At 41.6% G+C, this 288,358-nt stretch overlaps 2 protein-coding genes across 17 annotated transcripts; both read right to left on the bottom strand.

Annotated features, from left to right (window-relative positions):
* Positions 1-3,778: 3,778 nt before the first annotated feature.
* On the bottom strand, positions 3,779-6,357 carry klf17 (Kruppel-like factor 17). Its single transcript, XM_047588530.1, has 3 exons — positions 6,147-6,357; positions 4,876-6,016; positions 3,779-4,755 (listed from the first exon to the last, which is right to left on the bottom strand). Exons 1-3 carry the CDS (start codon positions 6,210-6,212, stop codon positions 4,580-4,582), a joined length of 1,383 nt encoding a protein of 460 aa, XP_047444486.1. The 5' UTR covers positions 6,213-6,357; the 3' UTR covers positions 3,779-4,579.
* A 71,590-nt stretch (positions 6,358-77,947) lies between these two features.
* rnf220a (ring finger protein 220a) lies at positions 77,948-225,507 on the bottom strand. 16 transcript variants are annotated; one of them, XM_047588602.1, is made up of 17 exons: positions 225,104-225,507; positions 214,602-214,684; positions 211,646-212,858; positions 156,576-156,602; positions 115,718-115,847; positions 108,758-108,827; positions 105,092-105,187; positions 102,461-102,503; positions 100,635-100,774; positions 99,360-99,489; positions 92,945-93,137; positions 92,785-92,840; positions 92,344-92,455; positions 85,994-86,105; positions 83,170-83,364; positions 82,688-82,762; positions 77,948-79,715 (listed from the first exon to the last, which is right to left on the bottom strand). In XM_047588602.1, the coding sequence occupies exons 3-17, from the start codon at positions 212,298-212,300 to the stop codon at positions 79,644-79,646; spliced, it is 2,106 nt and encodes a 701-aa protein (XP_047444558.1). In that variant the 5' UTR covers positions 212,301-212,858; positions 214,602-214,684; positions 225,104-225,507; the 3' UTR covers positions 77,948-79,643. The 16 variants fall into 16 exon arrangements, with proteins under 16 accessions (XP_047444558.1, XP_047444559.1, XP_047444568.1 ...); XM_047588603.1 differs by having other exon boundaries at positions 225,100-225,507; XM_047588612.1 differs by lacking the exon at positions 214,602-214,684 and having other exon boundaries at positions 100,713-100,759.
* Positions 225,508-288,358: the final 62,851 nt, after the last annotated feature.

Consider the following 288,358-nt stretch of genomic DNA (forward strand, 5'->3'; position numbering starts at 1 on the left):
AATAAAGACATAACATTAAGACAGGACAGATAGACAGACAGATGGATAGAAAGACAGATAGAAAGAATTAGTCCATGGCCCCTGACCTCTGACCCCTTTGAGAGCTAATACCTTACTTTGCTTGTTCCAATGATAACAACCATAACACAGTATAGGACCACGCCGTGCCACCTTTGTGGCCTGTTTCACGTGTTTCATGTGTCTTGTGAATATGTATAGATGGTAATAATGACTTCATTATAATGCTTTATAGACACCTTATAAAATTTATGAGTGCATTCATAGGGCATTATAAATACAACCTTCATAGAAAGTGTTACCAAAGGGTACTTGGTGAAATATGGGTCACTGTGTCCATTGAGCATGACATTGAGTATGACATGGTAACTGGTGGCTGAGCCCTCCTAAAAGTGTGATCCCAATCACTCCTGCCCATAACCATGCATAAAGATGAACAAACAAACAAATTGGTGAAGGCTTCTGGCTCGGCTGCATCTTTTCTTCGGTGCTTCATTAAAATTACAATCTCGTGTTTGTCATCATTCGTGAACAACACTCCCAAAGTACCTGAACTCTTTCACTTAAGGCACCAACACAGTCTCGGTCAGAATCACAACCTTAAGGTTTGTCCACCCCAATGATCCAGGGAGTTGTGTTGACAGGGGACAACAGTTCCCAATATAATCTCCTTAGACAAATGTCTAGTGGGAGTGGGATTGGTTGATGTCATGCAGACACACACATCTTGATGCTAAACCATGTGATTTGATCTGTAACAGTAGGTGTGCAAGAAAATGTTCACTAACATTTGAGAATCACCTAATAATATCCTCCAGAGAATGTGTATATCGGACGGTCATGCAAACTGACTTTAAAAGTTAAGTCTAATCTGCGTCTGCTGATCTGTGTCCTGATCAAGGACCGAAGGTGAAATGAACACATTACAGTATTTACATATGAGCAAAGAATAGGGCCCGGACACAGAGTACAATGCTAAACTGTACTCCAGATCCAGGTTCATGATAAACTTTAGCAGCAGGGACAGCTACTGCCGAACACAGACAAAAGCCTTCGGTAACATCACCACAACATCTTTTATAACAAGAAGGAGGGCATATAAATAGCCTGACCACAGCTGATCAGCTATATGAAGTAGGGTTTACACAACAAAGCTGCTTAACAGATGCTAATAGGCAACTTTCAGCATCAGAAACTGGACCAAGAGGGACATCTAGTGGCGAAAGTAACGAATGACAAATCCATCGTATCGTCTGAACAGGAGACTCGGGGTATTTTTTTTTTTTTTTTTTTTTTTTTTACATGTAATAGGGAGGACTCTCCTTGACCTAGCAAACAAGTTAAATACAACCGTTTTACAAAATTTTGACTGTTAGTTAAACATGAATGATGTATTTGGGACTAATTCATTTGAGGAGTTATTCGATTAGCAATTTAACCATTTAATTCAGTTTCAACTTCACAACAAAACTGCAGAGGACAAACGGCTACAGAAAACGAACAAATGAACAAACAGTTCAGGTCCATATGTGGGGACACTGGCATGTTATCTTAGAATGAAATGAACCGAAGTTACAATTACGAGGTTTAAGCTTCCCAATTTTAAAGATACTCAAATCCAAATTGGGGTAACATTTTATTTGTATAGAAAATCCTAAATTTCAAATGTTGCGTTCAAATGTACTTGGACAAATTAAAATAATTACAAATAAAACGCCTACACACACATACATAACAACATATACAAAACCAAATAATAGGTGTCCTTTCAGGAGGTTTGCCAGGCCTTTACTGTAGCTGTTTTGTTTGTAGAGCTACAACATTTTTAGTTGTAGATCAGATGCATCTTGATTGGGTTGAGTTGGTGACTGACACGGCCATTGCAGAATATTCCACTTCTTTACTTACAAAAACTCCTATACTTCAGAGTTCATCGGGCTGGTGAGGCCGTCTCCAGTCACACCAGCAATAAATAGCAGTGGCCTGGTGCTGTTGAAAGTCAAACATACCCACGGGTTATTTCTCCCATGAAAGTTTTTTTTTCTTTCCCATGGAACACACCCCCGCAGTCATCCAACACTATGGTGTTCCATGGACAGTGTTTTCTTTTTTCCCCCAGAGTGAACCAAATAGTTTATTTGGCTACACTCAGTTATCCTGTTAATACGTACACTGTGGATTTACAACAACAGTATCCACTTTTTACCTGCTTAAGATGATAAAGATACTGTATAATAATGTCCCACATCTGACACAGCTTTTGGATCAAATGTCAAATCTCTGGAAACAGATCACTGTGTAACCATTATTTTAATTCCCTAATTTAGAGTCATTTTAAGCCCATAGTGATGACTGTAACTTTAACATGTTTTGATGAACGCATGAAATAATTCATCAGTGTCCAAATGAACTAACTGTATACTATACACTACTCAGGCATAACATTTACCACGACAAGAAAGTAAATAAAACTGACCACCTTGTGACAATTCAATGTTCTGGGAAACTTTTGGACCTGGCATTCATGTTGATGTTACCAAGACATGCACCTACATCTCTATAACAATGACACTCCTTGATGGCCCCAGCAGGATGCAGCCTGGCACACACACACACGTTTATGTACTCAAAAAATATGAAGAACAGCACAAGGTGTTGACCTGGCCTCCAAATTCACTGGAACCCAAAGTCAAGTAACTGTGAGATGAATAGCCTAAGAAGGAAAGATGATGGAGCCACTGGCAACATGCTGCCACTGTATCAGGTGCATTTTTTAAAAAGAAAAAATAGATGACTTGATGCTAGCAGCCATCCCCACCAGGATGCAGCCTGATACACACACTCTCTCACACACACACACATACACACAATCAGGACACCCTCAGAAGACTCATGCCAAGTCTCTGATTAGTCACAACTGTTTTGGAGGCACAAGGGAGACCTAGACAATATTAAAGTGGTCATAATGTTATGCCTCATTGATATTTAACTGAACATGTGGTGACAGTTAGTTTCTGTGCACGGCCTTGTTTGCGGTGTCATTGACTACTTTACCTTGTGCTAACATAGTTTTTTGTATTGAATAACTCTCAGGAACATTCATTTTATTATATTGGAGACAAAAGATCACACATCACAACAGCATAATTGGTGAGACTCTGGTGAGCTTACATTAAAGTCTTGTGTTTATTGCTATTTTTCTGTTTCCGATTTAATACTGTATAAGGAAATCAAACACCTCATATTTTACACGAGCAGATCCCCTTACGTATAGTGTCTCAAATGTTATAATATGAATGAACGTTAGAGGGCAGTCTTTCATAAGCCGATGATCCAAACATAAAAATTAACCTAATGTGAAGCATTACCTTACATTGTCACCCACAGTGTCTGATAAACAGAGATGCTGTCAAATCAGATGGTACGGGATGTTTTATTCGGTTAAGAAGTTTATTTTGTCCATTTTAAACTTTTTAAACGATGGCATTGTAATTAAAAATGTGGCAGTTTAGTAACAGAAAAGAGAAGCACGTCAGTAGATGATTATAAAAAATGAAGTCAGAGCTTCTAAGACATTGTCCTGAGCAATGTGCTCTATTTCTTTTTTTTTCCACAGTTTTAATATGTAATATTGTATGTATGTAATATGTGTGATTTGGTCATTCTGCACTGAGAAATTATGATAGACATCATCATGACAACATGAACTCAAAGCAGATCTGGTTGATCTTGTGAGAGTGGAACATATGCAATGACAAAATTATTTGTAAAAGTACTTTTATTTTTAAGGCCCTTAAGCGCAAAAACAATACATCTCAGTTAACAATTCTGTTTCAAGTACAACAGTTCAACCATTGGTTGCGGTGGATTTCTTCATTCTTAAAAAAACACTAATATATAACATTACAAAATATGTATTTTTGTCTGTATCCCTAAAAACAAGGATCTGTAAATATCATTTGAACTGACTAAAGAGAATGACAATGCACTTGTTATTTGGGATCCTGAAAACAAGTGTTAGTACCTGAATTTGTTGGCATTGTCCCAGCAAACCTTCACATAACCAAATAAAATGTCCAAAAGGTAGGTCTAGCCCACAGTCCACAGCAAAACTATAAAACCTCTATTTAGTTTTAGCATAAAAATGTCATTACAACTCTGACCTGATTCTTGTAGTATCAAAGATATAAGATGTAAACAATACAAAAATAGCATTGACATATGTACAAAAATCTGGGTCCGGCCCACACTGAACAAACTGTCTTGTTAAGGCACTCACCAACAATCAATAACATTCTAAAGACAGGGTGAGGAAATGTTTAAATACTAAACTACTATAATTTAGCCAGTATTATTTATATATGCACAAATTATGTACAAAAAAAAAACCTCAAGGCACTTGAATTCATGGTATATGATAAAACTTTTGAAATATATCACAACTTGTTCCCACAGAAATACGTTTTGGTTACACCAGAGTATCATAAGCCACAATGTTTGTTCTCTAGGTATCAGTAAGGCCTCTGGAAAAGACTTGGATAGATGCAAGTGTCCGTGTGGCCTACATGTGCCTCTTCATATGAAGAGCAAGGTGATCGGAACGGGAGAAAGCGCGCTCGCAGAGGTGACACTGAAAAGGTCTGTGTCCAGTGTGCTTTCTGAAGTGGCGAGTCAGTTCGTCTGACCTGGCGAATTTCCAGCCACAACCTTCCCAGTTACAGTGGTACGGCTTTTCACCTGCGAGATACAAACAAAAGGATTTGTTTAGATTACAGGCAGTGCGGGAACAATACGAATAGAATATATATGAAATAGGTATCAGTAAGAAAGTTGTTTCGGCTTCGGAAAAGTTCTCACCTGTGTGGGTTCTCATGTGCGCTTTGAGATGGGAGCTCTTGGTGTAGGTTTTCCCACAGCCAGGGAACTCGCAGTTGTGCGTAGCAGCGCGCTTTCGGGCCCAAGACCTGCGGCCTCGCTTCTGCTTGATGCTCCCGGCCTCCTCATGAGAGTAAAACTCCAGCAAAGACGGCGATGAGGGGGGAGTGAGCAACATCCCCTGGAGAGAAGTTGGGTGGTGCTGCTGGTGAACGTGGACATGCTCTCTGTGCATGTTGTACTGTCCTTGAAACTGTGGCACACTCGGATGTGCATATTGTGGGTGATGATATGGCGCATTCATGTACTGGCCTTGGAGATGATGTTGATTAGGATGATGATGGGAGCTCATGGCAGAGTTCATTTGCGCCAGATGATCGTCTGTGCTTCCCTGGGGTGAGGCGTGCTGCACGGGGTGAGCGCCGAACCGCTGCAGCGCAACTGGAACTGTAGCCTGGTGGTGCGTAAACGCTGCTGGGTGCACTGAGCGCATTTGGTGCTTGTCATAAACTTGTTCCATAAAGTTCCCTCCTGCGGCGGCCATCATACAGGACTGACCCACGGGCTCGGTTTTAATTTTGTATCCAAGCGGGGCAGGAGATGTGGCCGCTTGGTGAAGAGTGGGACCGGGTGGAATAGTAGCAGGAGCTCGCAGCTCAGTGTACTCTCTCCCGTCTCTCGCCTTGCCTGTTGCGCTGTCCGGTGAACTGTCCACTGGGTAGCCCATCTCAGGCGTAAGAAGCTCTGCCATGAGACTACGCACTGGGTTCGAGCCTATGAAGTCCATGGTGCCATGGTAGCCATGTGCAGCCAGGTGAGAAGGAGGGCGTTCGCTGCAGTCCGGAACAGAACCGCCGCTGCAGCTCTCCGGTGACTCCGGCAGCGAGTACGCTGCGCATTGCCGCTGAGGCGGTGAAATGTTCCCATTGATGCCATTGTTACTAACGCCATCAGAGCCGATCGTGTTAGACAAAATGAACTCAAGGTCCAGAAATTTCCCCAGGTCGTCTTCGTCTTTTGAGGGCAAAGCGGGAGACTGCACGATGCTGAACTCCACCTCGATGAGCGGGTTGTCTGCGCCACCTGTTGCGCTGCTCCGCGCACATTCCCCCATCTTACACAGCTGTAAATGAGCACAAATAGAAAACTTGAATGAGAATGTGAATCAGCAGTTTATTATTTTGTACAACGAAACATACAGTAACAATAAAAAGCACACGATGCGTAATTAAAATGTAAAAAGTTCGACTTACATTGTCCATCGCTTTGACATTCGGAAACGATGCTATTGGTGGCATTACTGCTTCAGCCACAGCCATGATGACCTTTCGTATGTAAAAAAGTAAATGTTTAAAACTCCAAACTCAAACACACGCCGTTCACTGTGTCCATAGAGCGCCCGTTCGTATACTTGACAGCTGTGGAGCGTTCCAGGATTCAGGATGTGATTATCAACAGTGCCGAGGAAGTCTTTTATAGCGTCTTTACGCATACCGGGAGGTGTGGCTTCTGTACTCTCTCCAGCACACGTACACCTCCCCCGTCGCAACCGACAGTACAAACAAACACAAATAGTATTGTGGTAGTAAAGCAAGTACGTTTTAGATAGATTAAAGAAATCAGGGGGGAAAAATCTGCATATTATTTCTCATTTTAAGTCCACGACTTCTTGAATGAATAGCTGTGAACGGTTCTTGATTAGTGACATATCCGCAAAAGTCACGAACATTTATACTTTTTTACTTAATATAAAACTTTCTGCACTGCATTTCATCCCCGACTCAAACATAAATGTGTCTAAAGGTATCGATAACACCTTCCTATCGGCAATTATTCTAATTTGGCTCCCATGAGAAACCAAACATTTCCCGTGAGGCAGGTACAGGGGGCGACACTAAACCTGGCAAAAGACTCAGAAGTGCTGCGTAGGCAGAACTGCAGTGCATTTCCCTGGAAGTGTAACTGTATGCGTCCCTGAAAACATTTTTTGTCAATACTAAAATGTGCCTTTCAAATGGGGCTGCGTTGAGCCAGAGTGCGCACAAATCCATCGAAAGCACTTCTCTCCCCATTTTTATTTTCTATTTTTTTTTTTTACCACATTAACAATTTAAATGTTCGCGGTTTCGCTCCAGCCTCTTCGAGCACAGAAACGACCGCTGTCACATCATTAGTTTGACCCTGCATGTTTAACACAAACACAAATGTGTGAAGTACTGGCTCATTCCCCAGGCCGAAACAACCTGTTAATCTGGGAGTCAACAAAGGACTACATGTTTCTTAATGATCTTCCCCCACAACAGCTCTGTACCCTGCAGTCATCCCTGTGGTAAAGGACAAGTGAATGTATGTCGACAGTGGAGAGAAGAGAAAAGTCTCTAAAAAACTAACAAAAAACAAAACAAAACAAAAAATAAAAATAAAAAAACAGCCTTCATTTATTAAAAGCATAATTATATTAAAACATACTGTAAGCCCCAGTTCTATATTTATTTAAAGATTTTGATCGTCTGTGCCTTTGAGTTCCATGGTGCAATCAAATCCAAATTCTTCTTACAAGTAATTTCTCGTTAATCAAATGAGGATTGGTATTCATCTTCAATTTGTTGACTCATACATTAATGTCTAATATACCATCCCATTATGTCTTTCTCTGATATTGCATACATTATTAAAAGCAGCTCTATTTTCTTATAAAATGCTTTTACTTTTTTATTAATTTTTTTATTTTTTATTTTATTACTTTAAATAACATTTTTTAATGATAAGTAACACGGCCCTGAATGTCATAAGATTAGATCAGTTTGATTTGATTTCCACTGCAAATCTCCAAAAACTGCGACAAAGCCAAGCGACCCACTGCAAACATGTCTTTGGTTCCTTCTGTCTGTGCTCCTGCAGGTGTAGTGGAAAGCTGCGTCCTGCAGCTCTCTGCCTTTATACTCCGTTATTTATAACCAGCTGAGCTTACGCAAAACAAATTCCGGTCCTGTCTGCGAGCCAAGTGGAAATGGACTCAGTTTCCTGAGGAAAATCTTCACATTTGCTTCCTTTACTTTCACTCTGCAGCCACTGTAATGTGCTTGGAATGACACAGACGCAGATCTGCTCTCTGGCTCCAAAACCACTCACTGTGCTCTCATTATGGGAAAAGTACAGCAATCCTATTTAGTAAACACTGGTTTAAGGGTAGCGTAGCAAGTGTAACTTATGCGACAGCATCTGACAAAAGGTGGATATTTCAAAAATCACATTTACTAAATATATGCAGTAAGTTCCACTGGGTAGAAAGCTATCATCCATCTTGTCCCACCAAAGGCCTTATCAAACCCAGGTCATGTAAAAACCAACTAAGCAAGAATACGGAGACAGATACAGATAAAGAACTGCGTGGGCTCAGGTTTCTCTTTTGTGATTCTCTTTTCTAAAAGGGAGGAAGTCTTCCAGCTCAAGTGTTTTCTAAACACAATTACTTAAGATTACAGTTGCAAAGACAGACGGAGAGAACTGAGGTATTTCACCCCAGACGCACTGAAATGTTAACACAGAAATGTCTTCTATTTCTTGGATGTGTCAATTTTATAGTCTTTTTCAATTATTTTGATATTGTTAGAACAATACTCATTCCATTTTCGTCTCCAGAAAATACTTGAATGCTTTTAAATAGGTCTTCTATTGTGGTAGGAGAGATGATTTTTGTTGGCACATATTGATCATTCAGTTCATTTTTTCGGTGTCGGGCTGTAAAGACATATTTCACCATAACTGCTGATTTGAGTTGGAGTTTGTTCTCCACTGGCATACAGTATGTCCTTTTGTGTTAGGGACTCATATAGTGAACACTTTGGCAGTCGTTAGCAAGATGAGCAAAGGAAATAGAGAAACTGCCCACAAATTGAGTAGTAAACCTACTTTGTCTGTCTCAGACAAAGTAGGTCAGGTTTGACTGATTCTCACTCATTCAACTGATGAACCACTCATCCAGGCAGCTTCTTCAGTTCTGAAATACTGAGGAAATTTAGAACTTAAAAAGCTGCTAAGATGAGTTGCTAAACATCTTCAAGAAACTCCACAAGTCCAGTTTCCCATGTTTAAGCAATTCTGAACTTCTACTTTGAGTAATAGAGCTGTTTTTTTGAGCCAAAAAAAAGTTAAAAATTAACATTAAGTGAAAAAAAAAAAAAGCTCAGTATTTAGTCATCTGAACGTCACTCCTCTGTTGAAAGAAGAGCAAACATGAACAGTCTCAGCAGTCAAAATAAACTGAAACAGATATAAGTAATAAAAAAAAACTGTAGACTATTCATAACGTGCTGGTGAAGAAGGCTGGCTCTGTTCTGGGCTGCCCCCTTGAGCCTGTGGAGGTGAGGTCTTCATTTTCAACCCCCCTACCCACCCACCCCCATGCCACTATAACAGCCTTCAGCAGCCGAGTGCTTCACTTGTGCTGTGTGAAGGTCCGTTACCACTGGTCCTTCCTTCATAACAAATTTAAAATCTGTGCACTAACTTATAACTTAAGTTCACGAATCGTTATTCTGATGTTCATACCTACAACTCCTAATGTATTTCATTTTCTAGTTTTGTACTTAATGTTTACAGTTTTATCTGTGTGTTCTTTCCTTAAACTGTGTGCTGCTGCAAAGCTGCGTATTTCCACACTGGTGGAAAAATGAACGACTGTCTCATCTTATCTAATCTTATCTATTAAACTAAAGGTATTAGGAAAAGATAGCAATGGATAACCTAAATTCATGAAACGTTAAAATGGTTTGATAAACATGAACATGAGCCTGACAAATAGTTTACTTTTTTAACTGTAAGCAATGGATACATTGCTCAAATAAGCTAGTTTGCTACAAATAAATGTGGATTTAATTAAATAAAATGACATTTGAAAAAGTTAGCTAAAAGTATCTAGTTCAATGGCAAAAATGGCAAAAGTAAATTGACTGCCAACAGGTAATAGCTAAGGCTGATTACGTTGTTATCAGTAACGGTGATAGCCAAACTACTGGCCTAGAGGTACAAACAATGATTCAGTTATTAAAATCCCAAAAGTCATGGCTTATCATCAGAAAAGATTAACTAAAATGAATAAATTATTGCCAATAGTTATCTAAAAGCATTTTATAAATGTCGGAGGGGGTGGCTGAACAGTTCAAGTAGCTAACTGCATTGGAGGAATTGATGAGCTCATTACCTCATACTACTGAACACTGATAATGTCAGAAGTTAATTCCATGAACACATTATGACTTCTTGGAATTACCTGTGTTCAAGGAGAGGTATATTCATCTTCCAAGGCTGTGGCAATACGTCAGACATAAAGGTTTTGTTTTATGATGGCAACAGGAACAATGAATTATACAGCTAATGTGCACTAGCAAGCTCAGGCTACATGTGCAACACAATCACTGTCTTACATTTGGAGACACCAATAAAGACGCCTGTAAAGGCATTGTTTTTGTGTTCCTGTCCAAACAGTAGCTTTGCTCAGAGCAGCCAGAAACAATCTACTTAACAGAATACGGGGACACACACAGGCATACACACACACACTAACATCAATTATCCTCTATCGCCCACAAAGTGGGGGGAAACCCAGCTGTTATCTTGGATAAATACGCTGCCATGCATGGCATGAAAAAGCAACAAAGTGATTAGAGAGAGAAAAAATAAAGTACAACCACAGTGTGCAGACGTGCTGGTTACCTTCTAGAAAAATATCAAAAGGAGGAGGGGAGGAAAGGAAATAAGAACAAACGCAAGCTAACAAGGAGAATCATGGGAAAGAAGAACAGCAAAAACATGAGCCTGAGGCCCTCTAATCTTTAATTTAGCTCTTCCTGAGGCCAGAGTTTGACGCCTGGTGGCTCAAACAGTCTGACTGCCAGAGTGACGTTTTACTGGACTGCATTACTTGGCTGTAGACTGATGTGGGAACTGCATCATTTCCAATGGACCAACATAATTTATTTGATCTCTGCGGACAAATGATTGCACCCATACATGTGACAATTACATTTTTAAAATTTACTTAGCATCTGAGACAAGTAGCCAAATGCAACAAATTAAAATTAAGTCACACGTCCGATTCAGTATAATCCCATATGCTAATTAAGTCAACACTTATATCAAACAAAAGATTACTGTCCTGTTAGCCAACAAGAGCACTAAAAGGTTTACCCAAGCTAAAGGTGGCTAAACGGTTTAGTAGCATTCAACACTTATGAAGCCATTAGCGGCTAGCTGTTAGCCTAATGAGATCAGGGTGCTGCACGCTTAGCTGTCTTTAGCAGATTGTTGGCTCATTTGCATATCTTGTGTGTGTGATCAGGATCAGTACCAATTAGGAGCTTGAATAGTAATGATGGCCCGTGAGTACATTACTATTAGTAGTATAGTACATTACTATTAGTAGTAATGTACTCAAAAGGCAGGTTAGTGCAGAGGTTACTATACTGTTTCCATTGATAATATATAGATTTCCCACTTATCAGCTCGGTTATTCTGGAGTTAACGTACCTTTACTTTTTTTTTTTTAACATTAGCCACTCTTATTGTTGTACTTAACAGTGCAGTTCTAACACTAGACAGAAACACAAGAGATGAATCTGTAGTGGTAGGAACCGGTCTCACTCCTTTCTGTCTTGGTTTCAGCTTTCTGTCTCCATAGAAAGCAGCTGAGAGTCTGCTCAACGCCTGCTACAACAACTCACTCAATACCTCAAGGGCAATTTACCTGTTCCTCCTGTTGGGATTTCTTTTCTTTGTATATGTACGTGTGTGTGTGTGCATGCGTGTTTGTGAACAGATTTTATGCAGATTTTATAAATGATCACAAAATGTTGCAATAATGTCGAAAACACCAAGGCATCGGTTTGAAATTATAAAGAAGTAGCTTAGATCAAATTGTGCTCCAAATCCAGCAGCTGTGTAAATAGTTTAGAGCAAATGCAAGGCAGCCAGGCTCTGTTGCTGACTTTGATATACAGCTAACAGTTTTAACATATGAAAAGGCCCCCAGCACTACAAAGAAGTCTAGCGAAACTGGTTTATATTTGTACCAATAGTAACCAGGTATTTCTGGAACATCTGCCTTTCACTTTCTTTGAATCTTGAACTTTTGGTTTGCTTTGTGAAACTTTTTTTTTGTTGTTGCTCTGGGAGAGGATGGCCTTTATTTACACTAAAAAGTGAATATGTAAATAAAGGCTCTCTGTATTTCTGCTATATTTAAAGGAGACCTCTGGACATTTTTTTCTTTCTGTTCAGGTCCGGAAACATAAGCCTAAACTCTGGGAACTGACACCACAATTAGTTGCCTAACTCCGTGCCATAAATAGTCAGCTTATGCAATTACAAGTGGGTTGCCTTTTTAAAAAACTATCTGACAATAGATGCACCACTAAAGAGGCAATGTGTGGAAACACTGTGTGCAGAGAACAGAAATGGTGTAGGGTTGCTGTTGCAGCATAATATCTACCTATGTGATCTGCTTTGAAGCAATCCTTGTGCTCTTGGGCAATAACTGATAGCTCTTCATTCATTTTGGTTGCTCCACTTAGCTCCTCTTTCAGTGGATAAACTGTGATACCTTCCTACCTGGCAATGATACTCTAGGCAATATCACACCCATTGTTGTGCTTTTGTCAGGGCCACAAGGAAAACATACGATGCTTGACATTTTTGGTTATTATTTAACACTTAATGGTGTTCATTTCCATATGTGAGCATATCAAATTACAGAGACTGCCTTGCTAGCCCACCATTTGTCCACCAGTTTTACTTTCAGGCCAAATTGTGAGAAACTCAGTGTCGCATAGACACCAAACACTTGAGTGCATGCCACGGGGGGACGTGATGTTCTAGAAAACCAAGTCCATGGACAATTTCAACATCAGGATTCCACTAACAATGTTTCATTCAGCTTTAAGAAAGTCGTAACCGTAGCAATCAGGAGAAATTCAAATATCTGTGATGGATGTCAAATGACGTAGTGCTTTTCAAAATACCTCATGTCTTTGCTTTGCGTCACGGGCCATGGAGAAGCTAAAGACAGCCAGTGCACTACGTGGGTGAACGAGAGGCCAAAGAGTGATGTATTGTGTGTAACACTGTGTATTCAGTATCAAGGTCTCACAGCACGGGGACAGTTTCCCAGTGGGGCCACCCATGCAGACCTTAAATCTGTGAAGAAAGAGATCTTGGAGGGTTGCTTGACATTAGCTAAACCAGAAGTGCACCCTATCTCCACAATGTTTGTCATTTTGGACCAGATGTTAATTGACATTTCACGTAGCACTGTGCAGTTTCAAGCTTGTACAATGAAATATGTCTCTGTGGCAGACTGGCTATCACATGAAAAATGTGAATGCAAGAGACAATGTGATTTGATTCCTGCAAGTTTGATGAAGGCAAAACTCCAAATATTACAGAATGTAACCCACATTTTTTATTTATTTATCTTTTTTCACATTTAGACAGAAACATGACTGGCTATTTATACTGTGAAACCGGGATTGAACTGCTCATGTAACCATCTGTGAGAAAGCAAATAAGTGGCAGTTTTCTACGAATATACATTTATTACAACTGCAAACCCATTTATTTGCGAAAGCTTAGTGTTGATCTGCAAGTGTCAATTTTAAAATCCATTTCTGATTGAAATATTTTAATTTCCAAAATATTTGTTGGATAATAATAATAAACTTTCCTACAGCTTAACATTCCTACATTTAGTGGTATTTTAGTGGTGTAAACTGCCAGAAAGCTTCATATAGTAAAGACTTAGAGGAATAACCAGTGTATTATTCTGACTGTAAAACTGACTGAAAAGCATTACTAGTCTGTGTGTGTTGTTTCCTCTGGCAGCTGAAGGTAAAAAAACAGATGTGGATGAGGTGGGAAACACAGATATGATTCACCTGAAGGTGCTGTGAGGTCCCCAAGGTCAAATTATATCAATCTGTTGACATATCTCTGTCTTTCCAGGTGACTGTTTGGACTGAAGTTAAATTATCACAATCTTTTCACAGAAGCTAAAGAGCCGTAACACAAATAGTTAACAATGAAGGTGAGTGATGTGCGCTTTGTATTTAAGAAAAGAAAAGAAGTCAGCGCACTATAATAATAATAATAATAATAATATTAATAAAAAATAATGTGATAAAGAATGAGACAGTTGTGAAATTTTTGCATAGCACTCTGTTTCACCTTCTCTTCTCTGCCTTTGTACAAACTGTAAATGTAGACATTACCTTAGTACTAACATTCAGACAATCCAGTGTGTCACATCCCAGTGTCAGAGACAAGCAGGGACAGACGTCACCCACGTCATTTTTTAATTTGGTTTAGATCCAGCTTAGGTTGTGGAAAACAGCAGCACATTGTTGGATCTTCATCTCCAAATTCTGCTTACACATTGTCATGCTTGACAGAGTTTCACCCCCATGTCATGTATTTTCTGTCTGAGTCAGTCACATGAAGAAAGTGAATACAAGAAATGATGTGATATCAATTCCTGGCAGTTCATTGATGGCATAAGTCCAAAACATGAGTGGGTACCTACCAGTAAATATTGCAGCATACCTGCATAGCTACTCTGCAAAAGTGGTCATTTTAAAATCCAATTCTTATTGAAGTATTTTAATAACCCAAATAATGGATTCAATATTGACTTTGGTTTTGCAGGATTATCACGACTAAAGGTTTTTAATATTTTAGCATAAAAATATAAATCAAATGTAAAAGAACGGGAAGATTTGTGCCTTTGGAGCGGCCCTCCCTCTAGATCATGTTCTCACATGCCAAATACAGTCCTCAAAACAGCTGCTCATTCAGTATGTTTATATGCACATAGAAAAAAAAAAAGAACTGTAGGAGGAGGAGGACATGTCCCTGTCAGTTATTCGATTTTCTCTGCTGCATGTAAACTGGGACAAGGACTGTAGTCACGAATTTTGAGCATAGCTCGATTAAGCTGTGCAAGTTCAGTCTGACAGTTTAGATGCACACGCAAAAAATGAATTATTCCCTTAATTGGACTCTAACTGGGCAATTTAAGTGCATTTAAACACTTTACTCCAACTAAAATCGGGGTTCCCTTTGTCAGATTAAGACACCCAGATAATACGATTAGAATCTGTTTTTCTCCTCCATGTACATACCTTAATCAGACTACAACAGGATAACATGTGTGCACATGCTCCACAACTGCTGCGTTGGTGTGTGACCCTGGAACAAAAACATCCAAGAAAGCCAGTCGCAGAAGAAGAATAAGGTAAACAGAGCCGGTAGAAGAACAGTCTGAGGGATAGCACGCATCTTATCTGGACCAGAAGTGAAAAGAATCTAGAATGGAAATGAAAGCGAGGTACAAACTCGCCACTGTGTCTGTTTTCCCTCAGACCTGGCAGCTGGGCTTTCTGAAAGCCAGAAGACAGACATGAGAGTAAATAATTACCTTTCCCAGGTAGCTGCACTGATTGTTGGGGACTGGAGGATGAATGAAGAGGACTCACTATGTGTGTGTGTGTGTGTGTGTGTGTGTGTGTGTGTGCGCGCTTGTGTGTGTGTGTGTTTCCAAATACGGCATGTCCTTTTGACCTTGCGGCCATGCAGACACACACAGAGAGACGGTTTTGTGTCCCCAGACAAGAAGTCTGCTTTCACCTGAGCAGGCCCGGCCAATTACGTTCTCCAACCCCCACCCTCCGCAGAGACAAAGGGGAGCCGAGCGGGATGAGTGACGGCTGGGACACTCTTCATTAGTGGAGTAGGGGTGAGGAGTGCATTTTCTGAATAAAGCAGGGTGAAATTTTTTGAATTCAGGCAGTGAGGTGGTTCTCTTTTTGAAAAGAGAACACTGTTTTCAGGAAGATTTAATTGGAAATTGGAAGAGAAATCAGAGCTTCATTTGATGACTGATTTTTTATTTTCATTACAAAGAACATTCATTTGTGTAAACAGGTTCAGGCATAGCCACAGGTACATACACTGGAAAAATACCAACATAGGCATGGTTTTAGGTGTCATCTGACGTCAGATCACACCTGATTTCATGGCAACTTCTGGCAGAGTATCCACATTCTTCCTAAGTGGCGTGTGGAGGAAGTCATAAAAAAAACAAAAGCAAAGCAAAGCAAAAAAAGGAAAACATTATATCCTTTTAATATCACACTTTACTTGCACACACTTTACACTGAATCTAAATAATAACAAGAAGAAGAAATCTTTATTTTGGTGCAATCACCTTTTTTCTTTTATCCTTTGTCTCTTAATTGCTCTTGGAAAGCTTTGTGTTAACCTCACTTTTTTTTGTACTCATGAAAAACATTATGAAAGAAGAATCTGGCACCATCATTTGAGGATCTGAGATTTATTTGTGCAACCATGCCAATAAAACACGGTTATTATTGCTTGAAGTTTGACTGAAAGAATTCCTCTGCGAGGCATAATCACTCACAGTGACTGCGCCAAGGTACAAGATGGACAATCAGTTCTTCTGTGACTGCGAGACTTCGAGCCAAGTGGGACATGAACTCCATTGATTCCAAGAATGGTTTACCTTGGTACGGAGCAGCAGAGGTGTGGTGGTGTTACTACTTTACTATACTCACCTAAAAAAGGTATCACTTTCATGTAATGTTATGCCTTTTTTGCACTCTGACTTTAGCTTTGAATGCAGTGTTTGAAACAATGTCATATAGGGCTTGCATGAGTTCAGATGTTTCAAAGTCTTGTGATTGAAGTCCATACCAACTAGTCTGCTGATAACGCCATTAATAGAACACAGTAGTAAGTAGCAGTAACAATGAAATCTATAGTATACTCCTGACCTGAATACATATGCTGAAAACATATACATACTGTGAGCTGCAGATGTCTGTAGCCTTTATAAAAACAGGCCAGCGCCACCAATAGCATTTAATAGTACTATACAGCGGGTTGTTAGATGGGTATTTCACTGATCCCTTCTCCATGTACTGCAGCTAAAGGTTTAACAATATTTCAGGACTGACTTACATATTCTGCATGTCATGTTGGAATGGGCTAAATCTTTAGTGAGGTATTACCACACACGTTATGAACCACTGCAGCTTTGCTGCAATGACCCACCGGGCTCCTCACCTGTCTTTTTGGAGGCATCCATGTTGTTATTGTCACATGACTGGTGACTAGTTAGCATGATGCTTAAAGTGCCATAGCACAGCAGTGAAGTTGACAAACTGATTAATCAACTAGTCTGTACCCCTAATGTCATCAGGGTAAACTTAAGGAAATATTCCTGTTGTTGCAAAACAATTGAATATTGTCCAGACTAAAATCTGAGTAAAAAGACACACACACACACGTATATATATATATATGTGTGTGTGTGTGTGTGTGTGTGGAATACGATGAGTGACTCAATTTGGCATAAAGGTGGCATATCCCTTTAAGCTACACACACACACACACACACACACACACACACACACACACACACACATACAGTATATATATATATATATATATATATATAGAGAGAGAGAGAGAGAGAGAGAGAGAGTTGGATAAGTGAAAAAAAATCGGTCCAGGCATTGTCCTAATCCAGCAGTGCAGCTGTTAGCTTTAGCTCAGCATAGGTGTTGTAATGCAGAGATGCCAACTAGCCAGTGAAAACCAGTCATGCCGGTGTGTTGACAGAGGTTGTGGATTTTGAGGTGCTGCATGGTGTCTTTGCGCCGAGCAGTTGTGCTTTGCAGGTGCTTTCGCAGAATATAGTCCCAAGTCTTATCCGCCCTAGGCAATCCCTTTGTGTTAGTTATATTGACATTTTGCTTAAGCTAACAGCTGCACTGCTGGTTGGGACAATGCCCGGATTGATTTAAAAACGCTTTTTCTTACTTATCTAACTCACTCACTGTATTCCTCACTCGCTGAGGAATACAGTGAGTGACTACATTTCACATAGGGGTGGTGTATCCCTTTAATAGATACAACATTTAAGTACATGCATTACAGAAGCAGTGAAGCGCTCTTATTTTCAATTTACTATGCATTCCTCAGACTCATCCCAATTTAGTCAACATTTAACTGCCATGCCAAGCCCATATTCATAAGGAAGTCTGTCAGTTAGTTTATGATCCCATTTCCCTCCTTTTATTTATTTTTTCTGCTGAGGTAAGGCATTCCATAATCTATTCTCTAGTCTGTGTGTTGTGCTGTCAGCGGGTATTGAAACTGCCAGGCCTTTGAAATCACTGTCACAAAGCTGTGGGTGCTGTTACTGCAGCCATTATGAGATTAAAGACTCCAGCAGCCACAGGGCCTCCTCCAAAGACACATGGACCCACACGCAACCATATGCACAAATCATATATCAAATATTAGTTACTGGAATGCTCCTATATTCAAATACTATTGCAACCAAATTCATACAGGATCACTAGTGGATTTCACGTCTAAACCATCCTGCTTATGATGATACACCTTGTATCTTATGTGTGTCTTGAGGAAGTGGAAAACGCAAACAGCAGTCATCTAGATAAAACCGAGTAGCTTTTCTTTGTGTTCATCTATAGGTGGCCTCATTCATCTGTCCGTTTGTTTTTCTCAGAGACGATAGCACGTTAGTCCCAATTTGTCATTATATGTGGCAATTGGTGTAATTTTCTACACAGTACAGCATTGACAGGCTAATACCCCTCTGCTTGTGTAAACTTCTCTGAGAACCCTGAGGTGGTCTTTAGATGTTTTGCTCAAGGCTTAGCTTGCATACATTCATCTTTTGGCTTTTCAAATCAGGCTGACAAGTTTTCTCTCCCCCCACTAATTTATCATCATATGTGCTCACTGGCTTTCCCAAATTACTCACCCCTGCTCTCCTGTCACATTTCAAGAGCTAATGGGGTCCACTTGGGATAACTGTTGTTTGACCAAGTCCGTCTTGAAGCTTTGTTTCAACAAGCACAGCACCAAAAACAAACCTGTGCAAAGAGCCAAGCTACACACTGCTATCACATACCTGCACAGTCCTCCCACAAACACACATAAAGACAACAATTGATAACATTTCCACCTCTTTTTTTATGATAGCACATTTCTTGTGGATCTTTGAACACGCCAAATGAATGATTTATGCAAATGCTGATAAAATGTCTTCAGACTCTGGGTTCATTCGAGGCTTTCTGTCTCTTCTCATCTCATCTTTCACTCAATCAAAGAGCAATCTCACAATATTAGTCACAATAAATGACTTAATTATGATCTATTTAAGCATTCCTCATCAATCACTGTCCTGTTTTAGTACATTTAGTTTTGTTCTGCTCTGTCCGAGGGTGTGTGTCTCCGGTAGATTTGCGTTGTTCTAGCTAGATGGTTCTAGATAGAGGACTGTTGTTTCATTTCACTGCTGCTAGCTATGTAGCACCAATGGCTAAAATAACAACAAAGCTACTTTTAGTCAGTGGTTGTTGGTAACTCCATGGTTCCTATGTTCCATGTCTCTATTACTTTTCTCTCTGTCACCCCCCCCCCCCCCCCCTTGCCTTCTGTTCTCAGTATTTTGTTGTTATGTGTATTTGGTATGCTTTTCAGATATCCATAGTAGAGGAGAACTTGTGTCTGATAGCATCTTGCTGTCGCTCAGCATCTTTCTAAAGTTCGATTCCCACTTACACCGATCAGGCATAACATTATGACCACCTTGCTAACACCGCTCTTGAGGCATTTAATTTGTGTCTGTTCTGTCCTCCACTGCAGACTGCTCTTACAGTTTTAAGTCTTATCTTGGACAACATTAATCAAATATATGCTCTTCTGCCGATGTAATGCCTGTCAGGTGAATAAACTGACTGATTTATTTCATACATCTTCGCCTGCTTTTGCAAATGATGACTGATAATCTTCTGTCAATATATCCAAACATCAGAGGAGAAATTCACTTCTTCTCTCTCCTTTTCTTCTGCTGCATGTGGTTGTGGTTTTCTCTATGATGATGCTCTCTTTTCAGCATCATTGAGTACGTTCCAACGTAAACTATGGCAAATAATTCTTAATAAAATACTTGGAAGCAATGATTTGCAAGCACTCTGTAGGTGAGAAGGTTTCTTCTTATCAGAACACAAAGTCCTGTCATGTTTTCCAAGAAACCTGCATTGTGATCTGTGTTATCAGTCCATGTATGTAGTGCACACAGGGGGGTGGACAGTTCTTCACAACTCTTATCAACCTCTGGCCTCTTGCATTTCCGTTAGAGAGAAGGCGCTATCTCACCTAGCTCTATATTCTGACTGGCCTGTCCACTACAGATTACTTGAGACATTCAGAGTCTTCAGACTACTTCAAAAATGTGCCTCTGTGTTCATTTGGACATGTGGGCTATTGAAGTTCAATACTGTTTAATCTTTTTTTGTTTAGTTATGTATCCTCTATTTTCATATGTTTTTTTCACATGTTTTTCTTTTATCTTCCTGTTTATTTCCAAAAGTTATTGGGTTGCCACAACTAGCTGCCTTTTGAGTAGGAAATTGTATAAACTTGTTGTTTTTTCCACAGAGTTTTCCTTTGAAATACTGTGATAAGGTATCACAAGCTTTGAAAGGAAAATGTGATCGTTATCTTTCTGAGATGAGTTCCACATATGCATCAAGGCCCACAGGCCTTCTTTTGAGCAAGAATGAGGGTTTTTTCTTTTTTATTTTTTAAATGTGTTTTTTGGTGACAGAGTGATGGCTGGGATAATAGCTCAGAAAGAATGCAGGTCGTTGCAGCCTTGCGTCACCCAACAGTGCATACGTCAAGTTATGTTGCATGCCTTTTGTGGTTTTGGTGTGTCAGGATGAAGGTCTGTCCTTAGCCATGACTCCAACCTTCTTGTAGTTCTTTACATCCCTTACAATGACATGCATGCAATTTTTTTAAATTGACGTGACCAGATTTTTTCTATTTCTTTCTACTTAATGAAACACCCAATTTTATTCATAAAATATATGACATACAGTGTACCAATCACTTTGTTCCTTCTTATTTACTTAATTGTCCACTCTTAATTTTTTGTTTGTGTATTTCTTTGCATTTTCTCCACATTTTTTACACTACCTTATGTATTTCTGCTTTCTGCTTCAGCTATCATGGGCATTAAATTTAATGTCATGTTTATTTAATTATTGATTTGGCCCAGTCCTAGTCTTCCATGGTAGATGAATGGCCTTCTGTGATGTTTTATTATCCACTTCTGCATTTATGTATGTTTTTATTCGTCTAATTTTTCATGCACAGTTGATGAATTTGTCTTTCTTGCATACTTTAACCTGCATAGGAGCTGGGAGGAAACATGTAGACCACAGGTGGCATTGGAATGCAAGACTAAAATGTGAGGAGATCTGTATAATATGCAAGGATTGCACAATAGGTGATGGTACATTACTGAGAAGGAGTTCAAAGTAGTTGTCAAGACTAGACTTTAATTTATTTCAATATTCACAGTATTATTTCAATGGTTTAATAACAACAAACAACAAAACTGTCTATAGGAGTTTTACAGAACCCAGAGCCTGAACCCCCCAGAGGAAGCACTACAGCAACAATCATTAATTTCATATTTAAATTATCGCTCCCTTGACTTCAGTCTTCGTCTCACATCGTACAAAAACTCTCAGATTCTTGTCAGTCCATATTTCTTTGTTGCATTTTTTATTTCAGTTTGACATCTTTAAGTCTCATGCAGTACCCCTGTCTATGACAGTATTAATGAAAGCTTGTAGGTCTTCTATAAATGATAAAACATGCTCCTTGAGAAAAAGCAATGCACAACTTTCTATCTGATTCTCACACAGCCTTATTTGACCCAGGTTTGGTTTCTTGCCAAGTCACTTAGCCCAACCAGGTGACATTATATGCCTTACTTGTTTGTAGATGATATCTGTCACATTAATGGAAACTGCAGAGTGATTGTATAATACAGTATATGCTTTGACAAGTCTAATTGTTTTGGCTACACGTGTACTTGCCACAACAGAGAATCAACAGTTCAGAATGTCTCTGTGTGATTATGCGGTACTGCGGTGCGCTCCTAGGCGTAGCTGCATAGCAATAAGTCTAATGAAATGTTGTTATATAAGTGTTCTCTTCTATAGATGATGATAGTGCAAATCTTTTAATACCCTCCGAAGTTTGCTCTTAATGTTGGCTTTGACTTTTTGGCATCCTGACTTTAACAGTTTGCTGATGTTCAAGCAAGCACATCGTGTCCTCTAACAACATCCTCATCACAAGACATGAGCTGGAACACTGATCCTAGAGTTACACATCATTTATCAGAGCTTTGGCATCATTACATTAACCTCAAACGGCACACAAGACCCACTTACAATATGAGAAACACATAAGCGCTATGAAGCGTTGCCAACCTGTTTGCTAACAAAACCTTTTAAGACCTATATTAGGAAACTTTCTGTGCTTGTGACACTGTTTATGGCAGAAAAACAGTTGTTACAAAGTCTAAACCTAGAAAGCTTAAACCACAGGATGAAGGTTTTACCAAACTTTGAAAATTTATGTATCAGCTGTCCCATTAACAAGTGTCACTGTCTTTGCTATTTGGTTTTACAAATTAACTTATGGTATAGCACATGCCTTTTCCTATTTACTTTTAACTACATTCAGCTGGGAGCGATAGGGTTCATTTTTGGAATTAATGAATCACATTGCATCATTATTAACTGGTCTAGTCCAAAAAATTCAATCTCAGGTGTGATTTTCTGACAGTGTAATAGTCTTGGATAAGCCACTTTAACCAAGATGGCAATACAAAGCGTTTTATATAAGACATAAAACAAGACTTAAAGGGCAACATAAAGAGTGAGAATATAAAAAGACAAACGCAGGGAATTGCACTTCATCATTTGTGTTGTGTCACTGTTGAGATAAAGCCAAAAGTTTTTCATTTCTTAGAGCAACTGTTGCAATTTTTTTAAATTTGAATATCCAGAAAAAAAGGCATCACAGTAGTTGAGGCTGCCAAGAACAAATCCACGGAGATGCACTAAAAGTCCTGCTCAGACACACAAGGCAATTAAATCTTGATACATTCTTAAGGTGTTTGCAGATTTTGTCTTCATGCATCTATGACTCTAATCTGTGATCTGTACTATCTGAACTTTAAAGCATTGCACTGCATCTCTGTCACACACCCACACGCTTGTGTTCGCAAACAGACCACACATTTGGCCAGAAAGCAGACTGGCAGTTGGTACTGTTATTTCTTTCAATTTTTCTTTCATCCATTCTATTGGTTGGGTCCAGAAATGGCGCCGGTGGTTTGCTGATAGGATCGCTCGCTGCAACCACATGAAGAGAAAAACCGACAGTCAATTACATCATTAGTAGTGATGGAGCACAGCGGATCACGATGTTCATAAGCGCTGCATAAACATATTAGGGTGTACCGTGCACAAACACAGCAGCTGCCAAGGGTCTAAGTAACCTCACATGCTTTTATGTGCACCTGCAAAATGTCTCAGGCTCAAAGATCTCCTGAATGAAAGATTCCATCGCCTGATTAAGAAGCATTTGTGAGATATCCATGCACCTAACATTACTAGGGTTCTCAGATATGTAAATTTATTTCAGTTTAAGTCAGAACTTGCTCTGCAAAAGGCACATGATTGTATTTTGTTTGTTTCATGTCCTTATAAAAGAAATCAAAATGACATCCTCATCTCGAAACTACTACAGAAAGCAAAAGTATAAGCAGAAGCTTATTGATTTAGATATGTCTTGCTTTACAATAGAGACAGCAGCATGACTCAGTGGTGAGCAATGTCGCATCGCAGAGGGAGTTGATACATTAAGCTTTTAATTGGTGGCCTATTCTAGCGTGTTTTCTCTCTTACTCCTCCCTCTTACTCAGTGCATGCTGGGATGGGCTCTTTCACAGAGATTTAATGTAAGCAGAGAAACAAGAAAATAATAGAATCCATAACACGGTTAGCATGCACATATACTGTGTGAAAAATGATAGACTGGGCATAAAGCTTTGCATCACACGCTACTGGTACTGGTTCGAGCTCATGAACATGTGTATGAACCACATGTGTCTCGAGTAAGATACTAAGCTGCACCCAGTGCTTGGCAAGTGGGTAGATGTGTATGTGACTATGAAAGACCATTTACCATTTCACAAATCTTCTTCTGTCTCATCTCTAGAAAAAAGTGTGCACTTCACACTACGCTATATGATTTAGATCTTTGTGCCAAATGGGGGAAGACTGCAAGAAGATTGCAAGCTGGTTTGCCAGCCACCACCAATCAGACCAAAAGAAGAAGCTGTACTTAGCAGTGAGGAAAAAGGGGGCTTATAAAAATGAGTGGGTCAGAGAATCTGGCTGGGAATTCTTCTGTAGGTGAGATTTTAACTTCAGGTTTAATAGCTTTCAACAGCAATACGTTCGCTAACGTTGGTCTCAAGGGATAGAATGTTAATTACTGCCTGACAACACCATCAGCTTATCCTTTTCATTGCATACTTCTTTTCTGATGTAACAGCGTTGATGTAATCAACCACACATTAAATCCTAAATACCAAACATGTTTCTCTTTGATGGGGGCTCCCCAGGGAGTCAAATTTGTTTCATATTTCTTTGCCGTTTAATCATTCTAACTCAAGTGAAAGCTAGCTAGGCAAATACAGAAAGTGATAGGTAAATCTGAAGACACGCTGCATCTGATACCACAGATGTGGCATGTGCCTTGGGCAGGTGCAACTCCCCTAATCCTCCCCAGAGGCACAACCGCTAACTGTTGTGGCTGGAACCTTTCTCTGGTTTTAGACCTCAGGCCCTCCAGAGGCAGATGGCACTCACTGATTTCCTACTGGAGCTCATGCACACTGGAAACCCGACACACTCCTGCAACACACATGTTATCATGGACAGGTGCGCACACATGCAGCATAACAGCAGCCTGCTTATATCACTGCTTTTGTTTTGTAAATTTGTCAGATTTGGTAAAATGAGATTAGCTGAATTTGGACTGTTTCCAAGAAACATATTGTGTCTGAGTGTGTGTGTGTGTGTGTGTGTGTGTGTGTGTGTGTGTTTTTCGCAGCATTAAAATCAGAGAATGGTTGAAGCAATGTAGCAGTGCAGCCTGTCAGTGATCAGTACAAAAACACAGGTTACATATGACCAAAGCACATCAGATCAAATTACCCCCCCCCCCAGAAAAAAAAACTGTTTTAGGTTGCATTGCAGTCTGCCTTTCTGAAAATACTGTCTTAACAGGTGAGTCTGTCAGAACAATCCTTCTGGGTTGGAATGATTTGCAACCATGTTGACATTGCCCAAAGGGCTGAGTCAGCCAACTGGACTATATCCAGATGCACATGGACAGTCAATAACCATGACAGCTAGTCAAACAATATGGTTAATATAGTAGAAAAAATATCCTTTCAGCAGTCCTCTGCTTTAACACACCCACTGTCAGTTATCGGTTAACAGTTGTATAATTGACCGAATTGTAATGTGAATATTAACACGAGCAGTTGCCTTTGGACATGAAAAGTAAAACCACGTCAGAATGACTTTCACACAAGAGTCTAAAGAATGACGAACGATCCTTTGTTTTTCAGTGACTGGTCCTCCCAAAAGCATAAGCATATCAAGCTCAAAGGAATGAAATATTGACTGTGGTGAACTGTACAGTTTGTTTTCAACTGTATTAAATTGATGTTTCCGAGTTAAAATAACTTTGCCAAAATGAAAGATCCAATGCAGTAAACTAGCTTTATCCATGGCCTCTGTATGTGAGCAAGCGCCTAAAAATGTTCGTATAAATGAATCGCCGCAGTTGTATGAAAGATGGTGCAATGCTACAGCTAAACAGTATCAGAATGTAGCTTACTGGCTTACTGAGACTCGAGACAAGTGAATGAGTTTCACCCAAGCTTGACAGATAGCCTTGACCTGTGCCCTCTCAACACCTTGAGCGCCTCGAGGACAGGAACAATTAGTTACAGGACACCTCACATAGTCCAGCTACCTTTTACACTCCTCATTCCCTTTCATGGTGTCATCTACAACCTGTAGCAGTTTCTTTTGATCTCGTGATTTTGGCCTTCGAACATGAAAAGGTAAGATCTTAAAAGTTGGAAAAGTCTGTGAAGGTGTGGCCACAGTTTAATGAGAACAGCAATGCAATCTTCACGGAACTGCTGAGATGACGAGGATAAGCTGGCTGCATGCGAAGGTTGCTGTTCCATCTAAATTAAGCTCTCACGCAAGCGGTGAGTCATCACGCAGCAAGGCAGCACTCCAGCTAATCTTCAGCAGGTTTTGTTTGCTATATTTATAATTCATTCACTCAGGGAAAGCTTTGTACATTGCAGGTGCAACAAGCAACGGACCAAACCCCACTGTAAACCCACTTCCTAAAAATTCACCACTCTCTTTGACCCAGGTTCAGTCAGCCCATCCTGAACAATTGTCACAAGCTGGTAACATTGCCTCCAGGTCTTGTGTGATCAGTGAATAAGATCTGCAGTATTTTCACCCATGCCCCAATTCGCAGTAATAACCATCAGCGACAGTGCCGGTAAATGTGTCACTCCACACCCCAATTTTTGAATATTACCATATCATGATTTCTCTCCTGGAAACTCTTTAAGCACAATGGAAAGCACTGGAATATCTGGCAAATGTAAAAAAAATAAATAAATAAAATAGAAAAAAAATAAAACATACTGTTTGGAGAAGTTGTTCTTTGAGCAAAGGTATTGACCTTACATTGTTTTTGAGAATATACCCCCTCAGTGACATGTTATCCTTTATCTGTGTTACACCCTTTCTTAACTCCTGGGCTCTTTCACCTGTCACCCCGTGACAGTAAAATACAGCTCTTTGGATGGCGTGACCTCTCCATCCTCTTTTCTCTTGACACTTTGTATTCTTTGCCAACGTAACCAAAGCCCCGCATAGTAACCCCTCACTTCCTTAATTCCCCCTCCCTTCTTCAGCTTTCTCTCTCACCACAATGATCTTTCTTCTTCTGCCTCTCTAGTTGCCTTTGTTTGACCCTCCCTTGCTTCTCGTGCTTCATGCAGTGTTCTCTCTCTTAGTATCATCACTGTCTGTACTGCATTCTCAGGGCTAAGCCTCGGAATCAAAGAAGACGGCTTTGGATGTTTAGCCTATCGGAAGTGGAGGAATTCTAAACCTCTGAAGTGGTCTGGTCACTTCCCTGGAAGTCCTAGAGAGTGTGCACACACATTCTTTCTTTGTCTTTCTCTGTCTCACACACACATACAAACACACAACCTAGACCATTTTTTCCCCATAATGTCTTTATTGAATTTTTTTAAGAGGAAATACAAACAATAAGAAACAAAAGTAAAACATTTAACAATGGTCCTCTGTTTGGACTAGGTAATATTTAAAAAAAAGAATATGTTATTTACATTACAGTAAAGTATGAAATGTCTGAGATTAAAAATTATCTTGACACAAAAAAAAGGAAATCAACCACATGGTCTGCACCCATCATTCACCTTCTCCTACAGGCAATATGTGTAAATTCTTAACACAGTCAATGAAAGCTCACCAAAGTTTTTCAAAAACTTCGATTTCAGTATGTATATTATTTTTTCAAGAGGAAGGTTCATTAACATCTGTCTCAACCACTGTGTCATGTCTGATCTATGAGTCTTTTTTCATACTAGTGCAATGCATTTTTTGGCATTAAGCAAACTGAGATCCATGGACGTTCTTTCACTTTTGTTTTTCTGGATGCAGACTCAACATTAATAGTTCAGGGTTAGTGTGATTTGTTTGGAAAATAAACTTTTCAATTATTGCTCTCACCTCTTACCAAACTATTCAAAATGTTCAACAATGAAATAAGGCTCCCTTACTTCCCATACATTTTGTGCAAATATGTTTTTGTTATATCTGCGTACTTCCACAATTATACTCATTTGTCAGTCTAAGATGTACGTTTATTGATATAGTTTGAAAATATTTCCACTGAAATGAGGGATTGCTGCTCAGTCCACGACTTAAGTTCATACTGTAATGTAAGTTTCATACAGTTTCATATTTCATCAAACATTGCTGAACTTCACGTGTCATGCAGTCACTTTACAATGTTTATCTGTTTATTAACTGCTGAGGCCTTACCTGTACTAGACAGTGAAAAGAAATGGTTTTGAACAGCAGTCTGTCACATACAGCTTGTGAGCGTGTATGTGTTAAATTCCCATGACAGCGTGCCAGTATGACTGTAGTTGTTTGCATAATAACCTGTTGTGCAGCACTGTTCAACTGTTCACTGTTTAAGAAGCCCATTCTGATGTTAATAATATGCTTCTAATGTCATATGATCTTCAACAATGACTGACTCATCCAGAAGTTAATTTTTATAGCCTAGTCAATGAATAACTTAGCGGGCTACCACATTGTTTTAAGCCATTGTTTTAAGTCACCTTTATTAACACACTGTATACCAACTGAGATTTTTATTTTGATTATTTAACACTTACTTTCCCCTTGTACCATGTATCACCTAGTGTCATGCACTCTTGTTTGTATCATGTTTCTCTGCTGCTTGTATGCTTCATCCAGATTCATATATGAATGTATCTGCTTGTTTCTACCTCTTTCTTTTCCTCCTCTCCTCTTTTTTTCATTTCCTTCTTGTTCTGTGTCTCCACACGGCCGAACTCAAGCAGCAACTTGGTGCATATGAGCTGCTTTCTGCTCAATATTTCTTCCTTTTAAAGGGGAGACAATTATGTCTGAAGCATCTGAAGACAATTTGGATTACAACTGACCCCTTCTAAACACAGTTCAATTGAATTTACAGGACTAAAACCTAAATGTCGCCTCAGGAGTTTAATTTTACTCCTGGCTTGTTCCTCCTACTTCATTAAACTGCAATGATCACTTCGCTGATACGAATTTTTGCGTGAGCAGTCCTTGATGGCACATGACATTTTTAACAGTGAAGGGTGACGCAGGGGGTTTATATCTGAGGACATCTGACTCACTGTCTAAAGAACATCCCGGGTGTATGATAAGTAAATACACAAACAACCTCTTTTGACCATCTCCCAAATTAAGCTCAACATTCCTCACAGTTGTGCTGCAGACAAACTACTCAGTCTGAGTCAGCTGACTAAATGAGCTGATGCCTTTTTAACGAACTCATTTCGTCAGCTGACTCAACTCAACTGACATGCGTCTGCTGAGTGAAGATCATTTTTTTTACCCTTTTTGTAGAAGTGGCTGAAAACTTGTCCGAACCTTCCTGCTACAACAGACCCAACAACAAAACATTACCAATACTTGATGTAAAGTAAAATTTCATATGAGAAACCTATCTTAATTTCACTGGCATACGCATTTACTGTATTATAGATCTAGGCTAAATGCACAGGTGAATTATGCGCCAATGAAGAATTCCATTGTACAAGGAAACATGTTTTCATACTGCGTATGTGACAACAAACTCTCTGTTTGTCAAATAGTCACAAAATTTCATGATTTCATTGGTGGCCTAGGGCACACAATTGCGATGTGTTATTGTCACATAAACCAGGCTAAGCAGAGAAAGGAAGTAATGGTAAGTAAAAAAAAAAAAACCCAGCCCGATCACCTATGTCCTTTCATCTCATGAACAGGAATCAATTGATTTAATTCTGTGAATGTTTCACTAACTGCCTGGAAGACAAACCATAAGATGTGATAAGGAATCTGAATACGTTTCCAACATTCCTTTTACATGTACTTTTTTACACTTTACCTCCCTGGAAGATTTTAGGAAGTATCGAGTTGAACCATTTCACTGCTGAAATCGTGCCAAACTCAACTTTTGGAAAGCTTATTTTTTAACCACTGACAATGGAAGGGGAGGTTAGGCAGGAAAGTTTGATAACCTATCATAGCCCAGCTTATTTTGTAGAAATATTTAAATGTCAATAAACACCTTGTGAGAACAATCACAAGGATTCTCTCATAAAATCCCTTGTTTCGTGAGACAGTCGGATAGCTGCTGTCTCGCTCTATAATTGCACCTCTCGTCCTTCACAGAACAATTGTCGAAACAAAGCGTGTGTCCAGCTGCCGTGTGCATGAAAACAAGCGGGACAAAAATCCATTCAAATTTCAGACTGTAATTTTCCTGAGAGTTTTGTACCCGAGTGCTTCACTCCGTCGCAAATATATGTGATGGATGGGAACACTTGATGATCACTGGGGACACTGCATGCTCAAAAACTCCACGATGATACACATGAATAGTGCCATGAGACGAACAGAATAATACGGTCATTAAATCCCATTGATAAAATAAATGTGAACTGGGCTCACATTTATTCATTTGTTATCTGTGTTTATGAGGCTGTTGTGTGTATATGAATGCAATTGTGTCAACATACACACACAAAGCATAATCTATGGGCAAGAGTAATGGTAATTATTCTAAATTATTTTTGATTATTCCTTTATTTTATATTGTCCGTCAAAGCTCATGTTGATGCATTTCACTAAATAACCTCTGTGCATGCAGCAGCATGTGACTGTCAAAAATGTATTTCAGATTTTACTTTTAAGGTTTACAACACAGCTTATGTGAAGAGAATAAGATACCTCCCTCTATTTATTCCAAATAAAGTCAATCAAATGGGAATAGACTTTGTATAATTGTATAAATGAATAGCACTTAATCAGTGGTCTTAATCACCCTTCCACATGCAGGAACTTTTGATAAAGTGATTTTTTAATTTTTATTATTTATTTATTTTTTGTATATAAATTATTCTTAAAATAATTTATTTTGCACTATAGAAAGGTGTTAAATAATAAAAATGTAGTGCAGTGGAGACACTGACCATTTGTTTAAATAATAAAAAAATATGTAGTAGTGGCACAATGTAAAAAAAAAAAAAAAAAAAAAAAAAATCCCATTCCGCTACATTGCTTTTTAATTCTCCATTTACAAATAAAAACACACATACACACACAAAACTGTATGCTATGGAAACTCACACAGGTCAGCATGTGTTTCCTTTGGTGGTGTGCAAATACTAGGAAGGATTTTAATCATTGACTAAATGACTCCTAGTCATTTTATCATTTTATGTTTTGTTGTTTCACGCAACAGATGTAAAATAGTGACCTCGTGTACTAAAACTGATTGAGCAACATTGTATTGTGACACACAACACTTGTCAGACAAATCAGATAAAGAGTACAGTAAGAGCAGTACTGATGATGGTCATTTGCAAGCAGGCATGGTTGTGATTACTTTCATAAATAATAAGCGGCAGTTGTTGATTATGTTTTCAGAAATATCACACAGAGCTTATTTACAGCTGCTTGAAAGCCAATAAATAACCTAAAACCTTTTACAATGTTCAACCTTAGTACAAGAAATGTCTTAAACTAGTGAAAAATGCCATTATCATATTTTAATATTGATGGGGGAAAATTAGCTTTATTCTTATTGTCATGAGACCATCTGTTAACTTCTGCTTGGTTACATTTGCTTGTTTTCACTTCACAGGTCAAGTTGTGAAACAAAATGCTTTACATTCCCATGTCCAACTGCAGCTGCCAGACGTATATTTGGATTTCAGGCTGTATTTTTCCCATGGTACCCGAATGCCTTTGCTACAAGTGCGTCACAGTCCCGTAAATAAAACACTGTAAAATAATAATGTGTCTGACTGTTCCATCCTCTCGAGCCAGGTGAAAGGTATCTTTAGTTAGTCTGTGGAATTTCAGCCAGTGGACAAAAAATTCTGAGTACACCCAGTGCATTGTTTGCTGTTCCAGCAATATTCTCTTCCATGGAAAATCATTTCAGCTGAGTGATAAGGAGTTCCCGCTCTGTCGTGTTGAACCTGAAATGCATACAGGAAAGAGGAAGTTGGCAGAGTTTACAATAGGCCGAGGGTTCACAGCAGTGACTGACGAAATGCAATCAATGAGCGAGACTAAAGGTCTTACTCTTAGTCTCGCTCACCCAGACTGGACAACACACTTTGTATTTATTCCTACCACCCTCAGTAGTAATGACTTCATGACCTTCTTTAATAATATAATAATCAGCATTAAAGAAAAAAAAATTCAATGCATCCTTCCAACAGCTTTCAGAGATGGGACATGAAGTACAGCATTAGAAACTTCTTTTCCATTAATTAAGACCTCCAAATAAAAGCATCTATATTAACAGGATATGTGCCTCAGTCCTTTGAGACTGTTGTATTTAAGTATTCATTTGAACACCCCACTCTGGACCCAGATGTTTTAACCAACTGTAGACAGATATCCATCTCTCCTGTCCTTTCTAAAATTCTGTCCATTGTATATGTAGATAGACTGATGAACTACAGTCTGAAAAAGGGGCATAAAATAACCCATATTTGCTCACTGTAATTCCTAGAAACTTAAGATGTAGAAATATCAAATTCAAGCAATATGGAATGAAATACTCAATCACTCTCCTTTCTTTATTTTAACATAGTTAATATAATGTAACTTAAACACCATGCAGCTTGAATTTCAAATGGATTTAATTTTTGCAATTTCTGCCTAAACTTAACCAACAGCGGAGGGAAGTGTTACAGGTACTAAAGGAAGTAGTTTCCAGTCTGTCACAGGACACAGGCGTGTATGCACGTCCACATACAATGAAACTGCTGTCTCTCCTCAGAAAAGACAACAAACATTGACAGTAACATAAATTTCACTCATCCCTCTTTCCATGAAAACAGATATAAAGGTTCATGACAGATTCTGAAGTGCCACTGAAGTTGATGACTCAGGGGCGCTGGGCAGATGAGTGTAGTAAAGTTTCTGTTGAACCCCAGAAACTAAAAATGAGCACCACCCTCTCGATCTCCACTTCACCTATTTCCAGCGGCCTGAGCTCCCTTTATGTTGCCTGAAATCAAAAATGATTTCTTTTTTTTTTTTTTATGTTCAGAGAGACACACAGAAAGGCCTGAGCTAACCAGGAGGTTAGAACCTTATTACTACTGCACCTGTATACCACCCTAGCTCAAGACATCTCAAATAAAATGACATAAGTAACAGATATTATTACTTTTATTGATCATGGTAATTAGTTTGTAAGTTATATTATAGCACAATAATACCCTCCACATTTGTATGCGCTCTGGATGACAGAGACAAATCCATCAGTGTTACAGGATAAAGGAGTCACACTGTCAGTTTCTCTGACAGAAATACTCGTTTCATCTTATGTGTAGTTGCTTCTACTTTAAGTTGCTTTAACTGAACTCACTTCCTGCACAAATGTATCATATTAAAACTTATAGTTTAAAGTATAGCAACAGTGATTGCAACCATCATTTACAGATTCTTTTTCCTCTTAGCCATGTTCCCAATATTAGTTAGAACTCATGGTTTATATATGACTTGTGGCTTGTTCACAACTTACTGATCAAAGGTATTGCGTCCCGTTGTGCAGTAGAAGCAGCCTGACGTGCAACACGCAGAACCACTCTTGAAACACAAGACTGTAAACACACCCTGCTAATTTACAGTGGTTCTTATTCAGGTTTGTGTAACTTTATGATCACTTTGACAGGTTCTTCAGTCATCAGCAGGTTTGTCTACTTTTACTGTAATTTCTCAAAGCATGCTGACGTTCAGTGGATCTGACTGTCGTCAGAAATAGGGATGGGTATCGTACAGGTTTTATCCAATATGGGTGCCAAACCAACAATTCTGAAACAGCGCCAGTGCTTAAAAGGTGCACAAACCAGTGGCTGCCAAACACACAAACATTGTCCAAGAATGGTGCCTTTTTATCTTTAAGGTATTTGTGCAAGCTGAACAGAATATTAATTTAAATAATATCAATACAACTAAGACTAACAAATAAAGTAACCAATATAAACTAAATTCCGAGTCACATCTTTTGTGGTGAAGTAAACTCAGCGTTTACATGATACAGTCTCGGCCCCACAGTCGACTGTGGCAATTCAAGTAGGCATTTTGAAAGTTCACTTCCATCCATGCAGGTGAAAAACTGACATGACGTGACGTGTGGTGTCTGCACAGCAATAGAGCTAAGGAGGCCGTAATAAAAAAATTCAGTGGAACCGAAATGAAGCACTGAAATCTGCGTTGCTTTTCAGTCTGGTTACTACTGTTGTTTAGTTGTACTCCAATCTCATAAACTAAATGTTATATACAACATTGATTGCATCTTGCCCAATTCTCTGACAGTGACAGTCACATCTGACACAAGGTATTTCTCTGGAAACCAAAGGTGTTGCGGCACAGTTGTAATCTTGGCATTGGGAATATTCAAATAGCACTGTCACACACACAGCTCTCTAGGCATACCCATAGCATACTAATACTGATACTGATACCTGGACCGGTTGCCTCCAGGTCAACACTTATGAAATGGGGTTACGCAGTAGGTTGGCCTGTGGTCTGTGGTCCATCCTGGACACACCTAAGCTCAGTAGGGGAGCCAGTGCCACATCTCATTTCACCTGTTAGAGGGAACTCGACTCCACCAGAAACAGTTGGATGCTGATTCACAGCCCAACTCTTTCTTGGCCTGGAGGCAGCGCTCATCACCAAATGTCTTCATGCGCTGTCATAAATCTTTGTCTCTCTGTACCACTTCAGAAATAATATCACAAATTCAATTCACTGCACATATTTCAATGTATTTTATAGCTTTAAACACATCCTGCTCATAAAATAACAATACAAATGTATAGACAACTGTAAAAGTAGCAGGAGAAATCTCAGGGGGAAAAAAGTATTTTATTAAACTCAGTGATGATAGTCAGATAGGAGCAGCTTGAGAAACTTTCCAAAGGCCTCCTGACACAGACCAGATTAAAGAGGGCACACAGGATTGTGGTTCAGCTTTACAGCTTCGACTCTCCAAATGATAGGAGAAGCTAAAGTTTACAACCAGGGTTGTTTCACTGTGATTCTAACATTCTAACATTTACAGTGGGAATTCCATTGGGTTATACACCTTGTTTACAAAGGTTATTCATATTGAAACGTGGCCTGCTTGCAATAAAAGTTTTCTTGTGTATCCAGAAGGGGTTTCTTAAAACAAACTATTTGCCTGAAATATAATTAATGCTGCACATGAAAAAAAAAGCAAACATATTTTTGTCATGCGTGATAGTGGTTGTGTAAATTAGTGAAAATATGCTTTGAAAAACGTGTAATGACTCTCCGTGTACCCTTGCATATTTTTAGATAAGGTTTAGTTTACACGTCCCCGAATAATATCTGTTCCATCAACAAACTGATGTTGTCTTTGTACATTTTGGTTTATTAGTGCAATCACTCCATAACCTCATAAACACAGATTTGCCCCCCCCCCACCCCCCTTTATTTTTTTTGCTTGACTTGCAAGGTACAGTTAGCGTTTCCACCACACTGTGACCTTATAAGAACACCTCGTCTCCCTTTTTATTTCTGACACACTCTCTCTGTCACACCATAGTGCTTGGGTCTGATAAGAGATCAGAGAGAGTTTTTGTTAATTGCGTCGCTGAATTCCTGGCAGACAGGAACTGTTACTCATGATTTTGAGAAAACAAGAGGCAGATGACAACCGGCCAAAAACAACAGTGGCTTTGCAGCTTAGATGACTTTTTTTTTTTTTTTTTTAACAGTCTTTACATGGTGGGAATTCTACTTCATTGTTCAGTGTTGTAGGCAAAAAGCATTACACGGTAGATCAGCTGAATAAGAACAGAAAGGACCTAATCTACACAGTATTCTGTCTATATTACACATATATACCCGTCACTCACTTGCCAGGTCATTGGATACACCACATAAAATGAATGACTACACATTAACTGTTCTGCTCTAAATCTTATTAAGGTTCTTTAATTCTGAATTAGTTTTGATTTGATACATTTATGAGACTGTGGTTTGCAGCACTATTGCAGTGTTTCTATTATTTGGGCAACCCTGTTCGTTTTGGACAGTGGGCTGGACTAAATAGCAGAAACATTTTAGTGTTTTGTTCGGGATCATCCCTATGTTCCCTGAGTCCTATGTTGCCTGAGTCCTATGTTCCCCGCTTTGTATGTGACTGGGGAACATAGGGTTAGGGTTAAGGTTTGGGTTAGGGACAGGGTTTGGGACCCGGGAAACATAGATACGCTCTCTTTTGTTCAATCCAATTTAACAGCACCACAAACTACATCCTTCAACACAATCCTATGGTTGAATGATATATTTGAACTGTGGCAGTAAACATGGAGAATGCTCTATCATGTACAGCAGTATTGTGAGTTGAAACCGTGTTCTCTCAGGGTGTGTTCATGAGTCAGATTCATGACTCACAGTACAGGTGGACTGCTGAAACAGGTTTAATTTTCGAACCACAAATTTGTATTCTTTAGGAATTTCTTTACTAACTCTATCCATTTGGATGTTGGCATAATTTTCTATCAGCTGCTTGCTGCTCAAGTTCAGTGCCCCAACTGTGGTGATGTTTTCTTCAGGCAGACAGACACACTGAGAACAGCCCATGAACGGCAAACAACAAAGATGTATGCATGAGACATGTTCCGTATTTGGATGAGAAACTGCTGTGATTACGGTTAGGGTTAGTTCCACTGTGTTGTGCTGTCTCCATATTGCCTCTTAGGGCTGCCCAGTGGGCTTCTCAGCAGGGGCTACAATACCTGGGCAGCCCCTTTCCTGGGGTCCCTCCTACCATAAAATCCCAATCATTATTCATTGAAGGACTGCATCTCAAGTTACTGTTGGGTGTTTGGGACACGACAGTCCTGTAAAAACATTTAGCAAAATGTGAACAAAGCCAGCTTAATTAAATGGAAGACTTGGAGGGAAACGGGCTGGGGTGCCATTAGTTTACCCTACGGGGTTACACAGCAGGTTAGCAGCTTGGGCGTCTACATGTGGGCAACACCTTTTCCTCTTAGTCCTTTTCTTCCAGTTTTCCTCAGGTACTTTTAGAAGCACAGGCATGCACAAAACCTGTCTGTTTAGGAAATTTGCAATATCAGAGTGTAATCCACTTTTTCTAGTATCTCATATGTATAGTATTTATACAGTATAAACATACATTTCAAGTCTTATGTGGTTTCTTCCGCTCTTGAAATTTGTGCAAAAATACAATTTTTTTTATTTAAAACACACATTTTATCAACCAGTCATCAGTAGCCTATTATACTCTGTGTCCCTGAGTTTGAAGGTTGCAAAGGGATGCTTGATTCCTCTCAGAAAACTGTCTGCCCATCAATAGCAGATTTTTCGACTCTGCAGGTATATAAACTAGGAAGGGTTTCCAAACTTTTAAAAAATAACTCGTCCTTAACCTTTACAGCAGTTTGAAACCTTTCATGAGGGTGGATATTGAAGATCTCCCTGTACCAGAGAGTGACACTACGTGGGAGGGGTTTAATCCAGTTTTGCAGTAAACACTTTTGAGCAACTAGAAGGAAGTTCCTCAAACACCTTATAGTGAGATGTAAGTCCCCGGATGCAAGGCCTAGGAGGAAAATCCCAGTGTCTTCATTGATTTTTATTTCAAATATCACCCTTACTACCTTTGAAGCACATGACTAAAATCTGGAAATCAGTTTACATTCCCAAAAGTAATGGAAATACATCCTCCTTTCTGCTTTGCACTTAGTACAAACATTATGTTTTTACAATTAATATCTTGTGCAAACACACCAAATTTTTTCCTCTTATTTGCCCCCAAGTGATTCTTTCAGGAAAAATGATTTGACGTGAAAAGGAACACACTGAAGCTCTTGATGGCTTTGATTTATGGCTGACAGTTTCACTGTGATGTGCTGCCACTCCTGAGCTTCCCGGGGCAGCCCAGTGGGTCTCACAGCAGGGGCTGCAATACCTGTCCAGCCCTTTTCCTGGGGTGCCTCCTATTTATGGATGGCCTATGGCTCAGTTTATACTGTAAAATTCCCAGAACAATGGGAAAGAGGTAGATGGCATTAGATGAACCATTCTAACCAACCTATGAAGTGTGCTTCACGCCAGTATGTGACCAAACCTTCCCCCTGAGCCTTATGGACACCACTCCTGCCCAGCCATTCCTTTATACTTGATAGTGTTTTACTGATTAAAAACACCACTAATGACAATTTAATACACATTTACTTGTCAATACTGCACTACATGGACTTAATATTTAATATAATTGAATATATTTATTTAATATATGTAACATTTTTCTAAATATATTGATCAAAAACAAGTCAGGCAGTAAAGTGATGTGCGTGTGAGCATGTGAGTGTGTGTATTTCCACTCATGCAGAGACACGTTTTGATGCGACTGCATTCACGTGTGGCTGTGCGTGAACCTTCTTGGTGACTGTACTATCAATGCCTCACCTGTCATCGTACCGGTCTCTGACACTGGGAGAGGCCTCACACTGTGGAATGCCTGTTGCCATTTAAGCTCCATTACTACCTGCTGCTGCCCCATTCTCCCTGCCCTCTATTGCCTGGGGTTCATATTGGATAAGAGCCGTAAAGCCGTGCGTTTCATGGGGCTGGGTTGGGTGTAATTGGAGGGGGGCAGGCCCCTCATTCTCAGCACAGTGGGGGTCTACAATCACAGGCTTGCCCTAGCCTTTGGGCCGCCCCACCAGGCACTAAAGAGGGTCTAAAGAGGGCACTGCAGGGGACGATATCAAACACCACTGGGGTCCCGGGATAACAGCAAATGACACTGCAGGAGAGGGAACACACACACACACACACACACACACACACACACACACACACACACACACACACCAGCAGAACATCCTCACACATACAGTCAGTATGTGTTTATTGCAGTGAATAAAGTATTGTGCTCTGTAAAGTGGCACGGAAAAGGTGGGGAGTGGGGGTGGTGTGAAAATTAAAGGGAGCAGTTCTTTCTTTTGTTAACATTTAGTTAGGCTGTTAAATTCTGACTTTCCAAACAAAAGTTTGGTTTATTAGTTTCAGTTATTTATGGTCATCATTTGTGTTATTTTTTTATTTACTTTTATCCCTGTCCCACTTTTGTTATTTTGCTTTAAACTTAAAAACGTTAAGATTAAGATTTCGGGAAATGCTCCGATCTGCCAGAGAAACTGGCAGTGACCACTTAGCTTGGTCTGCAGACTGGAAACCTGTTCCACTGTTAGACCTGGCTCCGTGAAGAGTAAAAAATAAATAGCCACACTTGTAAAGGTCATTAACTAGCATGTCTAGGAGCTCATTGTATCCCCTGTTACAAGTCTGTATAGATAAGGGAGTAAATGAACCTCTTATAGATGAAAGCCAGATGAAGCTTTCCCAGCCTCATCTTCCTGCGTCCCCGACCTGCGTGGCCTGACGGGCCATATAGCTTAAGCCCAAACTTGTTCCTCCGCATTCGGCCAGAAAGGGCCTTACATATTTACACACCCAACGATAACAAAGCGCTTACAATTCAGGATGTGTCAGACAGCTTGTCATTAACAAGAAAGATGGTGCAAAATCAACAACAAATGCTGGCTGCTAATCTTTCATGTGGGGATCAGGGTGTTTAAAGAAGTGCTAAAGGAACAGTGAGTGTGAAACAACGTTCGCTAAGTAGTGTCAATATGAGAGGGCAGGGCTGTCTCTGTGTGTACCCTACAAAGCTTATCTATGTTTGAGTGTATAAGCATGAATGCGTGTGCGTGCAGGTGTGCTTCTGTTAAAGTTTGCGTGTCCGTTTCAGTGAGTGTGTGTGTGCGTGTGTATGCAAATTAGTTTATTTGTGGATTTAGATATGTGTGCACATCCCTTTTAGTGCACACAGTGTACACACAGCTGTGTTCAGTTATCTTTCTGGGGACCAGTTAGAATTTTACACCATGAGGGCATTTGTGCAAAATGAAGGCATTTTTGGCTGTTTGAGGGTTTAGACTTGGTTACAATTAGGTTATGGTTAGGTTAAGGTTAGGCACGTAGTTGAGATAGTTAGAATTAGGACAAGGGGCTAGAGAATGCATAATGTCAATGAATGCCCTCACTAAGAAAGCCATACAAACAAACCGTGTGTGTATGTGTGTGTGCTTTTAAGTGTGGATGGATGTTAATCCTACTGGAAACGGCATCCTGACAGTACAAAGCTCAGCTCAGGTGTCCAGCAGGTCATGTTGAATTAGCGCTAATAGCTTGATGAAAATCGCTGTCAGTTATCTGTGCTGTCATGAACATAACGTTAAGGTTGAGTAAGGGGCACAGGTGGGATAAAACACTGACACCACCCTATAACAAGACCTGAGTTCAAGCTGTCACTACTCCTAGCATCCACATTCAGTGACAGCTGCTCTGTAACTGACCCTGACCTCTGACCTTACTGTAGATGGGAAAAGTGAATTCATTCACATGGATTAGTCAACAGCTTCTTTGTTATTCTGTCATAGTTAAAGTTTGAGATGATCCCCATCAACCAGCAGTAGTAGCAAAAAAAAAAATTAAAAAAAAAAGTTGGACTTTTATTTTTGTTCCTGTTTATTCCAATTTATAATTCTTTCTCCCACATGAGGCGTGCTGGTCCAACACATCAGACCTGTAGCCTTCTTTCCAAATAATAATTCCTAATAGGGTTCAGTGTTGTTAATTTACAATAATTTTACACCAAAATTAAGATGGTGATGTTGAACGGTCCTGAAACTATATCTGTAGTGTTGCAGGTGTCATTCACTAGTATCACAGGGACTCTTCAATAACATTGGCTGCTGGAACCCACCTCCTGTTGTGTGCCATGGACCACAACTAGTATAGTTCCCTTAACCATCCATAGAGGGCAGAAAACTTACAAAAACTAAGACAGAGGCTTTTTTTATTATTATTATTTAAAGACAAGTTTTTTTTTTCTTGTATATTCCAATGATCTTCACATAGTGCTCATCAACATTCGGATTGACAAGGCTATACCTTGCTGTTGTTGGTGATGACTCAACTACTGTGCTTACGGGTAATTGTACTTACTTGGGTAATTGTACCTCCTATTCTATTATAAAACAAATAAAGTTTTTCAGAAATGATGCTTATCTTATTTTTTTTATCATGGTATTTCTACTTAAAAATGTTTCTGCCATAAATACTGACTTTGTATCAACAGAAAAACATCAAAAGATGGTAAAAAGAGAAATGAGTTAACTAGTTAATTTAGTGCTTTTCTCTAAACTCTTGCCTACTTTTCCCCTTCTTACATCTTTTCTGCCATTTTTCATTACAGTGACTTCTGACTGACACAACTCAATCATAGTCAGCTGGAAAGATGAGAAGAAAAAGATTTTTTTAAAAACTGCTAAATGATGGCGTATTTCATTATAAAGCCAATTTTATGTGACTTTATATAAAGTAAGACATTCAAATGACAGGTTACAGTGGGTATTTTCCATGTGAATTCAGTTTTGGTACAGGAATGATCTGGAGTCATCTGGCGTGGTCCTTGAATTTCCTGAGGTCGCGTTTCTTGGCTGAACTTAAAAGATTATGGCAGCATAAACCTTTTCCTCTCCCCACCATGCGTCAGTGGTTCCTCTCTTTCCACTTTTTGTCACAGGTACTATCAGCGTACAGCTAACTGTACTTGATATGTGGCACTTATCTAAGGAGAGCTGAAAGAGAGAATAAGTGTTCTTTGACACCATTAACAAAAATGACAGCCCATACATAGTTAATTCAGGTCAATTTTATTTATATAGCGCCAATAACAATACAAATCGTTTCAAGACGTTTCACAAAAACCAGCCTGCAACCTCCTGAGCAGCCTGAGGGTGACAGTGGCAAGGAAAAACTCCCTTTTAACAGGAAGAAACCTTGAGCAGAACCCAGCTCATATGGAGGGACCCATCTGCCGAAGGCCACCCGGGTAGAAACAGAGAGGACAGAGAGAAAAGAAGAACAGGAGAAACAAGATAAACAAACTTCTGTCATAGATACATATATCAAGCTGAAGGAAACATGTAGGATCTAGTAATATAGCACATAGCTGATGATCTTATGTGACAGGGAGAGAGTGAGACACAGTGGTTAGTAATAGAAAATACATTATAAGAGAAAAAATTAAATTATAAGATATTAGAGGACAGGAGCTAGGGAAGAAAAAGGAGAGGACATGTCTTCAGTGCATCGTCCCCCTGCAGCCTAGGCCTATAGCAGCATAACTAAGGGATGGTTAAGTCCAGCCCTAACTATAAGCTTTGTCAAAAAGGAAAGTCTTAAGCCTGACCTTAAATGTAGAGACTGTGTCTGCCTCCCGAACCCAAACTGGGAGCTGGTTCCACAGGAGAGGAGCCTGATAGCTTAATCAATTGGAGGCTTTTAAAATAGGTATTTGGACAGCCAGACAGTAATGAGCTACAATAATCCAGCCTGGAAGACACAAATGCATGAAATAGTTTTTCTGCATCACTCTGAGAGAGGATTTTCCTAATTTTATGATATCACAAAGGTGAAAGAAAGCAGTCCCGGTCACCTGCTTTATACTGTATATATATATATATATACACACACACACCATGAGGGGACACTACAAGGGGAGATATGTGAGTGTGTGTGTGTGTGTGTGTGTCTATGTGTGTATGTGTATATGTATATATATATATGTTACTACAATTTATATTTAGAATTGGAGTGACTGTGCCACTCAAAAATATAGGTCATCTGTGAAGTACTGCTGTACCAGCATTTCTTTATCTTTTTTTAACTGTGTTAAAGTGAATTGTCCATGTGCAGCATGTTTTCCAACCTGGGGTCCACCCCGCCTCTAGGAGGACTAGAACAACTTCCTTGGTGTCAAAGAGCAATTACAGGGAAGAGACAGAAAAGGTCAGAAGGCAAACAGTTGCACCCATGCGCCCAGAGTGGTCCAGTATATTTTCAGTCATATTTTCATGTAAATACTGTATACTGGACCTGATCACACAAACAGAAAAACGAGTGCCCACATATTTAAGTCCTACCCCAGGTAAAAATGCCATTTCTGTGATTCTGTGAAATTACCCCCCTACTACTGCTTTCACATTGAAAATCACGTGTTGATACACCATTTCAGACCCGGCTTCGATATGCCTTTGGTGCCTTCACATAGGCAAAAGTCCGGGGTCGGACTCACGCTGTGAGAGCTGGGTGCCTGTTTTTTCCTCCCTCATACGTCATCGCTTACATTGCAGATAATATTGTAGTTTGTTGATAACCTGAAGAATGGACCGGTCAAACCCTCACTCTTTCAAAAGGCTGCTAATATTAGAATAAATCACCGTGTCCTGCACAGTTTCCAATATCTGCTTCCAAATCTCCTCTTTTCCTCGGATGCAGAGCACTGCCATGATCATTAAAAAAGTGTGGGAGATCACTACACAAGCTGTAGCCTATATAACCAGTCACACAGTCGCTGTTCACCTATGCGCTTCCATTAATGATTGTGTTACAAAACATTTGATTTGTTGCATTGAAAAAAAATGAACAAAAATCTCTGCCCTTCAGAGATCAGTCTTTATGGGAGTAGACCAAAACTTGTTTTTGACCTGAAACTTATATAATGATAAAGTATGTCAGGCCATTGAGTCAGAATGTAACAGGCAGATATATCAGCATCAGAGCTCAAAACCCGTGTTGACGCGGCATTCCCGTTCACATCCAGGCCGCGTCAACCCGAGCCGATAAAATCCCGGGTCGATTGCCGAGTTTTTGACTAGGGTTGACCCCTTCACATCTTTTCGCTTGATGTGAAAGGGGCTTACGTATATGTTTCATGCGTTGCATTCTCACGGGATAAGCAAACTCTGTGTTTTACTCCACTTTACTGTCCATGGTTATGACGACTCTTCTACTTTTTGCTTAACTCCACTACATGTCATTTTATACTTCTACACCCCTTGACAGCTTTAGTTACTTTGCAATTTCAGACTTGTTAAACTTTCCATAAATTTTTAAATTTAAGCGAAAAGAGGCAGAAAAGAGCTGCAAATCAAACAAAAGCATTGAAAGAATAAAAACACAGTCCTAAATCACACAAGTGGATGGGGAACCAAGGACATGGAAATCTATCTGTTTACCGTAGGTAGTAGTCAATATTATACAGTTCCCTCAGGACATTTTGCACCTTTAAATTTTGAGACACACTGTAAAGGATGATATTCTCTTGTTGCAGAACATTAAAAACATTGCTGCAATTGAGATTGTGGGTATGCAATGTGCCATCTCACATTACCACACCAGTTTTATATATATTCAAATAAACATCATTTATTTCTCTTTCTCAACATTATCAAGAAAAGATAAAAGCGATAATAAAGACAGTGAGAAGGGGAAAGCGGGAGAACCCTGAGGGTGTAATGTGTGACGCGCTGATAAGAATCAAATCAAGTCTGAGCCCGCGACTGCCGGCCTTGTTCTGCTCCTTAACTATACAACTTGTCACAGCCTGACACATTTGATCAAACTATTATGAAATCAGATGGGATGCTTTTGATTTCCAAAAACCTGCTTTGTATTTATTTCCATACAATGACTGGTGACTCTTGTGAAGTGAAGGTTTTTCAATCATAATATTGACAGACGTGTTGCAAGTGAATTGTGGGATTAGTTAATAAAGACGACATTTCTGAAAACATTCTTATTTTAATATTATTTTATTAATTACCTTCAAAATCCGGTGGCTCCAAAGGCTTGCTTAAAGTACAATATATTTGCATTTTGTGCAGTGCTTTGCTGTATGAATCCACCTCTTGCAATTACTTTCCACGTTTTTTCATTTGGTAATTTCAGTCCTCTTTTCATTCTTCTCGGTCTCTCTTTGTCACCACCAAAGAACAGCTGTTAATCAGGTAACAGGTGAGTAAACACCCTTTACTCTAAGCTATAATTAGTCTACCATCTCAATTTAAATGCCTCTTGTTGGCCCCAGTCAATTTAAATTCCTGCTCCTCTAAGCACTAATTCTTACACAAATCAGTCAAAACACTTAGAACATGGCTTACGATACAAGCAGATTTCAATTCAGCCGCTCGGCTAAATAGTCTGAATTAAAGTATTTTATATTATAGTTATAGTTACAAACACATATAGTCAGAAAGAAAGTAGTAAGTAGTAAGCAATCACATGCCATGTGCTTTTGGTGAGTTACACCTCCATCCAAGTATCAGCGGACTAGCTTGAGTCTAACCAACACCCATCTCCTGCTGTGCCAATTGGAATTCCTCCTCTGGCTTTCCCATTGGCATCTAAGTTCATCCTAACTAGGTGTATGTCCTAGAATGACGGTAATGACAGCGTTTGGTTTAAGTGACTCAGCATGTCTACATGCTACACCCTCTCAGGTATTTTGCTACAGGGAAAATGAATTGTCAAACTGACAGCGGAAGCTCCGAGTGGAAACAAAGTTTGACCAAAGAGGCAAGACACACAACATTAATAATTTCTCTCAGAATTCACTTATTCTTTATCCATAACTGCTTGTCCCCTGGAGCCTATCCCAGGTACCATTGGGTAAGAGGTGGGTAGTGTATCATTAAAAGAAAAAAATGATCATCACTTTTTCAACACATAAAATAATAATACAGTATATAATTTGATACCACCAATTTCCACCTTTATTATAGAGGAAACAGGTCATTAAGTGGTACAGTATGTCCTTTTACCAGCTGACCTATCACTACACAAATGTGTCAAATAGAGGCTGCGACTTCCAGCTCATCAACAACCGAGTTTTCTAACTACTCTTGACAGACAACTATTCACATCAACCTCATACATTTAACTATGTGAGAAAAAAAAATGCACTAATGCCCTGATTCTAAATCATGACCATGTTCTCTATGCATTCTTGATACATTATTCAATAATGTTGCATTTGCACATTTGCCTCAAAACACACTGTGATGTTACATATTTTGATTTGACTGATAATGCCAGTGTCTTCAAAAAAATATTAACTGTCATTGCTGTATTAATGCTCTGACATGGAATAAAACAACAAAACATTCCAACAGGAAATATTGCGTTAAGGTGTATGTTATAATGTCACTTTTCATCAGCAAGTGTGTGGTAGGCAAAGAAAGATGGTTGATTGATCCAGCAGATCCGGTCCAGCATTTCCGCATAACAAGTGTTCTTTGATCTTATCTGTCCACAAAATAGTTCCCCAGTAGCTTTTGGGGTGAAAAAAATATTAAATAACTGTGAAAATGATTTGTTAGTTGTTTTTTTTGTTTGTTTGTTTGTTTGTTTTGTTTTGTTTTGTTTTGTTTGAAAGTTGCAAGTATGCTGTTTGCAGAACAATTGATAGCCTGACAATCTAGTAACATGCTGTTTAGATTTCAAAATGGGGCCTGTTTCAGCCAATACAAGAAAAAAAATGCCCTTGAATGCAAGTGGATAGATCTCAGTTTATATTACAGATTTAGTTTTGTGACCCCTTGTGTTACAAAAATTCTGATGGCTAGGGCTCTTTCTTGTGGTAAGGTGTTAGCAAGTGGATTTCCATACTTATATTTTATTGTGTAATTCTGTTTGAAAAAAAAAAGAAACATATCAAACAGATTTAATTTCTGACTCAGTGAGTGGGAAAGAACCCACTTTACATTCTGGATATTACACTACATGACCAATACACCAGTAAACAGTATACAGTATATAAGACACAGCTGTGTGTCCGATGTGGTTATCTGCAGCACGGGAGCCCCTCAGGGAACTGTCGTGGCTCCCTTCCTCTTCTCTCTTTACACTGCTGACTTTAGACACCCAGCAATCAACTGTCATCTGCAGAAATTCTCAGATGTCTCTGCAGTCATTGACTCAATCCAGAATGAGGAAGACAGAGAATATAGAGGACTCATCTGAGACTTTGGAGTCTGGTGCCAGGAAAACTATGCTCAACTTTGTGTGGTCTTGTGGTGGATTTCTACAGTGACAAACACACACCACACACCACAGAGACAAACACACACCACAGAGACAAACACACACCACACACACCAGTGAACATCCAGGGAATGCACATGGAAATAGTGGACTCTAATAGGTAGCACTACTGAGGTCCTTCTGTGACTGTGGGGTCACAGCCATAAACGATGGAGTGGTCTGCCTGAACAGACTGATGAAGAAGGTCATCTGTTCTGAGCTGCTCTCTTTATCGAAGGATGATAGCAAAACTGTCAGCTCTGATGGAAAACCAATTCCACCCTCTCCATGGCACTATAAGAGCACTGGAAAGCGCCTTCAGCAGCCGACTGCTTCACCCACGCTGTGTAAATGAGCATTACCACAGGTCTTTCCTTCCTGCTGCTGTGAGGCTGTACAACCAAGTAGACCAAACACGTATGTGTATAACTTCTATTGTATTTAATTTGCTATTTCTTTGTATTTATTTATTGTTTACTTTTCCATCTCTTGGGTGCACTATCCGTTAAGCTGTATGCTCTGTAAGGTTGCATATTTCCCCATAGTGGAATAAATAAAGGATTATTTAATTTTATCTTATCTAACTGTGTGCAGGAGCCCAGTAGTAGCTAATCTGAGTTTTTAGGAGGATTTTTTTTATGGTGATTGAGTTGAGTCATGCTGAGATTAATCTGAAGTCTACATGATAAGGTTCATTCTGCACTATAGAGGTAGATTACTTGATTGATTGTTGTTTTCTTCATTGTCCCTGTCTTTTTTCTTTTCTTTTCTTTTCACTTTTTTTCAAAAGTGTTCTGTGGAACTCAATCATAAAGACTCCCTAGTTTGGAGTCTTTCTACTATAAAATATTTTTTACATGTATTTTGCCCATGCATTTGGCTCATGACAAACATTCAGTCTACTCTAATTCTATTTTTGATCATTATTCATATATACCGAGAACCTTCAGAGACATATTCATATGCAAAATGTCATGGTTATGCAAAATGACCCTTAATCCATAGAAGCTCTGTGTCTATTATTCATTGACATTCAGTGTGACATGATTAACTTAACCGATCTGATCTGATCTCTCGTTCTACAGATTAAAATGCCTAGATGTAACAGACCATGGCATCCTTGCTTACGTACTTTTCATTTCCATTTTTTGACAAAGGTTTATCATTATATCTTAAGTGATTAGGTTGAGGACACACACAATGTGAAAACTTAAACTTGTTAAAATTATCCAAAAACCAAAACAGGTGGTAGTCAAAACCACCAACGGGTGGTAACTGTGCAGTTACACCCCTGCAGGATTATCCGTTGTATCCATATGTTGAGGTCAGTTTACTTGACACTTTTCAAATTCCAAATTACTCACAAAGACGATGTATCAAAAAGTGCTTAAAAGTTTTAAAAGCACTGTACAATATTTTCCAGAGAAAATATATGTTCATCTGATCTTCTCGCTTACTTCCCACATCTACCAAGACCATTGTTTCAGTAACCAATGCACAAACAAATGACATGCCAACTTTTCAACTGAACAGGAACTAGTTATTCTTCATCAGATCAAGTTGAAGATATTATCTAAGATGGGTCAACTTTCTCTGTTCGTCTGACTGACATAAATATTTGCCACATCTTCCTGTGTCACACGTGTGTGGCCTGTGAACCCCAGTTTAAAAGGTCACAAACTGTATTTCTTTAAACAATTTAATCTCCTTTCACTCTCTCTCTATTTCTTTTAAAGTCTGTATGAAAGCAGATTGTATGAGACAAGAAATGGCCATGCTAGACCTCTAACTTGTCCCCAATGGTCCTCCTTAATAATCAGGGGCTAACTGATGGAGACAAGCCAAAGTGGGGGAAGGAGACTGGATCCCCTGTCGGAACTAGTGTGGCTCTGTGAAACTGTGCGTGCTTCCCTCACTGGAGGAAATGCTACCTCTCAGGAGACTACAGCACCATTAGCATGAAGGCGGAAACTGAGTTACTTTGTCTTCTCGACTTCCTAGTCGTGCGGAAATGAGTGCAAAGTCTGCAAATCAGAGAAAGGGATCGAGTAAGTGGGCAAAGCAGCTGTGACTGTGTGGTTTGTGGTCAGAGACCTTTGGCTTAGCAAACCACTATTACGCAACAGTAGTCTTAATGGCGTACAGTAGCTCTAGCCTAACTGCTTACAGAAAAAATGTTTGATATAACAATGCAATACTCTATGCAGAGGCTTTAGCTAAAGAAATTGTTTTAAAATGGTGTTTAAGTAAAGGATCTGAAGCAATCAGTGTTTTTGTAGTTAACCTGTTTCATTTCTCCTACATTCACTGTAGCCATTCACCCCTTGTAAGTCTTGCTGCTTGTATCATTTCAACATTTCACCGCAGTAATATGAATATATATACAATGATCAGTACTTTCCACATGAAATTAATGAATACTCTGCATGCTTCAGTTTTAAGAAATTTCATTTCAAATTTTGTCTGATCGGACCTTCAGACAGCAGAGGATGGTGGGGCGTGCACAGGAAGAAACGTTGGGATGTCATTGATTGAGACAAGTCATACTCCATCTAAAGTGTAAGTAGCAAAGTTCTTGTTAATTGACACACTTTTTGATATGCACCACTGTCCATCACTTCTACTTGATATTGAGACAGCCTGAGTTCAAGATTCACTTGTGTTGTTTTTTTCTTTAACATTTTACACCATCTGATACATGTGATACTTCAACCGCCCCACAGGCATTAACGATTATAGAATGGGGCTAAAATATATTGATGTGTAACAAATGATTCGTGCATATTATTTATGTAGCTTGAAATCTATGGAAACGTGTAAATGGTAACAATTGGACTAACATTTGTTTTTTTAACTTTATATTCACTAAAGTAAAATAAAATATCAAATAATAATCTGTCAGATAAATAATGGCATACAGCACCACTGTTCTCATTATGTATGTGCCATTTGAAATTTAATGCATAAATGATATTCAGATAGAGTACAGATATGAATGAGTACTTTGAAATGTACCACTGGAACACAGGACGCCATGGTAAATACTATAATTTTCTGGCACTGGAGCAAGGACGTGTAAGATCTATGTGTCCACTGTTTAGGAAACCACAAGTAGAGAGCATGCACAAGGTTTCACCGGCATATGGTGATGGAACCATGACACAATGGGAAGACATGGTGCCTTGAGGAAAAATTTAGCTTCATGTGTTCTGCTGAAAAATCATTTGTACATTACTGAAAGTTCCAAGGTCAACATTGCACTCCTTGCAGCAAGGTTTTCTCCAATCCAAAGGAGATGGCCAAACGGTCCAGCATTTAAAAGAGTATCCAGAAGTCCACATATGACAAGTGTTAACATACGACAGAAGTTTATACAGGTTACATCACTGGATAATGTAAATCTTATTTTGTCTCATCCACACCTTTCTTTTCAAATATCTTAAAACAATGCACAAACAAATGAAACTAGGAACTGTGGACCAGGAACTTTATCATCTATTGTTCGAGTTGGAGATATGATCTCAGATGCATCCCAGATGGGGTGATACACCCAATTTGCTTTGCTAGTCTGACTAAAATAAATATTTCCCACACACATCTGTCTCCACTGTTCACCTCAACCATGGAGGTAGGATGTGGAGGGGAAAACCCCTGGAAACCCCTCTTTCTGTGTGGCCTGTGAACCCCAGTTCAAAAGGTCCTTAGACAATCTGCCCATAGCTTCAAGTCAAAATTTTCCTCTCTGATGAAACCATGCCCTGAAACCATCAGAAGTGGCGCAAATTAATAATGAGAAACCAACTTATTCCCCGCTGAATAGGTTCACTACTCTGTATGAATCCAGACTGTACAAGACCAGAAGTGGTCAGGCTAGACCGCTAACTAGCCCCCATTGGCCCCTTTTAATAATGTAGGGCTAAATGATGGAGACCAGCCAAAGTGGTGGGAAGTAGACAGAACCCCATGTTGGACTACTACTGTCTGCAAATGCTTCCCATAAAATCTGTAAACCATAGACGACGTAGACATGAAAGGACAGAAAAAGTGGACAAAGGAGCTGTGTGGCTTGTGGGTTGGAGGTAGCTAAACAGAACCTTAGGCTAAACAACTACACTACAGTTATTTTTTCTCAGTTTTTAAAAACAGAAAGATGCCAGAATCGTATTTTAAAACTATATTAGTCGAGATTACATGACATTTTCCAGTAGTGTAAATGTATATTTATGTTGTTGACAAAAAAAAAAAACTTAAATCAGCAGATATTTAGTTGGATTTTGGTTTCCAAACACGAGTATCAATATCATCAAAAGCCCTGTTTTTCATCTTTAGTACAACTAAACTCAACACTAGATAATCATTCTCTAACTTAGTATTAAATGAATATATTTTACAAAGCAAAACTGCATCTCATTGTTTCTTTTCTCTGTTTCTACAAGCACTCACAGGCCTCAGGGTCACATTTTAGCCTTTAGGTCGTTGCTCAGACCTGACCGTGATCCAGCATGCCCCTTTTATTCCTCACCCTCTGTCAACCGTAAGTAACAGCTGCAGACCTGTGACTAACAGAAACTCCTTCATCATGTTCAAATGATGGAGTTCAAACTGAAAGGATAATAGAGTCGTGGTATTACCACCTTAACACCTCACGAACCATTAACAATATAAAAGCCTTCAAGTGCTGCATTAATGCACATATGCTCCTAGTGTTACCTTTACAAATGTGGGCTGAATTGCCTAACCCTTTTACAACACATTATCACCTGGACTGTTATAGTTCAGCATTCAAACACACCGTATGTAATTTCTAACAGGTGCTGAATGAACTTTGAATGCTATCTCCCAAAAAAATAAAATGAAGGGAGATATGAGTATGGGCTACAAGCCAAGAATGATTATAGACATCTTGATAGTGTTTACTGGTGCACCTGCAGAATGTGGAAAGCAAAGCAAACAAAGGACGCTGAATCCTGTTGACATGCAGACACAGAGCTGCATGTGGCTAACTGCATGTTGTCACCGTATCGGCATTTGGGTACATTTAAAAAGTCGGTCAGGCGTAGAAATCCTTGTAGAAATTGTCTTCATATTACTTCACTATTTCCCCATACACTGGACGGATGAATACTCACACGTTCAAACAAGGAAATGTACTAATGCTAATATTTAACATCCTGTAGCATGTCAGGTACTTTAAATTATGTGGTATCAAGGAAGTCTTTCTGGGTATCAGTGTAATTAATCAGTCCAAAGTTTCCTTTGTCACGTCACAAACTCTGCATTTAAGAGAAACAAATAATCCTGTGAGGACTACAGGGATGTAGCTCATCTAAGGTTTGTGTCAAGTCCTGACTTCTGCAGCCCACTTGTTGCTGCTTGTCCTTACAAATATATTAATCTCAGGCTGTAGCTCGTTACCAACAAGTGCATTGGCCAGGTTTTCGGGAAATTATTCAGTCTTTTGTGAGTCTGCTCCTCACTTACAGTTGCCTAGAATAATCATTAGACAGTTGAAACTACTCCATGCCCACATCCTTTCACTGAGAAAATCCAAAAACGATGGCATGATGGTTCTTGTCCAGCGTTAACATTTGTATCCAGAATTCCAACACAATACGGCTAAATCAATAAGTATGTTTGACATGTGAAGCTCCTTTTGTCTGATGCTTATTTTTCTAATATCTTTATCTGTATAAGACAAACAGGTATAACATTATGATCACTGACAGGAGAAGTGTATAAGATTGACCATTTTGTGAAAAAGCAATGTTCTGACACTCCTTGATGGCAGCAGCAGGGTGCAGCCTGAGACAGACAGACACACATAAGATACAATAAGATAATACTTTAGTGATCCCCATTGGGGAAATTCAAAAAATGGTGTGGGAACAATTAAAAACCTGGCCTCCAAATTCACTAGATCCCAAACTGTTCAAGTATCTGTGGGATGATCCACAGAGGCCCCTCCTGTCAAACCACAAGACCCAAAGGCCCCCACTAACAACATTATATTGACTTCCGAAAGCCTGTGTCCATTCTCTGATGAGTCAAAAACTGTTTTCGAGGCACGAAGGAGACCTACACAATATTAGGCTTAATAATGTCACAGTGTTATGTTATGGCTGATTGGTGTATTTGGGAGCTTGTGGCTGAGTTCCATGGAAAAGTAAGGGCCTCAGTGAGAGACATCTTAGGATTTTTTGTGTTATCTCATTATCTCATAAATCTTGCAAGAATATAATTACTTCACAAGATAGGAATGAATATCTCAGAAAAAATAAATAAATAATAACACCAGTCTGTCATCTCTGCAAGGAGATGTTTCAAATATGAACAAAGTTAAGTAAACTAATACCAACATGCTCTAACCCTGGATGCCTTCTTTTGCAGTTTGGTGCCCAGTAACCCTCTTATCAGGCAGTTCACTGATGTTAAGCTACATTACACACACAAGAGCAAATTAGCATCAAAGTCATTATGTGTATTACTGTATCTTCATATCAGTCTTGTGTCTCTATACTCACTGGGTGTATGCGTTCATGTTTATGCCCTGACATATGTCTGATATGTGTGTGTACAGTGTCTACATGTCAAAGAATCGTTCACGAGACGTGACAGCTTGCAGCAGTCTAAAAGTCCAGTCCACCTAAAAAACACACATAAGCATGCATGAATCAAGGCACGTATTTGAAATTCCCCTGAGAAAGCAACCACAAACTGGCTCTGTAATGCAAAGAGGAAGTGTTGGGTCTCGCTGCCGAGGAACATCAAAGGCCCCAGATGGGACGCTCATTTGCTCAGGGAGATTTTCTATTTAGATGCTATTGCAGCAGTGGCACCACAGCAGCACTATCAGTCATCTAGGAAATCCCACATTTGGAATTCTGTTTTTTTTATTTGACCTCGTTCTCTTTCACCCTCCCCCCTCTTGCTCGTACATTCATAGTTTTTCTGCAGTTTTTTCAAGTTTTCTGCTGGAATGAAATATACAGAATAATATCCATGTATGCTAGACGTACGCAGCGTTCCACATCAAACAGCTCAACCCTAACCCTAACCCTAACTTCAACTTCCAATTTGTTTGTCTCAGCTTTTGATATGTATCTCTGAGACATGTGTTGTTTTAGTCGAAGCTTTCAAGTGTCCCAGTGATTCATGTCCAGTCAAATGCTCTCCGACTTTGTTGTTAGGTTTCATTTTTATGTTTACAATTGTTTTTGTAAGTGCGTCCTATCAAAATTATGAGTCAGTTCAGGCAAAAACGTGATGTGTTCATAACTTGTAAACCTTATACCTCTTATAATACATCGTATAAACCTCATAAACTGGCCTTCACAACTGTTGTAGTGCCTGGTACAGAGCGTGTGTGTGGGTGTGTGTGTGTGCTCGTCTGGTTCCACAGTCATTATGTCCATACAGACAACTCATAAACATAATTGACTGATAAGGAAGAGGAGACGTGATGAGTTAACCTCAGCGGATCCCACAGAACACACACACACACACACACGGGCACACACACACACACACACACACACACACACACACACACACACACACACACACACACACACACATGGCCAGTCTCTCTTCGAGGACTGTGATAGGTTATCACAGGCCATGCCATACACAAACAAAAATGCAAACATATCTCCAGACAAAGAGGATAACGTGATCAGATGCATACAGTACAGCAACAGTGTAATTAACCAAACGGACACACAACTGGTGTGTGGTAATGGGAATCAAGAAGGAAGCAAAAGAAACAAAACTTCAAGATAGAAAACATTCAACATTTTGAAGTCTGACTGGCTGGGCAGTATGAGTGAAGCTAAACCAGGGACTTTGTTTCATTGAAATTGTGGTCTTGGTCCTCGGCTAAATCGCAAAAGTTAATTATCTCCTCTTCCACCTCACATGCACAGAATATCTTTGTTACAGTAACAAAGAAAAGAGTGTGTTACAGTTTCAAAGCGGAGGATTTAGGGAACAGAGGACAGGCAGACTCGCCCTCTCACTTTTATTTGTCTTTAAATGTTGTCAGACTGTACAGCCGACACAAAAACTCGTGTAGACTCGCGTATAAAATAATGTTGTTGATTGTCCTCTGTTATAATTGCGCACTCTGTAGACTCTACTGTACAATATAGAGCCTAAAAAATGGACAGCAAGCACTCTTTAGGATGTTAAGAAAAGGGTTTTGTAAGTTAATATTTGAAGTTAAATATTTGAATTTATACTTTTTTTTTATTCACATAGAGCCTAATGCTTGGATATAAACAAGTACAGACATGTACATGTATACAGCACTATGCAAGGTGTTTGAGGCACTAAGTGTTCAGACCATTTTCTGCGTGTCCTCCTACCTTACAGTCAGCTGTGATTAGAATCAAATTCACTTAGTGAGCTCTGAGATATACTGCCCTCAAGTGGCACATGTGCACAATGCACATCACAGGAGAAATTAAGCTTTGAGACTGGAAATTAAACGTGCTAACTTACAGTTTTACACAAATATGCATCTTACTATGAGTCATGCAGCATTTATTTAATTCTGATTAAACTGACTACCTGAATCTCTGGGCTGGTTTTCATGTGGACTTGTGCAACATCTGCACAATGTACAGAAAGGTTCCAAGTGTTACATCACTTTGTTGCTGCATGCATCCATGACTGAATGCACATGGGTCGGTCCACTTTGGATTACTATGACAAAAGATATGTTTGTTTGGGACCACTATGACCTCCATCTGTGACACACTCTGCAGCTATGAATGGTAAGACCTGCGTTATTTACCATGGTGTATGAGTTTGAAAGCTAAGTGGTGTGATGTCATTAGATCAAAGTAATGATTGTGACCATAGAGGAAAAGAATGCTAAAATGATGTAATGTAAGTGGACCAATGAGAAGAGGCTTTTAAATAAAACATCTTCAAATGGAGACGATTTGAGTCTCTTTGTAGTTGTTATCTCTAAATACCAAGCCGCGTTGAGAAAATAAATAGCACATTTAGATACAACACTCATATATGCTTTTGATAAAATGTACTACATGCATCCTGAAGGAAACCAGAGAAGACAATGACATCGTCAGTAAGTCGTAAAAACACGGTGCCATAAAAACATGAGAGCACACATCCTGATGCCTGGACTGCATTCACGGTGGTTTGATAAAATCTACCTCATAAATGAATATGAATGGGCCGTAAAACTGTTTAACTGCAGAATCTATTTCACAACCGACCCCATAAAGTTGTGCAAGAATGAAGGTACCAAGAAGAGAAAAAGACAGAGGAGTTTGCATTGTTACGACTTCAGGTCTCATTAAGATGAAGGACTCAGAATGTCTCAAGGTGTGTGCTTAGTTACACAGATTTTAGTAGTAGAACGCAGATTCAGTCAAGAATTAAATGACTGTTGTTAGCGGTCAGCATAAACACAACAGAACTATCATGAATTCCGTTTTTCTTGGGCATCAGGATGAATATTCTTCTGTGATATGGACAGAAATTCAGATGATCTTGGACATATTTTGCGGGCATTGGGGGAATACTCTGTATCTATTTGCCTTGTGTTAACAGAGAGTCAGAAAGTCAAGTCAAATTTGCTGCTGTTTGTGTTACTTCTCTTAACTCTGAAAACACACCTGTTGATAATTAGAGAATATCATGATTTCACATAATAGAGAAGATGCATGGCTTTGGTTCAGGCATGTCTCGTGCAATGCAGTTGTGCAAGATGAGCACACTCTGTACTGGATGATATTCACGTGATGATCTCCTGTGGCTGGCTGAAACATTGTGTTACCTTTTGTACCCTTTTGCACTGACTATGGGGAGAAAATCTGATTTCCAAGTTTAAATCTATTTTTTATTATCATTATTTTTTTTAACGCTAACTCTGGAACTCAGTTTCTACTGATGCTAAACTGCTGTGACCAGTCCAGAACTGTGCTTTGGGTGTACAGCCTACTCTAAATTATATAATTAGAGTGCAACAGCAAGTACATCCTCTGGAAATATTTTACAGTTGAATATATATTGAAAACTACACTGAATATTACATTTACAAGGAAACTTAAAAATATTGCTGGCTGAAGCGAAAAAATAATAATATATGATAGTAATTATCAACCTCGTTCTGATATCTTGTACAGGTTCTCTTCGTCCTCAAGGAAGTCTGATGCTAGATTACCAACAAACCTAACCTGTTTATCACTAACATGTAATTTAAGACTTGCTTCTTTACTCAAACATGTATGACAAATATAGTAAACTAGTGGAAAACCACTGTGCTGTTACTGTGCTGGGTCTTTTGGTTCGCAACATGCTTTCACTGGGGTATCTTGTAACTAGATATTGTTCATGTCAGTGAAGATATCAGGTTTCTACTCTAGTTTTTGGGCAGTATTGAAAAGGTATAACAGACGTGTGCCGAAGACAGCAGTGGCATGGCTGCTAACTGAGTGTCCACCTTCTGTTTTCATTGTACAACTTGTGTTTTTATCTTTGATAGGACTTTACATTGACAAAATGGATTCCTTAGCCCTTTACCCAAACCATCTCAGCAAAGGGCCTAGCCCTTCCTCTTACTTTAAACGTCAGCTTAAAATATTGTCTTAGCAGATTTTAACCATCACAACAAGGCCCCACAACGTTACTATTCTGCAAAAGCCACCACGGTTTCATGGAAAAAAACAAGAACACACACAAACATTGTCCCTCCGTCTATCTGTTTCTCTGCTCGTATATCACTCGGCTTCGCAGCTCATGGTATCAGCAGGTTTAATCATAATATTTAACTCATATCTATCTTCTGTAAGCAGATACACACACAAGTGTATGTGAAGGTTTTGTTACAAGTGCAACTTGTTGCCGCTATCTTGAAGCTATCTTGTGTGTGCGTTTGAATGTGTCTGTGTGTGTGTGAGATGCACATTGTGTAAGAACAAGAGTGTGATCAAAGCCAACAGGTCTGTCTTCGCTGGAGGTCACGGGAGGTGACAGGCGGTGCTGCAGACACAAAGAGGAAATGTTCAGGCAATGCATGGCTGCAGTTTTTCTAGACAGAAAACTGATTCCTAGGAATAATGTATTTCAGTGTGATTCCCTGCAGAGCATGATGTGGGTTGGTTTCTTCAGAAGTCTACACTGTAAAAACAAACTGCCTGAAAGTAGCATACTGTTTTATATTAAAACAATTTGTTGATGTAGAAAACATTGCATTGTGGGTAATAATTACAGTTTTTCTACAAAATACTATATTATATTGTAAATTGCACTGTTGGAGTGAGGTCAGAATCAACAGAAAAAAGGCCCACTGTATTCCATGAAAAACACTTGTGATTTTCTGAAACCAGCAATGATTATTTCACATGAACTAGTTTTAGATTTTGCTTGTTCAGCCGCATTGCTGCTGGAAGCTGAGCTAACCTATTTGTCAGTTTGCCTTCTCCTACGCTTTGTGTATTTTTACCTGTACGATTAGATTTAGATGAATACATATATATAAAGTGTAGGTGTTGTTGTCATCAACAGTCGTGACGTGAAGACCACATCACCAAATGCTTTTCTATGATCATGTGTCTTTTAATGCGTCTGTAAGAAAGAAGTTATAAGCAAACTGATTGTACAAATATAAAGGCACCAATGTGTGAGCATAGACCTACACTGCAAACGGTTTCAATGCACTGCATTGGTTAAAAAAGAGTAATAGTCTGTAAAATAGTTTGACAGCAAATTAAAAAACTGCAATTTAACTGGCTATACTGTAAATCTGAAAACCACAGGGATTTACTGTGATCTATTACAGGGTGTTATTTACACTTTATAATAGTGTAAAGTAGATAACACTAGGAGTACTATACATTTACAGTAAAATGTTGGCAACCCTGCTGCTTTAAATCTTTGGTGATACATTTAGTGAAAATTACTCCTGCTTCTTTTACAAAGTGATGCACAGTGATGACTGTGCTCATTGGCTGTTATCAGTGGTGGGACCTATGCTATGGTGCTATGGGAAGGAACTGTCCAGTGCTCAGTGCTCAGTGTAGTGACCATTCATTCATTTTGACTACAAGTAACAAATAATATTGACGTCTTAAATGCAAACTCTTTACTGGTATGTGACCTTCCCTTTCCAACGCTGCACATTCCTTTTAAGTCTCATTTTCAAGCAGCACATAGTCACACAGCAGGGACTGCAAAAAAAACATGTTGACTCTGTTCTGTTGCCCCAGGCAGAAAAATACATTGGAACTTAAACTGTTGACTTTTATCAGTCTAATATTTTAATCTTCATGGTTTGTGAGAGGCGGGGGAAACACAAACCAGAATGTGCAAAAGCATTTGTGAGATTGTTTAACGTGTTCAAACAGATATTAACTCTCTGTGAATAACAATCTCACTGATTTGAATGAGAATGTTGTTGTGGCAGATTATTTTTGGAATACTTTGTCCAGTTCACTGGGACAAATTAGAAAACAACTGCTGTCAGGTAGCACAGGCTGCCTCTATGACTAAACGCCATCTATGCTTCAGTTCCTTTATGATCTATCAGACTGATTGATTGGATCATGAACATGTAATAAAGCGTGGTTTACACCTCTGCATGACATAGACGATGTAACTTAATCACGTAGCCTACACCGGTGTGAGCCATTTATACTTGTGTGCTCGTCAGTCTGTGCTGTAGCTACAGCATCCAATTCGCACAGAAGTACAAACTGCGAATTAGAAATTGGGCAGCATCTAAATGCTATACCAACTAGTCCACCGGTCCATCCTCTTGCAAATATTGCGAAGTTCTCCCTTGTGCCTCCAAAACAGTTGTGACTCATCAGAGAATGGACATGGGCCTTCTGAGGGTGTCCTGTGGTGTCTGGTAACAGAGTGTTGTTATTGGGAGTAATTGTTTGAAAGGTTTTGGCTCAACGTTTTTCCCCCCACTAGTAGTTTATTTATTTATTCATTTATTTTTTAATTTGGAGGTTGCAAATAAATGGCTACTGCTTCTCTACTACGATTCTGCCAGTGGAATGTTTCACCCTCCCAATCTTTCACCATGCTACCACCCCAACAATTACTGCTTGATGGCTTTCCACAATCGTAAAATCCTTTCTTGTAATTCAGGTAATGTTTTGGCAGTTTCTACATCTTCATTCTCATGGATTGCTCCACAGACTTGACAGCCTTGGCCGGATGGTATTGTTTTTATGATTACAGGAAACAACTGAATGTATGTGTGCACATGAGGCAGGGTTTCAGCCCCTGTCCCGACTTTTGGTGATAGTTGGCATTTTAGTAGGAAAGAGACACGTTAGAACCTTTAGAAACGCCCGTCAGATGCCACATAGTGTGTCCTAATTAGTTTCAAACAAGCTAGTTCCCTATTTAGAAAGTCTGGGAGTTAGTTTGGAACTCCTTATAGTTTGATTTGAAATTGCTTCGTGTATACACACATCTACCTTTTGTACATTCCACTCCTGTTGCCCACCTTTTTTGTCTTCTCGTACTTTCCCATGTATCGTTTCTGTCTGTCTAATACTTTTCTCATTGCGACTAAACTGGGATAAATTCTTTGCTTTAAGCTTTCGTACATGCATTTATTTTGGAAGCTACCATCTTACACCCTTCACCTGCATGCAGTGAGGACAAGTGGAATTTGAGGCCTGGTTCTCACATTTGTAACATCCCGATGCCTCGTTGTTATCCCCGGGTCAGGAACATGCTGAGGCAGAGACAATCCCTCAATTAAGGCTGACATTTCCTGATTACGATCATTTCAAGCATCCAAGTCAATACACCTGGCATTTCATTTCCCCCACTATGTCAGTTCAGCTTAGTTTATTGGCATGTCAGATCCACACAGGCATCCATCTTCAAATTAGCCACAATAATCAAATCTTGTTGCATGAGAAGCATATCTGTAAAGGTCATAAAAGCCAACTGACTGAAAACAAACAATAGAGAAAACACAGATGGTGACACTGTCACTTAAACAAAAGAGAGGATTATCATAATTTTTTTAATGGACCTTAAACTTTAAAACAATCTAATCACCGTAGGAACACGAATACCTTTTCAAAAACCTTATCTATTATCCAGCGCAACAAAAGCTATTGTTTCCCACAATGCACAAGTCTTTCCTACGTAGAGAGACTATCCCTGTGAAAGCTCCGGCTGGTAGTATCAGATACACAGTTAACACTGCACGTCAAACCCTCCGTCATTGGATCCAAAGGATAAATCACTAAATCACCCCACAATAGCTGCGGACTCGTCTCATTCACACGGGCCACATGAAAAGGGAAGGAGAGAAAGAGGGAAGTCTGACTTCCATGGCTCAGGCCAGCCAGACAAAAGGCTCAGGAGCAGCTCTGCCTCAGGACAAAATCATATGACACTGGCGCACAGGAAATCACCCAAATTGTCTATTGTCTGGGACAACATCAAAATCCCACTGCCCCGACCCAGGCACCGACAACTGGGGAGGGAGAGGGCTGAGGGAAGACGGACTGAAGAGAGGGAGATAACGGGAGTGAGAGAGGTGAAAGCAAGTAGAAAACTTTATTTTTGTCATTTTACTGAATGTTTGAAAGGTAACAAATACCATATGTTCCAGCTGTGCACTTTCCCCTTTGGCTTGATCAGTGTTACTTTGTGTTTTATTAACGACTAAATCATAAGATAAGAACAAACATACTGTTTTGTAATGTATGTCATTATAAATGGAGCCTAAAGCCTTACAGATAAGAGCAGTTCAATCTGCATCTAAATAAACAGAATAAACATAAATATGTTTACTTGATAATGACTTTTGGTACGCGTGATCTCTTTCTTTCAGCTTCTATATTTATTGTTTTTTTGTTTTTGTTTTTTTGTGGGGGAAAGTCACATAATGTTCATATATTATAATATTCTTCTGCAGGTTTGGCGTGGGGCGGCTTGGTCCGGGTTCAAGTCCAGCTCGGGCCTTTCTGGGTGGAGTTTGCATGTTCTCCCTGTGCGTTTTCTGCTCGTTAGGCTGATTGGTGAGCCTAAAATTGACCCTAGTTGTGAGTGTGAGGGTGAATGCGTTGTTAGCCCTGTGATAGACTGGCGACGTGATAGGCTCCAGCAACCCCTGCGACCCTAGTGAGGATTAAGCTGTAGTAGAAGATGAGATGAGGTTTGACGTGGCAGACATGAGTCACTTCAAGTGGCATAGTTAGCGTAGTTACAAAAATGTTTGCAGTCAGAAACCTCCTTTTATTCGTGTGACTTGAAATGAAAGTCTGGGAGATATACAAATAAACTTTTTGAAAAGAGTTGAGGCTGTAGAATCGTTTTCCTATGAAGGAATGCACATTTGGTGCAGTGGGTAGCGGGGTGCTCTTTATGGCATTGATCCAGGATAAACTACGGCGCTTCATGCATTGCTAATCTCAATGAAGTTGACATCATTCAGTGCGAGTTCTTCTATAAATGAATATTGGCTAGCCACACTCATCACACACTACATCAACGACATCATACATCACCTGGTATCATGTACTTTTTTCAGAATCATGCCTGAATGCCATTTAAACTGAACTTAATTGAACCGTATTGTGCATTTTATTTATTTATTTATTTATTGGCATCAATGAAAAATACACATAAACTATATCAGTACCTCACTATGTATAAATACATCTAAATTCTAGTCATGGAAATTTTTGACAGCAAGGGGAAATCCATTGAACCTGTCCTTTCAGGAAATTATAGGATATACAGTATTCACTTTCCTCAGCTACACTGCTAGCTACTTCATCAGTGGTGGTCGATGTTAGCTGTAGATCTGCTTTTTATTGTGCCATAAAACCTACTGATGACAGCTAATTCCAAAGACAGCTTATATGTAAGCGTGGTGTCGTGACTCACTGCCACAGTTTAATTGCACTCTATCTTGACAGACTGTTCCACACTTGGAAAACTATTTCCTCTGCCAAAGCTAAAAGCGATTCAACTCAGTGTCATCCAGTTACATATGATCACATCATTACAATCATAATCCGAGTCAGTGGAAATACTCCATTATGGATTCTCAGTTCAAACATAAAATGTCTTTATCTCAGGTAGTGTTTTCTTTGGTGCTTCCTTTGTGCACTGCAGTCAGTTTATCCCACGTTTATTTGTTTTCTTGTTTTAACTGTACTAACTACCATTTTACTATTTGGACACTGGGGGAAACACTGGGGAATGCAGGGTTTGAAGCAAACATTCAGATGAAGGGAAGAGTGTTGAACAAGTTCGGTGAACTCAGTACAAGGCGATATGTAACTTTCAAAACCATCCCGCAGCTCTACTCCCCCTCAGGGATTCAAGGGGTTCAGGGATGTATTTGAACAGGTGAGTACAGTCAAAGAGTGATGTGTAGGCAGGCAGCCAGCCAGCCTGTCAGGTACAGCCTGAGGCAACGCTGGCTCTCATCTATTCAGCTACACAACTCATATAGACAGATGGCTCTCTCCTCATTCATCCCTCATGTCACACCCCCGTCTCTGGGAACAACCCCTCACCCTACACCACATACACCTCCTAATAATACTTTTATTATTATTTTCTTTCATCCGATGAGCTTTTGTGGTTCTGGGTTATTTTTTGTTGCTGCAGGACAAAACCACAGTTTCGAAGTGTGCACTTGATTGTGCAAACTATGCACAGGGCCCACGCAACTTTTTTTTGTCATTTCAACTGACTGAGATGGCTCTAAAGAAAATCTCCAGTGGAGGACAAAAAGGGAGATTTATACGGTTACAGTCGCATTCTGATACAGAAAGACCAGACCTCGCTTTCATTTCACTTTGATGATGGGCACATGCAAACACCTGTCAGTTATCCTGCCTTTATTCTGCATCACTGTGAGCAAACAGCAGTCAGCCTGTGCAAACACTTGATTGTGCACACAACTGATAATGCGACTGATCACTAGAAAAAGCAAACAAACAAACAAACAAACATAAAAATGCCTGATCAAGACAAGCATAACTGAAACAAAACTGAAATTGAAATTCAAAACAATGCTGTTGCTCCATCTGGGTTCACCCAACGCTCAAAGCCTGCTCTCAGCACGGTGAGTTTGGTGGTAGAGAACCAAAGTCTGGGGAACTGTGTGTTGGAGCCATATGAATGACAGACAACGGTTTCAGACGCTTCCATTCTCACCACAATTGCGTCATCTCAAAGTTGAGATCAGTTATATTCGCAGTCGACTTCATATCACTGATTTTCATTTAAATTCTGTCTTAAGCATTGTTCTACATACGCCTCTTCCCAGCTTAAAAGAGACACAGCTAATGCTATCTACACTGCCTGTGTGTGGGGCTGGATGTGAGACCATTCAGTCCGGAGACCATCTAGGAAGAGTATGGAGGGAAGAAAGCCGCAGTGTCATCATAGATAGAATTTACCAGCACTAAGACTAAGGAGTTTCAAATTTCCTTTCAACTTTAAGCTCAGGGGGTTGTCTACCCTCTCAGTGAGATGGTGTGTAGTGATGCTGGAGTGTTATTTTGTTTTTAAGTCAATCGTCTGTGTCAACGGGCGTGTGCACATGCGTGTCCATACAGTGAAACAGCAGGACTACAGTCCCTGTCTGTGTTAAGCCTCCACCAGCCGAGCATTGTTTCACTGTTTGCCTGAGTATAAACGTGGAGTTTACTCATTTGCTTGAAAAAAAATCGTGACAACAATAACAACCCTTCTGGTCTCTTCCCCTTTGACAAACTGACACCCTAGCAGGAGGATAAGGACATGGATTAGATTCTGCCAGTTACGCGTGTTAATATCTGATTACAGAGGGATTATCTAGAGGGGAGCTAGGAAGAGGCTCCACAGGAGAGTTAAATAAACAACAATACAGCCACACACCAACTCAACAACTGAAATCCTGGAGCCAAGTTTACAGCATCCCCATCTTTCATAGTGATGAATATTGAGTTCACAGATAGGACTGTTGACAGGGACAGTTCCAGACTAAATGCAGTGGAAATAGACCGAGCAAAGTGTAACGTTTCGAGGTCCGTGTTTGTGGATTGAGTTATCTTAGCAAGACGAGGTCCTAAACGCTCACAGTCACACTGAACTGTGCTCGTCGTATATTGACATGAGCTACATCAACCTTGCTGTGGCTGGTTGTATGGCTGCTTTATCATACATGAACCAAATAGAGGCCACACAAAAGTTGAAAATCACAGTGAGTTGAGAAGCACAAAATAAACTGTAAATCGGAGCTCCAGAACATAAGTCTGTCCATGGTATGAGTGCTGCTCAGCTAACATAAGAAAACATGGCGCACATGAAACACATGTCGTGAAGGTGCATTTCATAACATCAACTGTAATGAATCATGACACATATAGTATATGTGACTTAGACATCCAGTCAAAGTTAAAGGCTAATTTAGCTTGTACCCACCTCAAATTTATACAAACAGCATTTAAATTTCCACAAGGTCTGGTTCTCCTTTAGCTTTAGCTGGTGCTCGTTTAACCTCTTATTGCACCTTCTACTTTCTTAAAGGTCTAATAAGACCCAAGTGGAGAAGTCCAGACACAGTTTTGTTCGGAGACTTTCTAAAACTGTTATTCACATTCGCAGAGACGTGGTCTTACTAAACATGAACATATAAATATGTTATGAGTTCAGATGTATTTTAATTTAATCATTATTATATAACGATTAAATTAATAATAATAATTTAATAATGAGAAACAATGCTTCTGATATGTTTCACACGACTCAGAGCCACAGCTAGAAACCACAGCATGCGAGCAGGAGTGCACAGATGTTGTCTTTTACCTTTTGTTGATCTTTACTTGAGATTACAGAAAAGCACCATGCAAACAAAACCTACCATTACCTTACAGTCTGGCTTTAGGAAGATTAGTTGCGCATGTAAACAAGCCTGCTATGTTCTAATGTGTTATGCTGAAATCCCTTTGGCCAACTTTAAAATGCTTACACTGTTTACCCTGCAAAGCCTGGGAGATATTAAAATGAAATTCATCTACACTGAGAACAAGTTACACTGTGAACTATACTATATTTATTCTGTCCTTATGGTCAGGGGGTGTATTAGTTTTACTTGTGTGATTTTTATTGTCACTCTTTTGTGGTATGGTAAAGGTACATGAAAGATGAAAAAGACCTACACAAGCAGTTTCACACAATATGCAGTGATGTACAACTATAGTCCAGTACAGTGAGAGATCAAACTGACCAGCACAATGCAATGTGTTCTTTTCCGTCGCCCCACCTAATATGTCAACAGACTGTCTTCTCTTCACATCACACAGGTGGGATTAACATGTGGATACGGGCTCAGGATCAACCAGCGAACACAGGTCATGCCTCAGCTGTTTCATTTCACTCAGGAACAGGATGTGTTCCTGAGTTTTGCATGTGTGACACCGCACATGTGCTGTGCTTTGAGTGGTGCATTCACTAATCATGTCATTGATCGTGGCCCCCACTAACAATATTCCACACCATGATATATATAGCTATATATAAACAATATGCAAAGGTATATCTAAAACATGCAAAGTATATATATATATATGTATGTAATATACTATACACTTGCATATGTCACACTACATGTTTGTTGTTGTCTGCTTGGCCTGTTTGAAGTCAGTGACATCAAGTAACACAAAAGTGATTTTAGTAAAAAAGCAGAGCAGCGTATCAGCAGGTAGAATATCAGGCCTGTTTCTGGGAGGAGGCTGGAGAGGAAAATGGCCTCACACACAATCCTGTTAGTCCTTTTCGCCATTATCTCATGTTGTCATCTCCCCCTTTCAAGATATGGGGATATCTACCCCCCTCATACCCTCCTCCAGATCCCTTTTCCCAATACACACACACACACACACACACACACACACACACACACACACACACACACACACACACACACACACACACAACAGACACACACACACAGACGACCAGTGTTCTCCCCTAGGGGCTTGACCAAGATGAAAGGAGGAGCGGTGAAGAGACTGAAGGAGCAGATGAAACAGATGAGATGACCTCTCTCAACGTCTTTTCTTTCAGCTCGCTCTGTTCTTTTCCAATATTCCATGCTGCCATTTGTATAAGCTCCAGTGTATGTTTACTGTTTGTCCATGCCCCTGTTTCTTTTAAGTTAAGTTCCCCCATGTTTCTACGGTTCACTAAAAGTTCTACTAGGGGTAAATTCTCATTTGTCTGTCAGTCATAGAGTTTTGTGTTCCTGGTTAGTGAGTTCTCTAATCCCATGTTTTACTTGCTGCAGGTTAAAATAACTAATAATTACTTTTTGGTAATACAGTATATGTGTTGTCATTTTGTGCAAAATATATGAGCAAAAGCAAGAATAGTTGCAGAAAAACTGGTGTCATTAAACTAAGATACAGGACTCTGAATGAGGCACTGCTTGCTATCAAACACTGCCACCACGTGGTAACCCAGAGTCACTGCAAAGGTATTTACATGCCTGTGAGCACTTTGAGAGACTTGCATATTGGGACTCCAGTTAGGTAAGTAAAGGATCATGTTATGATAAAGTCATTAGACCTTTGAGGAAGTAGCAGTGTATCAAACAGACTTTCTTTTGGCTTTGAGCTGAAACAAGGTGGAGCAATGTTTCTCCTCATAAAGGGCATAACGTCACTGAGGTGGAGGGTAGGTGATTTGGAAAAAGATCGAATGGAAGCATGTTAAATGAACACACAAATAAGAGTTTGCATCCGTGCTGATAATTATTTTGAATAAAATTCAACATGGATTCATTTGTTTATTTTAATTAAATGCTTCCTCTGTTATTATAAATGGTTGGCTTTAAGCTTTTAAATGGGAAGATGACTAAATTAACCACTTAGGTTAGATTGACTAGTTTTTAACATTTGGGTAAGTATTTTCAAGTTAAGTCATGAATCTTTTTTGATTTTGTTAAGTCTAAAGTAATCAAATTCAAATGTGTGATTGTTTCCACATCCCTGCCCAGAATCATCCCATTAAAAAGTCTGATTCAAGATTCAAGATTATATTTTACTGTAATTTTTCACTGTCTACTTGTCCACAATGAAATATTGTTTCTCATATCATCTTGTCATTTTTTTCAGACTATTAAAATGTCCCAAAAATGGCAACATAGCAGAAGCTGAAAAATACCTACAGAGAAAGAGCTCAGCTGAATGGAAGAACAAGGGGCTAGCAACACCTGCACCCCCTCTGTCATCGGATACCCCACTGGTATAAAGCTGTTCAAAGGAACAGACAGAGGCCACTGATGTCAAGACAGGGAAACTCATCGCGATGCATGGAGGGGTTTACTCCAAATCCAGCACCCTGAGGTTGTCGACTCAGAGAAAGAAGGGGGCCGAGGACTCGTGACCATCAAAGCCACTATCCTGGATGAAACAACCCAGGAGTACATCAGGGAGATAGCTGGTGAAATACTTCATTAATACCAGAGGTGGTAGAGAAGGAAGAACAGCAACCATCATCATGACAAACCCAAGTACAAGATCAATAGAAGCTGGGGTCTACCACACCGGGAGTGCCCATGGGTTCAGGCTGGGGAAGGAGACCCCTGAGACAATCCAGCACATACGAGCAGGGCGTAAGTTGAATACATTAAAAAGCCATAAGCAAGTTTCTGGAAGACTGTACAGGAACATCTGTGCAGAGCATGGTCTGGAAGTACCAAAGCCAATATGAGAATCACCTCAAATGGTAGTGAAGAATGACTGAGTAAAGATCCTCTGGGACTTACAGATACAGAATGACAAGTTGGTGATGGCTAGCCAACCGGACACAAAAGTGGTGGACAAACAGCAGAAGAGGGCCACCCTGGTAAACATAGCAACCATCGGTTATAGCAAATAACTGAAAGAAGACCTAAGAAAGTTAGAGAAGGTGAAGACAACAGTGGTCCTCGTGGTGGTCCTTTGACTTGGAGAGTGGCTCCAGCAGACCAGGAACAACATCCAGGATCTCTGTCCATACTACAGATCTAGACACTACATGGGATCATAATTCTACCAGTCAAATTAATGTAAGGCAGTGAAAATTCAAAGTAAAGTGCACAAGTACATAAAAAGTTTGCCATACAGAAATAACAGAAATAATTGAGAAGTAAGAAACTCACCCACATACAGTGGTCAGATGGGTCAGGACCATATTCTTGTCTGTGTATCTGCACATATGAAACAGCAAAAAGCATTTCACAGTGAGATTGTAAGTTTTTATTGGAATGACATTTTTTATGTGATTTAATGCAGCAACTCATACAATACATCATACAACTCATACATATACAACCAGTCAGGCTAAACATTACGACCACCTTCCTAATATTGTGTAGGTCTCCCTTGTGCCTCCAAAACAGCTGTGACTCATCAGAGAATGGACATGGGTCCTGTGGGGATCTGTGGAGTAGTGTTTAGAGATGTGGCTTGGGTTCGAAGGTTTGCCTCCCACCCTGTCCATGGCCGCAGCGCATTAGACAATTTGCTCCTTGCGCGCAGTTTACTTGAGGCTGCAGCCCACTGCTCCAACTGTACACACTGCTGTGTGAACAAGTGGATGGGTTAAACAGCAGAAACATAATTTCCTCTCGGGGCTCAATACAGTATCAGTTATTATTATTACTATTGTACTTGATCAGTTTGGGATCTAGTCAGTTTGGAGGCCAGAAAACACCTTGTGCTGTCCTTCATGTTTTTTGAGTTTCGTGTGTGTGTGTGTGTGTGTGTGTGTGTGTGTGTGTGTGTGTGTGTGTGTGTGTGTGTGTCAGCTGTGGGGGTGACTGGAGTGTCATTGGTATGGGGTGGGGGTGTCTGGTCTGGTCAAGATGGGTGGTACAAGTCTAACATTCACATTAATGCCCGGTTCAAAAGTTTCCTAGCAAAACATTGAATTGCCAGTGGTCATAATGTTATGCTTGGTAAGGTGAAAAGAAAACCCCAGCTTGTGGATCTGAGTGGGGCTATTTCATTGGCCAGCTAGATGGCTATAATGACTCTGAAGCAACCTTTGGGGGGTTCTTCTATTAACTGGTCCAATTTCCTGCCTCTTTCTGCAGGCGCCTCTTGGATAGATTTCCTGGTAACTCTGGCACCCAACCTGGAGCTAAACACATACACACACAGCCTAGTTGAACTGGCAAGCACTGCTCTCTTCATCCTCCCACAGTAAGTTAGTCATTAAATCAATACATAGTTTGCACCACTGTGAGAGTGCATGTGTGGGTCTTTGCATGGGCACTGCGTACATACTGTAAGGGTGTCTTGGGAGGTGCCGGATGGAAGAGGGGACAGGAAGTGTACTATTAAGTGTCACATTGATTAATCGTTGTCAGCCTGTGTTTGTAAAAGGCCGATAATGACCACACCATACTGTGCACGTTCACATGAGGACTCACAGTCTGACCTCCAAAAGACTTTTCCACGGCTCTAACATTATGGGATTCACAGCTGAACAAACATGCAAGTATAAGGACAAGGAAGTAGTGCAATACATACACATATATGACAATGTGTATCTGTTCAGGCCTGTTATGCACGTCTTTTTCACATAGCTATAGATAATCAGTCTTTTTCAATTCTCTCCTATTTATGGTTTCATAATGACAGAGAGACCGTTAATACAAATGTCTTCCAGCTCTAATACTGGTACTGTCTATAACATGTTTCTATTTAGATTATATTTCAGGATGTTTTGTTATTATTGTCCCTCTACTGATCTCCCCCTCCACCCAACTGGTATTGACAGCACCCTGAGTCTGGTTTGATTGATTGATCGATTGATTTCTATAGCTGTCAATTTTAGTCCTTCAGTTCACAGCTTCGTGCTTTATTTGTCAACTGCGATTAAGAAATATGACTCTCCTTTGTAGTACACATGAAAAAATGACGTGAGATTTGTGGCCTTCTACATGGTGTTCACTGATAATGTAGTGGGCTGGTCTGGACGGAAATGCCAGGGCTGAAGTTTTGTCCCAGTCCACCCCTGATCGTTAGCCTAATGATATATTGTAAAATGAGGCAAAATTCAGCTGAAAGTTTTTGTCATGATCTTTTACTGATCTTGGGACCTCTTTACTGGTTGTTGCCACAGGGAGAGAGGAAGAAAAATGATTAATCACAATCACATGGCAATTAGGAATGATCAGAATGAAGCAATTTATTAAAAACAAAAAAACTATCACAATAACAATGAAATTAAACCAAAAATGAAAATGGTGGAGAGGAAGTGGAGGTGAAACTACAATAGAATCTATTGTGGGCTCAGAAAACAAAATGAAAACAAATGAAACTAAAATAAAACAAAGAAAATGTAGATGGAACCCAAGCACTAGCTGGAGCTCTGTCTGCAGTGGTTACAGGTGCAGGTGGGGATGGAGCCACAGACACAGACTCAGGCTCTGGGCTGGATGCCGTCTGCTGTTCAGGTCCAGTCTGAGTGTGGTGGACTGCGGGGATAGAAGGAGATCCATCAGTAGAGGGTCCAGGTACTGATGGAGCTGCAGCCACAGAAGACTCCTGTTCCTCCGTTGCATCCAGGGTAGAATACAACAGCATTGGTAGTTCAGCAGTGGTGCAAGAAAAGCTGGAGGAAACAATGAACAGAACTCTTTCACTGCAACAACAACAATGGTGTTCAGCAATTCTGCTGCAAAACAGTTGAGACTCTTCTTCAAGATATCTTCGGCGAAGGCCTGTCCATCTTTGCCCTGGATAGACTGGATCGAGTTGTCTCGTATGGCACAATTGTACAAGAACTGCACAAACTCCAACTGCCATTTTACACAGCTTCTTGGAGGGCATGTCAACACAAGTGGTTGGAGGATGGTCCCAGAAGCCCTGCAGGACTTAGGGGACCACCTCCGCCACCACCTCCCATGGTTCAGGCTGTTTGGAGCTGGGGGCCTTAAACTGCTGCTCTGTCAGCCTCCTGGCAAACTCCTTGGCCTGAATGATGATCATGGGATGTCTGTGGAACACAGTTATTCAGAGTTAGTTTTAAAGCACTTCAGGGAATTATACAAACATCACAACCACAGAACTTAACTGAGAAGAAATGAGTGGCAGATGAAACTTACCTAAAGTTAAGAGGCATGGGCTCTGAAGAGTGGGGGAATCTTCTGGCCTCAAACTCCACATCTCTATTCTTCATGCTGTTATTCACCTCCCCCTGAAGCAAGAAAAAAGGTGTTGAGCAGATTAAACATATTTACAGGAGAAAATTAAGTGAATGAAGTATAAGTTGAATTCAAATTAGTGCGCAGAGTGTGTCCTTACCACCTGGGCAAGAGGTTTGCCGTAGGTCTTGTGGAAGCCGTCCACTACAAATTCCCACATCCTTCAAACACAAAGAAGACAAGAGTTTAGTCTTTACACTTCCTCCTTATGAGCAGAGTAAAAGTCAGTTGTGGTGTGTAGTGTATGTTTCTGTGTGTGTTTCTCAGGTACACTGGATTCTCAGAGTCTTCTTGCTCTCCTCAACCAGCAGCTCAATCATATCTTCATCAGATACATTAGATGAGAGATGGTTGTTCTGCTGAAGCCTGAAAAGTTCGGCAATAAGTACAATCTAGATAAAACAAGAGATCAAATGGGTTAATGCCTCATCTTGTAAATATTACACAGAGAGATAGATATAGTAGACTCGAAACTGTGGAGGATCTTACAAAAGATGCCAGCAGTTCTGAAGAGGACACTCAAAGACAATGGTGTCAAAGAACACTTGTGTGAAAATAAAGGTAAATTTGTCGATGAATGTCTTACGAGTCAAATGAAATGTGTAAAAGCACTCAGGAGAGACATGTGAATTTATATTTTAACAGAAATGTGCAGTATCGAAACGTTGGTATTTCAGTTGTTCACCCTACTCATCCTCACTCCAACCCCTCACTCCTTTTCTCACCTGGCTGGTTGGTGTTCTGGCAAGAACCATGACAATTTCCACAAGCAGAGATACACTTGGAGTGTGTGGGTGGAGTAAAGCAGATCCAACAGGGTGAGCACAGGCTCCGCCCACTTTTGGCTTCATTTTCGAGGTTCACAATCCAGTGGGTGAGGGTCACAATGGGTTTGTCACTCAAATGTGGCATTTGGTGTCGTACACCGTCAAAAGCGTTGATCCTCAGAGAGACAGTGTTACTTTTCTGCCATATCACCTAAACGCTTCAGTTCTGCAGCAGTCTCCTGGTCTGAAGTCACCTGGTCGCATGCGTTGACTCCAGCCTGATGTTTCAGCTGAAACTAAGAAAATACTGGCATATGCAATATTATTCTGTGTAAGACGTTAGTACACCCTTGGCCTTTATAGCTAGTATTGCCCTCTTTATCAGAAGTAAGTTTTTGTTTTGCATAATTGTCCTCCTGTCTCTAACACTGGTTTATCTCCCTCATGCAAGTTCCTTCAGTTTCCAAATGTTCGAGAGCTTTCTTGCATGTACTGCATTTCAGATCCCTCACAACATCTCATCTGGGTGTCAGATGTGAACTTTGACTAGAGTATTCCACAAAACTCAGTTTGCTCTTTTTTTTCCTTGAGGATTTACTGGTGTTCTCAGGATCATTACGCTGTTAGAAGATTCACATCTGTTTCACTTTCACTCTCAGGCAGATGGTTTCAAATGATGTTCAGGCAGTCTTTGATATGATTCAGAATTCATAGTTCAATCAGTGACTGCAAGCTGTCCAGTCCCTGAAGTACTGAAATAACCATAATCCATAATATTTCTATCATCTTGCTTCACAGTTGCTGTCTACAGCAAACATGTCTGCCTTTTCTGTCTCCAAACAACAGTTTGTTAATTGTAACAATGAGCCATCTACCTACTCATTCACACAAGCACACACACATTCAGCGCTGCCGTATAAGGGGGAAAGGTGATGACAATTCTAAGGGCCCAAAGCCCCAATAGCATCTTTGACTAATCAGTTTAATAACTCTTGGTCCCTTCTTAAAAATGGTTTGGTCCACTGTTCATTCTTCCTCATGACGTGAATTGAGTGAGCGCGAGAGAGCAAACTCCAGCAGGCAGAGAGGAAGATCAATTAAGATGATGGCCCCCCAAAGAACACAAACCTGGACACCAGAAAAGACTTGACGCCTGGATTAGGAGCAGCAGAGCAGAGAACCAGTGCATCAGATCCTAGCTGTCATCAGGTGAGAGGCGGGCTACACCCTATAAGTCGCAAGATCATCGCAGAACAATGATGCCTAGTGTAGCTAACTGAACGTTACTAATTCGGAGGTTATTTGCAGCGGCCTGTATGTTTCACACATATTATCTCTGTGGGCAGTGCCCCAGTAAAGCATAAGCACCCACTCAGTTACAAGGCTGCATTGAATTGTATTATGACGCATTATGACTAAGGTCAATTACTTTATCATGATGTGTTCAAATGACTGGGATTGTTTTAACTGAGTCACATGCTATGGTACTGAGAAGTCCATTTAGATTTTCTGTATTCCAGTACTAGGTTAGTTTTTCATCAGTTTCTCCATGAAACACAATATTTAATCTTTACAAAATAAAATATATAATAGAACAATTAATAAACCTTTATGCTCTGCTGCTCCAGAATCAGCATTGAAATAATTTATATAATAATACTCTGACTCATTGTTGAGTGGTTAATCCTAAAAAAGAAAACAAATTGGGTGTATTGCATCAGGCACCTATAAGAACACTGAGAAACTAAGAAAAACATCAAAATACACAAAAAAGTGGCAATGAAAAATCCTGGGGTAGAGGGGCCACACCAATTTTCTTTCAGGGGGCCCAGAATTCCTAGCAATTGCCGTGGTTAAAGCTATTCTTTATGTAACAGCACTAAATAAATAGGCTAAGGACTGTTAGCTATGCAGTGTGTGAACATGTGGACATGCTGGTCAAAGTGGACTTTTATCTATTTTAATGAATTAGGAGAGAGGAATGGGAGAAAGATAAAGAGAGACTTAGGAGTCAGTGTTAGGTAGCAGCTTCCCTACTTCCTATTTTAAAAGCTTTCATGAACAACATCTAACACATCTCAGTCACGGGCCAACTGGAGAGCAGTCACAGACCAGTGTGGGCCAGAGCAGCTGGAGATTCTTGGGGGCTGTATCTGTAATCTATAGTCTCAAAATAAAAGCAGAAAGTCAGTACTTTGTCATTTCTTTTGAATGACTAACTTGCAGAGTGGTAGACTACACTGCACATTCACATGCAGAATACAGCAGCAGCCACATCCAGAAGGACGGCACACAACTTCACAACATCCTACAAAGGTTGTCTCCTGCTGTGGTTGCCTCGCATTCACGACAACTTTATTAGCATCTGACAGCACTTACAGGAGCGCTTACTGGGCAGGGCTCAGGGCCGGGTCTAATAAGACCTCACCTTGGTCTGCATAAGAAAAGGCAAATACTGCTTTTGTTTAAGGCTTGGATGTAGATCTGAGCGCCAACTGGTTAGCGAGAGAGATCATACTGTTGTAATTTTTGCTAATTAATGTTACAGGCGTCTCCTAAACGAGCTCTGATGTTTGGCAGCGTTGGTTTCTGTAGCACTATTTAACAAGAGTATTTAGGCACACACACATTTTCCCCAAGCATGCGGGCACCATCTGGCATTCTGCTGATAGCTGCCTGATAGCAGTAGTGGGGATTATGTGAGGGTTTTATGGAGAGAGTAGTGACTGGGTGTTTAAGTCCTCTAGATGGCAATGCTGTCTTCTGGTTCTTTAGCTTTAACCTGAGAAATGGGAGTAGCCCTGAATTACAGCCCCACATCAGCCAAAAGCAGCACTTACCATAAAAAAAGCATTCCTATAGAGCTCCAGGAGATTCCCAGAAAGCAACCGCAATTATGGTGTACCACCACCACCCTCACATTTGTTATGCAGTTACATGTCACTGGGATTCAGTGAGATCAGGTTATTTGCATAACGCACTGACGAATAGAGATTGTTGGACTCTCAACTTCCCCCAGTATGGAGAATAAGGCTGATCTAGAACATTACAGTCGTGAAAATATGGCATTCAGCTGCAGCAGGTAAAAGTGCAAATGTTTTTAAAAAATGACCATCTCATTTGTGTCACCAGAGCTCCTGAGTGCACACATTAAACATATTTCGCAAAAAAAAAACAAAAAAACATGAATACATTCTCTAATGGAGGATAGATGCAAAAGCAGATGTAGAAATGTGATCTAAAGTTTTGGGATCAGTGTAACCAACATTCTGCTATACTGTTCAAAACCGATCTCCAAATAGCTGCACTGCCAAAGCAGGACTCGCCTCCAGCTGTGCCTTCCTCCTATGAAGTTTATCAGTACTGAGGATCTAACAGACATAGATGTGGTTATTTTCATTTATGAGAAACGTCTGACAAACAAAAGAAGTAAACATGAATCAATGAGTAGAGAATCAAAACCAATGTGGCCATAGAAGCAGAAAGGGTTGGGAGGAGGAGGCCATGGTCAGGGAGGCCATGGAGAAAAAGGTTTGGCAAATCATCTGGCAACTTAAGAAGGGGAAGCAGGCTGTGCTGTGCTGCAGAGGACTGTTGGAAGGACTGGAATGTGTCCATAAATGACCCGAGTACCCTGGTATGCCACGGTGGCAATAGAAGACACTAGGAACGTCAGGAGGAGCATTAAGTCATGCGCGGTTTCAGTGGCGGGTCGGACTCAAAATTGCATCTGGAAATGAGTTGCTGCCCAAAGTGAAGGAGTTAATCAGACTCAAGGTAATGATCGTGGGGTCTTGTTAGATTGCTGCAGCAGTGGTAGGTGTTGTACTGGACCTTTGGAGTGAGGATGTAGCTGAGCAGTAGGTTTTGGATTTCTGGCACCTCCCATTTGAACTTTACCAGGCATGGCCAGCTGCAAGGTAGACCCTGTGCAAATTGGTGGATAGAGAGAAACACAATGGCTGCTACCACACAGGGGCAATGTATGACATCAGTTAACACAATTAGCTACAGTAGATGGACACAACTGATAATGTCTTGTACTGGTCGAAAGACCTGTTTCAGCCTCTCTCCTGACAGTTTATCCATCTTCTACCTCCTTCATGGAAATAGGAGATTAGGGAAGGACATGAGTGTTGATGTAGTGATTCTATTTGGCTCCACCCCTTTCCAAATCCTGGATAACAAAGCCACCCAAAGGTGGCTTCACCAACCCATTCAAGGTAAGGTACTGTGGGTAATTGTAAGCGAGTCTAACATCTCGTATGTCTATATCTAGGATCAGGTTTAGCCACAACAACAACAAAAAAAACAAAACAAGAACATACACATGGACTCACAATGTAAAGACAATACAAGGCCCATTGTTGGAGCTGGTGAACATTAGCTTAAACTTCCAAAGAACTCATTATCAGAATCACTGAAATAAAACCCAAATTACTTCCTTGACGCACATGCACGGGCAGCAAGGAGTTGAACAAGAAAAGCCATGTGGCATAATTTAGATTTACAAGTATTTAATTCATGTCAAATGTAGTTTACAAACGGGAAAGACATGTACCATTTCCAAGAATATACAAGACACAGATTAGTTCCGACACAATTCTCTTGTGCAGTTTTTCCATCTTTGGGCCTGGTTCAAACCAACAGGGATCACAATGTCAACGCAAAGCTTAGCATCACATCCTGTTTTTCTGTCCAGTATTTAACTTACCAGGATGTGTATTTACATATTGAGGTAAAACCAAAGGGAATTAATCTTAAAAAAAAAAAAAAGGTTCATCAGAAGAGAAGCATGAGTTGGTCAGCTATCAGGGCGTAACAACTCATGTGTTCTTTCCCCCCCAAAATTAGTCGCCGTTATAAAGAAGGATCCCAGACCCTATTTGTCTCTCTGACAACTAAAGATGAGTGTGTAAACTGTGGGCCTTTTGAATGATTTAACAGTTCACAGGGATGGCCAACTTCTGACTTCAACAAAAGAAAAGTTGCTTAGAGAGAGCAGACATTACTGACATTAAGATGAAACAAAGACCATTAAAAACACACAAACAGAATAAGGCCATCTTTGTCACTTTCTTTCAGTGAACATTGGAATACTTTTCTTCAATATTATTGTACCACCCCGGTTGTGTGAACAGGACCACTCATGATATTTGAGAAGTTTTATTTTTTCTTTTTTTTTTTCAGTATTTCTTACAACAATACAGACATCACAGAATACATAGTTTTACAAACACAAAGCACACCACCACCTTGGCTGCCAATGCTGCTGCTGTAAAGGGAATAGGGAAATGCTGCGCGTTCTGGAGGTTGCCAGTTCAGCCTTGGGCATCCATCTTTTCCAGACTTCCCTCATCCGTTATAGCTTAGAAAGAGCCTGACCTTTGGAGTTGCCATTTTGGGACATTTTTTTTTTTTTTTCAGCATAGCAATATGAAAACAATGGAAAAACGCTTTCTTTTGAGACACGTAGGGGTAAAACAAGGAAGTGTCTAGACTATGATCCGAGCATGTTGTTACTTCAACTGACAGAAGCAGAGATGGTGGCTAAAAGAAGAGGCTCAGCTGGACAACATTTCAACTAAAGCGCAGTTCCGTCGTTCTGCTTATTTGCAGGAAATCTTGGCCAACAGGAATCTCCTCAAGAAAACTAACACCTGTCCTTGCTTCATGTTCAGATCTACAGTTTTTCAGGGTACTCTGCTGAAAAATTACACCACCTAAATCTTGACCATCTAGACTTGAGTAGTTTATTATTACTTCACTCTTTTTTTTTAAATTCCTGTACAGTCAAATAAAATTTCATTGGATCTTGAAATGTTTGTTTATTATTATTTTTTTAAAAATACAGAAGGCTTCTTTTATTCTAGCCATTTTTTTCACCCAAACATCATTCTCAAACCCTTCCAACTAAAAACAGGACTTTGCTATTATATACTTCTGTGTGTGTCTGCTTATGTTTGTGTATGTATGTGTGTGTGTGAACCCTATGTCATTTACACCCAACATTGTAAACATACATAGAACTATATTACATGTGCTTGCACTGCATCTTGGAGGGGGAGAAATTTTGGTTTACTTCACTAGAACACCACAAAAGAGGGAAACAGGGGAGGGCAGAGCTCGTGAAGAAGAAGTGGTGGAAGAGGGCGACTGTCAAACTCCTCGTCGTAGCTGTGAGGTTATTCTCAGTTTGGTTGAAAGCTCGGTTTTAGTGGACAGGCCCTTCCTTTAAATTCTCTTAAGCAACAGTTGCATGTAGAGAGGAAACAAACAAAACAAAACTAAAGAAGCTTTCTCTTTAAAGTCATCTGTGTAAAGCCTGCCGTCCAGCACCACTGAAATGTCTTAGAAGAGCTAGCAGGGGAAAAACGAAGCTTTTATATTTTTACTAGAAGTCAAGTTCACCTCCAGCAGCGTGAAGCTACCAGGTCTCAGCAGGGCTTAGCTGGGTGTTTTTGGTCTCCACTGACTACAAGTCCTCCAGTGGAAGATATCCTCATGTTACGTGTAGAAGGAGGCATGTCACTGAGGAAAGGGAAACAGGCCTGCTGACCGCGGGGATGGCAAGTCTGGATGTTTTCTTCTTTTTTTGTGTGAGTGCATGATGAAACAGCCAGCCAGAGAGTCAGTGACAGTCATTTGTTCAAGCTTAGCTTCACCCTCCTCAAAGAGCCAGCGGCGTCTCAAAGACAGCAGTCTCGTCCATGAATGCTCTTGGAGGCTTGGCAGTTGCGGACCCAGGCCACGAGATGGAGAAAAAAGGCGAGCGACGGGGGGAGGGAGATGAAATCCAAGATGGAGGAATGGACTGGAAGGAAGAAGAGGCAGGGGTTGTGCTCTTTACAAGTAGACACGCCTCAGGTCTCCAGGTGAGGTGATGGTGTTGCACTGCGGGCACAGCTTCTTGTTCCCCTGTGATGGACAGACAGACAATAGTGAGCTTGGTTGTTTAGAATTTATGAAGATCATTTTCATTGATTGTTGGCATCCTGTAGCCAATACTATATAATACCTCAAAATGGAAATGGTACAGTGCAGAGTTATCTGTCCTAAACTGATGGGTAGCAGTCATAGTCTTTAGAAGCTGCAACTGTATAATACAATGTGTTTTAACAGTTGACTAGTGCTAGACAGATGCATCTCTTAGTACTTCGTCCTCCTAACAGGATCTAAATGTGCCTGGTTGCAGTGGAACACCATCTCAGAGTATTCCCCAAGTGCTTTGATAGTGTGCCATCTACAGTAAAGCAGCAGGTGATAATATGCAACACAGGGCTGACATCGTAACAACATTCTGACTGGGTGGTCTCTACCACTGTCCTCCACACAAGTATAGCGGTACATCTGGAGTCAACTAGGAAGGTGCAGCAATGGCAGGATTTTTGTCAAATGTTCTCATAACCATAACAATATAATTACAGTTAGCGCTAAATGCTTTTTCCCCCCTCAGTACCAAAAGTTACAGTGCGCAAGTTTTCATTTCCCCCTGAAAGGGACGGTGGGTGTAATATGTAACACAGACCCAACATCAAGCACAGATTTCATAACTGGAATACCAGCGCTTTCTGCTCGTCAGTACAGATGTATGGGCACGTCTGACCCCTGAGGATTTATAGGCTTCTTTTCCTGAAAGCCAATGAATAAACGCTTTGGGGTGGGTGCAGTGGCGAAGTTAGTACAAAGGCCATATACACACAGTCTGAGGTCGTTGAGGAGGCTACCACATATCACAAACTCCCGCTAAGAGGATTTGCGACTCCAGACTTAAAAAGGTGGAAAGGTAAAGTGTGGTGGTTGCTATGTAGAAAGGCTGGGGATGTTTTGACCCACAAAGGTTCATCATAGTCGTCATTAGTCATGGCACAGTCCAAGAGTTCTTAAAAATAGGAAACCTTTCATAGTAGCTTTACTTTTACAAGAGTGAACATGTTTTTTTTAAGTGTATCACTGAACTCAGGAGCAACATCCAAGTATTTTCACTTAAACTCATATTCATACATACATTCATATTCTTAGCCATCTTTCCGGGCTTGAACAGGTATGGGGTGCCATATATTTTATTCAGGTAAAATGTCGGAGCATCTCATAGCCTGATTGGCATGGCATAGACACACTCAGTTCTTCTCACAATGAGTCTGGTAACACATCATTTGGATTTCATTATGGGATGTTTTAACCAATACAGAGGTTGTCCAGCAACCAATCAGAGTGCTCAAATGACAGGGATAACTAAGTGGTCATTACTCTCCTGTCTATCACCACATGAAGTCCACCCAAACGATTTGACTGGCCAGTGACATCTTTGCCAGAGCATGCTCAGTTCCCAGCAGAGCAACTCTAGACCAACCTCACAAAAATGTTGTGTATGGGGGAAGTTCAGGCTGGCTACCAGGCCGTATAGTCAGGTTAGGGCACACCCAGTGTCTTATATTAATCATCAGTAATTCAGCATTAACAGATGAACGGTCTCTACATACCAAACCACGAAAATGTGTGAAACACATTTAACATCTAATACAACATTCATTTAATTTTTGTGCCGTGTCTATCTTCAGAGAATTTACAAAAAGCCCTGAACTTGATAGAACCTTGCTAGAGCTACACCTGTGAAATCCTCAGTCACTGAGAAAAGTGTGTGTGAAGGAGCATTCCTCTCTTGTTTGCGCGGCTGTCTCCGCTCTTGTTTAGTGCGGGCGCTAAGCGTGTGTGGGTGTGTGCCCATCATGCTGCGCTCCAGCTGCCTTGCTTATTAAACCGGTAAGGGGCTGGGCTGACGTTAACTAGATTCCCAGGCATTTACTTTGATCAGCTTGGCCCTCACGTTTTTATAGCTGTCTCCAGGCTATGAGTTTAATGCCCCATACACTACACCCGCAACGGCAGCATGTGCGCCCGTGCACACTAACACACAGAGAATTTGGATACATGGCAGATGGAAACAATGGGCCACATTTAAGTACAGTACGGTTTCTAGCACAGATTAACCAAGACATTAAAATAGTGCCAGTAATTCATAACAACTGAACAGACTATTTAGATCGTTCTTAAATGAAGTTCTTCATAGATAAGTGTTGATCCTGAACTGAATGTATGTCCCTGGCAATCGTGTGCACATCAGCAAACCCAATTAAAGCTGAGTAATGTTCAGGACCTTGTGCCCTCTAACCATTATTTCACATTCATAGTCGTTGTACATGGTGGGGAACGCCTTGCCCCACTACTGGGGGAGGGCTGCAGCCTGTCAGGATGTTCTATCTGATGGTACCTCATTAATAGTTTGAAGAGAAATGTACAATGAGGTACAACAAGGAAAGTGACAATATCGAAGAAGACATGTAGAGAAAACAGGGGATAATAGTAAAGAACGAAAGCCAACGAGTAAACTGTTTATCCTCAAAGCAGTAGGGACACCGTTTTCCTCGGCGCTCCATTTACCACATTAGCACCAGCTAATTACACACCACTGAATATATTAGCCTCACTAATAACCACCAAAACCTCAGTGGTGTGTGTAGACCCAAGGCGCTGTGTAGAAGTCAGTGTTGGAGTTGACCACTTTATTCCAATATTTTAACAAGCCTTTTGGGGACCATTCCATCTAAGCATTTCCCCTACTGAGACCACAAGTGTTCGCATTGAATGGATTGTGTGCGCAATGAGAGAACAGGTCATTTGGGGAATATTCCATTTTAGTTCCTCCCTATGGGGCATGAATACAAAGGGAAATTCACTGACTATGAAATGAGGCTGCAATAACTGCATGTCATGAGAAGCTGCCCTGCAGCACAGAGGAATGAGCGCGCGCGCGTGTGTGTGTGTGTGTGTGTGTGTGTGTGTGTGTGTGTGTGTGTGTGTGTGAACATGTGTGAGAGCTTTCAGCGTACCAGGGTCCTGAGCCAGCATTCTTCACAATGGACGTGCCAGCACTGGATGGAAGTCAGTGGCATCGTGTAGGAGTCCTGAAAACACAGGGAAACAATGAAATTACGCAAAGATCAGAGAGTGCACACATGCCAGCTACCAACAAACAACCGACACTGCACAATCCCTGACCAACCGACGGCAACAGACCACTAACCATGGAGGAACGACACAGCCAGTAGCCACAGAACCACTGAGCAAGGCAGCATAAGAGCAACTGAACCCGCAACCTGCGGGTCACACACACGTGTACAGACACAACATGGGGCAGGCAACGAGCACAGGCGGAGGGAAGCAGGCAGAGGGAGGAGAAGATGAGGGAGAAAGCTGTGAACAAGCTCTGTTGGGCGTTCTTTTCTTTTCCTCTGGAAAAGAACTGAGAGATGAAGGAGGAATGGGGGGGTAAAGGGAGGGAGAGGAGCGCAGGAGGGAGGGAGTGCCTTACCCTCCGTAGGGGCTGTGGGAGGAGCCTCTTTATGCCGCTGCCGTAGCCACCAATCACAAGGCTCCTGTACAGGCAGTACAGGCCGAGGGGGAGGGACTTAGGCTGCCTCTCTCCGACCTCATTGGCCAGTGGCCGGGGCCCTGGCCACGCCCCTATGCTCTTGATCTCCGCACCTGACTGGATAGCAGGCTTTCTCTGCGGGAGGAGGAGGGTGAGGGTGGGGAGGAGAGGGGGCTAATCATAGAGCCGGGCTTGTACTGAACGCGCACACCACACCAACGGAACAGACACACACCCACACCCACACATACAGATGTCGGAGTGTGCGCAAATAACAGCCAAGCAGCCAATGACCGAAGTGAAGAGATGCTCGAGGACGACTTCACTCGACTGTGAGTTTTATGAGATTCGACTTAGCAAAAAAGCTTGAAGTCAAGAGAAGTTCAGAATTTAAAGATGTCACTTAAAGCTCAGGCAACACAAGGATTCATTTACACACAACTTAAGAGCATAACTTCATAATCCACTCACTTCACTTGACATTGCTAACGGGAAGAAACACACTACTGTGAACTTGATGAGTGTTCATGGTCCACATTCTGATGGCATGCTCACAGTCCAAAAGGGACAGGATACTCCTGAAGTTTCTTTTGAGGGGGACATCCTGGTATTTTCGTTTCAGAAAGAGATGGTTTGGGTTATACTGAATATTTCTATGTATGAAGTTAGGCTTATTGGTTGGCAATGATTTCCATGATGGCAGCAAATACAGAGCCATATTTATGACTAATAAAACACTGTGGCCTTTGCTTCTTCAGCTGTGACTACAGCAGGAGTCCCTCAGGGTTATGGAAGTGACTGCTGTGTTGCTTTGAATTTAATTACCAGGCTACTTTACAGATACGCTGAGTAGTCAAATACAGCCCTCCAACATAAAAACATAAATGTATTTATTTTACTGTTCCATGCAAAATATGTGTTGCAGATGAGCATCAGTTATTAATTAGTTGTAACTAATGTAACTAGTAATACTACCAGATTTTTTCTTTTTTAAATGATGCATTGAAATTTCCTAAATAAAATAAAATAATTACAATGAGATTTCCTTCTTAAAAAGACCAGTAGATGGAGGTAGAAATCCACTGATGACACTGAGCTGCAGCATTGAGCGGATCTCAAGACCAAGAAAAGATAAGGCATGACTTTAGTCAACTTAGTAACAGCAGAGGGCCATTTGTTTTCCACTAATATGCAACTACCTAAAAATTTCAAAGTCACAATCAGTAAGAAACCAAACTATGTGGTGTTCACAACCTTGCATGAAGTTTTTCTGCGTCTACCTGGAGGCTGCAGTGAAAATCTCCAATTTCTTTAAAACGTACCCCCTCCTGCCAACTAGTGGGGGTAATCTGATGACTTTTAGATCAGACACAGTGACAGGGAGGGGGCACGGTGACAGGCTGAAGACAGACAGAGACAGATTAGATGTGTGTGTACATCGCTGTGTTTCCCTGTATGCCTGTGTTAGTGTGTGCGTGTGTGTGTGTGTGTGAGACAGAGAGATGAGGGACAGTGACAGATGAGCACAGAGGAGCCGTGTGTCCATGGGGCAGTGAGTGATCGATCGCTGTGTCTTGCCCTCCGTGTCACCTCAGGCATCCAGCGACCTTTAGGAAGCGCAGGCGTCGGTAATTACCCGCTTCACACACACACACACAGACACACAAGCACAGGATGCCGACGCTGCACTGTCCACGGGATGGGCACTTGACACAAAGTGGGAAACACAAACACTGGTAGAGGAGGATGAAGGTACGGCCGCATCACAAGATGAACAAGAACACTGTCCCTCATTCTGCCTGATATTGTTGGCAAAGAAAGTGTGGCTTCTCTTATTGATCTGTGACTCCAATCACTCAGCAGCACAAACGATGTAAAGAGAATAATTTCACTTAATAAAGCAACTTTTACAGGTTTTGTGCAGAATTAATGCTCTTTGTGCTCTGCACTGTCAATGAAGTATTTTATAATATGAATTTAATAATGTTGATTTTGATTTATATGAAGCCCTCGGTTTAAAACAGATGACAGAGGAAAGAGATTAGCTCTGGAAGTCTTTAGTCAGTCTTTAAGGCCAGCAGACAATCCTGTCGACTTGCAAAGCCATGCAAGGACTACAACCACTAACACACAACACAACAGCAACACAACACCACCAACTGTGGGAAAGCTTCCAGAAACAGAAGAAATGAGATGCAGCTAGTTTCTACATGCACACTTATGCAGCACAAGCATCCAGCATATAGCTAAAAAAACTCACATTTACAGCTCAGAAGTAGAAACTAGAGATCAAGAAAAAAGGGCCCATCCCCGCTATATACATTCCTTGTTGAATTTTTGCTTGAACTGCCATGTGGTGGGAACTGTGTGTAATCAGTATGATTACTATTTACACTGACTGTGGGATGGATCCGCAGCCATTTTTTGAAGAGATTTGAAAAATCAGGTTAAACATGAACCTCTTTCCCAAGTAAGAATTACAGTACAGCCGGGTTTGGAGAAGCCTCTGACCTGGGACAGATACCGTCAGACCTTGGGAAGCACCTATGTGGACGTCGGTTGAACCAACCGCTTTACTTTAGCAAACTTAGTTACTAACTGCTTAAAGAAACTCCCACAATTCTCAATGTATGGCTTTCTGTGTTTATGGTACTAATTGAAGTTTAGAAATGCTTGATGCTGCAACATCTGGCAAAGGTGTTTTAGGCATTTAGGCTTGACCTGCAGACTCCCATGATATCATTCACACGACTGTTATACTCACCATGCAGATGAGACACTTGTATCTGTCTCCTCGCAGTATCTGCCTCTCAAGCTCTCTGATCCGAGCCTTAAGAGCCTCCATAGTAGTAGCTGTGGACTCCTCCTCTGTTACCCTAGGCCAAAGGGAAAGAAAGAGAAAAACTTACACATACAGAGAAAACAAACATTTGAGTTTTGTCTGGCTGTTGTTGTCTTTGGTTCCGTGCAAAACAAAGTTCTGTCTTTAACTGGATGGTGCATGACTTCGTAGCCATCACATCCACACACTTCCATCATCATATTATATATGCACCCTGATGTGAACTGAATCCACTACAATTTGAACATAGCTGTATATTTCTTTTGTTCCTCTGTAGGTGTTCATTCAATGTAATCTGATTGGGGCCCTTCATGAGGAGCAAACCCGTTCTATTTATCACTCACTATGCAGCATAACATTGAATCTTCCATCTCTGCAGCTCAATACACAGTTGGGGCTCTTTGATTCTCCAGCTTTGTGTCTTAGTCCGTGTCAAATATATAGTATTTATGTCCTTCTATGCAACATACCTGTTGGGCCCTTCCTTAGCAACATGTCTTGTTAACCTTTCCTTGTTAATGTGTGTATCCTATATTTTCCTGTCTGTTCACGTGCCCATCTATCCCAATTAATTTCCTTGTCTGTGTTTATCTCGTCTCCATGTGTCCTTGCTTTATCCTGCTCTCCTCCAACCCCCTCCTCCCTCGTTCCACTCAGAGTCCTCCCTTTCTTCCTACCCCTGAGCAGCTTCAGATTAATGTGTCGCATGATAACAGAAAATGTACGTTTAACACTGTCCGCCAGCATATGAAGCAGCCATAACTAAATCAATACGGGTGACGTACAGACCGCAACGCTGATGATGATTCGGTGCAGGAAGACGAGACAACGCGAGCCAGCTGGTGTTTATTATAGCCTCCACTCCTTCTCTGGCTAGAAGCAACAGCAGCGTGCGTGTGTGTATCTGTGTGTTATGAGGAGTGTGCGTATTTATGGTGATGTGGTCATTTTGTAGCCTGATAGCTAGCTGATCTATGGTATTGATCTGGATGGGGAAGGACAAGCAAAGAGAGGGAAGGGAGGGTGAGAGCAACAGAGAGCAATAAGTGGCTGCGTGTTGGGCTCAGGATATGGCTTCATTTGCTGCATCCTCAAACAGGAGAGGGGATCAGCTACGAGGGGGGGAAAAAAAATCAGGAATGGACTTTTTTTAATTACCTTCCAGGAGCCAACCTTTTGTAAATCCGCTTTTGGTGTGACAGCCAACATGCTTCCTTGATTCATATTATCAAACTAGCTCATTAAAGTAAATTGACCATTTAAACTAAATTGGAGATTTAATTCAAATTAAACATTTCAGGTTTGCACGGTGATCACCGGACTCCTCAAATACCAGAGTGTTAAGCTGTACCGCAAACCTCTGCAGAGAGGCTTTCTGATTGCAGAGCCACCAAAGCTCTTTGAAAACTTCGATGGCTCCTCTCTCCCAAAATGAGACAATGCTGATGCCCCATTTTTTCCTCTTCATTCCCCAGATATCTGCAGACTGGCCAATGAGGAATGTCAGTTCTGCTTGGCTGCTGTACTTCATTTCACCATCCACACTCCTAGCCTCTCTAGTGTCACAGGTGTTCATGTTTCACATTTTTATAAATCAAAAGAAATGGTCATTTTTTATTGATAAAATGTAGGACAATAATTAAATAATTAAAGATAAAAGTTGAAGCCCTATTTATTCTACATCTGGTGGTTCTGTCTTATTGTGTCCTCGATTACAGTGGGATGTACAATTGTTTGCTTATTTTCATAGACTCTATATAAAAGATTGGAGGTTGCCATCCATTAGTTTGTGGACAATCATTTTGAAATCTAGCCATTATCAGTTGGCCACATCCGGACTGCTTTCAAACCTGATGGCCATCTTTTGTATTATCCCACAGTCTCCCATACAATGTTAATGCTATGACGGGCAGCCAAGGTCTAATTCATTCCACCACGGTACTATAATGGATTGGAAATATTTTTAAACATCTCAGACAACGTTGTGCTTGTGTTTCCCTATTGCTCCTGAAAGCATCTCTTCACATTAGGCCCCATGCCTCCCTCAAAGGATCACCAGGGTCTCACAAGGACTTGTGAGAAACATTGTATCCCAAAATAATAGATATTTTCATTACGCACATAGAGATGTACATCACTCCACACAAAATCCAGGTGCAGCAAACAGCTACAGAGCAACATTTATGAGTCTGGTTGGAACTCAAGAACATTTCAGTAGGTTGATTGTTGTCACAGTACCTGGAAGTCCATTGGTAGCTCGACACCGTCTCTTAACACAATGCCAAACAGCCACTACAAATGTAGCATCAGATTCTACTTCTATCTACCTCTATCACATCTCTGAGGGGCTGACCTGCACTAGCTCCTTCCTGTAACCTCATATGTCTATAAAGACCTAGCTTGACTCGCCACCCCTGTGCCCTATAAACTACTTTACCCTCTCCTCTTATTAGTTCTGAGCTCGTAAAAAGCCATTTAGTCTTGATTAGCCTGCTTGCTTATAAAGCAGCGGTGGACTCTGGGCTGGAGAGAGCAGGACAGGGGGTTGTCCCTCAAACAAGCCATTCTCTTTCTTTTAACAGCTTCCATAAATCCTGATGTCATGCAGTCAGCCACAAAACTCCGTCAAGGGTTTCTCTCTCCCTGTCCGAAGTGAGGTAGGGGAAAAGAAAGTATAAGCAGTACAACTTATTTAATACCAAGAGCACAAACCTATTGTCTACTCTCTCTCTATAATGGATATTCATTCAATACCATATAGAAATTCAGCAATTTTCCAATGATATAAATACACATGAATGCGTCTGTGGCCAACAGCACAAGGGCTGGAGGAAGATGGTGCAGAGAAGGTGCAGAGATTTAACAGAGGTAAAGCATAGAACATAATGACTTCACAGGGCCAGGCAAAGGAAAGACAACTCTCTGGGGCTAAATGGGACATCCAGGAAGATAAACAACCTCTCAACCTGCAGGATGCACAAGTGAAAATCCTTGAGTTTTAGGACATAAAGCTATTTGTGTACACTGTTGATTTAAGCTGGCTCAGGGGTTTTCAACATTTTCGGTCATGGAGCCAAAATAGGAAAATTTATCTCACTCTGTAGAGGAACCGATTTACTGTTCAATGAAGGTTACAACCTGAAATGTAACGTATTGGGTCAGAACAGTCTGTGGGAGTTTTAATAACAGCTGTAGTCCACATGTGCTCTTTGCTCCAAATACTGGCAAGAGCAAGAAGCGATAAACGAGAAGATGGGAAATTTGTTAGTCTTGGGTCGGAGCAAATTCTTGTTTATTGTCAACTTACTAAAATAAAATAAAATAAACACACACATTGTTCAGTGTGCGTGTAATACAGGACTGAACGTGTGTAGGGTGTACTGAAAGTGTGTGTGCGCCTCCCTCTAATTATAGTTATTAATTGGTGAGTAATGAACATCAGTCTGTCTCATGTTTCTTTGGGTGTGAGACTTTGTGAGCATGAGACTCTACTCTGAAAGACCTTGATTTGATGGTCTGCCATAAAAAAACTTGGGGAACCACTTCTAGACCACTTCCATTCACACAACATGTGACTGCTCCAAGTTGTGGAGGTTGCATGTGTGTCAGTGGAGGAAAGTGAAACTCAGCTGCATTTCCATCTCAGCTCCTCTCTATGGCCCACAACAAGTAAGGAAGGCCGTCAGAGACAGATAGATGGCTCTGCCTCCCTTCCATTTAGTGCTTTTTCCCCAACGTGTTGTGTTGGGCTATTTCTCATTGCATTAGCTTGTGTGTGTATGTAGCTGAAGATCTACACCATCCATCACAATCAGCCCCGTGTCTTAATCTACTGTCTACCTACATTTTAGCCTCACTCAAGTTGGGCACAAATAAATAACAAACAAAATCACTAATTATTTAGAATTAAATAAAAACTATCTGGGCAACACATTCTTAAAAAAAAAAACTCCCATCTACCAGGTATGGAAATAAACTTCACACACACTTATGTGCTGTGAAAATAGCAGCGGTAAATCCCTTTAGAGCATCATTCCCTGCTGCACCCTGTTAACTGAGGCCTTAACTACACCGACACACCATGATAAAACATTTAAGTCACTATTGATTTCCCCTGCTTCTGGCCCACATGTGTGTTTCTGTGTGTGTGTGTGTGTGTAGGTCTCCGATGGCAAAAGGCAAGATGAGGGGGGTTTGGGGTATCTTGTAAGTGCCTGAGAAGAATTGAGACAGAGGACGAAAAGAAACGCCCAAGAGAAATGGGAAAGAGAAAGACAAGAGAAAGAGAGAGAAATGCGACTTAGCGACAGAGCAATAAAACGAAGGGGAGAGGAAAAGTCAGAGACAGAGACCGGGTAGTGTGTGTGTGTGTGAGGGGGGGGGGTGGAGGTGGAGGGTAGAAATCTACCTTCATCACTTCCAAATTGAGGACAGATTCAATTATTTGCAGAAACCACATGGAAATCTCTCCACATTGTTCCAGCTGGAGCACCAAATTTGGCAGCAATTGCATTGGCGGCATTGGAGGGGCCATTTATCTTAGAGGGGAAAGAGCATCGCAGGCGTTATACGCGTATATGTATGCGTGTGTGTGTGTGCGCACGTGCGTGTGTGTGTGTGTGTGAGAGAGAGCTCATTTATCTTGCAGGGGAATGAGCAGGGGAACGAGGACGCCCCGGGAGGCGACCAGATCATTACCCATCTGGGATCAGAGACAGAGAGAGAGAGGGAGAGGGAGAGGGAGAGGGAGGGAGACGCTTTGCACAGCGCGGCGTGCAAAGTCACACACACACAGACACACAAAAGTGAACATGTACAATGTATCAATGTAACGAAAGGAGACAAATCTCATTTTCATTTAGGGACAGAGGGCCACAGAAGCTCCACAAATACGTGCATTTATAGCGAGCGGAGAGGAGCGAGGCAGGGAATTGTTCCAGCCAGCTGACGGCTTGTTCCACTGCAATCATTCAGCATCTAGTTGGCTGGCCTTTAAATGGATACTTAGATTAAGGCAGCTTCTGCTCCAGGTTGCCACGAAGAAATCAACCAGAGCATCATGTGGCAACAAACCAAAAAAAATTCCTAATATCCAGCTGTTTGAAGTACAAACGGTACATATGTAAAGTACATACGTTCAGCTGTGTTCTACAGTTAATTATATTTACAGATTTTTAACCTCCTCCAAACTTCATCACAGTACTGATATGACTGTGTGTGGAAGTTTGAAGCCTGACACTGATTTACTAAAACTTATCAAAGGTTACTGGCTGTCAGTGACTTATACCAACTGTACATTTGTAAGCATGAAGTCGTGAACCAATTAGCTGTGTCTGACTGCAGCCTCATAGACATGTCAACCTCTTTTTTTTTTTTTTTTTTTTTTATTTGTCACACACACAAAATAAAGCCGGGATGATCAACCCACCCACAGCCCACTGACTCACAGAACACGGTTCTTGCCTTGTAGTTGATCAATACACTTAAAGCTGCTCTGCTTATGCACCAGTTATCCCCTCTGCTGATATTTAATATGGAGAGCACACACGCACAGAGGCCTGATTGATTCATTTAAATGAAGCATTTATCACAGTCAGCCTTCCCAGATATGGAGGCTGTTAGATAGAGCTGTACATGCACAAACAGCATGAACGTTACAGAGACTTTAAAGGCAGCATTTTAGTGAATATGTGTAACCAAGCTCAATCATTAGTTCACAACTCATCCAACAACTCAGGTAGGTAATAACAGGAAAACAAAGGGGGATTGTTTGGCAGAGTAAGAATGAGGAGATGGAAATTAAGGAGCACTGGCCTGTCAGACTACTGAAGAATCCCAACCCCAACAGAAGTCAAGCCATTGTACAACAAAATCTGAGTGGCATGTGTGATGTTCTTTGTTCTTTCTAATCCCTCTTGAAAAATACGAAAAAAATAAAAATAAAAACTGCAGTTCTTTTAAACTGAATAATTTGTTTGTGTCTTCTGTGTTATGCTAATGTATATATTGTACATGTTTGAGTCTTTATTCCCAATAATGACCCTAAGGCAGCTCTGTGCTCTCAGAGAACTCAACTCCACAGAAAATCAGTCCCTGAGAGACCTTACCCATCACATACACACAAACAGAAACAGTGCATCATTTATGACCCTCTACAAGTCAAAACTCCCACAAGTAAGAAACCCCATCATTGAAAAACAATGAGAGTCTGCTGCTGATGCACTGGGAAAAGCAGCCATTACGACACGTGTGCATATTTCTGAGGAACCTACTTTTCGATCTCGCTGTTTTTACAGGTGCGTGGGACGCAGGATGAAGAAGAGGAAGATGAGGGAGTGCTGGGGTCCGTCTTGCTGCCCTCTCCGTTGCTCGTTGAAGGCATTTCTGTAAACAGGAAAAACAATGACATGCTTGATGCTGAGTGGTGACCTCAGAGCTCATTCACCTCACTGCTAAAGCACACGAGGAGAGAGAGAAACACATACTAAACCTTCGAAAGCAACAGCTCAATGAAAAGACTGGTAGGAGCATTTAACACTCTACTTAAGCTGCATTTTCTATCACACGAGGATTAATTATAAAACAATAAAATGACATCATTTAGTTAGTGTAGATAAATGCAGTAGTATCTGACTAATAAAAAACAACCCAAACCGTTCCCACTATTTTGGAAAAAAAGAGGAACATATAACATTCCTTTGAACCCTACTCACCATCGTTGGCCCATTTGGAGAATTCAGGCGTTATTCTATTAGAAGGCATCCCGCCGCTGCAACACAGAGACACAAATGCTCAAAAGTGCTTTTCAATTTCTAAAAATACTTAAGTCGAGTTAGTATTCTAGTATTTAGTCAAGCGGTTATGACATCATACTTGAGCACAGCTCCCCGTAGCGCCTCCCTCTCCCTGGCTTCTCCCTGGTCTTCTCCAGCACCAGAGCAGGGGATGATGTCGGCCTCGGTGTACTGGGCTTTGCCGTACTCCAAGGTGTCGTCTCCGTCCACGTCGAGATCGGCATCGCTGTCTGCCGCGCTCTCCTTAATACTACACGTGGCGAAACCTGTTGCTGTGAAATAAGGAAAGAACATTTTCAGCATTCAAACTTTTTATAAGTGTAAAGGAAGACAACAGGAATCAGTTCACGCTGGTATTCAAGTGATGCTAAAAGGCTCTGATTATTCTAACTACTTGGTCATTTTGTCAGTCAAAATGAACACTTGGGAACAGGAGTGAAAAACCGCAGTGAGAGCACTACTAACTTTTTGAGACATTTTAAAGCTTGAAGATGTTAAATTGTTTCCCGTCCAAAAACTTCAGCTTCTCCGAACCAAATTAAAGATTTTTAGAGAACTTGGAGGTCGGTGCGAAAAGGAGGGAGATTTGGTCAGAGACGAGAAACTGGAGAGAGAGAGACGACATTTAGACTTGGGGTGAAGTGATGGAGACTGACACCTCACCCATCAATCTGAGAAATAGAGGGAGTGTGTGTGTTTGAGTGGCACTTCTATAAACCTAGTGATGAACGCTCAGACAAACCCTTACCACTGCCTGACTGCTCCCTTCAGCTCCACTTAACCACAGACTTGGCTATGTGTGTGTGTCCGTCACTTAGAGGTGTCTCTTCAATGTTTGTTTGAGACCGTCTGTCCCTCTGTCACTTAAGCCCTGTCTCTCCAACCCCTTCAAGGTGTGTGTGTGTGTGTGTGAGTCTGTCTACCTGTCACTTACACCATGTCTATCCACCACACAAAGGCAGCTAGGTAGGTAGCTAGGTAGGTGTGTGCGTGTGGAAGTGTGTATGCCGCTTACACCCTGACAATTTTTGCTGTGTGCGTGTGCTGTGACTCTGAAGCTGTCTGTGTGTGTCTACCAGTGACAGTCCTGACAGCCATCTTATTTACACCTATTCCAATTTCTACAAGCTCTCAGCTGGACTCGCGTGCTGTGCGTGCTGTGTGTGTGTGTGTGTGTGTGTGTGTGTGTGTGTGTGTGTGTGTGTGTGTGTGTGTGTGTGTGTGTGTCTGTGGGGGACCAGACAGCGTTGACAGCCATCCTATTTAACCCGCCTGTCCCAGTGTCCCAGAGTCTCAATACTAGAATACTAGACTTCCTATAACAGTTGCTCTCAGTGCACTGCGTATCTCGCTGCACTATGGTGTCTTTGTCAAAGTGCAAATCAGCAGCTATCCGAGGTTTTTCTAGGACTTGAATGTCTGCCGCTTCTTGACTCACCCAACTCCGTAATTCACTCTTATGCCAGAAAAAAAAAAAAAAAAAAAAAAAAAACAGAAGAGAGAGAGAACATGAGCATGGAATGACTGAAAGCCACGGTGATAAAACGCACCACCAATGATAAGCTGTTTTACAGCAGGCTCATGGTTTTTAGTGATCAAATAAAAAGGACCTTTTAATTTTTATTTGGTCTCAGCAGCAGAGGGAGACATATGGGAACAATCACCGTACAGTGTAAATCTAGCAATCTGCTCAGCTGCTATAACTATAGTTTTTAGGCCATGTCAGAAAACCACCTTGATTTTGTTTCAGATATATTCATATTCTGGGGTATATCATCAATGACTCTGTCTAATGTCTAATGTCTAACTCTGTCTAATGTTGACCAGTAGATTGATTAGTATAATATTGTGTTACAGACCATGTTTTCCATTTTGCCTCCACATTGTATACTTAGTAAAGGACAATCCTGACTTTCAGTCTCAGTCCTTCAGCAGAGGCATTGGATCCAACATATCCCACAATTCAATTTAACCCTTTCTTTCGCACCTCTAGTGTCTAATGCTGATTTAAATATGTTACAACACAGACGAGCTGCAATGAAGCGGTCTAGTGTGGATGGTGGTGCATAAATCCAATCAATGGGACTCCTCTTACTCCCTCGGATCATCATTCATCATATTTTATTTTGTTTGATGCTAAAGTGGAGAGATGAATGGAAACCAGGGAGACAGAAATGCAACTAAGGGAAATGTTCACTATTAGAATCTCAATCAAACGGCAGCGTTGACTAAATCCTTCTTAATTAAGCGGAACCATGAAAATGGATAATAGATACTGAAAACGATGATCTAGTTTATAACTAATCTATTTATTCTGACAGCTGCTGTGGAGGTTTTGAAAACCACAATCACTACTCTCTGAACCGACCTTATTTTGTAACTCTCTGAACACCCAGGACTTAATATTTATGTTCAACATACAGCGCTGACTACAGTAAATGATATACATTTTAATGATCTGCTCAGATATAAAAGTGCTGAAGTATTTTCTTACTAATACACTTGTACAGCGGCGCTGGATTTCACATGCCCTGATCTGTGTAAACACACTGTCCATGTCTGAGGTGTGTTCCCTGTGAGTATACGTGTGGCCTGTTTGCTCTGTATATGTGTGTGTTCCCACTGCCTCCATCTATCCCTCTAAGCAGTCTTGGCAGGCCAATCTAATCTGGCCAGGGAAAGGTCAGCCCCACTCTAACTGCCTTTCACTCACATTATGCATCCATGCCCCCTCCCCTATTTCCCTCTCCGGCTTTCTTTCTCTTTATTCCTCCTTTCCTCACCTTTTTTCTTCAAGTATAGTTACTCCTTCTTTTCCCTTCCTTTACTTTTATTGGCAGTTTGTACTTCTTTTCCTCTAGTCATGTATTACTAATTCCCTTTCTCTTGTCCACTACATAAGATGAATCAATGCACACACATCCTGATGGCTATCCTTCTCATTATCTAACCATCTCCTGAATATCGCTGACTCTTTAACATGTTAACTACACATTTCATCCTCAGAGTTACATGCCTCATGACAGCAACTAAAGAGACCCTCAATTTCCATATGTGCCACCACAACACGACTACAAGTACAGATGTGAGCAGGCAGACGGGATCAAAGGACTCATCGGGCTGACTGGCAGCTCGGCTCAAGCAATCGACCGACCTCGCCAACGTCCTGTTACCATAGCAATTATCAGGACCCCCTAAGAAGCAGAGAGGAGGCGTGTCAAAGGTCATCACACGATCTTTCTGCCATTTACAGGTCAGAGAGAGAGATGAGGAGACACGGGGAAAGGGACACAGACACAAAGACATGAGACGGTCATCTTTGAAGTCCATTTACAAAGCAGAGATTTCTCCTCTTCTCAATCCCTACGGGCCACCTCAACCTGCAGTAATCCCCCTCTTCTCCTCCTCCGTCTGCCCGGACGGCCCCATATCAGACCTTTGGATCCGTCTTCCTGCCTATCCATTGCTCTGCAGCTAAATCAGATCAGCTACTGTGCTCCAAACTTTGAGTTACATTATTACATCATTACATTTTCCAACTTGGTAATGATGTTAAACAACAGAAAGCAGGAGTCAGACGCACAAACTGTGACATGACACAAAGGGGAAAAAACACACAAGACATGTAGTGTTAACATGATTTCAAAAAGACAGAAGAGATAGAAAGTATGGAACACATGTGTTAGGTTCCGTACTTGTTAACAAAAATAAAATAAATTTGAATTAATGTTAACTGAAGGAACATGGCCAAACCTTCCTTTAAAAGGTAATTAATGAATATAAAACCATGAGCTATAAATTCTCAATTCTGTTGGAATGGGGCATTTTCATTGTTTTATTAAATAGTCCTCGCTTCGAATTCAGATTTTACTATCTTATGAACACAGCGTTTTTGTTATGCAGCTATTTTTTAACATATCAAACTTTGGGCCAGACTCAGGTTCCAAATCGATAATGGCATCAAAAAGTTTCAAACTTGCTCAGTCCTATCTTATAACGTGAAAACATGGAGATACTGCCACGCTAATAAAACTAATATGTCCCTTGCATAGAGACTTTTTAGTGTGTCCTGTAAACTTGGTAAATTCTAGTTACTTTGCAGCTCATAAAACAGACTTCTCCAGACAGTCCAGTGGCCAGATAAAGAAAGCGCTCTGTCTGTGCTGTGTGGGTTCTTTCAACCTGGCTAAGCCGGTGCGAGACACAGGGAAGTCTTCACTCACGCAGAGTTGAATCATAAACTGATCTTGTTCGATTTTTTCCCTCCCTCCCTCTCCTCTCCCTTGAAAGGGCCCAATCCCCCTCCCTTTCTTCCTTGCACTCTCAAAGGGAAAGAAGGATGGTGGCACTTCACAGAGGAAAAGGCCCTCTCTTCATGTCGCCAGCTGAGAAGACCCCCCTGCAACATCTCTATATTGGTCCGACATTGGGCCGCTGGCTCTCGAGAGCCTGCTGGATTCGGCAGCATGTGTTAGAACCACTGAGGAGCTTTCAAGACAAAATCCACCTTCTGAGCCTTCTGCTCAATGTGTGCCTGCGTGTGCATTTCAAGTCGCTCTCCCCGGGCCACCTCAGTTATCTGTGTCACATCACAAGGCGCCCTATTAGAGCGAGGCAGAAGGGTCCTGTGTCTGCCCGTTTTAACGACGTGAAAGAGAGACGGACGGATGGACGGCCGGGGAAGCCACCTCCCACCCTACGAGCGGCACTTTGTCGCGGTTTAGTTGAGACTTCAGCATTGATCCGTCCTGTCTTTTCCCTCTTAGAGGAGGGAGGGAGGCAGGTGAGGCTCAGCATGTGTGTGTTTAACATCGGATCGAACAGGGAGAGAAGGATGCGGACAGGAAGAGAGACAGATGAAAGCAGCAGCACAGCCAAGACAGTTTGAAAGAACCTCCTAGAGATGACAACAACTCTTTACCTCCATCTGTGAACATCCAGCTTCAGTCTGTCTTTCTCTCCCTGTTTTAAACATGAACACTACTGAGGCCACAGTGGGAGGCACAAGGACGTTTACATCACGGAGCTGGGCAATCCAATAATATTGTGTTAATACTACAGGTTTTATGTGTTTTTCTTATTAGCAAATAATTTAAATATCTTTTATATCTGTTTCTATGCAATGAAGCTACTGGAAACAAAATTCCCCCATGTGATAAATAAAGTATCCATCCATAACTAACACAACAATTTAAAAAATCTTGTTAGCCAGACATAAAGTCATTTTTGACTTTATGTTATAATATCAATAAAAACACCACTGTGTTTTTTTCATGTTCTTGACTTTGGCAATTATGCTACTAGGCTAGCCATATTATTTTAGTGTCATACCTGTGGAGATTAAATATGCATCCATGCATACAGACATGAAAGACAATTACAGAATACAAAACTATTTCCTAGTTTTAACTTCTCAAATATGACCAAAACAATGTGGCAACATGAAAATATCAACCACACACGATTATTGTGATTATTCACAAACCTCGGGGCTCAATCTGATGTTCTAAGAGCAATATAAAGTCATGTATACGGACACTCAGGACTTCTAACTTGTAGAACTGTTGCTACAATAAATCAGAACTAATCAGAGATCCGTCAATAAAAACTTTTTGGAGCAGCATTACACATTGTTGCCCTGTGATTCAAAATCAGATCTTACATATACCTAAATTCAAACAGTAGATGCTGATGATTGTTGGATAATTATCAACTAGAATGAATTTCAGCTCACTAAGTGGTTAAATGGACAACAGAATGAATTGGACATAATTAAAATAAAGAATTTGTGGAAGAAGAGACACCACAAAGAGAAGGTGATAGGGAGGTAAGTGGGAGCACTGTAGGTGTGTAGTGTCACAGAGCTGCTGCTGTGCTCCCCTGTGACCAGCTCTCCCATCCAGTTCTATAATTGCATTTCTGGGCGCACACACACACGCACACACTGCGGTGACCAGAGGGTCAATTGCCCAGCTAAATGTGTTTTCCTTCCCCTCGCTAAGAGGGTTGTGTAGGGCCGAGCCAAGCTGAGCTGGGTTGACCCGGGGCCAGACGGCACTGCCACCAGACCGCTGGCACCATTACAGCTCCCTAGTCACATTCAACACTGGTCTCACACAACTAACAGAGCTCAGACCGGACAGGAGGACACGGTGAATGATGGACGAGCAAAGAAACAAAGAAGGAGACAGACAGGAGGGAAGGCAGAAGAGAGCAAACAGTGTTGGTCCGAACGGCTGTGACTAGATGCAGCCTTGGAGCTGTGACAGGTCAGTAAGTCAAACAACAAGCAGAAGATTGGACATCTACATCACCACACAGCACACACACACACACAGCACACACGCACGCACACACACACACACACACACACAGCACGCACACAGCACGCACACAGCATGCACACACGCACACACACGTCCCACCAGCACCGATCAACACTGCCGCTTGTGAAAAGGAACTGAATGTTATAGCAATAGGGTGTGTGTTTGTACCTCTGAAGCCTCCCTCCAGTAAAGCCGTAGCTCTGATCCTCTTCTGCCCCGCCCACTCATACTCCTCAAAGCCCCGCCCATTCTCTCCATCCATGTCTGCAGAGTCATCGTCGCCTAACGCTCCCTCACGCTGACACACGAAAAAAGAAAACATGACAAATTAAAAAAAAATAAAACACACAAACCATAGCAGAATTTTAAAAATGCTATATAGCCTACTGATTACATTTAAACTATTAAATACAGCTTGGGCATGTGGAATCACAGAATTTTTGCTTTTGTACATCTAAGAGTAAAGCATTTTACTAGAGGAGAAAGATACTATATAGCCATGGCATGCTTTACCAGTACTGTACCATAGGGAAAAGATGCTGCTCATCTCAATCACATGTTCAGTGTCCAAGGGGTTACACAGACTGCACTGACGTCCTGGAGTCTTTTTTTTAAACCGAAAGAAAGAAAACTTTCTTATCAGCTTCTACTGTGCTTGTTGTACAGCAGCTCTGACAACATACTGATATCTTATCATTTTAACACACGCTGCTGTTCTATCACTGTCAAAAAGACGGGGCTCAAACATTAGAAAGATCTGCCACACGGTGCATTTGAGACCAACAGTTAAACCTTAGGGACACAGTTACGTGTACTTAGTAATAGCTAAACGTTGTGCTACAGCACTGACTAGCATTAAGCTAAAGAATATGCAATATACACGGCTCACATTGGGAGGTACAGTACTGGAAGTATGCTAATGGTAAAGAGGTATTAGTGTCTGTAGCTAGTGTGATGGACAGCAGTGGGTGAGGTATAAAGAGTGGTGATTAGTGGGGATGATTTGTCTGTCGTCTACTTGAAAGAATGGAACTGTTCAGCATCTACGTGACAGAAGGAGCGATGCCCAACTGTGACAGGTCAGCGTGTCTCTGTCATCGGAGCTTCATGCCAGTGGATATGATGCAATCACTTCACATGGAATAAACTGCAGATGTGAGCCTGCTACTCGAAAATGTAGCCTTACAGTTATTTCAGCGATGTTTCACGCCCAAGTCATTCAGACAGTTAATCCGACGTGATGTGACTGCAACACCACCATGTAAAGGAAGTTAAGAGGTGGTCAGTATCTAGTGGAACGACCGCTGCTATTGGCCGTTTTCTGCGCTACGGCACTGACGGGACTGTACAGCGTCTACAGGAAGTAGAGAGGTGACTGGAAAAGAAGGGTTGATAGGCTGTCCGACTGGCGGTAGGCAGGGTTCAGGGCCCAGAATGTACTACCTGGATCAGGCATTGTTCCACATGTCTACTCATCTCCTCCTCGCTCCCAGCCAATGGGGTGCTGCACAGCGGACATACCTGGCCCCCCTCCTCAGGCTTCCTCCTCTTCATCTTCCCTATACGGGCTGGACAAGCAGAGCCAGTAGAGAGAAAGACAAGAGACAAATGTTATTGTGAATGTAGTTTGCAAAGTTTCAAATCAATCAAGCTCTGATAACATCCCAACTATGACATCACTGCTCTCAAGGCTCAAATCTAAAAAAAATCCCAAGGGGCATTTATGCCCAATGACAAATTCCATCTTCTTCCCTCGATCTACATCCATGCCACTCCTCTCCCTCCGTTCCTTCCCCCTTTCCTCTCCGCCCCCCCCCGTCACAGCTTGCCTTCACCACACACACACGTTTAATTAGAAATTTAACAGAGCAGAACAGCCGTCACTGCACCCAGACTCTGTCGTTTTTTTCTTAACTGCAAATGGCACACAGGGACATTAATTTTTAGCTGGCTGGGAAAGCAGAGGGGGCCAAGAGGGACAGTGGAGGTGGAGGTGGAGGTAGAGGAGGAGCACACAGAGCAAGGAGGAGGAGGAGGGAAAGCTGAAAGGGTTAAAAAAGGGAAACAGCGTCCTCCTCTTCCTCACCAATTCTTCCCTGACACTAATTGAGAGGAGCACTGTTAAATAGAGAAGGGAGAGGGTGGCTAATTATGTCCGCCAGTGATCTCTCCCCCGAAATTCTCCACCCATTATACCCCACACCAGATAGACTCCTGGTTCCACATGGTTGCAGAGAGAAAGTAATGGAGGGTGAAGTTTAGGGTGAAGTTTGAACTGAGTCTTCACTGACTCTAGTCACAGACTAAAAATCATTTACATGCTGTGTCTAGAAACAGTCAACCACTAGAAATATAAACATACTGATGAAACTGATGTTTTGTAATCTTGATAAGACTCTTTAAGGCAGTTATGGAGAATGGAAGTCGCATAAATTTGAGTGAGTGAAAGGGTTTATCATTTTCACCACGTGATTATACTGACTCGATCACATAAGCAGAAGATTTGTTTTAATTTTTATCCCTCTGGTCCATGTTGATGTTTCTTTTCATAATTATACCTTCTCATTCAAAAAAACATACATGTTTGGTTTGTGTTTTACAAAAAAAGACCAAGGGTATGAAGTGTGTAAACTGGTGATCCGGATTAGGTATGTCTGAAAGTTGGAAAACAGGTAAATGTTTCGGATGACTTTTTTTTGTCTTTGGTGATTCTATAAATACATTCTGAGCAGCATTAGGTGGTGTTTAATAACCTGTGGGGGATTTTCAAATGTACTGGTACAAGGCACAAAGTGGATCTGTTAAGAGCTAAGATGTACTTAGCTGATGGGATAAAATGCTTTAGACATATAAAAGAAACTAAAGCAGCTACAGTAAATTTATCAGCACACTAAAAGCTATTAATGTAAAATATATATTAGGGCAATAAAATAACCCAGGAACGCCGCTCCTCTTTAGGCTGATGAATGAAAAAAAAACATCAGATAACAAAATTATCACTATATCACAGCGCAGACTGAATTCATCCTGTGTCTCCACTCTATTGAAATTAAATTGTTGCCCTTGCATTTGTGATGATGGCAGTTTTTAATATAAGTTTAATCATTAACTGTAAGTATTCAACAAGACCCAAGAAGTAACTTGGGCATATTAATAACCTGTTAATAATAAGAAGACTTGAATCTAATTAATTCATCTTGAGCCACAGGCATTCTTTATTGTTATTCAATATTAACTACAACCCAGGAAATCAAACATTGTGTACATACCATTCAATCTCGTTTGTCTGTTTGCTCGAACTCGTAAAAATGTCTGCAAGCAGAGAGGAAAGAAGAGGGAGGACATATTCATTAGATGACAAAAAAACACTATAATATGATTACAAGTGCAAATATAACTTTTCAAAGTAGGATTGCTTTGGATGCTGAAGGCTTGCCAAATGAGACTGGGGCAGTGTAAACAAGGAAACCTACATCTCTCTTGTCTTCCAGCTCTTCCATTACTGTCAGCTTTCTGTCACAGCTCCTTCGAGAGCCGAAAAAACTCACTGCTCCAATGTGCCCGAGTGTGTTTCCAGACTCTGTACATTATTGCAAACTTGAGGTTGCGTCTACAAATTAATACGGATGGAAAAGGATTGAAAGTGGCGCCCGTATCGGTAAATGCCTCTCATGCCCGACGCCATGTTGGCTTGTTTTGATCATGTGACCGCGCTGGAAACGGAAGTAGAGCGACGTCACATGTTGTCCCTCGTCCTTTCCGCTAGGGGGAAGCAACGAGTTTCATTAGAAGTTCTCAGCGGTAGACTTGGAGTTTTACATGGATACAATTCGATAAACAGCTACTAATTTAACTTCATCTAAACTAGTATTACACTTTATATTTTAAAGCATGACAATTCAGTGTTTTCTTGTGGATACTGTTTATTTTCTGATCTTTTTTTACAGCAGTTTGATCTGATCTGCTTGTACAGAAAATAAGTGTAGGTTTTGTATTTCTTTCCGTTCAATGTCCATTTTAAGTACTTGGAGTTAGACTAAATGTTTAGTGGGTATTAATTTTATGTATTTTTTACAGCAGTTCAGGGGCTATTTATTTCTTTTGACTAGTAATTGATTATTATGTGAAAGATCCCAAATAAATACATTTTTTGTTTGTAAGAGGCCACAAACTAATACATTTAATTATACACGGTTAGTGGCTATCATGTATTTTTTTGTGTGTAAAATAAACCAGCTTCTTGTCAAGGGTAGATTATTTCCTTTTAAATTAGATTGTAGTGCTTGAGCAAAAAATGCTACGTTGAATCACTGGCCATTGTGGAATAAATTATTAATCATACATTTATCTAAGCCAATCTGGAACATTTGGGGTCTTGCTTAGTTCAGGTAGCCTGGGGTAGATTCCCTGCATCATTAAAAATAATGGTTTTAGCAATAAAAGGACAGCATTGTGAAATTAATTAAGTGAGGTCAGATTCCTCTGTCCTCTCCAATTCTGTCTCTTGCAGACTACATGCCTCAGGTCTTCTGGGATTCAAACCCAGAGGCCTGTATGTCTTTAACTATATGCTGACTAAAGCACCCCCACTCATAGTTATGGATACCCGCTCTTTGACACGGCACCAGTGAAAAGGCAACGGTTCAGTCCTCTGACCGCCGACTCATCGTCCATCAGTGAGGGCCGTCAGGCAGCCAGGCCTTCACTTTCTCCTTGCTGTCTCTCCCCTCCACTCCCTGCTCCTCCTTGAGTTATAGGATTTCCTGCGCATCACTACCGTATTATTATGATACACTCTCTGAATGGCTGCCGATAGGTCAGGTTTTTAGAAGAAGTGAAGAGCCAGAGTGCCCTAAGACAGACTGACAGAGGCTGAGAGGAGGTGGCAAAGTCTGCCATTATGCTTTATTTTCAGGGTGCTAAAAAGAGTCACCATTGACTTAATCATTTGTATAATATAAGGTGATTTCAGCAGTTTCACTTAATGAGAAAATCTACTTTATTGCTATAAGGTCTTTATGAGCTGTGTCATCCTGAACGTATGGATGTAACGTCTGCATGGACTTAATAGTTCTTATTTTATGGTGTTAGGGTGAAAACCCACTTAACCCGGAGATTCATCACGGCCGAAGGAATTACCCGAACAAACTTTGATGAATTTAAGAGATAAAAGCAGTCAGGGTGACATGTGAGATTTAAAGAGATTGGCCTGTTAGTCAACTTAACTGCTGAGGAGGCATAAAAACCAAAATCCACCGTAATTGTTCTGCTACACTGTTATATGTCATAATAACAGGAAGTCACTATTTGATTCAGTACATTACGGACGTCTCATGATTTGCTACATCCATGTAGAATGCCCTTCCATATTCTACTTAATCTGACATCCAACTGAATGAAAAAGCAGCCTTTGATTGTTAGGAAGGCAGATTCTCTGTTCCTTCACACAGAAACAGGTGAAATACACATGCTAAACTAAACAATATATTTATTATATTTATGTATGTTATAATAATTAATAGCTTACAAACTATATCTACAAAGGAGATGCTTTTAATAATTTTAATGATAATTTCTCCACATTTCTCAATGATCAGAGTTCGCAACATTTTTCCTGTTGAAATCTCCACATAAGAGTGAGAATTTAGGTGTAGCACATATAGTAATATTAACTCTGGGTAGGTCAGTTGGTCAGTTAACTACATAAAAGTTGACAGACTATTGAAATTTTAAATGATGCACAGAATATCATAATGTGGAGCTGACTGGCTGTATGGACACACTGTGTGACTTCACATTAACCTGGACTCATATACTGAGCAGACAGACAAAATGTAAAAAGAAAACAGCAACAACTAGACATTCTAAACATGAAGAGTGTGTGTGTGTGTGTATGTGACCTGGTATCTGTCCGAGTGGTGGGCATCCTCAGAAGACAGGGGCGAGACCACAGGAGACTCTCCCTCGCGCTTAATGTGCACCGACAACAGCATCGACTAGAGACAGAGAAAAAGAGAAATAAAATGCCTTTTCTGTGCAGATGCTCTTGTGATATTATCACCTCCAGAGAAATTACTGCAGAACCTGTCCTCGCTTGGATAGGAATATCCAAGAGGTGGGGTTCAGCCTAGACAGGTCGTCAGTCTATCATAGGGCTAACACAGTTAGCACAGAAGTTCTGCATAACTACAGAGGGAGCGAGGGCCTTTCACACGAGTTTTGCATTTTTTTGCTGACATTGTACATTCCAGTGCAAACCTGAAAATGGAAGGTGAGGGAAGGTTTTCAGCTGCTTACAATCCGCAACCTAACCGTTAGATGCCACTAAATCTTCCACACTAAAAGCGCAAACAAAGAAGAAAGTCGAAGGATCGGTTGAAATGTTTAAGGTTAAAGCAGCTGAACACCGAGTTGAAGCTCAAAGCTTCAAGTGGATGAAGTGATACAAGTTAAAGGTGTCAGCTGAAGCATAAACACCGTAAGAAAAAATTCCAAGAGAAGTTTACTGGATGAAGATCAGAGGCCTGAAAAGGTTTGAGGCGTCAGTTCGAGTGTTCGGGAGGGAGCTGATGGCGAATGTCAGCTAACGCATAAATGGTGACAACGGTAAAACTTTAATTCAAGGAGTAAAAGATGAAAGCGGTTAGAAGATGCATGATGTGTTAGCACTTAAGACACTCGTCACTGCTGCCGACTACCAGTCACTACAACACAAGGAAAGCTAAATATTTTTTTAATTGAGTGTATGAAAATGGATACAGTTTATTTCTGTATTACAATACGTCTCTCGCACGGAAAAGAAATTGGACTCGGGTATCTTTACCCTTGGGGATTTTGAGAGTGTTATTGCCACAGATGCTGAGAGCAACACGTCATTGATGATGACTGTAACCTGCCTGACTTTGTCTATAAAATCCCTTCCACTGATTAGAGTTAATGTTTATGGGACGTTAAGAGGAGTTAGGGAAGAATGAGAGATTGGAGCGGGGAGGAGGAACGGCGAGAAAAGGAGGAGGAGGAAGCGACGGAAGGAAGGGGTAAGGGTAAACATCTGAAAAGGAGGAGTGTAACTGTCTGACATTATGGGACACTGCCTGTCCATAAATCTGTCTCGCAACACTTTGCACACACACACACACACACACACACACACACACACACACACACACACACACACACACACACACACACACACACACTTTCGCTGTTACTGACACACACTTATAAAACAATATCCTCTCCTAACCCACTCGGTGACAAACACAGTCCGGGGAATTCTTCAAGTGAACGGTGAACATATTCACCGGGGGGGGAAGAGCTGAAAATGGGAGAGGAGGAGAAGAAAAAAGAGGCAATATTACTTCTTTACAAGGCTTAGTCCTGACAGAGCTGTAGCTCTCTCTTGGTGTGTGTGTGTGCTTTTATTTTCATGTGTGCCTGTGCTGCTTTTTTTTTTTTTTTCCTTTACAAGGCAGCTATGAAATATTTGTATTTACAGTCGTCTCCTATTAATCAAGTGGAAAGGGGCAGAGCAGAGGCTTAAGTGCTCGACAGCAGTAATCTAATAATAATATGTGAGAAATGACCAACCTCGAGTGCTGCCACAGTAAATTGGACATTATGCATGGTGCTTTTATGCCTCTGTGCGACTGTGTGTGTCTGCGTGTGTGTGTGTGTGTGCGCGCGCTCCTTTCTTCTGCTTCTCATCCAGGTTTAAAAAGGTCAGGAATCATTTACCTGAGGGCGTTCTGGGAATATGTTTAAGTTTTATCATTAGAATATGACATTTAACGGTATTCTACTAAGAGATTATAAATGAAGATCTCACCGAGGTTTTGGTCTTTTAAACCAACCAATTAAATCAACATGCAAAAAGATCGGCACACAAAAAGGTGTAACACTACAGTGGGGCGGGTCACTGGACCAGCGCCTCGCAGGATACATGTTTAACTTTAACACTGTTGAAACCTAAACATGTGTAAATCTGTCTTGTGTGACAAGTGAGGCATGTGTAATTTCCTCAAACGCATGCAGGATGGGATCCAACATGGGCGTGCGTGGCCATACAGATGTCACATGTTTTCCCTCTAACCGAATCACCTTAGCTTAGCAAGACGGCCAAACGCCCCATAAGTAGGTGTGTTGGGGTTAATCTCTGCTTCAATGGGGGTGGCTGTTGCATACTGGGCGGCGAATGACAACGAGCCCACGCGCTTCGGACCGGTCCTCTCCATTCTCCATGGCCTGTTGCTGAATACTAAACGACGGCGGCGGGATGCACGGTCACGGCCGCAGAGGAAGGCCAGCGCTCACCCCTCAACCCTTGCTCTGTCTGACTTTCTCAAGTGCAAGCCCACCCACAGTCCTGAGAGCGCCGCTCCAAACCCGGGTCAGCATCCAGGGGTGACGGAGGAATGAAAACTGATCACCAGAATTACTCCAGATCTCTTGAGCGTTCACGTGCAAGCACTGAGATGCACTTTGTCCTGCGGGTATCTGACATTCACCTGGTATTTGGTTGGAATTGAGAAGCCCAGAAATGACAAATTTTCACGAGGAAAATCAAACTAAAAGAAAAAAAAACATCTAATGAGAACAGTATTTCTTAAAACATCCATCCTGCCATCACCATCCTTCTTTCTTTCCTTCATTATAATTCAATCAAGTCCATTCACAGCTCACATAGTTCGCAACTGAACTGTGAGCGGGACTTTTCTATTAAGGAGTGTGGCAGCTGGTGCCAGGTTCAGATGAAGAGGCAGATACTGTGAGAAAAAGCTGCTTGATGGAATCCTGAACTTGTCTTCTGGCAATTTGACATCGCTTGCCATTTTTCTTTTCTGTCCGTCTGTGCCTCATTCTGTCACTCTAATTGGAACAATCACAGTACTGCTGACTGTTGGACCACAGGAGACTGGTACTTCTCTCTCCGTCTCTCTGTATGTGTAAAATATAAGACAGAGGCCTATAGTACAGCTGATTTCGCCTCAGTGCAGCAGAGAGGAACAGAGGCATCAAAGTAAGAGCGCTGATAGCCAGACAGAAAAGAATTACACGACGCGTTCCTGTATAATGTCACAAGCAAATTTCAAGCAGCTTGTGAAATGTTGAAAATAAATGTGCATCGGGTGTGCTTCCATAGTTTGAAGCAAACAAAAATAGTGTGTCGAGATACAGCCAGCTACTTTCATGTTTTCTTGCTCTCAGGAGACAAAGTGCAAGGAATTCAATGATTCCATTGCATGCAGCAATTCTTTTTCCACAGAAACCGAAACCGCTGTTTTGTCACGTGAGTTACGGAAAAATGATACCATTACAATGCATCAAAATACAGATAAATAACAGTACCACAATGTTAAGAAATTTTAATTTTTTTAATTTTATGCACAGCTTTCCTTCTCTTGCTTACTTTTGAAGGTATTTTTTTTCCAAACACTGGAACTTGTTGAAGATACAGACAGAGAAAAAGGGAAATGAATCGATGTAAGGTATTCCTGGCATCAGTCTGAATGACGAGGTAATACTCCTAACAGATGTTGGATTCTGTGATGCTTGTTCACACTTACTGCATTGAAAGGTGATCTCACCTTGGGTGTTCCCGGAGTGGCTACTCCATCCTTGGCTGAGGGATTCTTACTGTTGAAGAGAAAGAAAAGAATTTAGTGAATTTAGTGTAATACTAAACCAAAGCTGTTATTGCACTCAGTCACTTTCTTGAATGAAACTACTAATATCTGCGGCCCACTTGGGATCAGTTTGCCAGATTCCTGTTCAAGTATTCGTTCTTTCATTCATTGCTGTTCTCACTGACATTTTGTCCATTATTCCATCCTCACCCCTCGGGAATTAACTAAAGTATTGCAGCAAGCATGACTATAAACCAGTAACTACCGAGATAATTAGCTGTGTAAGAATGTATTGTAAGAATAGTATAATTATCGACATAAACACACTGTAGGTTAAGTACAGTCAGTCAGACTTCACAGTTTGTAGGGAAGAATCTGTTGGTTGTGTGTGTGTGCGCGTGCATGAGTGTGTGTGACATTTTAGACTGGCAATGAAGGATGGGAAGTCAAAATGTATTAAACAGACAGCCTTCTACTTTGCTCTGCCAACAATACAGACACATTACATTTGTTCATGTTACTTTATTTTGATCGCTTTTTCTGACACCTTCACTGACCCCTCCATTCTCAATTGATCCGTTGTTCTTTCATTCCTTTTCGTTGCCCCGTCTTCCTTCTCTCCACCGCTCTCTCTCGCTCTCTCTCTCTCTCTCTTCCTCGGTCTTTCTGACTTTCACCCAAACACAGAGATAAATTTCTCCGAGCTTCACGAAGCGTTGCGGCAGGCTTGACATTGACAAAGCGAGACAGGGTTGTCATGTTTGCTTTGAGACCCTGTTAGCACTCCAGACCCTCTTGGACACACACACATGTGCAGGCAAACGCACACGCCAACAGACAGACAGTGGCAGAGCGTGGAAGGAAGGGTGCCTAAAACTGAATTGAGCACAACCTCTAATCTGACAGCATGCCCTGCTAGACAAGGGATTTCCCTTTTCAATGGATGGATGGGTGGGTAATAAGAATAAGAAGCCTTATTTATATGTCACTTATCTGAAAGAAGAATTTACAAAGTGGTGCACGGGGAGGCATAAGAGCAAGACAAGGAAAACATAAAACGAGTGACATATAACGCATAGCTGCACAAAGATAGGGGGAATGGATGGATGTGTAATCCGTCCACGTATACATAACATGCTACGGAAAGTGCAGCTCGTGTCATTTCTTCAAAAAAGATTTTTTTTTTTTTTTTTTTGCATGACATAACTATCTCCATGTATTTAATGGGGCACTCCACCAGCTTCATTTCACAACATATAGCATAGGTGCTGAACAGTGGGTCCGCGACCCCTAAGGGTCCACAGAGGTACTGCAGGGGAGTCTCAAAATCGTTGGTTGACTATACATTTTTCATATGTATATTTTTTTTTAATTTTCCCCACAATTTTCTCCCACAAATTTAAATTTATTTAATTACACAGTAACACGAATGCAACATATTTTAATAAAAGGATAAATGGAGTCACTGTCCCTACTATATTTAAAGTTAAAACTTGAATCTGTCAATTGTTTTCGATAACTGTCAATTATTTATACATACAGCAGTTAGGTTTGTTCATGTCGGGTATGTTTATGTTTATGGTGGGTGCACAGCCACCCTACCGTTGCACGTTTGAAATAAAAAAAATAAATGAATATTTGAACCTGTGTATTATTTATATAGCTTAACATTGATTGCAAAATTATAATAATAATGTATATTTATAAACAGCACTAGGTTGAGTTTAATATTGAACACATATAGTTGGTAGAGGATCCTTATTTATTCTCTACATCAGTTTGGGGTCCTTGGCCTGAAAAACGTTGAAGATCTCTGACATATAGGGTCCAGCAATTTTTGAGGGTAAAAGTCAAGATTCACTGGCATTATTTGCTTTCAATTCAATTATTAATTGGTTTCAAAAATTTCAGGCCAGTGTGACTGCAGCTAGATGAAAACATGGAACTAAGTGTTACCTCCCACTGTGATATTGTTCTTACACTATAGCTTTATAGTGATAATGTCATGGCCTGATTGTGCCATGTGACAGGATTTTAATAATGTTAATCATTACTAAAGCATGATTAAGACACATCTATATAAAGACAACAATTAAGAAGGGGAACAAGGGATTAAAACTTTAAAATGTAAGGTGAGGCTTTAGTTGGTTGTCATTGTGAGCAGTCCTTGTTACACTAATAATGAGACTGATTCAATATGTTCTAATATGAATAAGCTGAATCAGAATACATGTGTCTCCAACTAGAGTATAGGACAAGTTTCTGGATGTATTAAATGTCTCGGTGAACATGTCTATGAAAACCTGACATTAGCTACTGCTTCTGCACTGTGTGTGTACCTGTGGATGTGCATATGCAACTCTATATTGTCTTTCAACCGTGTGTGTGTGTGTTTGTGTGAACACTGAACAGCAGGCCTCTCCTCCACCAACAAAGAGAATAAACACGGGTGACACAGTCAAGCTGCCGTGTAATGCAGGGGAATCTGCCAACACTCCCCCCGCGCACACCTCTCTTACCCCCTTTTCTATCCCTGTCTCTGTCATCTCTCTCTCCTTCTCCCTCTATCTCTCTTTTATTCATTACCTGGAACCTCTGCAGAGGCATCAACAATAACAGCCACCTCTACCTGCTTGTTGACGGTGTCAAACAGCGACAAGAGAAGGAGAGAGGGGGAGATGGGAGAGGAAGAGAGGCAGAGAGAGGACAGCAGTTGCATGCCTGCCACGATGGGAGAAAATTGCCACAGTGACAGAGGGGGTGATAGAGAGATGAAAGGAGAGTGAAAAGGAGGGGGGGAACAGGAGATGAAATGCAAGGTGAGAGAGAGATCTGGTGAGGGAGGACGAGCGGGCAGCATAAAGAGGGAGATCGAGCGAGGCGAAGATGAAAGAAGACAGAAAACGAGAGAAAGGAAGAGAAGGAGTGATGGGAGAGTTGGTGTGCTGTTGCCTCTTCTCGCGACTTCACACGTCTGTTCGCCAGGTTCTATGAATTTTTGATGGCGAGGGTTACGGGGCTGGAGAATCCAGCTGGCTGCGATGTCAGAGGAAGGAAGAGAGTGCGTGGAGACGAGCGGCACAGCAAAGAGAAACAAACACGCCCGACAAGGAGGGGGAAGACGGAGGAAGGGGGAATGAAAGACGCACTTTTAAAATGTGCTGTGGTAATGAGGCATGTGTGTGAGGACGGGGAGACAGGTGAGGGCCTGTTGGTGGTGTAGTAGTAGTTGTTACAGACAGGCAAGTTGTTCGTAGAGGAGCTTGTCTGATAATCTGAAGCTGGGGCTAAAAGGCCATAAATAGGCAGTAGTGATACGGTTTACTGTAGGTATGAGAGGTCAAGTGGAGGGACAAATGTACGATTTGTAGTTTTCCGTGTGCAAAAACAGTAAAAGATGAAAAAACTGGACTCTGTAGAGAAAGTAGGAAAAGTAAGAGACCTGATCATTAAGTAAAGTAAAACAATTTTTTATTTTAATCACAACTATTTACTGTGATTCTACTATATGTCAGACATCATATCAATGCACCAGTTCACCACAATAGCTGTCTAAATCAGCAGGTTAATTATGCTATAGATACAGATACATATCCATCATAATATATTACTGGCTGTTTTTCAAAATAAAAGTGCAAGCAAATGACGCTGGAAAAAAAAAAAAAAATCTGTCTGACTGAGACACTCACACTTTCAGTCATCCATATGTGAGCCCAAAAGTCAGGAAACATTGGATCTGCTCATGCTCCATCTCAAAAATATGGGAGTCTCTCTGTCTCTGGTTAACACACAAAACACTTATACAGGCTGTGAACTTGATGTAAAAAGCATTTTTTTCCCCATTTAAACTTCTTCTGCAGATCACTAAATGCAATAATGGGCTATTTATGACATAATATGACTAAGAGGGTGACAGGATGAGATCTCATTTGAATGTGATATACATAAATAATAAATCAAATGTTCCAAAGTATTCGGTTTCTATCGGTATCACTCTGCTTAAGCTTAAAGTCTTATGTCAGTAGCAGCACTTTGAATTGGTCCAATCAGTAATTCAATAAAACAGCCCACCCAACCCCAACCTGGTTAAATCTGTATCAGTCCAACCAAAGTAGAGACAGACTGGCTTTCCCTGAACCTCAGCTCACTAGCAGAGAGAGTGTGTGCGGGTGAATAAGTCTTTTCTTTGTGGGAGTTCGGTGGAATGGAATGGAGGCATGGTGTTAAACTCAAGATACTGATTGCTTTTTGCCTTTTTGTGTCATATGGTGCCGGGGGTGGGGGCTTGCTTGAGTGGAGGCAAATTGATTATGGAGGAAGAGGATGGAGAAAAAGAGGAGCAGAGGTATGAAGAGGAGGGGGAGACGGGGTATGCAGATTACTTTGCCCCCCTGAGCCACCTGACGTGTACAGGGCATGATAGATTTCCATTTACCAAGCTCTGTCTGTGTGTGTGTGTGTGTGTGCGCGTGTGCGAGAGGGACAGATTTCCATGTCCACGCACTAGAAGCTGTGGCCCGTGAACAAGTGACAGAACTCCAGGTCACAAGAGAGGACAAACTGGCAGTTGTAATCAAACGCACATAGATTTACATGCAGCCAGAACAGGAAGGAGAGGAGAAGAAATAGAAAACAAATAGAAACACACATAAGAACAGACACGTATGGAGAGGACCAGGAAGATATGGAATGCACACTCCTCAACTACTCACACACTCGCACACAACTTCGTTTCCATACCCACAGCTATTTCATTCAGCAAGCACTGCTCATCATTAAAGGCAGATTTAGCACAAATTGGACCAAATTCCCTCTGTCACTTTCAATGACGGCAGCTACCTTGCAGAGAGCGGGAGAGATGGAGGGACAGAGGGTGTGTGACGGAGGTTGGTTTTGTGATATAACACACAAAACATTTTCTGCCTCTATTTTATCCCCTATCCACATACATTTTACGTATTTGCTCGCATGTGAAACAACACTTCTGTCAAATTATCTTTAAGTGTTTGCTTCTCCTCTCTTGTCGTCTATTTTTGTGATGCGTTAGAACGGGTTAATGGTGAGTAGGTAAATCAGCCAGCCGTGACGTTAGCCACCATCCCATCTCAGCCTGGGATGACGCTATTTCCTTAAATAACTATGTGTGTGTGTGTGTGTGTGTGTGTGTGTGTGTGTGTCTCCCCAAGCTAGTATCTCAGACTCCCTGAGGGAAGGACATGCTACTAACCTTTATTAATTATTGAAACACACGCACGCACGCACACACACACACACACACACACACACACACACACACCGTGTCATGTCACAGGATGAAGGATGGCTCTCTCGTCCGTTCTATTTAGTTTTGTTCCTTTTCATTCTCTAAGCTATAAAATTCAGCTTTTTTGAAAACAATTAAACATGACCATGACAACTGAGCACATTTTATCCACCGTGTGGCTGATAGCTCTCCTTTAATTTGGTCGTCATCCTTTTTGACCGCTTCCTCCATCTTTCCTTCATTTTCACGTTTTTATTTTGATTATGTGGTGATTTTTATGGTAACAACCAAATCTGTAACAATCTCAGTCTTTTTTTGTTTTTTCATTACTCAGCATTTTCCTTAACACCCTTTCTGTCCTTTTCTTCTGGCAAAGTTAGGTCACACTTTGTTCCTAAGGGGCGAGAACCGATTTAAATCCCAAGTCAAAGTCAAGTAATAAGAATCTGGTTAGAAGAAGACAGGGAGATGGGTTGAAGAAAGATGGGTAACTTGAAAAAAAGATAAAGGGAGAAGAGTAAGGCCAAAATTAAGTCTATAGAAAAGAAAATGAGAGGAATCTGAGATAGAACAGGGGATATTAGAGGCAAGAGCGGAGGACAGACAGACGGTCAGATGAACAGGATGATGGCAGAAAAAGAGGGTAAGGAGCAAGGGTGTCAGCAAGTATGGACACAGAGAGGCAGGAGGAGGGGTTCAGGCAGTGTAAACGGGGGTAAATGAAGTGTGATTTCCACGTGGGGTGACGCTATCAGTTGCCCTGTTCCTTCAGGTTAATGGGGACTATCATAAAGCTGGGCCGCTAAGGTGGACACCGGGTCACGCACAAACGCAGCCGCTCACAGGCCTCACGCATGCAGGTACACATACACACAGCCAGACTGTGCGGTCAAGGTGAAATATGGATCCTAATGGTTGTGTCCCATCGTTAAAAGGGCTTGGAGTTGATTTATCCATCGTAAAACAGCTCGTGCAACTGCCACGAGGAGAAGAAGGGGGCGGCAGTGAACCTGAGGTCACAGGTTTGAATCCTAATCCCTGTAGGAAACACTTAGCTTTGCGTTGACGGCATGCCTATGCCTTTTATGCAGATTTATGGCACCAAAACCTCTGCTCAGAAAAAATACGGGTCGTTGAGCCTGACATAAAAGCGGAGCTGAAGTATAGCCTGTGCCTTATTGCATAAAAATGACCCGGCTTTATGAGCCAGTAAGAATCGTCCTAAAATACCTGTGTTTAGCTTTAAAGAGAGGACACACACACACACACCCTGTTCTTACTGTTACAATGAATTTAAGCATTTTTTTTTTTTAAGCGAAGCTTTAAACACCCAGACATTTTGGCACATTTTATCTGGCTTACTGGAGTTAAATTATAGGATGGACATCAGTCTCATCAGTCTGTGTCCATTATGGAAACAAGTTTGCGTTTAGTCTAGTCTTTTGTTATATACTATTTATACTTAATTTCCTTCTCCAGTCAATGAAATTGGGGTGAAATTGTCATTTTGGTTAGGGCTTCTGTGTTATATACTTGGACACACACCTTTGGTCAATGGAATGTTTGTGTGCGTGTGTGTGTGTGTGTAATTACAAATAAGAGGGAACATAGTAATGTTGCATGTGTTGAAGGCCTACCTCAGGCAAATGTTCGCTAGCCTCTCTATCTCTGTCTCCATGTGCTCCTGGAGCTCTCCGGGCCTGAGCAGCACCTGGCAGATGGGACAGACCGGAGCCTGGCTGTCGTACAGGGACATCTTCTTTTTACCTGGGAACAACAACAAAGAGGGAATGTTACAAAGGCGAAAACTTTAACATAGGCACTGATAGGACAAGCAAGAGGCAGGCATGAATTAGTGTCAAATTAGTGTCAAACTTGGTTAGGTAAAGACTAAATGGGTACACCCTTCACAAACCATTCATCATATCAGATCCAGATCCATCCAGATTACTTCATGTTTTTATGTTACATGGTTCACCGTGTATTGGCGTTAAGAATACAAAATCTTCAGCATCATCTTTGAACTAGAAGCTTTTACTGTTCGAAATCTCAGATCATAAGTGCATGATTACTTCTAGATTACACTCCTACAAAAAGGGGGACAGAGTGCTGCACAGTCTCTATTGTGTAATGTTGCTCTCAGGTCAAAGCAGGGGGACGGGGGAGGTGTGGAGGTGTGGAGGGGAGGGGGGCTAAAGCAGCGACTGCTGTGGATGAGCTAATGCTGTATAGAGTCTGCCAACACTACCTCACTTCATTGTCCTTGATCAGCAGGGCACAGGGTGGGGCCCACCTGTTTGTGTGTCAGTGTTTGTGAGCACATTAGAAAGTGTGCACGCTGCCTCTCAGAGTTTACCTTTGAGTCCGTCTGAGCTGGCTAAAAATAACATGTACTGAAACTACACCGGTGTCTAATGTCGGAGGACACTTCCTGATTTCCTGCATTCAGCCAATTAAATGGGCTTTTTTTAGCCCGCGAACAATAGGCTCCGCCTCGGCCAGGACATCCTGTTTAGACTGCTTGTCACCACGGCAACACGGGGCCCAGGTAGGGGGACTCCCCTCCGTGTCTTGTCGTTGTTGTTTCTCTCTTTTACACACGCGCACACGCTTATACATACACATGCAGGCCTCGGGGGACACGTATCCTTGTGCACATATTGGTCTGTCACAACAGCTTCCTCCAAGAGGACTCATCAAGACACAACTGCTCTCACAACACATGCTGCCTCCCCTCCCTTCCCAGAGCGTGTCCACGCATACTAGCCTCCCATTCTCCTGTACCGCCGCTTAACAGAGCCCAACACGTTAAGTGAATAGGTAAATAGGTAATCGATTACTCTCTCTTTCTTTCTCTTGCTCCCTCCCTCGTTTCACATCTACCCATCCTGAACCCTTCCTACTTGGCATTATCCACTTCTCCTTTCTTTGCATCTTTTGTGGCTCTTCTCCTTGAACGCCTTGTTTTTTCCTTCCTCCTCCTCTCTGTCTTATTTCATTCTTCAACAAAGCTCCCTTCACATATTTCCCTTTTCCTTCTTGTTTCTCCATCTATTTTCCTTCCCCCCTTTATTGCTTTGACAAGATAATTTGAGTCCTGCTGAAGCCACCGCCATCCACCGCCGCAAACAAAGAAAGATCCAATCCCCCTCTGGGGCCGACGGGGCTCTTTCTATTCCGCAGACAAACACAAACTCCTGGAGGTTGTGCATTCACACACGGGCACACGCACAGGCGTACTCCTAAAAATTGATTATTTTTAGGCTTTTGTAACGTCGGAAATTGTAAATGCTTATTTTGCACGGCGTGACTTCACTTTCCGCAACACAATTTGAGGTGATTTTCTTTTGAACTGTGAAATATTCAACACGAATATTACTTTTTGCATTGGTAGACGGGTAATAAAGAAATGTACATGCAGGGATGTGACAACAGAAAACAAGCAGTGGAATTGTATGTCAACTTATTTGATTTGAATGTTTTTACAATACATGTTAATTATTCTTGCTCTGGTGTGACCGAATACAACACAACTCTTTCATTCACCAAATAATAAAAGTAACATATCAACAAAGCCCAATCAGAATGAAATATACCTCAGGGAGGAGAAATATAAATACACGTTGCAACACACAATATTATGTAAGTATGTAAATATTAAGATTTAGTTTTGAATAGCTTGACTCTTTCATTCATGGTTAATACACTGCAGGCTCGACAGATTAAAAATTCACTGAAGAGGAGGAAGCTCAGACTTTCTCCTTGTCATGTAAGCATGTGTGAGTTATCCCATTTATGTAAAACACATCATAACAGGTCGGCAAATTAAATATCAGTCAATCAGCTTCTTTGCCGTCACTGTCTCACGTCTTTCCTTGTCATTCTCACTTGTGGTGTTTTCTTGCTCTTTTTTTTTCTCCCCTCCTTCTCATTGTCAAATGCTCCCGGAGAGAGGTGAGTGATGGGGAGAGGCGAATGGACAGATAAATCCAGGGGAGAAGGAGGAGAAGAAGAGGAGGAGAAGGGGAGGGGGGGGAAGGGCGTGGGATGGGGTGGGGTGTTGATGTGATACGATGTCGCGCACCAAGCTTGTCAGCCCCTTAAAGATGATTAATGTTGGGGCAACACACACACACACACCCACATACACAGACACGCGCACATGTCCTGCTTTGGACCTGGCAGCTCAAACGCACACTCGCCCTGCGGCACAACAAGGGAGCGTTTAATCTCGGGAAGCACAGGGAAGAGTCAGGGAAGGTGGGGGAAGAGGATGGAGGTGAGAAGACGGCTGGACAATAACAAGGAAATAGACCTGACAGGACTTTTTAGTGGCGAGATTCCTCAGTGAAAAGTCTGTCGGCGGAGTGAACGAGGGATGGATGGATGCACGGATGAAGGAAGGGAGAGAGAAGGTGTGAACCGCCCTGACAGGCGTGATGGAATATGGGCCTGATCCCCGCTAATGTGCCAAGATGGATCGTCTCATCTCTCTTACCCCAACTTTCTTTCTTTTTTTTTCTTTTGTCTCCCAATCTCTCCATTTGTCTTCACTCACCCCCTATAGCGCCCGTTTCCCTTTGGCTTTTCTTCTCCGTCCTTATTTCCCCAGCCACCACCTTGCCTACTTTTCATCTCTGTCACTTGATCCACTTAATGACGCTCACTGGTTTTGTTCATGTCACAAAACAATAAGTCAGCCAGCTGGCAGGAAGCATATCCTCTGACTTTTCCTATCTTCAGTCTGATTTATTTACTGGCTGTGATAGTACTGACATAACACTTTGGCTGCTCTAACCCAAGCCACAGAGTCACTAATTCCTGGTTTAGCAGTGTGACTTTGTCAGGAGAGAGAATAAGAATCACAGAAGGACCACTAAGTGTTGTTAGTAGACAAAATACAGACGTATGACGTTGTTACTATGTCTCTATCTAACCCATGTTTAACATGCAATGTGTCCTTGACTAGGCTTTTAAAACCATACACTTAAAAAACAATGAGATGAGTCACACGTATAAACACAACTGGACAGGCAATTACAGACAGCAGATGGTGGGGAGGAGAATGCTAGATCATATGGAAGAGTGGAGAGAAGAGAGGAGGAACCTTCCTTATCTTGCATTTGTGTTGTTTCACATTCTTCCGTTCCTTCCTGCTGTCTTACCCACGAATCCTTATTTTCTCCACCTTTTTATGTATTCTTTCCTTTTTACCTACAGGACAGGCCGTTCTTCCTTTCGCACCAGTAAATATGATTGCCCACCACAAGGTGTTAATCAATGCCAGGTTTCAGTGGCTCCGTGGCCAACAACCGATGACAATTTTGTCAAACGCCAATCATCATGAAACGAGTTTAATCCCTTTCAATACTTAAGCATTCTTCATCTTCCTTCATGTCTTTTCTTTTTTTTTTCTTTTTAAGTTTTCCTTCTCTCCCCTCTGACGCTTTGGTCCTCATGAAGTGTGAATCAATAGATGCTAGATAGCGCAGGCTACCAGTCACAGACTACAATGAGCTGAGGTAAAAAGGTGCACCTCCAGAGAGGACGGGGATTGTCAGCTCAATACTGGCTCTCAATGGGAGCAGAGATAAAACACCATTTGGGGTGTCCTCACGGCTCAATGGGCTAAGAGGCAAGGCATGTACTCACAACGCTGAGGCGCCAAATCCCATTTAATGACCTGTACTGCGGGTCATCTCTTCACTTTTATCTTGACCAACACTGATGCCTCTCAGAGCACAAGAGATTGGTGCACACTGAATTTTTCCTCAAACTTGGAAATATATATATATATTTTTTTTTTACAGTCAGTTACAGAATTACCCACTGCTGTGTTGTGGCAATCAGAAAATGACCGATATAAAATTTGTAGGTTACTGCCTTAAGGATGCATTTATAGAAAAACAGAAATGTGTGACTTTCCATGAGCTTGATCCTTTTTTATATTTTATGTCTTCAGTAAGGAATTGAATTGACTTGTAAATTATACACACAATCAGCTAATGAGCACTGAGCATGTAAACTGGATTTAAGCACAACAATAAGAGTCAGAAAAGAGGAACGCCCGATTTATGGGCTGGCACATATATATTATGTTGGTGGGCGACACGATGCGCACACACGCGGGGCACACTTGCAAAACACACGAGCACGTTTTCCCAAATGGAATTACAAAGTGTCTACATGTGGAGGCTGTTTTTCTGTCCTTGAACAACTGTCTTCTTCTTTTTCTACACACACACACAGGTACACACTTTCATTCCCCCTCCTTGTTGTTCTCCTAAATGAGTTTTCTGACATGCATCAAGTGTTTATGCCTGCTACCGTTCTTTTCTCATGTTCCCCTCCTTCTCCTCCCTCTCCTCCTCCTTTTTCCCCCCTCCTCTCCTCCGCGCTACGCTCGCGCGGCCGGTTAGCTATAACACCCGCCAACATCGGTAAACAAGGAAATCTCTCAGCCGCGGCCCGGCGTGTAACCGCATTACTGCGCCCGATAACCTCTTCAAATAATGTGCGATAAGGGGAATTTGATTTGATTCACGAAAGGGAAAGAGGGCCACTTCTGCCCCCCCCCCACACCCCCACCCCACCCTACAATCTTCCTTTTCCTTTTCTTTATCTCTTTCTTTCTCGTTCACTCCCTTCACCCCACCGTCCTCTCCTCTTCTTCTTTTCACTTAGCCCGAGGGTCCAGGCCCTCCTCCTTTCCACGCATTCTCCCCTTCTCCAGAATGACACCGCCTCACATCTGCAATCAAATAAATCCCGCCAAGGTGTCAGCCTTCATTTAGACTCTCCCCGGTCTTCTCCCCGACCAACGCAAGGTGAGGTGAGAGGGGCCCCGTAAAGCCATCATCTCCATAATGGCAAATATGAGCCCTAAAGCCCAAAACCAGGGGCCGTATTAACGCAAATGGGACTAGCAGGTGTGTATGTGTGGGTGGGTGTGTGTGTGTGTCTCCCAGAGAAGTGATATGTTTTTTTCTTAAGTGAGCTGTGATTTAAGCAGCCTAGACACTAGGCTGATCACTGCGTGTGTGTTTCTGTGTGTGTGTCTGTGCCTGTGCAAAATAGATGAGGCTGTGTGCCTCATTCAGAGGACATTTGATGAAATGGAACGGGGGTCAACTTCAGTTTGCCACAGGGCTGCTTTGCGTTAGTCCATGCATGTGTGCATTTCCTGTGTCTGTCTGGGTGTGGGTGTGTGTGTGTGTGTGTGTGTGTGAGCAGTCCACTCCCTGACAGTGATGCATGGCGCTTTTAAATAGCACTCCTCCACGCCCTGCTCAAAACTCATCACCAAGCTCTTTCAGTATCCCTCTCTCGCTCCCTGGGGTTGTCACTTTTAGAAAAGCAAATGAAATGTCGGCGCGGTGGAGGGGAGGGATGAAGAGATGGCCGGATTGAGGGATAGAAGGGGGAAAGGTGCGCACGCGTGTCATGTGTTGGTGTCTGTTTGAGTCAAGAGACCCAAAACATTTGCGTGTGCCAACTATGGACGTGAATAAAGAGCGAAATGGAAGACGCATTTATTTCGCACGAAGAGGACATTTATTGCTGTTAATATATGCACAGTGGTCGCTCTGTCACTGGGGAAAGCTTTGGGAGCAGTGGACAGCATTTTCAAGGCTGCTAAATAGAAAATGAAAAGGAAATGCAATTTGGAGGATTTAGAAAAGGAAAAGGAAAAGTCCAAAAGATCATAAATCAGCAGCTGCCTAGTTTTGAACTCATACTGATAAATGGTCATCTGATGAGCCTGTGTGTGTGTGTGTGCGTCCGTGTGTGTGTGTGTGTCAGCATGTGTAATGCGGCTTTCACTCCTGGGACCCGGCCGCATGCGTGTGTCTGACTCAAAGACAGCAGTGTGATGCCAGCAGTGAGGTTATCTCCAACTACTGACAGCTGTTTATTCAATCAATCACCTTGTCACTGTGTGTGTGTGTGTGTGTGTGTGAAAGTGTGTGTCAAAGAGGAGCCAGTGGAGAGGGAAAAAGAAGTAAATTAATGGAGCATTAACCAAGCACTGACCCACAGAGCAGAGGGACAACCAGCCGCAGCAGGCCAAGCCTCAATTCACGACCCCCATCACACAACACGCTAAAGTGCAGCACTCAAACACTCATGGTCGCAGAGTCCAAGTATTCTGCATGATCATATGTATATTAAAAAAAAAGCCACAAAGATGGATAAACTGACTATTTCAATTGTCTTTTTTTTTTTTTTAAGAAAATATAAATTATAATATTCCTTTATTTTACTTGCATTTTATTTGCAATAAAAACCGTATTTTGATTAATAATGAATAATTTAATAATCATAATTAAACATGAATAATTAATGCCTGGGGAACCTGTACATTGCACATTTTAAATATTAAAGGCAGACAAACTGAAATATTGATTACTTCCTGGACTTTTTTCTGATAAGGTTTGGGACACTGGAACATAGTGCCACTCCTATACTTGGTGTCCTGTAGCACACTTGCTATGTCTTGGTTTGCATGACACATGTTTACAATAGAAAGACAACCCTCTGCCCTGTGTGTGCTGACTGACTCTGTTCCATTCCTCCTTCCTCAGCTTTGCGGAGGAGGAGTGATACCTAACGGAGACAAGTGTGGGCGTGAGGCCTGTCGGCACTCATTTCCATCCCAAAGGGCCTAATCACGACAGGAACATGCCGTGTCAGTGGGCAAACGGGGACATCAGCATTTTAAAATAGACACACTGAGTCAGCCCAAACACAGCGGACACAGCAAACACAGGTCGTGAGTGTGCCAAATGATGGTTAGCAGAATATTTTCATGGCACATTTGAAAATAAACTGTAAATCCTTATTGATTGTGGTTTGGAATTTTTAAGCAGGTCTTAGTGTAGCGGCACACATTTCTGCATCTTAAATATATCCTGACCTTTTGTGTAATTCTCTGATAGTAATTCCATACATATTACTTCCTCTTTTCCTTTAGTCCTCCTTTCTTTCCTTCTCCCCGTCCCATTCCTTTGATTCGACTTGCTCGCTGCCTCTCATTATCTCTCTCCCTGCTGCTTTCATATGGTCTAGCGGCTGAATTAATTACCAAAGCCAATTAACGCTAGATTGGCTGATGTTTTAACTAATTAGCTTTAATGAGGGTGCCGTGGCTGCCTGCACCGTGTTAATTGAATCCTAACAGCGGAGGAGGCAGCAGCCAGCGGAGGCAGAACGGGAGGGATGGATAGATGCGAGGACGGATGGATGACTACAGGCACGTGCACGCTAACACACATGTTGTTATTGATAATATTCAGAGCGCATCGCAGAACCACCCACCATGTTTCCGCTGCCGGGTTATCATTAACATTTTTGGCCTCTTGTACAAGGCGCCGACACTCGTAGGAAAATAGAAGAAAGGAAACAGAAAACTGTTCAAAGGCGAGATTATGTTTTGTCACTGTGTGAATTCCCTTCATTTGCTGGGTGAAAGTTTGTCTAAGCTAAGAAGGTTTTCTTTAAATACAACTGATTCCCTCGTCATGTATCTCATGGTTATTCCTAGCTGTATTTGTTATTGCAAAACGTGCCTCGCAAAGAGGAGCAGCAGATTACCATCTTAGATCAATGTCATGCCGTCCTCTTAGCGTCGGATTACCCGCTGCATACCTGAACTCCTTTATCACCTGCCTTGTTCTCAGCGGATCATAGGAGACGATTTGAAAGGTCCTGTGGGTAAACTGAAATTTCACATGTCATCAAGAAGGATGTGCGGATATTTCCATGCGGCATCATGGATTCTGTAAGTCTGAATGAACATTTACAATAAATCTTTTGCATAGTTTAATGCCTTATGATACGGAGCGGTGTGCGAAGACTTTGAAGGAAAACAACAAAATAAGTGTTACGGCTGATTATGATGACCATTCACATTGTGTCACCTCATTATTTTGTACTTTGTTGTGGAGTGAGTATGAATTGTTCGCCCATCCCCTCCCCCACGGAGTTCCTCGGATGTTCTATTCCTGTGTTGAGCGATGGACAAAAGCAAGTTTTGAGAGGTCACTGATATTGCGTTCAAGAGAACAACCAGAAAACATGAACTGGAGCAGAATTCATTTGTTTATTCTAGAACACCTTCAAATGCCATGCCTGTGTTCCCAAGTATTGGCCAAATGGGAACAAACGTAATATCATATATGTTGTATTTATTATTACCTTTAACTGGGTCAGAAAAAATCCTTTGTACAATTTTTCAAAATACAGCAGTTCAACTTAACAGTCAAATGTAAAAAGTCATTACATCGTTCCAATTGCTAATGATTGGAAATCTTCTAAAAGAGCATTCATGAATCCATACAACAGCTGTTGAGAGACATGAACGACATTAGATAAAGTTGTAACATCATCTCCATCTTCTCTCTCTCTCTCTGCCGGCTTCTCCCATATTGCTGATCTAAAGACATGAACAGCGGCAGATTGTCTGAGGTGGCCATAAAAATCTGCATGGCCGTGTAAAAGGCTTAATGATTTTAAAGTTACAAGAGAAAAGAGCCTGCAGTTTGTCTCATCCATCAAGTCTAGCACCGCCGCCTCCGCCAAATGGCCCTGCCACCTAACCTGGAGCTTAGCAATGCAGGGCCAGATACACCCCCCCTCTTCCTCTCCTCATCTCTCGGAAACATTTTGTCTCTGTCCCACTTAGACTACATTATTCCTTTTTCTGCTCTGGTATATCTTTCACCTTCTCTGTGTCACCTTCTACTTCTACCTTTTTTTTTTTTTCTTGTGGTATGTGGCAATCCTTTTCTTTGCAGTTTTGTATTTTGTACGCAGCAAATTAAACTTGTAAATTTATCATAAAGCATAACATGAGGGAGTGTATTATACTGTCTTAAAGTTCTCTGTAGACTCTAGGCACTTTCTTAACCATGTCTCGTACACACTCAGAAACTGGGTGCAGACCAATTGAAGGACAAGCAGGAAAAACCAATAGGTAGATGAAATATTTCTGTGTTTTGATATCAATTGACTTGCATACTCAACTGCACACTCTGTGCTTTCCAGTCAGTTCCCTTCTGAGGAGCAGACACTTATCCAATGCATGTTAAATTAAAAAAACAAAAAACAAAAAAACAAGCTCAAGCACACGCGTGGATATTTGATTTACATGTTCTGCCCATCAGTCAAGTGGTGGCACATTCATTCACATACATTCAGTATACACACTGAGCTCACTCACCCTAAATACATGCATGGGGAACGGTTTCACTCTGCTCTTGGGTTTTACTAATGACAGCTAAATCAAAGGCTTTGACACAAATACTGAATGGAGTTTGCAGGCTCTATTTCACTTGACAAAACCTGGATTTATATATTGTAATAACGAACGTGTAGATTTATGGGTTGTATTAGGGACTATAATGTCATTCAGATACAATAACAGCTATAAATACACAGATACACAGTCTCTGTGACAACAATAGCCAAATGTAAATCAGATAAATATACGAAATTGAACAGTCATTCAAACAGGCCTGTTTAACTCGGAAACCTCATGAGTCTTTTGTACAGCAGATGCTATTGTAGGTGTGTGTGTGTGTTTGCGTGTGTGTGTGTTGGCTTGTCAGCAATTGAGAAGAACCTATTTCCTCTTACAGAATCCCCGGCTCTAAATGATGGATTGATATCTCTCTCGCTGTGGATTATTCGCGCATGTATGTGTGTGTGTGTTTGTGTGTCACTGGCCCTCTCAGCCTCTTGCTGCCTCTCCTCAGGCCCTTATCAGCTCTTGTCACAAACAGAGGATAGGGGATAATCCTTCATACAAGGGGAACAGTCTGGCCTACCATCTATCTAGCTGTCTGTCTAGCTGTCTGCTATATTACCCTTCTCACCAGAGTGTCACTGGAATAGGAATCAAACGGACACAAAGCAAACTTCCTGCATCCCCGTAATCTCTGATTGTCATAAGTTTGGCCAGGCTGTACAAAGTTTGGTGTAATTATTCTCCCTGTGGATAAACATATAAGACAGAGCTGGGAGTTTTGTGTTTTCTCTAGGTGTCAGTTGTCCTGGACGGAATAAAAATGAACCACAGTCTCCTTTGGAAAAATGACTGCAACCCAGATAATGAAAACTTTCCTAAGTTCCCGGTCACGCCTACGGCTTGGGGTGCTATGGTGTGGTCTGGTTGCGTGCCATGTCCTCATGACAGCGGGTGCTGCGGGTCATCCTGAGTTCCAGGAATCAGAGGAGTCGCTGGCACCAAAGTGGCCCAGACTACGAGAGCGAGCCTGTGAAAACGCGACTTTCGCTGCATTTCATAATGTCAGTGGATCACTCATACCCCACCTCACAAAACGTCATTTATCACCGCGCTTTTTGTTCTAAAATGAGATTTTAAAGAGCAATAAAACAAGTAAAAATAAAACAACATGAAAACATTACAACAAATTGTTACCCACAGGGACTTGTACCACTTGAGAAAAACCCACTCCAGATGGAAAATTGAAGCAGTCTTATTATACTGGTTTAGCTTAAAATACACGAATACTCCATACCCACATTTACATTCTTTGTGATGCCTCTCTTGCCCTGACTCTAAGGGTCAGTCTGTCTCTCGTTTTCAACAAAGTCACACAAGTCAGAGGGAAAAATGTATATCAAAATATATCTGGGTGGTGACACTTGATATGAGCAGACCAAAGATGTCTATCTGCTGGAGTGGGATATTGGACAGGTCACACCTGAGGCTGTGTGTGTGTGTCTGTGTGTGTGTGTGTGTGATGAGCGATTCTATCACACGACTGCAATTGGAAATCATTGTGATCTTTATCAATGTGCTATCTCTGTGCTCTACAGGACTCTGCCTATCAACTCTTCCTCCATCCCTTCTTACTCATTCCTGTCCTTCTCCTTTCCTTCCCCCTCTCTTTCTCTTTCCCTCTGTGTGGTGATACGACAACGTCCAATAGAGGGGGATGTTTCACTACACTTTGCTCTTGCCGGGGCTTCTGCATTCTCTAAAATGCCCCATCCTTTGCTTTAAAAGCTAAATATGTGTAAGAATTTCTTGTTTCAGGAGCCAGTGTATTAGATGAAATGCTACACAAACATTTTTCTCTAAAGATAAGAAGAAAAAGAAAGAAATTAACACAGGAGTCAGAACCATGATTAAGTGAAATTATACAGACATTAAAGACAGTTTGAGCTCAGAAATTTGCAATGAAAAGGTGCACTAATAAAATGTACATTTCTTGTAGCACATTCTTCATGTGAAAATTAAAGATCTCCAGTTCTGGTGATCCTGAACTTTTAAGATATAATGTAAGTCTTCTTCAGTTAAATCCAGCTTTAAAAATCCAACAACTTTGGAGATATGTGGTTTTCATCGGAAAGTGATTAAGTCGTCGTTACTTTTATTTACTCTCGGGTACCTTCGGATTCTTTATAGAGGCGGTTTGGAGGCTGTCTCGCTCCCTCACACACACACACACACACACACACTAACAGGTCCGCGGCTCAAATCAATAGAAAATTAAAGAGACCGAAATGGTTTCTGCTCACATATTAACCTTCCTCCTCTTTTCTCCTTTCTTTACCGTCTCTTCCATCATCCCTCCCTCGCTCCGCGTCTCCCGCCCTCCCCTAATGGCCGGTGCCACTGACGACAACAGTGCTTCAAGCAGCCTGAGTGTAGGTTTTCGTGACAGAGAGAGAAGAGATGTGTTCTTTTGAGTTCAAGCTTTGCAAACGGGGAGAGGAGAGGAGAGGGCGAGATGGTCGGATGAAGGGATGGATGGAGGGATGCGGGCAGTAATAGCACAGAGACGACAGGGGCTTTGGATGCTCTCTCTCTGGACACACACACACACACACACACACACACACACACACACCGTCAGGGGACTCAAATCTCAGAGCAATTTTCAGGCCAGATGATTGGCAGCTTGATGCGTATTCTTCCCCTACAAGACCGCCTGATAACTCCAGCTATCCCATTCCACCCCACTATCTCCCCCTCCTCTCTTTTTCTCACTCTCACCACTTTTTTTTTTTTTTTGTTGGCACCGTGACTCGCTCAACACCCCCACGCTATGACCCCCTCCTTCTCCCCTCTCCCACCGTTCCCTCCATCCTTCCCTCCCGCTCTCCGTCTCTCTCTCTCTCTCTGGGCCTGTTGTGGGGCTATTACAATGACAGAGGCGATAAGGGACATTTATCACATGTGCGGCGGGGTGAGCGAGAGAAAGCCCTCAACAGGTCTAGGGGGAAGAACGCACACACAGATGTTCTCTCACACACACACACCTTCAGCACCGAGCCATGCGGGGATGCACACGCACACACACTGCGCAAGCCCCCATGCACATTTATGCACCTAAACAAACACACAAACAGCCAAAGAGGTTGCACATGCTTACACATAGCCGCTAACGCATGCACACACACAGAATGCAACGGTGAATCATCCTTTTCCCCATTTTGTATTTTGCAGTTGACTGAGGCCAATTCCCCATAATTCAATACAGTTGAAAAATGAAACCCCGGTAAATCGCTACAGCGATTTTACAGATCCCCGCTTATCCTCATAATTCATTATTTCCAAACTGTAACAACATTACATTTCATTTGTAATGCTCCGCCTGCCTCAGCCATTTGCCAATTGTTATATCTTATTGTTTTCCCTCTCCAAGGGGGAGAAAAGTGAGTTACTGGGGGAGAAATGGAGGCTGGCTGGGTGGCGGGTTGCGCCTTAGCTGCCTATCTACCTGTTTGCCTCTCTAGCTGCCTATTTATCGTCCTGACTGCCTCTGGACGTGCCCTGCCTGTCTTCCTCCCCATCCGTCTGTCGTACTGTCTCACCAACCAACCGGCCGTGTTGAGGATTCAGAGGCAACAGTGAACAAATGAGAACAGAGTTGCTGTCCGTATTGTGGTGGAGTGATAATGAGCCTATTGTTCGCGTCCTTATAGACACGCATGCACTCACACAGACAGGCCTATTGTTTCCCGGCACCGTGGTACTGTCAGATCCACAGCTGGACGGGTGCAACGCTGAGACTGGCACAAGGACGGAGAGAGGGTGAGGAGGAGGTAGGGGTCAGGAGAGCACCAACGGGAGGAGAAAGGGCAGTGGAGGAAAAAGGGGGAGTTGGAGGTGTTTAAGAATGAAATGAGTAAATAAAGTGTAAAGTACTTAATAAACTAGTGCCGAAGTGATTGCAGGTTAATATAAATATATATATATATATACAAGTAAATTCACTGATTTTATTGTTTGCATATTAGCAGCAGAATGTAATCAAGTATTAAAACAGTTCAATATCTTCCAAGGCAAGGAAAATGATTACACTATAATAATAACACAAATCAGCTGCATCAGCAGCACAGGAAACTAAAGTCTGAAATCAGACAATTTATCCTCTAAGAGAGGATATAAGTATATAATTTTTAACTTGGACTCTTAGTGAATTTTTTTTTTATTTTTAATAAGACTGAAGAAATAATGCTAGAAAATAGGAGTTTTATTATGCTATATTTTTCATCTAACTCTTAACCGTGCAAAAATAATAAAGACCTATAGTTGAAGAAGAAAAGAAGCATTCTGGAATTAAAACTGTGATCCCAGAGCTTTCATCAATACTAGAAAAAAAACCCTCTTACGCCAGGTACTGTGAGATGTCTGGAGAAGAGTGTTTGCAATATTTACAGCTTCAAAAAGACATTCTTCAAATGGAGGAAAAAATCACTTAGATCAAATACTGAAATCGCCATTAATCTGAGAGCTAAAAACATGCTTTGATGTCTCCTTCTCTCTCCCACACGCACACAGGCTGGGGCACCATCCTTCCTATAATCTCTCATTTATCACAGCAGTGTAGCCACTCTCCAGCCCAGCCCATGTTACTGTACCCTGTCACACTGCTGGCTAAACAAACGGCTCCTTGATGTATGAGGGCCTACACCGACCATAAACTTATTCACTTTTAACTAGCGTGCTACCAGCTTGCAGTGGCCAGACATCACCTTTACTGTGTGTGTATAGCGTATGAAAACTGCTCATGAGAAATTAACCCCCTGGGTACTGCTTCATAACTCACTCCTCTCTTTCTTTCCTCTCTCTTTCTCTTCCCTCCCAATCCATCTATCTTTATTCTGCAGCCCAGGCATTAGTCCTGTATCTATTACCCATTAGAGTGTGTATGTGTCTTTGACAATAGAGGAAATGGCTTAGTGTTAGAAGAAGGAGAAGAAAAAGAAGAATTAAGAAGAGTTACAGGTCTTATATGTCTTGCTGGACGACATTGTCTTTCCGGTTGGGAAGGAATGGGAAGAAAAGGTGGGGACATCACTCTTATGATGTCTCTTCCCTTCTTCAGAGAGCTGCCACTGCTGTCTTTTAATTGAGTACACACAGATAAGACAAGAGATTATAAAGCCATAAATGACATTTTGTGGCTGTGCTTGTGATGTTGGCACCTTGGCACATGTGTCAATCCGCACCTACGCATTTCCCCGCTCTCCCATGGTGCTTTGCTGTTTTATTGACTATATGTATTTATTGTCTCCAGTCAGTCTGGAGTCAATCGGATGACGCACTAATCTGGTAGAACGCGATTAACGATTAATTGATAGCGGCAGCGTTATCAAGCTCATTGCCTCCTCGGTGTAAAGAAAAACAACCCACATACTGTACGTGCACGCACACGCACGACAGGCACACGTGCACACAGACACACAGGCGAACATATTCGAACAGGCACAAATGAAAGCGCTCACGTCTCCCCCACTGACACACATGCACCACATCAAGCAGCACCGCCTAGTACACACAGCTAGTAAAGGTTAATTACATAGTTTTTTTGTTGTTTTTCCAGTGTTTTATGACTGCAGTAAGTTGTAGTTGCATGGGCCCCCTTCTTATCAAGCAATAAATTCATTAGTGGCTAACACACCTCGCTGGGGTAGCTCATTTAGTTCTGACAAACAAGATTAGAGGACAGAGGGGGCAAGAGGGTGGATCTGGAAAAGAGAGCTCTGAGATCATATGTCCTGAAAGTACACACACATAGGAAAACGCTGTCCTTTAAATGTCACTGTAACTCAGCGTAACAGAAAAAAACACTTCTTTCTGGAGTGCTGGGAATGGGACTGGTAACTTTTTTTTTTGTTGCAAATAAACTGTGGATTTAAGTTTAACTACATATATGGTTGTATGTGTAGGATATGTGTAGGGATTTTGCCTTGGCCACATGTAATAACAGCAGTAACAATTAACACAGGTTGCACTAATACTCGAATAAGTTACTGTATTTGCCACATCATCTATGTTGTTGCACTGGATTACATAAAAGGACAGACCACCTTCTTGTAATCTATACTATATACATACAGAATGTTCGTCGCATCTCAGCACAGACTGGCTGAAAACCAAAAATAATGAACACTGGGTCATCAGAATTTGCGGTGTTGTAATGGCAGTTTAAATAAATCACTCATTAAAATTTACAGTTAAACATGTTCTTGAGCTGAGCCCACGCATACATGTTGCCACCTAACAACCTGCTTGAATAAGTCTGGAAAGGGACACACAGACCTCGTCAACAACAGTTTGTTAGTGTTATAAAGTGACTCACATTGGGTGGTAACACACAGCAGGTAGTGACAATGGTCATTTAGAGACACCGAACCCTGTAGTAAGATAAGCCTGACCTAAAAGGTGCAGTCCACACAAGTGGATGTTATTTTATGATGCTGTTTTATTCACTGACGTCCTACTATAAGTTTACCAGTCTGCCATCAAGTGTTGTCTGCTGTCATAAATGTCTTAAGCAATTTCAACCCAAGATTTTTTTCTGAGCCGTTAATATCTGCATTGTGGTCAGATGAGGTTAAAGTATATTTTTTAAGAGAGGGAAAGCGTAGAGGGCAGTCTGATAATGTAACTTAACTTGTGATAACCCCTAAACCATAGGTCTCCAACAGGGTTCTGTGACCCCTAGGGGGTCAGCGGAGGTACTGCAGGGGGGTCGCAAATTCTCTGGTTAATTAGACATTTTTTATACATTTTTTTCTCCCCACAAATTTATATTTTTTAAATATACATTAACATGAATCCAACATATTTGTAAAAAAGGGACAAATGGAGGCATAAAACATCGTATTTCAGTCAGCACTTAAATACAGGGACTATCTCAACAGTGCACTGTTCCACACTAGACCTGTCAATTTAAGCCTCCTGTGCACAGTAGGCCCCGCCCCTATCGCTGCTGAGCCAATCACAAGGCCGCATATTACACGCAGACTCTATATATACACATAGAGATAATAACTGACAATTTCAACTTTAAACATTTTTAAACACTTTAAATATTTTGTCATTAGGGGAACCTGGCAGTCAGCATGTAATATGCAGCCTTGTGATTGGCTCAGCAGCGATAGGGGCTGGGCCTATTATGTACAACACATAAGCAGTTCTTAAAATACACACCGCTAACCCAAAAAACCTGTGCTTGCCTCTTCTAGTTGACTTAAATTGGCAAATATCACCTGCTGTGCACAGAGGCAAACGGGCTCACGCGCACACACACTCTGAGATAAAAAGGATGTGAGCTAGACACGTCAGCAGACAAATCAAAAATTCAATCAATCATAAGGTATCGTCATTAGGGCTTATCATACACACAGGATGTGACAGCTCTGTGTCTCTGTGGGTGCTGGAAAATGAACGCAGACACACATAACTGAACAGAAAGACAGAAATATACACAGAATCAGGCTCACACACACACACACACACAGATGTAAATATGTAAATATGTGTGTGTATCAAACCCACACACCTCGGGCACAGCACTTTGCGCTGCCACAGCGTTGGTACTTTCAGCTGTGTCTCATTTCCATTACAGAGAGCGAGCAGGCAGACAGAAGGAGTAACAAGCCGATCGGTTGTGTAAGCTTTCATCTAACGATACACAAATATGAGCGCAGCAGAGAGATCACTAGATATGAAAATGTAGCCTTAAGCACACAGAAAGGCCTCTTATTCAATAAACACTCTCTGAACGTGTGCTATTATCAGCCAAGCGCGCTCTGGGTATAAACACCGTGTGATATCTGCTGAATGCTAAATGCATGACGTGAAGTTGGATTCAGCTTCAAACGCGCCAACTCCATGGATGCGTAACCAAACTAAAACTCTGCATCTGTAACATTTGTTTCTGAATTGTGGTTTAATTTTTAGTCTCTTTCATCACATTTTCGGTGAAGAATTCCAAATAGTAAAAAGGAAACATCGGTAGTTAAGATCATTTATGCATCACATGCAGTGCGATATAAAAGTGTTCCTCTGGTGCACTTTTACAGAATAACTGCATAATAATAATCCGGCCACGTTTAAATGTTTTACTAATAGCTGTCATGTGCACGTCCATTAAAATAATTTAATGGACCTTATTATACGTACTAATAAGGAAATGTGGCAATCATATCGAGGCTTACATGGAAGCTGCGATATGGTAACAAACAAACACATGATTGCGGACCCATAAAAAAAAAATTGAGGGTCATATTAAAAGTTATGCTTAATAACCACAACCTGTTTGGTGAACCAGCAGACCAATATATACCTATTAAGTCATACAAAATAATTTAGTAGAGTAATAATGGCCCCTGTTAAGCAGATATTTAGAGGATCTATTAAGGGAACTTGTCATGTATTTTAGAGGCAGGGGAGCTGTGATTAGGCCCGGTGTGATGATCCAGGATAAACACAGGCTTATTTACTCCTCCAACAGCGGGCTTATTTACGGACTGAAATGAGAGCCGGATCCTTCAGGATCAAGTGCTTTTGCTGTTTGGAGGAGGAACGTTCTCGGCATAAACTACCTTTAAGCTCTCAATCTAATATGCAAGTGCAAACAGCAAATCATCTATTCTTAGTTGTTTGACCGTTTTTATAACCGGAACCTAAACGCAGCCGAGGGCCCAGGCTCATTATGATGCTTTTCTGTCATGTTACTGTAATAACGTTGAGACCTAGTTAGACAAGGAATATGCATCTAAATTTAGAAAAACTGAAATGAGACTTGTGTTTCGTGTGTGATTTATTTCTGTTGGAGAAAAATAAACGAGGCCAGGCCCAGCTCTAGTTTTGTAATACAAGGAAGAGGTTAACCCACGTTGCTTGTCATCGTACGCTGCAGTGTACCTACAGCTTGTCCGTTAGCTCTCCTTAAACCACACACACCGCACAACCCTTTTCCTTTAGCGCAACGGCTCAGCAGGTGCTGGTCCTGTAACAGTGTGTGGTTACAGGAAGTGAGTTGTACCCTGAGTACAAGGGAGGCAGACGAGGGGATTAGCTAACACTGCGGTGGAAGGAGGGAGGGAAAAGGAGACTGGGTGATAAAGGAGAGAGTGTTGGGAGGTGTGAAGGTGTGTGACTGTAAATCAACCCAATATAACATAAACCACAGGCCCAAAGATTCATGTTACCCCGTTCTTACTGGAAGTACACACCACAAGCACACACACACATTTCATAACGTGTTATTCATGCGAACTGTGGTGAAAAAGGCACATCATGGCAGGATATGATATGTCATCATAGATCTATGACAAACGTATCATCTATTCTGTCCTGGGCTATTCTATTCTACACTATTGTGCGTTTTCCTGATCAGCACAAACTTGGTCTCATTAAAGTTGAAGTAGTTCAGCAGTCACCAGATGGGATTCATTAACACAAACACACACAAATATTCATGGCATAGAGCGTCTTCTGCCCTATTATTCAACAGTAAATGTGGCCCGGGATAAATCCAAGCCTTTTAGCCACCCTGCTCTCACTATAATATGGCCATCACCATTAGAATCCACACACACACATACAAGGCGTCTTCTCTATAATAAGACCATCACCATTAAAGCTGTCAAAGTAGGAGTGTTGAGTAATACTGCCGAGAAATTACACCTCACTCACCCTGTGACACTGCGCGACCTACAAACACACACAAGCTCTCCAATTGACCCATCACACCCTCAACTCTACGTGCATGTACTGCATATCTGCACGCGGCTCGGCGTCCGTGATTGTTTCTTTATGGCTGTCGCTTCAACAAGGGTGAATCTTCCCCGCCATGATACACAGGAACATGTAATTTTCAGCAGAGTGTAAGACGAACACCGCTGTTTACCACACGCACAAATGCATACAGCATATGCATATTATATTTTGTCAGGGAGGGTTTCTCTCAGAAGGACAAGCGCAGGACGAATATGGTCAGAAAAACTGAAGGGGGAGGTGGGTTCTATCTGAAGACCTAAAGACACAGCTGTCAGAAAAACGTCAGTTCAAAGTAGAAAGGACGGAGGACGGCGGGGCCACGCCCACCAGTGGTTGGTGAGTCAGAAGATTGAGGGAAAACTGAAAGGACGTGGACGGATTAATGGGTAGATAGACTCTCATTCCAGTGCTGCATCCTCTCAAACAAGCTACTGTAGGTAGATGGGAGAGGTTTCATTTTTTCCTGCATTGTTACATGTGTTTGACATGTGTTTCCACCATATTCACACTTTAGCACAGTTAGTTCTAAAGACAAAATACATCAGTGTTGCTGATGTCCCTGTGTGCATATGTAACTATGACTGACCTGGGTTTGAGTATGTTAGTATGTTGGCCATGACATCAAGAGTTACTGGGAAAAATCATATGAAATAATACTCATGTGGTTAGTAAGGATATTTTTGTTGGTTTTGTCTGTTCACTCAGATGGTTTTCCTTTCATACCGTAACAAATGTGGTTGAAAAGCACCTTGAAGACATTTGATTACAGAATAAAAAATTAGTCCAAGTATTGTTTCAGATTTTAGAGCACATTTTTCTCCAACAACATGTCCTTGACATTCCAGAAGTGGCATGTTTTTCTGGGGAACTGTAACAAAATGCTGGCCCGGTCTTCCTTTGGCGGGAGCGTCTGGCTCAAAGTCGATTTCTAAAATCATCAGCAACAAAAACAGACGCTCACAATGCGCCTGGAGTGAGTGCTGACGTATTTATCACATTAGTATTAGCCCTTCTCTCTGTCACTGCAATCCTCACAGCTGGTGTTGACATGCAGCCCCCGGACCCCCACCGCAGCCCTGAGGCCCTGTTTGTGCGCGTGTGTGTGTTTTCCTTTATCTGTGTGTGAAATCTTGTTTCCTCAAGGTTAACAAAAAAGCCTCTTCTTAACAAACCATGAGACGTGGCACGACAAAATGAGCGACAAAAAGGAGAGCGGCGACCAAAAAAAAAAAAAAGAGAGAAGGAGACAGAGAAGAGGAGCAGAATTGGGATGAGAGAGAAGGGGCAGGGAGCGACGAGGGAGAGACAAAGATTGGTGATGCCAGTTTCCATATGACAAGTGGCGACGTTATGAAGATGGACGGGCGGCCGAGATGGAGCGCCTGACCTTTCCCAAAATGCCACATGTCATCGTGCTTTTATGTCACTCCCCGCAAAACAATATGTCAGGGGCATAAAAAATCATTACGCCCTCTTTGAATTATGCTGTTATGGCGTACCGCAAAAAAATAATCATTAAGATGACATTATTCCACATTTAACTAGCAGGGAGATGAGAAAGGGGCGGCTCTTCGGATTTATGATTTGTCGTGATTTCATGAATAAAGCAGCCGTAGTGAACCATTGTCTTTTTAGATGTGCTTTTATGACTTTTATGCTTTGACGTGGGGCTTTGGGAGGAAGCTTAAAGAACAATGACGACCGCGCAGAGATCAGGAGGGGAAAGACGACGTCGCACAACGGAGCTGTGCGGCACTCATCTCATACAGCTACTGTATATAACAGTCCATTTAAATGAGCATCTGAAGCCGAGAGAGGCTTCCCAGGAACACTGACTCAACAGAAATCCTAAAGGAAGACATCAAACCTCTAATAAAGTTTCCCTATCTGACAATTGAGCTATGTAACAGTCAACTTACAGCTCCATTATATGTCCATAAGATGTAGCGTTCACCTGAACAAGGCCTCTGGGTGGAAATAAAAGTTCAGCACTTATCAGAGGATATTAAAATAAATGGAGCATGTCACTCAGGATTTTTTTTTATTTAAAATGCATCCAGCCTATTAAAGTGTGTGGATTGGTCTTTTACATATGTACCACTACCTGGTTCATATTGCCTTGAAAATGGCTATAATATTGATGTTCTGACTGGAAAAATACCTTAAGATATTGTGCTGTGTCTAACCTATCAACCATTAACATCCATTAACTGTTGGCATGGCAATCACTATGTCACCATTTCACTTAGAAATGGGTTTGATTTCACTACAGATACTAACTTGGTGGAGACCAAACCAGAGCTTAAGGAGCTCACAGTGCAGAATAATGTGGCTTCTTATTATGTCGGGGCAGAATTGTGTTCCACCTAAAAGAAAACAATTATACATTCACAGTTAATTAGAAACGGACGGAACAATTTTCAGTTCCCTATGAGCTAAACCTTGCCTGATGACCATGAATTTCTTGGTGATGCTGTTTCACTGGGTTTTAGCACGTAGAATTAGCATTAATCTATAATTGTCACTTGGACTCAGTGGCTGCTGTTTAGGGAGTTTTCGCTATAAGGACGGCAGATGGCTTTCTAAATGGAACAAAACCATTGATGTGGTTCCTCATATCTGCATTTCCAGTTCTGCCATGTTTACCAACACTTCATGGAGAATTTGGCATGGTAGTACGAATTAGATATCTTATAATACACTTATGTAATATAATTAGATTATAATAATCTCGATTTCTGCACCACAAAACATGTCACATATTTTAGAAACCTTTAGAAACCATTTAGAAAAAAAATCTACATGCTACTTTAGATAAAAGCTTCTCAAGTGTAACCTTTATGTACAGAATAACCTCTGATATCCTCTCTCCTTGTTGAGGCTGGCACATGTAAGCCCAGTGACTAGACTGATGCCTTTATGTCCAATTGCACTATTGATCTGAGGGATTGCACAGCAGCAGACTTTGACATTTCGCCTGGTATTTCAGCTGGAAGATGGTCTAGCTTCAGACATTTGACCTATATAACCCTGAACATGACTGCACACGCACATGGACACAAACACACACGTTACTGTACACACAAATGCACCCTCACACACACTGTCCTGTCCTATCTGTGTGTGCATGCGCATGTCGTCAGTTGTAATAGCTCCTGACATCAGCAGAATTGAGTTTGGAGTCAATGTGGATGTCCTCTATAAGCCAATCATCCAATCAGAGCTCTCCTGACTACGTGGGTCAGAGGGTAGGGTGATGTCATACTTTCTGACAACATGACAAAAAGCCTATGAGAGAGACGGAGCGGGCCAGACAGAGAGAGAGGATTTCTCATGTTTGGGGTGCTATCGTGACACAGTGGTGGACTGAGCACACACACTAAGGACCTTCTATGCTTCTCCAAATCTGGCAGCCAACAATAAAGCACTCAGTGAAACATTTATGACTTTCATAAACAAGAGCCAGTGATTAATGTTAGCCCTCTTCTTTGGGATTTCTAATAAAGTATGACACATTTACACCCTCGGTCAACGCAGCCAAAGCCCTATTAAACATGTCTGAGAGGATAGATGGCCACGGAGCACACACTGACACAGACACACTCACACAAGAAAAGGAAATTAACCAAACAATGCCTCGCTCATGTTTTTCCGTTGAAGTCATAACAAGCAGAGCACCCTCATGTCCAATTTGCCGTGACATTAAAGACTCAGTCTTCCCTGATTGGAGCGTGGGCCTGGCAGCGAATCTCACCTCTTTCCTGTATAACCGTGATTGTTCTGAGATCGGCTCCCACTTTAACTTGTCTCTTAGTCTCGTTTAACAGCTGGACTGAGCGGGGAGGCTTGTAAAACCGATGATATATTACCATGAATATCAAGAGGGGAAAAACATCAACAACAAAACCCTACTGGCTCAAAAGCTCAGTGTCTTTATTTGCCTGTTCCCTTTGGGAAACAGTTGCAGCTTACTTTCCAGACTTTGCACCTCTGTGATATTAAAATGACGTGTTGCATTAGAGAAACAACGAAGTCGTATTATTATACGACTTCAACTGAACGGGGCAGTATTTAGCTCCACAGAGAAAACCTTCAACTTCAAACACATCAGGAAAAAATGTTAAACCCATGATATAAAAAAAATGGCGAAAAGTAAATGAAAGAACATTATTTTCTCACCCCAGTCCCTGGTCTGACAACATTCATATCAGGTCAAGTACTATGGCTGAATACCGGCTTTAATCCAGAGAAACTTAGTATAGTTAGAAGTACAAAGCAGGACAAGCAAAGGGGAGTTAAGGGGGAGAGTGTAAGGAGAACAAGACTCAAAAGGTCAAAACATACCCAACTGTCTGAGCACGCAAAACACAAAATGAATCCTCTTATTTAAACTACTGTTAGTTGGTAAGTCTTCCTACGGTCTTGGGGCAATTTGAAGGGGACCATGCATGTGCATGTGGTAATAAACTATGCCATGACTCCATCTCTCCATTATACTGTAATCGTTCAAAAGTAGAGAGAGACATTAAAGTGGGAATGAGCACATTTTAAGAAGGGGAAAATCATGAGTGCCAATACCACAGTTAGAGGGCCACACAAACTTGCTTTCACCTTTAGCCTCTGTCCCAGTAACATCAGACTGCACACACAGTGATGCATGTGCCATACTTATACTGTATTACAGCAGTCTAAAATGGATTCTGTTTTCACTCCACTAAACATCATTACCAAGCGGCGGTGTCAGTAATCGCCCAGATGTTTATTATTAAGGTGAATAATCAGCAATATCAGGAAAATGAAAATAAAAAAAATTTTAGAGAATATTTAATTTGTCTCCCTTAAATGGAACATGAACGCTTGCTAAAAAACAATCCATAAATGTCAACAGTTCTTTGCTTAGTAGCATCATCACAATTCTAGTTTTTATTTCCAGTCAAAGTGTGGACAAATCAGTTTTTAACATATGTAAATGTCACAAGGTGAGTCAACTCACAATCCACAGCTTTCCCCTCCACCGCATCAATGATTCCTGGGACTTCTCCCGACACCAACTTTCCCAGCATGTCTAGCCCTCTTAACCCCAGTCCCACCCACAGTAACCATAGTAGCATTTTGTCTCAGACTCTACCAGGAATCTTACTGCCATTCTGGCCTTAAAGTACACCCTAGAGCCACCCATTGTTTTATAGCACCGTGTTGTTCTCTGAAAGACTGGAATTCAGCGCTTCATGGGGTAAAATCATACCACATATGCGGGGTGGAAAGGGGCAGAGAGAATGATTTGTATGCTATACGTTCTTTGGTTTTGGAACGGTCTGGATCTTTAATATGGAAATTGATGGTTGTGGACCATGTGATATATGTACATTTTTACATGTTTACCACCCTGTTTTTCTATAAATGCATAAAGGGTTGTTTGTTAATGCTTTTGCTAAATTGGTTCTAATTCACGCCTATAAAGTTATTAACGAGAACTGAAAGAGCAAGAGTGAAGAAGGGGATAGAAGAAGGAGGTATGGGAGGATGTGTGTGAGAGTTTGTGCGCTTGAAGGGAGGGGAGGGTTTAAGTGTGCGAGCCTGCCAGGCTCCCTGCTGGGCCTCCATTCATTGAAGCTGTTCTTTTACAAGGGACCCTGCCTGGCAGAGAGGGGCAAACCTGCCAGGATAAAAAGAAAGGGGTGGGCAAGTCCAGTCAAGGATGCAACTGTTGCTATGTGGGGGGAAAATACAGTAGTGTAATTTGGCACCCATAAATTCAATTTGGTTCAGGTCAAGTTATCTGTCCACCCCTTAGCTATCCACTGCTATCACCGATGAGTGAGCAAGGACTGGGAAGGCATATGAATGTAACACAACTGAAATCATAAAAAGAAATAATTAGTATATAGCAAAAATGTGTTCCAGTTGTTACTGCATCTTCAGGCTGTATGCGTGTGGGAGCCTCTTATTGTGATAGTTTGATCCATATGGGAAACAGGGGTGGTGTTGCAGTAAGAGGGGGTACTCTTATTGTGAAATCCCGGTGGAGGGTAATTGGAATTCAATAGGAGTTAGATCATGGCTGGTGCCTTGGTTCCTTTGAGGGAAAAGCTATTGGGGATTAGCAGTCGTTAGCCCATAGTGATGTGAAGTGGAAAGGAACAGCTGGCTCTCAGCTAGCCACATGGCGTGTGTGCATGTGTGTTGGAGAAAGAGAGAGAGAGTTGTCTCTGTGTTTGTTACCAGAGGTGTAGCGCTTAAATGAGAAGCCTCACCACAATGGTTTGAGGACACATTTAGAACTTATACTCCAATGGCTGACTGCAGGATATTCTATTCTATTCTATTCTATTCTATTCTGCTTGGTTCTATTCTATGGTATTCTGTTCTTTTCCAATCTATTCTGTTCTATTTTACCGAAGTTTCTAGACTGTGGGGAGTCTGCTAAACTGTCAGTCCTGTAGTGTTTTACAAGCTCTGAACACTTTGTTATTTTATATAAAAGCAGGCAGGCAGGTTTGCTGAATACTTTTGCCGTTTTATGTGGGAGGATGAAGGAGGCATGGAGGGAGGGAGGCAGTCAAAGAACAGGGGAGGAAAGGTGGAGTAAACAGGCCTATTAGACAACCAGCTCGAGGATCGGGCACGTGGCTCCATACTGCAACGAGCAGCGGCCGTCGGCATAATAATGCTGGAGCATGGCCCTGTAACTTTGATGCTTTTATGTGTCTCTGGGTTGGATTAGGCTGTGCGCTCCTTTTGATTTGCTAACCTTGGCTTTTACACAGGGACCTGCGTCATGTTGACGAAAACATTTTTAGAGCTTGTTTCGCCCTTGATGGTCGTACATTTTTGACCAGTTCTAGCTAAATTCAAACAGTGACTGTCATGGCTCTACCATATCTCTAACGATACACTCTGCCTACATTCTGAGCAGGGTAGTGGGGTAATGGGACAGGGCCTCAAACATACTACTATTGTTTTTACACACAAAACGCTGGTGGTATCCAGTGTCTCACAATGTCAATTTTACAGAAATACAGATTAAAATAGAAGGAACATCAGCAAAGGGACGTCTGCTCCTCGGCCTTGTATCTTTGTGGTGGTCTGAGGTCATATTAACATCACATGTAGTATGCTGTATATGTAATTTAACTTCTTTAAGACCTTACAATACTCAGTAGAGTGACAAAGACAACCAAGCTGCTTGCAGTGACTCTGATATGGATGGCAGAAAAGGCAGCGCTGCTACAGAAAGCTTTTCAGATGATAGGCACGGCCTCATGAGAGACCTCAATTGAAACGCTGCATGGGATATATCAGACCTTTGTCTCACCCCCTCTGGGGTCAAAACGACAAGACCTACTTCTCTCATCAATGTCATGTTCTCACTGTTTCTCTCTCTGCCTCTCTCTCTTACCCTCTCCCTATCCAGCCAGGTCAGGCTATTAAATGGTAGAATACATTACAGAGAAAGGGGGGGCTAATAGATTGGAATATTATAACCATACAATAATTTCATGAAAAAGTCAAGGAGGGATCATCGCTCTTATTAACTCCAAGAGAAATTGAGGCTGAAAAATGTTCAAATAGAAAATGTTAATGCCAGGCTATACTACATGTAATTGTGCCTGCACCATTCCCTGGGCTGGCCCCATTCATGCCACTTTATTAGTGGTAATTGAGGATATGAATTATAAATGGGGAGTGATTTCTCACCTCCCTCTCATTGAAAGTGAAGCGTAATGACCACTGCCATTGTTTAACCTTCATAATCGTGCGTTCTCATTTCTTTGCTTTCCTCATCCCATCCTTTTTTTTCTTTTAACTTCTTAAGTACTCTAGTCTTTTCTTTTATTCATGTCTTTTGCTTTCCCTTTCTGTCACTCCCTATTACCCTCACCCTCCATCTCCAACTATTTTCCTTTACTTACATCCTTTCCTTTTAGTCATTCCTTTATTAGCTGTATTCTTTTTGTTTTCTTTTCGATACTGACGTACACTTCTTTCCTTTTCCCTTGTTATCTATTGTTTTGTCCTTTGTCAATAGTCGTTCCCCTCACTTCTTGTTATTCTCCTTTCTTTCCTCTCTCAGGCTTCTGTTCTAGAGATCACTGTGACTGGGGAATTTAAAACTTCAACCGTAACAAGGTAAGTTAGACTTACATATACAAGACTACAAACTCATGTAATCACCAACACACTCAGATGAGGGGGCTGCTGGTGCTTTTTACCGTGCTGTGATTGCATAATAAGCCCCTCCAATGATGTGAATGCCCCAGGCGAAGGATCCAGAGAAGGGGGTTAGTGGTTTTCTTGGCATTGTATCTGAGAAGTTCACTTTTTTTATTTAAGCTTTTTAAAGATCAGCAGCTCCACACCTACCATCCAACAAAGTCCATTAGCCCCAGCCTCTCACCCACGACCAGTCTGCTTTTTATTTACAACATCAAACGTTTCACTTCATTAAATTACCTTTTCTTTCCCCTCCCTCCCCTCTTACTCTCTCCCTCTTTCCCTCATAGCTCTCCCATTTGCATTAAGTTGAAACATGTTTTCCGAAACAAAAGGACGTTGGGTGACTGGGGGATAAAACAGCCCTCCGATGCAGTCTGCAGTGTTTTTATGGGGGAAATAATGGGTAATTTGGAGAAGGTATTTAATAGGAAACCGACATTGTGCTGTAATGCAACTGTTGTTAAAGGGAGGCTCACTCAGTCGGTGTCTCTGAAACGTGGAGGGCTGCTTCTCACTATTTTCCGTTTGAAGCTGTCAGCTGCCAGTTAAGTGGTGATGACTGCATGAGTCTATTGAGACACTCCAGAGAGAGTGTGTGAGCTTATGCGACCGCCAATTAACCAAAGCGTAACAATTATTTTGCAATATCTGAACAAACTGCAGCAACTAGAAGTTAGCATGTTAAGGTTGCATAACTTGTTATACGGGGGGACAATTATTGCCAGCGACATGAAATAAACTCCCTTTCCTCCTTCACACTTCTCTAGGTTTTGGGTTGAACATATTCAGCAGTCTCCATTGCTTCAAAAGCCCCACAAAAGAAATTGAACCTATAACAATGCGATTTAATTGTTCATTTTCAAAGTCTTTTTACACCATTGATTGTTGTTAACTTGATCTAGCTCCAATCTCCCCTCAGATATGCAAGACGCTGTGTTTGAAATCCCTTCTGAAACCCAAATCTTTTACTCCGATTTTTTTTTTCACTCTAGCATTGATTGAGAGTTTGATTTGATCTAGGTCCCTCATGTACTGCCACATCTGCAGCATGTACTGCTGTGTGAAGCGGGCGTCAGCTGTGTGAGCATATAAATGAAACCAGAGAAGAGTGAAAGCTAAACATTCCCCACGATCAATATTCCAATATCTAACATCAGGGAACTCCAATAAGTACAACGCCAGGGACACTTCAATGGCAACATCAAGGCAGCGGGGTTTACACATGCACACATACACACACGCTTAGCGGGTTTCAGATAGTGATCAGGCAAGCACCATAAAATCCATCCTACTTAGGAGAAAGGAATAATCCATTTGAGGACAGGTTTCAATATTGTCCATACTAACCATGTCACAGTGAAGTGCCCACCAGAAGCAATGGGGATAATTTGGGCCCAGGATACATTGGCAAAGTTTAGAAGCAATGAAATGAGGTCATATTGCCAGAAGCAGAGATAAGAATTGACAATCAATGTTCATCAAGGTGGTTAACATAATGGGCCTAAGGCCAACAAATGTGACCAAATGCTGGTGGTTATAATCACTGGGAAGCTTGTGCTCTGGTGAGATCTAACAGTAGGGATCACTTAGTTTCCTTCTGCTCAGCGGTCCAACTTTAAAATAGATAATTATTTAAATGTAGAAAAGGGAATTCCACCAATGTTTGAAAGCAAATGACCTACGGTGGCTAAATTGAATAAAAAGGAATCACTACAGAGAAGAAAATGTCCATCTGCAAAGCCTCATTGTGGGTCATCTTTCACCCAAATTATTAAGTAGCCTCCATTAGTCTTGGACATCTTTGTTTGGACAAAAAGCAATGAGGCTGAACTAATGACCCTTATTCTAATCACATCAGACTCGAGGCAGAGGTGTGTGCAACTACACAAGTGTGGTCCTGCCTGTGTGTGTGTATTTGTGCAAAGCTATGACCCCGATGACCAGTGGTCATCGAAGCACTGACCACCACTGGTCGATACCCTCTCAACCACCTAACCAATTGCACACCCCCATCTTCTTTCCCTCGCCCTCCCCCTTCTCCGCACCAAAGCCCATTCACGGCTCCAATCAATGTCGAATTATGGGTTATTTATTGAATAATCAAAAAGGTATTATGAGTCCGACTGGCTGACTAGCCTGCAGTGGCTGACAATGGGGAAATAGAAGGTGGCGGTGGGGGGGCTATTTATCAGGCTAACTGCCATGCATGCGTTTGAAATTAGGGTAATCAGTTGGCATGTAAACAGTAGGCCTAGCAGCTGGCTGCCAGACAGCTAGGCTATTACTCACTTTCCACTTATCATCACTGACGTCTGAGTGTGTGTGTGGGTGTGTGTGCATATATTGTTTAGAGGTGACTGAATATGTCTTTTTTGGGAATGGTGGTACTGTGTGTGCGCAGTTCGGTTGATTCATGTCATGCAAGTGTCGGCTCCTGGTAACTTGTCGGGGAAAGGATGATTCCAACTCTCGTCCTTGATCTCAGCATCCTGTTAATAGCTGTTTAACTGTTTAAAATGTGTGCACACATTTGCAGACAATTATAAAACTGCCAGTTTTGTCACGACAACTGACAAAAAATGTTCACTTAGCTTTGTCTGCACAAGAGAACAGAGGTTGTTCCTTACAATTTCAAACTATTGCTCAAAAGGGTTACATAATAAGTGTCGCTACGCATGCAAGACATTTCTCCACTTTTAGTTTTTACTTTTAAGCCACACTTTAATGGTATAATGAGGCTATGACTTTTTACCTTGTATTTTACTGGGGCAGTTAAAGATATTGCTTGAATAATGTGCATAAGCTGGTGTTAGTCACAAGCTGTGCTGACAATCGTGGCATGACCTAACATATAAAAAGTATTCATAATCAATGCAAGAAAATCGCAGGGGTTAAGATTTGAAACCCAGAGTCCCTAGGCCACTTGTAAACTAATCTGCCAGGGCAGCCTTTGTGTTAGAGGTCAACAGACATCATTTCAGTGGGTGTGCAGAGGGCAGAGGCGAGGGCAAGGCTGTGTGCACGTCTGCGTGTTTGTGTGAAGGACAGATGAGAGGGCAGGGTTGGCCGCTGTGGGAAGATCGTCTTTCTCTCAAGAGCTTTGGCCTGTGAGGATCGGCTGCGTGCTGCCAGCGCTGGGAGCTGAGGGCTCATTCTGACAGGGACTGGGCAGACAAGACCTGATCTGTGTTTTAAACACCAAAACAAGCAAATATTGGAGACTGCACAGGAAAATATCTTGTATGTGTCAGTGGTAAATACTCAATAGATGTGCGTGTTTGGGGACTTTGACAGAAGTGGGAAAATATGCTTGCTCCATTGAAAATGACTTTGATTACATACAGTCATACAGTTGGACTTTAAGGCGACTTTTTAATACCGAACCAATATTTCCCATAATACATCATGTCTACCTTGTTCCAAAGGATAAATTGCGAGCCCAGTCTCCAGTTTCTTCAACTGTGAATTATGTTTCCTATCTGTGCGTATGTTTGTGGTTTAAATGCACAGCACATGCAAGTAAAGTCGTTAAAGTTAGAAAACGGGCCAGTTCACCAAATATTTCTGGCTTACCTCTGAAACATACTTTGTAAGTGACGAACACATCCTTAATGGAAGTTTAAGAGTGTGCACGGCTACACGAGTGCATGTTCAGTGCGTGCGTACCATATATACGCTTGAGTGCAATGGTGCTGACTGAGGTTAAAGCTATATCTTCAGGGTGTGTCTCTGTATTAAATGTCTTGTTGAGCTCCCCTTAAACAGCCCTATCAATCTGGTCCACTTATGGACTCCATAAATTACAAACCATTCACGATGCCACACTTATGCTCTGTAACCACTGTGCACAAGAGGAAGGAAGGGAGGAAAGGAACAAGTAAAGGACGCAGTGAAGCCGAAAGGGTAAGGGAGGGAAAAGGGGTAGAGATTTTTAATCCATCCATTTCTCTATTGTATCTGTCCATCTATTTGTCTCCACTTCTTGCTTTTAAGACCTCTGTACTGTCGACACTTATTGCATGTCGCCATATTTTCATCCCTCAAAAAGCATTAGAAAAGCCAATGTCAGGGTGGGGTAAGTGAATTAGGATTGGTTTTTGCCTCCCCTGGCCACAGAGAGAGGTAGGGTTACCCACAATAAGATCAGAATGAGACCAATTTTGTTTCCGTTGCCATTCAAAACAAACAATGGGCACCTAATAGCCCTGCAGCATCTGTGGCCTCGCTCAGGCCAAAACACACATGATGGCCAGGTCGATAGACGCCGACAGCTAGATGAACGAATGGAGTCGCGCAAAAGGGAGCGCACACGCATGAAGGGAGACACGCACTTAGGTACGCAGGCTTGTGTGATTTTCCCTGATAGCCGGGACCTGCCTGGAACACTAGTTAGCGGCTGCTGTAAAAGTGGTCTGAGTGCTCCTGAAGACACCGATCATATCAGCGAAAAGAGGAGAATAGGGGCTTATCGACTCAGAGAGGGTGACAGACAGCGAGAGAAAAGGGAGGGAGAGGGAGAGTCGGAGCTAGGATTGGTGGTCATGTCTGGCCAACACATACGGCAGGTGATCTAATCTTGAGGCATTACACTCACAGACGGTCTGTAATCAGTGGTGACTATTTGGGGATTGGGAATGGATACATGGACATGGAAGAAGATTTGTGTGGAGTTGCACCTGTGCTTTCTCTTCTCTTGTCCTCTCTGCTAATGCTACAAAGTATTCATGCTTTGACAGTAATTTGTACACCAATTCCCAAGCCAAATTGCTAAACACACCTGTATCACAAGAAAAAACAAAAAACAAAATACAAATTCATTCAAGTGAAAAGTGGTTACACCTGGTGTAATTAATCAGTTATTCTATTTCTGCTCAGTGAGGCCAAAACTGGTATTACTTTCTAAACAATACACACTCCTGTGGTTTATGCTTTGCATGTAGCGTTTTTCTTTGCCGTTCTTTATAGTACCCAAACCATGTACTTGTCAGTGTGGTTTTTTTTTGCATTTTATTTCTCCTTTGTTGCTTGAATTATGTGGACCAATTAGCAATTTTACTATTTTCTAGTATTTTTTGTCTTACTGTTTTATTTTTTAATGACAGATTTAATTTTTTTTTTGTTGTTGTTGCTGTTTGCCCGTTTCTTCAACTGTTTTCTAAGTGATCCTGTGCTTCTCTTAAATCCCCCACTGTGTTCTGTTTGCAGGAAAATGGGGGATGGATGAATTGGTGTACCACAAAAGCTACCGTTAACTCAGGTAATAATTTGTGATAACAAGGAAAATGTCTTACCCCTGTAATTCGCCCTCCGGGTTCTACTGTAAGTAGGGTAAGGATGCTCTACGTACAGCAGCCTGACCTCACACTGGCCTCGGCTAATGATATTAGGATACGTTGACGCTGTAACAGGGTCATCCATGCTGCACCTATAAGCACACATGCAGACATCTACACACACTCAATGACCTATGAACATGCATACACACACAAAGTCCCCTGGGCGAGCTGTTAAAGAAGGTTCCCTCTCCGGTTGCCTCTCATTACAGCCCATTAGTCAGGTGCATTTCAGAGAGTGTGTGAGGTCGACGCTCACTGGCTAACAAGTGGGGTAACGGTGTTAGGAACGGAAAGGCCGAGGGAGGAGGGGTGCTGCACTTACACCTGCCCACACATGCCCTAAGGGTATCGATTGCAACCGCTGTTTCACCTTTGCCTCTGTGACCTCCCCAACGATGTGTTTATTTACTCCGGCACATCGTCACGCACAAACACACACACAAATGTAACCAACAAGTGCATTAGGGGAACATATGAGGTGGTACTGGTAATACTGGTTTAAATGACACTGAGAGCAACTCTTCCTTAGTTCATACACATTCACCTGACACAGGAAATTATGACAGGAGAGTGAGAACGGACAGAAAAAAGGAATTTGTCAAATTTTTTTTCTTGTTCCACCTTATCCCCATCAGTTCAACTGTATGTGCTGTGCATCTCTTTAAAATGTGCTGTGTGTCATTTTAAAAGGGCTGTACCTTATTATCGGGACTTTTGCTTTTAACAGCTAAAAACACACCAGAGCGCACATAGATCGGTACAGGGTTTGCCTCCGTCACTTGCGTCACACAGACCGAATGACAAATAGTTCAACGGAGAATCCAGCTAATCAGCAGGGAACCTGACATTCCACACGTATCCTGCCACGTCTTCACTTTTTTCCCACAATATTTCCTACACTCCCTCCTCCTCACTCTGCCTTCTGACACTTCAGCTGATAACATTGTAACACAACGTAGATGGGTCCTGAGATACGCAACATAGACTTTTATGAGTCTGCCAACCCCTTGATGAACTTTACCTACTGTAGCCCCACCGTGTGAGGAAAGTGATCCATAATGGTGTTGTTAGGGGAGATATACAGAGTAGAGTTTGAACCCTCCTGTATTATTTTCAGTGTGTCTCCTGTACATGCCCAGTGATTCACCTTCTTATTTGAATGACCTTGCAACATGCTTTTGTCACTGAAGGTGTTATGGTACATTGCAGACTTTGATAATGCTAATTAAAGATCTCACCACTAATGACCATAAGAGATTTAGTGGAGCCATGTTCAAACTACTGTGGAGAAGGACAGGGACATAGAAAAACAACAGGTTTTCTAAAATGAAACCAGAACAAAGGGCTAAAAGGTTTGAATATTCTAGGGCTGGGGGGAAAGGACTGTAGATTATTCTCTGTGGCAATGCCACTGCTAGTGAATACACTGACATTGGTACCTTTTAAATGAACTCCTCATGGCTTGATTGGCTGGAAATTTGGCATTTTACGGGTTGTACATGTATGCTACTCAGTGTGCTGAACGTCAGTAAGGCAGTTGGTCAATGAAAAAGTAACAGAGTGAACTTATCCCTCATGCACATTTGCCCGATTTTGTGCATTCATGCATATTTCTCTGTGTGCATATGCACAGGAGGGTGGGTGTGTTTGAGTTGTGGGCCAGCCACTAGCCAGGAAGGCTATCCATAGTGATTAGTAGTAAAAAATTTTAATGGGGGATCCATACATATGTCTATCTGTCAGCTTTACGAGGGCCTTTATACAGGCGAGTTTCACCATGCCAACCTGGACTGCAGACAGCCAGGACACACACACACACACACACACACACACACACACACACACACACACACACACAGTAAGACTGTCTCTTTCTGTCAAAGTCTCTTTTAGCAGCGCCACAGGGACCAGTACTGTCACAGCGCTGTCAGTGCCGGGTGCTCGGGGCCCTAAATGAAGGCATCAAACGCTCTCATCCCCCGCTGTAATAAAACCCAGTCAACAAGCCCCTGCCGCAGGCAACACATAATGGGCTTTTTATTTCCGTTTGGTCGCCTCAGCCTACAGAATTAAAGCCCAGTTTGGTGAACAGAGGACAAGGTGGACTCAAGGTCACTGGGAGAGCTGGGGGTGAAGAAGACACATGAAGGGTTCAAACTGAGTTCCACAAAAGTCACAAGATACTGCAAGCAAGGTGTGGACATTTATTTATTTGCAATATTAACGTAGTCAGTGGTCAACTTCTCTGTTGTCTGCTGTCAAAATTCAATTAGTTTTCACATATGATAGAAAATCAAAAATGGTCAGATTTCAACCTGAAGACTTATATGAATCTGTGACAGTGAAGACCTCTAATGTAAAGGCACCCAAGCACCGCACAAGAATGTTTGGCATAGCAGTCAGAGGACACCAAGGATTTGTTATTGCTCAAACAATTTCTAGCTGAAATGAAGCTACAAGTTAGCAGTCGCACTAATTGGTAGGCTAGCAGCTGCCCACCAAATCCACGCTGACCCCAGTGATCTCATTTGCCCTACCTGCCCCATTTCGAAAGTAACAGGAAGCAAATGATCTCTGTGGAAAGGCCAAGGGTCAGATCATGTTGTTGTGTCACAGCACACTCGCTGGCGGTGTGTGTTAAAGGCATGTGTGTGAAAACAGGATACTTCATGTGGTGGCATTCGGTAATGAGAGGAAAAAACAACAGAGGAACAGACTGTAAACAGCGACAGGTGTCTTGTTAGGTTAGAATTACCGAGACAGACACATAAGCACATACGCACACTTACACACCTGTGAGCGACCATCTGGTTCGGCTCTGGAGAAGCATTTTGAGTGTTTTGTCTTTTGTAACTGACAGGAAGGTCCAATCGGAATTCCAGACGTCTCCAGAAAATCATTTCCCTCAATTAGACAAAATTCAGATACTAGGGATATCATAAATCCATAAAGGCTGTTTTAATTAAGGTTATTTTTAACATTGATATCAGGAGTTAATATTAACTATCTCACTATGTCCACATGTAATGTTTAACAAGGTCTGATTAAGAAATAGCAATCACTGTCATTATCATACAGGGGAAGTCATACAATTCATTATGGTTCTGTACTAGTCATAATCCTACAGTATGTTAAAGGTCAGCATTTTGTCCCCTTTCATTCATATTTGCTACAAGGCAGGATGAAGGCGTCAAATGTAGGCAATGTAGATGCTCCTCTTTAGATACTTTGTATTCGATAGTTCTACTTCTTTCATAGTCAGGGAAAACATTTTGTAGTAGACGTCCAGATCGTTTGTGTGATTTGGTTTGCTGATTAGGCCAAGTCATTTTATTCTTTTCAAGGGAAGCCTTGAAAGTACAAACAATGACCATTTAATTTACAGCGTTCTTCCAAATGTGTCGCTGGTAATTGTCTAGTCAATGTTTTTTCCAGTTTTGTGTGCACCCAGATTGACCTGAAGGAAACTGCAACACAATGCACCTTTGGGACCTTTGGGATGAATTGTCAGGGACTCGCCCAACATCATGATTGTAAACACCTGCAGCCAGGTTTTGAAAGCTGCTGGAAAACATTCTAATACACTGTAGGTTAAAATGTAGTGGGCTGTATATTTTGCTGCCTGTTGGTGCTCCTATAGTTTCAAACACATACTGAACTTATACAGTTACAGAAAGCATGTTGTCAATGAAAGCAAGCCAAATCACAGAAGTAGACGTTGAAGGTTTTCTCTGACAAATAGACTTGGAAGAGATATGCCATTATGGAAGTGGCTAACCATCACTGAAGTACTTAGTGAATGTCTCCTGATAACGCCACCTAGATTACCTTTTAGGTGATACTTTACTTAATTGAGTGTGAAACCTTTATCACTATCAAGACAGAGAGGGGGAAGAAGGATGGATGGACAGAAAAAGACAGAGGAGAGAAGGAGGTAGCGGCAGAGGACAGAAGGAGAAGGACAGAAGAGAGACTAAAGAGAAGAGTGAAGAAAAGGTGGAGAAAAGAGCAGACGACGGAGGAGGCGAATGAGTGTCCCTAACCAGATGGAGTGGTCATATAGGTAGGTACCCTCTAAATGAACCTCCACCCCTCCCCTCGTATTAACCCCCATCCCCTCCACCCCAGTATAGTGAACCCCACCACTCCGTCATGCTATTACCTCCCTGTCTCTTTCATTATCTGCCGTGAACTCTGGGTAACCTCGTTGTGGCCATTCTTTATGTCACGGCCCGCAACGCGAGCCGTGATTTAGGCCCATCCAGTCCACCTAATTTGATTTCATCATCACAGGGTGCAGTGGGATATAGGGGGAAGGAGGGCTATGTTGTGGGAGAGGAGAATGGGGAAGGAGAAGTAGGTGGAGGTGATGGTCGTGGAGGGTTTGGAGGGAAAGAGGTATGGGGATCTCGGGAGGGGGTCACAAGGTAAGCGTTAGCCGAATGACTTGAAGAGGCTAATAAAGTAATCCAAGCCTTTGTTACATGCCCATAATATTCACCCTAAAACACTGATAACTATTACAGGACCAATCATTAGGCAACATTAATAGCTTTTTCCTCTCTTCTCTTGTCCTCTCCTCTCTTATATCCTCTTCTCTTTTTTTCAGTTCTCCTTTCTTTTTTCCTCTGTCCTAACCAACAAGCCTCACTGACACCGTCTAAACCAGACAGTCATACTTTGTTGCACCTTAGAATGACATGCATCCTTTTGTACAAACAGCCTTCCTAAGTACACCAGCTGCTTCTGTTGTCCCGCCAAGTAAGCTGGACAATAGACAACAAAAACTGGGACATAGTTTACTTTGAGTCAGTGTTCCTTTTCACTTCCTAGCCTCAGCAACATGGTTATTAGTGGAACCAGAATGTGAGAGCCTCCCTAACCTTATGAAGTATTAATTACAACCCAGAACATGATGTTTCCATAACCAAGTAGGTGGTGAGCTCAAACCTTAACCTTAACCATAACCACCTCTGTTAGATTATAAAATACATTTGGGTACAAAGAGCTCAGAGAACTCATAGGCTGGTGTGTGAATCGTACTGTACCAACAATCTTTCTTGGATGATAATCTGATGGGTTTTGTGAATAATAACCACAGAAGTTACACTTTAGAACACATTAACAGAACGCGTAATTTTGAGAGAAAAGTAAAAGTAAAGCACTTATGGATCACTTTGGTTGGACATCTTCAGTAACAAGAAGTAAGGAAAGGTCATGTCAGGACTCTTGCACTTGCTTATATCATATCATAAACTCACCTCATGTGACAATTAGTATGGAGAATATACAGAGGCCCATTCACAATGGCAAATACTATGATAGCACTTTTAGTACATTGTTCACTTTCATGGTCAACCACCCACTCAAACACAATCACAATTGCAGACACATACACGAAAACGACAGACATGAAGCCTCCTCTGTTGACAGGCGCACACACACACACACACACACACACACACACACACTGTCATTGCGCTGTAATCATCCACTATTAGAAGACATGGAGAAAGACAACAAAGCAAAGTGTCTTCATAGTCAAACTTGTTATTATCTTTTGCTCAATAGGTCATAAAGGAAAGAGGGGACTTTAGAGAGCAGGCACTGTTAAGGCCATAGATGTACTTAACTTCCACTTGGGCCGCAGATGAAATTATGTTATGTCTTTGTTATCCCGTTATGGTAAAGAGGAGGGTGGAGACAGAGAAATAGAGGCATTCAAAGAGAAAGTCTAGACAGAGAGAGAGAATGATACTCTTACTCCCTTTGTTTTCCTTCGAACACTTTGCTGCCAGCAAGTGAGTCAAACACAAATTGCTAGCTTGTGTTTGAACTGAAGTCGAGGCACAATGATGCATCTAATTCAACAGGATATTGTGTATACAAACCAACCTTTGGAGGGTATGTCTTAAAAAAATAGGTCACATATTGAATACAAGACACTGATTGAATACAGATCTATAGGTAATGACATCAGTATTTCACTTTAAAAACGGGAACCATCTATCAAAGTCAGAGTTGAGGAGAACGCCTCTTCGCTCTTCGATATAAGACTTTGACTGGAACAACATGGTAATGCATAACGATCGCTTGAATGTGATTATCTTCCAGAGGGGAAAAAATGGCCATCTATTTTCAGAGTGTTCAAGTGTTTGTAACAAAGTCAACCCAGACACTTGTACAAACCTCTCTGTCCTAGACAGGGGTTATTTATGCTCCATATGAGCGCACACGCGCACACAGACATGCGCATACACACAGACATGGTAGGCTATTCACTAGTTAGTCAATCAACTGGAAACTGCAGTTGTTGTGTTGAAGCATGAGTATAGTGTATAGATTTTCTGCTGTGAATGTGAATGTGCATTTAGTCTGCACACTGCAAGCACTTATTTGTATGATGGCAGACTGTGTGGGTTTCATTTATTGACGCTTTGACAACAAAAGTAACAGTTTTATCTTCAACTGACAAGATGTCTGATTTCTAAAAATATCTATCCAAATGCTACTGGACCCATATATTTAAAACACTGGCTGGAGACGTCAGGAACAATGAAAATTCTTTTTCTTACCAGTCTGCAATATGAAGTCAACAGCAAGCAATTAGCTTAGCTTAGCATGAAGAGTGGGAGTACAGACTAGACTGCCTCTGCCCAATCCATGATCATAATGCTAAAACATAGAAATATAATTTAAACACCTTACTTTATTTTTTTTCTCAAAAATACAGAGTAAAAATACATAGTTGCTGGTTACGTGTCTTAATCACGGTAGCAAAAGGTTCCAGAAAGCAAATAAATAGCTTTATGCAAAATAAACCAAAAGTGCTCTTCAAGGCATTTTAGAGGTGGCAGTAGCTCCATTTGTTGTTTCCATTGTTTGTGCTAAGCTATACTCATTTTCCTCCTTAGTGAAAACACAGATTTGAGAGTTGAATCATGGAGCTCTCAGTAATAACAGCAAACATTTCCAGACTGAGACTCTTAATTTAAAGAAAATATTTATTTTTAGAATATCGCTTGTATTTTTCTCTGCGGTCGATTTTACTGGTTATGAAAACCTGTTTAATGAGTAAAACAATAACTGAGTGTTGGCAATTTAGAGAGAATTCTTGCAAAACTAATGTCTTGACAGGCAGAAATGTGGACACCCACAGAGGGATAATTGGCGAGAGTGGCCGTATCATAACAGGAAGCAATGACTGTCAAATATAAGAAATCCATCTGAATGTCTTCTGTCTGCACCATTAATGTTATTGTTAGTTCACATCCTTCTAAATAATTCCTCTTCAGTAAAAAGCCGCGCTGCTTCAGCAGCAGGCCAAGCATCCAAAAATGTGACACTTGAATGATGACTAAATATTTAATCAGTGCCAGTTATTTTCTGCCAGGTCGTGCCTCCATCTGGGTAGCAGCCGAGCGTCAGCGTGTGTGTGTTTTTTGTGACCTCAAAATGAAGTATTAAGAGAAAGGACCGGCTGCATTCCCCTCCGCGTTTTTCAGTCACAAACACTCAGCTCCTGAGCTCATGTTGGCATCATTATGACAGCGCCGCCGTATGCAAAGACCATATGTTCAACTTGGAGAACGCCAAGTTGTCACTGACAGTGATTACAACGATGATGATGTGTGTGTGTTTGGGGGGGGTGGGGGGGGGGCCTTGAAGGTGGGGTGCACTGCATGACTCATTGTGTAGCATACACAGTGTGTAGGTGAAGTCCAAAAAGTGTTCCCATATTTTACTGTTGTATGTAATGACCATGTGTTCAATTTCAGGCATTTTTTTTAAGTATGTGCACATTACAAATCAAGAAAAAATTTCTATTTCACTTTGATAGCCTTACAATTTAATACGTGTTATGTGTCGAGATATGATATTTGTATTTACCAAAAAAAGACAGATAGTCGGACTTACCTGTGAGGGGAAGCCGGGTGGAGGGAGAAGGCACATGGAAAACACAGAGAGAAAAGGAAAGAGACATTACTGAGCAGCACATGGCCTGTATTTCCACATTCAGCCTCTCTGAAACCATGTAATGATCTTTATATGAAAAGGACTTACTTCACAGCACCACAAGATGACCGTAAATCCAAAGTCACATTATTCTCCACCACAGTAATTATGGGAATAGCATGCATGTCAACAGTTATGTGCGTCCCGCTTGAGTGTGTGTGTGTGCGTGTGGATGTGTGCGAGGGTGTGCAGCTTTTTAATGCCACCCAGCAACACAGAAAAACCTTGTTAAATTCAAGTTGGGAACAGACGTACTCATGATGCGACCGCAAAACTCCCTCCTCCCTGTCGCTCCTCTCCCTCCCTCCCTTCCTTCCGACCCCCCTCCTCCCTCCTTACTGTGGTGTAAACACAGATTGTTAGGTTAGGGGTTAAAAGTGTTGTGCTTAGATTCTCTCAGCACTAATCTGATTTCTCCTCTCTTTGCGCGTCTATATTTATTTGGTTTTGTCAACACTCACGTCTCTTTCTCTCCCCCCCATCTCTCTCTCTCTCTCTCTCTCTCTCTTACTCTCTCTCTCCGCTGCCAGTGTATTGATCGTTGCTAATGGATTGGCTCTGATTCCGGAGACGTCTAACATGCTTTCCTATCCTCTTATTTTCACCCGGGGAAATCAATGAGGAAAGGCCTGCAAATTTAGACAGGATCAGGTTTTAAGGAATCTACAGTGAGCCACAGCCCACCGGAGTGTGAGGAGGGAGACAGAGGAGCGCAAGTGTGTGTAGGTGAGCTGTTAATGACAAACGGCGTGTGGCTTTATGGTGAAGATGCACGTGTTTGCAGGGGTTTTGCGGTTCACTACAAGATGTATTTGGTGATCACAGAGAGGCTAAATGAGATGTTGATTTCCAGATTTATGGTAAAAACTCCTTTTACTCCCTTCTCCTAACGGCAAGTAGCTTGTGCTGTAACTTGAAAACACCATCTTATCTTACACAGCCAGACAGACCGATCAGCCACAACATTATAACCACTGACAGGAGTGAATAACATTGAATATCGTGTGACAATTCATTGTTCTACTGGGAAACTTTTGGACCTGGCATTCATTCATGTGGATGTTACTTAGACATGTAGCACCCACCTAGACCAGACCAGGCACCCCCACCCCATAGCAATGACACTCCTTGATGGCAGCAGCCATCCCCAGCAGGATGCAGCCTGACAGAGACACTCATAATGTCATGATGTTGTGCGTGATTGTTGTACGATGCTTATTCTAAAGATGAATTTTAAAAATCTTTGACTTCCTTCATGAAAGGGGAAAGTCAAAAATCCGTGTTCTGACAGCGCAGTGTGAGTTTGAGTCTGAGGATGACACTCTCTAATTTGAATTCACAGTACACTGTCCACGAGATTTATGTCAGCCATTAAAAGGTGTTAAACTATGTTCTGCATATAACAGAGTGGACCATTTGATACAATGTGGCTTTAGTCTCAATCGTGATCCTGCATACGTTTCTAGATTATGTTTCAGGAATAGATATTACATTTACTCTTGTACAATAATACTGCAAATATTTAAGGACAATGTCGAGCTACACTACATTACAACATTATTATTCGTGATTTGTTTTTGATCCATTTTCCTTTATATTCTGACTGTAATATTTAACTTGTAGTTAAGTGTTCTCACATTACAGTATCGCTTCTTTTGCTGAATGGAATCTGAATCACCACATTAAAGGCTACAGATCAAAGTTTTTATTTTTTTTGTCTCAGTGTGATATTTCTGACCATGTATCGACAGGTCAGGCCCGCATGCCCGCCTGCTCTGAAACTATGAATAGAAATTTTGACATAAATCGATGAATAGATCATGATACAGTCTCTCTCTCACACACACACACACACACACACACACAAGAGTGTTCATTCTTTCCCAGTGTCTCACTTGTTTTCTTCTTTCCTTGGCGTTAATCACACTGCAAAATGTCTAACATGACAGTGTGGTGTAGCTCTGCTCCTATGACCTTCATTTGCCGTGTGGCAAAATTTGCTGACGTGACTGCACAAATAAACAGCCGCGCACACACATATGCGCACACAGTGCGATGATCATGGGCAGAGACAGAGGTCCCCACTGCTGCTCAAACAACGGATGGAGCTGTGTTAAATCTGAGAAGGCGATCAATGACCAATGAGGACTGTGACTCTTTGTGTATGTGTGTGTGTGTGTGTGTGTGTGTGTGTGACAAGCAGGGGGCAGAAGGGCCCAGCAGGTTTGAAACTCTATCTCGGGGCCAGATCATTTATAAATGGGGGGGATATTGATGACTTCGGTGTGTGTGCGCATGCTTGCGTACGTGTGTGTGCACGTGCAAGGTAGAAGACTGCTGCTGAGTGTGTGCGTAGGTGGGAAGATATCAATGTGCTCCCTGCCTCTTCACACAGCAGAGCAAATTGGAGAAGTTGTCAGGAGTCACAACATGAGGGGCCAGCCAGGGGACGAAGACGGCTGCAGGCAGGATGGCGCTGAGCTGATGGCTGAACGTGAGGAAGGCCTGGGGCATGATGGGAACGGAATGGAAGGGGCAATTGTAACAGAATATGTAGTAGTGCCCATTTCTTTTTTTTTGCCCTCCCATCAGTAGCCATTTCTACATACTGTTACCAAATAAACACGGCATTTTTAGGCTACGTTCGAGTCCAGGAATTTTTTTGTGTGTGTGTGTCTAATTTGACTGAAAAGATGATGGTGAAGTTGTAAATATGGAATGAAGGTGGATGTTCACTGGACAATGCTGCGTCTGTTTCTTCCCTTATCAGTCTTTGAAGTAGTAGTGTGGTGGTAAGACAGTTGGTTGATGATTAATACCAGGTCAATGTTGACTTATGCTTCTGGTTGTAAGGAAGCCAGTATTGTGCACCTGTGGGAGTGATGTATGTACCAGATGCTGGCGTAGATAGTGGAACAAATAGAGGGAGAAGATGGGACCATGACAGAGCAACTAAATCAGTTTTGGACTTGGTATAGTCATGTTGGCCGCCACCTGACAGGGAAACTATCAGGTGGAATATCGAATATAGAAGTATATAGAAGTCAAGGTAAGGGATGAAGGAGGAGAGGAACCTATAGAGAGAGAGGAATCGGAGGCAAAAGAGGAGAGAAATGCAACAGATCATAATCACTCTGTTATGATGACGGGCTGTGAGGTTGTCATCCATCCCCTTCGCTCTTAAAAGTGGAAGCTTGTGCGTAACTTTGTTGCGTTATAGTAAAAATGTTACAGTGTTTCAGTGTAATTCAAATACGAGAGCGCATTGTTGTGATTATTTCGTTACACGTGTGTTCTGGTCATTTGAGCACGATTAAACATGCTGCCTTTAATGAGGCTGTAAAAATGTTTGTTGCGTTGCCCAGGCTTCCTTTTAAAGCTGCATGCACACACAACCTCACGCTCCCGCATTAAGAACAGCGGTGATGGACAATTTTAGAGGATGCAGAGGTTGGATAAATGGGGAGGATGGAGGGTGCACTAGGTGCCCAAATCCCTCCCCTCTCCTGAGAGCAGGCCCCGCCTCAACCATCGCCTTCACCCCCCCCAAAACACTTTCACTCTCTCACACACAGCAACAGAGTGCCTGCTGCTTTGTCCTCTTACACAAACATTCCCACAGAAAACCATTTACCCCCTTTTACTTACTAACCTCCGAGCCCCCCCTTAGTGCCCCCTCAGAGGTTGTACTAGGGCAGAAAAGGGTATCCCGCCTCACTTTCTCCCTCCTAACCTCCTCCCTATTTTTCCTCCCCCTCTTTCACACAATCTCACACACACACACACACATATATGAACATGGGCACACATACAAACTGAACTCACCCCCAGCTCAACAGCTGTACATGAGGTGACAAATTGGGGTCTTTGTCTGCTTAAAAGGAGGCGGCGGAACCCCTACTTTGCACACATACGCGCACACACACACACACACACACACATACATTGAGCCGTCCACCTCTATTGTAGACAAGTTCCATTGCACGCCAGACAATGGGCATTGCCCCCAATGTTTAAGAGGAGAAATATGGTGCTGCCTTTGTGGGAGGTAGAGAGCTTCAGTTCATTGAAGGAGTGATATAGAGACAGACAGATTAACAGGGAGAAAGACACAGAGTGCATAAGACGGAGAACGAGAGAATAAGAGGATGAGAGGTGGGAAAGATGGATCAGCCATTCACACAGAATGGACGGAAATTATGGCGAAGAATAAACGCAACGCAGAGTGGTTTGAAGCGAATGTGGTCACATAAGGAAAATAACAGCCTTTTCAAAATCCCACACTGTGATAATTACCTTTAATTAAACCATTTTTTCAACATACATGAAGTACGTTAGACGACAGGAATCCAGGCCTCAAATAAGCAAACTAAGAAAATGTGGGCACGGGTGTTAAGATGGAGACGGGAACTTAAACTTCACTCATTTTAGTTGCTTTTTTTTTCGTTTTTTTGGTTACTGTGGCAGGTTTGGTTACAAATGAGTCTCGACAAACCTCATAAAGATGCCCAGAATAGACCGAGCGTCTCACCACACTGATTATTACAGTGTGGATTAAACACATGCTCAAAAGAGTACCACTTTACAGTGTAGCTGATATTGTTGGTCATTTCATAGCTTTTCCTACACTTGCCAACAAGCTCCTGTTCATTTGTGTTGTATCTAAAACATACATGTAGTGGGCAACAATTCACCTTTACTCTGAATATGTAGTCACTGCCTCAGGCCAAAAAATACTATTGCACAAAACAAACAACCACAATTTGTCTTTTCAGCTAGGTTTTTGCAGCCTGGATGCCAGACCAACACCCCCACCAACACATTTTTTGGTTCCGTAATCACTCCGTTGGGAACTGATTATGCTCCAACAAATATCTGATTGACCAATCAAATCATTTTGGTGAGCTTTCAAACTCACATTCGAAGAAGCAAGCTGTTTAGTTAGGGTCCACTGTTGCATATGTAAGATACTGGTCATATTGGTGTGTTACACACACATCCTGATAAGAAGCAAGTCTGGCTCCACCAGGCTGTGGTCTTTGTACCGATTTACTAAACAATATGTAAACGGACCAGGTTTGACCGGTGGATATATGAATGTTATTAAAGTGTATTTAGCACTTTTTTAAACCCACTTTTCTGTGTCTCTGTTCATGGAATGCAAAAAAACTACTTCAACAACTTGTGTGGTAACATATAAAATATTGTTGGTAGATCTTCATTCTCCCAGCTAAAGTAGGACGTTCCCTAGGTCTGAAACACGGCTGGTGACAGCTTCCAGAACCCCTGTTACCCACCACACACATACATATACATACCCGGGAGGTGGGCTGACCCTGGGGGTGAAAGAGCTAAGCGTTTGACAGACTCCACCTCTTAACTTGTTAACTTGCTAATTAGACCTCACAGTCACTTCATGCGACCGGACAATAGACTGCTGGCTGAGCGATGAGCAGGCTGGGATTCGCGCGCGCACACACGCACGCACACACACACACACACACTAACCCTAAAAGCTAACAACCCCCCATACACACTCTACCAATGTGACCACCTGCCCCCTCTTCCTCTCCAAAGGACAGTGTGTGTTTGCCTTTGTGTGAGTGTATATCTGTGTGTGTGTGTGTGTGTGTGTCTTGAGAAGGTTGATGATTTGGGGTCTGGTCGTTGTGTGTGGGGTCTTGTTGCCACGGGAACAGGGGACATAGGCAGGACTGATATATAGGGAGAAGGATGTTGTCCCCCACCCCACTCTATTCTCCTATACGTCTCTCACTCTGTGTCTCCTTTATACACACACAACTAAAGAACCAGAAAAGGAGTAGGGGTTGGGATAATGTGTGTGCGCGCGTGTGTGTGTGCGTGTATGGTGTTTGCCCAGTGGTCTCCAGATCGGGGCTAAATGGGGTTAAACATCTATCCATGTTAGAGTCCCGTTCTCTGAGTTCTGTCATTAGCCCACAGCTTAGAGAGCTATTACTGACACAGCTGCTGCTGCTGCCGCTCGGTAAACACACACACATGCACACGCACACACACAAATACACTCTGTGGTATAGCTAGCTGCCCACAGGGGATTGTGTGTACTGTCTGTTTGTGGAACAAGGTTGCCAAATATCACAAGGCTAAAACAGTGAGCGTCCAACTGGCATCCACTCGCTGTTTTTATTCATGTGTGTATGGGTATGTGTGAGCCCGTGTGTGTCTTTGTGTGATCGAGTGCACGTACAAAAAGGAAAGCGTTAATCAACTGTTGTAAAGAACTCGTTTGTTGTGTTTTGCTTTGGCTTAAACGTAGAGGACCGTTTGGTTGTCGAATCAATCAGCTGTCGGAAAATTAATAAATGACTGTTTTAGCAACTAAAACTGACAAAATCTCTGAGGGTCCTTACACGTAAAGACTGGCAGCACATATTTTTATTCTATGATAGAAATGGTTGGATAAAACAATATTTGAATTATATTATATTGACATGGGCTTTGTGTATGACAATTGACAGATTAGCTGATAATTTAAAAGTAACTATTGGCAGGACAATGTTAAATTAGTCACTTTTAACTGTGTCAAATGAGAAAAGTTTTTATTTCCGCACATCAAATGTGCACAACTGCCCAAGGTCATAGATGCTCGGGGGCCACAACGATGTGTGTGCACTGGGTTTAACTCATTTTAGTCTTTGCAAAGCTTGTTTTTAGTGCTGGTATTATTTCACTATATGACTGATGTCCTTCTGGTTTCTCTGCAAATAACAAACCTGCTATGTAGCAACACATTTCTCCTCTGGGACCCCCGACAGCCATACTAGTAGAGATTTACCCGACCTAGTGAGTGATGGGTAAAGAGGCACCGACAGTTCAGAGCATAGCCATGCACCCCCAAGAACCTACAAACATTTACTGGAAATAACTCTGTAAAAAACAAGCTGCCCTGTAGAGTCCGCCTCACATGACGTGTTTGTAGCTCCCTTTAGCCTCGTGGCATCTGGGAGCACTGTGGGGAGTCTGTGTGTTAAATAAATGACTGGGGAGTTTAGCCCATGTGCTAACCATGTTAGAATAACATGAGCGATGCCGGCCCTGCCGGGCAGCGCTCAAGCCTAACAGAGGGCTCTTCCTCTGGGTCGCCTCCCATGGGTGAAGCCCAGGCTCCACCCGGGGCCTTGTATATTTTTCCCTGGCTGCCTTTTTATTTTCCCTCAGCTGAGACCGAACAGATCAAAGAATGCTTTAACCTTCTGTCCTCCCATGCCTTCATCCAGACCTCCGCAGCCAGCTTTTTTTTTTTTTTTTTTTTCAGAGCCACCAAGGTTGAGAGAAGAGGAATGGATGCAAGAGAAGGTGTAAAGAGTTTGACTACTCATCTGAAACAACCAGCTGTTCCTTGGGGGGCTTTGAGCTTTATGACCACAGGGGAGAGGAGGAAAAAGAAGGAAAGAGGATGACAGGACAAGAGAATAGAGAGAGAAGAAAAACAGGTCAGGGTTTCCAGAGACCCAGTCAGTTTGGACACCATGGGAACGGAGACAGATAATCATCCAAAGACTACATTCTTCGTGGAACTTTAGTGTTGGCTGAAGGGTTTGGATCTACTTAAATTTACTGAGAATTTGATGCCATTCAAGTTCATTTAGTACAGAAATATTGTATGATAAAGGTGGCTTAAATTATACAACATCTGCGTATGCACACTTGCAAGGTGGTGGTGGTGGTGGTGGTGTGTGTGTGTGTGTGTGTGTGTGTGTGTGTGTGTGTATAAGTGTGTCCTCATTTGTCCTCCAACTGAGTTCTCATTGCAGACAGTAGCCATTTTCAGCTTACAGAGCCCTTCATCAAAGCTTCAAAGCCACCCATGGTCTTACTCGCTTGTTACACACTCTCTTTAGCATGTGTGTGTGTGTGTGTGTGTGTGTGTGTGTGTGTGTGTGTGTGTGTGTGTGTGTGTGTGTGTGTGTCAAGCTAACGAGGCACTAGGTATTGTTACAGGGGCTCACTCCAACCGCACCATGAGCAAGCCATTACACCAATAAGCCTGCATCATTTCCAAAGAATCCAATTAAATTTCGGTCTTACAGCGCTGCGCTCTGAAAACACAGATTTTCTCTATTGAGAATGTGCAAACACGCACATTACACACACAAAATATTTCAGACAAAGTGTAGGTGTCTTTCACTCCGTTTCCCCCGTAGGCCAGCGTTTTGCGTGCGCATGCTCCAACTCTCTCTCTTTCTATATCTTTTGGTCAGTGCTGATCACCTTCTCTTTGTCTGTCTCTTCACAAGTGCTCAGAATCTTTTCTTTTTCACCTTCTTCCTTCCACCAGCTTGTGCCTGTCTCCCCTCTTCTCTCCCTCCCTCCCTCCTCTCCACCCATTCTGGTTGGCATCTGTTAAGCTGCTAAAGAGAAAGTGTGTATGCATGCATGTGTGTGTGCATGTGAGTGTGTGTATGTATGTGGTGGTCTTGCTGGGTTGGATTTGAACAAGCCCATGCCTGTTCTGCCCCGGTGGCCTATGAAATGAGAAAGGCAGCCACTGTGCTGCAGACCTCCACTGATAAATCTACCAGGGTTACCCCTCTGTGTGTGCATCTGCATGGATGTGTGCGCGCCTGTGTGTCAAATGCATGTGTTTGCGTATGTGTGTGCCTGCATGCATGTAATGTGCCCGTGTGTATGTGCGAGTAGTGATCATCTGTGTTTGCATCTTCAACTCCGTGACGCCAGAATAGAGATTTGGAAAGATTTGATTTCACACACCCCAAAGCCAAATGTGTATATGAGAGTGTCTGCGTGAGTCTGTGCGTGTGTGTGTGCGCGCGCGCGTTTATGTGTGTGTGCACCATGTGGTGTAATCTCCTGTCATCGTCTTAAATGCATGACATTAAAACACCACCGAGTCGATTCCTTTTCAGACATTTGTTGTTTTTTTTTTTCTCCTTGTCGTTTCTCTCATTTTTATCCATGCGCACGTATTCGTCTCGGGAGAATTAGAGGTCATGTTACCAATCTATGGAGCACTCAAAGAGAGAGTAAAGAGAGGAAGGCCGAGACGGAGTCAGACGGAGGGAGAGAGGGGTTTGCCGAGAGCACTCAAGGCCTGGGGTTACCTTGCTTATGACAGCGAGGTCACATATTGAAGAGGTGAAGTCAATACAAAACACCATTTAGCAGCCATATACATCTCGAGACCGCTTGTGGCGAAAGAAAGAGAGAAAGAAAGAAAGAAAGAAAGAAAGAAAGAAAGAAAGAAAGAAAGAAAGAAAGAAAGAAAGAAAGATCCATGACAAGTGACAAAACTCCATATGCTGATAAAGGGTATGCACTGTAATATGATCAAACTAAAAATTAGCTACCATGTGGTCACGGTATATCCATACAATTATTTTCACCTAAACTGATCAGGCCTGGAATAATTCCAAGCATGGCAAACCAATATAAATTCATACATGAAATGCCTATGACACCGTGGCATTTCTGAAATAAAAGGAGACATCACTACAATCACTGGTCCATTCTATGACTTATGTTGCATGCGATCGTTTCGTATCTTCACGTCGTTACATGGCATGTTGATACAAAGGAGCAGGTCTTAAAGTGTGCGGCTGTTACAGTGTTTTAACGTCACTGGAGCAGCTCTGCAGCTGCGGGAGGAATGCCGCAACCACCCTGACTCTCACCAAGGGGCTCGTTCAACAAAGCAAATATTGTCACACAAATGCACGCACAAACACACGTATGTAAGCACACGTCCACACAAACGCGCACTATAATAATTCATGCGCAGAGGCATAGACCATATAGCAATCTCGCATCTTTAGTGCATGGACACACACACACACGCACACACAAGGATGATGGGGGTCGTTGAGGTTTTTTATGAGCAAGGGCCTGTCTGCCATATTTTACCCCTTTAGTGTGTGCGCATGTGTGTGAGCATGTGTAACACACACAAAAAAAAAGAAGAAGAAAAAAACAGACCAAGACATTATCTTCAAGACATGACAGCTGTAATTGTGGAGCACATTAAAATGGGTGCAGGGTGACACCTCTAACCACCTTCTATTATGAAACACACACTCTGAAACAGCACCCCTCCCCTCCCGATCTTTCTCTCTCTCTCTATTACAGACACACACACACGGACACGCACACATAAAGGTGGTTTCATTGTGGTCAAACAAGGAAATGAGCATCTCCCAGCCCGTCAAAGCTGAGTGCTTTGAGGAGGGCCAGTCTGGCTAATGTGTACATGTTGATGTCTTGATTATATGTGTCAAATGTCTGTCCATATTCCCCAAGGGAGACAGGTCTGCCTGGTAAGAAGAAAAAAGAAGAAAGGAAATGTTTTACACAGAAACATAAGTAGGAGACAGAAAGAAAGAAGCGGTACTGTTAGAGGAAGCCGTACAGATTCCATTCAACGTTCTGTAATTACGCCACTGAAACACTGGGCGGCAGATGGACAGGTGTGTTGAGTGTCCCTCCATACTTCACACAAGGGGGAGTTAAAGTTAATAAATGTGGATCAACAGTTACTTTCACGAAAATCACTGAGAGGTGAAAATGTGACGCCGTTCTATGTTCTACGTTGTTGGCATTATCCCACTGGTTTATTATGTTCTAAAATTTTGTTTCTCTAGCGTTCCTTCTCATTTATATATAAACACACATGGCCAGCAATGCAGCAGTAACGTGTGCAGCTGATAAGCCATCCTCAGGGCTTTGCTTGTGAACAAAGACAAGGGCAGCATGGCTGTTATAGATCCTCCCTCTCCTCTGTTCTCACTAAATCACTTCACCTTTCAGGATCGCCCACACATACACACATGTGCACTACAGGAATGCATGCATATACTCATGCACCGAGAGATTTAACATGGACAAGTGGGCACTTGGTAGAAGAATTCAATTGGCCTCCCTCTCTCCCTTTTGCGCTCGTGTCTCTCTTCCTCTCGGAGTGTCACAGGACATGCCAGGCCTTAATGCCTTCCAATCTTCTCCCCAACACACACTGTCGCCTTTCATTTAAAGGCCCGCTGACAGTGATGTCCAGAATCTCCACTCCTCCATTTCTCCCACACTCCTCGCTCTTCTTTCTCCTTTATCTCGCTCCCCCTTTCTCACACTCGTTATCGCTCTGTCTGTCTCCAACCATCTGCTTTTCTCCATCAATCGCTCAAACCATGTGATGAAGGTCCCTTTACTAGCCGTTGTTCGACGTCTTTCATCATCCCTTCACAATCTTTGATATTTCCATTAGTTTTTTTCTTCTTTTAACATCTTATCATCACTTCTTTTTCCTCTTCTTCTTTTCCTTTTCTACTCCTCACTGTTGCTGAAATCAAACCTAATGTCCCCGATTTCAGTTTAGTCTTTGCCTGGTTTCATCCTCCTTCCCTCCCTCCCTCCCTCCCTCCCTCCCTCCCTCCCACTGTGTCCTCTCGCCTCTAACAGCTTTCTATCTATTTGTCTCGGTGTCAGTGTTCAGCACCTCACACCGCCACTTTAGCTCCTCTCCCCATTGTGCTTTCCCAGCCTGCCACGCTGGGTTTTCAATTGGCCAACAAGAGTAAACACCGGTTGCCGAGCATCAATCACATCACACACACCGGCAGAGGAGTGAGCGAGACTCTCCAATTTCACTGTTGCTTCTTTTTCACCAATTTTACACAGTGTACGGTCAGAATAATCAAAGACGAGACAATACCCAGTGTGACAGTGTGTCTGTGTGATTATGTGGTGACTTGTCCTTAAATGACTCATATGAAACAGGACAAAACGAAGAACACAACAAGCAATTACAACATGAGAGGATGATATTTGAAGATATTATGTATGTGAATACATATCTGAATTTGCAGCAATTATATATGGTACGCCATAACCCAGCTGTGCAAACGGAGTGGTCTTATTGGAGGTAATGAGGTGTTTTAGAGTGCTAGTAACAGCCTTATAACAAAGTCACTGATCTCATCAAAAACACTGATGAATAATCAGAGGTCGGCGTTCCAAGAAGAGAGGATATCCCTGCCAGGTCAGCTGGTTTGTGGTGGTGTGAACGCAGCGATTACACCCTGTCCTGGAACAAATCAACAGAGCTGAGCACGGTTAGAGAGGATGGACTCTCAGCTTGGATTTAGGGAAGGCAGACAGAGACGATGTCCACTGACAGGCTGAGGAGGTCCATTATGTGTGTGTGTGTGTGCATATATCTTTTATATCTTCCACTGTTTCTATTGCACCCTTACATTAAAAGAAATAATAGCCAAGAATGAAGTTTAACAGCCTATTGCGTGCCATAAAAACAACTTTTTATTTTTAGCTGCACTATGGGAGACCAGAGAAGGACGAACTCAGCTAACCCTACCCTTACAACCACACTAACAACTAGCAACACCAACACTTGAGCCGGAATTTGAATAAAAGTGTGACGGTCCTTCAGAAATAACTCGGTTGGCACGAGGTTGACAAGAGCAGGAGAACAACAAGTAACGACAATTGTCTGCAGCAGTCAAACCACAGCACAGAAGTGTCTCCTTCACTTAAACACACTCAAAAAGACTCACACAGCTAGTGGACTGTGGAGCGTGGAAGCCTTGTTAAAGCACCTAACTGAGCAGCATAACTCGATGATTTGCTGTTGGTGAGTTTGCTCTTATCTGCTCCTCCTCGCACTATCTCTGCCACTCTCCCTACATGTCCACAAACACACACACACACAGACATACAATCACACACGGACACGTTCCAGTTGGGCTGTAATAAGGAATTATTCCTTCATTATTCCTGCCCCCTCCTTCCATTCTACAGCCATTCATTCTGCTTGATTTTCTCATCCATACACACTCATTAGTGTGTATTTGTGAGTGTGTGTGATGCGTTTGCGGTTTGTATGCATCTGTCCTCCCCCGAGCAGTAAATCAGGGCTGTGTTAATTGGTAGGAACAACAGCAACACTTTGGCAGTATATAATGTTTTATGTTTGTTTCTTTATCACCATGTTTAATGTTCACTGCCGTATGTGTGTGTAGGTGTGTTCGCACATTTGTGCGTATGCGCGCACTCCGGCCTGTGTGTGTATATGTACTGCATTATGATCGTAATGAGACACCGTAGATGAGAGGGGACTGGAAAAGCGCAGAGGAACAAGAGCATGATAAGCTTCTTAACGATGATCACTCAGTGTGTGTGAATATGGCAGTGTGTGTGTGTGTGTGTGTGCTTGTCTGCGGTGCATACGTTTGTATGTGTGTGTGTGTGTGTGTGGATATCTCTCTCGAGCCTCTCCACTAACAGGCGGAACACAATCAACGCAGCTCTCATTTGCAATCAGTAATTAGAATGCTAATTAGCCCCTGGGAGCTAACGGGAACTAGTGTATTACAAGGGCTTGATTAGGACTGCCCTGTTCCTAAGGGAGGGATTTTACACCTGCACGCTATTGGCTAAAACACCTGTCATTCATGACCTCTTATCCAGTTGGGTGTGATTATGAGTGAGTTTGAACTCGATGAACTAGAGATAAACAATCATGACTCAAGATACAGCAACGCTGCCAACATTATACCAATTATACCAATCAGGCATAAGATTATGACCACCTTCCTAATGTTGTGTAGGTCTCCCTTGTGGCTCCAAAACAACAAATCGATGTTATTGTGTTGTTATTTACTTATTCTGTCAGAGGTTTTAGTGTAGTGGCTGATCAGTGTAAATCCTTTGGGGATGAAACGGTACTTTTTCTATGCGTAGGATAGCAGCAATGGACAGCTTGGTTACTAATATATCTACAATATTCACAGGCAGCCTACAGAATAAACCACAATAATATGCTTCTCTGTGATGGTTCATGTCAGGCTATTCTACCTCCCACCTTATACACACTGTTGGAACTAGTACTTTGTAACGTCCTTTTGTTTTGTGTTCTGATGACCATTTCTCCACACTAGCATGTAGCTCGGGTATGATGTTTCAGAAACTTTCCTGGCTTTCATTTACTTGTGGCCCTCTGCCTCTATCTTCAACCTCCACTCCATCCTCTAACTGGAGAATCAATCACAATGTTGTCTTTGCTGCTTAGACACTATGGCCATTCGGCTAACCACTGACTGCTCAGGTCCATTCTCTTGTCTCATTTAACATAGGAGTGAGTGGATAACAGCCAGCAGGTCATTATCCCAGCTCTGGGTTGTGTCTCCAGCTACTCCCAACAGTCTAATCTAAGCAGAGGGAGAGAAATGGCGATGGACTAGACCAAAACCCTTTGCATCTTCTTCATCCTGGAACCGAAAGTGAGGAAATTTACAGTCAACCTGGGACTGAGACTCATTAAAACACCAGTGCTACAAAGGCTACGACCTTAAATGTAAGGCAAAGGATACAATAGACACATAACAGTACGTAGAGTAGCCACTACACTATTTTTTCCCACTTGTTCTGCATTGTTTTTTCACAATTTTGTGTTTTAAGTTTATTCATAGAGATTTAAGCTTAATTGTTTTCTTGGTATGAGAAGCCCAGATGTGCAAAAGGAGGGGGGAAATAGACAGACTGGTTCTACTGGTTGGATTTGTGAAATGTGGTTGTAGACAAATTAGGTATAATCCCTCTTTCTCTCTCCTTCTTGTCCAAAATCCGAAATTATTAACTCAGTGGATCTCAATGGACATTTGAACGGGTACCGTAGGATCTGCCCATTATTGTCCAATTTCTTTTTAAGATAAAAATACATACTAAAAAATGCAAAAATTCTGAAAAAGAAAATTCAAGCTGCCGCTCCCTGAAGAAGAAAGAAATACACGTTTATCGGTAAAATGTGAAGCAGTGACTTAGAGACACATCAGCAAACAACAGAACTCGACAATTCTCACTATCTCAAGTGGTTCCTTGTATCTGCATGTTGTCATTCTGCCTCCTATCAAACCTTGTTGATATTTTGCTCTCTTTGTGTACTACTGGCTCCAGTGACCGTCATCACACACTTACAAACACACACAAACCCACACACTAACAGTGTGAAGCGTGACTATCATATCAGGTCTAATTTTCTCCTCCATTCAGCCAGCAACCTTAGACACGGGCAGGATGCACATGTGCACGCACACTCACTGCAGCGTATGTCGTCACATTTGCGCACATGCACGACGCGCGCACAAAGGCGTTTTTTCCCCTTCTCTTGCTGTAAGACAGATGTAAGTGGGGTGTCACTGTGGGGTGAACAGACAGAGTGCCGGGTGATGAAGAGCGGTGTTACAACCTCATGTATGTGTCTGCTTGTTCATATGTGTGTGTGTGTGTGTGTGTGTGTGTTGCTTGAGCTTGGTACTTCTTTGTGCCTCCAGGCTGTGCTAACCGCATCGTGAACCCACCATACATTAGAAGCCGCTAATAACATATACAGACACACACACACACGCTCCTCTGCATGTGCGCGCACATACGCACACACACGCAGTGCAGCGACAAACCTGCACTACCCCACAAGATGCACTCACACACACCTATCCAGATACATTGCCAGCCTATTCATTATTTGCATCGGGACTCTTCAATATTTCAGGAGACCCTTCTAATCCCATTACTGTGACTCTCAAAAGTGTGTGTGTGTGTGCGTGTGCGTGTGCGTGTGTGTGTGTGTGTGTGCACGCATGCATGCATATTAGCAACCACAGTGAATACAGTAAGCTATATTGGAGAGCTCAGGAACGGTCTGCTTGAAATAGTGAGAAAGGAAATCAATCTTGGCAGAGGTAAAGAGAAATTGAGAGGATAAAGACAGAGGTGATAAAAGGCAGAGAACAAGATAAAGAGGTAGAGGGAAGAAGAGAGAAAGAGAAGCAAAGACAGGAAAAAAAACAAAGCAAGATAGATTTGGGGCCTTTACGTTGGGCATCTTTAGAGGATAAAAGAGGGTGGGAACCCCTATTGAATGCCACAAACTGCCTTGTGTGTGTGTGTGTGTGTGTGTGTGTGTGAGTGTGTGCATGTGTGTGTGTGTGTGTGTGTGTGTACGGCATGGCCACAGCTGGGGAATGGCTGTGAAGTCATCCTAGCAACCAACCAACAGTCCACCCAGGTTTACATAAAACAACAACATGTTATTAGTGGTAAGAGGGTCAAAATCTCAGAAATCAGAAAGACAAAGCTATTTAAGCTTTGTGGTAATACCTAATTATTTTTAGAGAGTTCAAATAAACGCCGACAAATCAGTGAAATCAAAATGGAAGCGATAGTTGGGAGCGTCTGTGGGTATGCGAGTTACACGATAAACACACACGGACAAGTCTGAGTGTACGTCTGTGTGACTAATTACTGTGCAAACCAGGCTAACACCTGTCCCTCTGCTGCAGAGGAAGACAAAACAGCTCCGAAAAAAGGACGAAAGAAAAAAAAAAGAAAAAGAAAGTCACCCGTGTCGACATGTCAGCTGAGAGTGTGAGCGCCTGTGTATGACAAGCCACCTCTGTCCACCATTTCCAACCTGCTGTTACATATTTAATATGCTGCCAACCCTGCATATAGACCCCTCATTATCTGAAGAGGGACACACTCGCGCACACACAAACAGGCACGCACTGCGCCGCACGTTTAGGGTCGTAAGAGGAAATGTCACCTTGGTCCCAGCAGACGACAAGCGATCAGTAAAAACCTCTGACACGACCACCGCTACCCTGAGGAATTACAACCTCTGTCTGTGTGTGCGTGTGAGTGTGTGAGAGAAAGAAAGAAAGAAAGAAAGAAAGAAAGAAAGAAAGAAAGAAAGAAAGAGAGCAAAATGACTGGAACAAAAACAGTCAGGAAGCTCAAGAAAGAATAAATTTGTAGGGAAATAATTGAGCAAATGAGGTCGGTGTGTGTGTGTGTGATTAGCATATTAGTGGTCATGGCATTATAATAGGGTAGTCAGACTCCTTATTTTTGTTGCCTCTGATGTTTGTGATCCACTAATTGGAGCTACTGAGGCGCTCATGTTAAGACACTCGGGATAAAAACATGAGCGTAACGTGTGAATGAAACGTGTGTGTGTGTGCGTGCGTCTACTAAGCGCTATTATCATTAGGGTGAGTGCGAGGCTAGCTGATTTGCCATTCAGCGGTGGCTGACTAATACTCTGTAACCCTGCTCTGCTGAATGGCCTGGGACCGTTTTAACAGCCAGCCACACAAGTAGAGGCCATTTCTCATAGTGACTTCATAAAAGTCTGAACCCCCCGCTCTACCCCGAAACTTAACCACTCCCCCTCCCCACCAACCCCATCCTTTCCATCAATTCACCTCACAGTGAGTGGGGTGTGTGTGTGTGTGTGTGTGTGTGTGTGTGTGTGTGTGTGTGTGTTGGAATGTGCATGAAAGAAGAAAACCTGACTTACCTGAGGTGGACACGTGAAGAAGGTGAAGGCAGGCGGCACAGGTCATCAGAGAGCGGGAGAGGGGAGAGAAAAACAAAAAATAAAATGTAATGACTGAAAACTAAACATATGTCACATATGTCAACTCGGTAATAGAGTGAAGCGATATTATCATGAAAAACACACTGAAAAGTGCAAAAAGGCTATTTCACCTACTGATTTAATAATGAAAGCATTTCATTTACACACTTGGTTTATGTTAAAACTTTACCCAAAGACGTTGCATTGTTTGGCCAATTTCTAAATCAGACACTTTATGTACTAATTTCATCCTTAACCTTGATTTTCTCTGCCCAGTATCTTGCCTAGGCAGAGCTTTTAAAAGGTTTAAACTTAATGAAGTAAAATAAATAGAGGTGGAAGGTGCGTGCATTTACCTGAGCGCAGTTTAGAATGTACCTGTACTTTTTTAGGGGTGTTTTCATTTTATTCTAGTTTAGATTTCCACTCCACGCTTCTACATTTAGTTGATCCTTTTAGTTACTAGTTATTTATGAATATTTTACACCATTGATACCAGTCATCCCACTGGCTTTGAAAGCAGTGCTTTCCAACCTGTTTGGAATCTGACTATATATAACTATTTGCTCCACTTCCAGCACTTCCAACTACAGCATACCATGCTGCTTACAAGTGCTTTACCTAATTGTGGCTACATCTTCCTGCTTATACTTGATACTTGCAATTTTATTAACTAACTACCTGACTAGTTATTACGTATTTTTGACACTGAAGAATTGGTTCTTATGTTAGTGAAGGATCTGAACACCATCTCCTCCAGTAAAAATACAACAGTCCCACATACTCAGGACACGTTCCAGTCTACACACTGCAATAGGATGCAGTCCTTCTGTAAGGTATAAAACAAGGCAAATGCATAGCAGGAACGACACGCTGTGTAAATGATATAACTATGTACTGAGCGGGCTGACTTATAACAGCAGTGTGTGAAAAACTGTACAACACATGTGCTGGTTAAAAAGTGGAGCCCACCGCTGGATAACTGCTCCTTGTAGACCAATAAAAAAACAAATGCTAGATGGAGCAATATAAAGAAAAAAGAAAAAAAAAAAAGAAAAGGAAGAAACAGCGAACCGCTTGTGAGGAACACGACGGCGCGAGGCAGGATCCAGAAGGTAAAGCAGGAAGAGAGCGGGATGCTCATTAGCAGATAATAGGAGGTGTGAGTGGGCCATCATGTGTAATGCGTGGTGATGGAAGTAGCCCAGTATGCCCACTATGCTCTTTCTGTTCCATGTGGAGGGTGAAGCCTTGTTGTGGTTTGAGCAGCAGAGGCCACCTCCAGCTAACAGCTCCTCGTAGACCTATAAATTTACCTTCATAAACAGGACAGACTGGGAGAGACGGGCAGAGGAAGGAGGTACAGGAGTGTAAAGGCATACTGGGGAGGGATGGAGGGAGGACGGGAAGGGCAAAAAGAGGCAAGGTTAAAGGAAAGGAGTCGATGGAGTAGGAAGGAGGGAGTATCGGAGAGATGGAACGGAGCAGGGGGGGGGGCATTTAACGTTGGCGGCAGCTAAAAGTGGAACATGTTAATAGAGAAAAAAAAGAGAATCAAAGGAAAATGTCCTGTGTAGTGTCTTGTCTGTCTTTCTCTGTTAAATTTCTCTATCCCTACTTTTCTCCCATTTTCCTCATTTCATCTCATGTCCTTTTCCTATCTCCTATCCTGTCTTTTCATTATAAATTTATTCCTTGCCTCGTGCTTCTTCTTCTATCTCTTTGTGTATTCCTTCCCTTCTCTCTAGCCTCCATTCCTTTCTGTCCTGTCCCAAAATTCCTCTGCTCTCTTTGCAATATTTTTACTATTTATTTTATCAGCTCCCTATTTTGAAAAAAAAAAAAAAAATCCTTAATCCTTAATACCATACTTATGCTATTTTCTGTAAAATTCCACCGACAGATCGAAGCCTTTGAAACATCCGAAGGTGAAAATGTTCGTGACTAGGCTGGTTTGATCATTAGCAGAGGCTCTACGACTCATTGGAGTGACAGGCCTCATAGGGGTAACCCGCGGCAACCCTGTTCAACCCACTCAAGAGGCTTCTTCTTCTTCTTCTCGACCAATCACTTCCCCAGATGGCGGCGGGTCATCCAGGAAGTAGGAAGTAGGGGTCGACCAATGAAAAAGCAGGCCTGGCCTCTGCCACTGACCCGTGACACCTTCCTCCCCACAAAAACAGACTCAACCTGTCCATGTGTTTGTGTGTGTGTGTGTGTGTGTGTGGGTGTGTGTGTGTATGGGGAAGTATGGGAACAGACGGGTGTCCAGCCGCCCACCTCCAGCCAGACCATCATTGTTTAGTGCATGGACCCACACGTAAACACACACACACACACACACACACACACACACACACACACACACACACACACACACACCAAAGGACTGTCTGCGTGTTTTAGTGGCCAAATGTGCATTTAACCTTTACGGCTTCAACTTTATGGCCAAGACAAGCAACACAGACTGATGAACAGACATGACTGACACAGTATTTGATGGTGAGCGTCGTTCCAAAATAAACTATATGTAAAAGACACTATAAGCCTGAATGAAGTAAAATGAGAGGAAATTGACTCAGACAGGGTGCCATAAAACATCACATTACCTTCTGTTAACCGTGCCATACTGAGGCGTAAATTTCTCCAAATTGTTTTCCCTTGCATCCCCGGCCCCTCTCTTCCTCCCCTCCATCCATCATAAGACGAACCCCAGAGATGGCTGAAAGTGAAGATGACTCACGGCGATGAGGAACAACAAGATTTATACTATGCCATGCCGCAACGTGAGATTTTCTTTTTCCCGTTGGACGTTTACTTCTTTTTTTATGAAACTCTTATAGTCTTACACCGTGTAAGTGTATGTGCGTGAAGTCGTCGGTGTGTGTGTCTTTTGAAAGCAGCTGGAAACTTCACAGAGAAGAGAGCCTCCAGCAAAGGCAGTCATCCACTATTAGTTTTACTGTTAAGACCATCAGACTCTTCCTCTCTCTCTCCCTCTCTCTCTCTCTCTCTCTCACACACACACACACACAGTGGGGTGACAGCACTGTCTCTGAAGTGAAGGCCTCAACTTTCTTAGGCTTGTCTCTAATAGTATCAAGTACCACTGATTATGTTAACCTCATTGACTTTCAATGGCACCAATTCTTCTTCTGCTAATTCTCTTTAGGACCTTCAAAGCTGACTTCAAAGTAAGATCCTAAGCCTCCGTTTGACATCCAACCAAGCTTTCCTTTATAATTAGTATTCAATATGCTATCCTAAAATTGTCCTTATTTCTCATTCGTTTTCTAATAGGCTATTATCTCAAAGCCATGAAACAGTTGCTGTGCAATCTGATACGTAACAACCTTTTTAAACTGACCAAAACAGGCTTTCATATCCACATATCCATCTGGGCTCTCAATGATTTGTCAGCCCAGGGGAATCTTTGCCGCATCTATCTCCTACTCTCCTTGGCTTTCATTCTTATATGCGTCATCCCTCATTCCGTCTTTTTTTTTTTTTTTTTACCTCTTTCCCTCCATCTCTCCTCTGGACCCAGAAGGCTTTGAGTCTCTTCCCTGCTGTCTTTGAACTAAGATCAGAGGGAGCGTTTTGGCTCGCACACACACCTCGTTCAGGTGCAACAGATCGTCTGCTCTTTTGGTTGCGAGTCTCTCCCTGTACCTCTCTATCTTGGCCTCTCACTCCTGAGACCTGCAAATGCATGTGCATATCCAAACACGGACAGATTGAATAATCATATATTTTTGTAGTTCTGCTGACCGCCTGTTAACCTTTAAGGCCATCTCAGCCTCATGGAAAAAGAGAAGGAAATCTCTTATACAGTGTAATTATGAATGCAATATATTAATGTTCACTCTGAAACTAGGCAGCTTTCCTTTTTCTTTTCTGTTTTTTCCAGAATCCATCACCCCAGTTAGAATAAGTGTAACTGTAACAATAACCGTTTGTCCTTCATGCCACACGGTTTTATTTAGTACTTAGGCTGCACAGTGCCATGTGTTCACATACGCACATGCACAAAGGCGCATTTTAGAGCCAACGTGTGCAAAATGTTTAAGCAATCACAATGTGCAACCCTGTCCAACCCATAAGTGAATTTAGCTGCTCACAAAGCGATGGAGGGGTGAGAGGATGAGAAGTTAAATGTTTCATTTCCATTCTGAAAGTAACAATGCAACACAGCTGCTTTTTTAAAATGGCAACGCGGCGTGTATTGTCGTGTGTGTGTGTGTGTGTGTTTGTCAGTGTGTGCACACTGCGTTTTAAGAGACATTAAAAAAGGGCAAAAAAAGAAAACAGGTAGGAGGGGAACGAGCTTAACTGCTACCTTTTACACCTGTCAGGAGCCAACTCAACTGTGTTTATACAATATTTATATCTGACACACGCACACGCGCACGCGCACGCACACACACACACACACACATACACACAGGGAAAAAGGGGAGAAACAGGCGACGGTGGCAAACAAGCGCTTCAACAACCTAGCTGCAATTTTGTGTAAATTTCTCCTTAAAGAAACACATGAACACACACACACAGTCAGAGCTGTGTATATTGTGCAGCTATCATATAGTTGCTGTCAAAGCCACCGCCAATTATGACCATTAGGAGTCCCATCATGTCACTAGCTGTCCCTGCACCCCCACCCTCCTGTCCCTCCCTCCACCTCCCTCTCAGAGAGCAGACCCTATAATCTAACCTCACTTTGCTACCATCACACACACACTCTCTCACACACACAGAGGCAAACAGATTGTTACATGTGCTGTTTTATATTTCCTTTTTTCTTTTCCTGTGTATTTTTTTAGATGGAGGTGAATGGGTGTTTAAGTTACAGAAAGAGAGTTAGTAAAGTTTGTCCTCGCGTGAACACAGAGTTAGAAACAGAATCTGTCGTCACTGTGTCCTTCACTTTATTTGACATAAATATATTAGTGAAGTTAACTGATACATACAGACAGGAGTGGGTTTACCTTCCTGTTCAATTTTACCCTCTTTGCTTCTTCTTCTTCTTCTTCTTCTTCTCTGACACCAGCGCAGGTATCTGACTGATGTTTGTATTGTGTGCACTGGAGTGAAACGGAAATGGCCATTAAAGTATGGAGAGCAGAGGGAGAAGTGGACAGTATTTCACACACTGTGGAAGTGCCTGTGCTGTAAGTTGAGACTTGTCATTGAGGGAGATATACACATTTCCTGTGGGTCAGAGCGTGTGTTTACACAGAGGCAGACCGTGTGTACAGGAAGCCATTAGCCTAGTAGCCGGTGGCTAGACAGTAGTTAAGCCACCTGTTTCAGTTAACAGGTACTTCTTAGTTTATGAGTCTAAGTAGGCTGCTTCCTATGAAAGAGACGCAGAGTGTGAGAGTAGGTTCTGCTCCGAAGGCGTCCTTTAGAGGCGTGTGTGCGTGTCAACCTGTTTTCTGCAGTTGCTTAGTTACCAGGATGGTAAATACTACATTATAACTGTATATCAGAGAAAAAAAACAGACATAATTAGAGTAAGTAATGCTTTTTCTTACATTAAAAAAGTTATATAAAAACACAAAATATGACTTTAGCCCTAGAAGAGAATCACAAATATGGATTAAGTTGACCTAGAGACGCACATTTCTTAAGCCTGAACTCGCTGGAGGATCACAACTTTGGCACAACTCCCCCGTGAAGTGATGTCACCCTCTTTCTTCCACACACACACACACACGCACACACACACAAATACACAAACACACACCGCTTTCTTTGTCTGCTTTGCTGCAGCTCTAACGGGGCAGAGCAGCGTTGGTGGAGCTGGCCGAGTCACCAACACGTTGCTGCTGCTGCCGCCGCCGCCGCTGCTGCAGTGCCAGGAGCCGACACTTCTCTGCTCTCTCAAGTGTTTCAACAGCCAGAGCGGGACACAAACTGGGTCCACTGCAACATTTAATTGGTTGCCCAAACTATTCTTCTCAAAAAAGAGGAAGACAAAGAAAACTGTGTTCAACGTTTATGAACAAAGGCCTTTTTTAGTTGTGTCAAAGACATTTTTACGAGGAGCAGGCTTATACCTCTTGGTTAAAAAAAATCCATTCCATACTGTTTTTAGTGTTGCACATAGGTAGGCATCTACGGGAGAAGAAAGGAAAAGTATCATGTTTAAGTGTCACAGCGAGTAGTGATAGTTGAAAGACACACACATGCGCGCACACATACAGGTGCAGCACCCTGTCGTGTCCCAATGTGTGTCATTAGAGCTATCAGGGCCACTCTAGGAGGATTAGAGGACTGTTAGAAGAACAAGGCTTCACACACACATGGTGACAGCTCACCACTGAGTTGTCTACACACTGCTGGACACCAAATCCCTGCTCATATGTGTGTGTGTGTGTGTATGTGTGAGGGAAAGAGGGAGCACGTGCCAGTGTCTTGTGTATCATGCTGTGAGCACTGAGCAAAGATATCAGTGTACCGCTGAGCCCCTTGCAGAGCTAATCCATCTCACACACACATGCGCACACACAGACACACACGCAGACGTACATGCAGTACAAAAGCGGATACCACAGCAGACATGTATGATAAACTACATGAGGAAATGTGTTAATATTTTTTTTATTTTTATTTATTTATATACTGTATATAATTTTTTTGTTTTTTTGAGAGAGAACCCCCTCCAATATGTTATTCATACCTTCTAATGAGAAATAAGGCATTGCTTAGTATTTAAATAAAAACTTTGTAAATGGAAATTACATAGACAAAAAAAAGACAGAGGGAACAAAAGGGGGTCTCTTAACTTTCTATTGACGCTACTTGTTTGAATAAAAACTATCACAGATGGTTCTTTAAATAAAGAGGAGTAGACTCAGCCACCCAACATATGTACTGCCAGCCTGCCTCTCTTTATCCACCCCTTCTTTGTAGGTTACCTCGGCCTCGGAGGGCTTCCCCGACCACTCTGAAAGGGGGAGAGGAGACGCGGAGGACGGGAGAGACAGAGAGATGGAGAATGGAGAGAAACACAAAAGGATGGCAAAGTGAGAAAGGCTGGAGGGGTGGTGTGGAGGTGATGGAGATGGGTGTAAATGCAGCAGGAGTGAGTCAATGGTTTGGAGAAGCCAGCACAAAAGAAGCTGATGTGTGTGGCTCTTTTCAAGCCTTGTGTTTTGTGTGTGTGTGTATTTGTGTGTGTGTGTGTGTGTGGGAGGGGTGATGCCCCTTTTTCAGGGGCAGATCGGGGTGGGGTGGTCAGTGGGGTGGAGGGCTGGGTGCATTAAGCTCTCTTATAGTAAGCTGAGCGCAGTCACCGAGCCAAGGGGCTGGTCATTTCGCTGTTTTCACTGAGGGGGAAAAAAGGAGGAGAAGGAGGAGGTGAGATGGGGGTCTCTCTCTCCCTCTCTCTCTCTCTCTGGTGACAATTTCCACCTCTTTTTTTTTTTTTTTTTTTTAACAACCATTCTTCTGCTCCTCCATCGGCTTTTCTTCAGGGTTAATACAGCCTGCAGCAGAGGGTGGGACTGGGTGGCTTGGTGGAGGGGAGCACTCTAAGGCCGAGCTAAACCCCTCCAACCCCAACGGCTTTTATTACTATCAAGAACCGTTGAAGCTCTTCACCTCTGACTGAGGAAACTAGACTGGAAGACAGGACAAGTCGGACACAGCGTATACACGATGAAAACAGAAAAACTTTTAGCTCCTGACAACAATAAATCACTGCCATAGAGTACCAGCTATGGTATTATAATACACTATTTTTATAATTTGTTTTCCTTCTGTATTTTACTATAAACATCATGAAGTGGTGTAAAAGCACAAGAGTAAAGACAGGCTAAGGTTTAAACTGATTCACTCTCACTTAAAGTTTAGGATGTTTTGAAGGATGAAGAATGGTTTCTGTGAAATGTCCCTTCTGCTTTTGGCATTTAACACTAATAAGAAAACTTCCTGGTGAACATACACTAAAATAAACAGACTCTAACATCTTGGCTGGATTTCCTCTGCCAGAAATATCTTTATTTTGACAACTGTTTAAACCGCCTTCAGTTTGTACCAATAGCAGATTAAAGATGTGCTCATTAAAACTTGCTTCAGAAATGCGATATGCTGCCATTAAACGGTACAACTTTCCCCAAAATGTTGCGGAACGTATGTGCGCCTGCCGACTGAGAAGAGAGTAACAAAAGAAAGACGCAGCGACAGTCAGAGTAAAAGAGAGAGAGGGAGAGGGGGGAAAGGATGAAAGCTGTCTCCACTTTAAAGTGGATTAGGGGCACACAGCGCTGAAACAATGGGAGGTGAAAAATCAAATTAGGCCTCCCGAAACATCAAACGGGGGAGGCCAGGAATAGCTAAGCTTCCTCTCTCGCTAATCTGTTGACTCAATGTGAACGATACACGCCGCCATTCACCAGTGAGGACAAGCTGTTCTGCTTCTCTTCGCCTCTGTGTGCCGTGTTTGACTTCTTTTCTCATCTGCCCCCTTTTCCGCTTTTTTTGCCTCAGCCTCGTCCTGTTCTGCCTTTGAGTCGGGCTTCAAAGGCCTCGGCGTTCAGGTGCGGCCGGAGTCAAGCTGCAAAAATGTTGTTGCGTAGTTGCGGCGAGAGAAAAACCGAAAAAGCTACAGAACTGTCCTGCGTGGTGTGTTCTCGCGTTGTCCTGTTTTGTTCTCCAGCGTTCAGGTTTGTTCTTTGCTTCCCTGCTGCCACTCGTGTTTTTCGGCTTTGCTCATTGTATGTATTCCACATTTATATTCGCTTCCCCGTCTTCTGGTTTCCTTTCATCTCCTCCTGTCATTGTGCTCCCCCCCTGTGATCTGACTTCAGAGGAGAGAAATGTCCATATAGTGTGCATAAAAAACAACACACACACACACAGATCTGAGTTCTATAACTTGGCTGAATATTTCTCGGGGTACAAATGAGATGATCGACAACGTAAGACCTGAAAACCAAAGAAAAATAATGATGTCTCAACTTTAAATCTAACAAACCCATGGCTGTGCTGTGGCACAATCTCAACTGCCTCAACCAGTTATTCTGAATGCTACGCTTATAGTAAATTTCATCCATGCCAGTGGTTACCGTGTCATTCTATCACTTAATTATTTTTAATCCAGCAAAACACCTGCAAGTAAAGTTCCCATTTTGTTATTAATTGGTGCGAATCCAGCACCAAGTCCCTTTTATTCTCGCTCCCTGTCTACAGCTGGGTGTCTCCGGCCCTAGAGTTTTCTTCCAAAATGACTTTGTCTCCCTCCACTCCTCCCACAGTTCCCAGTAAAGAAGAAGAATGCCCCAGCAGCGATGCATGTTCCATTGTTCACGCTCTGCCTCCAATTTGCTCTCCACATTCTGCGGCCTCGGCCGAGACGTTACGCCGGCTTAAGGGACAAATCGCACACACAAAAAGGGAGAGAAAGAGAGAAAGAACGAGGTGCGGGTGGGGGGAGTGGGAGTGGGAGAGGGAGGGGGGGTGTGGGGGTGAGAAAAAGATAGGGAGAGAGGAGGAGAGAGAGAGGGAGCGAGAGAGAGAGAGAAGGGAGGGAGAGAAGGGTTAACCCTCTTCACAGCAATGCAATTATAGTCCGCATTTGAAACCGGTGGGGTTTTGTGGCAGCCTCTCTCCCTCTCCCCATCACTCTCTGTACTTTAGCGGCGAAGCTAATAGCCATAGCCGCAGCAATTTCTACGGTACATGACATTAACATGGTAGCGTGTCGCCGACAAAGGAAGGCATTCAAAGGGACTTAGAAAAGAGCAGCGGTTTCGCCTGGTTAAGTAGGCCTCAACCTGCCAAGACAGCAAGACAGACAGACAGCTAGTGTGTTTATTACCCAAGCCACCTAGGTGGAGAGGAGAGGAGAGGAGAGGAGAGGAGAGGAGAGGAGAGGAGAGGAGAGGAGAGGAGAGGAGAGGAGAGGAGAGGAGAGGAGAGGAGAGGAGAGGAGAGGAGAGGAGGATGAATTAGTCAGATAGGAAGACGTACTAACACCCTATTTGCCACGGTGCCTGTGCTCTTCCCCTCTAACTTTGTTACGAGTGGCCCTTTAAATACCCGCTGCTGGAAAGTGGGAAGCAGTCACATGACTGAATGAAACTTTACCCCCCGTGTCCAAAAAGAATGTAGACACTTAAAATGCTGCCATAAAACAACACCGCAGAGGGAATAGCCCACCAAATAGGTTTCATTTTACATACAAGTAAAATTCAGCGCATAACCGGGACCACCAACCAGGACAGCTGCTCGCCGCCGTAGAATTCATATCAGGAGAAAGATAATACATTAGACGTTACGGAAGAGTGTGACGACTGTCTGCGTGTGTGTGTGTGCGCGCGTGAGAAACAGGTGGTCAGTTTTATAATTTGCCATACAGTAGCAATGATTTTTTTTCTCCCCCCCCTCTTCATCTGGCTGCTGCCCTGACTAATTTGAGTGGCCATGTGTTTGCCTTAATGCCAGATTCTCCACGGGGCCTTGAGATGAAAATACAATGAGAACACTGTGCCACTGGATGATAATCCCTGGCACGCATACACACAAACATAGCTATATACTATGTGTAAACACAATCCCTGCACATACAATGCAACGTAATGCATCTGTGTTTTATGTGGCTTTAAGGAGCGGCGCAGTTTTACGGCTTTATTTGACAGCCTTTTCTTTACAAAAGTTGGAAAACTAACAAATTTGTCTTACTTTTACTCAAGAAATAACAAAAACATGGCAAATGATCGGCTTCTACCTTCCCACTGAAGGCATCACATAAATAATATGACTGAATTGTGAATGTAATCGCTTCTGTAAAGCATTTTTGTGAAGATGTGAAACGGAATAACAATCGGTGTGTCTCCATTTAGGACAAGCAGAAGTGTCTGTGGAACACGGTGCAGGATGCGTGAGGTGAAAGTGGGGGCAGATGAGCAGAAGGCAGAGTCAGCCAGTGCTGTAGGCCGGACACAAAAGACGCTTCCAAAAGAGAAAGTTGGGAGGCACAATGAGAGAAAGAAACGAAAGGAGTAAAACGGCTGCCTGGACACATAGGAGGAGGAGGAGGAGATGGAGGAGGAGGAAGAGGGGGAGCTGGCGAAAAGCGAGGGTAAACTCCCATATTCACACACACACACACACACACACACACAAACAAGGGAACCCCTGCTCCATTCAAAAGACCATCTGTGGCTTGAAATGGATGAGTGTTGTGTGTGTGTGTGTATGTGTTCAAAAACATTTCTGTTTTAATTCTTGTGCCCCCCCGCAAGTGGGTGGAGCACTGAGGGGAGGGAGGAGGAGGAGGAGGAGGAGGAGGAGAGGGAGGCAGGCGTGAAAGGTCCCGCTTCTGCGTCCGATTGGTTTCTTTAAAAAAAAGGGAAGACCGTAAACAAATAAATGAGATACAAGGGGAGTGTGTGAGTGTGTGTGTGTGTGTGTGTGTGTGTGTGTGAGTGTGTGTGTGTGTGTGAGGGCCCCTGTAACATAGGGCCAGCTACACAAACCAAATTACACGGGGCGAGGTGGACAGACACAGCTATTTTGGAAACAAAACCTCTCTGAAATCTGGCATTAGGGACACATGGAGTGACTAACCGGGACAGACGTTTAGGGCCAGTTCAGGAAATCCACCATGTCCCACTTGTTGGCAAAATACACAGCCAATGATTTTAATGCTAAAGTAGCCTCATTTGATTTCAACTTAATTATGCAGCTTTCCCAAAAATAAGCAACACAGTAACAATAACATTGAATTATAAGATTTTTAGTGTTTCTCTATATTTTTAACTTTAATATATATTTACACTCTAGTACTAATAATTATTAACGTGTTCTTTTTTTAGAAGACTTAAATTGACTATCTATCTATTAAAATTTAAGTCTATTAAATTAATAGACTTAAATTGAAAATCCTATTGTATTTTGCATATGTTAAATATTTTAAATATTTTTATTCTATGCACTCAAATTATTCTAATGCTGCAGCAAATATAATATAATCAAGTGTTTTACGTAGTTCATTTTAAATCAAAAAATGCACTTTCACTAAACTTTTTTTTTTTTTACTCTCCATGCAGCTCTAGCCACCCTCCCCTCTCTCTGTTGTTGTCTCTCTCTCTCCAGATTGAGTGCCTCCAATTCATTTGCACCCCCCTCCATGTCAATTAATTAAGTGCACGCTTTTCTTTGGCCGTGCACGCCAATTAGCATGAGATAAATATGCATTAGTCGAATTATCTTGCCTTGTCATTTACTCCCTCTACCCCCTGCACCCTGCTCTGATGTTAACGGTAATTTGCATCGTGAGTATTTTTAAATGCGCGTTAATTAGGCTGAGGTATTAGGCTTTACCTTGATGCGGGACCTGAAGAACGTGTTCAAGTGCTTTCACAGCCAATGGGAATCTGACATGTTTTAATTGAAAGCTATAATTGAGTTGGAGGAGAGGGGTTTGTATATTACACAGGTTAAAGTAAAGGCATTTTATTAATTACAGTTACAACTGAAAGAAACAGCAGCCAGTGCTGGTGAAGTGATAATGTTTTTTTATGAAAAAAAAAAAATCCAAGACATTTCCAGATTTCTGGACCCTTTAATGTTAAATTTAAAAGCTCAGAAGCACTTTAATACTACTATCGTAGTTTTAAAGCTGAAAAATGTGATCCCTTACCATAACATGATGCCAATGGCCTCTTCCAAACTTCCTGCAAGATAATCAAATAATGGGCCCAGAAGTCGATTTTCTCTAATAGGCGTAGGGGCAATTCAAACGATAGACTTCATAGCATTACATCACTCACAGAGCACTCTGACAAGCCATTTACTGACAATGAATTACCTCACTGCCCATAAAAACTAAACTAATGTGAAATATCACATATTTTAATCAACTTGGAGGAGGGGGAAAAAAGTATTGCTTTTCTCAAATATTTGGACCAGGGCCGGACATTTTGAAGGCGAGCCTTAATTAAATTAACATGGGACTATATTTGATTTGTGCCCATTAAAAACTCTGGGCTTTATGGCATAATTCCTAAAAAGTATCACGAGAGGTTAACGACTCGTAGAAAAGGACGCTGCAGGTTTTTTAATTACGTTTGGACAGTGTTTTATTGTCCAAAACTAAATTCTGGAAAGTGATTCTTCAACAGGTTCTCTTAGTGCACCTCGGCCTTAAATCAAAACAAGGGCTTCATCTAAAGGACTCAGGGTTTTAGTGCTTCTGTAAAACTAAGCGAGGAGAGGTTGAGGAGGATGGATTGGGTGTCTGCACCTAATACGTTCTCTTTCACAGTGTGAACTTACTCTTAAAGAAATCAATTACACACAGAAGAAACTAATAACACTACAGAAAGATCGCTAACGTACCATAAGCTTCTGCGGGAGTTTTGTAATTATTCCGTATCCTAATAAATTACTGAGCCACTTTGAGCACCACAGACACACCACAACTTAAACAGGAGGACTGACTTTGGAGACAGCTGATGTGTAACATTGATGTGTCACATGACTGCAAGTATTTAAAAATATTTCTGTCTTATAAATTTAAAATGTGATTTTTTAGGTTACTGGATGAGGATTTTCTCCTTCTTTCTGTTTTGCCTATTGTATCCTATGTAACTTACACAACTTATAACTTATACAACTTCCTGTCTTTCAGACAAAACAGTTTTTATTTTTTAAAAATGGTTCTGTAATTTTCTAAAACTGAGAAACACTGTAATTTTAGCAATCTTTACTGGAATAGGAGTAATGTTCATTTGCTTGGAACTATTTTCAGCTGTAACGGTACATTGCAACATGTACAATTAATCGGTTTAGAATTTGTTACATTTAAATTTGACAGAAATACAACTGACCACTAGCTGAGTTTACCAAAGTAAGACAAAAAAACAAAAAACAAAAAAGCCACAGAGAACTCCATGAATCAAATCAGAAGCCATAGATAACTGTGGCTGGTTTGCTGAGCACTAAATTGTCTCATATAACAAAGCCTGAATGGCTGAGAAGTGTCAGTGTGTGTGTGTGTGCGTGTGTGTGTGTGTGTGCGTGTGTGTGTGTGTGTGTAAGAGACCTCTAGTTTCTTGACCTCCAGAGTCCTCAGTCCGAGCTGACCTACTCAAACACAAGCTGACAGGACCCCCCACCCGCTCTCCCTTTTGGTCTTCCTCCCTCTCTCTCTATCAATTATCATTTGTCCAGATTGAGCAGCATCATCTGGCTCCACTTTCGTGGGCGCACTTACTCAAAATGCAAATGAGCAGTCCACCATTTTTCTTGATGAGCGACTTCTCAGTTGTGTGTAGGAGTGTGTGTGTGTGTGTGTGTGTGTGTGTGTTGGGAAAGCAGGGGGTCTGTCGTCCCCATTCAGAGAAAGAAAAGCAGATTGTCAGCATTATCAGCTTTCCCTCTCGAAACCAGAGGCCTTTTAGTGTCTTATGTACAGGGAACTAAACACTGACACTACAGGCACGGTGCCTTGCTCAATGGACAAAAAAAATAAAAAAAAAAAAAAATCTGTGTCATATTTTGGGCAAATAAAAAGCAGAAACCAGAAGCCATTTGTTTTCCTATTTATGTCATTTCCTACGATTCAGACGAAGGCTTAGTCAACAAACTGCGAGCAGAGCAAGGGAAACTGTCATGAGCTTTGTGACTTTTGCGACTTCAAATTAGAATTTGCAGATTGTGGAAGAAACTGGAGACAAGAAACTAGGAGGTGCAGGGTGGACAGAGGAGAGGGAGGTTGAGGGTGTGAAAGGCTGAAAGAGGGGTGCCTGATGGAAGCTGAATGCCACCACCCAGTAGGCCGTGAAATCAGAAACCTTTGCCAACAAGACAGCCACCCGCACACCAGCCGTCACTCAGTGTGTGTGTGGCAGGGCTCCTCTAGGGAAAGAGCAGTCATGCAAGGTATCACCCGGCTCCTCCTCCTGCTATCTCCCGTCGCTCCCTGTCCTCCCTTCTCCTCCCTTCTCCTCCCGCTCTCACCGCACACCGCTTCATGTCCATCATGCGTGCGCAGCGTTATCGCTCTGTTATTTGTGGCTGCAGAACTCTTGTGCACAGGTTTCACGACAATAATTGTAATCTACATTAAACTTTACTGGAGTCTAATGTAGAAGACTACGAGAACTGTAAAGACTCAGTCTTAATGATAAAGATTAATTCGTTGACAGACAATGATTTTAAGGTGAAGAAAAAACACTTGCAACCAAATGTTCAGACAAGCTAGATGTCCTTTTAAAGTTTCTTTTTTTCTTTTTGTGAGCGGATTTCTCGAGAAATAAGAGCTCTGAGATGGGCAAATATTACCACGTTGTTATCACAGAAATGTGACTTGCGAAATAAGCATTTAAACACAGGCACTGTGCGAAGAGATTAAAGAAAGAGCGTGAATGCCTGAAGAGAAAAGGGTCGCTGTGTCAAAGCACTGCACCTGTTTCTAACACCGACTTCTGCTTTTTCTCATTTTCTCAAAGAAAAACTGTTTTGTTTGCGTGTAAAGTTTACTTCCCTCCCTTTTTCCTGCTATGCTTCTACAAAAAAAAAAGCGCCCTGAAACCGTCCCCCCCCCCATCCTCCCTCCTCTTCTGTCTTTTCTTTTCTCCTTTAACAAACTCCCCTCTTTTCTTGGTGTCTCGGTTAGCAGACCTGATTACCATGCTGCCGGTGACTTTTCCCCTCTTGTCTCACTCTCAGTCTTTCTAAAGGGTACTTAATAAAATTCTGAGTCTGGTCTTCGTGTTTGTGTGTGTGTGTGAGAGAGAGAGAGACAGAGAAAGACTTTTGCCGTGTTTTGTTTCTCTCGCTCTCTCTTTCTCTAAAGGGTACTTAATAAAATCTGAGTCCTGCGAGGTCATGTCACAAAAGCACGGCACGTCTCACGCGCACACAAACGCACACATGCACGGCTCTTTATTTCCATTAGAGACGCAGAGCTTTTACAAACTAGCGTCTGGGGCTGCACTTCATTCTCACTCCAATCTGCCGAAGTATATAGTGTGATAGAGGGACGGAGAGAAGAGCTGGGACATGTGAAGAAAGGATCTTTTTTTTTTTAGAACAAATATCGAGAAATTATTTGCTTCAGAGGAAGTGAAAATGATTTGAACTAAATTTAACAAAGCTTGGTATGAAAACAGGAACTAAACTTGTCTCTTTTCAGGATAGAATTTTTTAATTTTACTCAATTTCAGGGGGAAAATGTACATTTATCTAGTTGTAAATCTCACATTTCTACTGACAAAACTGTGTTGGATTTTAAAAGTTTATCAAGAGCGGAATATGAAGCCCACTAGAGGCTGGGGAGCACTTTACATTGTTGAGGTTATTACATAATTAAGTTCAGTTCATTCAGAAAATCAAGACTTCAAGTAAATACAGGGAAGCAGCCACGACTAAGACCATTATGACAGCGTGAAATTACTGGGATCTTAATATTTTGACAATTTTATTTAATTAAAGATGCATATCAGTCGTGGGTTATTATTGGCACTTATCAGGACTGTTTCCCAGACCGGTCACAAAGGAGAAAAACATTTATTCTGTACCTCTCTAATCATTTAGTGAGTTGAGGGATTCGTCCGTAACAACCAAATATGGGCTTCCATCCTGCAGGAAGACTAATGGCTTTAGTATTAATGAAACTCTTTCGTTCCCAGGATGAGAAATTAATCAAAGATAGAGTGGGAGAAGGAAGATATTAAAAGTTTAAGTGGGGCTAAGTAATTAATTACCCTCTCAGAAAGCATTTGACAAAGATAAACTCGCCCAAATTAAGTTTTGTTTCTGCTTATACACTGTTCAGATGAGTACATCGCAAAAGGCAGCATCATATGTTGGGGACAGTGAAGAACGACAGAGAGAAAAAATTATAACAGATCCGCAAGAACAGAGCGGCAGAGAATAAGTGGTATACGAGCAAAGGGGGAAATGAAGGAAGCAGAAGAGGACAAGAAGGAAAGATGAGAGTAAAAAAATAGAGGAAAGGATGTATTAAGGAATATCTGGAAAAAACAGTTAAACATAGACTCAAGTCTGATACTGATTCATGCATACATCACTTTTTAAATACTCGTAAATACCGTTTACTGCATCGTTAGAAACTTGTGAGACTGATTTGGCGCGATGTGTGACAACAGAGAGGAGCTGCACAAAAGCATATGCAAGCTGAAACTAGAGGTAAAATACTGTGGAAATACCAACCTTAGTTTTGAAAAAAAATAAATAAATCCCTCTGATAACCAAGTTAAACAGTTTTCAATCTAAATGAACTGAAATGGGATCTTATGAATGAGAAGTGTATCAATTGAAGAAATCAGTGAAGATACCAAGCCTGAGACAGAAGGACTGAAAGAGGAGAGGATGTGAAGAAAAAGGCAGGGAAATGAAAGGAAGCTGGGCAAAAGTAGGAGAAACTTATGTGAGGGAAGGAAAGGGAAAACTGAGTGGGAAGCAACAAGAAATAATAAATACAAAATACTGAAAAAAAAATGAAAGCGATCTGGAAAGAAGAATAGTAGAAGGTTTGGCAGAGAGGAGAGCAAAGGAGAGAAATCTTCTCATCCACCATCTCCCCGGCTTCTCCTTTCCCTCCTGACACCCTCCTCCTCCGCTTGCTTATTCTCCCCTCACTGTTAAATTATTCAGGACCACTTCTGCAGCATGCTTGATTAAGTTTTCATTTCTGCAAATTACCATTCGGAAGCGCGCCACGGTGCTGAATCACATAACCACTACAAGCTCCGAGGCTGTTTACCTGCTGTTATACACAGAGAGAGGGAGATATGCAAAGAGAAACAAAGGCAGCATAAATGATTACATTATACCTTAATCATTTCTTTGTATGGCTGCGATCATTATGCATTGTAAACCTCTTCGTCAACACTGTTAATTCTTCGACAGTCAAGTCAGTAAAATATCTTTCAATTGAATTGCAAATTACACGCTGAAAAGGAGACAACGCGACGGAGGCAGAAAGACAGAAAGAGAGGGAGATGCTGCTGCTCTAGTCTCTAATCTACTGTACGTACATAGAGATGTACTGTGATTGCACAAACAGTCAATAGGTCCCATTAGGAAGAACAATGAGAGGAAGACCAAACATTTTGCACCCAGTTAAAGCCCTATTAGTGTGAATGCACTGCAGTCACTTTTCAATCGTTTTAAGTGCCCAGCGCTAGAAATGTTCATTGCAACTGAGAGGAATGTCTCTGCCTGACTAATTGAGATTCTATCAGTCTGCCTGAGTGGAATTCTAACAAAATGGCAGGCGGGCACATTTTGATTCAGCTAAAAAAAAAAAAACAACCTAAAAGCTTCGCTGGGTGGAATTCTTATACCAAAACCATGGTGGAACTCAGTTGTACCTTAAGTTCTGTGCAGCATTTAGTGTTTTTTAGCATTTTTCTTTGTTTGTAACTTTTTGTTGACTCGCTCTGCTCTCATCAGACGGTGAATGAGGGTCGATCAAGCTCAACCGACCGACAGAAGGCAGTTGTTTTCAAAGACTCTAACGCCCAGTATGCACTACCTCCCACACACCAAATGGCACAGAGATGAACTTGCTAGCTAGAGATACATCTGGTAGCTTATGAGATTTGTTGAGACCAAACAGAGCTGACGACAGATTGAATATTAGAACTCTGTTTATTGGGTGGCCGAAGACACAGTTCCCAAGCTATAATAATACCACTGAATAATACCAAGCTATAATATTGCTACTGAATAATAACAAATTGCCATCACCAAATCGTGTTTTCATCTGCATCGGCTGAGGTCTTCCTTATGTCTTTTTGAACAGGTGGTCACATGCAGGGGTCTCAGTAATTGTCATCCTGGACTAGAGCTTCCTGTAGAGCGTCCTGCATGCAGCCCGTCATGACTATGATCAGCAGGTAGAAGGGGTCCTCCGTGGCCAGCAGCAGTTAGGGAAATGATGGTGGTTAGGATGAAGAACATGCATGTTTAGGCCTTGGTGAACCGGTGGGAGGTGTGTGTATTATTTGCGTGTCTGCATGTGTACCGGACAGCAGGAAGTCCATATACAGAGTTGTTTGTGGTAGTACGGTATGATTAGAGAAGGACGATGTCCCAGATGGGGGTGAGGACAAAAACTGTGTGTAATGCATATGTTCATGTGTGTGTCAGTGGGTGTGCGCACGAATGTCTGTATAGTGTGCGAGGCTTAGAATGTTAAATCACTCTCTGACTGACAATCCTGAGGCCCACTACAGGTATCCGGTGAATCAGCCGAGGAATTACCCAAAAGAACTTGGACCAGGCCCAAAACACAAACAGATATGAGCACACCACATCCACTTTTCCTTTTCTCGAGCCTCATTAGTGCTCGTGCTGGATCGCATGGACGTTGGGTAGATTTATGGTTGGCCATGTGTACCGACAGCTAATCAGCAATAGACCACAAAGGGCCCCTCTGTGGCTACAAGATAAAGATTACCATCAGACCACATACATACACGCACACACCTGTAGCTAGCAGATAAGCCCTGGCCTTTCAGAACAGAAACAACAGGTTCTGATTTACTACTTTGGATAACTGCAGCAAAATGCTTCTGATTATGCTTCCCTCACAGTGTGTGTGTGTGTGTGTGAGAGAGAGAGAGCCCTAGGCAGTTGATTTGTGTAGTCTCTCTGATGAAAGCAATTCGTCACTGAGTGGCTACACTTGTGACAGCCAGTATCATGTACCATGTACGGCGTCTGTATCTAGTGTGCTGTGTAAAGGTTGTGTCGTATATTTATGGCCGTCTCCCATGGCGAAACATCCGACACGGTCACTCCTGTAGCGGCTGACAATGGATGGTGGATTAACGGTCTGCCCTCAGCCTTCCTCCCATCTCTTCCTCGCCCTCCCTCTCCTTTTCTCTGCTTCAGTGTTCCTCTCTCCTTGTTAAAATCTGGCTCCTAATTAGTGCTCGTGGAGTCTGGTGATATACTATCTGCTATCTTTCTTACACATGCAGAAGAAAGGGAGACATTTATTTTAGTGGTCACTGATCTTTCTCTTTTCTTGTCTGCGTCGCCTGGCCAGTGTCCGATTCCTTATCTGCTGCGCTCCCTCTCTCGTCGCCTTTTGTTCCTCATTTAACACAATTGGTCTTTTTCTTCTGCTTGTCTGTTGCTATGTCAAATTAGGCTCTGTCCAGACCACCATGAGCACAAATTGCAAGCGCCTCGCTTAAATTAAACCAGCTTCATTCCCACCAGTGGGGATACCATTCTGAAGGAGACGTCTGGCCTAACTGTTGTTCTGTCATATTATATTACACTTTACTGGTAAAAACATGCAGGTTTCCCTTCCCAATAGAACACTTTACTATTTGGAAATGAAATGTGGGTCCCAAAGCGGTGGATTTGAACAAAAACTAAAATAAATTAAAAACAAATTAAATAAGTCTCTTCTTGTATGTCATGACTGTGCTTAGTAGCGTTTTAGGTCATATCATCTTGAAGAATCCTGTCTATTGTGTTCCTCAGCCCTAACCCTAATGACACTTGACATGTCCCTGAAGTGGAAGCTAAAGTACAATGGGATTTCTTTCAATCACAAATGAATGTTTCATGGTGCAAGACGACTCTTTTATTGCACATAACCTTCTTGCGATGGCCGATGGTGGAAGGAGGGAATGGTCTCAAGAAGAAATAACGAGTGCAGCTCCGTAAACCTCTTAAGATCTGATGCAAGATAGCATTTATGTTGCTTTAAGATCAAATGCGCCATTTGTCTGCTGCTAACTCAACATCCTGATAGGACTTGCACACATTTTATATGACGTTGTTTTCTACAAAAACAATGTTTAGGCTTTAGAATCGTTTTTTATGTGGGTGCCCTAGGTCTTTATGGGCTAATGCTATAATGTATTTGATTTCAAAGTTGATTTGGCAATACAATGGTCACTAAGAACATCTCTGAGATGTGCATGACAATTAACCCTTTAAAAATTGAATGGATCGCCGGCGATCCGATAAAGCATGCGGTATTTGAATTACCATAACTCACAGTGGTTTGCACTGAAGTTGTGCTTTTGTCTGGAAGACCTTTGTGACATCTCAAGAGTATAACTAATTAAATTTTTACCAACAAATTCCCACGAAGAACTCTCTCTTCCTGGGGCTCCCGGTCTTGCGTCACTCCCCAACCTGCTGCCAACAGCAGCGGTGTGTCATCATTACCGTACAGCTTTTTGTTTTTTGTTTTTTTTCCAGAAAGTGCAACTTTCCAGTGATCAGCTACACTTAGAATTATGTCCATCAGTGAGTTACAGTAATTCAAATACCGCAAGCTTTATTTTATGGCGGATGTTCAGGTCTTAAAGGGTTAAATTTACTGTAAGAATTGTGGACTCAAATAATTAAACAGAGAGGTGGTCAATGCTCCCCAAAATGAAGGTGAATTAAATTCCTGCACACGACAATCCCAGCCCTCTTAAGTTGTATTAACGACATTTTGACCCAACACAGGTCACGAGATGAAGACAAGTTACGAGTCACACTGTATATTATTTGTTTAACCAGACGTAGGGGAGCTTTAATCTTTGTCTTTTATGCACTTGTTGTTTTTTCCTTGTATTTCTGCATCTCTCTCCCTCCGCCCTTCTCTCTCTCTCCCTCTCTCTCCCCTTCTGTCTCTCTCTGAGGGCTGAGGCCATAGATCTTTCTAACAGGCACTATCTGCAGCCCTAAGCCCTAATGAGGCATCATAAGGCGAACAGTTTGCAGCAGCACCACGCTCCTCTTTTATTTGCCAAACCATATCTCTTCCTCTCCCCCCTCCCGACTGCCCTCTCCTCGTCTCTCAATTGCTCTATCAGTCTGCCCCGCTCACCATATCTCTCCCTCTCTGTCTCTTTTCTCCCCTCGTTCTCTCCATCTCCTCCTCGTCTCTCACCCGGCTCTCTCTTGTTCTTCCCGCCATTGTGTTTTATCTCCCTTCTCATTCACCCGTTGAGCTCCCCCTCTCCTTGTCGTGGTGGCTTGAATCATATCTGGCCGTCTACATATGCTAAAGCCTGTGTAATTACAGCAGCTCTTAAATAAAGACACGCTCCTAAAGCTGTCGACTGGAATCACAGCCAAACAAGGCAGGAGGGGCCTCCCAGCAGCAACAAAGCTGTCATAGATCGCTATAGATTTATCACCAGCAAGCATAAGGCTGGAGGGAAGGAGTGAAAAAAAAAAAAAAATGTGTTTCACGTGTTCAGACGGAGCGGAGGGTAACGGTAGCTACTCTTAAGTTTCATTGCGCTTACATTTGGTTGGGGGGGGATTAGAGAAAATTAAATATGATGATTGGAGGTTAAAAACAACATTACTACCTTACTTAAGAGCAACTGTATAGAATGATACAAGCATTTGAGGTAGGTGTAAATTGTATATTTCATTAAAAGTTAAATATTAATAACTTTTTAATGTGAATAACTGGAGTCAACTCTGTATGAGTTCTCCACTGTGTGTAGCTAGTGGTTGAGTTTACCAAAGCTGAACTTGACATGAGCAAATCTCGCATTGACAGCAGCCGTTCTTAGGAATTAATTCGTTTTAACTCAACTTCTCTCCATTTTAAATGTTGCCGTTACCTGACCTTTGGGGAACATAGGATGTTACATCATTCTCTGACTGACAATCCTGGAATTTTGGGAAACAATCACTTCAAAACCGCTGAGCGTGTGCAAGTAAATGAGCATCAGGATCATGCATCATGATAAAAAACGGCTCACTTGACCACACTTCTTGGCATGGTGGCCTGAAAACGCTGCGCGCATTATCAATCTTGGACCCTTATGACAGCCCTTTAAAACAACACGGTGTCACAGAGTCCCCATTCCATAAAACTCTTTCCCTCTGCTGAACAAAGACGTCTATTCAAGCCTGACTTATCTCTCTGGCCATAAAGTCTTCCCGTCTGTCAAAATGGAACAGTTACGAATGGATTTCAAGTGCTTGGCTTCTGTGTATCATTGGCCTCTTTGTCCTTGAACTTGGATTGACTATGACTAAATGAGAGATCCATGTGATGGTCTTCTGAACTGGGTTCGTCCTATTTTTTTCCACATTTTCAATGAACTTAACTTTATTTTGCTAAGAACTCTCCTGTTCTTCCAGGTTCTTCCTCATGTCTCCATTTCTCTGCATCTGTGGCTTATCAGTATCATTATCATCATCCATCTATTGCTTCCTCAACTCCTCTCTCTCCCTGATATATATGTCTTTGTCTCCTCTCATCATCCTCCTCGCCCTCACCCTCTCACTACCTTTGCTCCTCCTCACTTTCTCCCCCTGCCTCCATTTCTCCCTCTCTCTGTCTTTCTTGACTTCTGCAATTCATCAGTGCGGGCGGCAGTACAGATTGATCAGCCTCTAAAGGCAGGGCTGTGTGTGCTGCTGATGTTGCAGTAACCTCTGCTGAATAGTGAGCAGTATGCGTGGGTGTCTGTGTGTGTGTGCGCGCATGTGTGTGTGCGTGTGACCGGCACCGGGGGAAAGTGGAGGGGACATTTTTTAAAATGTATTAATCGTCGTAGTAACAGGGGATGAGAGTGGTTGCGACAGGCCCATCTTTTGAGAGAGACACCATATGTGACACGTACACACACATGCCTACACATAACACACACGGCCGCATTCTAATATCCCAAGGGTTCAGCCCAAGTGCTTCACACCCTTGTGTCAGCCAACACACACACACAGACACCTAAGACGCAATCCTCCCCGCACACACAAACACACGCCACCTATAGGGAAATACAAGGCAATTTATCACTAATCACTAGACTCCCTAACTTTGTATTCATCTGGATTTCCTATGATTAATAGCTTTCCGCAGAAAACTTTATCTCTCTGAAAACTGCACTTGAGTGTGTGTGTGTGTGTGTGTGTGTGTGTGTGTGTGTGTGTGTGTGTGTGTTTGGAAGTGCTCTACAGTATAAGCAGACATAAACCAGTCTTTAATTGTTTGGGGAGAGCATGTTGGATTAGCTACAAGATTGTGCCTCTATTGTATCTTTCCCTGTCTTTTCCAAACTCCTTTATTTCTTTGTCGTTCTTTTGGTTTCTTATCTACTCTTGCTTTCCTTATCCGGCCAGATATGGAATTCTGGGCGCTTGAAAAGAGATGGAAAGAAGAAAGGAAGAAGATATTTTATTACAGTATTTCGTGCTTTTCTGTACTTTTATTTCTGATTTGTCCCTTTGTCCACTTTTCATTTGTTTCAAAGTCTGATGCATAATGGATATATAAGTTGAAATGACCCCTTATTGAAAAGATACCTGCACTAATATTCTAATGTCTAGTGAGTACCCTGAACCATATTTAGTGTGATTTTTTTAAAAGGCAAATCCAGCTCTGTGTCTGTTGTATTAGAATGTTTCTGAAGTAATTTAAAATCTTTTTATTAACTCGCACCACTTTGGTTTTTGATGCTAGATCGTGTGTGGTCGAGCTTTCTGCAAGACTGGAGAGGAGAAAGAGGAAGGAGGCGGTGGAGGGAAGAGGAGATGAGAGCAAAGCAGGAGGAGGAGGAGGAGGAAGGGATGAAGGCAACAGAGGAGAGGAAGCCGAGGAACTGGCGAGTGGAGGAGAGGTGACAAGGCTTCGGGGACAGACAGAGGCATGAATAATTTATCAACACTTCTGATGGACAGATTAGGGGAAAAAATGAAGAGAGACGGAGCGAGAGACAGGGATGGGGGGGTTTACAGAGAGAGGAAGCAAGATTGAAAGCGGAGGAAGGGGAGGAATAAAATGACAAACAGAAAGAGAAGAAGAAAGCAAGTGAAGGGTGGAGGGGCCACACACTGGAGCTCTTTGATCCTAACAAACCCCTCACACCCTGACACCACCATGCCATCTGTGGCCCGCACTGTGTGTGTGTGTGATAGAGATAGAGAAGACAGCGACAAAGGGACACGGAGATTGAAACGGATACAGACAAGGATTGTATATTTTTATGGCCTGAATCAAGTTCAGTCACAAATTCAAAGATGCCTGTCTTAACTTGACTTTTTAGAATCAGGAATTGCATCAAAATCTTATGTGAGAGCATCAGAATTAAATTCATCAACAGTTTACTGGGAGGACAATGAACACAGTGTCTCAAATTCTGTAGGGTACAGTTTTCATGTAATGGCACAAGTGAAATACAAATAGGAAAACATATAATCTATAGATTTCAAACAAATGATTCTGGAATAGTATATCAGAGTGGATCAAAAACGATTTATTTACTACGTCACAGATCTGTTTTCAGTCTGTCTGCTTCATTCAAACTCATTAACAGGACAGGCCCATGATGTCACCTGGTACAGGCAACAGATAAAACAGACCACTGAATTACAGAGCATTAAAATACGGTGGACTGTCATGCTAGTTGTACAATATTAAACTATCACAAGGTAACTACAAATAGGATCATGCCCATTTAAGTCTCCTGGATTGTGAATATATAAAAAGGCCGTCGTTAATTTGTCAAATCTCTGGTCGAGTGTCACAATTAGCATTCTGACCACTTATTGATGTGTGTGTGTGTATGTGTGTGTGTGTGTGTGTGTGTGTGTGTGTGCCTGTGTGTCATCATACATCACCGCCTTAGTGTGTAACGTGTGTATTGATGTCGAATTACGAATGCAGTAACGACAGGATGCTGTGCCCTCAGGTGTTACAGCGCATTAACTACACACGCATACAGGAAACACACTGCCGGTGTTCTGGTGTTATTTCTGCCTCCTAGACGTAGAGCACCTGTCTCTCTCACACACACATTAAACACCATCATCCACAAATTCATCAGTCTTCTTCACCTGCTTCGACTTTCACATGCTCTTTTTGTCTTCTCTCGTTTTTCCTTCCTCTTTCTCCGTCCGACCCCCGTTGCACCTGCCTTTCATTACCGCGGCCGGCACTTTTCAGCTTATACCACTGGCTGTGCCCGCGCGTGTGTTTGTGTGTAGCAGCAGGGTCAGCATGTGGCCTGTCCACATTATACCATGGCCGTTCCATGCTGTAGACAACAACCGCGCTATGTCGAATGCCTCCCACCGCACATTTCCCTCTGACACTGACACACACACACACACACACACACACACACACACACACACACACACACACAGACAGACAAACTGCCCTGACCGGTTGCCCGCAGCGACCAGCCATTACCAGAGACCTTGCACTGTGCTGCCGTGTTAGGTCACAAGCCATGTGACCTAATGGTAAGCACAAATACACACACATATGTGCGACAAGACTTCCTGACATTGATGCAAAGTCAGCCTTGTTTTTCTCATAGACTTAAGTCTTGTTTTCCTGCTGACAGATATGTAAACATCTGATTGTGTGGTTTCTGGGTACCAAATTGTAAAGGATTATCACAAGATTCTGCAGTTTAACAGTAGTTTAGCATATTTAATAAAATTATTAAGGTTTTTCCAGACAGCAACTTTAACAAAATTCAAAACCTGAAATCAAAAAAGCCTAGCTTGCCCAAGTATTCAATTACAAAACAGAGAACAGAATTTGCTTTTAATTCTCTATGGAAATTCATATGTGTTTGTACTGCTTGTACTATTTTAAAAATCTTTAGCCCAAATGTTTGCTGGAAGTGTATACAAAATGATTCCCTCTACTATCTAATAGGGTGTTGCGCATACACACAAAAACACAGTTCATGTGAAATTTTTACATTGTGCAATCCCTTCACATTCTTTGGCAACACAGAGCAAGAAGCTTTACTTAACGCCATCTTCAGTACGATTTGGGGGGTTGGTTTTAATCTTCCCACTGCTGGCCTTTAAGTCCTGACCCAGTCTTCGCGAGACACCGCTTTGACAATTACATGAAAGTAAACACTGGGTCCCTAACAGTCTGCGGAGACCCGAATGGTGACGTCCCATAGGTCATTAGGCTTCTTCCTGGGAAACAAGGCAGCGCTAACAAGTGCACGGTGAGGTTTAATATGGTGTTAGTGTTGAGATAAGAGAAAAGCTTGTCTCTGTGGCATGCTTGGTTTGTATTATTTCACCCACCGATACTTCCTGAACCAAAAGCGAGTATGTAACAGACAGGAAATAGAGCAAGACTGATAAAAACCCTAAAGAACAACAAACTAGGTCACACTGGGATTCTGTATCTGTAGTTTTGAAATAATCTTTGTCTTCTAATCTCATGTGTGCCGAGAGTCACAAATACAGATAATTAAAAACTGTTTAACTGATTCAACTATCAAAATGTGCGATTATTTACAACGTTGAGGAAACAAATCTTCGATTATGAAGGAAGAAGAGAGGAAAGAGGCTGTGTTAAGCACTTGCACGAGCGCACACACACACACACACACACACACACACACACACACACACACACACATACATACACATACACACGGACACACACACACACACACACACCCTCCTCTGTTGGATGTAGAGGAGAATCAATATGTCTTTGAATGAGGGTCAGAAGGGTTGTCTGCCCTGGGAGAGCTGACAGATTTGCTCTCTTTTGCTCAGCTAAGCCCCTGCCTGCTTCTAACACCCCCTGACACACACACACACACATATGTACAGATGGAGACGCACACATATAGAAGAAGAAACACACACACACAGAGATGAGATGCTCCTTCAAGGGGGCAGAATTCCATGCATTTTTGCCGAGAGGATGTGATATTAGACGTTCTACATCGAAATGAACCCTGCTGAGAACCTCGCTGAGTGTGCGTACGTATGTACTGTATGCGCGTGTGTGTGTGTATGAGACAGGAAAAGAAGGGTGGTGGAAGCAAAACACGATCTAATAACACAGCTTGCAAGTGTAGGACTCGGGGTAGGACAAACAACCACTCAGAAAACAAAGAATGGTTTATATGTGGATGTGAACAGACACACAATAATACATGAACTGACTTTAAACTGTAATAAAAGCAACTGATAGACATTTGGTCACATTAGTGTCAACTACTAGAATTTTAGAAGCAAAAATTATGGAAGAAGATAAAAAAAATCAACTGAAAGATTTTATAGAATGCAAAAATCAAACTGAGAGGACGTGAAAAGTGTGTGGAAGTGATTTAAAATCCTAAAAACCTTCAGAGCCTCTCTGTTATATCTTGTCAGTCACCACATGTCCTTATTTCCAGAAATGCTCCTTTGGGTCCAGTGAGTTGACACCACTGAAATATTAATGGTATTCTCACATATAATTGCTTCAGATGTTGTTCTGCTCTACAGTGGGGGCATTTTTACACATCATCCATCAAAAAGAAGAATCCTCCAGTTGATGCGGAGGTTAACATTAACCCTGATTAGATTCACCCAGTTTAGGATTTGAACTAATGTGTTTAAACCAAATATTTAACTGGGCTGCATGTGGCGAAGAAATGTAAACGAATGAATCAAGATAGACATGAATTGGGAAAAACTGATTATTAAATGCTGACAGATGTGAGGTGACCTGTGAGGTCTCGTGCCACAGAAACACCACAGGGTTGAGTAGATGATGGTCTTAAATACTGGATATTCCCACTTACAATAATTCCAAAATGGCACCTAATAGATGTCATTAGAAAGCTGATCCAAGAACCCAAGGCCTTTTCAAAAACTCACGAGAGACTGGAACTTGGAGAAAACTATAAATGTATATAATTTATTTTCAACTGTTTCATTCATCTGAATGCAGTTACACTCTTTCCTGTGGGTTCTGCACATTATTTTATTTTGCGTACAATCCAATCTGACATGTGGAGTCAAGCAGAGGAGCGTGTGTGTGTGTGTGTGTGGGTTTGATAAATGTTTTCCTGCGTGTGCGTCCCTGGGCGTACGAGTGTGTACGCGCCCTGTGCGGTTAACATACTACAGCAGCAATTAGTAATCACTCATGGAGCTAATGACATCAATCAATGAGCTTTTAAAACCAGCCATTTGATAATTACAACCATCAATGGTCACCCATGGATTCATTATAGCAGTACGCTCTCTAATACCGCCATCTCTCACCGTGTCTTTCTCTGTCTCTCTCAATGATTATGCCTCTTTTAACATCTCAAAGTCATTTTAAAAAGTACCGCATTTACTCTGCGCAACACCTAATCCTTGGTAAGCAGGTCCAGACTCCCGAGCACTGATTATTAAGGACTCCTGGTCAAAGCACTGGAGACAGAACTAATAATTTTGAGTTTTATTGTTCTTAAAAAAAAAAAGTAACTGGATGAAGCCAGAATCTTTGTGTAAGAGGTGAAGAAATAGAAGGCAAGAACATTGGCATTAAAAATTGAGAGGGGACAGTCAAAGAGGGATGTTTGAAGTTAATCCTGCTTACTTTTAAATCAGTAAGAGAGATAGTATGTTAGTATATCATTGGGAAATGGGAAGTGAAAAAGAAAAGTACTTTTATTCAGATTGCAATGATGTTCCATCCTGCGATCAGCAGCTGAGGTCTCTTATTCTCAAGTCAAGAGGTCAGTTTCTGTGGACATCTTAAACTTTTATCCACTTGAGGTTAATTGTTAAATGCAGACTTTGTCTTCTTGAATTGTGACATTGCATATACACACAGTATAGTATGTCTTAAACATAACATGCCAAATCATAGTAGATGTTGGCCACACCAACCACTAGCGCTGATTTTTAACCCAATCTTTACATACATGTCTGCAAAAAATAAAACAACTCTGTGAAGCTGTTGCATCCAATTCCAGGATCCTTTTTGTGACCTTGACCCTAAATTCAGTTTCACTCAATGAAAATGAAGTGTCCAGGGGACCCGCTGACAACTCCAGGATCTGAATATGAGCTATTCCACACATCATATAGGTGCACACGTGAGTGTGAGTGTCCCTAGTAATATATGTGTGTGTGTTGTTGATTTTTTTTTTTTTTTTTTATCTGTGTGTGCGTGTGGCGCGGATGCACAATTACCAGGCAGGCGCGAATCAATAGGTGCCTGCTGACAGATGGATTAGCACGGTAAACAGATGATACACACACCGCTAAATTATTCATCTGCTGAACAGTGGGCTGGGTTTCCACACACACCCGCTGACGGGGTAGATGAGGGGAGAGACACTAAGGGAGTGGTAACGTGAAGGAGGGAGAGGGGTGTGGATACGGGCGATGAATATGGCACTTTTTTTTTTTTTTTTTTTAAACACAGTTCCATTAAAAAACTTTGTGACTTAATTTTGACTGTGTGCGTGCGACCTGCCTCAAAAGTTATCAGCCGGAGTGCAGTGCGTGCGCCTCGGCTCAAACAACAAGGAGGAATGGCACCCGTGGACACACCGGCTGCCTCTAATGCCTTCAGGATATGCGGAGGCACCACGGGGTCAATGTGAAGTGCCTCGCAAGGTGTTTGAGACACCGAACACGCATGTGCACCGACATCCACACTCTCATCCTCCCTTTATCCACGTCTTTCTCTGAAGTGCAGGCAAATCCGTGATCATCGACTGTTTATGCCTTTAACAAAGCCAGCGGCATGAATGCGATTTCACACGCATGCGAAAGCACACCAGGAAACACTGTGGATAAACGTGATCATGCCGCAGTACAGATATGCACCATTTTGCTTCCTGATGAAACATCTTTGCTGTGGTTAAGCAGGGAACTTTTCACTAACCGGTGTCATTCATACCAGCCCTTTAGCTGGAGCGCTTCAGAAGGGCATAAGTCGAACGAATGGAAATCACAACACAATCTTCTATGAAACCTTTAAGTCTCTAGGAGTGCACTCCCAATATTGAATAGTATAGATTTTGATGCATGCAAATCATATGAGCATGCACACACACACACACACTGGCATGCATATAAAACACCCGTTATTGATTAGTTTCACCTTTCTAGGGGACTTTGGAGCAGATGTAAAGCTTTGGACCCTTTCATTGGGGAGCAAATTTTAAAACGAAGGAAGAGGTAGTGACGACCAGCTACCGCAAGCCCAACCGCAACTTTCACCAAGATCAGATGGAAATAAAACACACACAGTCAAATAATAACAGCAAAAATTCCTCCTTCCACATTGAGAGACGTGTTTCACTTCCAAAAAAGCTACAGGTGCAAATGGTTTAGTTGCTCTTGTTACATAAAAAAAAAAAAAAAAAAAAATAGGTGTGTGTGTGCCTGTGTGTGCATGTGCTAAGTAACAGGCCGGTCCAGCTTTGTGAAGCAACAGTGCGTTAAGACGAGCTAACGATCTCGAACCCACGACGCCCCCTCCCCGCTGACACACACACACACACACACACACACACAAATCGTTCGTTCGCATCATGGCCGCCATCAGAAGGAACCAATCAGATTTGATGAATAATTCAATATTAAAGAGGGTGTGACCAAGACGGGGAGGGGGGCGGGCCTCCCTGCCAAGCAAGTGGGCTTTTTGGAAACGGGCCTGCTGTTGTGTGTGTGAAAGTGAGAGGATGGGGGGGTGGGGGGGGATGTCACACTAGACTGCATCCACAAACTGGCTGCAGATTAGATTACTGAGGAGAGGAGAAGAGAGGAGAGGAGAGGAGAGGAGGTGGGGGCGAGGAGAGGGAGAAGGAGTTGAGGACAGAACGGAGGGAGGGTGTAGAGAAAAAAAAATATTGAGAAATAGAGGACGGATAGTAACAGGAATCTTTTAACACACCTGCATTACAAAGGGTCTAAATCCCGGAGCCCTCGTGAGAAATAAGAATCTGTTGGATAATGCCAGACATGCAGGGACCATAGGAACGCTGGCTCCTGAAGATTTTCTAAAAATAATTTATGCTGTTAATTCAGACTAAACTAATTCTAATAAGAAAAGCTGCTTGGGTGTACTTTCATGTATTTTATGCAATGAGCAAGTACGCTCTGTCTGAAAAATCCCACTGAGTGCAACAAAATGTAAAAGACAGCGTAGTGCTGAGGTAAGTCCGGGGCTATGGCATGCCACGGCCTTATATGAGCTTGTGTGTGTGTGTGTACACATATTAAAAGCTAAATGTGTGTTGTGTTGCCAGGTGTGCTGCGGTTGTATGGGGCTCAGTGGAGTTTTAACATGGGGGTTTTTATTGGCCGAAGCTGACATCACCAAGGGAACAAAGTGGAATTCCGGAACCGGGGACGTTATAGGCCTGTGTGTGTGTGTGTGTGTGTGCGTACCAGGAATAGCCAACTTTCATTTCAAAGCAATCTGCTTTGAGAATTCCCCGCAAAGTGACATCCTGTTCCTCTGAGCGTTCTGCCTGATTTTCAGATTTGCACCGTTTTAGAAAAAAATCTCGAAGCTACTCAAACGGCAGCGTCAGATGTCACGTCACCGTCTCAGCAGGTGTGTTCACTTACTTGGAAAAAATCCTGCTGTAAGAAATAAGATGGACTTATGAGACTGGAGAATATTTTTTGCAGGAAGCTGATCGGGGAATCCTCTCGTCCTCTCTCCTTCATGTGTCTCGGCCCCAGTGGCTCATTTGTGCAGCCTACACACACACACACACACACACACACACACACGGAGTGATCTATGTCCAAATGGAGTAGCTGAGTGGCTGGGGCGACAAAAGGCTCGACAGGAAGCGACTAATCCTTGATCTGCGCTGCGTCGCAACAATGACCGCAAAACTCACACCAAGAGACCCACACACAAGTGCACACATTCATTCATATATATATACACACACACAAACACACACACAGAAAACTGCTGTTTCCAGTTACCACCCAGTGAGAGAGAAAAGGGGTGGGGAGGGTGTATTTTTTTAATGAAATAAAAAAACATTTTATTAGGAAACTTAATTCATTAGAATAAGTTATCATTACTCATTATGTGGACGATGTGGATCGCATTCACGGAGGCTGGTATTGACAGGGTAATGCACACTCCTCACCCTGGGGGAGCTGCCAGAAGGGCAGAAGGGCACACACTTGGAGGTAAACAAAGCCACCACAAGTAGGACAGTGGCCGATGTGTGTATGCATATGTGTGTGTGTCACACGGTGGAGACTGACAGGGAGGCAACATGAGAGGGACAAGCCTTTTAACATCTGGCTAAGCGCTGACAGGAAGACACACACACACACACACACACACACGGGCAGGCAGGCGAGTCCCAGTCCTAATTATTAGAACACTCTTACTTAACTTAACCCTGCCACTAGACCGTGACAGGCAGCGATAGAAGGGGAGGGGGGAGTCAGGGGGGAGGAGGGCAGATTTTTGTGAGGACAAGGAGAAGGATGAGCGTTTCTGTCTCCTTGACTGGTTTTTTAACTCCTTGCATGCCGAGGCAAGGAGATACAAGGAAGAAATGTGATTATATGGAATTTTACAATACAATAAATAATATGAAAAAAGGTATTCATAACAAAGATCATCAGTTTATCTAAAACATCTCTCTTTGACTGACAAGTCTGACATGTTGACTTTGGGAAGAGTATTGCAGAAATTCCCCAGCAATGACCATTTAGCACTAAAGACTAAAAACATCCAAGCAAAACCATGTTGTCCTCATTTCCAGGCTGTGAGAACCTGATTTGTCTTTTACTCACAGTTATTTTTTTCTTTCTACCGTGACTTTTTTTTTTCTTTTTTCCAGAGGCACAGTTTTTGCTATTTGGCCCCAGAAAGAAACAACACACACGACATTTGCTCTGTGAAAGAGAGGGGGGAAGGATGAATATAAACAAACACAAAAAAAAGAACCAAAAAAAAGAACAGAGGGAAAGCCAAGAGGGGAATGATGAGAAGAACTCCCGCTGTGTGTTTTAACAGCTGTGTGTAATGCACTCGGATCAACGGTGAAACCTTTAAATGTCGATGGAAATACAAGAAGAAATGTGACCTGTGCCACTGTGACGTCTTCTTAAGACGGGGAACACTCTGAGAGCCGAATCCTGAATACAAATTAAAATGTTAAATTAAAGCTAGCACTTGCTCGCCGTCTACCTGCACGTGGTGGGCTTTCTCAAGAATTCCTCTGCTTTTATTTCAGTCGGGCAGATGGGATCTGCATTTCAGCTCAACATCTCGCCGTCCTCCCTCTTTCCTCTTATCGTTCCTTCCTTCCCACAAGCCTTTTTTCCTATGTCTTTTATCCTTTCTTTTATCTCATCCCCAACTCCCCTCCTTCATACGTTCCTTCCCCTCACCGAGTGCTTAAAGAACTTGTTTTCTCTCTTTTTCTGCCAAACATTCCTGTTTCTTTTTTTTTCAATTGTACATTCTAAATGACATTTTCTTTTCTTGTGAGATAACTGCGCGTTAATTTTTGACGAAAATGAATAAAGGAAGAGGAAAAAGGAGCTGGGTGAGGCATTTAGGGTCAGGTTCAGTGTAAATCTCTCTCAGCCTTGTAAATGTAAAGGGCGGAGAGAATGTAAACAAACAGACTACAGCTGTCGCACACCCATATCGGGAGACGCACACAAAAGGAGACGGAGGGAAGAAGAGGAGGAAGAGTCGTAGGAAGGAGAGAGACGTCAGGGGGAGGTGGGGGAAAACAAAGATGATGGAACGTGCTAAAGCGGAGGCACAAACCTTCAAGTCGACACGTCACGCGAAACCATCAAATCCCCTCCACAAACAAACAAGTGCACCATGAGGGAGGATTGTTTCATTTGTCAACACTCCTATTAATTCCAATCACGCATCCTATAATTCCATTCCCACCTTTGCTCACTTTTCATACTCACAAGCACCCTCCTCCGCTTTGAATTCCTTCATTGCCGAGCTAAAGCCACATCATGTGAATACAGTAGATGGTAATAGCTTTTACAATGATATGACATGCATAGTCCTCTTAAGGCATGATGGGGCCTTTATGCGCAGGTTTAGCGGCTGACGGGTTAGCGGGTTTAGTTAACAGCCAACGTGCCTGCCGGAGCGGTGGGGGGATTTAGGAAGGCTTAGCATAGAGTAGGCCACTGTTGCCTGGAGTGGCATGTGGAAAACTTAACAGAATGTCATCCAGAAAGTTAGGGCTGGGGGTTCTGAAAGTCATTCAACGCCATGTTTTAGATGTGGAGGGAAAGAAGCAAGGCTAATGGTTATCACTCCAACATGATAATGGTGACTGGTATGTTTTTTTAAACCAAACTGATGTAGTTGCCCTGATACGTTACCAATGAGAGCAACAGCAGAAACAAACGGTGAGTTCTTTTTACTCTGCATTAAGTGTGTGTCTAGGCAATCCCAACAACACACAAACGACTGGATGAACCTGCTGATCGCAGATGATACGGAACTTGACTGCTTTGGATCATTTTTTACTATATCCACTAACTGAAAACTAACATCTCAGCCAGCATTTGGAGATAACTTAGAAGAAATCTTTTAACAATTGTGCAACAACTTATACAGAATAACAGAATAACCCACATCCGTTTTGAGATGCATTTGCTTTATTATAGCCAGAAGGCTACATGTAATTATGGCTGTATTTAGCTAATGGAGGGAGCTATCAGTGTTTTATTGGCACTCATAAATTAAATCCATGAACTATAATTAATACCAACATTGATAAGATACAGACTTAATGGCACGCAGGGATTCAAAGTTCCCTGAAATCTACAATGTCACTGCTGTACCGGACGCACCCTTGTGACACACAGTTTATGAAATAAACTTAGATACAACCTCAGACTTCACAGGAGTTTTTAACAAACTGAGCTGAAGTTTGAACCTTGTAAATGACATGGAATCTAATGATATTGCATTTGCCACATTTTTAAGAGTCTATCTCATGCCAATAATTGATACCACAACCCGACATGACGTCATAAGATCCCAAGCATTATAAACCTCTTCACTGAGAGAGTCAGAAATAAGCTATTGTACGTGTGAAGCAGCATGGAGGCTGCTAGTTAGTTAATGTGTGTGTGAAGCAGTGAGAGCACGGTCCTCCCGGGATTCTACCCAAGTGTTGTTTGTTCTTTACGCCTCCCATGGACAGCTAAAACCAGCGAAGGAGAACCCATAATTCTTTGCTGTAAGCAGTGCCTCTGCACATCCAATTGCATTAGAAGCCTATGGCAGAGGTGGAGGCTACTTGTGCCAAGATTTAACCTGATTAGATACAGATCCAGCCGTTCCAAAAGACAGCACAGAAGCCCTGTTTCCATCTCCTATTCTGTTCTGTCACAGTTCTCATGAATCTGTGGTGAGAACATGACAGAGAGGTGATCAGAGACATCGAGTGAACACGGTCGCCTGATATCGTAAGAAGATGTTTAGTTATTAAACAGATCTGGGTTTCAAGTTAAATCTACAGTATAATCACTTTTTCCTCTATTAAATTTAAGGCCTCTTTGACATCTTCCTTCACCTTCTTTTCTTTACCCCCCAGCAAACCACTCTGTGTCATTTTCCAAATTTCTCCTCTCCATTCCTTCACTCATTCCTCTCTCTTTCTCACCCTCTCCATCTCTCCTGCGGTGGTCTTTTTATCGGATCAGTCTCAGGTCGTCGCCTCTGTCTCTCACATGTTCCATCAAGAATGCTTTCCTCAAATACACGCACGCACACACACGCACGCTCTCAAAGATGGAAAGGAGGGAAAACGAGGTAGGGAGAGAACAGACTGAGGAGAGAAACTAAAGAATTAAAAATTCAAAGAGATGTAGACTTCTTAAATTATACACTATAAGCACGTCTCTCTCCGTCTGCCTGTCTCCTAATTTGTCACCGAGATCCGATGCAGCTTGTTGACATGTGTAGGAGATGTCGGTGCTCATGCTAAAAGCCGTTTGTGTGTCTGGAGGAGTGTTTGTGCATGCTTGTGTATTTGTGCTTGGAGCTCTTACAATCCATCTCCCACCTTCCTTTCATTACACACATACAAACATGGCCTGCCAAGCTCTTGGCTATGTGGGTAAATCTTTTGGCACCAGGGCTGCCAGCGTGGAGCTATGATGAATGCTGATGGCAAAGAGCATGGCCGGTCTCTGAACCAGTCACTCACACACGCTCACACACACTAATCAGATTCCCAGTGCGTGAGGGCCAAATGGCATCCTTCCACTGGTGAATGCTAATGTGACCAGTGGAGCCTGTGGGCTTGTGAAACAAGGACAGGGAGAGCCAGGAGAGATGATGACAAGAGAACATAGATGGGATTGTTCACTGGCGTGTGTGATGGTAGTGCGTGAACATTTGCATTCTTTCACAAATTGCAGAAAGTTGCAGTTAGTTTTTTGACTTACTTTTTAATTAGATTCGACTGTGCATGTGTCTTGATGTACAGGTTGGTAAATTTGTCTTAAATGTGGATTTTAAAATGACATTTGCTAAAAGTCAAAGGGCTGTTATATTATAAATGTTCTTTGATCAAGAGTTTTAAAGTTTGACTCCGGGGATAAGGGCAGTGGAGAGAACTGCAGCAAACTCACTGCTGGGTGTTAAATGACCATAGCATAAGAGTCACTCCAGGAATCCTTGCACACTTTTCATCCATTGATACAGGTTTCCAATGATATATCACCCATTTGTATGTGCAATTCAGAGTAATTGCAGTTTTTTTAAGTGCAAAAGTGGAACAGAAAATAAATAGTTACTTACAGCGCTCGATGCGGTCCTCAGGGCTGGATGAAGTCTCTCGATCAGACAGGAGGCCTGACACGGCGAAGATCTTTTTCCCGCTGTCCTCCACTGCTTTCAAGGCGCTGCTGGGTGAGCCTCCAGGAGGTATTTGAGAGCCGCCAAAGTCATACTCTTTCCCCTCAGCATCGGAGTAACGCAGGTGAGGTGAAGCATCTGGGTCCAGGCAGCCTTTGAGACGCTTGGCTGGGGTGAACGCCGACTGATACCCGCCTGGTGCTCCGTCACGATCTTCTGGAGGTGAGGCAAAAGGCCTGAAGGCGCCAACGCCACTGTGATTCAGCATGCTGATGGGCGAGCAGTCCAGGTTAGGCGGGGCAAACTGATGATGGAGGTGAAGAAGGGACGGAGGAAAGTCCCTGTTGGGGAATCCTGGTGGGACTGCACCTTGGCGGTGGTACATTGACGCAAATGTGTAAGAGCCATTGTTAAATGGCAAATGAACGTCTTTCTCAACAGAAACTGGGACGCCAAATGGACGTGGCTGCTGGCAAGGAATAGAGGCATCCCGAGAAGCTTCAGCTGTGGAGGCCAGGACCATGAGGGCTGGGGAGGCCAAGGGATTGGGCAAGTAGGAGGAGCTCTCCATCTTGAAGGCTGCCCGGTGGAGGTCCATGTCTGAATGGACAACTTATCTTTGCAGAATCAAAGAGAAGGAGGAGGAGGAGATGATTCCTCCTCAGAGAGCTTGCAGAGAATGCCCAAGACCCTCCGTAAGGGTCTGAGGAAATGAAGGAATCTGGGTTGGAGACTCAAAAGTTTGGCCTTTTTGAAGGAAGGGGCGCAGACAAGATCCCTTTGTAAGAAAAGAGTATTTTGAATGAAATAAAAAGTGTCAGCCAGCGTCACTTCAGATTAGCTCGAATTCAGTTCATTTCTCTTCAGTGGAACTAGAGTAATTTAATGTGTCTTCAGACAAATTCTCTGGAGCTCACTTCATTTCAGATAATTCCATGCCATATAAGCTGTTGAGTATGATCAGCCAAGTCACACTTAGGACCAATTTAGTCTGAATGATAAATAAAATAAACGGTCTAGATGAAGTGTTTCCTCCCGTGTAATAATCGTCCCTTGTTTGTGTTTACTGGACGCGTCGTTGCAGCTGAATGGTCCGGGGAAGGTGGACATCTGTAGTTCGTCAAAGCTGGTTCCTCATCTTCAGGTGGTCACCAAACTGAGGACAAATAAAACACAACCATGAGTTTCAGAGTTCCAGATTTTTCTATGATTTATGGATAGCACCACAAGACTTGTTTTAACAAGAACAACAAATACAGCTTGAAAGCCTTGTAACCAAAACACATTTCTCAACAATTAGCTCAGAAACCAATCCCACTTACTCCTGTTTGAACCCTCAACCAAACATTAGCCCTAAAAAATGTTCTGGCTGTGCCCACAGAAATACTTAAAATCTTCTATTTTGTTTGTCCTTTGCACAGCCTCTCACATGTATCTTACACCTCCTCATCCTTTTTTAATGATAGGTACTTCCAAAGACAGACGGGGTGCTACTTTTTTTTAGAAGAAAAAGATCGATGTCTTGCCCTCACTCTGAATTGTAGTGGAAAGGAGAGGAGCTGGGTGGAAATGTTTTAATAAAGGAGCCGCTGGGCTTGAAGTCAAAGCCTTTGGGGACAGTGTTCTTAGGCGCACACTGTTGTTGGAGCCACAAATTCAAAACCTCTTGGGAAAAAATGTCCTCAAGTTGACACTGCCGCTCAAATCCTATAAATCCCTGCCCTTTGACAAAAAGCCAAGAACTATTCCAAACTTCTCTCACTTTCCTCTTTACCTTCTGCTCTTCTCAAATTCTCCAAACCGCTTCCTCGTCACATCTTTCCATTCCAGTCTCTGCAGACCACTACGCCTCATCTCTTTCCAAACGTCCCCCTCCTTGTCCTCCATCTTCGTAATCTGTCCATCCCCTCCACCTCTTCCTCTTCTCCCTATTCTCATCTCTTCCTCTCATCTCCCTCATGCTATCTATCCTCCCTCCCCCATCTCAGATCTCGGTCTAAGCCGCTTATTCCTACCATCTCCCAGGATATTATTGGACCAGAACCACTTGTCTTAAGATAAGGACACACACAGACACACACACACACACACACACACACACACTTCACCCACACATCTGATAACAGCCTGTGTGGCTCAATGTTGAGCACAACACCCGACTCAGTGGGGCGAACACACTCCACACTCTCGCAGGCTGTGCTGCCATATCTCCTATCTCTCCATCTAACCACTTTTAATTCCCCAATTTTTACTATCTGTCCACCCTTTATTTTTACATCTTTCCTGTCAATCTCTTCTCCTCTCATCCCTCCATCCATCCCTCCCTTCCCCATCTCTGCCTCCCCTGTCCTCCCTTGGGTGATTCAGATGGGTGATATCATATCAGACCTCTCCATCTGCCATCCACGAGCCAGAGGAAATCTGACTGAGTGAATAAATTAGCCGTACTTGACCTCACGACCCACCCCCCCGGCATCCGTGGCAACAGACTAGAATCTTGCCTCCCGGGGATTAGATTGTAGCAACCGATTGGTCGGTCGGAGGAACGCAGAGAGGCATCGCGACGAAACGACGAAATAACATTTCAAAGATTTTTATCCCTAAAGGGCAATTTGAAGGTGGCTGCTTTGTTAAAGGTCCAATATGTTGAGATTAAGAGGAGGTAAAGATGAGCTTGTCATTTATAAGCGATGGTGGGATTTTGTGCTTGAGTAAAAAATATAGATAAGCTTAAATGCAAATAGGTTATCACGAGTAGCTTTACCTGGCTTTATAAAGTCAGATGAGATTATTCGGCACGTGCAACAAATCCCAAAAAGCGGAATTCTCGTTCATGTAAAAAGGTCAAACATGAAGCCATGCGCATGCACACGTAAACACACAACGGATACACACTCACACAGCGTCAAGTAGAGGCCCGGCCCGCTCTAGACGAGCTTCAAAGCTGCGTTGACTACCAGCCAACATCAAAGGAGAAACTCCCTGGGAAATGAAAGGAGAAAATCTTTTATAGCTATCAGCTGTCCACAACACTCATTCAAATCAATTTCCAAACCTGATCTCGGCTTTGGCACGCTCCTCTACCTCCCGCACACGCACGCACACACACACACACACACACGGAACGACAACTGCCGAGAGAAAGGAGAGAGGAGAAGGCCCAGAGACAGAGGGAGATAGGAAGATGTGCAATGTTTTACATTACCGCAAATGTACAGTAGACCCGTGTGGAGTGTTGAGAGCGGCTTACGATAACACACTGCTGGTCTGGACAAATGCCACAGAGTCATGTTACATATCCCTCATCCTAGTCCATCACTTTTCACCCAGTCTTTCCTATCCATTAAAATCCACCCTGGAAATAGCTCTTTGAAAATGTAGTCATAACTAAACTTTCTCCCATTCTTTCTTCCCTCTGTCTGTATCAGTTTACCCTCTCCTTTTCCCTCCCTCTCTACCTCGGCTGGCATCCTCTCCGTTCACGCCGTATATCAGATCATGCTTTCTCCTGTATAACCTCTAAAGCAGGAGGGAGTCTGAGGTGTTGATAGCAAGGTAATACACTGATAAGTACTGGGATATTTCAATTTTATTATCATTACCCAACAGGCCGAGAGGCGGCGAGCGAAGGGCCGCCAACATGAAGCAGCCAATCCAATAAGAGGACACTGGATATTTCCTTACAGGCCGCAGCAGAAGAGGAGCGAGTCGGGAAGGAGTGGGGAGGGAATCAGACTGAAGGATCGGATGGGAAACAAGAGGAGAGCAGAGGAAACGTGAAGAGGGGGTGAGAGATGAAAAATGAGAGGTGTGGAAACAAGTGGACAACACATGGAGGAGGAGGAGAAACAGAAAAGAGAGGAGATACCAAAATGAGAGACGAGACAGGAGTGGGGAACAAGTGGGCAAAGGAGAGGTGGCAAGAAAAGAAGAGAATAGGGTGTGATATCGCTGCAAAGGGTAAAAACCCCGAGCTGGCTGCCTTTTATCTTTTGGCTCGGTGGTCACGTATGCACACGCACACACGCACTTAGACATGTGCGTGTTTTGACGACTTAAAAAAATAAACTCAATTCCATTCATTCATTCTGTGTGCTCGCTTTTTTTTTTTTTTTTTATCCATACCTTCACACACGGAACACATTAATCTGAAATGTGAAATAGTAAATGATGTTTTCACCGTATCTCTAACACAACAATCATAATTCCAGATGACATACACCTATGCATATCATCAATACACGGGCGCAATTACATGTAACTCAAACACGTATAATGTCAGCCGGTGCCACTTACAATCCCATTTGCCACCGGAGGGATACCACCCACTCATTGTCTGACATCGGCTATATGCATTTTATAATAGAAAATGTCACGGGGGAACATTTACCACGCTGTCATAATTTGATTACAGTGTGCAAGAATGATACAGCTGTCAGCGCGATATTAAACACAAACAGCGATGAGGTGCTTTTCACGTCGAATCTGCACTTTAAGTGACAATGTTGTACCAGTCGGCGAAATTGCGATGTCAACAACAATGTGCTTTAACATCATTCTGAGGGGGAATTTCACCCAGAAAATATGAGTTATTGAGATGTGGGCAGCAGGAGTCACAGATTCCATGGAGAATAATTGGAAACTGTGGTCATAAACATTGTTATTGCAACTTAAAATAATCATAGGATGTTATTTGATTGTTGGACTACTCAAGAGTTTCTGGATATTTTGATGACAGCAATGCAATACCTTTAGTCAGCCAATGATAAGAATAAGTGCATTTTCTGTGTAGGACAGAATTAAATGTTTTATCATCCCCATAGTCTGTGTTTTTTTCATATGTGGTTCAGAAACGTGGGAAAGAAAATGAGATCCGAAACAGCTCCTTAGGCATCAAAGAGCACCCATCTTAGCGAGGCCTTCCTTTTTGTTGACTGCTCGGAATAAATATTTTTCTTGCATGGGTGCTTTGGGTGTGTAACTGATGCTATTTGGTGTTCCAACACGTCGCTGAAACTTGTCACATCAAGTTTTCCAGTGTGTCTGCTGAGTTTCAGAGAGGAACGAAGTGGAATCCAATTTTTGTTATAAAAATGTCTTGTCGACTGTGACTGGTGTGTGTGTGTGTATGTATATATATATATGTATATATATATATATGCACTCATCTGTGTGTGTCTGCTGAAACTGTCGAGAAGAAAAGCAGCTGAAGTTTTTTTTTTTTTTTTTTTTTTTTAATGGAGACAGAGAAAAAAGCAGTCAAAACCACAGGCCTGTTTCAATGTGTGTGTGTGTGTGTGAGAGAGAGTTTGCGCTTCCTAGTCCTTGGGTATATTTAGAGACTGTTGACAAGCATGAAAGTGCCACTCTGACATTTTATTACAAGACAAGCCAAGCTGTGTCATTCATCTCATCTCTCTGGTGGATCCACATCCACTCACACATAGCATCATTTACATACAGACAATTTGGAGTTCGAAAAATCAAAATGCAATAGACTTTAACTTGATATGCCGATTGAAACACACTGACCCAAGTGCATGCAAATACAAAAAACCTTTTGAATGAAATATGTATTATTTCATTATAAACCATGTAAAATATGTTAAGTGAGAAGAAAAAAAAAAAGCTCCTACTCAAAAGTCCTGAGCCTCGAATGAAATTTTATGGACTGCAGAGTTTGCCTTTAGCTTCTCTCTCCTTGTTCATAATGCTACCCAGGAGGCTTTGGCACATTTATGTATTTTATTATGATTACAACAATGTGCACCATAAAAATAAGTGTCAAAGTTTAGAATGAAAAAAAAAACTATTTTATTACTTAAAATATTAAGTATAAATAAATAAGAGGTATTTTCTTATTTAAACAATAGTCATTTTAACACACGTAACAAGTTGACAAAGAGCTGAACATTTCTCACTTAAAACACGGACGAATAGAATTTAATCCTGTGTGAAACCCACCAAATAAGGACATATGTGGTTTTCACTGAGCAACAACACCGAGCTTGTGCACATCAGCGCGCCTCTCATGCATGACATAGTAGAACAAGTCATTGAAGAAAAACTGCGGTGCCAAAAGCTACAAATGAAGCCTTAAGATGGTCAAAACAGACAACATTTTCCAAAGACTGCAGTGTAAAGCAGCCAAAAGACAAAGAAAACACAGCTATTTAAAACCCTGCCGTCAGATATTAAATATTTGCTGCTATGGAGGGAAACACAAAGTCAGCGGTCTCGGTGCAGTGATTGTGTGCGTGCTTTTGTGGCACGGAAAGCGAGCTGACCTGCAGACAGGTCCGCTCTGTATTCCAGACAAGACTGCAGCGTTTGTGCTTGTGCGTTAGTAGGTGTGCGCATCTGTGTGTGTTTGCTGATGTCCAAAGCAACAGTCGATACTATTGAAATCTACTCATTCATGTCTGGCCGTGAGGCAAAGCTCAAATGTCCTTGTGAATAAGAATCACACCCATTTATCTCTCCCCTCTCTTCCCCTCTCATATTATTTGTCCTTGTCTTTCCTTCCAGCTGTAAAACCCTAATTTTGTTTCCAAATGTCTTTCGAATATCCAATCTCATGTTCCTCCCTCTTTTTTTTCTCTTCCTTTCATCCTCTCTGATATGAAATCTGTAACCAGGTTATTTGCTGCAGTCAACAGCTGCCGCAGTTAACAGGAGATATATGCATCAGCAGTGGAAAATATTACTGGAAGATTTAATAACAGGCAGACACACACATCATCCTGAGGTGGATAATGACACTTGGACAATATTCAGCACCAAAATCAATAAGGATTGGACAAGCTTGTGTGCAGCAGTTCAATGATAACAAAAACATTTTGTGGAATGTGTTACCTGACAAAAAGTAATTTTTTTTTTTTCTTTAAATGTCTGAATGCATAAAAAAGCAGGCCTGTGCGTTTTCTGTTGCTTTTCGTTTCTAAACAGTTTCAGTGACATTCATCAAATGCTCCCGCAAAGAGCAAAAAGGATTTACTCCTCAAATGAGCCTTTGTGATTTTGGAGACAGAGTCATGGCCCGCAGACAAAAATCATTCTGGAAGTCGACCCTGACCTGTGGCAGGGATTTCTATTCATGGCAGCACCAGAGAGGTCCGGTTCAGCGGGGCCAGCTAATTCCTGGTACCAGACAAGGCTAAATGGAAAAAACACACCGTTCCATTTCTCATAGATTACCATGTGTGTATTTTGGGATGTTTGGATCTTTGGTAAAAACAAATCTCAACATTTTTCTTATTCCCTGAAATTCTGTAAAGCAGACTTCTACATATTTAGCTGCCGTCAGGGGCAAACAGATCCCAACGTTAGTTGTGTGTCTTGAGCAATTTCTGGGATTAAAAGATCTTCACTGAACTTAACATCCAGTTGTGGATGTCGATCTGTGCTGCACTTTCCACCTGTCGCAACAGTGAACTTGACCAAAGGCGACAATCTGCTTTCATTGCTCATAGCTGTGTCTTTCTCTCCAAAACACAATACTTTTATAACCTGATTGTTCAAATACACAGTCTAAACAAAATTATGCTTTCGTGTTAGAGTCTCGCTGAGTGTGTGTGGCACCAGACGCCCTTCTATGAGTCTTTATTGCTGTGCTGGTCTGTACAACAGCAGCCACTAATCTAGCTAGCTGGCAGGCAGACAGGCGGCTGGCTGACCGATTTGTACTACAGGCTGCGAGCAAGCCAATTAGTACCAGTTTAACAAGGAAAACTGTTGCCAGGTATACTGTTTTCACTCACAGGTTTTGTTATAATAATCCGCCATTGTGGAGTTAATAACGATAATATGAACAAAGGGGAACTTATTTAACGCCCGCAGAGAAATGATCTGTCGAGCTCCTCGCGGAGGTCAAAGGTCAGCGTCGGAGATGCAGCGTCGGCGACGAAGCTGCTGGAGGACTGAGACGAAACTCCACCCACACCTTATGCTTTATGTTAACTTTACAAGACGCCAGCGACGCAAAGTGAATATCAACCTGCTGGTGTGCAGACAGGCAGATGTGTAAAGCGGCGTGCTGTGAGCGCACATTTGCGCAGCGGCCGGTCCTGCTCCTTGTTTTATCTGCCTGGAGGACTGGCTGGCCACACAGAGAAAAATGATAAGCGGGCTACACAAATAGTGCCTGTCTGCAATCGATGCACGCAAATGCACCAACAGTGTCTTCTGGGGAGGTGTGCGAGAGAGGGAGGGAGGGGGGTGGGTGGGTGAATATTAGCTTATTTTCCAAGCAGGGAGTTTGTGATCCGGCTCCACAGTGTAATTGACGAATGGGGGGGAAACCTGAGAGAGATATGATGCAGTGGGTGGGAAGGATGCACGGGGGGGGGTAAAGGCGGTGGTGGTGCAGGGGGAGATACGGAGAGGGAAATAGACGCAGGGCAGCATGGAGAATAGAAAATATCTGACATCCGACACAACTCTACCCCCACCCCCACCATTAGGCTAATTCTTTGACTTTCTCTTGTTGCCAATAGCGTCTCCAAGTGATATTTCCCCCTGTAACGGCATTACCAGTGGCTGCCTTCTCCAATGCAATCAAACCATTAAACACAGCATCCCCTCCATGGAGTGATTTCCTTCCAATAGAAAATGACTGAACGTGAGCTACTCCCCTTTCCTGTCATCAATAAAAGGAATTATTGGGTCTGGATGTGAATTTGCAGGGAGAGGATTCAGGATTATGGAAGAATTCTTATTTTCTGGGTTTGGTAACAAATATATCTATTTATATAATCGGGGCAAGGATTAAGTGTAGACTATTTCCACCTGTTTTCTAAAACAAGTGTTTAATATGCATTAACATTGAAATAAGTTTCTTTTATCAAATAAATCAATGAAATGAAATAAATTATACAGAGAATACATTTCTGATATGAAAGTAATGCGCGCGAAAAATGTGAAATAAAACTTCGACAACTTCAAACACGGAACATTACACAAATCAATCAAAATCGCCCCAAAACACAGTCTGCGTCGCGGACAGGCTGCAATTTCCAGTGATGCAGGACGTTTGGTCGGTTTGATAAGAGAGACAGCTCGACAATATGCATCCAATAAATGATTGCATCCGCTCTCCGCTCTTAATTACGGCGATTAGACGGGGCGATAACTGCACAACAATAACACAAAGTTTTGAGATGCAGAGCGCGCAGGACGCACTTTCTCTCCAAGGAGGCCCGCTCTCGTGTCTGCGTGTTCAAACACTTGTTATTTACCGGCGACGCGTTTATTTCAATTACCGTCTGCATGTCAAATAAGCGGCAGTGTTTATTAGCACAACAAAATAATAAAACACACGCGGACGGCGGGGGGAGAAGGGGGGAAATGTCGGAGGGGTGAAGAAGTGCAGAAGGAGTTGGTTCTGCTTTTAATAAAGAATGAGGAATTAGTGCATATTGATAGGACTTAATAGACCGAGGGGGGGTCATCAAACTAGTCGCGAGTGAGCGACTCGTGGTTAATTTACTATCAGCGTCATCTTATAGGAGAGAGGAGGAGGGTGGAGTGTTAATGCACGCGTCATGACGCATTGATATTTCCAAAAATAGAAGAAATAGCCAATTTTTGGCTGAGAATATATTTACACAACCCTGATGTAATATGGATTTATAACGGATTCGTTCCCTTTGAGAAAACACGTGGAGGAGGAGAACAAGTGGAACGAGGTCAGACGAATCTTGAAGTTACACCCGCTTCTTTTTAAATAATTCTTAATTCCTCTCTCTGCATGGAGATGGTGGTTTGAACACAAATCCATTCCACACACCTGCTTTTCATTCTCGAATAAAATCACTTGGACCTGATGAATATGATTCGAAGCTTCTCAGCGGGTGATAATCGCGATTAAAGTGAAAGTTAACTGGTTTCCTGATAATGACGCAGGAAGGGGGCTTTTTATTCTTATTATTTTTTTATTTCTTTATTTGTTTTATTTGGGACATTGCGCTTCTTGGGATCCAAATTAAAATAAACTTCTCTCCCTGCGGCCATCGATCCGAGAGCGAGGTGTGAAATGGACATTAATTTTAGTTCACTTCTGGCTGCGTAAAGAGGGGAGCAAGAGAGATCAATGGCAAGCAATAACAGCTGACTGCTGAGAGAGAGAGAGAGAGAGAGAGAGAGAGAGAGAGAGAGAGAGAGAGAGAGAGAGAGAGAGAAGGGTAGGAGGAGGGGTAGAATCGAAAACGCTGACAAATAAATCATCGTTGCTACTTTTCCTCCAACATCCACACTTTTTTTCTTCTCCTTTGCGCCTACAGAATATCCCTTTGGGAAGTGCGAAGCGGGGCTGAGAAGTTGCGGCCTGAAGGAATTAATAAAAACAATAAATAGACGGCAGTTATTCAGAGACTTTAAATTAAAAATCATTTTAAAGGCCCGTGTTATGTTGTTTCATTTAAAAAATAATTACTTTCACATTTTGGGCTGTAAATAGGGAGGGTCATTATCCCAGCGCTCCGGCGCACAATCTCTGAATCAATACCAGACAGCAGATATAAAAAGTTAAAATAAAAATACCAAAAGTTACTGTGAAAAAAACCCAACTTTTACTGAAACATATCAATAAAAATACGATCCATTCGTAGCGTGTTTAAATGTGAACGTGGAACAAGAAAGTTGAATTCATGGGAAATGAGCGGCAGCCTATAAATCACTCAGGTCTGAAAACTGAAGCGGGAAATAATTAAATGATACAGGAGGAAAAAAACGAGGCGGTGCATCACTGTGAATGACAGCATTTAACAAATAATTACGCAATAATGATATATACAGCACATGTAATCTTTGCCCTTAATTAAAAAAATGCTATTTAAGTTCTATGAATATTGTTTTAAATGATCCGTTAAATGCGTAAGACTTCATGTCACATACACGCGTGCACTGATCATGGCCCTGAATTACTCATTAAATATATTGCAATAAAACTTTGATTTAATTGGTTTATTAAAAATTGACATCCTGTTAAATTAAAACATTTACTTTTCATTATTAATCATCTATTATAAATTAAAAATAATATCGACTACTAGAGAATTCTGCTTTTAGTAGAATAATGATAGGTTTCATATAATTACAGGAAACGCTGCAACATTTTTTTTTCTTTGTCAGATTTTTGTTCGTAACAAATACGATAGAAGACCACAACTTCAATCCGCGCTGACTATAAATCATCATTTATCTATCTGTATTTGGAAATAGTAAGTGTTTCTATAACATCTGCCCGCCTTCCTCGTTTCCCGTTTAAAGGATAATTATTGCTTGCTAATATGTTTGGTTGGAAAATGAAAAGGCTCGGCCAGTCATTAGAAGTCAGGTCCGGTTGATCCGACAATCAATAAAATCAATCCGAGGGGATCCATCTCTCTGGGATGACCGAGTCTGGATCTGGAGCAGGGTTTCTGATTTTTTTGGAGGAACTATAACTCAATCATCGCTGTGTGGTGAGTTCAATGACCCGCCTCGGGCGCACCTTCGCTCCAGAAGTGAGTTTTTACGCACTATTTATTGCTGGCACTGAGAGGACTTTTTAACTTGGAAATTACTGTTAATAGGTTTGCCGCATTTTTCCCACACTCCTAATTTTATTATTCTGTTTTCTGAGTGTTTTGGCTTCGTGCGTTAGTACAGGCGCGTGCGTGACTGTTCACTTGTTTGCTTGTTAATTTAAAAAGACAAAAACGATGAAGGCGATGAAGACAAGGCCAGCACACAGGAAATGAAATAAATGTCTCTGAAAGGGATTATTTAAAAATCTTTCGGAAAGCCCACAACAACGAGACATCGGTCTAAAAGGGGGAAAAAGGTCCGCCTCAACTCCTTTTTAGTGTCCGAGTCTTTTATCATTTAAAAATGTGAAGGAGAAAAAAAAAGAAATTGCACTCAGCTAACCGGCAAAAACCAGAATAAGAGTTGGACAAAAATACAGGGGAGAAAAATGTTTGACTAACAAAAGTAGAATAAAATGAAAATATTGTGTTTTGTTAAGAATCTTTTCTTCTTTTTGAGACACAGCCGAATGTGGGAAATATGAACTAAAAGTGAATGTTGTTTTCAGTAGTAGACTACCGACGGAGCAGCAGCAGGAGCTGGCGCGAGAATGAATCCGTATTTTGGCTCCCCGTCCTCGGCCATGAAGCTGAAAGGCCCCCGGGACTTCCACTGGCTGGGCGCTGCTTGTTTAGGGGGAGGATGTAAATTATAGCGGCTCACTAGTTAACAGGTGTTTCCCAGCTACGTTTAGACCTGTGTGTGTGTGCGTGCGTGCGTGCGCCTGCTACGCAGTGGTCATTTTTTGAATTCAAGTGGTCTGTTTCTTAGTGAGAGATTAATTGTACAAGGACGTGCATTCACGTGCGCGCAGATATAGAATTACCCGTAAATTACCATTTGTATTTTTATTATTTTACAAACACGCAGTTGAATAAAATCATCGATTCAGATTTGACGAATGAAACGCAAATTTATTGATGAAAATCAGTGATCCCAACAAGGCTGTGGAACAAGCGTCCTCCAAAAAAATTCTATCTGCGCTATGTGAATTCAAATCAGCCTCATCAGAGTGTTTATTAAACCCCAGATAACGGGGCCAATATGCGGCAGTTTAAGCCATATGTCCTCATCATTATGAGGATGTGCTTCGGTGCTCCACAGTGACAGTAACTTCCACTGGAATACAGATATAGAAACATTCAGTGAGCTATAGGACCCGCCGCCTTCGTGGCAACAAATGAAGTTTAACTTTTATATAAATGTGTTGAGAGTGGGCCTGCAGACTGACGCTCATTGCTGTGGATCAGAAATTTGGCTCGAGAGCAAAAATAGTAACTTTTTCTGTTTCTGAGGGGGTTTGTGAATAACCCGTGTAGCCTCACCGGTTCCATAAGGACTGCTTAAAAGGCGATGACCAGATCCATATTTAGACTATTTTAAAGTTTAAGTAGTATTGATTCAACGTAGGATCAACCTGTGATGTAGTAATGTATGGTGATGGCAATGTATGCATAATCGACACACGCACTAAACCATTCAAGAGCTTCCAAGAAGACTGGTCGGGAAAGCTCGAGTTCGCACGCACGCGCACAGATAAAGTGACATAAACTGATATAAACGCACACGCGTCCGCGCGCACACGCGTAAAACTCGGTGCCCATGCGGACACAGCCCGTGCCGTGACTTTTTCTATTTTTTTTTCTTTCCACGCATGGAAATGTCCCCTCTGCGCGCAGCGACGAAATCGCACATCCCTGAGAGAGTTTACTGAAACGGTGAAACCAATATGCCTCCAAAACAGAAAGGAGCGGCGGAACGCGAAAAAGCGTGGAAACACAAACTGTATGAGCTTCAAACCCAACAACAACAAAAAGACAGTCACTTACTCACCTCGCCGTGGAACAATCCGCTTCTAATGCAGGCGACTCCTCGGTTTCCGGCTCCCTTTTTTTTATCCTCACAACAAAACGAAAACTTTTCTGCGGAGTAGGAATTCAGTAGTACTGGCCCCTCTGGCTGTCGCGCAGCAGCGCCGGAGATAACGGGAGGCGCTTTGGGGAAGCAAAAGTAGTTAACACCTCCCTGTTAGTTTACCAAAGCCAAGCCAGAGAGGAGGACGGGTAGAGCGAGGGAGAGAGAGACAGAGAGAGAGGCTGACTTTCCACAAACACACTGTAAAGTGGGTATCAATAGCGCAATAGCGCGTGTAGCCCCTCCGCTGAAACACCGAGAGGGACGATCAGTGAGAGGAGAAGGAGTGAAGCCGGTGAGGGAGCGCTGGATCGCAGAGACGGTGGCAGGCAGTGGTGGTGGCGGCGGCGGCGTGAGGGGAGGGTGGTGTGGGGGGGCTCACAGTGCTCAACAGCGACGTGTGTGAGGCTGGAGCTGGGCTGAGAGGGGAGAGTGGGGGTGGATGGGGAGGACGGGGGAACGGGGGAGGGAGGGAGGGATGGAAGAGGAGGAGGGGGGGTCCAGGGTCCAGAGCGCTCCGAGGTGCAGTGCTGCCGCGCAGCGCTCGGGTCGCTCATTGACTGACAGATAGGCTTCCACACCTCTCTATCATTTCTTCGTTAAAACAAAACACTTTCTTCACACACACACATACATTTATTCATTATTTACCCATTTAGATGTGAAGTTTTTTTGTTTGTTTTTTCACAAGAGCCATCAATTTGGAAATGCGCTGCTCCCAAAGACGGGGACAGCGTATTTCATGGCCTTAGAATACATTTTCTCACATTTTGCCGTCGTGTTGGAGATCACTGACCGAACAGTCTTAATACATATTTCCTATCGGTTTTCCAAGTTAAAAACAAACAAGATGACAGTACATTTGCCGCTTCAGGTCAACTTTATAATTCGGCGCTTCTCGTTCCAATTCAACGAAAGATGGGACACTAGTAAGTAAAAAAAAAATAAATTAAATTAAAAAAAGAAAAGAAAGAAATCAAATATTGAACATAGTTTTGGAATCAGTATGTGTGTTTGTTCGGGTCTGGACACAGTTCTTAGCACCACACGATCCCGCTACCCCCTTCATGCCTCTCCCCTCTGTCTGGCGTTTCGTTCCCCTGGGTGATTTCCACTGCGCTTTGTGCGCAAAGTGAATGAATTACCCCCCTCCTCTCTCTTTCTCTCTCTCTCCTTCTCTCTCTCCTCTCTTGCTGTCCCGTTTTTCTCCTTCTCTTTCACCAGTTGGAGAGACTGCTATTTGCTATAAAGCCAATGAAGTCCTCTTAACAAAAAGAGGTGGAATACCATACACTCTTATAAAGTGCGGGCTGGAGTGAAGTTAGTGAGACAGAGAGAGGTTCACTAAAGCCGGAGCTGTGTCGAGCCCCGGCAACAATCCACCGAAACTTTCATTACATTTACAAGTTGGCAGAATTTGTTTATACAAAGCAGAGCGCTTATTATTAAGCTGCCAATAAGACTAAGCTATTTAATCGGATGTAAAATCCAACAAGCTCAGCGTTTCTCTTTCTCGTCCAAATAAAATTCTGTTTTCTCTCGTTAGATTCATGAATACGCCGAATATGTTCACTACAGTCATCTAATCACTATTGTCACAAGCATCTTAAGGGAAAATAACAAGTCATGGTCAAGAAATTAAGTCCAACATGTCAACAAGAGGGGTGTGGAATATTTGTAGGAGTCCAAGGCAAAACAAAAACAAAAACAAAAACAAAACAAACAAACAAAAAAACTATCACTATATCAAAACGAAGTGGATGAAGATAGAGAAAAAGCGTTCAGGTCCTCGGTCTCCCTCTGCTCTACACCCCCTGCTGGTCACAAGTGGAACTGACCAGTAGTGCAGACTGTGCCTTTGTGACCCTCTTTTGAGTCGGCTGCAGTGGCACAAGCTTGCATTCATTGTTTGATTCAAGCTGGGCAACAAAGGGGCAAAAAGCAGACAAGTGGGGAAGAACTGTGACTTAAGGTGACTTCTAACGGTACCATGAGGTGAAATTGCAGTTGTCCAACAGCACCAATTGCATGTTATTCAAAATGTAAGACTTTGGAGCCAAATGTAAGTTCCCGATAAAGAGACTAATCACAAAAACTTGAAGGAACAGTCCCTAAATGATATACATACTTACATATACAGATAGATATTCTAAACTCTTGTTCAGAGCATCCGTGTTAAGTTCAAACTATCTGATATCATCCCCACTCTGCTGATCTTAACTAACGCTCAGTCATGGCCAAAAAGGCCTTTTTCATCCAACTATCGCCACACTTTCTGTCTCCTCCTTACAGTTCATCACGCAAGACTACCAGTGCATTCACTCTTAACAGGGTGTTATGGGTTTCTAATGGAACTAGCACTTTGATCTGGTTTCACGCTATAATATACCAATGTTTTAAGTAACAATAGCGTGGGAAAAGTGGAAAGGATTGTGCCTGTGTGTGTGTGTGTGTGTGTGTGTGAACTGGGTGGTCTCCATACACATGAGGGGCAGCAGCAGCAGTGCCATTAGTGGTGTGTTGTCTTGCTAATAGGCTCAGTTTGAAGTCAATGGGCTGACCGAGGAAGAGGACCATCCATGTATTAGATCCCTCTCCATTCAAAGTCTAATGCCACCCTTTAGTCCAGCCCCCTGATGTTTTTAAATGCCGCCTCTGTGTATTGACTAGGAAGCACTTTGATAGCACCTGTTTCACTGCGGAGGCATCTGCACTGCTTCTTCACCCCGCTTTCATTTTGCATACCTTGAAATCGCGTTCATGATTTCACTGAACGCAAAACGCAGCAAATCATCAGCGCGGGTTTGTCGGATGAATCAAAACGTCTTGTCCTTCCATGCGGCGTTTCCTTGCTGATCAAAAAACAACCACTTCTGAACTAACTTGAAGTTGATGTGTCAAAATAGACAGAACTGCACGTGCTGGGTACTTTGAATTCTCTCCTTTCACCAACAAAATACACGGTTGTGTTGAATCTTTCATTCAACCCGTACATACATGAATTTTGTGGCTCACAATGCCACACTTTGTCCAATTTGGTAGCCACCATCTCATTTGATTCCACCAGCCAATATGCATTTAATGGTGTATTATAACGCAAAGGGTTACTTCTTATCCTTAAGTGCAGAGCTCTGAGCGTTAGCACACACAGGAGAACACAGAGTCTTTTTCTGTTCCCAGCAGATTTCCTAGCATCTATCTGAACAGAGGCATGCCTCGGTGTTATGAAACCCCTGACATCTCTGAAGAAGTGACAGCGTGATAAGGAAAAGCCAAGCTGACAGCAGATGGCCGGGGCTGCCCTCTTGCAGCGTGCAACACCTCCGCTCGGCCGGGTTCATCCTGAAATTCAATTCTTTTTTTAAAAAAAGAAAATCTAAATTCGACTGAGGTGAGAGGAGTGGAGAGGGTGTGACAAGTTGTGGGTGTCTGCTATTGTTTATGTTGCTCATTGGCTCAACTATTGGGCGTTCTATAAAAAAAAAAAAAAATGGTAAAACAGCAAATACGGTTCTCCAGAGGCCTGTGTTTAAACAGATAAAGACAAGGTTTTGTCGCTGCAAGCCCTTCTCTATTTTATGGTTTGAACCTATAATCCTTTGATATTTTAAGGCAGCTCATACTTGACCCTCCGTACCAGCCGGCGACTTAGCAATAACCTGTAAGGTACCTTACACCACATGGGACTTAATTCCTTAAACAAACCATGTTTGAGTGTGATTTACAGCTAATCTGGGCAGGAGACGGTCATTTCTATCTTTCCTTTAATAATTTACGATTGGTGGAATTTATAGCACTGGCTCCCCAGCCGTGCATGCCGCCAAATCCATACGTCTGTAATATAATGAGATTTTAGCGCAGCAAGATTCTAAATTATGGTGTGATTTGTTCTCTTGCTGTTTTGTCAGGGCATAGCCTTTGAGTGTGTGTGTGTGTGTGTGTGTGTGTGTGTGTGTGTGCGTAGCTCGGGGACATGGCTGGCATTTGGCTGCCACGATGCTCTAATTGCTGACGTACACACAGATAGATGGGACCTGATGGTTGGTGTCGCCACTGGAGGGAGAGAGGAAAAGGGAGAGGAGGAAGAGGAAAGGGAAGCAGAGGATGAAGAGGAGAAATAAGAAGATAGAAGCGAGGAGGGAAGGAGGAGGAAGAGAAAAGGGGAATAGAGGACGGATGGATGGATGGATGGATGGATGGGTAGATTCGTGGAGAGACAAGCGAGGAGGAGAGATATTGTCTTGTGGCGGAAGACGCAGCTGCCAGCAGCTACATGGCCAAGTGGTTAACCACACAGAGGGAGCCACATTTAGAAGAAAAGAAAAGCACAGAGACAGAGAGAAGAGGGACAGAGACTCAGCCACATTCATCTCGCTCTCACATTCGTTGCTCCAGGGAGCTGTTGGAAAATGAAGAATTACATGGCCCTGATCAGATTACATTACAGAACAAGTGATTACATGCATTTGACTCTTGTACGGAGGAACAAAAATGAGGAAAAGGGAAACATACATGATCTGATTAATTATGTAATTATGTGGTATTTGCTCTGGCTATGATACATGGGCAACATTTTGACAGAAGGTAGATGGGTAATTTCATCAATGTTTCACTGGCTGCTGTCTAAGCCCGCTTTAATATAAATGCTGATTTTCTTCCAGCTGTTACTTAGACCTGACTACTGTCTTCTTGGAACGTCCCCCGCCATCATATTTGGTTTCCTTGAGGAAACCTTCAAAAAACAACTGATGGTTTTAGAATGTTGTCTTAAGAACAGAATCGATTCAGGAACATGTGTAAGATTCTACAGCATTGTGACAAGTTAATCCAAGGGTTTTTAACTATACAGTGTGCACCAGTAAATCCTCATAGGATGCCAATTGGTCTGAACAACTGTGTTCAGTGCCTGGTAAGATGTTCGCAAGATCTTGGAAATCTGACAAGAAGAGAGTCTCAAATATGTCGGAGGAGGTCATGGTGGATGGTGGGAGTGAATTCACTACAATGTGTCTGTGAAGGTTCTCAGTCATCCAAGTTAAGGTACATCCAAAAAGCTTTAAAAAGGCAAAGTGGACTTTTGGTTTACTAGTCATCTGAGTAGATTCTTCAGTTCTAAGAGACTGGTGGGAAGAACATAAAAACACTTTCAGGATAACTCATTACAGTCTTTGCATAACAAAGGTATTGTGTTAGCTTGAACTTGAGCATGCAAACTTAAAATGAGGAATATTTCTTATAAATTATTCTATGAAACAGAGGTGTCTGTGCTACTGCTACTAAGTGTCCACATAAGCCTGAATAGGATCTAATCTTTTTTTTTTTTTTTTTTTTACACATCATTATTACAAATCATTATGAACATGTTAACGCTGCCTTCACATCATAAATAACAACACAAGGCTTTCAACAGAAACCAAATTCTGTTAAATTCCCACTCAAATTCAAAAATTAGTGACGTGTTGAATTTCTGGCTTTGCTTCCATGAACCAAACGATTTTGGAAGAAACCAACATTACAGATAATTGGTTGTGTGTCCATGAACTACAAGCAAAACAAGAATATATGAAAAAAAATGCCCCAAATAAATAATTAAACAAATAATACTGGTGCAGAAATGTGAGTAGAAATATTGTGTTGGCTTCAAGACCGGGAACGATCACAGTGTATTTTCTCCCTCGCCGCTCCGGTCGCTCCGTCATCTTCAAACATCCACGGGGAGTGACTTGTTATTTGCTCTGAGCTGTCTGCATGGTTTGGTTTTTTGATTAGAGAGAGACAGAAGCGAAAAGAGAGGGAGACAGAGGGAGAGAGCAGACATCGTGGAGAGAGAGAGAGAGACAGCCTTGAGGCACATGTCAAGCAATGTCACAGATAATCACACATTGTCTTAAAATAGCTTTGAAAATGACAGTGTTAGGGGTGGGCTCGGGAGGGTGAAGTTAGGGTTTAGGGGTGTGTGAGAGATGCATCAGAGCACATGTACCGTAATTAAAGACCAGATAAAGTTAATTTCTGACAAGTCCCAGAGGGGAACTTTTATCAAGGGCGACATATAAAAAGTGTCTTATCTGTGGAAGTAAGAGGGGAGCTGAGGGGATTACATGAATCTCTACCATGGATCTGCTTTGTTCTACGGAACTAAGAGCGAGTGGGTGTGGGGGGGGGGGGGGTTACTACAGTGACAGAAAGAGAATGAGTAATTTCCCCAGTCAGTCAGGTGAAGCTGGTGAAGTGCCCTCCTTCTATCATCACCTACCCAGTAAAACCAGCCCATTTCATAGTCCAACTAACCCCTTTATTATTGCTTTTAGTGGAATTGCCCGTACTGTTGCTGCCTGAGCACGGGATCCTCCTCACATGTTGTGGAAAATGCATGCTTGAATTTTCAGAAAGTTACATTGTATTTGCCCCTTTACTGCACCATATTAATGCGATCATGTCTAGATCTGAAGGAAATGTGTGCTTAGGACAAAATGTCTCCGTACTGACCTATTCTATTATGCAACTGAATGTGCTGTATGATCCCAGGACCAGACCATAACCATTGAAGAATAAATGTCACATCAGCCACGATTAAGAATCACAGAGATTCGTTTTTAGTTTTCAGATGCAGAAAAAAAAAACATATACAGTAACATATACAAATAATTAAGTGTTAACCAAGCAGAAACCTTTAGTAGACATACTGGTCTTGACATTGTAAAGGGATAAGTGTTATGGGGAGCCTAAATCTAACTTCTACTCAAAAGGACAAACATCAAGTAAGGAGTACTGCATTTAAATGAATTGAAATGATTCACGGTTTTCTATTGATTTCAGTGCAGTTCTTGGCAGCACCTAGTGGCCATTACAGACAAACATGCTTAAGTGTTTCTACTTGGATTCAACATTCAGCTGTGGTGGATGGCATTTGGCTGAACTGATACAAAGTCTAAACTGGTGCAAAGCCTGACTGAGTCTAAAGTTACAGAGATAACAATCCCTTTACTAAAATCTAATAGGCTGCAGTATCTAAAAATAGTAAGACCATTTATTTAAACAAGTTTCTGCTGAGTGAAGTAAAGTCTTCATAAAGTCAAAAAAACTCACTCAGTAACATGATGAAATATGGATGAAAATGGTCGGGTAGACTTCATATGGAACAACTATTCCTTAGCTAGAACCAGAAGTGAGACCACTAGCAAGTTGCAGAGTAATAATAAGCCAACATTAGCCTAGAATGCTAATATGTGAAATCCCATATTCAAGCATAGATCTTGACTGGATTTCTACTCCAGTAGTTGCAAGAGTGAACTGAAGGACAAACTGACCCAAAGATCGATTGCAGCAGCAAAAATTCTAGAGTCTTTCAAACAGTCCACGTCTTCTCCTGTCAGTTTATAATGGTACTTGAACTACATTACCCAAGTGGGCACTAAGAGTCAGTTGTCTCTCCCCCTTATCACTGGCATTACATGATACTCACCTTTGAACACTTTTGTTCTTCATTCATGTGCTCATTCATGACAAAACAAAGGGACACGTCAGTAATACTCAAATGGGCTCTAAGAGAATCAAGACTGAAACCAAGTTGGATGAGAACCCATGTTCTCTGTTTAGATATGCATTTATAATGAAAATGTAAACAGAGAACAATGCATACTCGATGAGGTAAGACTCCCTTGATCGATTTCTGGAAACAAATATGATCACATTTGACAGTTTAAGCTTACTGCCAGCTATCAACTCATGAAAAAAACATCACCAATCATATATCCACAAATTTGATGGAATAAACAAACAGCCCTGACTTCTGTACCGCTAAGGAGTGCTTATATTTTTTTGTTGGAATGATTCACCCATCTACTCTATAGCCGGCAGAAGCTGGTAGTTAAGCTAAAAATAATGTTTATTCCTGCAGACGTTTAATGGTCCGTCAAATGGGATAACAAGGGCGGCTGATTTGTGGGCCTTTCTCTGCAATTACCCAGCCTCCCCACTTCCTCCCTGTTTAAATTAAACAAGCCATTGATTTTATGCCGAATATTATTGTGCCATATTCCTCAAGAGCGCTTTTGATAGAGATATGGAGTGATTGGACTCAGACACACAGAGAGAAAGACATATATGGACTCGAGCAAAGCCTGAGGGAGAAAAGCAGATGCGAGGACAGGTGCCGAAGTTAAATTTCTTTTTTGAAAAAGTTTCTGAAAATCTATGTTTCTGAAGTGGATTCATATAAGAGTTTTTTTTTTGGTACATTCAGCCATTACACAGGAGACTGAATATGTATAGATCAGACCTTGAGTGCATGCATTATCAGACAACATTTAAGACATGTGAGACAAGCTGAATTATCCCTCTGCTTAGAAGTTTCAGTAGATTAAAATTAAGCAAACTTTATTTTTAGCTGCTAATGTGCTGTTTGAAAATGTAATCATTTACTTTTTTCTTTCCACTGCCAGAATCTTTATGCTGAAGAAATGTCTTAAATAATGTGTGTTTAAGTATTTTACAGAAAAGCAAACTTAGACATTAGCAGATTGGGTTTCTGTGTATGCTGACACATCCTTAGATTTACAGTGCATACAGTCCCTGTGGTCAAAAACCATGTCCTAGACACAAACCTCTGAACATAACTTACTGACATACCAGTGACCAGTTTACATAAGTAATACAACAAATACGAAAAAATAGTAAATGATTTGGTAAAAAAACAAATCAACATATAAACACAGAACTGAAGAAGAATTTTAGTATAATTTGTGAATGGAGCAACAACCAATGCAGGGTGTAAAGAACTGAAATGAGGCAGACAGCCCGAAATGTTGACAAGCACCGCTTTTCATCTTAAAGTTGAACTGAGACAAGTGAAACCCGGATGGCTCTCTGGCAACACTTGAAATGTCGGAACGGTCTTTGAACAGTGGCAGACTATGGAAATTGATGCGCCACCAGCTTCTCTGATGTTCACCTCCATGACAGCGAGAATGAATAAAGTATGTACTTAATGGTACAGGAAGGCATTTTATTTATTTTAGTACCACAAAATACTGTAACAAAATGCTTAAGCTTACTATGTCTTTTTGGTAAATAGGGATCACCTTTAAATCAGGTGCTTGCCAGGATTTACATGGGGATTTCACAAATCAATGTGGAACAATACCAAAGAGAAGTGGCACCCGAAGGTACAAAAAGAGCAAGACACATCTGTCTATTTATCCATCTATCTATAAAAACAACACAAGCTCTGAGATGTGATAGATGCCCCCACACTGTAGGCACGTAAAACAATCACACAGTCACAGTCTGTCCTGCCAGTAAATTTTGATTTCTCTTCCACTATGTTAGTCATGCTTCTGCAGGCGATTACGTTTCATTGTTGTGTTTGAAGGAAAAATGAGATCACCTTTGACAGGTTCATCATGGAGGCCTTCTCGAGGCATTCTGTCTGACTTGGCGGCCTGACAGTTGGTGACTCTATTAGCCATGTGTTTTCATCCAAAACACAACTGTGTCGGCCAGGTTTCTAAGCACATGCACACGAGCAGACACCGCAGCCACTAAGGAGTGAAGATTACACAGAGAAGTCAAGTGACAAATTCAAGTGGCCAGAAGAAATATCAATTCATTTAGGACCAGTGAGCAGCAAGCCAGCTGTCACAAAGAGAGGGAGAGAGAGATCAAAAGGGCTTACCCCTGATATGACAGATGCATTAGAGTTGAGAGCAAGACAGTTAATTTTGTGTGTGTGAGTGAGTGTGTGTGTGTGCGTTCATTCAGCCAGATGTGTGCTTGTGGACACTAAAAAGTCAACAGCTCAAGTGGTTAATCCAGTGTTTTTGAGAAAAGTCCAAAGACACTTAAGAATCAGAAAGAGCAGTAATGGAGGCACTGGAATGGAGTGTGTTGATGAAGAAGGAATTGAGCTTAAACCAGCTGGTCTTGAATTCGGTCGATATAGAGTCAAACTTAAGCTTGAGACATGGGCTTGATGGGAGACCAGGATGATCTCAGTGAGATAAATAACTGATGTGCAGATGACTTTGCTATTTCTCTGCTACTGGACAGAAGAAAAGAAATTCACCCCATGTCATAACTTAAGAAGCTGCACACATAGCAACAATAAGTATGGTGTCAACGGTGTCACTTTTTTTTTTTTCATTACCATACAAATTTTTAATATACTGGTGTACCAGTGTATTTGATTATACAGCGTTCAGAGACACTGTTTCAGACTGGACTATTTTCAATGTAGTGCTTCCAAACATGCATGGTGTGACTGCGTCACTGCGACGTGTGGTGAAGATAGAAAGGTCTGAAAAATGAAGTGACAGAACGAGAGGACTTGTACTTGTTTTTTTGAGGGTGACCAGATGTCCCCGATTACTGGGACAGTCCCTGTTTTGAATGACCTGTCCCCCGGTTAAATCTGTCCCTAAAAATGTCCCCAATTCTAGCTTTTTATTAAAAGAATGTGGGCAATGTACAATTATTACGGTAACCGGTCTCACTGCTATTGACATTGCAGACATACCATTTTAAATATGTTTAAATATAAATGAAACTCTCATTGTCCCTGATTCTTCATTTAATCTTGATAATATTTTTATTTTGGATCAGCAGGCAGTGCTATCACAGGGCCTGTTTTTCTGCTAGCGTGGGATCACTCTACAATATTTACTCATCATCACAGTAAAATAGTCCATCCTTAGTCAATCTACTGCATTAATTCCTTTCTCAACCAGTAGAAAATGTTGTGAACACGTGATTATACATGAAAAAAAAAAGTACTGTGATACCGTCAGAATTTTGAAAAATACCATGATATACATTTTTGGTCATACCTCCCAATCCTACATCTACTGCGACATTAAAAAATAAATAAACATTGTCCCACATGTCACATAAAATTCGACTCTCATTTCCTGAAATTCTTGTCAAATATTGCTGTTGTGTTGCAGAGATATGCACAAACGGCCATTTGCTGTGCAGAATATTTGTAATCAAATCTATTAATAACCCACCCATAGCCCGCCATGCTCTGTCTTGCTGTCATTATCTTCTCATCTTTTCCATTTAACATGTGGTCGATTCTGACCTAAAACCATGACCTGTTCAGAAACCTAACCACATTGCTTTCACGTCTAAACCTAATCCTAACAGCAAGCCAAACGAAACTCAGGTAAAAATAAATAATGGTTTCATAGTGGAGGCAAAACAAACTCTGCTCAGTAACAGTCATGTGGCAAATGCTCCAACACCCCTCCTATGTCCTTATAAGGAGTTTCTGTGTTTCACATTGGATAATTGGATAAATGCATGTTCCATATGAGTGTTTGCTCTCGGCGTCTAATATTGCTGTAGGTGTATTGACATCGAGGTCAAATGTAAATCCTAGCCACACTGAAGGCAGGGCACCCGGCATATACTATCTAAGAGACACACCAGTATCTGACACCCTGGGAATGGGAACGCACCGGACGTGAACCCCAGTCTCTTGGGTGTAAGTGTGTGTGCTTGATTCAAGCCACGGCTGAATGATGACTTTGTTAACTGTGAATACCTTGCCTGCCCCCATATTCACAAACACTGATACTGTATATACCGTTTCTACTAATAATCACACGTTGTTGTTGTAGTCATTGATCTGCTCTGTCATTTATATATGTGTTGATTACCAACTTGATTTTGTACTGACACGATGTATGCAAGTGTGTGAATGAGCAGTCCTTTTCAAGTCTGTAGCCTGGAAGAAGACCAATCTCCCCACCTACAATTTTGTAGCAGTTAGGGTATTAACGTCACACACATTGTTGTTCTGATTGTTTGGAGGACCATCCAAAAACATGCAGAAGTATTTTTTTTCTCTGAATCAGTTGAATAATAAAAATCCCCATGGAGTTCTAAGCCAGGCTAAGATGTCTGAGTCTGTCCTAAGATATGCAGTAAGAGGTCAGTGTAGAGCCCCTGATTGCTGTTTGGGGATGTGATCAGGATGTGTCATGCAAACTTGCCTGTGAAGGTATTCTGAATGAGTAAACAGGATGTATAGACCTTGCTCCAGTATATTGCAGTGGTGGTATAAAGTACATCCTCCCGTTGGCCTGAGATCACCCAGTCAGAGCTGAAGGACATGGCTCTCTTCTGTCTGTTTTTGACTGGCCCCCACGACCAAGTGATGGACTCTGCAATGGAAAATGGATGAATAGATGGATGGATGGACTGATGGCAGGACAAATGGATGGATGCACATGCTAAAACCAAACAGAACTGAACATAAGACGACGGTTGATGTTAATTCTTTTAAGATTTGGGCGTGCTTGCATTGCAGTCTCCATTCACATACATCTTAATGTATAGACGTTAATCCACACTTTATTGATCCTCACTGACATTTATGGCATTCATCTTGAACAAGAATCAAGCCATAGTCTAATCCATGCCTCAGTTAACATATTGTCATTGAAATAAACATGTTTGTCCATAATGTCCTTGTGACTGAAATAAGAGTGAAATCAAAACAGCATCACTATAATGGGAATGCTGCTGCTTATGACTAAATCAATATTCAATGTATATATTAGGCTGATATTTTGTGAGAGGCAATTACCGCAGTGGTGAATTGGTGTCATTGTATGTGAAACAAAATGACTTGGAAGTGGAGCACATCCTGATTAGGCCTTTTCAAGGTGATCTCAGGACATTTTTATGTGTCACTTCATCCCTCCTCTCCCCCCGTTTTTATTGTTTCTTTGATGAAAGAAAAGAAGTGTACAGATGTTGAAGTATGCTGACATGCCCTTGTGGAGGGATTTCAAGCATGATGCTAATAACAATAATTAGCTCCTAAGTGTTTGTGGAGGGGGAGGCAGAGACATGAATATTCTCTCATTGTGCTCGAGTGTGTGTGTGGTAGGACAAATGGCTTCCCCGTGTCTTCTTAAAAGGACAAATTAGCCATAATTGCTTGTTTCAGGGGTCTGGGGATGAAGGCAGCTTTTTGCTACTTCATTATGCCTGTTTTAACTCTCCAACTCTCCACACACACACTATTAGCAACATAATATTGTGACTATTTATGAGCAACACAGCAATTAGAGTGAATAAGGGTACATTTACTCCATAATTAAAATTGCTGAGTTACCAAGGACCAATACAACTGAATGCAACTCTTTATCAGTAAAACTAAAGTGATTTAGATTAGGCTAAAATTTTGAGCATCTGTAAGCATAGAAACGTAACTGAAATACATTGGGATTAATACATTCTGTCTTTAATTGGGGGTAGATACATAGGAACTAAATCCATACACCACTTACAGCAATCACGGAGAGGAAATTTTCTGATGTGCAAAGACAGACTCTCCCATCAGCTTTGATTAGTGTTACAGTACGTCTTTCCCGGTTGTTAGATATTTGAGAAATTATTATTAATAACAAAATAATTTCCACAGATTAACCCCATTCTAGCTTTATTCCTGATCCCTTGGCCTTTTGGAAATTGATCCGAGGAAAGATTGATGGCTCTGCTGCTGTTTTAAAACGTTTGTCCTTGCTGGTCAGTTTCTTTTCTTTTTGTCTTCCATTGTACCAGAGTTACAGAATCAAACGTCTGTTTAATGATGCAGTCATATCTCTGAATGTCACTTTGAAAAAAAGTACGTTTATATACAAATATACATGTATATACTTGCATCAAGTTCATTCACTTGGTGCAGCATGCTCAATCATGTCATTAACATTAACTTCACAACATTTCAATTGTAGACCTTTTCTTATTGCTGTGTTTCTTTGGTACTGGCATTGAGAATCTTTTATTTTCTTTGGATTTACTGTTTGGTTATGTTTGGTTGGTTTTCAACCTTAGCTATACACTTTATACCACCGATCATTACGGTTCCCCTTAACACAATGTCAACAGATGCTGTATGATGAAAGCACCTTCATTCCTTTACAACTGTCGACACAAGACGCATTCAGGAACAATGATGGGTTTAGGTTTGGATGCTAACACCGGTTGGGGCACCCAATCTGTTTGGACCTGGATAATAATTTACCAAAAGTAGTCATTTTTCTTTAACATCATAAACAGAAAATGTTTTACTTACATAGCCTTTTCTGACCGTTAACTGGATATTGATCGGCTCAAAGCTACAGTACCACAGTCCATAGACAAAAGCAGTAATTTAACTTCAAAGAAAAAAACTGTTTGCTGGTCTACTACTGCCTTGATTGGTTTTCTGTGTTACTGTGACTGTGGATCCAAACTGGCATGTTAACACACCACATTTGAAGGAGCCAGTGTCAATGGAGTTTGGGTGGTTTTCAGAGAGCCATATAAACTAGTCAGACATCCTGTGATTGAGAACTAATGCTTTTATACTTCTCTGTAAAGCAGTTTTAATATTTTTAATATAGCTTCATTGGGCGGGCCTTCCTTTTGGTGGCTAAAATTATATTTTCTGCAAAAACCATCCACAGCAGTTCATTGTTCAGCTTCTATGTTGGTACACGTCTCTTCTTTTCCAAATCGACTATGGACCTCATATCACTTCACTTCAAAACGTCATACTCTCAGGCGTGCATGACATTTCTTTTGTACTTGATATCACCTCGCTTCTCACTATAGCCTATAATTTTAGCTTTGCAGGCCAGTGGTGATTGCCCACGGTTACATATCCAGGAGAAAGGTGATTTTTGCATGTGAAGCTATCTTTAGTGTGTTAAGCAAAAAGATGACAAGAATATTAGACAGGTGTTATAGCTTCTCTCATTAGCCACAGGAGAAGAAACCTAATGTTTGAAGTCAAGAAAGGATGTCGCTGCAAAGACTGATGGTTGACAGAAAAGGAAAAAGGGAATGTAATGTTAAGGCATAACCATGTCAGTGTAAAGTAATGAGTAAGGTGATGCGACTGGCCTATTTTTTTATGCCTTTCCTATATTCGAGTAATGCAAATGTTACATAGTAACATAACATTCATGATAGTAAAAATAATAAAATATCACCCCATCATGCAAAGATTATTGCAATTACAAAGAATGAGAATTAGTTGTGTCCCTTGTCATCTCTCATTTCTTCCAAAGCTGCACTGAAAGTCTAAATGATCAGTTATACTGACGGTGGAGATTCATGCAAAACATATCTGTAGCTTATGTCATAAAAATCCAAGCGTGTCCCTCCTGTGTGGATGTGGAGCCTACAGCACTATATATGTACTACCAGTAAGTTCTTGACATATGGGGTATACCCAATACTCTATGTATCTATGGGCCCCATTTTCAAAGTCACTGGGGTCACTTAGTCCCTTTAAAAAACATCAGGCCCAATCTCCCATGGGATATGGAGTTCCTACCTTGTAGCCAAAGAACTGTAAATGTTGACCAAGAGGATATCAGTTAGTCACCTTAGTAAGGTCACTACGGGGGATTTCCATTTCCTTTAAGAGGCTGAATGAGCTCTGCACAAACATGAGCAGATGGAAGGGTTGATGGAATAATGGAGGGAGAGCAGAGAGAGAGAGTGAATGAGCATCCTTATTTATTGTCCATGCATTTTTAAACAGGAGAGCAGTAGGGTCAAGTGAGTAAACAGGAGTTAACCTGAGGGCAAGAAGAAAGGAAGGGGTCCAGGAGAGATGGACATATTGAATATGTCAGTGTGGATTGATAAAGCAAGTGTTCATCAAGTGTGACAGATTTTGAGACTTACAACAGTTCCTATCATATTCTGTCGCGAGGACAGAGTGAGTGAATTTAGCAAAACGTGACAAATGCATTTCATTCGCAGATGAATCTTTAGAGCTACGGATTTTCTGAATTTCAGATTGCGGTTTGAAACTTGTGTGTTTAGGGGAAGCAGGGTTAAACTCTGCCCTGCAGGTGTCCTGACCTCTGATCCATTGACCTTTCCACACATAGACACGCACACAAATTTATATCAACACACACAGCCTCAAGCATATGGCTGTGACTGATGTTGCGGAGATTAGCTGCATGTCTCCACAGGGAGTAGAATACATCAAGTGTGTGTGTGTGTGTGTGTGTGTGTGTGTGTGTGTGTGTGTGTGTGTGTGTGTGTGTGTGTGTGTGTGTGTGTGTGTGTGTGTGTGTGTGACAGCAAGAGAGCGAGAAAAAGAATGGAGAAAAGGCGTCTGCACTGATTTCACAAACAGGCTAAATGCAAGGGGTTAATAGTGATCTTTGGCCATCACAAACGTGCTGTGTAGCAGGGGTTAGGGTTCGATATAGCTGATGCCACAATTATATAAAAATGAGTGTCTTATGTCCCTCAGGCGCGTTTAAAAGTTTTTTGTTTTGTTTTTGTATTTTTTCATTAGTGAAACATCTAAAATTTGATAAAATGCAAAGACGAAATCGTCTCAGAAATCGCAGTTGACATGTTTGCAAATTTTGTGGAATCAGGACACAAATGATCAAGCGGAAAAGTCAGAAAAGAAGGAAAGAAAGTCAAAAACTAGAAGACTTGGTGTAGATGTGTAGCATCGATGACAAACAATGGGCTCTGAAAAAGTGTTTTTATAAAAGAAGTAACTGATAATGTTCCGCGTTAGGTTTCACTTAGATATAAAGAATATTTCCCTTAATAAAAAAAGGGTCAAAACCCACAAAATCCTGGTGACTCCCAGTCCTCTGTTCAATCTGAATGAAAAGTTTCCTTAAAGTCACTCCACTCAGTGCTATTCCACACATAAAAATGATGCATATATTTGTGACGTTTCACATTTCAGACGTGAATCATCACATACCCTTCACTGTATGCAAGTTTATTACATGTGAAATGGCGTGGCATAATAAACTGCAATCCTTTTTTACCGTATTTGTGGGTTAATTAGTTTCACATCTCTTGGCATCATCATCTTTTTTTCAGTACAGTTAATGTGAATGGTAAAACTCTATTACTTCAGTGTGAATAACCAGGGACAAGTAAAGTAGAGAGCAGGCCAACAGATAAAAGGTGCAGGTCTTTGTAGCCACCTCCACCCCTCACCGTCAGCCCTGTTGCCATGGCGCTGAAGTGTGATTAGAACTCTGGCTAACCAACATGGCTGACAATATTGACTTCCCGTCTGGTTCATGCAAACAGGATGTGACAGATTTAATTTGTTTGTCAGCTCACCTTAATTTAAACAGAAGGCTGGAAGTGGCAGAGAAAGACTGAGGGAGGTAAGGAGTGAGGGAATGAGAGAGACGTTCACGCAGACACACATTTTTGTTTGGCCGTGTGTGTGCGAGAAGCACAGGTGTTTCCCATCTCCCTCCACAGAAATCACCTAATGTTACCAGGAAAGGTGCATCAAAAATGAAAACAGAAAAAAAAAAAAGCATACGGTGAAAAGTATGCGTGGTGTGCAGACGACGGAGTAGACCAGCACAGAAAAAAAGAGGAGAAGGAACAGTGGATCAAGCTGAAGTGCCTTCATCGTGACATGATGGTGTAAGTAACAGTGTCAGAGAGAGAGAGAGAGACACAAGAGAAGAGACAGAGCAGAGAGAAACAGAAAGAGGTGGAGAGGTAGAGGAAAGTGGAGACACCTAACAGACAGTTTCAAGATGGCGCGTGGACCAGATGGACAGTCTGGACTTGTGTATGTCTGAGAGACAATCCTGATGGCGGCTGAGCGAGAGTGTGACAGTGAATACAGAGGGCTGCATTATTGTTTAAATCATTGATCGCGTCTAGCTATCTCACCCTCTCTTCTGTGCCGTTCCTATCTTCAATCTTTCTCTTTCCTCTTTACCTCAGATGTTTCTGTGACAGTCACACAGGCATCCTGTCTTCTTATCTTTGACGCTGCACAATCAACATTTTCACATCCTTTTTGTCTTATCTCAGCTCCGTGCTTCTTAAGGTAGTCTTGTTCTTACACTAGCTATACACTGTTTATAGTGTGGACTAATTATTTTCTGTACATTAAAGTTTCTTTTCCCAACCGTCCGTTTGCCTCCAGGCTGCGTTTCTGAAACTATCTTGTTTCAGAATTTCTGTTTCGCTGTAAATAATGCGAGGCAATCAGCCTCGCATTATTTACATTTTCCTGAGTTCTTCTGGAAATGTCAGATTATTATACAAATGTTCCACTGGCAATGATTTCCACTGTTAACATTTCTGCAATTGAATTTAGTCCTTGATATTCATTGTTGTGCAGCAGATGACCCTGGTCACATGTAGAATATGTATCTTTGATATCAGCTGTGTGGTATTGATTTTATACATGTTGTGTCAGCCTTGGATCAGCTCTGATGCCAAAATCAATCCTTATATTTCAATGGTTGGTTACGTACGTGCGATAGATATACAGTATAATGACAAACTCCTGGTTACTGCGCTCAAACAACTGTGATGAGAATTAATAGAAGCGTTTTTTATTTTTATTTCTTCAGTGGTGATAAATGGCATTAATACATTTGCATACAACTGGCAACCCTACATGAACATGGGCATTAGCTGACTGTAGTCACTGAAGTGAAGCCCTGCACTACATATATCTAAAATGATAATGTTAATCACTACCAAAAATCTGCTTCTGCAAAGTATTATCTGTTTTAATAAAATCAAAAGTAGAAAAAGTTTGGATGATTTTATGTTGGCACAAGGAAGGTGCCTTGACATACATTTGTATGAATTCCAATATAAGCTACAATAACATAACATACAGACAAAAATGAAGGACATAAATAATGAAAAAATAAACAAGGGTTAAACTGAAGCTTCATGGTAGTTTTAAATGACAGTAAGAGAGGAGTCTGTCCATCAATTCTGCAGCTGCGGGCGTTTTTTTTCAGAGCTTGCTTTACGTATATATCCTTTTTACTGTCAATCACGCTGACTTTGTTTAAAAAAGAAACTGCTGAGCTGCTCAAATTCCGCTTGAATTTCCTCTCATGTAGGCCTCAGCACATCTGTTGCCAGTTGTACAACATCTTGCCCCAACATTATTTTGGTATCCAGTTGGAAAGTCACCTTCCACCACGCCAACACACTGCCACAAGGATGTGGTTCTGGTTTGTTACCACGGAGACGAGCACGCACAGCGACGGCTGCCGTTTGGCAGCGATGCTTGTCTTGGCAGAGAAACGGCCGGCTCTGAGGTCGAGTGACAGCCAGACACGCACGCACACACACACACACACACACACTCTCTTCCTCTCCTCGAGGCTCAGCAGGCAGGGCGGGTGGGCGGGATCTGTTTGTGTGTGACAGTGTAAAGCAGGCAAGGGTGACAGTGACGTGACACTGGTGAAATAATTATGAGTCCAAAACAGGGCTGACAGGGAGCAGCCCGTGCCCTTCAACTATCTGTCAACTGTCATTAACATAGAGCCCTGATACACAGCCTGGGGAGACAGAGAGAGGAAGAGAGTGAAATGGGAAGAGAAAAGGAGAGAAGACAGAAACTACAGAGGGAGAATAGAAAACAGAGGCCTAAAAATCCTGTTTTTAAACCATTCAAGATAAAATACCACCACTGACCTCATCTGGATGACCAAAACGTCCTCATTTAAATCACGCTGATTTTGGAGACAGGGATGAGGGAAAGGACAGTGGATATCTGACTAGAGGACACACAATTAAAAGGATATGACTGTTTTCCTTCCCTGCGCATCATGTGCATATTCCTTTAATTGTCACAGTACTGTCGTCTTTGTTCATGTGCAGTTTAGAAATTGCATGTGCAGCCTCAGGCCTTGAGAAAATGGCCCGCAAAGCCACCCCTTCACCAATGTGTGGATTCTACTCTCTGAGCAGCAAAGGTCAACAAGAGCACTGGATGCGTCAGAGTGTGTATGTAGTTAAGGAATAATCCCATGTGATCACTGATTTAATATTCGCCACGTTACAGCGAACCACACAGGTCGACCTGCTGGAGGTGCTGCAGGAAAAGTGACAGGATCGCCACGGTGATCGGGATTTGTTTTCAGACCACTCCAAATTCCTCAGCCACAGAACTCCCAGACAGACTGACACTGGAGTCCCTGGAGCCACTCCACGAGCATGGCTATAAAGTTTACCAGCTGAAACAGCAGTAATTTGCAGCAAGAGTTATAAAACTTCAAATTCAGTCCTGTTGATTTGTCAACGCCAGTGTGTTTACACCAGGTACCAGCTAACATCTATCAGCATCCGGGGGCAGCGAACACGCCTTGAGCAACTACTCGATTAGAAATGCAACAGAGGAAGAAACTGTGCGACTGATCCAAATAAAGCTGAGCAATGACATGACGCGTCGTTTGAAGACAAAGAACTTAAGTAACAAAACCGACGAAGACACAAGAAAAGCTGCACTGTTATCTTCCGTGCACATGAAATAAGGAGCACGCACCGGCCTTTGTCTTCTGCATCACATCCTGCTCATACAAGCATCGTTTCCTGTGACTCCTGAACTCGCCTGTGTGAGTGTGTGTCAAGTGCAGGACTTTGACGTCAAAGAGCAGAGTTCACATCCTGAGTTTCAGCAAATGGTTGGGTTTAGACAACAAAAGCACGTTGGTAAAAGATTAGGGTAAATGTTGTGAACTTGCCCTGCACTTCAAGCTGTTCCAGACATTGTATTAGACCAAGTCTTCCTCCAACCTTTATTCAAGTGGGAGAGGATACTATCTTGTGGTCAGCTCAATAAATAACAACATTTCAAGGTTGAATATATGTGTCCGAGAAATTAGCATTCAGTGTGTTTAATTCAGACTTAGCTAATATTTGCTAGTACAATAATGCTGGTTAAAAAATGTTGCTGTCAAATACCCCGTGAGATCTCTTTCTTCTGTAAATGTGTGTGAAAGTGTTCCTTGGCTGTGGATTGATATGTGGATTAGGTGAAGGCCTGGGTGAAATATGTCTGCAAACACCCTGTTACCAAGAGTCAGGGTGTAAAACGCCTCAGTGTACATAACTCTTCTTAACGGGGAGTAAATCCCTCCTCAAAACAAGAAGACACACAGTACATTTTACAACAGTATATTTGGAAATAAATCTCACATGATGCACCATGAAACACTCAAGGAGACGACGAGAGGCAGAGTTAAAGAGAAAAAAAAAAAAAAAGCGAACGAGAGATGAGAGGCGGATTTATGGAGAGGGGGGATATCCCAGTACCTAAGATGAGCCAAATGGCCAACAACAGACTGACGGACTGAAAACACAAATAAAGAGCCGTTTTTATGATGTGAATGGATGGGTTCCCTAGAAGACACTTGGCTGGATTTTATTTGGTCATGGCTTTGGCCCGAGCCACTACATATTTCTGTTTTATGAAGAGACTCAACGGCTAAGTCAGCGGCTAACAGAGTGGTACAAACTCTCTCACGACACTGGTAGACGAAACGGGGGGGAAAGAAAGCCGGCCTGCACAGACAGAGAGAGGGAGAAAGTGAGCGTAAATTTGTCTTAATTTATGATATACATAAAAACACGTACGATCCGTACTTGTGTCCATGTGCCCAGACATGTGTGCTTCCAGTAACAACAACACGCACATACAAACATGTCACAGACAAAGGTCCCTTGCACATGTAAAACACAAACACATGAGTGGTCTTCTGTCGGGCTTCTGTATTTGCTATCTATATTTGTTGCACACTCTGAAATAAAAGGTGATCAAACATTTTCATCAAACATTCTTCGAGTCTGTGCAAAAACTGAAGCGCGAATTGGATCAGAACTACATTTGGCTTTGGAGTAATACACTTTTGGGTGCCGGTGAGTATTTATGGCAGCATGATAGTGCATGTGATATTGAAAAATAATGAACTATCTTCTCAAAAGACGTTTTTTTTTTTTTTTTTGAAGACTGTTAGCAAATAGACTTGAAGAAACGCGATCTCCGCCTTTGAGCTTTTTATTAAACGCTGTGTGAAATGGTTTGGACAGGAGATGAGTCACGGCATTGTAAAACAAATCCCTGTGGCTGGTAAAACAGTCATCACTGTAAAATTAATTGCGCCCGTCGCCTGGATCTTTGACAGCGAACATGTGACAGTTGTTGCTTTCAGAGTAAAGCCCAGTTGAAAGCAGAAACGACTCAATCTCGACCTCCTCCTTTCATACAGTATCTCTTTCAATCTCTCACACACATGCTAATCGTTCCCTCTCATTTGCATCCTAATGATTTCACTCTTCCTTTTTAGCCCTTGTCCGATCCCTCTATTAAGTTATCTGCCGCTTGTGCTCCCTCCCATGTCTTTGTGTAGATGTCTGCTGACTTTCCTGTCTGTGTGTCTGCCCTAGGCTTTTTCTGGAGGTTATTATTTAGTAGCGCATATAGGATTGGAATCGTTTATGTTTGATCTCTTACAGGACAAACTCACATGTCACTCATGGAACCACACAGAAATAAAATGAAAAGCAGCCAGAAGTAGAAATAAGGTTGCAGGATCACAATTATTATTATTATTTCAGTACAAACTGAAGAACATAGGAAGACTGAGAAACACAGATGTTTTTTACAGTGGTGTTTCTCAGTAGCTGTGTTTCTATTGCAGTTTTTCACAAAATAAAAGTGATATTTCTGAAATATCGATAAAGTACAACTGTGCTTTGTATGTGTTTCCATGGAGAGGTATCCAGTAAGTCTCTTAAATTCTTGTCACATGTCTCTACACTTTGAGGAAGATGGACTTCCAATGAACTGGTCACATGACCCGCTAGGTCATCTCCGGTGATGCCGGTGAGGGGGAAATGTGGAAAAAGTGTTTCCAGTGACCTTTTGTGATACACCTTTATACTGATATATCTGAAAAACCACCTCATGAGAGCGTAAAAGTGTTTTAGTGATACTTTTATTGGTATATTTAAGTGGCATTTAATGGAAATGCAGCAAATGAAATGAAAGACACACCTCGACTCCAGCCAAATTATGGCTATTATTATTATTTCAATTGTACAGGTAAATACAATTTGAGAGAGGTCATCATTGATAGTGAACTGCACAGTGAATTTTCTGTGGATCAATCCTCACTTGGTCTTGAGGACAGCATCTTGTAACGCTAAGGGATAACTAACCCTTTTAGCATATATAGTATACATATAAATATGCAGAAGCTGCAGGCAAGTGTGAGGAGTTTGGTTTTGGGCGCTGTCTGTTTTCCATTTGACGATTTGACAAGTCTGTTGAAGCACACATCATGTGACGCTCACGTGACGACAAGGAAGATGCGACGGCAGAGAGACTGAAACAGTCGAACGGGGGGCTTCACTTTTCCAGAAGAGACTGTAACAGCGCAATGTGCAACCTATGCAGCACCGTAATTTCAAGCAAGGGCAGCAACACCACCAACATGCTGAAGCATTTGGTGACGATGCACGGCATTAAATACAGAGAGCGCCGTGTGTTCGGCAATCTCCCAGGGCAGCTATCGCTAAGTCTCAGTAGAGCAGTGTGAGTGAGGATCCAGTGACCAGTTTCCTATTTGTTTTCTTACACAAGCACTTATCTCTTGTTTAAAACTCAATAACATTGCTGATGTTTACATGAACTCACAAAAGCCTACTTTTGCGAAACCAAAAGTCCACAGGAAAATCTTATCGATGCCCATCCTTAGTCATAAACATCATCTTGTAACTCATTTCTTGCATCTGAACTTGCACCAGAAACTCCTAAACACTGGCTGATAACCACAGAGATTATCAGAATGAAAAGTTTTATGTGTCACATTGTATTTTTCATAACCAGACATTTGCCCGTCATCATTAACTTACTGTGAAACATTCAATACTTTTACATATTACAAAGAATCTTTTTATCTCTTTAAAAGTAAAAAAAAAAAAAAAAAAAGGCAATTTCAACATGAAAAAGATTTATTTTTAGTACAAACACAAGACCCTGAGCTCGTCAGGATTAATTCATCATGAATTCATTAGTTCATCTGACTAGGCCTGTCCCAATAACAAATTTTGCTGGACAATATATTGTCCCACAAATTATTAACGATAAATGATATTATCGTCAACATTATTTTGAGAACATTTTTTTTCAGCAATGTAATGATAATATGACATGATAATACAAGCACACTGTTTCAAAAGCAATAAGCAATAAACTATTATTTCTCAAGAGTGTTTAACATCGTAACTGGAATTTCAAGAACTTTTGTTATTTCAAACTATTATTTCATACTTTCAAACAAGTAGGGCATACTGGCTCACCTTAATGGCTCACCTTGCTTATTCCGCTTAACCCTTTAAGTTCAGGGATCGACACAAGACTGGGGAGCCCCAGGATGAGAGAGCTGTTTGGAGGAATTTGTTGGCAAAAACAAAGTTAGTAATACCCGTGAGCGCAAACAATTGTGAGTTATGCAATTCAAAAAGCGCGAGCTATAACAGATCGATGGCGATTCGTCTGGTTTGCACATGGCGATATTCAAGGTTGGCAAAATCATCAAGGTCATTTTTCATGTAATGTCTGTAGGGTTTGGCATGGAGTGGTGTGGTTCTTAAGCTTGATTTACAATGACCTACACAGAAAATACACTAAAGCCTATAGCATAAGTGCATTATGCCATTGTACCCACTTTTATTTGTGTTCTGGTTAGTTAACATTATTTTCTAATTATGTTGCAAAAACGGTGGTCAGGGGCTAGTCAGACTTTGTTGAGCTTCTTGCGTACTTCAAACTGTAGCTATTGGAACTTAATGCGTGACTGTATGAAGTGGAAGGAGGGAGAAGACAGCGTACCTACGGTATAAATCCAACACAGAAGCATAATTCTAGCTTAATGTGTTTATGCATATGTTTTCGATACATCCAACACTGTTGGCTTCTGCAGGAGACAGTTACACTGTAATTAAACTACACAGTGAATACATTTGCTTGTTGGCTGTCTCACTGGAGAGCTACTAAGGAAAAGATATACAAAAGCAATAAATTAATGGTGTGGATAATTAATCAGTACAGTGGCTGGAGATGCGAGAGAGAGCCTCAGCCACCATTAGTGCCCTCACAACTGTGTGTGTTTCTGTGTGTATGCAAGCACTTCACTGACTCTTTATACAAATCATAGGTGTGTGAGATATTCAAACTGGCGAATCAATAAAGCATTTAGGAAAAATCCAACTGAAATGGAAGACTGACATGTGTTCATGTCATCAAGAGTTTACAGTAACAACAATCCCACTTACTTGTCTTGACAAAATCCCTTGCATAGTGTGTTTTTTGTTTTGTTTTTTTTTTTTCTTTACATGCAATACCTGCAATTGTTGCTTGGGGACTAGCTAGATCTTGTACCTGGACTGCAAATTTGACTCATTAATGGCACTGGGATTTGTCATATGTAGTTGTTGAACAACACCCACGCCATCTGCTCTTTTCTCCTCATTAACTTCCAAATGATGAGGAAGCACAAACATCCTCTTGGGCAACAAGACCAAAAATAATTTAAAGCTTCAGGAATTAGTCTGTTCAAGATTTGTGTTGACTGCCCAAGCTACATAGTTGCAGTATTTTGCATCAGCCAGCACAAAGACAAATTGCCAATTGCTGCCAGATCATCACAATACAGAGAGACATTAAATGGCATAACCCTAACTGAAAATCATGTGTAAGGGGAGATTTCTCAAATGCTGTCTATCATATCATAAAAATAATGTTGATTTTGATATCAGCTCTGTTTTCTATTTTGAATGAGTCATAATTGTTGTGGCTGTAGTTACTGCAACATACAGCAGTTTGCTGTACAAAATGTATTCTTTCACAGGGAGTTGACACATCGACCTTTCTAGATATCACAGATATCATGACTTGGACCTTGGGTTGGCAACCTTACTGATAGAAAGAACATAATCATGAATACAAGTAACTGAAGAGAGTTTTCTCCACAGGGTGACAGAGCTTCAAGTCTAAGTTCAGAAATCCAGGAAAGCTCTTTTGGGAACCGAATATGGATGTCTCGTGGATGCCTTGTTTGGATGTCTACAATTCACAGTCAGCTGAGAGGACGCCTCTGGACCAACTCAGGATTTGCTAAAAGGGATACGCCAACCCTATGTCGCAGTGCGTTTGCATGCACGTGAAAAAAACAAATTATTGCTTTAATCGGACTATAACAGGAGAACTTAAGTGTATGTAAACACCTTACTCCGATTAAAATCGGAGTTCTCATTATCCGATTGAGACATCCAGATAATGCGATCGGAATTGGATTTTCTCCGGCATGTATACAGTGAATCGAAGTTTTCAATTGGATAATGCGAGTGTGACCCCGGCACAAAAACATCCAAGAAAGCCAGTCGCAGAAAAAGAAGCAGCTAAACGGAGCCGCTAAGTACCGCGAACATTACGTACGAGATTTAAAAATGTACTATTATCCCTGTGGTTGTTGTGTGAAATGCCAGTCTGCCGCATGAACGACTTTTGTTTATTATACGACGCAATAGGTCAACCGGAAAATGGGCCGTATTAATGTGGTATTATTAAATACACTGACTCAACATATTCCCCAGAGTTGAATAAGTGTGAAAAAGCGTTTTTAAATGAGTCAAGGTATTGACCTAATCCGGTAGCACAGCTGTTAGCTTTAGCTCAGCGTAGGCGTAGCAATGTGTGTAATGTATAATGTAGTGTTGTTCGCAAAAAAGTGACAATATTAATTAACTAATTAATTGTGTGACCGCTATATCCACATCAACTACAAATGTCAACGCAACGCAATTAACACGAAGAGTGACTCAATTTCACACAGGGGTGGTGTATCCCTTTACAAAATGGTCTATAATACCACTTTTACATCGAAAATCCTGGAACTGAAAATACCAGACTGACCCGGGTCGACTCGCCGGCGGTGCACTTTCACATCGCCAGAACTCCCAAGTTGGACCTCCCGCTGTGAGAGCGTGCCTGTTTTGTCCTCCCTCATACGTCATTGCTTACTTTGCAGATAACATTGTAGTTTGTTGATGACCTGAAGAATGGACCAGTCAAATACCCGCTTTTTTAAAAGGCTGCTGATATTAGAATAAATTACCGTGTCTTGCACAATGCCCTATATCTGCCGCCAAATCCCCTCTTCTCCTCGGATGCAGAGCAGCTCGCGGATTAACAATTGCCATGATCGTTGAAAAAGTGTGGGACATTGCTATACAAGCTGTATTTAAACAAAGTCGCGCATGGATTCACCGATTGGTGGAGTGTTTCAAACACGACGTAGGACTAATTCACCTATGCGCTTCCATTAACGGTGGTGTAACAAACACATCTGATTCATTTGATTGAAAAAAAAAATGAACAAAAATCTCTGCCCTTGCAGAGCTGAAGCTTCTATAACAATGCAGTCTCACAGGCAGATACATCAACATCAGAGCAAAAAACCCAGGTCAACGCGGCATTCCTGTTCACATCAAAGCCGAGCTGATAAAATCACGGGTCGATTGCCTGGTAGACCTGGGTTTTTCGCTTGATGTGAAAGAGGTTTAAGTGATCTGGGTGTTTCCGCTACCATCCTGCTACCACCACAGTGGTTTTGAGAATGAATAAATGCTGATGAGATCAATGTCACCAGACTTATTTGAACTGCTGAACAAATTAGAGGTGTAGGTTTTGAGTCAGATGTCTGGAAGCAGGGAAGTTGGGGAAATGTCATTATGACCAACTAACCACAGCTGTGCAGTATTACAAGTCTACTCCTCTTGATGACACTGAAAAGAGAGGTTATCTGAACAGTTACTGCAGTATCTTCAGAAATTTGTGTCACCTGTGAACATACGTTTTAACAGAGGCCTCTATCTCTGTACAGTAGCTCCCCAAACAATTAGAAGACTGAAATAAATAAAAAAAAAAAGAGAAAACTGGTAACAGTACTGTAGTTAAAAATCCAACTGAATATCAGTTTAAAATATCTGCATTCACTAGCAACTAGGGAGAAGGATGCATGATCTAAGTAAAGCAATACACATCTGAACAGATGTGCATACCTTAGAATAGTCTGGTGCTAGATCTGAAAAGCATTGGACAGGCCTCAAGAAATCGCCTATCACACCAGTTCGGTGAGATGGATTCACTGCCGACTCAAAGTGTCCAGCAACGATTGAAAAGGTCACTCATGTCTCCGCTGCACCCCTCAACGTCCCGTACACCTTTGCTTCTAATCTGAATAGTGTGTGTGTGCTGTGTGTAATCTGAATAGTAATAAGGTTGGCTGATAGATTGATGCATAACAGCAAGGAGCATGCAGAGCAGGCAGGCTATTTTTGTGTCAGTTCCCCTTATTTTCCACGTGGCCCTGTTTCAATCGGCCACTTCTGATACATGCTTTGAAGCGGGGCGATGACTTCAGCCTAAGTTGTATTCTGTTTTACATGGTGATGGAGCTTGACATTTGATTTTGTACCCTGTGTGTTTACGATAAAAAAGAGAAGGTCTGCAGTCCCGTCTCTGTATTTCACATAAGTGAAAGAAAAATAGAAATGAAATTCATTTTTGACAAAAAAAAAAGAAAAAAAAGAAAGAAAGAAAGAAAGAAAGAAAGAAAGAAAGAAAGAAAGAAAAGAAAAAACACCAGCGTTTCTTATTTTTTAGGTTTCCAGAGGTTTCTGAGGTTTCCAGAGCTTTTTCCCCCCTGTGACTGTGATTTATATTGTAGGACTAAAAGCACGGACAGTTTCACACTTAGCGTTTACCTGTAAGAAAAAAGAAATTCCTGTCCAGAGGACAATTTGAATATATCTTTTTCAAACACAGTAAAACAACATTAACCATACAGGATGCATCAGACAAAGAACAAACTCACTCACATAACAGATTGCTAAAGACCTCTGGTCAATACCTCACCTATGTTTTACACGTTTCACAAGTGTATCTAAGTTTCAAACAACATAGAATCTATAAAACCTCCGAAGGCTTTTGCACTTCAGCCTTTAAACCCTTAGTGAGTCAAAAGTTTGTTTAGTTTTCAACTTTGAAAGGTCTAAAAGATCAAGGTGAAATCCTATATTTGATAAGACAGAGTATTTTTGAGTGGCAGCTATATTAATTCAAACAACACCTGGCTACAACTTGACAATGACACTGATTTCTTTGACTTATTATTAACCAAAAAGACACAATGAACACTATTGAGTGAACCTGGATAAATGTGCACTTAACACAGACGTAACAGCAGCTCTAAATCCTGCAGGTCCTTACTCAGAACTAGAAGTACAGCAGCTACTCAATTCATTTATATGATATGAATTCACTCTTAAGATTCCAGCTGAGATAAATGTGAAATGATCAGCTGACAGTGAGACTGACAGTCTGTTGCTCCATTATTGGTCCTTCATCGTATGAGGTCCGCAGATTCCTTTTCCAAATTCTTTGTGACATTTTCTAAAATGTACAAACAAACTTGGTACACAAATTATGATAATAATTCACCAATTAGAGGAACTGGAAAAGGATTTGTTTGAGCTCAGTCGTCCAACTGGTCCAGCTGGCATTCCAGGAGCCAGTTCATCATCTTTGAAGCCTTTCGGCGCAATTACCAAGACTTTGAGGGAGAGCAGTGAGAACCGGACCGTCTTTTAACAATTACCATCCGCTGTGAATATTAAAATAATATTAAAATGTCTCCCTCCATCTGCGGTCCTGTCCTGATTGCTATCTTAACCTCTGACTAAGGGGGTGGGAGGGGGGGACGCGGTGGCCCCGCTCAGAAACACCAACAAGACTGAAAGGAGCCACAGTTTAATTCTCCTGCCTGTGATTTCTGGATAATAGGGAGGGAGGATAATGTATGCGTGGCAGATATTACTGTCTGGGCTATAATATGTAGCCACACAATTCTACATGCTCGCGCACACAACAGCGGAGACGCACACACTCGTACATATATTAATCTCTGTGACTGAACTGTACGGTTACAGAGGGAAGGCAGCAATACAGACCTATTATGTTTGAATCATCATGGATATCCCTCTCTTTTTCTTACCCGCGCGCACACACACATTTCTAATCTGCTCTGATAGAAATACCGATGTGTCAAAACCACGAGGGCAACTCTTAAATCAAAGCCGGGAGAGACGGAGGGAGGCAAGGATGGATAGATAGACGGAAGGAGTAAAGGGGGGACAAAGGAAAAAGGTGGAAAGATCTAATGCAGTGGAATAGACGGTAAGAGAAAGAAGGAGAGTCTGAACAAGTTCCACACTATTTAGTGGAAGATTCAAACAGAGAAAAAAAAAAGGATTAACAACCTTTCCTCCAGTAAAATGACATGATATATTGTTCTATCCACACACGACTCAACCTTTAACTTCAAACTGATATTAATAGCAGCCCAAACATTCACACAGGCAATTACTAAAAAAAAAAAAACACTCACTCTGTTACTCATAGCAACGCAACTTCCAATTGATTATCAGCAGGATTCATCTCAGCAGGTAACAAAGATGTGACGACTAGTTCGCCACCGGAGTCCTTCACAGGACGGCAAATCAGCAAAACACTGATCGAAGCCAATACACAGCTGGAGCTGGAGCACCGTGCACGTACACGGACGCACGCAACAATCGGCCTAACCGCTGCAATGAAATATTTTAATACACATCTCACACAGAGGGAAGAGAAAGGCTGCAATTTGTGGCTGCGCTAATAAATCACACAGATATTATGAGAGCAGGGATTGAGAGAGAGGAGAGGCGAGAGACTTTTTAATTATGACTTAAACATCAAACTCCAAACATGTCTCAGGGGAGGCCGTGTAATGATTTCATCTCCCTCTTTTTGTCTTGGAGGAGCTGAGGAATGTTCCTATATTTTATGATGATCGTTGTTTGCACTATTAAATGAATCAAAAAACTAGACCGAAGACGCAGGTGAGATAATCAAGCTGAGTAATTCCGCGTCCTCAAGTATAAGACGACATTTTATTCTTAGAATTTTAAAATGATACCAGGAATCCAGCAGGATCATCATGCAATGTGTTTACTAGTATTTTCTGCGGGGGGAAATGTACTCATAAAGCTGTGAGTTGTTTTTAGTGTTTTGTTTTTGTATTAAATGCGGCAATATATTGATAATAATGAAAAAGCCAACAACGATGGGAAAAAGTTAAGCACAGGTTTTATCTGTGTTAAATAGCGCATGGTTGCCAGCTAATTCTATAGTCATTAGAAAGTTATTTATTAGTCTGGACACATTCCATACAGTGGTGGAAGAATGATTAAAGTAATAATACTTCTTGTATTTTATGATACAAAAGTACCAAAATACATCACACTGCTGGCTCATTATTGCATTAACATGTTGGCTCCACATTTCCTTCGTTCTGAGGTTTCACTTACAATGTCTGTTCTACCGTAATTATCTATTACACTGTATATTTCTTCTTATAGTCACATCTCCTGAACTTTTATTCATTTTATTTGCCTGCTTTTATATATTTGACATCTGGCGTTTGTCATTTCAACTATATCATGATTAATATTAATGGATATTATAACATTTGGCCCAAAGAAATGCATTTAATAGTCAACTATTTAGATACCATGATGTGACCTGCCTTTGTTAGACTGACAAATGAATAAAAAAAAAAAAAAGTCAATTAAACTGTACCCAAATTAGATAATGCCAAATTTCTTTGCTGTTTGACTTGTAGCAATTACAACATAAACTGTAACTGTACTGGTGTATGATGTCAGTAGGAACATAGGATAGTTTGTTTGTTTATGTCATCATATACAGTATGATGTTTGTGTGTAAAGTAATGAGCAGTTTTCTCACATTGTCTACAAAGTTAAAAGGAAAGGAAGAACTAAAATGTCTATGTAAAACTAATAGTTGGCCACAGTGAGAACATACACTTACAGCACACACATCGCAGTCCCCTCTTTTTCCTTTCTTTACCCCTTTAATTTTCCTATACTTCACCCCTCTGTTCTCCCTCCCTCCCGCCACCTCTTTTGTTCTGTGCACTCCTATTTATCACGGTGTGAAGGTTGAAAGAGATATTATTATGGGGTGTCGGGCTGGAGAGAGGAGACAGGGGTAGCCACACGGATCGCGTGGAGAGAACGCGGGGCTAATGACGGGAGGACAGGCTTGGCCAGTGGCCTGTGGTACCCGCTGGATGTGATAGATGGAGAGCGGAGAGAAAACAGGAGGGGAGGGGAGGGGAAGGGAGGGAGGAGGAGGAGGACGAGGAGGCGGAGGAGGGCAGGGAGTCCTTCCTCTGCCTTTACATGGATTTTGTTTTATTGTTTCTAGGGAATGACTTGGTAACATTTCTACCATGTAACTATGGTGGATGACAAAACTGTTGCAGGCTGTATTGTTCACGGATGCACATGTGGATGAGTGTGGTGGGAGTTATTTAGTCACATTATGATGGGAAATAAGTTTTTATTCTCCTTAGTTCCATCACCATTTCAAAACTTGAATTTTTCTAGAACACAACTGTTGTTGGTGAATGCCATGTGGACACACTGTATGTCAAGAAATACAACTAAACATACTTATGTTGCATAAATTCATTAGTCTCATAAACCTTAATCAGCGCATTCAGTTTGTCTTTGTCAGCATTTCATCTGCTGCTGCTGGGCCTTTACAGTGACCCACATCTGCTGACCTGCTGCTCACACTGAACAAACACAGTTGATCTTTTCACACATAATTTAAAAGAAGCAAGTTAGGAAAGGAACTGTTAATTGCCCAGACAGGAGGAACAATTACAGCTAGTAAAATACACAGATCAGGCATAACATTATGACCACCTTCCTAATATTGTGTAGGTTCCTTGTGCCTCCAAAACAGTTGTGACTCTGACTTTGGGTCCTATGGGTTGAGGGCCTCTGTGGATCATGATTAGTTTTTGACTGTTTGTGTGTCAGGCTGCATCCTGCTGGGGACGGCTGCTGCCATCTAGGAGTGTCATTACTATGGGGTGGGTCTGGTCTGGTCTAGGTGGGTGCTACATGTCTAAGTAACACCCACATGAATGAATGCCAGGTCCAAAAGTTTCCCAGCAGAACATTGGTGGACAAGATGGTTGACGTTGTTCACTTCTTCTCTCGGTGGTTTTTCCTTGTGTAACTTGAGTTGCTCTTTACAGTACTACATTGCACTGCAACTGTAGGCTATAAAAGAGGAAACCAGTTTAGTAGCCTCACTGCAGAAGCATGGTAGAGACAAAGAGGACGAGGACAGAGGAAGCTATGAAGAGAAAAAGAGATTGACAGAGCAGAGGGCGTAGTAAACAAGTCTGACTTTTATTTGTTGGTGAGAACATTTGAAATGAAACGGCTGCAAGCAAGACACCAAGCTTTCCTTCTTACTGTTGGAGCAGGTAGTCATTTGAGCAGGTCAGGGTTTGATTCGGACATTCGGACAGGCATCAGGCCACTAGCATCCCATCTTCTGTCTGTGGTGTATAGGGGGGTTACACTCTGTAGAGTGTAGAGAAATGGTTCTCACAAAGTTTGAAGCAGTTTGTGTTCCTATGGCGCTTAATACATCAACCGTTATGTTGTTTTTATGGTACATATTCCTAAGGACAATTAAAATTACATTAGCACAAACCATGGTGAAAATGCCTCGAGATTTCTGAGCTTTGCAGAAAACTGAAAACAGGCACCTGGAAGGTTTACGCTAAACGTCCAGCTTCTGCATGGAAGTGATATTTAGTCATATTAATTCATAAATATTATACTGTTTGTGTTTCCTCCATGTCCTTTAGATAAACATTTAAATGTTCATGTTTTCCATTTTCTGTACACCACTCTTTTTACTAAGTGTTTGTTGTGTTAATATTTGTCCATTTTGCTCGTGCTATAATGACCAAAAGTAATGAAATCATTGTTTTTCCTGGCCTTATTTGGTGCAATTATATGCTTTCTGCATAATACAGTATTTACATAATGTCCCTAATGATAACACTAGGCCACTTTTATTTGTGGTTTTGTTGTAAGCACCGAAAGAGGAGGAAAAGAGAAATTAATTGCTATAATTATCCACAATGACTAATAATCATAAATATTTGATCAAAAAAAGAAAAAAGAATCTTCAGCTTCTTCCAAGGAATTAGTGGATGGTTTAATTGTTCAGAAAAGCAGCATTTACATTTATTTGTGTTATGAAAAATTAAACAAGGCGAAATTCATTAACTTTGCCATTCATTTAATCTCACCTTCTATACTTCGTAAATATAAAAATATTACATCTCCCTCTACTCACACACACAAGTGTAGCCTTGTCTGGAAACAATATAACAAAGAAGGCAGATGAATATAAAGGCTGAATATCAGACTATTCATCACTAGATGATTACCGGCTGACAGCAGTAATTGAAAAACACTTATTGGAGTGGTTAGGGAGGAGGGCTGCTTCAGTCCCATCAGACAAAATAACCCTCCGAGGGTAAGAGCAGTCGAAAGGTGATGATGAATGGACATATTTTCAAAGGCAAGTTTCAGGTTTCTTTTCTTCTTTCCTGTTTTATCTTTCGTAGAAACACATTACGCTTAATTATTATTGAGATATTTAAATATATATATATATATATATATTAACTAAAGGTTCCGTGGGAATTTCTCAAATCCCTTTAAGGAATTTGTTGAAAGGTTGGTCATATTTGACTACAGAGCCTTTACCTCCAATCTGTAAATATACTGCACGTAAAGAAGTAAATACAATCCAGTCCAACGGATGACGTGTAGATGGATACCGATTGGGGGAAAAAAGCTAAAGCATGGTGTTTCTCTACCAAAACATAAATGTCCGTCTTACTGTTATGCAGTGTTGTGGAAAGCCCAAAGGAAAAATACCAAACTTGCATGATTATTGAGATGTAGAGTGGAGGGTCAAAGGCACCAAAGGATTGTTCTCATTCAAGCCACGTGGTGCTATCATATGTTTTACTTGTTTAGCCCAAATAACTGAACTATTTGGATGGATTGCCATGTAATTTAGCACAGTCATCAATGGACCCCTGAGAAGAATGAATGTTACTTACTTTGGTAAAACTCAAGAACGTGAATGTCATTATTAATAAAAGATGGTTCCACAAATTGACATATACAAGGAACTACTAAAAAATGTTGAATCGCATCAACCCTATAACAACCTCACACATAATTGTTATGTATCTGCTAAAGTTGAGCGTGTCACCACTGCCACTGTAACCTGTACTTTTAGCTTTTATTTGCATGACATTTAGCCCATTTTAGATTTAGAAACAAAATAAATCTGTCCCTTTGCCCTTCTCAGAATCTGTAGGATAAAACTGTCTTTTCAGCTGTAGTTTTTTTTCTAAGCAGCCAAGAGTTATGTCATTCATATTCTAAATGTTTCACTCTCATCTTACAACCCTCCCTCTCTCTTTTTCCTCCTCCTGTAATATTTCACGGCCTCCTCTCCTTACAGTGAGAGTCATTCTCAGCTCCTGTGCCAACACATCTGTCAGGATGCTGTTACTTAAGAAGCCATCCATCTCTCCGAGCCAGCTCTCCCTGATATTCAGCATCGCCAACACTTAACACTGCTTTTTAACCAACTAAGACATCATCATTACTTTGAGGGATAGGGCTTTCCTGAGTGAAGTTGTCCTCCTATTTCACATCTCCTTTGGTCATATTTTCGTCCTCTCCCCAAGTCCCTCATGCCCCGTCCCTCACTCTCCCATTCTCATCTCTTTTATCTCTCTAGACGGGGTTTGATCACCTCATATCTTGTCCTCTGCAGCGTCTTGTCCTGTGTAATGAGGGTCTTGTACCATTACGTTCCAACAGTGTCCTGTCCTGCCCATTTCCGTCATGTTCCATGTAAAGTGTGCCCTTCATCATACAACATCTATGCACCTATCAGAGAGGACCATTTTGTGACAATTCAATGTTCTGCTGGGAAACTTTTGGACCTGACATTCACGTGGATGTTATTTAGACATGTAGCACCACTAGACCAGACCAGACACCCCCACCCTATGGCAATGACACTCCTTGATGACAGCAGACATCCCCAGCAGGATGCAGCCTGACACAGACACACACACAAAAACACTTTAGGAACAACTCAAAAAGGCCTGTTGACCAGGCCTCCAAATTCACCACATCCAGACTGATCAAGTATCTGTGGGATGATCCACCAAGGCCCCTCCTCTCAGAACATAGGAACTAAAGGCCCCCACTAAATACATTGTGTTACCAGACACCGCAGACAATCTAAAAGAACATAGTGAAGTCCACTGAAAAAAATGTGGGAATACATCACCACACCCATATAGATGACAACTGAGAATCTGGTTACTTCCCATGAGGTATCTACTGCTCAGTCCTTCAATGTAAATCAGGTACTATGACATACATTCACTGGCTGCCTTTTTGGGTACACCTGTTAAACTGCTCATTAATACAAATATCTAACCAACCAATCTCATGGTAGCAACTCCCCTTTGCATAGTGGTGTCAGAATTTGGCATCAACATCATGAAAGCATGCATTCATCTTTCCTTGTATCAATAGTTCAGGCTGGTGGTGATGTAGTTGTGTGGGAGATGTTGCCTGCCTGAGTATCATTGCTGACTATGTCTATCCCTTTAAGACCACAGTGGACCCATCTCTCGATGACTACATCCAGCAGGATAACAAGCCCTCACACACAGTTAAAACCATCTCAAACTGGTTTCTTGACAATGACAATGACAATGAGTTCACATTGTTTCAAAAACCTCGTTGAGTCAATGTCACAGAGAATTAAAGCAGTTCTAGCAAGATGTACCAAAAAGGTGGTCAGTGAGTGTATATTACTGCTTTTCCAATAGATTTCTTTTTGGTTTACGTGAAAAAACATGTTTGTAACCAATGACATAAAGATTAATAACTGTGTTTAGCAAGTCAAAATGTTGTCTATCACACAGGTTCAACTATTATCATCATGGGCAATTTTTTCCAATTTTTCCAATGACATGTTCATCAGAGCCACGCTAACCAGTGGGAAATATCACTTGCCATCACTTTATCCATTATTTTATCTCAGAACACCTCAGTGCACAATGTGTCTTACAACTAAATGAACAACCACGACAAACAACAGGATGACAGTCTGAAAGTCTGGCTCACTAGAGGACATGCATAACACAGTTAGGCAGTTAAATCCAGGACACCCGCTTTGTTTAATTAACGTGATGTCCATACTACATGAGATACAGTGCTGGCATGCGACTTGTTATTTGAGAATGGCAGCAGGCATTGTGAATGAGGATGATGATGCATATTTCTACACTGAGGCCTTGTGAGATGGTATCAAAATGTCATTAAACTACACTTTTTAATTTCAGTTGCTTTACAGTGTAGAGATTAAAGCCCTTAATCAGGGACTGTTTAGCATTTTTAAAATACACAGGACAGCTTTACGCTGATGATGACTACGAGCATAAGATGTGCTTGAATGCCCAAAAATCCCAATAACAAAAATGAAATGACAGTTGATATTTGAAACTAATTAACTACTTGTAAGAAGTGGATGGTGCTTTACAACTCTTTTGTACTGCATCTTATGTAGTTAAATGTAATTGAAATAGGGTCCACAATGACGAAAACATTGGCTAAACAAAACAAACAAGTTTAAGTAGATTTCTTTCCCTGCATCTTTCTTTCAATTTCTCAAAGGCATACTCTGTCCTCCTTTTGTTTTCTCTTCTTCTTTTTCATTTCCATTTGTCTTTTGCAGGTAAATCCTTTCCTTACGCTCTTCTGCCATACCCTGTTAATGTATGCTTCGCTCACTGACTCCCCCTCTCTCCTTTTCTGATATATGCATGTCGTAGATCTTCTTGTCTCACCTCCCACTTTGTCTCACAGAAGCTGACAGACCACAGATGGCTGTCTTTGATCTGCCATAACGAGCATCTCCATGTCAAATTACAAGGGAACAGACAGGATAAGAAGGAGACACTGAAACACAAAACAAAAAAGATAAAATGAAGAAAGAATTACACAGACCTGGCTTGGGAATGTGTGTCCCTGTGATCACAGCAAATGAGACCTCCGTTGTTTGATCACTTTATCAACACAGAAGTCATTGCTACCTTTACAGATGAAGAAGACGACGACCAAGAAATTTTAAAACGCAAACGATTGATGAAATGCTAGGCAATCTATTTCAATAGGACTCTTGTAATTATATGTCAAGACTTTGGAAAACAAGGTAAAGGAAATACATAGTATACCAGGAAACTACATGGATCACATGAAAAAAAAGCATATTAGGAGTGGGACAAAATATCCATATGGCAATATATCTACTGATACAATATTGATTTTGAATGTCTTTATATCAATTTTAAAATTAAAATAAAAAGTAATCTTGAACATCTTCCGCACCTCCACCACTAAGTGTAATGAATTGGAAATGGATCATTTGGATTAATGTTGTTTTTTAACAAATTTTGTCCAATTATTATTTTCACATGATGTACATACATACAATGTGTATTTTAAGCTGCATTTAAAATTTGTCAGTGAACTACGTAAAATGCAATATATCGCAATAATGTATCGTATCGTGAATCAAGTATCATGATATGTATCGCATTGTGAAGTCCTTGCCAATACCCACTCCTGGTGTATAATGTATGTTCTTGCAGTAATTTTGGCGATTTTGATTATGGCGATTTGTGTCAGAATCCGGACTAAAATTGCATATTGCAAATTTAGATTATTACCAGAACAACAGATTAATGAATTCATAATTTGTCTTTAGAATCACTGTCAAACGTCCATAAGAACTTTGAGTTATGTGAATGGAAAACTGATTTTCAAATGAAACTGACGGCTAGGAGTACAATGAGCAACAAAGAGAGACACTTGCGTTACAGGAATTATTGGGTCAGGTACTGTAAGTGTTATACTTTTGTTAGGTCCGAAAGATTGGGAGATAGCAATTTCTCAGTTTGCACTATTTTGTGTCTGACAAACCCTTTAACTTCATAAAAGTTCAATGCTGACTTGCCATAATATTCCTTTGACTTATAGGTTAAAATACGAGATAAACTTCTTGTGATTGTGACAATACATGAATGTGTAAATACGATTGTTTATGTACATAAAATGCCCTTTGGTCAAAGACAACTGCAATACAAGAACAAAATTTGAAGTCACAGTGCCAGTGTTTGTACATAGCGTATTTCCAACACTAACAATGAAAGCAAAGGCACATCCTGCAAATTTAGTATTTGTTTTGAGTGGGAATCCCACAATATATTGCATGTTATAAACACATTATACACAATCCTCCTGTTCTCCTCCTCCCTTTTTCTACAGTATGACCCGTGTTCTCTCTCACACTCTGAGAGTTTGAATATGGAGTGATGGTCCTGCCCACAGCTTGGCTCAGGCCACTGTCATACTATTAAGAAGCAGCCATTTGAAAGCATGGTCAATCTCTCTCTCCACCTCTCTCTCTGTCAGGATCTTGGCAGCTCGTGGGAGGTGCTAATGGAAAAGCTCCTGCTCCTGTTCCCCTTGTTCACCACACTAATGTGAAAGGCACCATCCATGTTACAGCTGTGTGTTGCCATGACCAGGCCACCCTGTCATAGTCCACTGGTCACCCAGCTAATGGGCCGACCACAGAGGAGAAAGCCTATAACAGATGGAGGTGAAGAAAACACTGCTATCAAGTGCTGCAGACAAAAAAGCATGAACAAAAAATTTAAAAAATTGACAGCAGTTTAAAAATAAACTACCATATTACATTAAGGAAAACAAATAAAAATAAATACTGCTAATTCATCTGCTCTCAGTGTCTTTACGTCAACATCCACGTTCTTTTTCAGTGAATTCAACTATTGATAATTATTCATTGTTAAAATGCGTTGTGAACGTTTAAATAGCAATGAAAGATTTGATTTTATGTTACAAATGTGCTCTGCTGAACTGTTGGGTTTTATTTTAAAAGATACATCAATAACACCATAATGTTTACACTTTTTAATTTGCAGAACACACGCAAAATCATTCATGATATATTAATATATTGATGAATATTAATATTCTTTGTGCAATATACCAAGGTCTATGCATGCACCATGGGTGACGTACACAGGATGGTGGTTAAACCAGATAACAGTTTAACGAGATGCTAAGAATCCAGAATCTTTAACCTAACACACAACCTTACCAATGAAAACGAGAATTTCTGCCTTACACAGAGGTGTAATAATCCTGATTTGATTATTTTATATTTTATGAGTTAAAGGAATGGTTTAACCTCACAGAAATGTTGTTATGACAATCAACACAACAACTCGTTCAAAGAACCAAGATATTCAGGATGACACCATGTTGTGAACTCTTTCCTCCACCTTGGAGAGTGGGCACTTTGCATAGCTGCAACACCGAAATCCAAAGATCTCTGAACAATGGGACATGCAAACAGTGCAATACAAGCACAAATCTTTAAATGTTTATGATTTCCATTTACAGGGTGTCAGACCTAGATAAGAAACTAAGTACCATCAGTCCTCAGGACAATCACACATTCATGACATTTCATTGACTGGAACTTGCACTGAACTGCACTTAATGTTCATTGTTGCAATATTTACATTTTCGTTGTACATATTTGTTACTTTAAGGGTGGTTTTTCTATTCATTAGTGCTATTTAAATGTCTGTGTACTAATGTGTGCCTTTAAGCTGGGGGCAGCTGCCAAACTTTGTTCTCATAATGACAATAAAGACTCTTGATTCTTGAAGTACGCCGGGAGAACATTGAAAATGTGAAACTCTGAAAATATACTAACACTATTAAAAAAAAAAAGAGTGATGCCATTGTAGAAAGAAAGCAGAAACACCGGCAAACAATGAAGTTTGCCCAAACTATCTAAAAACATTGCTGCAACTTTATTATTTTAGATTTCAAGCTTCCAAACAATGAATTTCAACTTTCCAGTGTTATTTTGGTTACTTCACTAGATTAAGCTACATTAAACAGTCTTAGTCATGGATGCGCTATCTGAAAAGTGTTATGTATGAATGTGTAGGAGCAGAAAACTACATTTACTTACTACAACAAACAACACAGGGCAAAAGGGTACTTTCTCCTATGTTTGTGTGTGAACAAGTGTGTGCACTGTACAAGATGCTGCCAGAATCTGACAGCACTTCTTGTTTCTTTTGCATATTTCTTAGTAACTGTGAACCCGGGCAGCATTCTACCTGCCATCGCAAACACACAGGCACAGTCTAATTCTAAAACAAGACAAGTCTGTCCATTCTCTCCCCTCGTCTTTCCAACCGGACTACGGCTTCAGACAAGCCTCCTCAGAGTTTGTCACATTCTGCACTACTACCAGACTCTAGCAGCCATCGCTGCACTCCACGTGTGTGTGTGTGTATGTATATGTTATCGTACGTCTCCTCACACCTATCATCACAAGCTCTGGAGACAGTGGTCTCCCTTAACGATACTCTCCCCTGCTGGACTCGCCGTTACTGAACAAACAACTGGCGGTTTGTCAGAACCACAGTGCAGTCTGTTGTTGGACAGTACAACACTGGACCGCCTAGTGACACATGTAGACAGAGGAGGTGGGGAGTCTGGGAAACAACAACGGCTATACAAGATATAAATTCTTGTGTGTTGGGTACATCATTTTAAAAGGTAACTCTGGGAGAAGTTTATCTTTGCGAGAAATATTGACTCTTGACCTCCTGAGACCCTGCGTCCTCATATGGGGATGTTAAGTTTAGGTTTGCGGCAACTTATGCTGTTTCAATTAAACTTTTACCCTCATAACCAGATACTAGTTGGTGTAAAAACACGATGGTGTTCATTTCAGAGGATTCATTCTGCATCCGATCACGTAACAAAAGTGGACAAGGTGCAAAACATCATCAAATTTTACAGTTGAAACTTGTTTATTAATGCTTATGAATTTTTCTAGTTTAATATGACATGCAAATTATATCAGTAGTAACAGGCTATAACTTCACTAACTAATTATGAACCAACTAGCAAGTACTTAATTGAGGACAGTGGGACAATTCATTATTTGCACACAGCAATGTTCAGACATGAAAATGATCAGTTCTATATTTTGTTACATGTTGGTGACTCTATTATAATATTGAGTGAAATAATCCCTTCAACCATTTTTATTATATTATTATTATTAAATTGTTGACATAAAGAGAAATACAGATTATTTATTTATTTATTTATTTTTAATTGCAGTAACAAGAAGCAGGAGAAGCAGCAGCAGGAGCAGCACAGATGCCTCAAGGAAGTCAGGGAATCGATCCATCGCCCTCTAGCTGTCAGGAGGTACGGTGTCCATCAAGATGATGATACGACCATAGTCCAGACCTATTTGTAGGCGTCCCCCTGCTCCACTGGTTTCCATCTTGCAGATTCCAGCAGAGGAAAAGGTAATCCCACAAACAGGCAGGAACAGGAAGTGTCCCCACATTTAGGTAAACCCCCTCCTCCACTGATCCCTGACTGACAGAAACTAGTGGAGGAGAAGGTGTCCCCAGACGTGAGTAACCAACCCCTCCACTGCTCTCTGTCTCGCAGCAGTCAGTGGAGGGGAAGGTATCCTCACTAGTAGGTAACCTCCTGATTGAGCTCTCTGTTGGAATCGTCTAGGAAGATAATTTAGAAAAAAGACTTTAGTTATTCCTGTGTGGAAATCAGGGTATTACTGTGACAGGGAACAACAGAGTAAAAATATTGAAAAAATAAAATAAAATACAAATAATAATAATTACCAGTGATGATGTTGTTCAGCTTTAAAACACTGGTACTGTGGGGCCGACTGTAGGGTTGTTGAAAGTTCTCCCTATTGCTGCGAACAACTCTGCGATGATGCCATGTTCCTCCGATTGTCTATTCAAATGCTTTTTAAAAGATGACACGATGATGTCTTCCATTTGTGGACCTCAATAGATCATAGAAGTCCACAAAGCTGATTTGGGGCAGTGCAACCTTTTGCAGATGTCTTTCAAAATGGCATTGTCCTTCAGCTTATCCAGGTTAATGTTAAAACCTTGGCTCTCGACTTCAGCCCAGAGTTTGTTGAACAGTCGCTGGTGCATGGTATCTAGGGTATTAGCAGCGCAGGTCCTCTTGGACTTTTTAAGGGCCCAGGAAATCAGGTTCTCTGCAATGCTGCTCACAAATATTTCTTCCAATGTTGTGTCTAGAGGCACAGAGACGTCCACAGGGGTGACCTCTGTAACGTCTCTAACCACCTCCTCATAGACTCACTCATGTTTTCGTTTAATTAATACTACGCTCTGACCTACCTCCACCAGTTACAAGGAAATGTTGTATTATAGACTGTACTTAATTTTAAAATTTTAAAGTTTGCTTTTACAACTCTGCTTCAACATTATATTAACTACCTAAAATGGCTGAAAAAATTGCCTTGATAGTGTTTTAGTTGGGCCCAAGTCCCATCCACTAACATAGAGGAGGCAGTCACGAGGGGGAGCTCTGCTTGCTTGCTTTTTGAGTTGTTCCTCTGTCCTTTGTTGGGACATTAATTAATCAGCTGTTGGAAAAGCAGTTTGATGGAACTATTAGGAACTATTAGGGAAAAAGGAATGTATAAACACCTGTGTACAATGTGTGTTCGTCTAAACCATGAGATCAAAATTGTCTGGAAAATAATTATGTGAGACAACAGTCATAATAGTTCATCAGTCCAAGGATCATTACTATGTCAACAGAAAGATGACAAAGTTGTGTCTAGATAATGAAGGATTAGCTGCTTTACTCACTTCAGTATGTGTTACTGTAGCTGACAGGATCCGCAGACAGGAGTTGAGACAGTTGTGTGTGTCACACTAACATTTGTTGACTGAAACTCATCTTGCCTCTGGCAGAGGTCATCTCCAAACCATCTGGCCTTAGAATCACTTCTGCTTCCGACAGTTGGGCTGCACCGTGCTGCTGAGCACTTCATCTGAGCTCCCACACCACGATTGATGGAAGTTATTCCACCAACTCTAGTAACAGATCCGCCTCTGTGGCTATACAAATTCCATGATGTTGTTACCTCTTAAACGCTTAACAGGCTGACATATTAATTACGGCTGCACGATAAATCACTCATACACGTGATCTCATTTCGAAACACAACAATTCTGAAGCATTTTATTTCACGAGCATCATCACAAACAAACGCTCCCATTTCTTCACAGATTTTTTCAAGCGCCCCTAAAGGCAGCACTGCCGCTGACTCCTCCTTCGACCTATAGTGAATAGTCTTTACAACACATAATTCCGTCAATGGAGGAAGTCGCTTGCTGTTGAGTGTGTGGAAACAGTGAGGAAGAGAAGCAGAGAGAAGTCAGCAGTAAAGAAAGTTAAATGGATGGCTAACAAGCTAACAAGCTATTTGTTCAAACTTATGCTCTACATTGTAAGGAAATCTCAATGTTTGATACTGCACTTGATTGACCATTTAAATGTTTTTTGTTTTGTTAAAGTTCAACAGTGTAAGAAATAATTTGTAAAAAAAAAAAAAAAAGTCGTGCCAAAGAATCTTGATCCAAGCAAAAGAATCGTGCAGCCCTACTAGCTACCTTCACCTCTGCAACTGTAGACATCATTTATGCCATGTGGCCTTTTCTGTTAGTCTTCTCACTCTTTCACCATATTCATTTTTTTTTATTATTGTAGTATATGTAGAGAAGGAATGTCCTATATTAAACTTGCAAAAATGATTAGATCATAGTGTTAGCTCTTTTTGGCTTTAAAAGTGGAAACTTCAATGGCTGGCAATCAGATTTAAGCTAGTAGATTTATGTGTTGAGTGCTTTTAAAAGGTTTGCATTAGCCTGCAGTAACACAAACCACAGACAGACAGACAGACAGACAGACAGACAGACAGACAGACAGGCAGGCAGGCAGGAAAGCAGGCAGGCGGGCAGAATATCAGGTGTAAAAGCTCCTTCTGTCTATCATACACACTCTATTGTTGCCAGTTTCACTCCCTCCTCCTCCCCCTCCGCCACTCTCTTCTAACTGGCTCTACTCTCTCATTCTCTGTCACACTCTCTCTGTCTCTCTGACAATTGCGTTATTTGGCCTTATCGAGGAATATGAAACGGCGTGGCGCGACATCTCCTCTCCGCGCCCAACAGATATGCCAATTCATTTCGCAGCCGGCGATTTGACAAGCTAGACTGCTCCTCTTGAAAGACATCATTCAAGCGCACCGCTGCCGCCACTGAGCCCCTCTCCCTTTCCCTCTCTCCCTTTCTCACACCCCCTCCGCCTTCTCTTTTCCCCTCCCTCCTTTATCCCGCTTTTTCCATTCCATCTTCCCCTCTCCTTGTTGCAATCTGTAGAGTTTTGCCTCATAAGATTGAAAAGGGGTCTTTGCCCGGGACTAAAGGCCTGAAAAGAACAAGGGAGCAATAGAAAAAGAAAAAAAAGGCCCTCCTCTGTGTCCATCCTCCTACCACACTCCTTCATAAAAAATAATAAAAAAATAAAAAAAAGGGGGCTGAAAGTCTTGCAAAAATAAAAAATATGTGAGGTGGAAGCCAGCGATAACATTGTGGATGTTAGGGGTGGAACGGTGGAAGATGAGGAAAGAGAGTTAGAGGATGGTGGAGGAGAGACAGAAAATAAATAAGAAGAAGAAGAAGAGAGAGGAGAGGAGATTGGTGCTCTAAGCTGCGGGTGTTTGAGGGGATGACACAGCCACTAATACAAGTGTTTAAATATTTGATGCAGGGAGGGATAAAGCAGGATCGTCTCGCCACGGAATTGAGTGTCAAGACGAGAATCTATTACAGAGAATCTTTGTGTGTGTCTGTGTGTGTGTGTGTGTGTGAATACAAGGCAGATTTGACAGTGTGGCGGAGCAGAGCAAAGCCTTGTGTGTGTTGTCACCGCAATCTCCTCACCACAATTTACCACCCCAACCCAGCGCCACTTCACTTGCCTCCCCCCCCCCAAAAAACCCAGCTTCCAGCACCACCGTCTCCTCTCCCCCCCCCCAGCACCTTCTCTTCACTTAAATGTTTTTCCGCCGTGCTCCACTACACGCTGATTATCACGTCTTTTGGAATAGAGGTTTTCGGCGCAAGAAGAGAAGGTGAACGAGAGACTGGGGCGCAATGGAGGGAGAATAAGAAACTGTCCTTTGAGAGTTAGAAAATACTACGGAGACTGCATGTGTGTGTGTGTGTGTGTGTGTGTGTGTGTGTGTGAATATGGGTGTGAGTGCACCTGGATGTGCAAAGCGTCGTTGGACTCACAGGCTGAAGCCTTTTCTATCTGGTACCTGGAATTTAATTCGACTGGAGTGGAATTGTGGCAAATTCCTCCAAGAATGATGTAAAATGCACATACAAAAATGCATGTTAAGTGTTTTTTGCCATGTCGCAAATTGTTTCATCTGTTAACACTTTTGTTTTTTTCATTTCTGAGTTTCCAGTGATTTCCTGAAAGTTTTAATTTAATTTCGTATTAGCTGTTAGGACAATAACAAGCTATCATTTTAGCTGGTTTAGTTAGATGTCTTTAAAAGGTTGCACATATCCTGAGGAATTACATATGAAGCATGGCCGCATTTAAACTCAAATAAATTTGTTCATGATTTATTTATTTATGGACACTTTGCCTTTCATACATTATATCTTGAAATGCACCGTAGGCAGCTTGCTTGGAAACAAATTCCCCATTTTAGTGCATTTAGCTGCTGTGCTTTGCAGTGATTAGACTAGCTTAGTATTAGATTTGAACTGATTTACTGTTAATGTCTCATCCATAATTTAATCTATAATGAGAGACAATTTATATTCCCAGAACACATCCTGAGGAATGGCAACTGTCTTCAACTTTATGAACCTACAAAACAAAGAATTGTCTTGCATTTTAAGAGCAGTAGAGGTAAATTGCTAACCCGGAAAACTGACGTGACAACAACCTGTAATTCTCCATTTACTTCTTTAAGTATATAGAAAGTAGTGACTGGGCCTTGGACAGAGAAAAGAGTGTCTTAATTAACTGGAAAAAAAAAAACAAAAAAAAAACATCTCAATTCATACAAAGCATGTGCGAATTTCAAAAGAAAGAAAAATGCATATTTTTGATCTTTAAAATGAACTAAGTGGTGCATTATAACAGCATCAATGTGCGTAACAGCACAACAGTGGAAGCATCTTCAAAAATGAGCAAGACGATGAATAAAGGATTAAAGAAAACAGGGTCAAAACAGGGAAAACTGAGTTAGGATAACTGCCACTAATGCAACAATCATTAAGAAAACCAAAAGTAAAAAAAAAATTAGAAAAAAGACAAAAATGACAATAAGAAAAAAAAAATTATTTTACCACGTTTAGCCTCCTTCTGACTGCTGGTCAGCTGCAGGGTTTAGATTGCATTAAATTCAATTAAGATGCAACATACATACTTTTTACCCACACATCATCACAATCTCTCCTTCTCACCATTCTGTGATTGGGGGCTCGTGGCCTGGTCAGCAGCGAAACAGGGACACAGTCCCACTCTTACCTGGGTCAGGTGTGTGTGTGTGTGTGTGTGTGTGTGTGTGTGTGCGTGTGTGTGTGTGTGTGTGTGTGTGTGTGTGTGTGTGTGTGTGTGTGTGTGCGTGTGCGTGTTGTTTAGCTGTCTAGACAAGGCCGAGTGCCACTTTAACCTGCGTGTAATGAGGGCAAGGTGGAACATTGTTAGGAAATAAAGCTTGTTACTTTTAGTCCAAATACACTTGCAAACACACAAAACTGTGCTCACACACACACACACACACACAATATGAATTCACACACATATCATCCAAACACTGGGTCAGGGTTGACCAACACCATTGACTCCAATTTAATCTCGCCCTGTAATTCAAACTGCTTGTTTTCTTCTCTCCTCCTCTCTCTTTCGTAACACCAGAAACTAATAGCCGTTCAGCCAAGTTTAGGCATGTGACTTGAAAGCCAACGACAGGGAAAACAAATGTGTCGTTCAAAACTCCCCTCAACACTCATTTAACGTAGAGGAGAGAAAAAAAGTTTAATGGCGTCTTTTTTTTTGTGGCTGCAATTAAGTTAAGTATCATTATCAGGTTATTGTGGAAAGTGCACATATTGTACTTACCTTTGTAATCTTCAAATTATTGGACAAATAAAGAGTGGAATATATTTGATATCTTTTATATTTTTACATTTTGCAAATCTAACCATGCAATGGTTCCAGTGGTAAAAAAATTAAATTAAATTTAAAAAAATGGAAATTGATGCTATTAGATCTGGGACAGGGAGGATTTTTTTTTTTTTTTATAGATTTTTTTAAGTGATCTAAATAAATAAAGCCCATGGAGTACCAAGGCAATTTTGAAACTGTATTTACACAAATAGTAAGTGCGTTATATTGACATGAAAAAGAAATATAATCTTGAAAATAATTTAGACTTTTAGTGTCTTAAAATGCAACAGATGACTTCCTATAATGATATTTTTTATGATCCAAGTAAATTGCTTAAAATCTCAGCTTCTGAAATATCTATAGATGGTTTAAAAAAAACTGGTGAGAGGACTGTGGAAGAAACACACACTACTATGACATCCAGCTTCAAGTCAAAGATTAGAAAAATTAGACCGGGATAAACAGCTGAGATAAATACTGTGATATTTAAGAACCATGAATAAATCACAACAAATAACAACAAATCTTTTAAAAGGAGCCTACTTCAAACTATTGACTCTTTTGGGACAGTTATCAGATAAACACTATTTACACAGCAAGTAAAAGCAGGTTATTTTTAGTGCCTTTACTGTATATACATATATACATGTAATATGCACAAACTGTTTTTTAAGCTCTTAACTATTTGTGGCATTAATTTTAAAAGACAACATGAAACACTAAATGCTCTGTTAGCCTGTTCATGGAATCACACACGTCTGTACACGCACACCATCACACACTTAACCTGACTTAATAATGCAGCTTGTGAGTGTTGCGCGCGATGTGTGTGTGTAGCATCCAGATCGGACACCCTGTGACATTCCTCCAGCCACCCACCCACACCCACAGACACAAAATTACACATGCACACATGGCACGCATCACCCCCTGCTCTTATACACACAGTACACACTCAGACAACCCCCCCCGCTAGACAGTGATTCTATGTTCCATGTCGCCACCCTGTCTTGTCACATTTCCTTCTTGTCTGCCACACTGTCTCTCTCTCTCTCCCTCCTTTGCACTCCCTCTGTCTTCCTATCCTCTCTCCTCTCTCATCCCTCCATCCAATCAATAACTGCTGGCACTTCCTTCCACAGCTCAGGAAAAAACAATTAAAAGCCATCGATCCTGAGCGCACACTCGTGCGAGGACGCGCTTGAATACACACAGACATGCACACACTTAGACGCAACAAGAAAAAAAAAAGGGGGGGAAAAAAAAAAGGGAAAAGAAACGCACACGCAAACACGCGCCCGGCCATGAATATGCAAGTGGGTCTCCTTGACCTTCAAAGACAGGGGGAAACCAGGTGACTTCATTCTTCATGGGACTGCCACTGGATACGTCTGTCACCCGTTCTCTCTCGCGCACACACGCTTATTGACATACATGCAAACGTAAGTGTGTCTGTGGGTGCATGCATGCATATCTTAACATACACAGATACACACACACCTGGATGCAGTCCGTGTTATTTAGATTAGAAAGGACTACCAAGAGTATCCCACTATGGGAATCGATTGTTTCAGTCATTGAGTTGCTTTCCATCACGGGCATGTTCATTATGCAATGGGTAATGTGGGCTTAGCAACGAAGTATAATCACACTCTCAACATTGTGTCCCTTCATTTAACTCGCTTTGCATCTTCATACCATAACCATGACCCAAAAACTAAAACGGTGACTAATAACCCTGCAGCACAGATGTCTGCATCTTAACTTAGGAGCATTTGTTGGGTTTTCCAAGTGCTTCCACCAACTCTTTCTTTGTATTTACACTGTATTTTACTAGATAAGAGAGTATCAGCTTATACAGTTATTAATAGACCTTGGTTAGGACTGTATTTACTGACCTATTCATTTAAGTTTGTTTGGTCGTATCAATCAGTAAATGGATGTTTCAGTCACTATGATCCACGTTACAGACGTTCCAAGATGACCAAATATTTATATTCTCTTCTGGGTCACCTTTATTTCCTCTTTTCCACCCTCAGAAATGGCACAAAATACAAAAGTATAGCAGCGCTGCAGTTGGATAGAAAAAGTACCATTTCCTCACACGATCCAACTTTTAAAAACCACACACTGCGGTTTCAATTCACCTAATTCAGAAAAGAACAATTTAACTTCAGCAATTTGTCCATAATGCATGAAATGAAACCAGAACCTTTGACATGAAAAGATATTTTCCAGGTAAACTCAATCTCTTTGACTTCAAGAAAGACTGATTGGCTGGATTTTAATCCAAACCTCTAAAAACCAGAAGTAGTATTAACTCCTCCGGACACTATAGTTTGCAGATGGTTAATCGTTGGTCTGCATGCATGGCCCTAGGTTTTGATTGCTACTAGTTGGACCAATGTTGCTGGCTTTTTTTTTTTGGCTAAGTGAACGTTTTAAGCATCCCGTCAATAAGAGAGATTGGTAGTTCAGTTTAGCAGTCCAAAGTACAAGCAGGAACAAAAGTAAGCAAACAACTCATCTTCATGTTGACATGTCGACACCATCACTGTATGTATAAAACAATCTGGGCACCTGGAAAGAATTTTTTGCTCCTGTGTTGCTTTTTAATGATAAATACAGACTACTGCCACCTGCTGTTATTACCTCCTGTTCTCTCTGATGCAGGCACAGAACATAGGTGGCCATTGGTAAGATGGGGCAGCAGTCACAGTCTGGCTGTTGCTCAATGAGGGAGCGGCCTGTAGCGCCACCTCTAATCTGTGTCCAGTCAGCCCTGACACACGCAAACATCACCCCACATCTACACTGTTTCAGCCACATGAAAAATAGTTTGCTGCTGGTTGACACCAAGCTTAGAAATGAAATTCTTTCGTTGCACGGATGCTTTTTCACCATGTGTGTATATGCATGTGTGTGTGTGTGTGTGTGTGTGTGTGTGTGTGTGTGTGTGTGTGTGTGTGTGTGTGTGAGAGAGAGACGGCTGCCATCACTGCAGGCCAGGTGTTCCTCGGGGTCCACTGGTTCTCTTTTGATTTGGGGAGTTTGATAAATGGAAAGATAGAAAGGAGGAGAGCAAAACAGGGAGAGTGAGAAAGTTTGATAAATGATTGGAGAATGATGGATTGACTGCAGTCCTCCTACATGTGAGGCTTCTGCTGCTCTTGTGTTGGCCACTGATCTCAGTCAGCTTGGGATTCTTGATGTCTACTACTAGCGGCGGGCATCAGCAGTTAACTAAATTGATGCATTATATTTGCATGATAAAATAATCTTAACAAATGCATGGAATTGGGTAGTGCGTATTTAAAATTTAAGGAATAACAGGAGAATTTAAGACTTAAGTTGATGCAATGCAAACAATTCATTTGAAAGGAATCAAATGATTTATGTAAAATGGTTGATATTAATTATTAACTGAGTTTGGTTAAACTTAAATTATTAATTAATTTGTATGTTATCAACTGAACTCATTCAGGTTCTTCCAATAATTCTCTTTTTCAATGTAGCTGATTTAGTCGCCTTTCTTAGAATGGTTGAAAATGAGTAAATTATTTTTATTTTCTGTTAATATTCTGATTATATATCAATACAACGATCATTAATTCCATTATTGTGGCTGCGTGTTGTTCTGTCTTTCATAACGTCATGAGACCACAGCTGCAACGTGCTGACACAGCTGTTAGATCACAGCTTCATCTGTGGTCTTTAAACCTGTGAACTTGAGCCCCTACACCCACAAGCATCCAGGGGAGTGGACCAATGTGTCACATGATCCACAGACGCCTCAAACCACATGAATCCAAAGGACACGCTCAGAAGGTCCATGTCCATTCTCTGATGAGTCAGGACTGGAGGCACAAGGGGGACCTACGATATTAGGACGGTGGTCATAATGTTATACCTGATCGGTGTAAATGCACCCCACATACATTTATACTGTAGCTAATTTGAAAAGCAGCATCAGGGTATAATATTAATTTAGCACACTGACTCTATATATAAAGAAATGTTAGGATTTTTTTTTTTTTTTTTTTTTACTTATCAATGAACTTCAAACGAGCCCCAAATAAGAGAAAACAGCACTGTAGAACATTTAAATGTGTTACTTATTGAGTGCGCCCACTGAGACATTCAAGTGCACATGTAATGTAATCTTTTAAGAATATTGGTCCTGAAATGACAGAAAAAAAGTTTTCTTAAAGCTTTTTCATAATAATATAGATGATTTATGTTTCTATCAACCTCTTCCTTATGAATGAACGAACAGCTTCATTTCCAAAGTGCATTTCAAAATCAATGCATACATCAAAACATAAAAAAAAAAACTCAATATCAGCCCAGAGCAGATCAAGGCGTTCGGTTAATAACATTTATTTGACGATTACTGTCATGAGCTCCGGCTCACCTCCGGGCCTGGCAGATCAATTGACATCAGATCTAATTGGTTAATCGCAGCTTTGGCTTTTCTTCACAGCCTATAAGATCACTCCTTGCTGCCGTCAATCATGCGTGCTAATGTGTGCGCCTCCTCACTCGATGCAGTCGTCTGAACGCAGACCCTCCGCAATTAACCAATTAAGCGTTTAACCAATTTAGCAAACATCTAACATCCAGGCCCACTCAAAGTACGTGGTGTTTAGTGCTGTTTGTGCATTTCACTGAGGGATGTATGTGAGTGTGCATCTGTGTACTGGTGTTATCATGCTTGAGTTGAGATATTAGTAACAGGTGGCTAACTGGATCCCTGGGGCTCCATGCACTCCACATGGAGATCTGTGTTAATTGAGAGATGCATAATTAGTTGCCGAGTTTGTGTGTGTGTGAATGTGTGTGTGTGTGTTTTTAGGAGTGTGCCGAGTACATAGGTCTGTTTAATTGCGGTATTGTTAATTAAGCTGCTTAATGCTGCAACTCGACAGTTTTACTGCACTGTCCACAATTCCTGCCTCCTCATCTGCACGTGTGCTTTTGTCCACATATATATATATGACGGTTTTCTGTTCGGTCCATGCGCCTGTGTGTGTGTGTGTGTGTGGCAGCTGTATTAGTACATCACTGTCTGTCCCTGTCTATGTGCTGACAGCCATAAACCAGCGGACGAGCATGTCTCTTTCAGCAGAGTCAATTTTACAGCTCTGAGTCGCAGCTCTGAACTGACAAATCAATAAAATCAGAGGGAGTTAAATAATTTAGAGCTGCCTCTAATTAGTCTTCTAGTCCTGAAGTATGGATTCTTCTACAATATTGATGACAGAGTGCCTGTTTATAGAAGAGATTGGAGAACTGAGCTTCTCTTCGTCACTACCTTGTTATCAGAGATGATATAATACAAATTAACATCCCACAACAGCGGCAGCGCAGATTCAGAATGGGGTTTTCATTTTGGGCAGATAAGCAGATGGGGGACACTTTAATGGCATTAACTGGATAGCGTTTCATTTAGATATAGTTGGTTTTTGCTGTTGCACCTGCTGATGAAGATCCACAGCGGAGGTGCGCTTTACACCTTCTTCAAGTAAACTGTAAAAGGCAACCAGTAGGACTGAGAGGCCCAATGACCTCTGAGCAAAAAAGCTTATTTTGTCACATAATGTTACGTCTGACCAACAAAGTAATTGCTACAGGCTTGGGTGGTGATACATGGAACTGTTGAACAAGCAGCCTCAGTTAAATATGCTTTATCAGTAGTGTATTTATTTGATTCTTATTTTTCACCTCTTCCAGCAGCGTTGGGATGTGCTATATATGACAATGATGTCATCATCATCAGTGAACAATGAATGAATTTGACTTAACACATGTCATTGTTCCACAATAACATCCTGCCCTTCTTCATTTCTACGTTTCTGAGCCTCTGCGAGTGCGAGCGTGCGGTGTCATGTCAATGTGTACTCAGTGCAGCAGTCTGTGCATTGTTAGTGCCCGTGTGTTCAAGTGCTTACATGTCTGCTTGTGCCTGTGTGCGTGTGTGGGGTGGTTGTTATCAGTCACGGTGGGGAGACGGGGGTGGGGGGGTCGACTATCGATCATCTCTTTTAATTACCCCGAGCATAGCGAGAGGCCTAAATTAACTCCTCTCCTCTCCTCTCCTCTGGCTGCTGAAAAAGCCATGCATATTTCACGACCAGGAGACCAATCGTATGTCACTCAGCCCTTCTCCTCTCCTCTGACAAGACAAGACTTATCACTGTTATTTATCGCCCTCCCTCCCCCCTCCCCCGCCTCTCCGCAGCAAGCATGTTGTCTGTGTGAAAAACAAAAGAGTGAATAATAAATATCGGCGCGGTGCACATAAGGCTGTCGTGAAGCATGTTGGCCTGCTGGAAAAAAAAAATGCGAATCTCAAGTGTCCCCATCGCTGGTTTGTTTGTGTTAGTGTTTGTTTGTGTGTATGCACGTGCAGTCATGTGTCATGTGTGCCCATGTGTGGCTGCTATATGAGAAGCAGTAAAAGCCCATAGAGATGCATTAGAGGTGTTTTACCATGCTGCTGTCATTGTGGCTTGTCTGCTGGCAGTGACACCGAGCGCTGTTTTCCTTCAAGGGACTATTCTGTAAGGGTCTGTTTCCCTCCGTCTCTTCCTCTGCGCTGTGCAGCACTTTTTCTTTCACAACAACATTTTTTAATTTCCTCACTTTGTTAAACGTAATTGTGTAAACACACCAAACATCCGACATTTGGCTCTTTCTCCGTGTTTGCCTTCAGGAAGCAAGTGTTTATCCTGACGTCTTATTAGCAAAAGCGGATGATAGCGTGCGTGGCAGGCTTTTTTTTTTGTTGTTGTTGTTGTTTGTTTTTTAGACTTTAAAATTCAAGTGAATTTATATCCAATTTATATCCAAGACACACAAATATTCCAACTGACCCTTAGAGTAATACGGACATTCAAAATATGAGCAATATTCAGACAGCGCAACACAAACACCAGAGTGGATTTTAGCTTTGCTGCTACAAATGTCAGCTGGATGGATCACTCTTTAACTGAGCCGTCATCAATCTCTTTGCTGAATACTTTAGTCATATTCCTTTTAATTTATTTCATCAAGTGACTATGGTATGTCTCTTTCACCTAAGTTCAATTTAGTTTAATTTATAAAGCGTCAATAACAATACCAATTGTCAGAAGACACTTCACAAATCCCAGAGTCTGCGTGTGTTTTATAAATGCCTCCTCTTTTATACTAATATAACATTCAAAACTGACTGTATGATGTAGGCTGATAATCAGCCCACGTCATGCGTGTATGTTGCTAGCTAAGTTAGCCAGGCATGAGGTCACTATAGTTCCGCTCCAGTTTGACTTTCTGCGGACGTCCTTTCATGTTTGGCCAACACTTTGCTGCCACTTTTAAAATATGTATTTTTTTCTAACAAGAAACGTTTTCTGGTTAAAACAACATAACCTTAGTCTAGAAGTGGTATAAGAAATCACAAAAATGTGATTTGATGATGATATCGTGGGATGTTCCTGCTCCCAAATTCGGCAAGAAGTTCAGTCAGCATGAAAAATAGACTGAGTAGTACTTCTCAGCGGTCACAGGCTGAAATCTCAAAGGGAACAGTAAGTTAGTTCATTTGTTAGAAAGCCATCATCAATCAATAACTCCACTGCCTCTTTGCCATTATCTCTCTATGGTTTGGCTCAACTCCGTCTGTTTCCAGCTTAATACAGGCGGCGTTCACATCCCTTTCTGTCCATGACGGAGGCACCTTGAGCAAGTACCTAAGCCCCTAACTGCTACCTGGACGCCCCCACCCCTCCAAACCAATGGATGGGTTAAAGGACAAGAAAGAACGCCCCCTTCTCTAGAGTACTAGTCATCTCTACTGTATATGTCCTGTCCTGGCAAGGAATACCATCAAACGAGCCATTTCTAAAGGGATTTAAACTAATAAATCCCACCATCTCTGTCTTTTTTACGAGTTCCTCTGTGTGCATTGTACTCAAAGAGAACTCCTTAAACTTTCTTTAGGTTGTAGTATATCTCATGAAGCAGAAAGACAAAGGGCCTGCTCAGATTTGGCAGGAACAGTAACATCCTGGGTGATCAGATCACAAGTGGCAGGTACAGGTGTGAGTAAACCAAAGATACACTGAGGATATATGTAAGACTCAATCACTCAAACCACATTTAGAAGGTCCAAAAGGCATCTGAAGAAAGGCAACCGGACTTGTAGCCTTTCTTGCCTTTCTTCAAAAGTCTTTTGGATTACAATGACCTGGATGACTGAGAACTTTCACAGCCATAGTCACAAATCGCCGGCTCAACTGACGTCCTCTGTGTAAGTTTTGCCTTATTCATTCAGCAAGAACATACAGTCACCACTGTGAATGATGGCTAGAAAAAGGAAGCGCACCTTAAGTGTTGTCTATTCATTAGTAGAGAAAACCTTAAATATGATTTGTCACTGTAGCTAAAACTACACTCAACTAATAATTTGTAAAATAAAAAAAATCTAAAATAAACTGTCACAGAACATGAGTAGGCTCCGTTTAATTGCGTCATTAAATACAATATGTGGTTATCATGCTGATGTATAACTTACCTTATTACTTCAATAATGACTGGAGCATTCTTTTTTAGCTTTACTGGAATCTCTCACTGCTGCAAACAGCAAACAACATAACTACAAAACCATGTAGATATTAGCACCCCCTTTTAGAATTTCTAGGCAAAACGTAAGAGTCCTGCATGTTGCATGAGTAAGAGAAGATGTGTGAAATTCAGCCAGAAAGATACTTCATTTTGACTAATGTTCACAGCATTGCAGTTGCATTTAAAACAAATTGCTATTGAGGGAGCTATTAAAAATGCAGTGGGAATTGTTGGCCTTTTGTGCATAGAGTAAACACGGGTTTATGAAAAAGCATATGTACAACAGCCACGTGAAACATCCTTATCCCAGCAGTCCAATCTGAACTCAGCAGCGGTGCACATCGTGATTCATGTTTGCTCTTAACAAATATGACTGAAAAAGGCAGAAAGCTGCTCGTACCAGAGCGCTGATCTCTCGCACAACATTTCATTATCAGCTTTTCTGTTGTTCTGGCGTTTGCAGAACGGATGGTGAACTTTTTTGAAGCAATCTGATAATGCGGCGTGGGTGAAAACCTTCAACAGGTAAATGCTGTGTAAAGATTTATTCACCTTTCCACTCCTTCCTCCCTTCCCCTCGACTCTTTATTTTTTATTTTTTTTTTATCAAGCTGCAGAAGTTGATTGCCAGGCTATAAAAACATTTTGGCTCAGCTCCTTTAAAACCCCTTTTCTGCCATTTTATTTTTACCCTTCTTATCTCCCTGTCCTCACATTATATTTTCTCCTTCTAAGCTTGTATGTGTGCAAGTGAGTGTGTGAATGCAAAAAAGGGAGATTTGTGTTATACTGGTGAGCTGACATGGTAAACAAGCCTTGCCTATCTGTCTGTCTGTCTGTTTCCCAACAATGAGTCAGTGAGTCAGTCAGTCAGCTACACAATCAGTCAACCTGCAAGTCAGTGAATTATCCCACAGCTACTAATGGTCCTTCCTCAATCTCTCTCTCATTCTCCTTCTACACACACACACACACACACACACACACACACACACACAGAGCAGCCATCCTCTGTGTAATTTAAATGACTGTCAGGTCAGTGGCGAGAGCAGCACCTTGCCACGTTAAAAATGCCAGGCGGCTGCCATCGTCACCGCCAACAAGCTGCCCAAACTGTCACACACTCGCACACGCGTGAACACGCACACACACACACGGAGCTGTCAGCCACCGGTCACAATGCATTTACTTAGTGACAGAATTCTAATTAGTGGTCTGGCTGGTGTCACCTGACTTGGAGGGAGAGAAAGAGGAAGATTTGTATGGCGGAAGAGGGGTGTTGTGGAAGATTGGAAAATGTGGATGAGGGAGATGGAAGGGGGAGATAAAGAGGAAGAAAGAGAAAGACGGAGGGAAGCGGTGGGCGGAGGAAGAAAGCTCGGAGCGGCAGATAAAGTGACGGAGAAGAAAGAGACGAACGGTAAAGGTGAAAAATTGTAAGAAAGAATGTAATGTAAAAAGTTGAGTGAGAGCGCGCGTCGACTCGGCTTTTCTCGCGGTTACATTTACATAAAATGAACCAAATTGCCTCTGAGTGACTAAAGCAATCCCTGTGGCTCCTAAATGCCCGCGTGCCTAATTGCCAAATGGATGAGAGTGCTTGAGTTTAACCCTGCGGAGCCCCTGACATGACTGTGCCCTCCACTGTGACATGCCATCACCGGCAAACAAGAAGGGAGGAGGCGGAGGGGGAGGTGTGACTAAAGTGAGAGGAAACACAGAAATAAATGATATATGCCCTAACTTCAATAACTTATTAGTGCAGTATGTTTTCAAAGAGAAGTCATTTTGATCAATCTAATTCAGAAAAAAAGGTGATCAAGTGAGAAAACTGGCATTTTCCTCATATCACACGCTGCTGAAATCCCTCCATTATGTTTCTGAATAAAAACTTGTCTCAGTGAATTAGTAGCTCCATCCCACTATGGCCATATCTACATTATGCCAATGGCAAACTATATTTGTTTGTGTGCTGCAGTGCCTTAGCTCAATGTATATATAGTGATAAATTATAAGAGCACTAATGCTTAACTGCTCAGTACAATAAAGCAGGTTCCTGTTAAATGCGTGAACGTCATTAGACCGGTGTTTTCTGCTACATGATTTCCAGTACAAAGTCGCTATTGAATGGAGACAGTGACGTGCTGTCAGAGCTCGCACACTAGCTCAGGATGGAAGTTTAGTATCTTGAACTCTCAACTCTCTTCCTGATCAGCCCTCTCCTGACCTGTGTCAATCACCGCATCTCTTTCCCTCCACTCCAGCTCACCACTCCATTTCTCCACTCAGCAGCCACTCTGCTGCTTCAGGTGCTCACAAGCTGCAGCTCTCTTGGCTACCTCACAATAGTTTTGTTTCCACTAAAGTCTCCTGTCTGCCCTGTTGTGGGTCCAGTGCAACAGCGTTGTCCAAAGTCATAATTGTAGCTTTATGAAATGGCATTACCATTAACAGGTCATATGCTACATGCGACATAACATTCTTTTGTCCAATATACAATTGTTAAGAATGCCCCAACGGTAAAAGTAGAAGACTGAAAAAAATACATGTATATTTAAAAGAAAGCAAGTTTAAAAAGCCGGAGCCCAGGGAACAGAAGAGGCTTTTAATCCCCTTGAAGAGTTCATCCAGGCCCTATTACTGAGCCTCCAGAGTAAGGTTGTGGGATTTGCTCTGACCCCGCTGGGTTGTGAGGGTGGAAGTCTGGGAGAGAGAGGGTGCTCCGGGATGCAGTGAGCCCAGGATTGAGAGCTCTTCATGGGGTCAGGCAACCAAGAGGTTCCCCCTCACCCTGCTCCCCACTCTGGTACTATTAACTGGCAGTGTGAAGAGGCACTTTATTTCTCTGCTCTGCATTTGTCTCTCTCTATCTGCTGGTCTATCCCTGGATGGTTGGTGAGAGAGGTCCTTGGGACTCGTCATATCAAAGATAAAGAGCTCTTTAAGGAGAATGCAGGTAGTGCATTGCCTCCCTCAGTCTTAATCAACTTCCTCACCTTGTAGACCCTGAGAGCTGGCCTTATGTCAAAGGTTTCCTAGGTAACACTGTTGTGTTTTTCCCCATTCAAATCTTTTAGGCGATGAATTTAGCGTGAGGAACTATGTTTGCACCATACGTCAACCAGCTATATCAGTCACATCATGTCGTTGAATTCCAATTTTCAGTTCAGTTCTCACAGGTGACAGACTAACACACTGACACTAAAAATACTTTTGTGCAGGCATTATATCAACATTATACATAACCTTCAATTCTGGACAATTTCTACACATGCTCAAATGTTACGCACTAGGGCTGCAACTAACTATTTTTAATTCCTGTGGATTGTTTTGCCTCCAGTTAAGCCTCGCCCACTAAAAACATCAACACAAAAGCGGTCTATAAGAAATGATGAAACCTATTCATGATAATGATAAGGTTATTTATCCTAAGGTTCGTAACATTAAACACTAAACTGCAGGTCACAAGTGAATTCATCGCTCTAAAATTCTTAAGATGAGCTGATAATACAATTATTGCCATATGTCTAACTTGATATCAATCACATTAATGATCATTTACCAAATCAAAACTTGATCATTTGTTAACCCTTAAAATGCCTCCAGTTTTCCCTTCAGTAAATGTTTAGCGTGGTTAAATAGAGAAACACACAGGTGTGCTTTCTCTGCAGGTCTCTGTCTTTTTTTGTATTGATTCTTTTGCTTTTTCTGCACCATCATTGCCTTTTATCTATAGTAAATTTTCCTAAGACATATAAGGTCTGTTCCATACACACAGAAAAAAGTTTAAGCTGTTTTAATTGTAGACTCTGTCATCCATTCATCATGTTAAAATAATATTGGCTGGTGAAACAGCACACTATAGATTATGAGTGTATTAAACCAAACAGACAGAGATTTTCATTTCTCCCATACATCATCAGCATAACTAAAGGGCACAGAGGACCGATTTATGTTAATCCATCAACGTTTCTATCAAAGCCTTGTCAATACCATGATTAGGAAAAAGTTGCTGCTTCCTTCAAGGGCCTCTGAAAATGCACATGCAGCTTTCTGGATATGAATGAGTGGCCATTTTCAGGTTATGTTGTAGCCTACAGGACATGTCCATGAGGTCCAATAATGAAGGGACACCACTACAAAGTCTGGATCGTGATAACAGACCAAATAAATAACCCTCTTATGAACTGATGAAAACTAAGATATTGGTTCAAAACGCAATGGTTTATATTCTGTATGCAGCTGCAAAGACAATAGAGTGAACAAGGCTAAATAAAAGAAAAAGAATTGGGATGAAGCACCCTGATCCCCCTTTTCACCCCGTAATCCACCCTTCTGCTCTGACACGAGCACAAGATGATCATTTTATCTCCTTTTAGCTTTAGGTCCTCCGCAATCTACCGACCAATCAGCTGTTCACCTCTTTTGTCTTTCCCACTGATGGGTATGCCCTCACATAAATTTATCCTGTGTGTGTATATGTGCGTCTTCGTATTAGACAGTGTGAATGCCAGAACATCTCCAGCAAAGGACAATGGTCATATAAGTTAGTGTCACATCTACACACACGCTGTGCTAAAATGACCTCTGGTGATCTGTAATGTTGTCATTGTGTTTCACAGACTGTGAGAGGGAGGGGTGTAGAGGTGGAGAGAGGGATAAAAAGTAGAAAAGGCAAGTGGACAATAAAGAGCAACTAGAGAGTGAATAAGAACATAAAACTAAAAAATAAATTGGGGACAAGGTTACAATTCAACAGTCAGACAGATTATGAAAAAAAGGAAGAGATTTAGGACGACTACCCTCCACCAGAGTGGCCGACCAACACTGAACTGCTTGGTTTCAATAATCAAATCAGAATCTTGTCTGAACATGGGGCTGGTAATGCCTTTATTTGAACCAGTTTTCCTACATCTGCATCAGGGTGGTTTGTTATTATTGATGAACCAATGAATTCTGAATTATACCAACCAAGTCTTAAAGAAAATGCGACATCTATCTGTGAGCTTAAGAGAAAATACAGTATGTAGCAGTGTGCGTGTGTGTGTGTGTGTGTGTGCGCGTAATGCCACAAGTATGTTGTGTCCTGACAGAGGTCTGGGTCAAAGCACATTTACTCACTGACATGACTCTAATTACACTTGTAACACACACACATGCACACACACACACACACACAATGTTAACCTCTGTGCTGCGTTTGACCTGTTCAGATGGCTTGCAAGTTGGTTGCCAAATGGATGGATGGTGTGCATGTGTGGATGTGCATATACGGCCTGTGACAAACAGGAGCAGAGGAGGAATAAATGGGGCCAGCATGAGCCATGATGCGTTGTTGTGTTTTTTTTTTTAACACTTGCTTTTAACATTGCTGTTTTCCTTCCTCCCTTGACAAACTTAAATGTGGTACAGTGACAGTGAGTGTCAGTCATCACTCCTGTACTTTCATCCTTTGTTGTATCTTTTCCATCAGCCAACGTTCCTTTCACTCTTTCTTTCTTTTCTATCTCTCTCTACCTCAAAGCTGTCTATCCCCTCTTTTCCTTCAACAGGCATGTAGCAGTCATACAGCTGTGATTCAGGGAACAACTCCAGTAGGCAAAGCAAATGTTAGAGCAAACAGTCACTCCCCCAGGGGGAGAGAAGACAAATTTTTCTTTTAACCTACCTGGTTTCATTTTATGATTTGTAATTGCACTACACTGTTCATACGACGTAAGAAACTGTTCCAAAAGCAATTACCAATGCAAAGTAGAATCTACAATATTATACTGTACTTGATCAGAATTGTAAGAGAAAAAATAAATAAATAAAAAAACATCACACTTTTCTTCAACTTCTTCTGTCTGATTAGCTTTACTGTGCCTTTGTTGTTTGTTTGCCTTCGTTGTTTGCTCAAATACAGTTTTCATCATACAGATCTCTTGCAAGCTCATTTGCCTGCAAAAATTAAGTAGAGATTTGAGGGTTTTGTTTATTTATATTATCTTCTTTCCTAGAGTTTGCATCAAAAACTGCAAATCTATGTCAACACATGCACTAATATCTCCATCTCTATTTTCAGTAAATTTTACCCAGAAATACATTGTCTATGAAAATACATATTTACATCTGCCTGACAATCTAGGAAAGCTAGATGAAACACAGCAATGCTTCAATGTGAAAAACAAATACTGGTGATATAACGTGTGCCTTGCCAAGGACAACATGTACTCTATTAAGAACACACATGCCAATACATCCTGTAAAATATAACAAAACTATTTCATAAATGGTAAACCAGCCGCCAGGTGTGATTCTGACTTCAACAACAGCAATATCTTGTCAATGAGTCCTGTAACGTACCACAATAACTGTTGACAAATTACAACATGTAAAATTCTCATCGTGACAAGTCACCCTGTTTTTGTTTTTTTTTTGTCCTTTTTCTCTTGCAGTCATAATCTAATGCCATTATTGGCTGGTTGGCTTCCCACTTAAATACAC

This window comes from Mugil cephalus, chromosome 7 (assembly GCF_022458985.1).
Source record: "Mugil cephalus isolate CIBA_MC_2020 chromosome 7, CIBA_Mcephalus_1.1, whole genome shotgun sequence".
Classification (NCBI taxonomy): domain Eukaryota; kingdom Metazoa; phylum Chordata; class Actinopteri; order Mugiliformes; family Mugilidae; genus Mugil; species Mugil cephalus.

What these genes read in the sequence shown, in the direction of transcription:
- rnf220a (XM_047588601.1), bottom strand. Translation starts at nt 212,300, where the DNA reads ATGGACCTCCACCGGGCAGCCTTCAAGATGGAGAGCTCCTCCTACTTG. An exon ending in ACTGGAGGGAGGCTTCAGAG is followed by an intron (nt 93,138 to 99,359) that starts GTACAAACACAC and finishes CTTATTTCACAG; the next exon opens with CAACAGGTTTCGCCACGTGT. An exon ending in CTACGGGGAGCTGTGCTCAA is followed by an intron (nt 92,841 to 92,944) that starts GTATGATGTCAT and finishes TCTGTGTTGCAG; the next exon opens with CGGCGGGATGCCTTCTAATA.
- klf17 (XM_047588530.1), bottom strand. Translation starts at nt 6,212, where the DNA reads ATGGCTGTGGCTGAAGCAGTAATGCCACCAATAGCATCGTTTCCGAAT. An exon ending in ATGTCAAAGCGATGGACAAT is followed by an intron (nt 6,017 to 6,146) that starts GTAAGTCGAACT and finishes GCTCATTTACAG; the next exon opens with CTGTGTAAGATGGGGGAATG. An exon ending in GCACATGAGAACCCACACAG is followed by an intron (nt 4,756 to 4,875) that starts GTGAGAACTTTT and finishes TGTATCTCGCAG; the next exon opens with GTGAAAAGCCGTACCACTGT.